Consider the following 288,358-nt stretch of genomic DNA (forward strand, 5'->3'; position numbering starts at 1 on the left):
TTTGGAATCAATCAGCATTCTGCTCACTGAAATAACCCCAAGGATCCCTATGTCCCTCTAAGAAGCTACCATTTAGGACCTTCTTGCAACACATTCCAGTTTCAGGCTCCTCCCTACTGGAACTGCTCCTGTTAGGACTGTAGCTAGAGGAGTTGCTTCCACAGGAATATGTAATGGAGACTGATGCAACAGAGATGAGTCTGAATACCTTGGATGTAAGAACTATTTCCAAGATCAACTAATCTTTCTTAGCACCAAAAAGGGTTAAAATCAGCAGTAAAAACCACACCCGCCAATTAGCTGCCTCTATATTCAGCCACCCTGCAAAGCATCCTAACTAGGGTGGCTTTCATAAATAAATATGCCCCTACATTCTTTGTAGCCAAAGGTTATAAATCCCTTGCAAGGGTGGGTGGACCACAGTAAAGAGATCTGGGAGCATATTTTTACATTGGCAAGAAAAGCAAAATGTCACTCAACTAAATTTAAGATTGTTCACATACATCTGCTACCACCAGAATGTTATTTTTTAAAAAAAGAGAAAGAAAGAAAAAGAAATGTGAATATCTAATAGTTTAGCTTTGAACATTTTTCTACTGTTCAGGTGACTGTTTCAATAATGATTGAAAGGCTATCAAAACAGAAGCAAATATGTGTTTGTAGTTTGTCATACAGCAACAATTTCTGGTTAAATAAATACATAGGCAACAATATCTCAACTACAGAAAAATGTGTGTGCTGGATAACTTTAGTTATAAATATATCACTAAAATGTTTGCAAAAAAGCAGCAAATATAAAAGTTACACTTCTGACAATATCATAAATGAATCACATCCTTCAGATAGACAGAGACAAAGATCAAATAAATTTCTGAATCAGGTACATCTCCTCCTGACACCATTTCAGAGCAAGCAGATGCATTTTATGACATGAGTCTTGGACTCTTCTGGATTAGAATGTATAATTTAATAAACCAGAATGATTTGTTCAAAGTTCATCAGGGGCTGCAAATGGATACAGTTTACCATAAGGGAACAATTTAAGTTTAAAATCACGGAGGTACATGCAATGGTGTGTGAAAAGTCCTACTTACCTATTAAACCAAAGCAGAATAATAAAATTTTGGGAAATGAAACTTAAAAAAACTGAAATCATAAATCTACCTTTCATTCTTTTCAAAAACTGAGGCCTTTTAAATACTGACATCAATTATGGAAATTATCAGTGGATCTATTGAGCAAAGATGACAAAAATGTATACTAAGGTCTCCTTTATATAAAATTGTTACATCCTCTAAAATGATGCACTTCATACACTGTCAAAATGTAAGTACCATTTAACCCAAAATCAAATGCCAAATTACTGAAGAGTTAAGAAGCAACAGTAATTCACTCGGAAATTATCCACAACAGAAAGAATCTATTATATCTGAATTGGAGATCAAGCTGAGTAAATCACATTTACTACTGGTTTTTAAATATGAAGAAGACTACTAAAGGAAATAAATTTTATAATACAATAATATAAAAATATATATTATTAGGCTGTAAATGATTCTGCATAAATGTTCCAAACTACGTTTAATTGGCCTGAGAAAAGAATCATGATTTGTTAAAGTTACTTTTTAATGACAATATGTTCTCTTAGAAAAAAAATTTGAATAGCTAATCGAAATATCTGTTGGGGTCATTCTGGATAATAATTAAAAGTAGTATTTCTTCGTTAGCTGTGTCATATCATAATATCATAGAACTACACATTTAATAGTCTTAAAGATGGAGTTAAAAGATGTTTTTGAAGAAACCATATTTTTTATTTCTGGTTTGAACATTTAAATTGAACATTTTGAAACTAATTATTTTCAATAATGCTAAAAGTACTATTTCAATAACCCATATATAATTTTATAAAATTATCTGTTATTTCTACTTATAATAAGCTGCCACTCTATACATTTTATACCAATAAATTTGAGATTTTGTAAGTCATCAAATATCTCCCATGTATTGACATTAGAATACCTAGACATTTGTTCTTTTGGTAACTGAAAGTATAATCTGAAGTGAAAAAGTTTAACACTGATCTTCCCAAACTGTACAAATCAGGAACTACTTTCCAAAGAGAGTCTTGTGCATACAAAGGGCAACAGATTGTACATTTGGAACTATTTACATGTGTATATTAAAATGCTATTTCCGAAGCCATTGTTTTGTCCACTGCAATGCAATTAGTTTTGGTGTACTAAAAAAAAGAACACTCAAACTTAGATTCTCCAAATTCAAAGCACCAAATATCCACATACTAACTATGCAATAAGAAAGTATTTTTTTCAAATGAACACTCCGATATACTTTAAATGCTTAATTCTGAATTTAAAGATGTAATGAAGGCCATCAGCTTAAATTTAACCTGACTTAGTTCGACTTTGAAGTTTTCTCTCTTCATATGTAAAAATATGATACACCTAAAATAGATGGCAGACATTTGTAACACTTACACTGTCAGAGTGCTTGCCCTGGTCACAGTCCCACGTTGTAACACGCTGCCCGGACCTCTCCATGGTGCTGAAGAGTTACTCTTGCCCATTTGAGAGGGAAGAGTTGTTTATTCAAATTGGCTTTGAAAGAAATCCGTAAAGGGTCACCTGGGTTAGCTAGTAAGGTTATCTAAAAAATTTCTATAACACACACTAAATAAGTGATGCTTTTGCCCTTCGGTTATCAACCACCATGCTCAAGCAGCTCAAAGTAGATTTTGGAGCAGAAATCTTCAAGTATTGGCAAAAAAGAGTGAGAGCTTTTTGGGAGATGAAGTTTGCTGATTTTTGCCAGTGTTCTTCAAATTGATAAAACACACAGAGAAGACAAGGCTACTCGGAGAACAGAGGATTCCAGAAAAGTTCTTGATCTTAATGCAGAAAAGAAGATCCCATTAGTCCAAAGCAGCCGATTCACTTCATGCTATCATCTGATCTACTTTTCGATGAAAAATAATACAATAAAATAGAGTTAAGAATTCCACAAGGCACTGCACACACCATGTAAACAGGTCTGCCTCATTCTCGCCTCAGCCTCGGTCTGCTGAAGATTATCACAGCAGAAATCAGGCTCTGTGGCTTTCACAGATTATCTCTTTCTGAGGCTGAAACGTATAAAGAGCCACATGACACCCAATGATGTCATCTCTAAAGCAGGTCACAGTTGCTGCTGTATATAGATAAAGTCCTTCTAGTGAAGTATTTAGCATAGTGATTTTCTTGAAAATCTACTTATATTAAATAGCATGGTCTTCTATCAAAATACTTAACCCTATCGATACAGTACCATGAAGAGAAAATCAATTTGCTGCTCATGTGTGAGACAAAGTCTCCCTTTAAGCTAAGATCAGCTTCTGGTACTGCTTTAAAAAATGAATAACTGCCATTAATTTGTGGTGAATATAGTGAAGCAGGGCTTTTCCCTGGAGAAGCTGTTGTGGGAACTAGAGGCTCTCTAAGGATATAGAATCTACTTCTAAACACCTCTCAGAATATTTAGCATGTCCAAAAATTATTTTTTAATTCAATCCATAAAGACTGCAAAATAAAAATTAAGGCAACCATCTTCAACTTCTAACAACAGTTTATGTAACAAAATTAAAAAGTTGTATAAACATAAAAACATCTTACTATCTCTGAAACGATTGGGGTATATTTTCAAGTTATCGGTTAAAGAAAAACTTTCTTTAACTCACTATTTTTAGATGTTTTTCAGCTCTGAATAAAGTAAAAATAGAAAATTAGCTATATTGTTACTAATATGCACACCTAACTGGTAATTGATAGTACACATATTCTTTTAAAGAATGTTTAAATGAGCAATGTCCATGATCATTCTTTGCAACATTTTTCTCTTTCTAGTCATATGCCATAATTTATGATTTTCAGCCATAATTGTCATTTCTGCCAGTTAATAAATTATCTAATCCCCTTTCACACCAACTAAATAATTATTATAGCCTAAGTGAAGAATAACTTGAAACTAATCTAATTAGTGCTTATTAAATGTATTCCCTCCCTTAAGGCCAAATAGATCAAACAAAAGCAGCTTTCCTTTAAGAGCACAGTATTCTGTCATATTTTTGAGAAAGAACCATAAATCTGAGGAGAAAACAATTTTCCACATAACCAGTGCCACTGAACAAATTCTATTAAAACAATGGTGATTTTTCTGGCATCTCATCAGGAAAATATTGCCTCACCAGCTTCTCACGGCATATCTATGCAATGCTAAAATATCCAAATAAAAATTGAGAAAAAATATTGATCACCTAAATGTTCTGATCCACTTAAGTTTCCTAAATAAAGCAGATATTTTTGTTCAATTTCTACAGTTTAGTATTTTCTACACTTTAACAATGATGAATATTATCTGGGGAATTTTTAAAAATTAAAAGTCCCTGTAATCCCAGCACTTTGGGAGGCCAAGGCGGGTGGATCATGAGGTCAGGAGTTCAAGACCAGCCTGGCCAAGATGGTGAAACCCTATCTCCACTGAAAATACAAAAATTAGCCAGGCGTGTAGTGGGCACCTGTAATCCCAGCTTCTCAGGAGGCTGAAGAATCACTTGAACCCAGGAGGCGGAGGTTGCAGTGAGCTGAGATCACGCCACTGCACTCTAGCCTGGGCAACAGAGTGAGACTCATTCTCAAAAAAATAAAAATAAAAGTCCCAGGCTGCTTCTCAGATATTCTGACATGATAGATCTGTTGTGGTTCTGGAATGTGCATTTTTATAAAAAGTTCCAAAAGTAATTATTATTTGGAAAACACTAATTAATATATTACAATATATAAAATCATATAAAAATCAAACTGACTAAAAAGTATTTGTGATTCTTAAAATGATTTTTTAAAAAAAGTCCAATTTTTGCTTCCTGAAGTATCCAGTGTTGGGTGCCCCCTTCTTCTCATTTTCTCAGGCTTCCATAAGAAAGCATTTTCCTAAAGACTCCCAGCCTCTGATTTCCATCCTTTTCTCCTCTCTACAAAGGTGGAAAGAGTTACACTGATTGGAGGATTAGGCAAAGGAACTGGGCATCTACAGCTCAGGATCACCCTCCCTCCGTCTCTGTGTGGGATCCAGCTCCCTGCACAGGATTCACACTGGCTCGCCCTGTAGGTGAGACTGGTAAGTTTCTCCCATTCCAAAGTTCAACAGTAAGTTGCCACAGTCAGAGTTACACCCTCAAATCCAGCTTTGACCAGAAATAAAGTTGAGATTTTGATCTCCCTCTGCCTAACTCTCTTATTTCTGAAAATAAGTTTCTAAATCAAGAAGGGAAAATGAGTTGTTTATTGACTTTCTAAAACTCCATCTTCTAGTACTATTGTTTTGTTGATTAGATTTGTTTTTCATATAAACCCTATGAGCCAGTTAATGCAACAAGTTTTATCTGTGAACTTAATAAAATTTTCATTTGCATAATACAGCTCTATAGATAGAGGCCTATAAAAAGGACATGTTGTATATGAAACTTTCATTGGAAGTTTTACTAAATGCATTGTTCAACTCATTAATTGTATTATTGAGCCACTTAGAGGAAAATTCGAGTTCTTGGAATTTTCCTTTAACAACTAGTAACTCTAGGATAACGTTTCTCAAAGTGTGTTCCATGGATCCATTAAGCCCAGTAAGATGTGACTCATTTCAGGTTTCACGCTCAGAGAAGCATAGAAAATGTGAAAACAATACAGCCTTCCTGCAGAATCAAAATGTGTAGAAACTTAAAAAGGCTCGAAGAAGTCGTAAAGTATATAAATTGACTCATTTTACCTCTCTTCCAATTAACATCTACCAATGTCCTATAAAAGTAGTATTTCAGGTGCCACATTCAGAGAAATTCTGCTCTAGAAGATGTTTCAGCAGTAAGATTTTTCTTAATAGTAGCACCTAAACCTTCTATACAATTAATCAATTAATAATTATTATTGCCTATGTTATCAACAGCTCTGTTACAAGAATTGTCAGCCATGACTGAGGAATTTGTAAGTTCTGCAAGGGCAGAGGTTGTTTTCTTTTGGTGATCATTGTATCCCCAGTGCTTGGCAAAGGCCTGGCATGCTGTAGACATTCAGATAGTTGTTGAACCAGTGAATGAATGTAGACCTAATCCAGGGATGTGAATAATTATCCCCCACCCCCAAAGATGTCTCATTTACAAAAGAACCTTAGGCTAATGAGCTTTCCAGAAGAAATGGAATACAATGATATATCACACTCCAGTTTCACCACATCTAATTTCTCCTCCGACCCTAAAGCATCTTTTATACCCATTCAGTGAGTGGAATGTTGGTTCGTTGTTGATTTTTTCTTTTGCAGATATAGTAGGTGCATATATTTATGGGGTACATGAGATGTTTTGATACAGGTATGCAATGTAAAATAATCACATTATTATCCATTAAGTAATCATGGAGAATGGAGTATCCATCCAAGCATTTATCCTTGTGTTACAAACAATTCAGTTATACTCTTACAGTTATTTTAAAATGTACAATTAAATTATTACTGACTATAGTCACCCTGTTCTGCTATCAAATAGTATGCCTTATTCATTAATTCTTTTTTTTTTGTACCCATTACGTTAACCATTCCCAGTTGCCCCCCTCCAGGCTCCCACCACCTTTCCCAGGCTCTAGGAATCATCCTTCTATTCTCTCTGCCCATTAGTTCAATTGTTTTGGATTTTTAGGTTCCATAAATAGGTGAGAACATGCAATGTTTGTCTTTCTGTGCTTTGGAATGTTTATTTGTAATAAAAAAACTGGATTTATTATGTAGGGTGCACTCTGTGTCTAAATTAGAGATCTAACAATTTATCTCACTAAGCTGTAGAATAAAGACAGAATTTGTATGAGGACGAATGCCAAGAGTGGACTTAAGGTAAACTACAAAGAAAACAAGCTATTTCTCAACTATCTTTATCAAGGGTGACATACTTGATGTCTAGATTTTTACATCTATACTCATAGGTCATTAAGTGTAGAGACTGCTAAGGAAGATTTATTATGTTACTATGGATGAATGAATCAGTGATCAATTAACTGTCAATTTTGCGTATCGTTCTGAACTCACGCAATATTTCATATTAGCAGTCCTTTTGAAAAAATTTTAAATCCCCAAACCAAAAGAACATGTTTATTTTTAAGCCTATCAAGAAAAATTACCCTCAAACCATGATGTTAAAAGGATAATTTGGGAAAAGGAATCTATATTATCAGCCAATATTTAGAGACATAAAAGGGAGAGGATGTTTGTGGTATAAAGATAATTAATATTTTATATAAAAATATATTTATTCATACTGTCATATATGTTTATATATTATATAGTTTGTAAAACTTTGGAAAATGAAATACTCTCTCAGGCTCCGGTTTGAAAGAAGAGAAATGCATCTACTTCTAAGTAAATACTAAGAAGTCCTCTCTTTTTATATATGGTTAATATATTCTCAGAACCAAAATTTGGAACAAATAGACAAAGAATTTGTGCTACTTGGGGGTCTGAAAGGAAGGATGAAAGATAATGTTTGGGTACTAAAATATTAGAATTCATGGGGCCTAAATTTGTAACAGCTGAGCTTAGTACTGTAAACTGTCCCTGACCTGGAAAATCTAGGTTATTAAATTATTAAGTAGCACAAAGCTTACATTCGCTATAATTTGTTGTTTGTTTTTGTTGTTGTTGTTGTTGTTTTTGAGACAGAGTCTTGCTCTGTCACCCAAGCTGGAGTGCAGTGGCACGATCTCGGCTCACCGCAGGCTCTGCCTCCCAGGTTCCAGCAATTCTCCTGCCTCAGCCTCGTGGGTAGCTGGGGTTACAGGCGCACGCCATCATGCTCAGCTAATTTTTGTATTGTTAGTAGAGACACGGTTTCACCATGTTGGTCAGGCTGGTCTCGACCTCCTGACCTCAGGTGATCCACCCAGCTCAGCCTCCCAAAGTGCTGGGATTGCAGGCATGAGCCACCACACCCGGCCCATATTCTCTATAGTTTTAAATATCTCAAAATTGTATTAGAAGGGGTCCCAGAAATCCTCTTTTAGGGCTGAGTCTTCCCCCAACCAAGTGTGACTTTGTAACAAGACTTTCTCCCTAATTAGTCACCAGAGTTTTCTTGATGTATTTAAAGCCTGAGGTTGTAAATCTGAAAAGGGCAATAAAGCTTGAGGGTAATGAAGCAGTTTGAAAGTTGGTGAATATGCCGTGTTCAACAGCAAGGGTAAGACTGACTTTTAGAAGTATATTTGGAAAGGTTTGTTGGGTCATCTGGCTGGCTGTTGAATATCCAGACACTCTTGCTAAATGCCGGGACACTTAAGCAGTGCTGTTAACCTAAGCATCCCACAGCCTTCACTCCAGAACACCTGAGGTAACAGAGTCTTCAGCTGGTCCAAATCACTGGTTTTGACCCTGCTCAGGACTATAATTCCTCTTGACCAGGAGTGAAGCAAGGTCTGCTGGTACAAGTTGGGCAGCTGCAGGAATGGCACTTGATTCTGCTTTCCCCAGTGTCCTAAGAATCTGCCTGTTCCTTATTCATCAGGTCTTGGAAGGAAAGAGAGCGATCTATGCTTGCTTTTACTCTGAGTGTGGGGGTGGTCTCTCAGAGGAGGTCTACTCATTTAGATGCAAAAGGACTCAGTTCATCTTCAGCTGGAAAATTAATCTTTAGTAAGGGCAACACTAAAATAAATGCTTAACCTTTGTGTGTAGTTCCAATATCTATATTCATATTCATTCTGGGACATGAGTTGATTCTCATGGATTCACTTGGGGAATCACAAACAAGTACTGTGCCCCTCAATCAGTGTCAAGTTAAAAATTCCATCTCTGCTCTCCACAATTTTTCCACAGCATTTTGAATAAACTCACTGAATGTTTTCAAGAGCAGATTCAAAATCAACCAATATTTAGTGAGAGCCTTCAGAGTCCCAGGTTCTGTGCTGTAGTTTACACGCATAGTGCCATTTAACCTTCACAGCAATCCCAATCAATTTCTGAGGTGGGTATTATTTCCAGTTGCAGATGAAGAATGTCCTCTCAAATGATGCATCTTGGACACATAGAAATAGTGGCAGAGCTGCTATTTTAAGTCACATCCTCTTACCCAGGCAGGCGCCTCATTCCATGAGCCACAGTGCCCCCTATAGGCCAGATCATAATAATATGGGAACCAATGGGAGACAGAGGCGTGACCACAAAGCAAGGCCCAAGCAGGAGGAAACAATTCTAAGCCAAAAGAGATTGAGAATGTCTCTAAATAATTCCAGAGATTTTTCCGGACTTATTTGTAAGGTCATGCTAATAATTTCTGAAAAGGTTATCAATCTTGGAGTTTAGAAAATACCACGCTATAGTTTCTTTCCATGATAATCCTATTAGATAAGCTACAGATCTCTGGGAGCTGGAAACGAAAAGCGTTAAATATTTTATGAAATTGATTAATAAAAAATACACAGGGCATTTCCTACTGTTGTCCTTTGTGCAATAACTAATATTTTTTAAGGAGAAAAGACTACTCTTTTTAAAAATCATTTTGATATCCACAAGCACCATTCCCTAACAGTTGCTATTCAAAATTCCTATTTCTAAAACAAATTTTTCTGTTACCACATGATACGTTGTGGTATAAGGGCACTTAATATGCAAATTGCTAACATAACTTAATACTATCTTCCCTTCTGTTGCTATTTAATTTGGCATTGAACAGCTGAGGTTTGAGGTTTTAATCAAGGAGCATTGAATGAAGCAATTTATAAAATCAAATGAGAGTTTTAAAAATATTGTTTTATTCACTGTTTATAACTACCAAATTGTAAAGTAGTCTCAGAAATGCATGAACTGATTGCTTGACCATGTCTAAATGCAGCCTTCTTTTCAAGTAATATAGTGGAAGAATAAAATATGGAGCTCCAACCCAATGGGTGGCCCAAGAAAAGGTAGTTATCTCTTTAAATCTCATTTTCATCATCTGTAAAATAGAGATAATAATAGTGCCTTTCTTTGTATGATCATTGATAGGATTAAACAAGATAATAGCAGAGTGCCTGGCATAGAACAAGTGCTCAGCTTTTATTAAGATAATGAATTTGAGCACTCATACTTAAACGTTACTTTTGTTATATATTTTAAGGCAGAAATGTTCTAAGAACTCTATTAACCACTATGCTTAGCCAAAATAATCAGAGCAGAAGCATGCAGAAGCATCATTATCAGCTCCACACAGGTACTCGACCAGATTAGTGAGCTGATTTCCCGTGTAGTACATGCCTGGGGTAGAGAGTTGAGATAGGCAATAATTGCAATTATGGGCGTGGGGCTGGAGAGCAGCTGGCAATGTCCACAAGTTAGGTAAGGGCATGTTGGCCTCCATTAAGTTTGTGCTAGAGGTTAGTAGAAGGAAGGCAGGGACTTGGGACAAGACAGGCAGCTGATCAGATATGAGAAGATAGAAAATCGTCTAGGCAGTAACAGCAACAGATTAAACCCAGAGAAAGAGGGCTGAGGTTCAACAACCTGGAAAAGATCAAGCAAGAGGCAGGGCCCAAAGAACTCCCTGGGGACACAGCTCACTGACAACATTTGACTTGGACTGAAGGCTTTTAACACAGAAGTTCCAAATGGACTCATGGTTGTTAGAGGAAACTCATTTCTTGATGACAGGCTTAGTCAGTGTAGGCCAGGGGTCATCCTATTCCCTCCATAAACTTGAGGTCCATTCACTGGAGGGTGAGAAAACCAAGTCTTCCTATCTGGGGCTCCTTGAGAGTATGTATGAACCCAGTGGGCCTGGCAGGCTGGTCAAGGTAGAGAAGAATCACCTTCCTTCCACCAGGCAACTTGTCCTCAGGTGACTGCAACCCCCAAGAGATGTAAGGATGAATCTTCCCAAAAGGGGCCCTGGCAAACTGATGATGACGGCAGATAAAACAAGCTTAGCTCACTAAACTCCAAACAACTACACATAAAGTTTTCTTTTAAATTATGACTTGGATATTTTACCTAAGTGACAAACCAGAGACTTGGAAGCATCCCAACATCTTATATTTTCATATTTTATTTTTTACATTTACTGTCACATCACTGTCATTCTCAATATTTAAGTCATTGTTATAATCAATAACTTCTATTAGAATTCTGGGCAGGGCCTGCTTGCTTTCTGACAGCTAATTCTTTTTGAAAATCTGTTCTGATTCTCTTTTTTTTTTTTTTTTTTGAGACGGAGTTTCCCTCTGTCATCCAGGTTGGAGTGCAGTGGCGCGATCTCGGCTCACTGCAACCTCTGCCTCCCGGGTTTCAAGCCGTTCATTCTCCTGCCTCAGTCTTCCAAGTAGCTGGGATTACAGGTGCATGCCACCACACCCAGCTAATTTTTGTATTTTTGGTAGAGACAGAGTTTCGCTATGTTAGCCAGGCTGGTCTCAAACTCCTGACCTCAAGCGATCTGCCCACCTCAGCCTCCCAAAGTGCTGGGATTACAGGCATTGATTCTCACTTTTTATAGGCAATCATGGGTGAGCCAGACTGCCATTCACTGAAGACAGTCGTCCTTGTCACATAAGCACAGAGCTAAAGGATGATGATATGGTGGGGCTACAGGATGCACACCCAATTCAGCCTGATATACCTTATGGGAGAACAAATTGCTGGGAACATTTGAGGGAGGAAATATCTTCTACTAAAAACCAACAAGGAATCAGGAGGCTAAGCTAAATTAAATAAAGTAGAACTGTTAGTGAAGCTGTGCAGAGATATAAATGAACTTGATGACTCATGAACAGGGAAGAACACGCATTTATGCACAAAACACTTATACCAGAATTGAAGCAGTACAGCAGTACAAATATAAAACAAACATATATTCTCATAGAAGTCCAATAAAACCAAAAGGTTAAGCACCCTAAAGCAACACTAAAACTTTTAGATGTCACTGGATTCAGCAGCAATTGAGAATTGTCGTGAATTGGGGCTGTGAGAAGGTACAAAGTAAATCCAAACATTTAACTCACAAAGTGATTTCTAATATTGAGTTTCCATCATTCAAATAAAATCCCAAAGTCATCTAAATTGCATTTTCTATTGGCATTTACAGCAAAGACATCTTAAACACTCAATTCTCACTTTAGTTTTTACCTCACAAATCATGAGTTAGACACAAATGAGAAGCCCTGGCATTTTCCAGTGTAGTTCACGAGTGCCCTCTAGTGATAGTGAGGTCAGTTAAGATAAGCCATTCCCCTAAATAATTGTTTTAAAAAGTGAAGATTCACTAAATGTTCAATTTCTGCTATCAATTAAAAATGGTCTTCTGCCTCTTTTATTTGCATTGCTATAAACTCAACTTATTCTCTCTCTTTAAATCCATATCTAGGCAAAACCATTTATTAAAGAATATGCAATGCAACCATCTGAAAACATTTCAAATACGGTAACTTCTACCTGATCCCAAAAAGAATACATTGCGTTGAGTGCTGGGAAACCTTTTTACCACAGAATAAACATGATAGCCAGAAGTAAAGGAAAAATTTTTGGAAGTAATATACTTGTGTAATTACTTCATTTCTCTAAGTTTTCAGCATTTCAGTGACTGGTTACAAATTATCACAATGCTTAAATCCACAAAATCCTGGTTCATAAATCCCTCATCACTGATTTCTTCCCACTTTTGATGTTTTTTAAAAATAAAGACTTCCAGCAGATTCCCTTATTCCTTAACTCTCTATCTCAGGTTTCTTAAACTGGTGGCCTATAGGTCAGTTGTGGTCTGTAGGCATGGTTGCTTTACCTTAAATTTTCTTACTGGCTGCTAACACTTAAAAAATACAGATTTCTGACATCTCCTGAAGAAAGAAACTCACATTTGGCCATGCCTGCCTGTATCACCACATGGTGACACATTGTCAGGAGCCAAGTGCACTGCCCTTTGGGTGAGGTCTATGTTCTCCATGTAGCCAGGGGCACAGCTCAGCCACCTTAGTCATGAGGGTGACTTACCTGGCCCCTGGAGACATTTAAATTGCAACCCCTGAGTGTGTGACCACTTTCAATTCTTCTGGTAAAAGTTCTCTTTCTACTCCTTATAACCAATCTTATCTTCCATCATATTAGCACCACTCAATAAAAGAAACACACAGCACATAGTAAAAGAAATATGTTACTATAAAGAAAAGGAAAAAAGACACTGCCGTAATAGAGAAATGAGAACACATAAATGCAATCTATTTTCTCTGGACTTGATAAAGTTCACTTTGTGCTTATGAATTGTGTCTTCGTTTTGAGGTCACAAAACTCTCACTATGGGTTCCTGTGTAGCAAATAAGCAACGTAGATCCTCACTGTCACAAACCACCTGCTCACATCCCAAGAGTTCTCTCTTAGAAACACAGTCTAGGCTTTCAGTTGAATGTCAAGTCAGGACACAGAAAAAGAAACACGACACTCACGGGTGTGCTGCTGTCAGAGAAGGTGTTCATGCTGACAGAGTTGCTCAGCTTCTCTGAGAGGGAGGGTGGGGACGGGCTCCTCTTCCCCAGGGGCTCCTGCCGCTGCAGGTACTCGCGCCATGCTCGCTGAATGCTGAAAAAACGAAACAAAACGAAAAACAGCACACACATGATTACTGTTGGGTCATGGCCCACAGACTCAGAAACTCACAAGGAGTCTGAAGGAATTGGCTTTGGGGACAAGGGAAGTAGAACACACAGAATGTGATGTAGCGAATCAGGAGACCTGAACTTTAACTTCAATTCAGCCGCGGAGACTATCTCCCTACCTTACTGGTTTGACTTTCACAGACTTGACTGCGCTCAACTGGCCTAAAAGAGTCAACTTAATAATAAAATTCATCAGTCAAAACAAACTAGTTTGCACAAGTAAATGTACTTTGATTTATGAGACACCAAACTCTTTCAATTTTTCATCTTATATTTTAAGTGAGAATAATAAATAGGCTGACTATTACTGCATTCACTCAATGTGCGATTTTTGAGGGGCCATTCTGTGCCAGGGTCAGCCATAGACTCTGAACAGGGACTCTGCCGTGCACAGCTCCAGAGCTGTCCTTTGCATGACCGCAAGGTGAAGGGTGTCAGTGATGTGCCGCGCAGTCTGCATGGCCAAATGCAGTGGCCCTGCTGTGGGGCACGAGGCAGGTGAGAGCACCACATCATGGGTTTTATATACTGTGGAAGGGAATAGGAAATGGACAAAGATTATAAATAAAGAAATGGACAAAGATTATTCAAGTGTTATGTACTACTCAGAGAATTAATGTAATGTGATTAGGTAGCTATTTCAGGTTTCACCTAAGGAAGTTATTTTCTGTGATTAGTATCAGAAAAAATAAATTATCTTCTGCTTAGGATAATAGAAACCTCTTCTTAATATAAGCTAAGCGATTCCCCCATGGACTGTTTATTAGTCTGTTTTCATGCTGCTATGAAGAAATACCCAAGACTGGGTAATTTATAAAGAAAAGAGGTTTAATTGACTCACAGTTCTGCATGGCTGGGGAGGCCTCAGGAAACTTACAATCATGGCAGAAGGCACCTCTTCACAGGGTAGCAGGAGAGAGAATGAGTGCTGAGTAAAGGGGGAAGCCCCTTGTAAAACCACCAGACCTCCTGAGAACTCACTATCAACAGAACGGCATGGGGGGAAATTGCCCCATGATTCAATTATCTACATCTGGTCACACCCTCGACATGTGGGGATCATTACAATTCAAGGTGAGATTTCGGTAGGGACACAGAGCCAAACCATATCAGACTGGCTTCTGATCTTTGAGATTAACATCTCGGTTTTCATAGGGAGTCACTGAACACAGCCTAACCTCTTGTGGGAGTTAACAGTTCATGCAGACCAGTTGTTAGGATTCAGCCTTTTAAAATAGTTTAAGATAGCTATATTAATTCTATCACTATGTCTTCTAAACTCCTGGAAGCATCTGATCTTCTGTAATTCTTTCACACACAACCTATGTCATTAAAGTTGTTTCTGAATAAACAAACTTATTTATTCTCATTTGGCTGGAATAGTTCAAAGATCATCAATTCTCAATGGTCACAGGATATAAATAACACAAAAATGCAACCACATTATTGAATCTGTATGTTTTCCCTAATCTATTAAAGGTCTGGGAATTATAATGCTCAAGGAAAAGTCCATAAACTGTAGTGAAAACAATACTTTGGTGTCAGTAGCTAATTCCCTGAAGCTAGGAAACTTAAGCTTTAGGGGTTCTTACTTAAAGGCCAGGAACCTCTTCCAAGACCCTGATGAGGGGCTTTTCATGATTTGTATAGAATTGTAAAAATAAGATATTTTTAGAGTTTTTTTTTAAAGTACTCTTCAGAGTATACATATTTCAAGCCCCACTAAAGCAGAATCTGGCCCGAATTTGAATTATATTTGGTCACTGTTTTATTATGAAATCTTGCTCAAAGTGCATTTTTATTTCTCTGTTTTTCTTTGGCTTAAAGATTTTAAGCAGAATGGGAAAAGGAGTCCTGTAAGATTGCCTGCCTGAGTTTGGTGGTCTTGTTGCTTCTTCAGGACCCGTTATATCAGGGAGGAGTGAACTTAAGGAAGTTGTTGGTGATGTTCACATCCTCTGAGTTGCTTGGGGTATCCCAGAGCCCAGCTAACAAGTTCTGCTGCTTGAAGGTTCCTAAAGTCTCTAAAACTGCCCATCAAGAGCTCAGAATGTGTAACATTTTAAAGGCAGTTTAAAAACTAGAAAATGTTGACAACCAATAGAACATCCACAACTTTATAGGACTTTGAGGTATTCTACACTGTCCTTTTTTCCCTTTAAATCGTCTTCATTATTCAGAAAATACAAAAACAAAATATAGTGGCCATTTGAGATACTACATTTTAGCTTGTTGAACACCAGAGGGCGGTGTGACACCTCTAAAGAACCAAATAACATTGGGCAAAACTGAGATGAGAGGTTTGCAAAAGAATTCGCGCTTAAACATCCTATTCTCCCTCCTGGTTTTATGGAATTTGGAAGTTGGCATACCAGTTCTCCTTAAGTCAGATATTAAGAAGACAATATTATTTTCTTCCTAGTTAATGGATATCCTTTTCTTTTCTAATTTATGAGGTGACAATATTAAGTACTTTTAAAATATGTATTTAAAACATCTATACACCCACTGACTTTCTTGATATAGGAGCTGTTTTATTTTGTAATATTTACTTTACAGTCATCCACATATGTGAAAACAATTTATTACATGATCTCATTATTTTTAAAACATGCTATAATATGATATATATATATATATATATATATATATATTTCCCATTACTACTTGTCCTTCATAATTACAGTTTTAAGGACTAGATGATAAGCTGGACGAATCTTTAAATTAGCATTTGGGGTTAAAAAATTACAGGGCCAGCATATCACACCAGGCCATTACCCAAAATTGCTACATTGTTTTTTAATGATGGAACTATGCTATGTTATTCTCTGTATCATAGAAAAGTGTTTACATCACATGTTATTTACTCCCCTTGGCCATTCCTACAACATGACCTTCAAAGATTAAATTGTTCCAATATTAAGCTGTCTTAATACCATCTCCAGATGTTATTTTACTGTAAGAGGGAACTAAAATAAAATTTAGAAGCACCTCATCTCTCAATCATAAGGAATCACTTTTAGCCTTCTACTCCTAGATTTACCATAATTCCTGCTCACAAGTCTCCTTTGTGGCTACAGAGTAAATTACACACTACCTTGACATTTTTATTTTTGAAACTAGACAATGCTATTCATTATAATTCTTTAAAGGCTTGTTGAAGTAAGAAAGCACATGTTGTGTGTTCCTATATTTTGAATTATAAATAAAGTGTAAGGGTTTACTTCTACACAGATGACAAATACATTTCCAATATTTTTTTTTTTGCTAGGTCAGTTCCTATCTATCTTCTCTCATAGCAGGGGTGGCACAATCTGCCTTTCTTTGCCCTTTTTCTATATACCCCTGTTTGTTTTACAGTGCAGTTGGCTCTGTCATGCACTCACATCCACTTGGGGGACTCACAGCCTGTGCAGTCCTGGTTGCCAATGGATGTGTTTATCTAGAAGAGGAGAGGAGAGGGTTCTCAGAGAGCTAGGGTGCTTAGAGAAGGCTTGAGGGAGTCCTAGCATTTTAATTGGTCCTGAAGCATGGATGGGATTGAAATTGATGGAGAGGAAGAAGATCTTTGGGCAAAGGCACAGAAGTGAAGACACCAGGCAGGAAGCAGGAGGATCCCAGAGAAAAGCAGTAAGTCTGAGGCTACAAAGATGGCAAGAGGATCTCAGAAGCCACCTGGGGTCAGGTTGGGGGCAGACTGGGCAGTGTGGGCAACCCTGCTTTGGTGCAGTTGATAATTGGTTTCAACTTTTCAAGAACAGCCAGAAATCTTGATTTTTTTATGAGAAACAATTATAAAAAATCCAAAATACATTGTAACTCAAGTAGGCTGAATTTAGGGATGGACAAAAAAGGACATCATCAGAGAGAATACATTGAATCTGAGCATCTTGGAAACAATAGCTGATATACATAGAGCTCTTTTCTGTGGTCACTCTCTTATTCAATCCTTACCACAAGTGAGCCATGAGGGAGGCACCATGATTATCACATGGGTAGATTTTGCGTGCCCAATATTAATTTCTCCTTTTCATTGGTTTTGTGGATCTACCAACTCTCTACCCATGAGCTTTGGATGAAACAGATCCTACCCTATCACTGTAGAGGGTGGCCCATTCCCCCTGGCTCACCAGCCAGAGGGCCATGGTTGGTTCAGTTTGGAGATGCACACGTGGTTCAAGCCAGGTCTATTAAAGGCTGCTCTGGGGATTGTACTGAGACTACTGAGAAAAAGGCCCTCTTTTTCATCTAAAGTTTCAGCAAGTAGAGCTGAAACTACCTGCAAGCCTAGAGCTGGCAGTGGCCACTCTGTTGCAATGTTGGGAGAGCCCACATGAGAATGAATCATGGGAAGAGCAGAGTTTACAGAAGAAGAAAGACAGATGCCTGATAACCTTGCCCAACCACCTGGGTTTCACTGTGCTTAAAGCACATTAGACCATGGCTGTTTCTGTTATGTGATTCAATATAATCTTTTTTACATCTATAAATTAGTTTGAGTTGAGTTTCTGATACTTACAACCAAAGAGTCCTGGCCGGTCTCAGGGAACAAGATGGGAACTGATCATCATTCCCAACACTCGGAGCAGATCCCTGTCTCCCCATTACATTTGTTCCCTCCTTACCGTTCAGCAAAAGGCAGAAATAGAGACGCAGGATGGAGACAGTGGGTTTGGTTTGTCATATACTGACTGTGAGTGGAGAAGTAGAAACCCTACTTATTTCAGTCTGTTCATTGATTTTTCTATGTGCAGCTAGCTAAAAGCTATCTGAACAGATATATCATATTTTCATCATTTGTTATCTATCCCAACATTGTATCCTGATACAAACTTGCTCAAGTGTCAATACGGGGCCACTGCATGCAACAGGCAGGTTTCCCACAGAAACTGCCCTCTCTCTCCAGGCTGCTTCCCCTCCACTCCAGTCTGCTTCCCCTCCACTCCAGCATCCACCCGGTCTGTAGTTCTCGACTTCACTGCCACACTGATGGATGATGCTTCCTATGCACCAGGGCTTATGTTCTCTTGGCTCTTTCCACAGGTCTCTTCTCAAATACCCATGACTCTGAAGACTGTCAAGAATGCCAGTGTTCTCACACATGAGAATTTGGAGAATTTGGGTCCTGGATCTACAACACTCTTTTCTTAATGAGGACTGAGAAGGCGCTTCAGAAATAATGCACCTAGGATTACTGAGTCTAAGAAAGAGAACAGTGGTCCTGCAATACTGTTAAACATCCAAAAAGAAGAGTATCATATTAGGCCAATCCAAATGCCTCTTTTCAAATAAGTCCTGTCCCCCCACTAGAATGTAAAATCCTTGGGGACAGTGACCACTCCACAGTTCTGGGATATAGGACAAGTAGGTGATTAACAAGTATAATTCTTCTAACATTGCATCCCAGAAATAGCTCAAAGAAGAAAAAGTTTTATCTCATGATAAACTGTGCTTAGAGTCATAGAGGTTCTTGCCTAGTTTACCTCTCATGAGCTGTAGCTTTAGACAAAATACTAAACACGCTGGCCTCCCTCTTGCTTATCCATAAAGTAGGAGTAAGAATAACTTCTTTTCAACCCCTACAAGAAGTCAAGGATAATGTATGTAAGTTACTTAGCCCAAACTTGACAAACAGAGCTCCTAGATTAACTATTATAATTACTTAAGGAAAGGACATATCAAACACTTTCAAATACTTTGAAGTCACCTGTGCAAATCATCCAAGGATCCCTCCTGGCAATATTTTATTAGCCCAAGTGAACATAAAAATATGTTTGAAAAAGGTACGTTTGCATGGGAAAAATACACTAGACTAAATGTCTAGTCTTGAATTTTCTCATCGAAAGCTGACTACAATTTAATAAGACATGTTAGCATTCTCATTTTACAGAGAAGTGCAACTGAGGCCCAGAGAGGCCATTGGTGTTCCCAAGGTCACATAGCAGGTAAAAAGCAGAGCTGGGATTTGAACCTAAGTTACTCAAATTCCAAGGTCTGTGCTCTCAACCACTCTTCTCTCATATCTTCTTTTAATTAAATTTTTGACTAAAGTAGATATGTATTACTCTCAAATGCAATTTAATAAGGGTTTACTAAACATCTTTAAAGTCCTTTTCGGAATGCTCTCTCTGTCTCTGTCTCTCTCTCTCTCTGCCCCTCTCTCTCCTTTATGGAACCTAAATGTTGTTTCATTACAAAATCAAATATAATAACAAAAATCAGGAGAGGGATTGAGCATATTCATTGAGCTGACTTTCAAAAAAGCAATTAGTATTCAATACATCTCTATGTTGTTCCATCACAAAGTAAATACACTGTTAAAAACGTAAGGAAGGGGATTGGGGGATTGCACATAGCTAATGAACAACTTTTACATGAGGGTTTGTGTTGGGAATACCTGTTTTAGATCTTGCTACAACATGCAAAGAGTGACTTACAAGGTGGAGGGCAGCAGCTTGTTGGGGCTTGGGGAGCCCACCTCTTTCTGTGCTGCAAGGCCTTCTCACTAAGCCTGCATTCCTTTGCTGTGCACCTTCATCCCCCAAAGCTTGTTCCAGCCTTAAGGCTCTTAGGAACACATTCATCTTTAGCCTTAGAGTTGCTCAGAGAGCCTTCCTTTTGGTGCTTTCACTATTACATTTACTTTCACAAATTTTCTGACTTGAGAGGCTTGCCTTTGTTTAATCTTCAGAGAACTTGCCTTTTACCTCCCGCAAATGCCTTTTCATTAATAGCCATACGATCTTGATTGCTTTTGCCCTTTTGATGCACTCTTTTGATCCTCTGGTCTAATACTCAAAATTACCTCTTAACAGTTGCATTCATGAACCAGGTAATGGACCCTTTGTGACACTCCCTTCAACTTTGATACACACACCCTCCCCTCCCCAACACTCACTGAGCCACACTTTCTGACAGGCCTCTGCCTCCTGCCACTGATACTTTGCACTGCCACACGCACGTTTACACTTTCTTATAAATTCTTTCCTTTTCACGATGTCCTGAGTACGAGGAACCATCTGAGACCCTTTCCTGCTATTCTGACCCCATCCTGGGATTCCCACAGGTAGACAGTGAAGGCAGCCCACACCTGAGAACAGGTCTCATCTTTCTTCTCTTTTACATTCAGAGATTGCCTTGCCACAGCACCTCCATCCCCCTCAGGGCTTGCAGGCACTAGACTAGCCAGACACCCTGTATGGGAACTGTTTACTCTCTTCTCATCAGGGAGGGGAAAGGAGAGCCTTCAGGAGAGGGGATTTTATGGTGGACTGACCCTCACTTCCCTCTACCCCTGGGAGAAGATAGACTCTCAAGTTGGTCCCCACCAAAAGAAGTCAAAAGACCCTAAGAGAAAGCCTGTGATAACAGAGGGTGACTGTGGTACCTGGGACAAGGGCACATTTTTTATACCCAATGCTCTTCAGGACTAAAAAAAAACTTCTTTTGGAAAGCAGGAGTGAGAATGTCCCAAGATTGTCCCTGTTGAAGATGCCACGGTCAGCTGGAGGAAGGCACTGCTTGGTGCATCATGGGGCAAAGCCCCCGCAGAGCAAGGGGCATAAACCCAATGAGGATGTGCAGCCTATACCATCAGGGGGGCTTACAGGAGACACAATGACCCCTTCCCTCAGAGTCCAAAAACAGGACAGTTGCTAAAGGAAACAACTGCTCAGAGTGAAAGTGTCCACCATCTATTCATAGGAAATCTGGGACAGTCTTGGTGTTTAGCACATGGGGGTGGGAGAGGTAACACTGATAAAGAAAGGGAGAAGGAGAGAAGGGAGAAGGAGGGAGGAGAGAAGGGGAGCTAAGAAAGAGGAGAGGGAAAGGAAGGAAGCAGAATACACAGCTGTAGAAAAGGTCTCATGTATGCAGAGGGGAGATTTTCAACCTGCCATGAGAGTTAAGAATTTAATAACCAGATTAGACAAAAGTCACTGAACTAGACTAAACTCTCCAATGGGACTCAAGTTCTATTGTTGGGCAAGATTAAGTTTTCTCTCCTCCTTTCTCTCCAGTGAGCAGAAATGGGATTCAGAATTATTAGAAGAGATAAAAACCATTCTGTTTGCACCTCATTGAGCTGAGACTCCTCCGTCAAATCAACAAATATAAAATCTCAGGCTCTCTGAGCTGGCTGGAATCTGAAGCACAGAGATTTTTTCTTTGCCTAGTCCTTCTGGTACCTACCCCACAGCCCCTACGTATTGAAGGTGATGGGAACTGAAAAAGACCTGGGAGTTTTTCTAACTTAATGTCAGCATTCACATTAAACACTCTAATTTTTCATACACCAACTTTTCTTTCACCAGCACATTTTCATTTAATAGAACCTTATCTTAATGAGAAAATTCCTAATGATAAAGCAACCTATGTTTGCAAACTAATGTCCTGTGTAGTGAGGCTGACACACTGCTTACACAAAATGGTTCGATAGCCTGATTCATTATGTATTTAGTAAGTGTGACACAGAACTTTCTAGCTGGGCACCCCACTGGTTCAGAAGTCTTGTTTGGACTTTATCTTGAGGGGTAGCCTTCTATGCTCATGCAGAGGCAAGCTTTTTACTGGTGACCAAGGTTAACATAGATTTACAGGGGTATGTATTGGTATTTGCTTTTATCCAGCAGGATATTATGTATTTGTGTGATTTCTGTTTTAGTTCCTAAGTCCAGCAACAACTTGTTGTTGTTCAAATTTGTACACACCTCAAGGTGCCCTTCTTTAGGGTGATTTTTCTAAAAGTTTCCTCCTTGCACTTTAAAAAAAAGATCAGTGATTCTGGCCAAGCTCAGATATGTTAACATTCTCGTTTAAATTCTCATGCTTCTCGGAGTGTTATACTGAGTGTGTGTTTGTGTGTGTGTTGTGTGTTTGTGAGGGAGGAGAAGGGGAGAGAGATTAAATATACCCTCACTGGCATTTCTCATGTATGCTTCTGAAGGAAAATCAGAACAGGAAAAGATCTTGGAAAACATTCACAAATATTTTTGAAATTGCTTCCAAGGTAATTATAATAGGCCCCTTCTCTACTTAAAATGGTTTTGGAAGGTTAATTTTTTGTTCGATAATAAAGTCTTTCTCACTTTGGATCTTGTTAGTTTCACTTTGTTAATATTGAGATGTTGTTAGCACTATTTTAAGGTAATAGTCATTTATAACGGGGGAGGAGGCTTACATTTGGGTATCTTAACAGAGAATAAGAAGAAAAGGATAGGAGGTGATAAAAAAAAGAGAAGAAACATTTTCCCCAAATAATTGAACAGAAGCTGAAATAGAAAGAAGATTTTTAAAAGGGTGTGTGTGTGTGTGTGTGTGTGACAGATGGCTTCAGGTGGAAATAACCAAATTGTTCGAAGATAGAATTAACCAAGTTACTAAGATGAAAGGCAAAGGAAAATGCTAGTGGAAGTTAAAGGATTGTACTAGGCAAGAAATGGAAAAACCAAAAAGTGGTAAAAACAATGGCAAGCAAATAATTCCCTGTACTACCCAGTAGATGGTGCTGTGCACCCAAAGTAGCTGTGTTCCTGCTTAGAAGAGGGAGGAAATAACGTGCAGCACATGAATGTAGAATAAAGATGCATAACTGCTGTACCTGAAAATTCCAGATTTACTCAGGAATTCATAAAACAAGAACTGTAGAACTAATTGCTTAATTTATACTTTGAAATAACTTACATTTTCACCTTTGATTCCAAGGGCTGTAGATTGAGGGAATACTTTTCAATATTATTCTCTGTATCCATGGCCAGCTGGTGACTAGAAACAGAAATAATGTCTCAATATCTCTCAATCCAGAAGGTTAACATTTATAGCAATAATACTGCTAATTTATACTTGTGTGTAAAGTAAGATATAGATTCAATTTTATTTTAATTTATTAAAGTTCCTGTTGATGGATGATGGATGAGTAACCATATCATGAAAAAAAAAAAAAATGTGGCTTTTTTATTTCTGTTGTTCTTTTGCTGTTCTCAACTAACATTCATAGCTATGGTATGAAAATCATTTCCTTTAAGAGAAAAGAAAAGGATCATATTGGACAATTTCAGGGGGAGAAAAAACACAGGGAGATGGTTATAAATTCCATGATACTGGCCAACTAGTAAGTTGTAGAGAAGACCTTATTCATCCCCAGTAGTACCACTGCCACCGGACCTTTCCTCCTTTCATTTGTAAGCCATTTCAGGGCTTCCACTGGGAACAAAGCATGGATCTCTGACCTGTAGAAAGGCAGAGGGCTATAGAGAAATTATCACTGCTTTCGGTGAGCTTATAGCACTCTTAGTGCTACAGTGATCAAGAAGGGCTTCACGGAGAAGGCAGCTCTTGGGACAAGTTTTGAAGCATGGATAGGAAGTAGGTAAGTTGAGAGTGAAGAGCAACATATGAGGAAGACAATAAAACAAATAGTAGAGGTGAAAACATTCAAAGGATGTTTTTAGAAAATAAAGAGAAATTTAGTCGAAGTGGATAAAAATAAAATAGGAGAACAAAAGGAAATAGGCTTTGATAAGCAGAAAGCTAATAGTTACTGGTCCCATAATGTGTATAACACACTGTCATAGACATTTTATGTGCATTATCTTATTTATCACAGTAACTTCCATTAACTAAGTCACTTTCCCCACTGTACAGCTGAAAAATCTGAAGCTTGGAGAGATAATGTTAAATTTACTGTACAGGAGGAACCACATTAAAACTCTCATCTCACTGCTCTCTCCACCAGAAGGAACTGGTTGGAGTATTTTAATATCAGGATTATTAAACTTAATCCCACTGACTGAAGTTTTCATAGGTAATATATTTAACATCCCAATTCAATACTCATGCATGTGGTAAGGTAGGGGCATGTGTGTGTGTGCAATAAAAATTTCAAGAAACATTACTCCCCCAACTACATGTGATATACTTTAATTTTTGAATTATATTTGAAACTTTTTTTAAAAGGCCAGTGGTGACCCACCAAATTTATTTAACAAACCATCAACAGATTATGATCTACAGTGTGAAAAGCTTTTCACACTGTAGATCATAATCTATTGCAGCAGGGAGCTCCATGCATTTGGAGCAGGGAAATATCATAAATGGTGGGTTTAAGGATGATTTGTGGTGGGAGTGAGCAAGGAGAGTGAAATAAAACTAGTTAGAAAGCTATTCAAATAGTCCAGGTTATGAGGACTAGGATTGTGGTGGTAGTAAAGAAAAGGGAAAAAAAGAAAAAAAATTGTGCTGGAGAGATCCCTTAGAATCATAAATGTATTTTTTTTTCTTTTTAGAAAGGAATGTCCAGGCAGTAGGGAAAACACAGGAGAGCACATAAATTCCTGCATGGCAAGTAGGTGGTGTCAACACCCCAAGATAGCTTGGGGCTGCTCAGCCTGATCGTTGAGGGGCAAGGAAGAACTCGTTTACTCTGTGCCATTGGTATTCAGGGTCCATTACTAATTCATTGTTAATCACTCATTCTACACATATATTTAATGTCTCCTGTGTGGCAGAAATGATGCAAAGCATGGAGGATAAAATGGTGAAAACACTAGACACGGTCCCTGTTCCTGTGGTCCCACAATCTAGGAGAACATGAACATTACACAAGTATTTGCAAGTGTGACAGATATTATTAAAGGAGAATAACAGAGGAACATAATACTGGGTAGGTGAGCAAAGAAAGTGATAAGATCTGGCTGTCTCCCCACCCAAATCTCACCTTGAATTGTAATAATCCCCACATGTCAAGGATGAGACCAGGTGGAGATAATTGAATAATTGAATCATGGGGGCAGTTTCCTCCATGCTGTTCTCATGATAGTGAGTTCTCACGAGATCTGATGGTTTTATAAGGGGCTTCCCCCGATTGCTGGGCACTCATTCTCTCTCCTGCTGCCCTGTGAAGAGGTGCCTTCCACAAAGATTGCAAGTTTCCTGAGGCCTCCCCGCCATGTGGAAATATGAGTTAATTAAATCTCTTTTCTTTAATAAATTGCCCAGTCTCAGGTATTTCTTCATAGCAGTGTGAGAAAGGACTAACACAGAAAGTCTTATTTTTATAATTCTATGGTCTTGTAGAAACAGCAGCCTTATGACAAGGATACTTTAAGACTCTTGTTACTTATTAATTACAAATTAAGCAATGAAGTTATATATTGTAGGGCCTGTAGATATGCAACAAAGACAGAGCTAATGTTTTCATAAAGAAAATAAAAACTTTCATAATATTAACACATTTGCTAATTTGGGGGTATAATTTATATATCCTCACCAAACTATAAACTACCAATGCCTGTTGGTTTAAATCTGATAGCTTTAGTTCATTCCATCAATAATTGTCTGTGGGTAATAAAGTGATTACTCCTCAGTACAATGTGTGACTTGCAATCACACATCTCCTATCAGAAACCCAGGCTGATTTAATATTTACAAAAATATGGCAGTCAGCCTAAGGTCTTACTTAAGTTAATAAGTGATTTTCCTAAACAATGGAGTCATAAGTAGCCTTCCAATTAATGGCCTTACCAACTGCTCTTCTCTGTTTATTGGCACATGCCAAGCTTTGCTAAGCTTGTGTGTGTGTGTGTGTGTGTGTGTGTGTGTGTGTATACACAAATGCACTTGATTGGCTCTGCCAATCGTCTCAGGTAGTATGGAGCTGCAGCTTCCCTCCCCTTCACACTAACTGTCTTACCACAAAACCCTGTTGAGCATTCAGAATAAATGTAATGTTCCAAGGGGGAATAACCGATCAACTGTTCTGACACCACTATCACTTAACTTACGGTCATTTCAAGTAGCTGAGATGATTTACATCAGCACCTAAGTCAGCTGCAGCTATAACAAAATGCCTAATCTGCTCACTCAAAGTACACCAATTTTTCAATCAAATTTGACAGCATTCAAGGACAGAGTCCTGACCTGAAACAGACCAAAAAAATCTCCAGAATTCCAAGCAAATGGGTATAGTTGTTAGGGCTGGTGGTCACCACTTGTTTTCTCTCTGTCCTGGACAAGCATAAAAGGAAAGTTTACCCCCATGGGCCCATGTGCTTTGAAGGAAGTATTTAATTCCCATTGCTGGAATTCCTCAATCGGGATTGAAAAAAAATAAGCACACAAAACAGACTGGTCATTTCCAGAAGGTTTTAGCTTTCTCAGGCCTCTGGATAATAAAGCGGAAAGAGTAGGGTGGGGCAGATGGAAGCCCACATATATACCATTAATTTTCAAATATCTTCCTGAGAGCAGACAGCTGAGAAAGATACATGCTGGTGTTAGTGAGAGGTTTAATATAGAATTGTGGTCAATTAGCAGAACAAAAAAAACTTCATTTCCTACATTAAAATCAATAATGGGCTGGGCACAGTAGCTCATGTCTGTAATCCCAGCACTTTGGGAGGCCAACGTGGGTGGATTACCTGAGGTCAGAGTTCGAGACCAGCCTGGCTAACATGGTGAAACCCTGTCTCTACTAAAAATACAAAAATTAGCCAGTGTGGTGGCAGGCGCCTATAATCCCAGCAACTAAGGAGGCTAAGGCAGGAGAATTGCTTGAACCCAGGAGGTGGAGGTTGCAGTGAGCCGAGATCACACCACTGCACTCCAGCCTGGGCAACAGAGCAAGACCCCATCTCGAAAAAAAAAAATCAATAATGAAAAACCAGCATGGCCAGGTTTAATAAATAAATGGGCCAAACATCATAGAGAAAGTGTGTCCTTGGAGAATTAAGCTGCATGAGGAGATTATTGAATAAGTGAAATGAATCTAAAATATATTTACACTACTGGTTCTCAACCCCAACTCCGCATTAGAGCTACATGAAGGAAGCTGTTAAGAAATACTGATTCCAGGGCCTCATCCCCTGAGAATCTAATTCAATTTGTCTAGAGTGGAGCTTAAGCCAGGGCATTTTTATTAAGCTCCCCAGTTGATTCTAAGTGCAGCCAAGGTGAAAAATAACTGACCTAGACCTAATGTCATTACAACACTAATCTCTATAAAAGAAAAGTCTTCATTCTAGTGTCAGCAAAAAACTCTATAGTTATTGTTTACATAGCTAGTGATGGTGGTGGTGGAGGGAAATTCTACTATTGTATTCTTATTTATTCATATTAATGAGAGCAGGCATAATAAAAATAAATGAACAGAAACTTCATTTGGCCCAAGGGCTGAAACTGCCTTTCAATCTGATGACATGCCAGATTCTTAGGATCGTGCAGATGGAATGAACCTTTGAGATTGTCTTGCCCAAACCCTTGCCCAGATGGAAAGGAAAGGAGCCAGCATTGAAGGTATCAGGCTATTATGGGCTGTCTCATTTAATGCTCGCAATAAGACTGTCAAGTCAAGACTACTATTCTCATTTTTAAAGATGAGTATAGTGGGGCTCAAGATGGTTAAAAATTTTGTCTAGACTGACAAAGCTAAGAAAAAGTAGAAAGAGGCATCAAACCCAAAGTTTTCAATTTTCCAGGATATTTTTTAACATTTTCAGATGTATGGTCATTTATACTCTTCTTGGGCACTTCCAGTATCTTATCAGCTACTTGGGGCTCAGCACATACTGTAAAGTATGGTGTTTGGCATGCTGAGTTCTTTGAACCTTAGGAGAAAAGGCCTCAGAAGCAAAGTCACTTTCTCTCTGACCTTCTCTTGCCCTTCTGTCCCTGCCCCTCTTTCTTCCATGACGCAAGCCATAAAAACCAGAATTCCTCTTCCACAAGGCAGGTCATAGAAACTAGAACCTTTCTCCCCCAAACAAGCTACAAAACCTAAAAATATTCCTCTAACCTTCCCCTGCCTTTCTGTATAAAATCTGGTCATAAACAAATTCTCTGACCTACCTAGTCTGATGGAAAGTCCTAAGACCCTCATTCCAGAGGTTCTTGCCCCATGCCCAAGAAGAAGGAATGCTGCACAGAGAGGCCAAGAAGAAGCTGAACTGGCCGGGCGCGGTGGCTCACGCTTGTAATCCCAGCACTTTGGGAGGCCGAGGCGGGCAGATCACGAGGTCAGGAGATCGAGACCACGGTGAAACCCCGTCTCTACTAAAAAAAAATATTAAAAAATTAGCCGGGCGTGGTGGCCGGCGCCTGTAGTCCCAGCTACTTGGAGAGGCTGAGGCAGGAGAATGGCGTGAACCCGGGAGGTGGAGCTTGCAGTGAGCCGAGATCGCGCCACTGCACTCCAGCCTGGGTGACAGAGCAAGACTCTGTCTCAACAACAAAAAAAAGAAGCTGAACTGACAGCCTTGCTGGGTTTCCCACTTCATACAGTAGATCCTTCCTTTTTGTCCATCACATTTCTACAGGGCTGTCCATTCTTCATCAAAATTAAGTATAAAAGTGGACAATTTTCCCTGGGTTTTCATTTCTGAAGGCTCCCACGTCACATAGAACCCTGATTAAATAGACCGGGTGCAGTGGCTCACGCCTGTAATCCCAACACTTTGGGAGGCTGAGTGGGCGGATCACTTGAGGTCAGGAGTTCGAGACCAGCCTGGCAACACGGTGAAACGCTGACTCTACTAAAAATACAAAAATTAGCTGGGTGTGTTGGCACGTGCCTGTAATCCCAGCTTCTCAGGAGGCTGAGGCAGAAGAATCACTTGAACCCGGGAGGCAGAGGTCACAGTGAGCTGAGATAGTGCCACTGCACTCCAGCCTGGGCAAGAGAGTGAGACTCCATCTCAATAAAATAAAATAAAATAAAATAAAGAACCCTGATTAAATAAGCTTGTTGTGCTTTTCTTTTGTTAACCTGTCTTCTGTTATAGGAGTGTTGGCTGTGCTCCTTATAATGAGTGAGGAAAGGTGTGATGCCTTTCTGCCCCTACACGGCTCACTTCTTGACAAAGTTCATTCTGTTTGGGGGTAGGCTGAATTTTTACAAAAGTTTTTCCTTATCTGAGTCACAATGCTCTTTCTCCATATATCCTACTCATTGACTCTTGTTCTATTTTCTGGAGCACGAAGAGCAACTTAGCCTCTCTTTTATAGGAACATCCTTCAAATGTTTGAGGACAGCTATTACATTTCTTCTGAGACTTCTTTTCTCCAAGCTACACATCCTCAGCTCTTTGTAGTAGTTTCACATGGTTCCAGAACTCTCACAATTTTAATCGACCTATTCTAATACTCTTGGGAATGTCAATGTGATTCTTAAATGTGGTGTCCAGAGCCAAGCATGACACCGAACCAGCTTGACTGGTCCTGAGTACATTGGGGCTCAGCCAGTGATTGACAGAAAAGATTCTGGAGGCAACCAAACCCGGGTTTATTTCCCATTCTCACCACTCACTAGCTGAGTACACATGGAGTTGCTGAAACCTCTCTGAGCCTGTTTTTCTTCGTCTGCGAAATGGAAATAATAATGCCTATATCAAAAGGCTATAATCAGAATTTGATGAGGAGTGTCTGTGAGCGTTCAACAGTACAGGGTATATTATAAATGTTTACTTTTATCTCTGTTCAATTTCGTCTCCTCTTTTTTGCTTATTTTAGCTCAATTTTGTCCCATTCTGTAGTGTTAATTTGAATGTTCAGTCTATTAGTCTTCGTGTTAGCTTTGTACTTTTTACAAATTTTGTGCCTGCCTTCTATTAATGTCCCTGATTAAAAGACTAAGACAGGTCAGAGTTAAGTTTCAAGCCCTCAGACATACCACCAGAAACGTCTTCCAGGCATCGTATTACTCTGTTAAGCAGTAGAGCTTGTGTATCATTGCTCAACTAGTCATACATTTATCTACCTATATCTCAAATGAGCCACATTTCTGGGCTCTGACCACAACGATAACATAAGAAACTGTCCAATTTACTTACTTATTTTTACCAGGAAGATTTTCTTTTTACTCAAGCTTCCCACCCTTGCAAATGATTTAACAATGCATTTTACTTACTTTTCAAATAAATATTTTCCATCATTAACTCGTTCTAGAGGATTCTGCAATCTTTTCAGTTCTTCCTGTGAAAAAGAAAAGATATATCTTACAAATTGTCACCAGCTACTTCCAAGCAATACTATTCAAGCAAAACTGTTAGCAAAATTGATACAACAGAACATTAAGAGTTCTGGACTGCACTTTGGGAGGCCGAGGTGGGCAGATCACGAGGTCAGGAGATCGAGACCATCCTGGCTAACGTGGTGAAACCCTGTCTCTACTAAAAATACAAAAAAATTAGCCAGGCATGGTGGCAGGCGCCTGTAGTCCCAGCTACTCGGGAGGCTGAGGCAGGAGAATGACGTGCACCCGGGAGGCGGAGCTTGCAGTGAGCCAAGATTGCGCCACTGCACTCCAGCCTGAGCGACAGAGTGAGACTTCGTCTCAAAAAAAAAAAAAAAAAAAAATAGTTCAGGACTTTGCGATGGTTAAGTGTTTAAACACACAAAAATACAACATGATCCTTGATCAAATTAGAATATAATATTGTCACTCAAATTATGTGATTTTTTTTTTTTTTTACTCACTAATGTTTCCTATTGTTTTTTCAGAGTTTGGATATGTTTACATAGATCCACCCACACTCTTTCCAAATTCACTTTCTCAACAGTATTGTCATTGCTGGTTGCTGGGTAAGAGACTCTAATGACTGCATGCTGCATTTGGCCATTCAGCAACCCTCCTCTCTTGTCTCAGTAACTCTTGGCAACCTCTTCTCCATAGCCCACGTGCTCAAACACACATACACACACACACACACACACATACACACACACCATTCCTGAATTCCAGGCATTTGTAGTCTCTGTAATCTCATTTCTCTGGCCACAGAGGTGTGAAAGGATTTCGCCCAGGTTCCTGGTGAGACTCCTGTCTTCAGTCTTATCAATCATGGCAGGATTTAAGGAAGACTCATGGAACTCTGTTCCTGGGAAGACCACCATTCCCTGAGGCCACACTATCTACCATACCATTTACCACACCACTTACCCCCCACCAGAAATTGTCAAAGTGACCAGTCCCAAGGGAAGCCGCCGTTAGAAATAATTATTCAATTACATCCAAAAGACCATCAGGACTAATCTCTACATGCTTATAACCCACCAGACACCCAAGTCTCCTAGATCACCTCTCCCATTACGCAATCTCTTAAACCCATACTGCATTCCAGAATGTGGCCTAATTACCCACCTCTCCCCAATCCTTCCAACCTTTCCAGTGGGTCCTTTACAGTCTTTCATCAGCAAAATCCTGTATCTCCCCAACTTCTTTGAATATGCCCTTAATTATGTTGTTCTAACAAAACTATGCCTCACTGTTCTGGGACAGCTAAGTTTTTGTTAGAGCAAGAAGAGCAAAGAATTGTTCAGAAAAGAGGTCTAGTATATAGAGGATTTTGCAGATGAAGAAGTTGGCTGAGTCCCTGAGCCCACCTTCTCCCCCGCAGTCCTCTTAAGAGGTGGCCATTTCTTCCCCACATGCTACATACTACACGGTGTGGAGGTTGGGTGGGACCTTCTTTGCTCCTCATTGCTGCTTTCAGATCTTTGCCACTCCTACAAAACCTCTGGAAACATGCCAGCTGCCAGTCCTAGCCATCTGTCCTCTTCTCTATCTATCCTAACTCCTCAGGGGATCTCAGCCAGTCTCACAGCTTCTATTTTATATTTGTACCTGATCTCTTCTCTAAACTTCACTCTTCTGCATCCACCCTGCCTACTTGACAGTTCCATGTACATGTCTGACAAGCATCTCAAGCTCAAAACCAAAATGTTGATTTCCCTGCTTATAACCTCCTACCCAAGCCTCCTTCTTCACTGCTTCTTCCTCATTTTAGCAAATGGCATCACTATTCACCAAGCTATGAAGAGTTAAAACTAAGAACCAGACTTTACTCATTTCTTCCTCTCACCATTTATAGTCAATCAATGAGCTAATCTTATTGACCCCACTTTCAAAATATATTTGGAACTTGGCCACCTCTCAGTCTGGTCTAAGCCAACCATGGTAATCTTCTAATTATTGCCCTGCTTCCTATGTTAGGCTGCATCAGTCACTTCTCCTAACATCAGCCTAAGTGGTCTTGTAGTACCTTGGTTTTCTTTTTTAATTGGAGTATAATTTACAAAGTATGAAATGCACCTTATAAGTGTACAATAAGTGTCACCTGGGCTGGAGTACAGTGGTGCGATCTCAGCTCACTGCAACCTCCACCTCCCAGGTTCATGCAATTCTCCTGCTTCAGCCTCCTGAGTAGCTAGGATTATAGGCACCTGCCGCCATACCCAGCTAATTTTTTGTATTTTTAATAGAGACAGGGTTTCACCATGTTGGCCAGGCTGGTCTTGAACTCCTGACCTCATGATCTGCCTGCCTTGGCCTCCCAAAATGCTGGGATTACAGGCATGAGCCACTGCTCCCGGCCAGATTCTCTCACTTTAAAAAAACTCTTTCAGTTGAGGTTTTGTTTTGTTGTTGTTTTTTATACAACTGAAAGAATCCTGAGAAGTTACCATGTAAGCCATAACCTAGGACTAGTGAATACAAAATTCTAAGATGAGCCGTAGCATTATAAAAGTTCAGAACTGAGCTGTTGTTTGCTTACTTTGTTTTGGCCATGTCTTTTAAAATGTCTTTTTCAGAACACTGACGGGGCCGGGTGTGGTGGCTCATGCCTGTAATCCCAACACTTTGGGAGGCCAAGGCAGGTGGATCTCTTGAGGTCAGGAGTTCAAGACCAGCCTGGCCAACATGGTGAAACCCCCTCTCTACTAAAAAATACAAAATATTAGCCGGGTGTAGTGGTGCACTCCTGTAGTGCTGGACCTTGGCCTCCCAAAGTGCTGGGATTACAGGTGTGAGCCACAGTGCCTGGCTGTGAATTACTTTTTATGTATGTTGTGATGAGGTAGGGATTGAGATCTATTATACAGTGTCTATATAAAACACTGTCTATTTTGTTACTGGATCTCTTTTTTATATAACGGAATGAAAGAGAAATACAATTTAGAATTTAGTAGTAGGGTATATTTGCCCCTTTTGATGTAATAGTACACTAATTTTCATCAACAAAACAACTCATAAGTCTTAACAAGGTCATTTGTTTTGCTTTGGCTGGCAGAAGCTTAAGCAAAATTAAATATTTAATTGCCACAAGGATTCTTTTTAGGCAGTTAGAACAATCATTCCCCACTTCTTTAACTACATGATCTATAAACGTCTTTATTTTTGTTTTAACTCTGTTATTACATTTGTGATATTTATAGTAAGTGAAAGCAAATATCTACCATATAGGCAGAGTAATTATAATAGGTAGAAAGATAGAGATGATAGATGATAGGTGACAGAAAGATAGATTATCCTTTGCAATCTTTAACATATCGTTTTATTTTTAGGGTAAAACTTACTCTTTAGTCCTATAGACTCTTGTTACATATTCTAAGAATAAGCCTCCACATTTATCCTCTATTTTCCCCTACACTTCCTATTTTTTTTTTATCATATCACACCCCACCTCCAATGACATAAGTAACAAATCTAGGTCATATATTTTCTTGTGTTGCTTAATAACAAGGATATGTCCTGAGAGATTTGTCATTAGGAGATTTCATCATTGTGTGAACATCAGAGTATGCTTACACAAGCCTAGATGGTATAGCCTACTACACACCTGGGCTATGTGATACAGCCTATTGCTCCTGGGCTACAAACCTATAAAGCATATGTTACTGTAAGAAAATTATAACACAATGGTAAATATTTGTATATCTAAACATATCCAAATCTAGAAAAAGTACAGTACAAATATTGTATTGCAACCTTTGTAATGTTATGTTGTTATGGGTTGTATATGTGATCAATATTGGCCAAACGTCATTATGCAGTGCAGGACTGGAAATGGTCAGACCTGAAGCTGCTCTGATACAGAAAGGAAACAGTTTGAATGAAAAATCTTAACTATTCTTAAAAACCAAAGGTGAATTTTTAGGTTGTAATTTTTTTCCCCCTGCATCATGATTAGAAAAGAAATGGAGCTACTGCCAGTCCTGGCACTTTCTTCTCCAAGATGTGGCCGTGGCATGCTTTCTTCTATTCTTTTTTCTCTGGGGACTTAGGGGACATAAAAGCATTTTTGCAATTTGTGCCAGCCACTCTCCTTTCCTTGGATATTTCATTGCCGAAAGCTTGCTGGGTGGGGAGGGCTTTGATGCAGTACTTTATTCAATATCTGACTATCCACATTCTAGGAAATCATATTAAACATAAGGTCAATGACTAACAAGAGCTTTCTGAGCAGCTGCTCTGCTGACAATTTGGAGGATTGATTTCATCATTTGGTTATTTAAGCTAACTATACAAAAACACTTCAATTCAATTGGCCTGGAAGTTCCAAACCATGTCCTCATTTTCTCAGAGATGGATAAGCAAGTCAAATTACTCCACAGATCTTCACTCAGAGTTTCATCCTTTGAGAAAGCTTTGTTTTATTTTACTATTAAAAGCAAACACAAGTAGATCTATCCCATCATTGGTTTCTCTTACTAGTCCCATTTGTCTCTGATTTTATATCTGGCAATACCATTTTCTTACTAGAAACCAATGCCATTTTTCTACTAGCTCCCTGTTGCTGTCAGGATAGATTCCAAACTCCTCAGCCAAGGCCTGTGTGACAGGGCCCAGCCTGCCTCTCCCAACTCCACCTCATTGGCCCCTGCACACACTTCTTCTCTGAGCCCAGTCAAATGATTCATCACAAAATCCCAGAACTCACGTGCCCACTGGACATTTCAGTGACAACATGTCTCTAACTCTTCTACTGATCCACACCATTCTTCTTTCGGGAAGACCCCAATTTTCCCCTCCTCCAAGCAGGTATTTCTAACCCAAAAAGAAAGTTGGGTACCCCACCCTCCTTTCTCAGCAACCTCTGGTGATCCTTATTTTTAGTATTTACTCTTTACCTGCCTCCCCCACTCAGCTCTTCAAGGTCAGGGATGGTAACTTATTCACTTTGATGTGCCTATTCCCAAAATGAGTTATTGAAGAGGTGCTTGATATTATCTGTTGAATAAGTGAATGTGTAGAGGAAAAGAAACTCTAGTAGCTTAATGGCCCAAAAAATCCCAAATAATTTTATATCCTCTGCTGACTATTTTCTGCCTGTCAGATACAGTCTTTACTCTTCTCCATTCTTCCCTGTGTCCTGAGAGGCTCATAATTTTGGACTTTATCTATTAGGCCATTTATTCTATGGCCTTGGGGAACGTTTGAGCAGAGGGAGGCACTGGCATGAGCCCAGAGGGTAACAGAAGAAAGAAGTTGGAATATTTCTTCTCTCTGTTCTCCTCTCTTGCTGGAGCACAGGTTGGACATAACTAATGGCCATAGTTTCCATAGAGTGGCCTTTCCCACAAGATAGTGCATATTCCCATAACTGCTCCATTTTCTCACCCCTCCAAGACCTATGCTTCCTTCCTCTCCCTTCCTTTGCCCCTTCCAACTATTGATAACCCCAGATGCTTCCTTCTTCCTTGTGGCTTCTCCTCTACTCCACCACATCTGTGTAACTAGTCACTTCATTAAACTCTCAATCGTCCTTTTACATGAGTTGTCTCTGAATCCAGAAACTTCAAGAATCCTAAGTTTCTTTTGTTTGCCCTGTCTTTGCAATTCTTTTTCTATAAACCAATAAACTTAACTAATCATATTAATTAATCATATTATTTACCAGAAGAACATGTGTGTTTGATGAGTAATCTTAATAGGAGAAGCTGTCACTACTCAAGGACCTGAACCTGGTTCGGTTCCACTCACCAAATAACAGGACAATTTCTACTATGCTCTATTTACTTCTTTTCTTTTAAATGTAGGCTAGACCTCTCTGCAAAATACAAGTTGAATTATTCAAGTACAATCCAGACACACAGCATTCCAGAATCCTTAATCCCATTTCTCTAAATGAAGTCTGTGTTATGAGTGGCAAAGGAATCTAGGCTACATTGTTATGGTGAAAAATTATTGACTACTTTCCAGGCTTCCCACTGTTATAAGAGTTGTTCTAAAGTAACTTGGGTGTGAACTATTAGAATGAATGGTGGGTATTGAATATTGTTCTTTTGTGTCTGGCTTTACCCTCCTGTCTCAATCCTGCAGTCTTTTCTTCTGTCACAGACAGTGGAATAGCTAAGAGGTTAGACAAGCCCATTTCTGTGGCTGCTTAGTCAGCTCCTTGACCTGCCCAATAATAAAATACTGTTCTGGTTTGTTTTTTATTTTTCCTCCTTTTTCAATCTCTACCACTTCTATTGCCTAAGCGAGCAGCGTATGTTCTTTGGACAGGTTTAAAATCAGAAATCCAATCAAAATTGCTTTTTCTCTAAAGTACACTTGTTCACTTGTTTCTAAATGCCAACCTTTTAACTTTTCTGACTTACATCATGATCATTTAATCCCAGCATATCCCAGAGCATTTAAGTTAACTTAAAATGTGAAAACAATCTGCAATTTACTTCACTGTGTAGCTGTGGGTGACAAAATCTGTGCCACTTACATAAATCAGGTTTTTTTGTGTTGGAAATAATTATATATTAACCTAAGGGCAACTATTTAACAAAAATTAAAAACCAAAATCACTTTTGATGCTTTTGACCATTCAATAATTTCATTATATATTACCAGGCTTCCTCACCTGCTCCCCTCCATCCGTTTTTTAATGGAAGTGTAATAAGGGCACTAAAAAGGGGGTTACTAATGTTTGCATAATTTGGAAAAGTAGAAGACATAAAATCTATAGTAATTTTGGCTCCACATCATTAAACATGAAATATTGATTATTGCTCTTTGCAACAGAATTTATGAAGCTGGCTAGGCTGCTGTGTCCACATTAAGTGATTCTGATGCTTTGCCCTCGGACCTCAGTGGCTGTAAATGATGCTCCTTGGTGACAACTGGGAGGCTGGCATTCTGATCCACAGCCTTAAGAGATACATTTCCCAGATTAGACCAGGAATGACCCAGCTGCACAGCCCAACTTCAGAAAATTAAATTGGAGGGAGTCCAAACCTCTGTTGAAATAACTGTATGAATTACAATGCTTCCACAGGCCTTGTTATAATGTAAATGTGCTTTACAATTTACTGCCATTTCCCTTCTATCCCTGCTGTGAATGTGGGCATTAATAGTCATCTCATATATTTAAAGGCAAAAAGGCATCAAAAATAAAAATGCAAGATTCATGTATTCTCCCTTTGGAAAGCAAGGACTAAATTCCTTGGTGTTTTTTGTTTTTTGTTTTTTGTTTTTTGTTTTTGCAAAAGGAGCATACATTTTGTTTATGTATTACACATTAATGTTTTCTATGGCTGGCAAACCTGTAAATTTCACACACAGAAGTTACCTTGTAGCTAAACACGAATTTCTTTGGGAGGAAAAAAATGGCAAATAGGACATCAACGGCTCATTTAAAGGATTCATTCAGTTAAGTTATGGGCACATGAAGCATACATGAGGTAGTAGACTTAAAAAGAGATTTGCCTGTTTCTAACACTTTAAGGACATTTTGAATGTCCAGCGAGATTCAGAGGGACTGTAATTTTACAGCAGTAATCATTGAGTGAGGTAGTCCTGGGCTTTACTATACTTGTTGACAGTGGACTTATTATTAATATTAGCTGCCTTCTACATTGTAAACTTAGAAACTTACAAACATAAGATATGCCTATGAAAATTGAAAATTGTTGTGATAGCTCATTATTCTTGTTTGACCAACCAAGCTACGTTCATAAACATTAGGACATAACAGCTTTTGCCTGCCACGTGTGAAACATAGCAAGTGCAAACCTAATTTTGACTGGTTAAGTCATTGTCCCTGGTAACCTTGGATCTGAGACAATTTCAGTCCCTGAGATTCTCCAAGAGTAGATGGGCACTTCTGGAAGGGTACACTTACAGCCAGATCATTCAAGCCAGCTCTTTGCCCTAATCTGAATAAGCACCAGCAAACTGCAATCCACTCGCACTGGATCCAGGATTGTTAGACAGGATAAGACAGCCCAGTGCTATTTTGAAAAATACCCTTCAGGCTTAAATATTCCCCTCTCCTTTTCATAAGTAGTACATGGTCTCAAACCTTTTGCTAGTTTTAGATCATGACATTCAAAAACTATCATTATAGAATGAAGAACCAGCTCATTACAAAATGTCTAACCACTTCCATTAAACCTAGGATACAAGAAATTGAAACACTACTAGTAAAATTTTTTAAGTGGTCTCTTTGCTCAATGTTAATTCAGCTTAACAGCAGGACAACTATAAAAATTCAACTGAGATCAAAATATAGGTATAGGCACAAGGGTGTAGATATTTTTACATTTCATATATTTCTTCCTTCTGAGAAAATTATCCTAGAGACCATGCTTCAAGATGAGAACACAAGTACAAATAAGCGCAGAAGCCAACAAATAAACACCTCTCAGAATGCAGACAGAACAGCAAATGTGGATGCGTGAATCCATACACCAACTCCGGGTTTCTTGCACCAAAGCACAAAAAAAAAGTGCAGGCAATCAGAACAACATGTAACTCCCAAATTGTTTATACCTGATTCTGGAATACATTTTGTTGTAGTGTAGCAAACACCATCCAGATTAGATTTTTTTGCTTAGCCGGGTTAGAAAATGAGTTTGCATTTCTTATGTATTTACTAAGTGATGTTGTGAAGAAGCAATCCAAATGCATGCTGGGAAGAGCTTCTAAAATGCCCTGCAGCCCCTCATACCGATCTATCTCCCCCTTTCTCTCCCCTTCACTACCACCCTTGTTCAGGGCCTTGATTCTTCTCTCTGGGACTATTTCATTGTGCTGCCTAATTGCTTTTCTTTAAGTACATATTCAACAATTTAAAACATTATTATTATTATTGTAGAGACAGGGTTATACAGGCTGGTCTCTATCTCCCGGCCTCACGCAATGTTTTTGCCTTGGCCACCCAAAGTGCTGGGATTACAGGCGTGAATCACCGTGCCTGACCCATCTCCAATAATTTAACTCTTCTGCTCATAAACACTACTGCTAACTTAAACAAAAACATCTTCAGGATTAAAAACATTCCTAACTCCCTAGCCACAGGATTGCTTCTCTTATACTTTCTGAAATTCTTCAAAATTCATTTGAAATGTGATTTTATGTATTTTAGTATTTCATTCTGCAACTAATTCTATGTCCTTTCTTTGAACTATTTTTATTACTACTACTAATTGAATTTTACTAGGCTCCAGGCATGTTGCATGAATTATCTCTTAAAAATTATCACTGAAGAGTTATGAAAATAGCAAAATATGCCATTATTATTCCCATTTCTTGGATAAGAAAACATACTTAGGAGATTAAATAACTTGTCCAAGGTCTTATGGCAGAAGTGAGGTGCCAATATAATAAGCAGTCTGATCCCAGAATCTAAACTGTATCATCTGCACTCTTTTCCCATGATTGACTTGGGACTTACACCAGTGTGAGTAGCAGCAGTATCTCACCCATGGTATTTGTAAAGAAGTTGTAATGTTCTGCAAACTGCTCAGATTTATCATTTAAATTAGATGTGTCACCTAATTACTATCTGATCTTAGAAAGCGACTCCTTCCCTTTAGATCTCAGTTTCATCATGTGTAAGATGATGATGGCAATGTCTACTATACAGTACTATGTGGGGATTGACTAAAATAACATATTTCAAGGTGTTTTGTGTAATCTAAAGTGCTGGTCATCCATAGAGAGATTCCTTAAGTGTCACACTGAGGATAGCAGTTATGTCTTACTTGTCTTGTCATTCCTGTGGTGCCCAGCTCTGCTCCATTCCTGTGTAATCTTGGGCTGTGTGACTCCTTTGAGCCTCAGTTTTATCATCTGTAAAATGGGGACACTAATTGTACCAAATTTCAAAGCTTGATGATTAAAAATTCAGTCTTGCACCAGGCAAATAGCAGGTGCTTGATGACATTAGTTATTTTAACTATCACGTAGATTTTTATTATTATGTATCTCAGCCTCTTCAAAACATGGATGTTAATCTAAGTATCTTCTGGTTCACGCTCAACCAATTTCCCATTAGTTACCCAGTTTTGCCAAATGGCCTCTGGAACACTATCTATTTCTACTGTCCTTATTTGAAGACTTATTGCCTGCCAGAAGGAGCAACCTGAAATGCCAAACTCATCAGGACAGTCAACTCCTTGGAACCTTTCTTGACCCCCTTCACCTAGCAGATAGAGCCTAAGCCCCTGGGCCTGGCAGGACTTCATACCAAGTTCTGTGTGACATGCCCTCTCTTTCCATCCCCAACCTACTAAATTCTCTTGGAACATAAACGTGTCATCAAAACCCAGAATAAGATCATGAACTCAAAAACTTGGGATGAGTCAGTCAAGATGTGGGTTTAAATAAATCAATAAGAGAATCTTTTAAAGAAGAAAGAAAAGGGTAGTAATATATTGCAGTGTCTAATATTATCATTAAATAGCACAGCATTACCTCAATTATCTGGAGAGCATTATATATTGGAACAAATCTCTATACCTGGATATTAAGTCCTATCTGTCCCAGAAGATCTGTCACACAGCTCTCAGCTAACCCCCACCTATTTTACCTGAAAGTTTTCATTTAAAGCCCTCTTTAGGAATGATTCTTTCCCACACAATAATAGTGGGAGACTTTAACACCCCACTGTCAATATTAGATCAACAAGACAGAAAATTAACAAGGATATTCAGGACTGGAACTCAGCTCTGGACCAAGCAGACCTAACAGACATCTACAGAGCTCTCCACTCCAAATCAACAGAATATACATTCTTCTCAGCACCACATAGCACTTACTCTAAAATTGACCACATAATTGGAAGTAAAACACTCCTCAGCAAATGCAAAAGAACAGAAATCATAATAAACAGTCTCTCAGACCACAGTGCAATCAAATTAGAACTTAGGATTAAGAAACTCACTCAATGAGCTGAGATCACACCACTGCACTCCAGCTGGGCAACACAGTGAGACTACATCTCAAAAAAAAAAAAAAAAAAAGAAAGTCTCTAAAAACTGCACAACTACACGGAAACTGAACAACCTGCTCCTGAATGACTACTGGGTAAATAAGGAAATTAAGGCAGAAATAAATAAGTTATTTGAAACCAGTGAGAACAAAGACACAACACACCAGAATCTCTGGGACACAGCTAAAGCAGTGTTTAGAGGGAAATTTATAGCACTAAGTGCCCACAGGAGAAAGCAGGAAAGATCTAAAATCAACACCCTAACGTCACAATTAAAACAACAAGAAAAGTGAGAGCAAACAAATTCAAAAGCTAGCAGAAGACAAGAAATACCTAAGACTAGAGCAGAACTGAAAGAGTTAGAGACACAAAAAAATCCTTCAAAAAAAAAAATCAGTGAATCCAGGAGCTGGTTTTTTGAAAAGATCAACAAAATAGATAGACCGCTAGCCAGACAAATAAGGAAGAAAAGAGAGAAGAATCAAATAGACACAATAAAAAATGATAAAGGGGATATCACCACTGATCCCACAGAAATACAAGCTACCATCAAAGAATATTATAAACTCCTCTATGCAAATAAACTAGAACATCTAGAAGAAATGGATAAATTCCTGGACACATACACCCTCCCAAGACTAAATCAAGAAGAAGTTGCATCCCTGAATAGACCAATAACAAGCTCTGAAATTGAGGCAGTAATTAATAGCCTACCAACCAATAAAAGCCCGGGACCAGACAGATTCACAGCCGAATTCTACCAGAGGTACAAAGAGGAGCTGGTACCATTTCCTCTGAAACTATTCCCAACAAATAGAAAAGAGGGACTTCTCCCTAACTCATTTTATGAGGCCAGCATCATCCTGATACCAAAACCTGGCAGAGACACAACAAAAAAAGAAAGTTTCAGGCCAATATTCCTGAAGAACATTGACGCAAAAATCCTCAATAAAATACTGGCAAACCGAATCCAGCAGCACATCAAAAGGAATGATTCTTAAACAAGCTTAATTTTATTTCCTAGCTGGCAGGAAATAAAAGAATTCATAAGAATGTGATTATCAGAAAACATGAATGAGATAGGGTGATCACAGACTAGATGTGAGGGGAAGAAACAAGAAACTAAAAACCAGATCCTAAACATATTTTCACTGAACACATATATAAAGGTCTCTACTGCCTGGAATGTCATCTCCTCTTGAAATGTCTCCAAGTTTCCTCATTTGACGTAAGCTTTCACTCCCCAAACTCTTACAGCTGGATGTGGCTATGCTGGGTATAGCCCTTATGTTGCCTATATAAGATGTCTGATCCTCCTTACATAGCCTAAATGTTGGGAGCAGAATCTTTTTTCCCATTAATTCTAAATATCTTTCTAACTTAGAAACCCTACTTTGGCCAACTGGGGCGTGCCAGCTACAAACTAGGGGTATGTGGAGCTTGTGGTCCGGCATACATCTTCCCAGAATGTCAAGTTTACTTCATGAACAGCAAAACTACGATTTCAAAATGTAGTACAAAGTTTGAATTAATTTTAGAGCTAAAATAGGAGGCCTCAAATAATGTTTAGGTTTGAATATGGCTATTTTTCCTACACACCACCAACAATAATACACACAGTCGCTATTTTCTGCCTTTGAGATTTCTGGGTGGAGAAGTTGACAAACACTACCCTGGATAAGACAGAAAGTGAATATCATGTATTTTTTAATATGGCTAGAAAGTATGTAATAGTGTGAGTTCTATTAACCATGGATAAAGTTTTTTAAAAAGTACTTGTGAAGGTAGCATTCTTCTTTTAAATGCCATAGGCCTTTATTATATTTTCTCATTGCTTGTCAGGGAGGAAGGTGAAATCCATCTAAGTCTAATGCCTTCTTTCTGTGTGAGATTGTACGAAGCAGGCATCACTGTTTAGGGAAGGGAAAGCTTACTTCTACACTTGATTGCTTATCAGACCCGGCAGATGCTGGGTTTTCTGAGCTTGTATTATAATCTCCTGGATACATCAAGTATCATAAATTTTAGCATCCAGCATAATTCTTAAGTGCACACAGCAATAACTTAAGTGTTAAGAGGAACATCCAATAGATATTCATTAAAAATATCAAAAAAGACACATGCACTTGTATGTTCATTGCCATGCTATTCACAATAGAAACGACATGGAATTAACCTAGCTGCCCATCAGTGACGGATTGGATAAAGAAAATGTGGTGTATACACATTATGGAATACTACACAGCCATAAAAAAGAATGAAATCATGTCCTCTGCAGAAACCTAGATGGAGTTGAGGCCATAATCCTAAGAGAATTAATGCAGGAACAGAAAACCAAACACTATATGTTCTCACTTGTAAGTGGGAGCTAAACATTAAGCATACCTGGACATAAATAGGTACAATAAACACTGCAGATTATAAGAGAGTGGAGGTAAGGAGAAGAGGGACATGGGATGAAAAAGTACCTATTGGGTACTATGCTTACTACCTGGGTCCAATATACCCATGTAACAATCCTACACATGCACCCCCTGTATCTAAAATAAAAGCTGAAATTAAAAAAAAAATAACAAAACTGTAGTTGAGGTGGCAAGCAACTTTAACCCGGAAAAAGGAAAAGAAAAAGAGCAGGAGGGGGAGAAGGAAGGGGAGGGGGAGAAGGAGGGAGGGGGGAGGAGGAGGAGGAAGAGACTTTGGGGTTGAGTAGAAGCCACAACACAGAAAGCATGAAATTAAAAACAGAAGTTGAGAAAGAACATGAAAAAAAGGGCCACGAGCAGGAAAACTTTTAGTCATTTAATCGTTGTTCCATTCACTGTTTAACAAAAACGTAATCAAGTGTTAGACACTGTGCTACGGATGGGGCTACAATGGCAGAAGGGGAAGCTATTAAGAAGACACATTCCTGTCTTCCTGCAGCCTGAAAGGCCCAATATAACCAGAGCAAAGGAAAGGAGTTGTTGAAGACTATTTCTATGCAAAAACTGACTTAAACATTTTGACATTCAGGACAGAATGAGATCAAAGAATCCTGACTGTTGTATGCATGACAATGGAGCTTGAAAGTGAATATTCTAGAAAGGGCCAAGAAAAGGCTAAGAGTGGACCCATGTGCTCACCGCTGGGGAGTTGCTCCTTATTGGCCCACTGGAATGGCATGCCTGTGTGCAGAATGTGGAAAGAGTGATAGAAATGCCACCAAAGTTAAAATGTAAAAAAGTCCCAGGGTGTGGAATAGAGGCTTATTCAGTAAAAATGGTATTTATTGTCAGAGACAGAGACAAGGCAGGCAGATAGACAGGCAAACAAAAGACAGTGTGGCCAAATCTGCTTTGTCAGGTGATGAGGCTATAACACCACTGTGGATTAGAGGATCCATTTACCCCCTGCATGTTATAATCTATTAACAACAACTGAGTTGTTGAGAAATGCTTTTAATTTCTGATTTTTTTATTTTAGAATATTTGCACATACTACACCATGTCTAGTAACATCAAAGGTAGATTGTGTAGAAGATTAAGTCTTTCTTCTATAGATTTATCCATTCTAAACCACATATTAATTTTCTTAGAGATACTGACACCAAAGGGAAAATATTAAGTTTACGTAAACAGACCACCACTTTTTAAAGTCAACAAGAAATTCCCAATGAGATGACTTTATTCTGCTCATATGTGAAATTCCCAGTTAGTGCACCATTACATTTCATAATCTTAGTGATTGCCCCAAATTGCTTCATAACAAGTAGGCGAACAACACTGATAAGGAGAGATATTTTATTCTAAACTGAGATATGTCAGAATTGGTATTTTTTTCTTCAGACAGCTAGAGCAGCATGTTCAGAAAGAAAGCCTATATCCCAAAGAGGAAATTAAATCTCAGCTGAGCTTTCTGCTATTAAAAGTACTATTACATCTTTTAGACATGTAATCTCTATGTGCTCAAGATATTGACACAACTGTTATCTAAAAACCAAGTGGAAATAACCAGGGGAAAAATGCTTGGTTTTCTAAAGGTAGAGGGTGAGGAAGAAAAGAGATGGAGTAAGAAATTATTGGAACAGAACATCGAATGGAGTCTCTACTATTCAGAATTGCCTAGAATCGTGGTGCTAACCCCACAGTGCACAGCTCACTAAAGCTCTCATCCCCAGCCTGATGACTACTCTTCTCTCTTCTCCCCATTTACATTAAATTGTCTTGCTGACCATTCTTTACCCCTCTCTCTTCAATGCGAAATTGTCATGCTTAATATCTGTAAAGTCTTCAAATTGAGGATTGCATCCTGTATTCTCTGCAACATCCATGTTTTCACCTGTATTGGAAAGGCTCTTCCGAAAATGCATTCCTTTTTTGATAAAACATTTACAACACAGTCTTTGGGTAAAGGTTCTCCTTTGCTATGTAGAACTCTGGAATAATCCTCTCTGAGGAATGTTCCCACCAGAATTAGCAAGAGAAACCTGATGCATACAATAGGCTCCTTCTAGCTAATATTTGTTGAGAGTCCATTCCAGACCTGGCTATTTTCTGCCATCAGCAGCTTTGAAGTTCTGAGGTGTGGAGACAGCCATTGAATCCATAATGTCACATTTGGAGTCCATTATAATAATTTCCAGCATTTACCCAGATGTAACTTGAATGAAGCCCGGTGCATTCTTGGATATCCCCTTAAGGGAAAGGATCTTGATATTTCATCCCACCATCCCCTACACAAAATAATAAAGATGCTTACTCTAGGTAAGCAGGTCTCAAAAATATCAATATAACTAGTTATAAGCTTTAGTAGACCTTGGAATCCAATTATCTACAGTTTCATGGTGGCTAAATAATTTATGATAATTGCACATTCATTAGATTATAATTTGCCACAGCCAAACCTATGAATTTGCTGATATGTTTAAAAACATGCATTCGCAAGGTGAAACATGGCATTTTCTTTGCTTGTTGCTACCAAAATTGTCTAATTATAGCAATTTAGAAAGCATCCCATTACTTAAACCTGGATCATTTGGAGGTTTTCCCTGTTAATGCAAAGACATAAACCTAAGAGCATTGCACCATCTCATTAAGCCTCCTGATTTCAGCAAACAAAAGCAAGTTTAGAGAATGTACACATGCATGCACATGGACACCACACACACAACATACAACACTTACATAAAACACGTATAGCTTGGTGAGTCATAAGGTAAACTCCTGTGACCATCACCCAAGTCAAAAAATAGAACTTTGCCAAACATGTCACAGCCCCTTCATACGCCCTATCCTGATGACACTTCCCTCCCTTTCTCCAGAACTAATCAGAATCATAACTTACAAAGCAACCACTTTCTCACACTTCTCTATACTTTTCTCGCCCAGTTGGGCATCCTGAAACGTTATTGTTTAGTCTTACCCATTTCTAAAGCTTTTTATTTAAAAGTATAGATTTGCAGAAGTTCCAGAAATTTACAGGATGGTCCCACACACCTTGTACTCCTCCTCTCCCAATATTAGCATCTTGCATAACTGTAGCTGTGATATAATTAGAAATATATATTTGGTCTCTTCCCATGGTTTCTGACACAGAGCTCCTAAAACGCTCATCATTTCGTGAGTGATAGGGGTGATAAGAGCATCTTTCGTTATAACATTTGGTCTTAGTTCCTGGCTCCATACATAAGAACTTCTAAGATGCTTGGAATCTTCACAGTGATGAGTGTCTTTCAGTATTCTAATGAGATGACTGGCACCTGGGCCCCTACATAGCTTCTTGATGAGGGCTGGTTGCCAGAGGAACCAACCATGTGAATAGAGGATTAAAACTTTCAGCCCACCCCAGACCTCTGGAGATGGGAGAGCCACTGGATATTGAGTTCAATCACCAGTGGTCAATAACTTAATCCATCCTGCCTAGATAATGGAACCTCCATAAAGCCCCTAAAAATGGGGTGTGAAGGGCTGGTGAACACTTGGAGGTGCTTGGAGGGTGGCATGCCTGGATAGGACATGGTAGCTCCACATCCCTTCCCACATACCTTGCCCTATGCATCTCTTCTATTTGGTTATTTGTGAATTGTGTGCTTTATAGTAAACCAACGATAGTAAGTAAAGTGTTTCCCTGAATTCTGCAAGCTGTTACAGCAAATATCAAACGAGGAGGGAATCATGGGAATCCCCAGTTTGTAGCTGGTCAGGCAGAAGTACAGATGGCAACCTAAGATTTATGAATGGCATCTGAAGTTGGGGTAGTGTTGGATTGAGCCCTTTAACTTGTGGTATCTATTGCTAACACTAGGTAAATAGCATTTGAATTGAATTGACTGCACCCAGTTGGTGAATTGAATGAACCCAGTTGGTGTCCACAGAGAACTGGAGAATTTCTTGGTGGCGGAAAAAAAGCACCATATTTGGTGTCAGAAGTGTTGTGACTAAAAAGAAACAAGTTTTATTCTTTAATAGTATACCATGAAATCCACGAAATTGACACTGATGCAATTCACAAACTATATTTGAATTTTATTAATTACATATTCACTCATTTGTGTGTGTTTATAATGTTATGAAATTTACATCAGATACATATCTTTGGCTAACAACTACTACAATCAAGATGCATAACTGTTCCATTACCACAAGGCTCCTCTGCTCCCCGCTTACAGCCATAACCACCCCTCCTTTCCCAAATCATTACCTCTAGTAAATATTACTCTTTTTTCCATCTCTATGATTTCGTTATTTTAAGAATATTTGAGTGAATTTATACATCATGTAACCTTTTGAGGGTGGCTCTTTTTTCACATAATTTTGTGGAGGTCCATTCACTTCGTGTGTATGAATAGTACCTTTTTTATTATTGAGTTGTATTCCATGGTATGGATGTGTCACAGTTTGCTTGATCAACCACTGAAGAACATTTAGGTTGTTTCCAATTTTTGGCTATTATAATAAAGCTGCTATCAATAGATATAGCTTTATTATAAATCTATCAGGTACATATTTTTGTTTGAACACAACTTTCTATTTTTATGAGATAAACACCAAATTTTCTGGGTTATATGTTTAGAAGAAATTGTTAAACTGTTTTCCAGAGTGGCTTTACCTATTTTGTTTTCCCACGAGCAATACATGGGTTAATCTGTTTCTCTGCATCCTTGCCAGTGTTTTGTGTTTCCCATTTAAAAAAGAATTTGTTATATATTTAAATTTTTAAAATTTACAGATTCTCCCTTTATCTCTTTCCTTTCCTTATAATTTGTTTGCTGAAGAACACAGGCAGGTTGACCTGTAGGGTTTCCCAGTCTGGATTTTACTGAGTGTATGCTCATGGTGAAGTTCAACAAGGAACTATGTTCAAAACCTTGATTAGATTCTACTTTGATCTTTTGCGGAGGCATTAGGTGCTAGTGTATACTTTCATCAGGAAGTTCATAGTAGCCTACTGATCTTATATCTCTGTTGATAGCAGCTTTTGAAGCTCAATACCTAAATCCATTAATTTATGCCAGACTGAAAATGGTTCTATGTTAATTACATGATTATATTACATGAAACAAATTTATAAAGAAACTTTTCTTTATCTACTGTTTGCTTACTCAGTAGTATATTCACACAGAAGAAGGACAAATCTTATTTTCTTTTACCAATTTTCAGGATGAAGTGGTTCTTTGCTATCCTGCAAAGGTGGCCAGTTCTCTTTTTAACATCACTAGGAGTTCATGAATGCAAACAAATTTGATAGTTTTATCTTCTTATTAAATATTGGGTATTTCTAATTACTATTATTTCTATTATTATAACTCAAATTGTTCTACTTTGGGGCAGTGGGAGCCTCTCCAAATTGTCTCCTAAGTCCTTTTGACACAACCCTTGCAGCCTCAGCTAACTTTGTGGCTATTTGCTCTGACAAAATGGTCCAGGCTTATATACTTTGTGTCACACATCCAGAGCCAGCCATTTCTTTAAGTCTTGTTTTTATTTTTTATTTTTTTTTAAGTGGGAAATGATATTTTAATATTATAATCTTGGGTGTATAAATGATTATTACGGGTTGAGTATCCATTATCTGAAATGCTTGGGACCAGAAATGCTTTTAATTTCTGATTTTTTTAAATTTTAGAATATTTGCACGTACGTAATGAGATATCTTGGGGATGGGACCCATATCTAAACACAAATTCATTTGTGTTTCATATACACCTTACATACATAGCCTGAGGTAATTTTATACAATATTTTAAATAACTTTGTGCACTCATCACATGAAGCGTAGAATTTTCCACTTGTGGCATCATGTTGGTGCTCAGGAAGTTTTGAACACTGAAGCATTTTGAATTTTGGATTTTCAGATTACAGATACTTAACATGGTCATTATTTCTAAGACTTTTTGGTAGACAGAGCTGGAACATATATGGTAAAATGCCTCATGGGTGCATTCTGATATTTCCAATTCAATTTCAGGACAGCAGGGTTTTAACTAAACCTTTTTTTTACAGTATGTCTGTATCTCCATCTTCCAGACCAGAGTCTTAGTTCTCAAGGACACGTGAGGTGATAGAATTAGAATATTACTTATTCATTCTGCAATTATGTCATACACATAAGAACTTACACATGTAACATTACTAATACTACTACCACTGACTGATTAATAAAAATAGTCACATTTTTACATACGTTATACTCCTTTTTATCCCCCATTTCTTCAAATAGTTTTATTATACCTATATCATTGCATATGGCCACTACCTATTATATTCTTTCCTTTTTGACATTTATTTCATCTGAACTTTTTAGTGAGTATATATTGAATGCTTGCCATCACTTCATAGGCGCACATCTCTCTCGTCATTTTGGTTGTCTGAAGCTTAGTCTCTAGCAAATTCCTCAAGGGCTCTTAGAAGCAAAATCCCTAAAGTTCTCAGATGTTCATAACAGTTTGTGCTGTATATACTTGGAAGTTTTGTTTTCAAGTATATAAAATCTTTGGCAAACATGTTCTTTCCTTGAGTAGTATAAATATGTTGCTCCATTTCCTTCTGGCATAATGAAAATTTGATAATCTACCTTTTCCCCCTAAGTCACATGCACGTTTTGCACAGATATCTAGTGGCTATTTTTCTTTTTCTTTAGAGTTGAATAACTTTACTAGAGTATGTCTTGGCATTTATTATTCTGGGTTGGTAATCTCAGGTACATAGAGAGGTCGCTGTTTATAGAAAATTTTTTATTGTATAAACTTAAGGTGTACGATATGAACTTTTGATTTACACATCCATAGTGAAATGATTACTATAGGTAAGCAATTTAATATATGCATTGCCTTCCATGGTTACTCTTTGCTTTTGCTTTTTTATTTTTATGGCAAGAGTACCTAAAATCTACTCTCTTAGCAAATTTTCAAAATACAATACAGTATTAACTATAGTCCTCCTGCTGTACATTAGATCTCTAGACGTATTTATCCTACATAACTGCAAGTTTGTAACCTTGATCTTCATCTGTCAATTTCCTCCCTCTCTCCACCTCTGGTAACCAGCATTCTACTCTGTTTCTGTGAATTTGACTTTTTTTTAAATTCCACATACAGGGCAAAGGGAAACCTGCAGAAGTGACATTATGCAATATTTTTCTTTCTGTGCCTGGCATATTTCACTTAGCATGATATCCTTCAGGTTCATCCACAGTGTCACAAATGGCAATATCTCCTTGTAATTTGTCACAAATGGCAATATCTGCTTCTTTTAAAGGCTGAATAATATTTCATGTGTATGTATATAACACACAATTTCTTTATCCATTCATCCATTGACAGACACTTGTTTCTGTATCTTGGCTACTGTGAATAATGCTGCAAGGAACATGGGAGTGCAAATGTCTTTGAGGCACTGATTTCATTTACTTTTGGAATCTACCCAGAAGAGGGATTGCTGGATCATATAGGAGTTCTATTTCGATCATTTTTTTATTTCAGGAAAGTTTCTTGTATTATAATTTTAGAATTTGGTTCCCTTGCTTTGACTTTTTTCTATAGAGATTGAATATGTTGGATCTTCCTTGCATGTTTTTCAGTATCAGTCAGATTCTCTCAAATCTGTTTTCTCTTTGTTTTTTAGTTTAAGATTTTTTTCCTTTTTAACCTTTTATTTCTCTTAAAGCACTGTGTGTGTTTATTCACTCTTGTGTGTCTTCCAGTTTAGTGTTCAATTCTAATACAATTTTTTTTTTTTTTTTTTTTTTTTTTTTATTCTTTCTTGCTTCTGTCACTTCCCTGGCAGAGAGGCTGACTCTGGGTTAAGCCCACCATATTGGAAGAGAGTGGATGGAGTTAAAACTGCTTTTTAAAACTGCACTGGTAAGGCTTAAGGGGTTGAGACAGCAGGGCCTTGTCTTCTAACTTGGAAGAATTTGGACCAATGGGGAAAAATGTAGAAAGCTGACAGGTGATCCGTATTCACATCTCCAAGCTGTCTCTGAGATGTTGGGCAGAATATCATGTGCTTTTAAAGCACTAGTGTTTGCCTCTACTTAAAGAAAATTGTAGTAATTTATAATGACTTTATTCTCTGCAGGAAAATACTCAAGGGCAATTACCTTCAGGCCCTTCCCTTTAGAATTCTAGGACTGCAGCAGAGACCATTTTAAAAAGAAGTTTTCAGAAAAGCCTTACTTAACCCTTTAAGGTCTCATATGAAGCATCTGTGTTGTTAATGAATGAGACCTGGAACTTATGTAGCACCTACTTCATGCCAGGCACCTTATATTGATCATATTATTAAATTCTCCCCACTATTTTAATAATCACCATTTTAAACAAGAAGAAATTTAAACTCCCAGAGGTTAAGCACTTGTCTAGGATCACATAGAATGGCGGACATTTGAATTCTGGCCTTTTCTAACTCCATGATCATAAACCACGTTGTCTTCTGTTTGAAATTTGAAGGAAATAAAGTAAAACAAAGCAATGAAACAGGTGTTGTTTTTCTGACTTCCTAAATTACCTGATCTCTGCTGCCTTATTCTATTTTTCAAAGGCTGTCAACCTTACTTTTATTCTCTCCATAGCATATATTTTCCCTGGTAATGTGAGGTTTCTTCTCTGAGCTCAAATTCTGAAATAACCCAGCACGTAAATGACAGTGGTGTGGGAGCAGCGTGGGTCTGTAATGGAAGCTTTAGTCCAGAGGACAGAAAACTTTGGGCAAGCCACCTGAACTGTAACTTTGTTTTCTTGTTTCTAAGAAAGAAATAACAAGCCCATAGTTAGTGGTTAGGCTGTTCAGCTCCCAAATGTTAGTTTCTAAAACCACAAAGTTAATGTTTGCTCGGGCTCCTGTTCATCGGGGATCCTCCATTAGGGTGTGATATTTTTGTTGTGCTGATGCTGGAACCCAGGACAACAGAGCAGCCACTTTCTGGAGTGTCTCCAGTCCCCACGACAGGAGAAAGAAAAAATTCCATTAGTTTGCTAGAGCTGCTATAACAAAATATGACAGACTGGGGGCTGAACCAATAGAAATGTATTTTCTTACAGTTCTGTAGGCTGGAAGTCCAAGGTAAAGCACAGGTGCAGGATTGATTTATTCTGAGGCCTCTCTTGTTGACTTGCAAATGATGGCTCTGTAGCTGACCCTTCCTCAGTGCCCACACTTCCCTGGTGTTTCCTCCTCTTCTTATTAGGACACCACTGTTACTAAATTAGAGCCCCACTGTATCACCTCATTTAACCTTAATTACCTATTTAAAGGCTCTATCTCCAAATACAGTCACATTCTAAGGTATTGGAGATTAGGGCTTCAACATATGAATTGGGGGTGGCAGGGACACAATTCAGTCCATAACAGAGGCCATGGAGAGCTGTGTGCTCGACTGTATCCCCATAACACTTTTCTCATTTTTAACCTGCTGCAGAAGATGCCTTTTAAAATCTGACAAAGTGAGAGTAAAAATGGATTAGCAAAGACTCTTAAGGGAGCACATGTCATAGAAATCTGAGATATAGAAAGAATGGAAGCACGCCACTTGTAGACTTGCCCCTCATCCATTAGGTTTTTTTCATGCCTTAACAGAGAAAAATTTCAAAAACATACAGGGCAAAGGGAAACCTGTCAAACTCCTCCAGAGACACCACTGAGTGCAGAGGAAAGCATCCCACTTAAGTCAGCTTTCTCCTTCACTCACCTAGGGCCTTGTCCGGTGGGACTGACACTGAGAGAGCACTGCAGGCTTGGATGTGAAGTGGAAGTTACGAGGTCTTTCCAGCTGAGACCACAAGAGTCATTTCCCAGCTGTAGAATATGGGTCCGCTAACATGTATCTCCCAATGAGACTAGCCCCTCCATACTGTTAAGACAGGCCTGCAAGTCAATACAATCAGAAGAAGATTAAAATCTCTAGCAAAGGAGAGATCTTTAATATTTTTACTATAAAACCATTGTGATCCTTTCGAAAGATCTGGAATTGACTCTCTTTTCAAGTAACCTTTTTGAAGCTTGCTGATTTACAACTACAAAATTTACCTTCTCCTCTTCTGAACATCAAATGGTCTTGTTTCTCCTGAGTGTCAAGAGGTCATGTCCTCTGCTGACCACAGGCCAGTACACAGAGTGGACGCTAAAGTATCCCCATATAGAGAAGGCGGCCAATAATTTTTATGTGTCATAGAATTGAAATGTGGTATTTTCTAGCCTCTGGCTGAAGACTTCTCTCCATCCTTCCTGTGACATAATTCTTATAAAGAGCAGGATTTTTAATTCTAAGTTTGAAAAAAATTCTGAGTCTGTAGTTTTATTTCCTCAGTACCTCCAGACAGACAGAATGTATGGGGGAGTCCTTTGATCAGACATGCTTCTCCTAGAGGTTTTTGATGTAAGATTCTAGTAAACAGAGTTATGGTCCCTACAGATGCCGCCTAGAACTGTGAATTTCGTACCTTATATGGCAAAAAGATTTTTGCAGATGTAAGTCAAGGATTTTGAGATTGGGAGATTATTTTGGATTATCCAGAGGGGCTTAATGTGATCACAAGGGTTCTTCTAAGAGGAAGGCAGAAGGGTGAGAATAAGGGAGAGAGATTTGAAGGCGCTGTGCTGCTGGCTTTGAAGATGGAAGAAAGGATCATAAACCAAGACATGCTGGGATAAACGAGTGAATTGATTCTCTCCTAGAGCCTCCGGAAGGAACAAAGCCCTGCATACACCTTGATGTTAACTCATCAAAACCCATTTCAGACTTCTCACTTTCAGGACTGTGAGATCATAAATCTGTGCTGGTTTAAGTCACTAAGTTTGTGATAATTTGTTACAGCAGCAATAGAAAACTAATACAAAGATTCACTCCAAACAGCCCCCAAATGAAATCTGAAGTAGAAAATTCTTCCTGCTTTATATTCACCCTCACTGATAATATAAACACTTCTTCAACTTAAAAACTCTCAAATCTTCCCCAGGCCTGGTCACCTACAGAGTTTCAAATGGTCCAATTAAATCACAGGCATATTCTGACATTACCTCTTGTCCTCTCTTCTTATATAAAAGACAAACTGGTTCAAAAAACTTATGACACAGTATTGTAGTATTTTTGCCTTTCTCACCTGACCTCTAGACCCATCCCAAACATGTCATTGACTTATGATCTTGCATCTATCTGTATGTTTGAACTTCTGATATGTTTCTTTTTCTCTTACACACACACGCACACACACACACACACACACACACACAAAAAGAGGGACTCTATACTCCCTCTTACATAGTTGTTTATTCAACAATATTTATTAAGAACTCATAGACTCTGGGGCCAGAATGTATGGGTTCAAATCCCAGCAATTCCCCTTGCTAGCTGTTTGACCTTGAATATTCAATTTAATAAACTTTTTAAAAACTTCATTTCATCACACTTAAAATGGGAATAATAGCAATAACTACTACATAGGATTGTTTATGAGACTTGTATGAATAGACAATATTCATACTTAGGACAGTGACTACCATGTACATAAGTGTTTGCTATTATTATTATTATTGTATATAATATTATATATTGTTATTACTACCATGTGCCAACCACCAAAGCTGTAATAGTGAAGAGAATGCAGCCACTGTCCTCAAGGAGCTTTCTTTCTAGTGGGAGATTCAGATAAGAAAAGAGGCTAGTGTGATTCAGGGCAAATATCTAGAAGGAAAAACAGGCTCTGGGAGCCCATAGGTGGCTGCAGAACCCAGTGTGAGTGGAGAGGAAGGATAGTCAGGTAAGGCTACTTAAGGAGGTAATCTTGCAGGGAAGACCCAGGAAATGAAGAGTCTGCTAGGTAAACGGAGAAACTGGGGAGGAGGGATGCTAATGTGGCGTAGACATGAAAGAGAAAAGGACAAGAATGTCTTGGCAGTGGAAACAAAGTAGAATAATGTTCCCTAAAGGAAAGACAAGATATGTACAGGAAGGAGAGTACCTCTGGTAAGAAGTAATATCACCTTGATTTATTAGAGCTGTGCAGGTTGAATTTTGTTTTGAGTACAATACACACATTCAAGATTATTATTCCCAAATAATAAAGATGGAGTGGGAATCAACATTCCTGATTCTTATATGGCAGCATTTATGTCTTACAAACTCTCATGCCACTATGATTAAGTGCAGCCAAGCATGTGATAACAGTCAACCAACACAAAAGATATAATTCCATGTTTTTAAAAGAAAAATATCTTGAAGGACTACCTTGAAATCTGGATGACAACTCAGTCACCCAATAAGAAAACAACAATTTAATATTATTTATAAGTGCTATAGTGCAAAATTTCTACAGAGGTTTTCAACACTGATTGGACATTAGAATTACCTAGGGAGAAAATTACCTGTTCTCAGGCCTCATCCCAAACCAATTAAATCTTAACATCGACAGATTGGACTCGTTCAACAGCATTTTATAAAACTTCTAAGTGGTGATAATGTGCAACCTGCGCAGGCAGGGATAAGAATGACTGACTTAGCATTATCTGTAATATTTTAAGATTTTTGAAATATTTCAAACTTTGTGATTAAATGATCTATTTCAATTCAGAGTACTCAAATTTGTTGGACAAAAAAAGGAGAGATAATTGAGCTATTAAGTTGGTAAAATGGGAGCTACTATTTCAATTATTTAATTGATTTTGCAGTTTGGATTGTCTTTTTGCCTTCATATATACTCTCAAGTCAAGTTATTGACTTCTATTGTTTTAAGTCACTTTATTTGTTTTTAAAGATAACTTCAAGGGTTGTTTTGATAACACCTCTCTGACATCCTATTGTATTGCCAACTGAACACACCTTTAATGGGAAATGGACTGTGCGTTTCTACAAACTCATTTATTTTGGGGAAAAAAATGCATGCATGTCAGTCAGTCAAGAAGCAAGTCACAGGCTGCAGAAAAATATCCTGCTGAATAGAAAATTAGGCAATGGGCAGGAAACAAAGGGCACCATAATGGAAATCTTTCAAGCTTGAATTAAGTTACCGACTAATGAGAATCCTGCAGGGAACAGTGATAAGGGGGCTGGATGTTTATTAAATAACTATTCTTGCAAATTACCTGACTGATGGTGGTGCTGGCAATGCCCTGAAGATCCCCCTGATAAGGCAGGACCTAAGGGGCAGCAGCCATTAAGCAATTTACATGCAGAAGCATCTGAAAAGAAAGTAATTATGAATTTTCTTTATGTGTATTCCAGGAGGAGAAATAGCATTATTTATCAAAAGAAAGATACTTCAGCAAATTTGCTTTAAAAAATTAGACCTGGTTGACAGACAATTTAAAAAGAAGGATCTCTCATTTGCTATTCACCTACATCTGTGTGATGCATTGATGACATGTTGACACTAGACAATCGGTGGCAAGCCATTGGATGCCTGGAGTTAACAGGAGGGAAGAGTAGGGGGAGCAGAAGAGCCTCAATTCTTTCTCTCTCTCTCTCCATCCACCCACCCCCTGCCCCCCACACACATGCTTTCTTTTTCTCAAAACTTTCCCCTCTTCAAGGAAGGGAGAAAAATCTTACAGTTTGAGAGACATTTATGCGTTAATTTATTCCATATGCACTTAGTGAGACATTTCCTAATATAATGTAAGTTGTTCTAGGCCCTGGGTGTACAGTGGTGACTTGAACACAGCCCCTATTCCTGACAGACCCTTGATCTTGTAGGGGAAACAAACATGAAACAAATCATTACAGTGTAATGTAGGAGAAAATTGTGCTTCACTGAAAAATAATGCATTGTTAACATCCAGCACAACCTTCTGAACTGAGTCCAGCTGTTCATTGCCTTTGAGCTACTTTTCAAGTCTGCAAATTGTAGATAACTGATAGCAATGCAAAATAATTCTTGCCTACAGATACACAAATACTGTCCTGTCTGGTGGAAGTTCAATTGACTTCTCTCTCCCACTATGGAAGTTCATTTTACCTCCATTTGCACACTCATTTAAATATTCCTGATTTATAAATGTGTCTGGTTTTCTACTTCTTTGAAACAGTTGTAACACCTTTGCTGGTTTTCTCGTTGTATGTTGGTTTTTAAATCTATATGAGAGTTATGATTTTACTCTTAGTAGGGTTGAGAACACAGTATCTCAAAATATGGCACCTTGGCATTTGAATATTTTAAGCTGAAGGAATACGAGAAACAGCATGCAGAAAGGACTTTCTGACCTTCACCTGAGCAGGTCATAAAACCTTCATGGGAGAGGTGTCCTCCCTAGTCCTGGAGGAAGGAAGCTTCCCTGTCTCTGAAGAGGAAGAGAGGAATCTGAAAAACAGGACTGCTAAGTTTGGTCTTTCCCCTGGTTTATTATGCTTACTTCATACTTCCTTTGTCTCAGCCACCTTTCTCCATGACTTTCCATTTTTCATCAAGTCCAGCATAAAAACACTCAGGTATGACCACTTCTTTGAGTCTTCATTTCCTTGCAAAGGTTCTCAAGTAGTGTAAAATTTACACTAAGTAAATTTGTACACTTTTCTCTTGTTCACCTGTCTTTACTATAGGGGTCCCAGTCAATAACTTAGAAGGATAGTGGAAAAAGATTTGTTTTTCTTCCCAATATCTTCTTTTGAAATGACCTTTTAACAGCAGACTTCCCATAAAGGTGGCAGACTGAAAGGGGGTAGCAATATCCCCTGTGGCTCCAAACACATAGACTTGCTGGATACAGTTTTTAAATAATAGATACATAGCCAAACTCAAAAATAAGAAAGAAAAACCTCCAGCTGCCAGAAACAAAGAAAGAACCAATAGTCATAGATATGAGGCAGAGCTGAAATCCTGTAGCTCACAGGAAAGGTAGATTGGACGCATACTTCACCTTATGTCTGCGCAGACCCCACACTGGTGCTAAGATGGAAAGGGCCTATTTCATAGGGCTGGGAGCTAGAAGGAAGTTACAACATATGCTAATGGGTGGAGGAAAATCATTGCCAGCATCCTGCCCTGGGCCACATGTAGAAATTGAGTCATTGAAAGATAGGGATCTAAAGCCTATGCTATGTAGGTGAAAAGCCTGAATCTGAAATATTCATTTGATTAGAAACTTCAAGCCAAAAAACTAAATTAAAAAACCAGTGAATCCTGTAGGACCTGAATAGGAAGGTTTTTGGAGTAGTTCCAGCAAGATCTGGAACTAAGGAACTAAGGCAATGACAGTGAGGATCTAGAGAAGGTGGGGTGAAGCCAAGAGATCATCAGGAGGCCAAACAGCTGGAGCTACCCCCAGGTTGTACCAGGAAAAAAGAGAGAGTTGTCTATAATAATTCTCAACTTCTTTACTCCATTAACAGAGAGAATAATGGTGTCATTTATAAGAATGGAAGGAGGGAGAGTGAACAGATTGAGCTGGGAATGGAGTTGATAATGTTTTGTGTTTGGGTCAGGTTGAGTTTAAGGTCTAGATGGACATGTCCAGCAAACAGGTCTGCAACTCAGGGGAAGGTCCAGGTTAGGGATAGAAATTTAGGAATCAGCAGGAAGTAATAGGAATGAACAGGCTTTCCCGGGGAAAGTGTGCCAAGTAAGAACCAAAAAGGAATAAAGACAAAACTTTGAGGAACATGAACATTTAAGGGACAGGTTAAAGAAAGGAAGCCCAAAAAGTAGATTGAAAATCAGCAGCCAGTTAAGTAGGAAGAGAAAATGGGGTCACAGAAGTCAACTTAGGAGTTTCCAAAAGGAGGCCACAAAGGATAAAGAAGTTAAGAATGGAAAACTGTGATGACATGAAACTGATTTGAGGAATTTGAAAGAAGGTGATTGAATCTAAGATTTAGGAAGTCATTTTGGAGACTTTTAAGTTAACATTTGGGGTCCATTGCTTTAAAAATTCATTCGTAAGTTATGCAGCAAAATAGCATTATGACTAGTGACGGAGCTAAGATTCAAGGAAGGTGTTTTGTGTATTTTTTTTTCTCAGAAAGTAGAAGGCAAGAGAATGAAAATTTCTCATACCAATATGAAGCATAAACAAGTTCAATTGTTGACATAAACACAAACAGTAATAATTCTCTATATAGTACTTTGCAGTTTTGAAACGCTTCAATATATATAATCTCCTTTAAAACTTGAAACTCCTTAAAATGCACCTTGAGATCCATTTCATCTCTGGAAACAGAAATGAGAAAGGCCAAACACCTTGTCCAAAGTCATGCAGCTTGTGATTGGTGGCAACTAGAATAAAACCAGACGGTTTGACCCGCTTCAGTGTCAGCACCCGTGGAGACAAACGTGGCTCCACCTTGAATGCTAATCTGCTATGTTGATTTCTGATTAGCTTCATGAATGCCTCCTGGTTTTTACTTTATTGACTGTCAACTAGTGTCAGAACAGAGCAAACTTGATGCTGTCCACAAATTATGGGCTGCGACACACATGGCATTCTTACCTGTTCTGGAGGGTTCCCTTTAATCGTCTTGCTGGAGCAGGCATCCCCTTTCCCTGTGCGATAGAAGCCTTGGGTCTGAGGAGCAGCAGTGTGGAGATCTACCTGCCTTGCTGCTGCCTAGACCACATTTCTGTCTGTAACTTCCCTCAATAAATCACCCAATATCAACAAAAGGAAAAAAGAAAGAAAGAAAGAAAGAAAACTGTTTACTGGTGTTTACTACAGAAGGATGTTTATGGTGACAGCAAAATTTGCTCCTCCGGTCTAGTCATATACTGAGGGCAAAAGTCAGGTTTTAGTGGTTGAGGAGTAAATTCCTCTTTTCACAGCCTTCTGCCACAAAAGTTGGATTAATATCTTCCCTTTGAGTATTTTCCCTTTCAAAGATAGAGACCTGAAGAGATGAATTTCCAGCATTCATTCATTCATCCATTTAATCCATATATATCGAGCACATAACTATTATGAAGAACTCAGCTAGACAGTGGGCTGTAGAAATCTGTGAGACCCAATCTTTAGTGGAAGGAGTTTAATATGAGTGGTAAAATAAAGTAAAATAAATCATTACAGTGTACGGCATGCTATACACAGAGCCTTATTGGAGGATGCCCCATGACAGCCTGGAAGTGGAGCCAGAAAATGTTCCCAAGAGGAAGTAATTTCTTAGCCTAGTCTTAAGCAATTGCTAACATTTATGTAGTACTTATCAGGATCCATATTTCATCCTAAGTACCAAACATTTAATTCACTTCATCTTCACAATCACTGCCCAGGGTAAGCAATATCATGACCCCCATTTTACAGATAACAAGACTGAGGTGCAGAGGTTGACTGGCATAGGACCACGCAGCTACAAAGTGATAGTGGTAGGACTCAGACATAAGTACTCTACTTCCAAAGTTCATGCTTAAAGCCACCACACTACACTGCCTATTAAAAGATAGCTCAGAATTTATTCAGCTAATGCAGGGGGATAATTGTTCCAATCCAAAAAGGGTACACACGAAGACAAAGAAACACAGAAGAATACAGCACAGTTATGGTGGCTTCCATTCACAGCTACTCTGTGGAAAAATATTCTCCCATGGCTTGCATCATCTGGTCTTATCTAGTATCTAAGTCACATTGGGATTTTATTTTAGATTCAGGATATAGATTTATTCACTCAGCAGTTGGACACTTTTCTACTGAACTCAGATGCTCTCACCCACACCGTCCGCCACATACATTTCGCTGCCTCCTCCAATACTTGGCGTGGCCCCCCTTTCCATTATCCTTGACTTGACTCCAGTTTTGATCATTTTCAAATTTCACCCTCAGACTTCTCTTCTGTCTACCTTGTATATCGTCACTCTAGCATTCCTTTCAAAACTGTCAAGCAAAGAAATAGAAACTTGATGATCCACACCAGTGCTTTTCTTCTACACTACTCATCTGCAAGTCCAACCAATGAAAAGAGTTGCACCTTATTGCCATTTAAACAGACTCATGGTCTCCCTTCACTACTCACTGGTTATTTAATATTAATTCACAATTGAAAGTAAAGTTGTCAGTTGCCATTCTTACTACTAGGCAATCCTTAATATTCATCTCTTTAGAACTAAAAACAGTATTTCAGATTCTAAATTTTGTTCTGTGTGGGCACAACTTGTCCCTCATCTACAGAGTGACCAATGTGAGGGACACCTTTGAGAGGGAAAAGAAGTTTTATTAATGATGACAGTGGGCAACCACTTAAACTGAAGCTTTCCTCAGCAAACCAAAATATACAGTCACCCTAATAATCTACATAACCTCCTTGTTTGCTGCGAAAGTTTTGTTAAAATGCTATTCAAGTTAGCTAGGATAATTTTAAGCAACAGATTTAAATTTGGAAGAGTGAACCAACGCTTATCTACTTCCTGGCCTTCCTCATCCACAATGGTGTACTTCACATATTTGACACGCAGAAAGGATCATTTTTAATACCTCCCCCAATACAATATTTTCAGAAATAGCCATTGATAATCAATAATAATCATATTGATTTGCTCTTTAGTTTTCAATTGATTTAAAATAATTCATTTCATTTTTAAAGATATTCAAATTCAGTAAAATATTTTACATATGAGTTAAATTTGCACTTACCTAACACAAATAGTTCTCCTTGAAATTTGCACTCTATTGCATAGTTTTAAAATTTGAGGCTGGGCACGGTGTCTCATGCCTGTAATCCCAGCACTTTGGGAGGCAGAGGTGAGTGGACCACCTGAGGTCGGGAGTTCGAGACCAGCCTGACCAACATGGAGATACCCCAACTCTACTAAAAATATGAAAAATTTAGCGGGGTGTGGTGGCACATGCCCGTAATCCCAGCTACTCGGGAGGCTGAGGCAGGAGAATCGCTGGAATCCGGGAGGTGGAGGTTGCAGTGGGCCGAGATTGGGCTACTGCACTCCAGCCTGGGCAACAGGAGCGAAACTCAGTCTCAAAAAATGTGATCAATCACAAACAAAAATTCAAAATGGTTGCATAGAGTGATATAATTGAAGTAACTGAAGCTATTTCCTTGTCTTTAGAATCCATGTGTGATTGTTGCTTCTTATGAATCTATTATTCACACACAGGGATATGAGTACCACAGGAGTCAGAGACACAAACACCACCAAAAATGACCTCAAACCATTCCTTACCATTATACACTTAATCTCAAAACAAGCACATTTCAGGGGCCAACCATATAACTCAAATTAACTTCTATTAGAGTACAATGTTTATGAAAGGCTAAGTGACAAAAATGGGTTAATTGGAGGTTTACACATATAGTATTAAAACTCAGCAGTAGTGCAGCAATTGTTTAAAACTTACACAAATGAAAGATTTGTGGGGAGGATCATTTTATTACTGACATGGTTTCAAATTGTTGGCCCTTGGTGATAAATAAAAAGCAGAGTGATATTTAGCTGATTTTATTGTTTTCTTACATTCCCTACAGACGAGGCACCCCTTTTTGTCTGCACTGGGAAGATCATTCCCATTGGCCACTCTTGGTTGGGCTCTGCTTCCTTCAGGTCACAGCAGCCCCTCCAGGCCACCCAACTGTCCCTTCCTCTGGGTTCATGGCCTCACTTTTTCTTAGCTTTATCGGTTTATTTTTGTGTGCCTTGTGTCTGTCCTCACAGTTAGCTTCTGTAATAACATGACATTTAAAAAATGTATTTAGGCCCTGTGCTATCAACTAAAATACAGTATAAACTACTCAAGGGTGGAGGCAGACCCAACCTTTCTGAACCTCTGAGTGACGTCAGCAGGGTTGCATCCCTGCAAACGCTGTATAGGAGGATCTTTGCCTCTTCTGATGGCTCTGAGATGGGAGAGTTCCCTGACCCCCTTACAGGACTTGAAACAGGGGTGGCTTGTTTTGCTCGGCTTCCAGCTCAAACCCCTTGTGGGAGGGAGAGCACGCAGGTGTGTGGGTGCAGGAGCTGGGGTGAGTGCTGTTAGGAGCTGGCAGGAACAACCCCCCATACCCACCCACAGCAGTGTCTAGTGGTTGCCCATGACCTCTGGAGCCCCAGAGGACGTGTGTTACAAGCAGTGCCCTTTTAGTGGTTGCTGTTTGCAGATGGCTAAGTGTTAACCAGCTCAGTGGAGGGTCAGGGTGACAGACACCCTGCCCTTTTGGTACCTGGCTTCTCCTCCAGCTTCTCGGGCGTCCATCCATCCAGGAAGAATCAGGTCACACAGACTTGAAAGTTGGTGAATGGGGAGACTTCATTAAGCAGTGGAAGTGACTGTCAGCAGAAGGGGAGCTGGAAAGGGGATGATGCGAGAAGAAAGTGATCTTTCCCTGAAGCCCAGCCATCTCTGGCTGGGTTCCTCACCAAAGTTGTGCCATCTGAAGTTAAGCTGCATCTATTGTAGTCTCTGACGCTCAGTTGCTGCTTCTCCTCCAGACATTCAGCCACTTGTTCTCTTCTCTTCTTCTCCGCCACATCACTCTGCTCCTCTGCCAGTGGAGTTTGGGGTTTTTATGGGTACAGGATCGGGTGGTGTGGCAGATCAGGTTGGTCTTGGGAAAGGCAACATTTGAGTGGGAAACTAGGGATGTGAAGTTCTCATTGCGGGCCGTGGGTTCAGGCTTGTGAGTGAAACCCTTGCCAGGGACTCCACCCTCCTTCTACCCAGTATTTCCTTGCCTTCTTTACTTATCAGCTCCAGGTGTTTCTTGGCATGTTTTGACATCATTCCAATTTATATCTTTGTCTTCACATGGCCTTCTTTCTGTGTTTCTTCTTGTGTCTGTCTCTTCTCATCGAAGAACACCTATCATTGGATTTAGAATACTCCCTATTCCAGGATTGTCTCATCTCAAAAGATCTTGACATCCTCAATTATGTCTGCAAAGACTCTTTTTCCAAATAAAGTCACATTCACAGGATCCAAGGGTTAGGACATGAAAATATCTTTTGGGGAGCCATTATTCAACCCACTACACAGAGTAACAGTGTTGGGTTAATCCAAAGACCCCTCACAAATAAGAAGTTGGAGAAAAGAAAATTCCCCTTTGCAAAATGAGGATTGTTAGGAATTGAGTAGATCTCAGTTCATTATTTAAGAATCCTGGATAGGGACAAGTACCCTGGAAAGAGGCTGAAAAATATCAGGATCCCAAGATGCCAACAAAGAGGCTTTGGTTTGCACCTGATCTCATCTCAGAGGAGAATGGTAGGAGCCAAAAATACCACAGAGAATACTGTCAGTGGGCAGAGTGTGGGCAGAACAATCTGTGGACTCTGCAGGCACATCAGTTGGGGTAGGTGATGGCTGACCTGGTCTCTCTCGACAGAGGGAGAGAGTAGAGCAGCTTGGAAACCGCAAAGCATTCCACAGGACTGGTTGGGCTGGGATGAGGTTGGGAGCAAAGGCTGAGCATTGTGCAGTTATTCTGAGGATGGATTTTCCTTGAGGAATAGTCTGGGCCCTTTCTATCATCTGTCAGGAGCTCCCCAGAGGCATTAACAAAGGACTCTTTCACACTGAAAGGTTTCTGGACTTGATGGTCCATGAAGACTCAATGAGCTCATTTTTTTTCTCCCTTCTAAGTTGCTCCACTCCCATACTGGCAAATGCACATTCATTTTCTTGTCACAACTCTGCTAAAGGATAAATTTTAAAATAATGGTGCTCTGCACCACAGCCCTAATTGCCTCCAAACTATTGTATATTTGCTTTCTTTGAATGTGTACAAATGAAGTCAGAAGATCTGCCTGCATTTGTTTTTCAGCTTGTTCAGCTGGGAATGCAAACTGGAAAAATCAGCGTAATTTCTAAGTGCCCCAAAGGTTTAAGATGAAGTTTGTTATTACCCCTCCCAACACCAACCAGATGGAGCTAGATTTCTAATAACTACCCCAAATGTTTTCAAAAAGATCTTTTTAAAACAACTTTCTAGCCTTGTTTTGCTGTATTCCCTAAACACTGAACTTACCTTTTTATCAGCTTTTGATGAATGATCAGAAATCTTATTTACAACTTCTATGAGAACATGACTCCATTAGGCCTGCTTACCCACCACAACACCAGAGCTGCAATCGTTTTGAAACCCATCAAGGCAACAACAGACAAGTGAGTTTCAAAGTCATCTATTTTTTTTTTCAAAATAGTATATTGGACATTTATTTTTTGCTTTGATCATTTTATGGTATCTTGAATTTCCCCATAGCTCTTCATTTTGAAATGCCATAGCTTTTAACTTTCAGATTTTATTAATAGGAAAAAAAGCTGGCAGAAAGTAAAACAATAAAGCCTTTTTCTACAGTTTTTCATGACTACATACAGTTGAATGCTGTGGCCACTATGGTTTTGAAGCAAGGTTTTGAAGCAAGAAGAAAATTATAGAATGTTAACTATGAAATTAATTGTTTGGCCTTATGGCATGAAAGCAAAAAGAAGTTACAAAATAGGAGCTGTAAATAGACACTAAGTATAACGATGCCTTCCACTAGTATCGCATGTAGAACAAAGGCTACTGGGCTCAGAAGCTTTGTATAGTAATTCTAGGTTTCAGTAGAAGTCTATTTGGATATTGGCTACTGAGTAATAATATTCCAGAATCTTAAAGGAAGGCAAGATACAGAAACCAAATTAGTAGGGCTCAAGAATGGAGAGAAGCCTAGATTAGGGAGTCAGCAAATACAAGTATCTCAAGAAATTTGGAAGTGATAAAACAATACAAGACTTTAGAAAAGGTACAGAACCTTTCAAACTTCAAATTTACTTGAAAGATCTAACCTAGAAAATTTCAGTAAATATTAGTTTTACTTATCTCCTTTACTTTATATGTGATTAATGAAGAATCAAACAAAAGGGGCTATCAGAGTTCTTTGGTTGCTAGCAACAGAAGCTGACTGACTGACTTAGAGGAAAAGGAAGAATGTATCAAAAGGATATGGGGTAGCTCATAGAATTAAAAGAAAAGCTGAAGAATTAGGTCTTGGGAAAAGATGAACAAAGGCAAGGTTAGAGAATGTGGTAGTAGAATCTAATATGTGACCTGTTTTATCAGAATCACAAAGATGAACACACATTATCCACTTTCAATTTTGATTCCTCAGCTAAGACTCCAGTTCCAAGGAGAGAGACCCTGAATGATCAGCCAGGGTCACACAGCAAGATCAAGGTGAACATCTTGATTGACAGTTCCATCAAGATTATTAGTCCCAAATTGGACGATGCATTTTTTGCAAAATTGGGGTGTTGCTACCTAAAGAAAGGGAACAGATACTAGGTACACAAAAACAAGGGATCCCCTCATGGCATGCAATAGTGTTTGGTAAACTACTCAGCACCACATAAATACCAGTTGCAATCATTGTGATTCTATTGGTGGAGAGGGCTAGAAAAAAAAGGAAAAGGAAGAAATTGCTTAGTTTAAAAAATGGAAGATAGCGAAATACTGAAAATGGTGGCTAGAAGAAGAGTTTGTGGGTTTTAGCATGTTCCACTGAAAAGGGAGACACTGAATCTGAAAACAAGGAATAATTGAAGAAGAAAGATTCAGAGAAGTGAATGGAAGAAGAAATTTTGAGGATGGAGGGATTGGCCCAGGCCGACACTCCCATCTCTACCCAGTCAGGAAGCAAAGAATAGAGAAGATAAAGCAAGAAGAAAAATCTGTGGCAGAGAGAAGTTAAGGCACTGCCCACTCAGTTCATTCTCTTAATGTTTCTGACAAGTGAAAGGTGGTGTCCACGGTTGGGTAGGGGGCTGCAGAGAACACTGAAAAGAAGAGCAGAAACAAGAGAAGCAGATGGAGAAGGAAAAGAAACCTGAAGCATTTTATAATTTGGAAGCAGAAACAGTCAAGTTGCCAGAATTTGTCTGCCACAGAGAAACATGTCATCCTAATTCCTGGATGTCACAAAAAGTACTCACATGAAGCAAACCCCTCCACCCAGCTTGCTGCCTTCTCTTTATCAGACTGTGTAGTAAAGGATTTAACCCTACCAAAAAAGACGTCTGGCCTTTGCCTTTGGCTGCTGTGAGGTAATCTTTATTTGGCTGAGGTCCTTGAGTTAGCCAAATTAGCAACAATATTATTGGGGTTGGGGCTGGACACTCCAGAAAGACCATCAATGTAATTTAGCGTGGGGCTCTGGGTCACACAGTGTTAGTTGACCTGAAGACTGAGATCAACCACATAGACAATTGATCTATCATGCCAACATAATAGAACCCAATAAAAACTCTGAACATTGAGGCTTGGATACAGTTTCCTGGTTGGCAGTACTCTGAGTATGTTGTCACACATTGATGCCGGGAAACTAACATGTCCTGACTTTACAGGGAGAGGACACAGAAGCTCCATATTTGGTACTTCCCTTACTCTGTCCTATGTTTCCTCTCTTGGTTTATTTTAATCTGTATCCTTTCCCTGTAATTCACCATAATCATGAGTGTAACTTCTTTCAGTGAGTTCTGTGAATCCTTCTAGCAAATTCTGAAACCTGAGTGTAGTTTTCAGAAGCCCCCAAACTTGTGGTTGGTGTCAGAAGTGAGACTGTCTTGGGAATTCTTCCTTCTGTCTTTGCAGTTGGCCAAACTCCTTGCAGAGAGACTTTGCATGGTGTAGAATTACTTGCTGCTGGTCAACCTGCAAACAAACATGTGAGACCAGGAGGAACAGGTCCAGAGTGGAAGATAAGGAAGATCTGCCACCTCATGATGTGCAATCTGAAATCCATAGCAGGACATCCCTGGCCTGCTACCCCTTCAAAGCATCAAGGACACAGGAGACGACAGATGGAGAAAGTAAAGTACAGATTACAGAGGCACATATTCTTTTAGTCCCATTCAGAAACTTCCCTGTTTTGTCAATTCTCCTACCTTCATTCACACTCACACTCACAGATTCTGTCCTCTCAAATACCTGAAGACCTGGCCCTATTATTTACAAGAAGACTCATCCATCATTATGGCAGATTGAAGATGGCCATAAATTCTTTGACACTTCTCTCATTGAAAGAGGAAATCTATGGTCCCTCTCCTAGAACCTGGGCCAATTCTGTGACTGCTTTAACCAATAGAATATAGCTGAAGTGATACTGCATATTTTCTGGACTCAGGCCTTGATAAACTAACAGCTTCTACTTCTTGTCTTTTGGAGCACTGGCTCTGGGGGAAGCCAGACACCACATAAGAAATTCGAACTAGCCACTTGAAAAGATGACTGGCCAACCTCAACTGTTCTAGCCATCTGAGCCCAGGTGCCAGACATGAGAGAAGAAGCCCCCTAAATATTCCATCCTCAGCAGGTGCAATTAGAGAAGAACCAGGAAACAGCCACAGATAAGAAGACAGATATATGGCCCCACTAAAACCATTCAATCATCTACGGTTATTTGAGCCATTGCAGCTGACGCTGCAGTCAAGGAGCAGAGACAAGCTATCCCCACTGTGCCCTGCCCAGTTTTCTAGCCCAAAAAACTGTGAGATAAAATTAAACAGTCATTGCTTTATATTACTAAGTTTTAGGAAGTTTATTATGCAGCAGTAGATAACTATTTCATTGCCTCATAAATGGAGCCCGGCCTTTCATAGGTGGAGACTCAGCTATTTTGTACCCATGGGTCTTTTATTTCTCATGCCCACTGGGGCCTGGTTCTCTCTCATACACAGAGCCATGACCTCTGATCACTGACAGCTATAGAGAACTGACCCTGTTAAACATACAAAAATTCAGCCCTCTCACTTGAAGAACATGCCCTCTTACCACACAGGGACACGACCTTCTCATAGCCGCAGACAACTGCTCTTGACATACACACAAGGACTGAATATCCTCCCATCTGGGGACTCAGACCTCTCGCACACCTGGTACACTATCTTATAATCTTACACCCACTTGGAGAGTGGTGCTCGTTTTGGTGACCTGCCCTCAGAGGTGCCTCTGTCTCTCATAAGCAGCGCTTAGCCTTGCTCAATCCCTCTGTCTCCTCTCCCACCTCCCTGCTTCTCTCTCTCTCTCACACACACTGATACAGCACCCCCCTCCTCCCCTGTCTTTCTCTTTTCAGCTACAACCCACACTTAACAGTGCCTTGTGGAGACTATGAGGCTACATTTAGAGTTCAATGCATGAGTTACTTCTAATGACAGAAATTTCAAACCTCTTAGGAGGGGAGGGTGGTGACGGGGTAGATGGCTGGGCAAGGGAGTGGAATTGAGTGTGATGTTTGTGGCCATGCTGTCACAGAAGGAGCACACACTAAACCAGAAGACTTAAGACCCAGAATATCCAGCCCCCATTACTGCTATAAACATGAATTCTCATCACTCTTCAGCTCACTGAGCTGCAATTTCCTCATCTTTAAAGGGAGCACAATCACCTCACAGACCACACTCTCCATAACTGCTGCTGACATGCTCAAATCCATGCTCTAAGTCCCTTCAGTAAACAACTCCATACTAGATGACCCAAGAAAAGGGAGAACTCCCTCCCTAACTCCTCCAGTGACACCAGGAGCTTACATCTTGAATGAAGGAGGAAAAGGAGTTATTTAATTTCTGGGTAAGAGAAAACAGCCAGGAGAAAGAGATTTTGTTAATGACACACTTCCAAGAATGCTGGATCCACTAACAGTTATCAGGTATGGGTCAAAAAGCAGTTAGAAATGTAAGAGTCAATTAAAAACCCATTGTACCTTATCAAAAAGAATCTGTGTTACTTGTCTCTGGGCTCAGCTGTGATCACTGAGCGGAAAAGAAAGCTGACTGAGATGGCTCCCTCCTTTCCTCGAAAGGCACACCCAGCAATCTGTGAAATTATGTTCTACAGACCCAAAACTAGAGTGATGATTTGGTATTTAAAATTTGTTTGGCTTAAGTTGGGCATGGTGGCTCACTCCTATAGTCCCAGCTACTCAGGAGGCTGAGGCAAGGTGGGAGGATCTCTTAAGCCTGGGAGTTTGAAACTAGCCTGGGCAACAGAGCAAGACCATGTCTCTAAAAATATATAAATAAAAAAGAAAAGAAAAATTGCTTAGCTTGCCACTATAGAACATTCAACAGGCTTTGGCAATGGAGGTGCAGATTAGGAAAAGCCAACAGGACCAAGAGGAACTACGAAGGAACAGCCGCCGCTGTATCCTTATCTGCTTCAAGAGAGAACCCACTTGGGCACCGAGAGCAAGAATGTGAAAGGATCCACAGGAAGCACCTGGGAAACTGAGACAAATGGATGGAAATGCCTCCAGAGGACAGAAACTGAGGAACTTGCTATTAAATTGCATCTTTATGTTTCTATTTGCTTCTATTTGATAAAACATCTGGCCCTGAGTTTTGTGTTTAGAAAATGATGCTGATTCACCAAATTATCTTCACCTTCTTTCCAAGTCTTAGGCTGGCAACTGTTCTTGTTTTGGAACATTTCAAAATGGGGACTGGGGTTTACAACTCAGGACAAGTTGTAACCACTAGAATCTTAAAGAGTCTTTAAAGTAACAAATGGATCTTTGAGAGGTTGATGAAACTATGGACACCCTCCCCCAGATAATATATACATACATGTACGCATGAGTTTGCATACAATTTCAGGTAACTTGAGTCAATTGGACTCAACCAATAAGAAGTGAAATGACTTGCCGAAGTTCACACACTAGTTAGAGGAAACCAGCATAGAACCCACCCATGTCTTCTGTCTTCCAGTGTAGTATATTTTATGCTCCATATTATGTGCATTGGAAAACAGGCCTTTCAAACTATAAACTCCATGAGGGCAAGTCCTATTCACCAACCTAGCACCAAAGTGCCCAATAAATAAGTGACTTGTTCACTTACTGATGGAGAAGAGTAAACAACAACAACAGAAAACTTCCAAATCAACAACAAAAAAAACAGCTTAAAGAATCGTTATCAACAGTTTTGTTTCTAATGTTTCCAACTCTCAGCAGACTTGAGCTTCCATTCAACTCATTCCAAAATAAGTGGTTTTTACACACACACACACACACACACAGATACACAAAGAATCACCCGTGGGTGCTTACACAGATGCATTGATAAAAATATCATAAAATCATATTTTAGTAATATTGATAATGTTTTTTCTAAATCGCATTTTCTCCACTAACATGCTTAATTGTTTACAAAATACCCTTGTTTAGCATTTTCTAAATCACACTACCATATAAAACCCAAATCTTCACTTTTCAAAAGAATTACAGAGTAGCATCTGTTGTATGTAGCACTAATAAATCAGGCTACAATTAATTTTAACTTATGTGGGTATATGTTCATGGTAAGTACAGTTTCTTATACAATTATTAAAAAGTAATCAGCCTATTGCTCTTCAGTTTCAATCCTAGTGCCTTTTATTCTTGAAAAAGCACAGTCCCTAACTCTCTTACTTTATGCCCCAGCCAGGTCAGTTTCAAGCCCTCTGTGTGATTACTGATGAAATTTCTCTTAGCTTTTACTACATATACTTCTTCACTTCTTTCTTATACTTGTCTCTTTCCAGTCTCAGTTCTACAAATATCATTAATCTATATAGGGAAACTTCTAATCAGAACACAGAATTTCCTATATTTCCTTCTTTAATCACCTCCCTCAACTACACACTTATATCTCACTCAGCTCAGCCACAGGTGGGACCCCACCCCCAGCCTGCGGCCAACACTAGCCTTCTCCCCTCATCTGTCCAGGAGGCGTTTTAGAAATCAGTCAAGATGTGATGTAGTCTTGAGAAGTCAGGGATGCCAGAAGCCATATCCTTTTCCTCTCTGCCCCAGTACAGCCAGGAGAAAGGCATATGACTGAAGCTCAATGAATTAGATGTTCTCTTCCAGGACTTTGAATCTGGAGCAAGGGACACAAGGACCAAACAATCAGATTACTTAGTGTTCACACCCTAACCTTTCCCTTCCTGTTGGAGGATGGTGGCTGGGGCTTCTGCTTCCTAGGTCTCCAGGCTTCCCATTAATTCTGTAAGTCCCCTCCCTGCATCAACACCACCCAAGCCTATCAAGTTGTCTTTCATTTAAGTCAGCTCAAGAAATTCCTGTGGTTGCAGCAGAATAACCCTGACTGATTCATGAAGAAATCCAGGGAGCAGGCTAAACCAGGCCATTCCACTTCCTCTTTGATGCCACAGTCACGATCATACCACTAGAAGGTTGTTAACTGCTTCTCTTCCACCAGCTATTTCAGAAGGTCACTCTGTCAACCAGGAAACAGGCCCCTTAATCAAGAGATAAGACATCTGGATACTGGCTCTGGCTGTGCCAATAACCAGCTATGAATCTCAATGTTATCCATTCACTCTCAATGTGGCAAGTAGTAGTGCCGGCTTATACTTATTGAGGACTTACTATGTGCCAGACATTGTGCAAAGTGATACATATAAATATATATATATATATGTATAAACACATATGTACATATATACACACATATATAACTATATATAATTTAGATTTATATATATATATAGTCGTTTACTCCTTACAACAATCTTAATTATAAATTACAGTTTTCCCTATTTTTCAGAAGGAAAACTGAGGCATGGGGAGGTTAAATATTTTACTCAAAGTTACACAGTTAGGAAGTAGCACGAACTCAGAAAAGCTGGCTCAAGAATATGTATTCTTAGCCACCACGCTATGCTGCTCCTGTGAGTCTTGGTGTCCTTTCCTCTAAGTTGTAACTGGACTACTTTGAAGATACTGAGATTTATACTCTAATCATAAGACCATTGTGACCCAGTATCATGGGTCCAGGACTGCTCCACACATAATGGTTTAAAGTTTTAGCTCTTTCAGAAAAGCCTTGGTCCCTCCTGTCAGCTCCAGATGAATGTTTCTTCTGAGTAGTACCCTCATAACCCATCTAATCAAGATAGAGACCAGCTTTCCTCCTGCCACGTCAGTGATTGTCGCTTTAACTGTACTTTTTCCTATTGCTGCTGTAATAAACTGCCACAAACTTAGTAGTTTAAAACAACACAAATTTATTCTTTTACAGTTCTGGAGCTCAGAAGTCTAAAGTGGATCTCACTGGGCTAAAATGAAGGTATAAAAGGTCTCTGTTTCTCCTGGAGGCCTTAGGAGAGAATCTGTTTCTTTTCCAGTGTATAGTGGCTGCCTGCATTCCTTGGCTTGTGGCCCCTTCCTCCAACTTTAAAGCCAGTAGTGCATCATCTTCAACTTTTTCTCTAATTACGACATCTGCTTTGGTCATTATATCTTCTCTGACTCCTTTAAGGAACCTCGTTATTACATTTAGGGCCAACCTAGATAATGCAGAATAATCTCCTGGTCTTATGGTTCTTAATCAAATCTGCAGTCTGTTTTATCATATAACATATTCACTGCCTGGGAAGATTAAGATATCAAAACCATTGAAGGGCCATTACTCTGCCTACTACAACTGTCTGAATACACAACAGTTAAACTTACCACCACAATGTTTCCTGTTTTAGACATCTGAATTCAGAAATAGGAGAATTCCACATTTCTTTGAATATTCTAAGTGAATATTTCTTAAAGGGTCTAATTCTTCTTCTGACTGTGCCAGGTAAATGGAGGCAGATACCCAAAAGAAGAGAAGATCATGAGTTGGAAATCTGTCTGACCAAACTGCAAAGATTTTCCAAGACTTTATTGTTCAATGTATTCTTCAGTCTCTCTTTTATTAAATTCAGAAGCAGTTGGCTTTTAAAGCCCAGTGAAGCCCCCAGTTCCTGGATTCTAAATTTCTACATTTCTTTCCATTTTGAATCTCAGACCAACCAATTTTTGCTTGATTGTCTTGTCTAAGACAGCAAAAAGAAGCAAAGACACACTAATAGGCTCTTTCCCGCCAATGCATTTCATGTAACAGTCTTAACAGGCAAGTGGTCTAACTCATCCTCTTCCTAGCTATGTGGTCTCTGATGAGTTACTTTATTTCATTGAACTCCCTTTTTTGATGAAAGAAATTATTCTCTTTTCCATTTACCTAACACTCTAACTACTGGTATCTCAATGGCAAAGATAATAGCTTTTCATCATTGTCTTCACATCCTCATGTCAGCCTATTGCTTATATGAAGAATACACTCAGGAAGTAAATGCTCCCTCAGGTACATTTCTAAAAACCATATTTATTCTACCAACCAGCATGCTTTGTATATACTAGATGCTCAGTAATGTTAGGTACCATTATTATTTTCTCCCTTCTTCTTTTCCAGTTGTTCAGAATCAGAGAAACTTGCCTCTGCAAGGAAATGGTGGTAGAGAAAAAAGCATAGTACACATGCTTTCCTACTTGATTAAAATTTCACAGTCCATCTACTTACCCTACAACCATTGAGGAAACTTCTCAATTTCTGCCACATATTCTTTGTTTAATAGGATAAAGGCTCATTTCAGAGATTGCTAGAAAGCACTTTTCATTAGGACCTACTTTTAAAATTCATGGCCTCAGGGTAATTATAATTCAACCAGAGAGTCAGAGTACATGGAGGAGAAAACAATCTTCCTTAGACCACTGGTTGCAAACTAGAGGCCGCAGAACACATCAGCCCATGGGCATGGTTTGTTTGTGTGTGCTATAATAGTAAAAAAAATTTTTTTGATTTGGTTTCCAACATTTAAAAACCAAAAGGTATCATATTAAATTTGAATTTCTTGCTTCTGATAAAAAAATGGGAAAAGCTGACCACATTGGGTCCACAGTACCACAAGGTAACAATAGAATAGCTGCTCCCTTTGCACACGGCTGTAATTCTGCAGTTTGTCTCAGTTCCCCCATCTCCCTTAACCCCCATACTTTCCTGCTTGGCCCTGTAAGCAATTGAGTTTGTGACCCTTTGTTCTGGATCCTATGATCTGCAAGGTATAACTAGATTTTTATTTACATAGTCTCTATTCCTTCAGGGGAAAATCTGTTGGATCAATGCACATTATTTTCTATGTTTTCTAATATTCTATGCAAATTATCCCTACATTTGGAAATGTTCCTCTCACCAGCTGATCCAGGGAAGGCTCGGATGCCATGGCCAGACCTGTGTTTCAGCCAGCTTTAACTGGATCAAAGACAGATTGAAGGGAGGAGAGAATAGTTAAAAACAAGAGCAATAGCTTAGAAGAGAAGGAATGGAGGTTTGAATTAGGGCAATGGTAGTGACAATGGAGAAATGACAGATGTGGGAAATTTTGAAGAAGCAGAATCAATAGGAGGTAACAACTAATTGGATTTTAGTATTTAATTACTCTTCACTTCCTCCATGAAGCTCTTACTGGACTTTCTACACCCACTTCCTCACTTTAGTCAGACTCCTCTGCTCATTCAGAAAAGCCTTGGTTCCTCCTGTCAGCTCATATTTTTATATCTGCCTAATGTTCTGATAGATTGCTTACATACAAGTGGCAAAGGAAGTAGAAGAATTCAGGATCAATCTTAAATTTTAGGTGGAAAGACCAACCAGGTGCCTTTAATGAAGACAAAGAGTACAGAAAATGATCAACATTTGTTTTCATCTTTGGGGGGTGGGTGGGACACAGAAGGCTGGAGATAAGGGAAACTAGGAGTTTAGTTTGGCACATAAAATTCAAGCAATGGATGGAGATATCTATGTCTAGTAAGTAGTGGTATTGTTTAATGGTCAGTCACATGGACTAGAATCAGAATGCCTAGGTTCGAATCCTAGCTCTGCTAGTTCCTAGCTCTGTGACATTGGGTAAGTTACATAACACCTCAGTGCCTTGATTTCTCTGAAACATGGGAATTAATAATGTATCTACTTCATAGGGGTAGGGCAGTAATAAGACTGGGAACTAAGAAAGAGACATGAGCCGTTACAGGTGTAGACAATGAATGTGCTCCCTTAGGTAGACCCTGTGGAGAGGGAAGAAAGCCAAGTGCAGAGCCCAGCTGTGAGGCAGAGTGGCAGATGGGGCCCAGAACATCAGTTCTCAAACCTGGCTGCATATTGTAATCACCTGGAGAACTTCCAAAAAATATTGATGTTTGGGTCTTACTCTGAGAGATTCTGACTGAATTGTTCTGGCATGTGGCCCAAGTGTTGGGAGTTTTAAAAGGTACCCAGGCGATTCTAATAGCAACTTTGGGAGCCATATCCCTAAAGAAAGACACTAAAGACCTAGGATTTCTCATTTTAAAATGGGCTCCATCCATTCAAATGTAAATTCTAACAAAGTCCTTTTTTTAAACATTATTATATATCAGAGACTTGTTAGAAGATATAATAAAAATAATAGCTACCATTTGCTAGCAATTGGAGTGAAAATACTGTACTGATTATGAGCATGGGCTCTGAAATTAGGCATAGGTTCAAATCAAAGCTCCACTACTTACTTAGCTGTGTGGATTTGGGAAATTTACTTACATTATGTTGATGTATTTTACTTTCCTCATCTAAAAAATGGGGATTATATCACTATTTGCCACACAGGGCTAATTGTAGGGTAAGTACACTAATGTGTGAAAATAACTTAGAACAGTGTTTGGCACAGAGAAAACACTTAAAAAAGGCTTGCTCTTATTATCCTGATTGTCACCATTAGGTATTTATCCTATGCAAGACACTGTACTGTCCACTTAATAAGCAACAGGGTGAATTACTGAGATATTATTGGTGTCTTGTCTTTCTGCTACTGAGGACCTATCAACAAAAATAAAGACTAATTTTCCTTTTTCTTCTCAAGAGATGGTCTGATAGACCTTCAAGTCTCAATTGCACTATGGGGGTGATAGCTTTTATGTTTCAGGCCCAACTAGGAAGATTAAGCTGGTCTGCACCAGGATGCTGAAGAATCAGGCTGAGTACTTAATCGTAAGGATAGCTGTGTTCAGAGAAGGCTGAATTCACTACCCTAGCAAGTCCACAACAGAAGAGTAAGGTCCTGTTTGGGAAGAAATAAGACCCTGAGACTTGTAAGAGGGACATCAGGTCTGGCACATTTGAAACTCTTGGAAATCCAGATCACAGTGAACCATCTGAGCTTATAGAAGAGGCCCAGTCCTCCCTGTTTAAGGCTACCATTCCTCCATTGCTTGACCATAATACTGCAGACTATTTATTTGAAAAACAATATGTGCTTCCTCAATGTCTACCCCCATCTCCTCTCTTGGCCACCAAACCAATAACCAGGGTCAAGCTCTAACATAACCAGCTGGGGAAGTGCTGGGTCTCCTAAGAGAAGAAAGTCACTGTGCCCTGAAGGAGCACAGGACCTAGCAATACATGCCAGCAGAGTCAGCACAGTATGTAGGATTGGATCCTCAGGGTGCTGGATCAAGGAGTACAAATGAGGTTGAATTAAGGAAGAGTTTATAGTTATGGAAATGTGCTCCAGTGATACAGAATTTTTTTTTTTTTTTTTTGTTTTTGTTTTGAGACAGAGTCTTGCTCTGTCACCCAGGCTAGAGTGCAATGGCGCAATTTCAGCTCACTGCAACCTCCACCTCCCGGGTTCAAACAATTCTCATGCCTCAGCCTCCTGAGTAGCTGGGATTACAGGCGCATGCCACTATGCCTGGCTAATTTTTGTAGTTTTAGAAGAGATGGGGTTTCACCATGTTGGCCAGGCTGGTCTCAAACTCCTAACCTCATGGGCTGCCCACTTCAGCCTCCCAAAGTGCTGGGATTACAGGCGTGAGCCACCATGCCTGGTCATGATACAGAATTTAAATCCTGCCAAGGACTTTGGGGGATGGTAATAATATCCTTGTAGGATGACTCTAGGAAGCTTACATGGTTCACAATAAGTCATGCCATAATTGCCATGGCAGAAGATGGAAGAAAGATCAAATGGCTCAAAGACGTAGGATGCTAAAACAGATATACTATGCAAGGCTAGAAAACCCATCAGTCAACTATGTTCAGTGAACCCAGAGGGATTAGAGGATACTCTGAGCATCTAAAACGATAAGAAAGGCGCTGCTAATCAAGCTACAAGCACATCAAGAAGCTTGACAGTGGCCACCTTCTCTAGTCTAGGGCTAATTGTAGGAGATGTTGTTATAGAACAACAGTGTTGGGTTCCCTTACAGCAATGGATCTGACAGGATCCCAACATAGAGACAGGGTGGTGCCACTGAATCATCAGAAACAAGGTGGGTACAATTATCATAGCAAATGGCGAAGTCAGAATGGCTACCAGTGGCACTTAACATACAGAGAGCTATCTACATGGTTAATAGAATGCAGTGTCTCCAGGGCAAGATAGACAGGCAGCCAACCAGGATATTGATAGCCAAGTAATCAAGAGAAGTTAAGGATGGATTACCAGGAGGTCAAGGGTAATTCTTCAATAAAAATCTCTCACACAATTTTCATCAATTTCATATCTAAGCAAGTTTTCAGACTAGAGCCCATTGACTGAAGAAGAGGCTGAGTTACTGAGCAAAAGGATTTTGTAACACCACAGCAAGTGTTTATGGTAATGACTTCCTCAGTTCTTCCCCCAAAAGACCTATGACCATTTACTCAAGTAACCATACACAAAGGGAAGAGGAATATCAAAATGTCTGAAGAGTTTCTGGACATCTATACCCCTTGAAAATCAAGTAGACAGGATTTGATATAAGCCAGCATCTGTCATCAGCCATACTAGCTTTGGCACAACAGTCACAAAACAAAATGCCCATGGTGGTAGAGTTGGAGAGTACACATGAGCCAGACATCATGAGGTCCCTTGTACTAAGTCTTATCTAGCTTTCACTGCTGATCAATGTCCCGCCCGCCAGTGAAAAGGACCAGTGATCCTCCATATAGCACCATCCCTTGAGAAGACCAAATATCCAATTGGTGGCAAGTTGATTACATTCTAATAGAAAGGGGTAGTGAATCATTTTGGCTGGAATTAACACATATTTGGGGTATAGATTTTCTTCATTTGCTCATAAGTTCTTAGCCTGTACTACCATACAAGATTCTTACAGAATCTTTGATCCACCAACATGGAATCACACGTAACATCACATTAAACCAAGTAAACCACTTTAGAGTGAAGCAGAGTTGGGGAGAGGTAGAAATACTCAGCAGCAGCGGGCATGCTCATATAGGTATACTCAGATGAGTATGGGACCACTGCTCCTATCACATATCAAACATCCCAGAAGCTGCTGGACTCAGCTGACCTTTGGAAGACTCCCTGAGGTATCAGCTTGGAAATAACAACTTTCAAGGCCAGTACACCACCAATACTTAGAATATATGGATCTAGAATCGTTAGGTAGATGGAGAAGTTGTCCCACTATCATCACTGTTAGTAACCCACTTGGAGAAATTGTGTCCCATCTTCACAACTCTAAGCTCTTTAGGTCTGTAGGTCTTGGTTTGCAGAGAGAGATATTTTCCTCTGACCATGTGTCTCCTAGGGTATCTGTCAGTACTCTTCTACCCAATTTTGAGGGTCAAATGTAGCAGTTACAGACTGAAAAGGACGGTGACCAGTGTTTAAGACCCCTTAGAGATGACAGTCTGGGTTGCCTCACAAGATAAGCCACTTTCACTTGCAACAGTGCCAGCTGAGGATGAGAGGAAACTAGAATGGATCTTAGAGGTAAATGGTGAGAGTCAGCTGTGACCCTAAGACCAGCTGCACTGCAGGGCTGAGGTTCTTCTTTTAACCTTCTTCTTGTAAGCTTCCCCTTGAGAGAGGCTAACCAGAATTCTTGAGGACCTGTTCCCAGATGAGGTAACTTAATATTTCAAGACAGTGAACCCGAGCATGCAAGGAATAACCTGTAGCGCATGCTGTGGTGTGTTGTCCAGGCCAACCTTCAGGACCAAGACACACATTTCCCCAGACGCCAGGCACTGGCCACTGATAATGCACAATATAATTTCTCTAAGGAATTGTTCTTGGCTGAAGAGGGCCTCCTTGCCTAGGGTTCTGACCCCTTCTACAGGCAATCAACTGCAATGGCTGATCAAAAACCAGGTCCTTTTGTCTCAACTCCAAATAACTCTGAAGGGCCATGCTAGCTCCAGAGTTCCCAGTAGGACTAGCTGAGGTCTTTGTCACAATTGCTTCACAGTTCAATTTCTACCTCTCCACAACTCTGCTTCCTTCACTCTCTTATGTATGTGGTTCATAATACCACTCCCCAAGAAGTTCCCTGCATGCAAATATCCATCTCAGAGTCTGAGGGACTGGACCTACAGCACCAGGATACAAGTTTTGTATGTTATGAACACGAGAAACTGCCCTCCACCCCAAATTGCCCTTGATGGGAAAGGTAATGCCTGGATTCTAAAAAGAGGTCTGTCTCCAAAGCACATAAATTATCAATAACATTTAAACAGAGAGAGATGCCAGGCAGGGTATGCCTAAAGGAGCCAAAATTCTGATTTTACCAACAAGATCATCTACAAAGACACCTTGGACAGCAAAGTCCCACTAAAGCTTTTGGCATAAAGTCATGCATGAAATTTTCTAAGAGCACAGATTTTGCTCTCACCTCTAGAACTTACAGGACTGTCACTTCTCTGAGGAGGACAGGTCAGTTTCATAAGGGAAATCATTTTCTGATGGAAATGTATGGGAGCGTTTCAATGGCTTCACTGGTCTCCTTTATGGAGGAATGTACCAAAGATACCAACAAGAAAATCATCATAATGATAAAATATAGATTTCTATATAGTCCCTAATGTGAAGAATGGGAAACAGAGCTTGTGTCCAACTGCCTCTGTTTCTCAAATAGAATTTTTAACCTTGGCCAGAGTATTTGCAGAATGGCTTTATACTAACCTGTACCACAGATAAAATCTCCCTGCTAAAATAGCTATAATGTTAGTCACCTTAGGGGGATGCTGTCAGGCTTTGTAAAGTACTTCATAGCTCCTCAGATAAAAGCAGAGATAAAGCTGCAGTGTTATTATTTCTCAACTTGGAGGGCTATTTGGCTAACCCTCTGCATTAACTCAGTCTAATAAACTGACTCAAAGCTTTATACAGGCTATAAATCCCATTGCCCACTTCATTTCAGCAATGACAGGGAAAACACGATGACCACTTGTTCTGTTGGCCTCAGGAAGTATCACACTCCCACCCTGAGGAAAAATAAAAACTGAGCAATGAATTTCAGATGGTGTCTAATGAGATATACCATTTCTGTCCCCCAAACCCTAATGTCTTTAGACAAAATCATCTTAGATCCTCAGTCTGTAAACCAAGATGCTCCATGATCCAACCCCAGCCTCCTCCTCCACATCTTCATCATCTTAACTGAGGCAGGGATGGCTAAATGTACACCTAAACCCATGCTCCTCCATCCTGAGCCTAGAGTTGGTGCCGGGAAGACACCGTCTAGCCAGGAACTGTGTTTCTCACTATCTACTGCATCCAGCTAGGGGTGGGACCGATTTCCACCAAAAAAAGAAATGTTATTTTCAGGCCTGTGTAAAGGCTAAGAGGAGTTGCGTTTTCCTCACTCCAATCTGTTGACTACATGTCAAGGGCACTGAGATTCCTGGGGGCAGTAAAGTCATTGAATTCAAGAATCCCTGAGAATAGGAACATCTGCATAAGACTGAAATATGAGTAAAAATAGATATTTATTGTGTTAAGCATTGCAATGTGGAGGTTTATTTGGTACAATGTCTAATGTTCCCCCCTAACTATACAAGAACACCTTTTGAGCCACTGTTATGTGCTAGGAACTTTTCCAAGAACTTAACCTAAATATCTTTTACTCCTGACATTAAGCCTATAGGGTAGCTACTATTATTATCCACATTTCTCATATTGGAATATGAGGCATGGAAAAGTTCAGCAAAATGTCCAAGGTAGCAGTGAAGCTAGAACCGGGACACAGGTCCATCTCAGTTCAGTGCTGCATCCTTAATGACCCCAGGATGCTGACTCCAATGACCTCCCTTCAGCTATAGCTTCACCCAAGCATGCACCTCTTGGCTGTCTGACTGCCTGGAATGACTTTCTTTTCATCCATCAACTCCTGTCAAATCCAACAAGGCACTGCTAAACTTCCAGCTGCCTCTGAAGCAGTCCTTCCTACTTACAATCCATGCCCCTCTCCTCAGCTTCACCTTAACACTCATGTGTCCTTCCATTACCAGAGAGGAATGCATTCCCTAATGAGACTCTAAGTCTCGGAAGTCAGCACTACCAAATCTAGCCCAGAGCCTTAAACATGCCCTGGCAGAAGTGGGTGCTCAGGAAATGTTTGCTGAATTGAAAACTTGCATTTGAAACACAGGGCAGTGAGACAGATGGCTGTTTTTCTTGATTATATGCTGAGAGAACTGCAAGATCTCAGGATCAAATGATGGCACAAATCCAGAAGAGTCTTTGTTGAGAAAGGAGAGGTTTTTCCACCCACTGCAGCTGAGCAGGGTGCTAATCCTCTGGTCACACACAGGTAACTGGTACTTAGGGCCAGCCACATATCAGGAACACTGGGATGGAAGGGATCCTGCCTAAAACTGTGTCTATACTCCATGCCCTAGACACAGTCCAGTGAGGCCTGAGTCTTTATGATTAAGGGTTCACTTCTTGACAAAGGGTGAATATATTCAGGCATTCATATCTTGATACAAATGGGTTTGTTAGGCCCTTTCCTGAGTGAGTTTTGAAGAACCCTAGCACAAGTGCAGACTCGAGGATAGAGAGATCAGAATTCGGCAATGAGGGGAAAGAACAGTTAGGACTTGGAAGTCCAGGTTTGCCTGCTTCACAGGTGTGCTCATGGTTTGTCTGAGCCTGAGATTGGATCCACAGAAGATCAGACACCTCTTTTTAGAAGGGGAACGACTAGTGACAGTCTCTCTGCCTTATCCAAACCTGAGTCTTCTTGAAAGAGGACTAAAAATTCCTACTCTTGGCAAAGACTAATGTTCTTTGGCAAAGATGCTGTGGTGGGTGAGAGTATATCGGCCACTAAAACGACCCTAGGGCAGCAAAATACACACAATTAGTTTCTAGAGCTTCATTGTCTACTCCAATCAGTTTCAGGAATCACCTGTCCCCATCTCCCTCTAGTGCCAGAGGATGAAGTTTGTGCAGAGTAAAATGATGAAAGAGTCAAAATTTGCTAGAACAATACTGGTCTTGAATGTTCCAGTGCTAAAGGTTATAGGAGCTGTTAGCAAACTGTAAAGGACTAAACGTTGATTTGTCAATTATAGACAGCTAAACCGAAATAAAAAATATTAGCAATCCTTGTCCCCTTGTCCCCAGCCTCAAAGACTATGAAAAATGCAAATATATCTGTATAACTTTTTCTCATGTATGTGAACCGTACCCTCTCTTTCTAAATTTACCTTTCCTTTGACAGGATGAAGCAAGTTACCCATAGTCACTGTTATTTCTTTGGCTAGTAATTTTCCCTCCCAAACATACCACCGTAGATGGCTATCTTCTGCATCCTATCCTCTATCATGTCAAAGTTCTGCCCCATAATGTGGAACCTTACAGAGGCTTGCATCTATAGTATAAATTCAGATGTGCCATGAAGTCCCCAAAGGCTAAATACAATATTCCCTCTCCCAACCCCATCACTACATCCTACCCCACAACTGAACCTGTAATTTCATGCTCAGAGTATTGTCCCCTCTGGCTTCGATCAGATTCTAGTTTAAGGTGTAAATCCCCATGAAGGGAACATTCCTAAAACCATTAAATGAACTGAGAATATAAAAGTCAGCTTTTATTATTCAATGAATAATTTCCCCAACTCCTACTATGAGCTGAGCACATGGATTTGGTAAAGTTAACCCTAGATTTTAAGTCACAAGGAGAAGGGGGAGATACCGAGGCAAGTAAGAGAACTGCCACAGCCAAGACAGGATGACTAGATGTAATAAAGTATCCTGAATGGAAGCCTCAAAAAGAAAAAGACATTAGGCAAAAATAAAATCTTAGAGTACAGGCCGTACTTAATAATAATGTCTTAATATTGGTTCAGTAATTGTAACAAAAGTACCATAAAATGTAAAATGTTAATAATAGGGGAAATTGGGACTGGGAATACGGGAAATATGGGAACTCTCTGTGCTCTTACCAATCATTTATATAAATCTAAAGCTGTTCTTAAGAATAATTTTTGTTTTTGTTGTTATTGTTTTTGTTTTTGTTTTGAGATAGAGTTTCACTCTTGTTGCCCAGGCTGGAGTGTAATGGCGTGATCTCGGCTCACCGCAATCTCCACCTCCCAGGTTAAAGCAATTCTCCTGTCTCAGCCTTCCAAGTAGCTGGGATTACAAGCATGCGCGGCCACACCCGGCTAATTTTGTATTTTTAGTAGAGATGGGGTTTCACCATGTTGGCAAGGCTGATCTCGAACTCCTGACCTTAGGTGATCCACCCGCCTGGACCTCCCAAAGTGCTAGGATTACAGGCATAAGCCACAGCGCCTGGTCAAAGTATTTTTTAAAGAGAAAGAAAGAAAAAGGCTGAGAGCACCAATGATGGTGGCAGAGGCATCCATAACGATTCCTGTTCAAATAGCGCGCAAATTTCCTTTAAAAAAAATCACCTCTCAGGTCGGTAGCTTGGGTGGACTGACCCATGCCCAGCTCTGGTGGAAGAGTTCTCATTGGCTTAAGCCTAATAGTGTCCCACCTACCCGGCCACAGTGATTGGCTTAAAACAGAGCATGCAGCCAATCAGAGCAGCGGGATTCCAGGCCCTGCTTGCTGAAGCGTTAGGGAGGAAAAGCTTTCACTCTCAGGACAAGAATGTGAGAATTATGAGGCATCAGATGCTACAGCTCCCTTGTGACCATGAAGAGAAGGACACCAACAGACACTGTGAGACAGAGCTCACATCCAAAGGGAACAATGCTGAGAAACGGACCCTAGTGCCATCCTTTGAGCTTCCCTGATAACGTCTGCCGTTAAGAACAGAGCGACCTCTAGGTTCCCGCCACCTACAGCATGGACAATTCCAACTCATCCTATGGACTGACAGTTACAGCATGGCCTGTGGCCGCCTGACCGCACGGAGCATGGCGCACCAGGAGCGAAGCCCTGCCATGTTGGTCACAGAACCTGTAGCAGAGACAAGTTCATTGAAAAGGACATGTAGTCACAGCTTTCATAGTGCTTGCTTGTGAATTTGAAAGCAGAGCAACAAGTCGAATGAGGTAGTGTTAGGCAATAGGCCCCTTGGTTTCATTCCAAAGAGTCTATCAAAAGCAAGTTATCTTCCAGTTCTGGGCCAGACCAAGTAGAGGTCAAAAGTCCAAGGTCTTATTTGGGTTCTGTATTGGGTTTTCAGCCAGGAATAAAAAGGTGGCCCTTCATGGGCCACAGAGGCAATAGCCCTTTCTCTCTGTTCACCCTATATTCATTCTTAGGGCTTAGCACATCAGCAAGTTTCTAGTAAGAGCTCAGTAAATACATGCTGAATAAAATAAATGCTGAAAATGCTTTAACTGTAGAATATATTATCTAGATTTTTAAAAATTCTGTTAAAATAGCTTGTCTAATCCAGTGTCTTCAAAGCAGAAACTTTGAGGAAAATCACAAGACTGGATGCCCAATGCCAACATTTTAATGGGGAGCTCAATAAAGTTCTCAAAACTCATCACCTGAGCTACAGTGCCCTCACCTCGAGGCTTGTTTTTCACTCTTCAGAAACCTAGCCATGTGATTCAAGAAAGCCTTTCAAAGATAACCAGTCTGACATCCCGTTTTCCCTCACCAGCAGCATGTTCAAAGGTGCCGTGCTGGTTTAGACCTGCTAGTTCAGATTGATGAGTGAGAAATTTGCGCTGTCATTAACTGCATCTTGCTAGACAGGAAGCAACTTTTCAGAAATAGCAATTCAGTCTGTTGAAGAAAGAAAGTAAGATAGAACAGTAACAGTCACCTTTCCTCCCATCTGAATTTGCTGAGCCAAGAGCATGAGCACATTTTCTGCTGCTCAAAAGTAATGGCTGTCTCCTTAATAACATCTAGAGCATGTGGGGTGATTGACCTGTGCTTGACTGGGGCTCCTACTTGCTGATTCTGAAAAACAGATGCATAAAGGGTTCAAATTAGTCTTCCACAATGTTTGGATTTTGTGAAGTGTTTGAAATGCTTGTCTTATTGTTAAGGAAACAACTCACAGAACTAAATGTAACCAGATGGGCCATGTGAAACACCATATTTGAAGGATTAATTTAATTATGATTTAGGATCCTAAAAATTAGAATGTATTCATCCAGCCATCACCTGCCTATTCAAAAAGTCCTTCATTCCTTCCTTTATTCATTCACTAGTCTTAATGTCCACTAAATGGTGTAGCATTTATGTCATGTTAGGTGCTGGGGATATACAATTACTCTGGCTGACATAGGATAATCAGACTCACCCCATACCCTAAAGTTCATCCCTCACTAAGTCAATCTTCACTGTAGCATTTATTTGCTTATCTGTTTATTGTCTCTCTCCCCTTCTCCATTAAAATTTCCATCCTAGTCCCTATCGCCCTGCCCTGTCAACCCTTCATAGGTAAAGGTAACCGTGGTGGTTTTTAAACATGTCCACAAATTCTGTAATACTCTTCTCTTCAAAAGTTGGAGTCTAATTCCCCTTCTGTTAAAAATGGTCTAGAGTTAGTGACTTCCTTCTAGCAAATAAAATATAGCAGAATTGAGTCTGTGACTTCCCCAAGATGAGGTTTTAAAATGCTTGTGGCCTCCTCCTGGTTCTCTCTCTTAGAACTCCTGCTCTGGGGAAGCCAGATACCATGTTTTGAGGACAATCAAACAGCTTCATGGAGAGGCCTATAAAGATGAAGAATTGAAGCACCCCAGCAAGTGAAGAACTGAAGCCTCTTGCTAAAAGCCAGAAAGGAATTGAGGCCTCCTGCAAATAATCACATGAGTGTCATTTTGAAAGTGGATCTTCGAGCCTCAGTCAAGCAATTTCATTGGGGATGCTGAGCCAGAACCACTGGCTAGCACACTATTGAGTTTCTGGCCCTGAGAAACTATGAGATAATAAGTTTTCTGTTTTGAATTGTTAAGTTTTAAAATAATTTGTTATGCAGTAATAGAAAACTAATAGGACAATGGTCTAACAACCATAGCTTTGATGAATATAGTGGATTGGCACTCAGGATCCTTTCTATCCTTCTTTTAGAGTGCCCACCATGCCACAGAGACTAGAATGCTGAAAAACACACTATTACTACATTTTAGAAACTCCCTTGTAGCTAGGATTCCAAGAGTTTTTAGATTCCACCAATCAGAATGCCCTCCTGTGAGATACAGAAGGGGCAGGCAAGGAAAGTCTTATTTCTGTTGCCTCCATTAGTAGGCACATTTGTAGAGGGTTGTTTTGTGGCAGCTCTGACAGAAGTCCCAGCATCCTAGTTTTCTGATTACCAAGAATCAGGATTCAGAGTATTCATTTTCCTGTTATGGATTGTAATGGGCCTGATATGGCTCTGGAGCCGACAGAAGTAGGGGCAAAGGACTTAAGATTATGAAAGGTTACTGATGTTGGATGCTTCCTGCTTGTGGCTATGGGGCCATGATTTTGAAACCAGCAGCTAAAGTGGAAGCTTCTGAATTCAATAAGTAACTTCTTGTCATACAAAAATTAGTGGTTCTTTTGGTGACATGGCTCCAGACTGGAAATTTTGGAGACGCTCTTGCACATTCAATCCAGAGCCTATTTCCTCAGCCCTCTTAAATTTAGTAAACCTGTACTACACTTTAATAAGCTCCCTTCTAATTATACTAGCTAGACTAGCTTCTGTTCTCTACAACAGAAACTGGATCAATATACCAGATCAATTTTAGGATTCATCCAAATATGTCTACTTGATTTAAAAAGTAAATAAAATGATGGACTCAGTCGTCAAGAACCATGGAATGTAACAGGAGTAGACATGTAAGAAATGTGCAAAAATAGTTGTGGATGTTGTTTATTCACATTCATGGACATTTAGTAAGTCTCCTGTGTGTTGGACTATTGTAGGTTTGGGGAATACACCAGCTAAAAAGTAAACAAGCAAACAAAAAGACACTGTTCTTCTAAAGTTCACATTTTAATTGATAGAGGGAGAGAGAGTCAATAAACAGACAAGCAAATAAATACCTCAATAAGTTTATACATTGAGAAGAGCTATAAGTTATCAGGAAATGATTCAGGGGCCACTTTAGAATGAATAATCAGAGAAGGCTTTTCTGAGGAGGTGACATTTAAGCTGAGACCCAAATAACATGATGGGACCAACAACAGGAAGATCTGGAGAAAGAGTGTTTCAGGTAGGATAAAGAATGAGTTTAAAGGGCCCAAGGTAGAATCAAGGGTATCTTATTTTAGTAATATAAAGAAGGCAAACATAACCTAAGTATAGTAAGTTAGGGGGAGAATGATGTAAGATGAAGATGGAGAGGTGAGTGGGGGTGAATCACACAAACTTTTGTAGAACATAGCAAAGAGTTTTTATTTTATTCAAAGTTTAATGAAAAATCACTGAAGTATTTTAAGTAAGGGTGGGAAAGGGCCTGATTTAGGTTTTACGAAGATCTCTGGCTGCTGCATGGGCAACTAGATTGTAGAGAGGCAAGAGAAAAGGCGGGAAACTCTATGGTCATTTGGGCAAGCAATGGTAGGGTCTTGAATTAAACAGGAATAGGGATGACAATACATAGATGGATTCAAGAAACATTTTGGAAGGAGAGCTAATGGCAGGGGATAGTGGATATGGAGATGGTGATAAATCAAAGATTACTGTGAGATATCTGATGAAGCAACTCAACAGACAGCAGTGTTATGTCTCACTTGATCCTCCACACTGCCTTTTATGTGTATTGTGACAGTATAAAAAGATGGAGGAAGCTTGGATCCTTAAGTTACTTCTTGAAGGAGAGCTACTCAACTAGCATTGGACTGAGACATGATCAAGAAATAAAACTTTATTGTAACAAGTCTTTGATATTTCAAGGCTTATTTGCTACTGTCAAGCCTAGCTAACCTTGACAGTTGGCTATGAGAGTCGGGAGCTCAGAAGAAAGGTCTTGTCTGGAGAAACAAAATGTGGAAGTCATTGGCAAATATGTGGAATTTAAAATTTGGGCCTGAAATAAGATCACATAGAGAGAAAGGAGCATAACAGACAAAGTATAGAGGGGGCATAAAGAAGGGAGACATCACTCCTAGGTATAGTGGTAAGATGCTGGGAAATCAGTCAAAAAAGACTTCATAATGAAATAAAAACCTATATAAAGTATGAAGAGCTATGCAAATACTCATCATAATTATTTAAAACAATCTCAAAATGAACCAGATATGTGAATGAGACATATGCAATAGAAAAATAAATATTTCCCTGCAATGTCCTTTCATCCTTTTCTAACTCTGAACCACCTCCTCTTGACTTTGACTTTGCCCTGCAGTGGCTGTATCTGATGGCTATCCTGTGCCAAATCAAAGGAGTCCTATGAATACCTACTCCTCCAGACATGAACTAGAACTTTCCCTACTCCTATCACCTTCGTAACACACTTTCTGTACATACCAAACACTCAGAGACCTCCATTGTTACTACTAAGGGAGGAGACCACCCCTCATATTGTCTTATGCCCAATTTCTGCCTCCAAAGAAAGAAAAACTAAAAGGCAGAAATGAAATCCACAAGCAGTCAGCCCGGCACCACACCCTGGGCCTGGTAGTTAAAGATTGACCCCAACCTAATCGGTTATGTTATCTATAGATTGCAGACATTGTATAGAAAAGCACTGTGAAAATCCCTATCCTGTTTTGTTCCGATCTACTTACTGGTGCATGCAGCCCCCAGTCACATACCCCCTGCTTGCTCAATCGATCATGACCCTCTCACGTGCACCCCCTTAGAGTTGTGAGCCCTTAAAAAGGACAGGAATTGCTCACTCTGGGAGCTCGGCTCTTGAGACAGGAGTCTTGTTGATGCCCCTGGATGAATAAACCCCTTCCTTCTTTAACTTGGTGTCTGAAGAGTTTTGTCTGCAGCTTGTCCTGCCACACTACTTAGACAGACATTTAATTCATTAAATATTTGTTGAGTTCTTGCCATGGACCAAGTAAGGTGCAGAACTCCACATGCAAAGGTGAATGAGATAGATTTCTTAGTTTCAGAGCTCCCATGTGGAGGAAGAGACAGGCTTGAAAACAAATCACTTCCACCCACCATGGTGAGTAAAGAGTGCTGTTGGGGCACAGCTGTCATTGGGGGTATAGAGAGGCTTTCCTGTTTTTTTTTTTAAAAAAGTATAATTTTGTTGGTAAGAATTAGTAGGAATAGCCAAGCCAAGAAGTAGGGAAAGAGTATTTTTAAAAAGGAAAAAACAGCAAGGAAACTGAGGTAAGGCATTTGTTGAGCTACATGCATGTACATAATGAGGGGTACAGTTAAAGCAAGTGTAGAGGAAACAAGGCCAGTGTGCAGGGGTCAAGTCACGTAAAGCTTGGTGATGCATGTTAAGAGGCTGGGACTTTGTCTTATAGGAAAGATAAGAGAGACACTTTAAAGGAATTTAAGAGGGGAATGGCATTATTGAATTCTTATTAAATTGTTCACTCTAGTGGCTGCATGACAATGGACAAGGCAGAAGTAAGGAACATCAGTTTGGAGATGGTGCAAGAATTCAGAAACAGTTGATGGAGCCTAAGCCAGGGCAGTTGCAATAGTAACACAGAATTGGACAGATTAGAGAGGTGGAAAAGAGAAAGTCAACAGAACTTGGTTTTTATTGGACGTGGAAAGATTCTAGAAGGACTCTATGCTTCCAGCTCAGGAATCTGGGTAGATGAAGCAATTCACTGTGATAGGTAACTCGGGAAAGCAAGGGTGCCTGAGTGGAATGGGGAAACTGGGAAGGAGATGGCAATGATGAGTTCAGTTTACACATTTTGCCTTGAGAGGACTGTGGAAATCCCTGGTGGATTTCCCAGTCAGCCATGAGATTCTGAGCCCAAAGTTCAGTTCAGGTGAGAACTCAGGGATAAAGAGGTAGATTCAGAAGTCATTCTCACTGGGCAGGAAGTCTAGCCACTCACTTGGTTTTAACAAATTAACAACTTAAAACCAAGTGAGCGGCTAGACTTCCTGCCCAGTGAGAATGCCAGCAAAAGTAGAGCACAAACCAAGAACAGAGCACTGAGGAGCATAGTGCTTAAGAAATGGGGAGGAAGAGGGGTCTGTGAAATTGCTTAAAAGAATCCTACCGAGGCAGGAAAGGCAGCAGGAGAGAGTGGTGCCAAGAAGGCAGGAAATCTCAAGAAGGAAAATCAAGGCAACAGTGAGAGGTGGGCTGAAACATGTCCACCAGACATGGTGTTGGTTTCCATTGCCCAGGCAGGTTCCATGGAGAAGTGGGGATGACGCAGATCTTAGTGGGTAGGAAAGTGAATGGAAGTTGAGAAAGTAGCGGCTACTCTTGAAGATACTTAGCTATGAAGGGAAGAGGAGAAGACATGTGTATTTAATCAACAATATATTTTTCACTGAGGGCTTTTATTGATGTGATAAAATGCTTGGGTCGCAGTGCTAAGTGAAAAATAGCAGGTTACAGAGCTGGACATATAACTTGATGACAAAATGTTGTAAATTTTAAAAACATATATCTAGAAAAAAGACTAGAAGGAAATGCATCCAAATGTTGTAGTGTATTAATGTGGCTATATCAGATAGAGTTATGGGTGGTTTTTATTTACTTATTTTGCCATTTCCGAATTTCCCATGTTTCTCTCAACTTTTTAATGGAAAATTTTAAACAAAGAAAAATTAAAACATAGTATAATGAACACCCATATATCCTTCATTTAGAATCTATACTTATTAGTTAACATACTGCATGTTTTTTTTTCACTCTCTCTCCTGCCCTATCTCTCTCCATCCAATTATTCACCTATTTATCAATCATCTATCCATTCATCCATTGACTATACTTTTTAAAGAGCAGTCTATATATAATGTTTAATATAAAACATATATAAATATACACTTTCTGCTTAATCATTTTTAAATGGCAGATATCATGCCACTTTGCTTTTTAGTGTTTCTAAGAAAAAAGACATCCTGAGAGGGATAATTTTAAAAATCATATTAATTATACTATTTGTCTATGTGTGCACACAATCACTAGGAGTGTGTATATGTGTGTGAGAGAGAGAAAGAGAGAGAATTGTCCTGAGTTTTTACCCATGAGTCAAGAAATGATTTCAAATAAAACCTTAAGAGCCAAAATTTGCATGTGTTATTCTCTACTGATAATGCAGGATCAATGTTCCATTTAAGCATATTTATATTTATAGGCTACAGATAAACATGCCTGTCTATTACAGGAAACCTGCCTTTCCTTCCAACCCCACCTCAGGTCCCACGGCCTTCACAAAGCCTCTTCTGCCCTAGGACCTTTTACCAACTGAAAGCTTTGCTTCTTCTCAAATCTAAAAGCACATCTGCTCACCCTCCCCTTGTGGCTCTCATTTCACCTGCCATGAACTGCTATTTCTCCACATACTTAGTCTTTTCTCAGGGCCCCTTGTATATCTTAATCTACTTGAGAAAAAGGTCTGTGTCTTGGTCACAGAGTCATGGCCATGGCAGGTCTGAATTTGAATTGGGCTCTTCCACTTTTTGATTGAATGTTATTTCACCTCTACGTCTCAGTCTCTCATTCAAAACTTCCTCAGAAGGTTGTTGTGGAGTAAAGAAAATAATGTATTAAAGGTTGATTCTTATTAAATGCTTAATAAATGGTACTTATTTTTATAGCTATTGTCAGTCTCTTTTCATAGAAATGTGCTTAAGTAAAACTGATACTGGCCTAATGTCTCACATAATTTCTCCCCACATCTATGATAGATATTTTAATCCAGAAGAAAAAATATGAGACATAATAGATTCCAGTGAGAAGATGATTCACACTTTTGAGAGCCTTTTTATTTTCCCTGAAGTAACTGCATCATGGTAACTACTACTTATGTTGGAAAGATCAGTATTGCTACCAGTCCTTCAACCCTTTACCAGTTTGATAGGTTCCTGGAAAGTCCTTGAAATCAAGAAGAATCAGGGCGGATATAAAGCTTCCAGGGTCACTGCTGCTGTAAGTAGATGCAGAGGTGAGAACCTCTGACCATGAAAAACAGTTCAAAACCAATAGTTCCAAACTATTAAATGGAACCATTAAATAGTCCCAAACTATTAACCTCTTAAACGCAGAAGACCAGGGAGCTACCATCCTACTGTCCCTGGTTCCATGTCTAGCATCTGAACTGCATATTAAAAAATCAAATGACATGAGGGCAATGATTAGCGTTTGAATAAAAGAAGGAAGGATTCCTTTATTTAACACCAGTTTGCATAACTCCTGTTCACAGACATTGTGCTAGAGAATGTGGTGTCTGTTGCCTGTCCTCCAGTGTGGAGGACAGATAACATGCAGGTTCATTAGCAAAATATATTTTTTCTAGCATAATTATATTCATGTGCACACACACACACAAAGATATGTCAGCACCCACAGCATCTGAAATCAAAATCAAAATCAATAATGAGGCATCATCGTACAGGGGTAAGTGCCCTGACCAGAAGACTCAAACTTGAGAATTGATTGTATCTTTTTCCTGTTGGGCAACTTGGACAACTTATGACCCCTCTGGACCTCCTGTTTTCTCCCACAACTGAGATAATAACACTTCCCCTGTCCACTGTATAGAGCTGTTTGAGGGTTAATGTACTCTAAAGCTATTAAATGCTATGCAAACATAGCTGCTGTTATCTACCTGGCTATCTAACAAGCCCACTTCCTTCCAATAGAGCAGAACACAGTGAAAAGGTGAGAAAGCATACAGCGCAAGGGTGCAACATGAGGGGCATGGAAAGAAAAACAGTGTTGGTATAGTGTGTATGTGTATAAGCTCAAGCTACACAGAGGATGTTGCATTCTGAGAAAATAACACTTTTGCAGCTGTCTGAATATTCACCTATACCAAGACTCCCACTGTATTCCCATCAGGAATGACTTCTGGGCTGATTGAAGGACTGCAATGTCTTCAGTTGTCAGAGTAAGTGGTTTCATTACTGGGTAACAAGTCATTCACCCAAGATTAAGTGGTTGTCAGTCAAGTCGAAGCCTATGCGGAACCATCAACACGAAAATGTGCAGTATATCTTAGCACGTCCTCATCCCATGATAGTTTCCTTTCTATTGCTGCTAGTAGCAAGCCATTCTTTTACTTCATGTCACCTACCTTTCAGGGAATTCACTCTGAGAATAATGGCATCCCAGATATGAGAAAGTATAGAAATAAAGAAATCTTTAAAAGTTTCTACTATATGGTATCCTTCTGAACAACATTCTTGGATTTGCTTTCAGGCAGCAAACATTCTTAGAACTATATTTGCTTTGCTTCAGAGGAGAGTGAGTTATAAATGTGTTCATCATATGCCTGCATATGTCTCACAAAAATGAACATTGCTTCTTGAAGTTAGCAGCCAGCTGTGTCTTATTCACTATCTATCCCTGACACAGGGTAGGCACCCAAATGTGAATTTATTGGGTTGAACTAAATTGAGGCAACACTGATTTTCAGGTCAAATCCCATTACTTGTATAAATTGGTACTGTATTTATTTTCATACTTTCTCCCTCCCCTCTTTTGGTCCTAGCATTCACTAATTACCCAATACATTTTTAAAACTTCTTTAAAAATTGAATAACATCTACAATAACAGTTATTCTTTTCAGTGTACAGATGTATGCATTTTGACGAATGCTACAATCATGCAACCACCAGTGCAATCAAGGTAGAGTCCTACCACCTCAAAAAATTCCCCTGTGCTTCCTCATAGTCAATGCTTCCCTCCAGCTCCAGTCCTTAGCAATCCCTGAGCTGTGTGAATTTCGGTTTCCATCTCACCTCAGGAAATACCTAAGAGTGGGATTGCTGGGTCATGTCATAAATATATGTTTAACAAACTAACTTTTTAACTTTGTTTCTTTATAAGAAACTGCCACGCTTTTCCAGAGTGGCTGTGCCATTTTCTATTTCCACCAGCAAAGAGTCTCAGTTGCTTCAAGTCCTTGTCAGCACATGGCATTGTCAGTTACTGTTTGTTGTCAGTCATTCTAATAGGCATTCAGTCACCCAGGAAATCTTTATATAAGGATTGTTGAGCAGGGTGAGGAAAGAAGAGGGCAACAGTTCCAAACTATTAAATGGAACCATTAAATAGTCCCAAACTATTAACCTCTTAAACGCAGAAGACGAGGGAGCTACCATCCTACTGTCCCTGGTTCCATGTCTAGCATCCGAACTGCATATTAAAAAATCAAATGACATGAGGGCAATGATTAGCGTTTGAATCACAGCTCACTGCAGCCTTGACTTCCTGGGCTCAAGTTTCTTATATTGTGTGGGAATTTTGTGATAATCAAACCAATGAAGGCAATTCAAAAAGAGCCCAATTGATATGGATTATTAAAAAATAATATTGCTCAACTATTAATTCTTTGGCCTGGAAAAAGAAACTTGGATGTGGAGTTTCCAGCCCAAAGCCTCCTCACTGCTTTCTATTTAATGATAAAAGTGTTACTGTCACTAGCAGGATCTTTTGGGATCAACATCCACTTTCTAGCATGTGACAATCAAATACAGCTTTACTGAACTACCCAATAGTGTTTCCAGGAAATCTTCAAAGATGAAATTAGCTCTTTATATTCTCCTGGCTATACAGTTGAATCTCATATATTTTATCATCACTTTGTACAGTATTGTGGATGCTGTAAGATCTTATCCAATTGAAATAAAGTTTGCTTTTTCTCTAGAACTTCCCTGACCAATATGGTACCCTCCCCCAGCTACATGTGCTACTGAACACTTGAAATGCAGCTAGTGCCACATTAAAAATTTTTTAACTGGAGTATATCAAAGAAATAAAGTATCTCATTAATTTTTACATTGAGTACATGTTGAAAGCATAGCATTTTTTATATGTCATGTTAAATAAAATATATTACTAAAATCAATTTTACCTGTTTAATTTTTTAATGTAGCTACTAGGAAATTTAAAATTATATGTGTGGCTTGCATTCTATTTCTACTAGAAAACACTGTCCTAGAAAATAGTGCTATTACTGAAGAGTTAAATTTCACTTTCACCTCCAAGACCCACAAGCCATTTTGAAATCTAGTGTTGCTTTTAAATATATATCACTGTTAAGTGTAATAAGATATGTATTTAATAATTAAATATTAGGTTTTAAAAACCTGTTCATTCTATATCAGTTTTCTAAAGTGTGTATATCAATTTCTAAGGGAAAAGATATTTTAAAAAATAAAATAGACAACAGTAAAATAATAACAAACTAAAACTAGAAAAATTAAAAACAACTTTAGCTTTTTAAAAAGGTACTGTAAACAAGTGAAAAAAGCAAACCAGAGACTGGGAGAAGATATTTGCAAAACATGTATCTTATTAAAGACTTTTATGTATAATATATAAAGAACTTCTACAACTGAATATTAAGAAAACAAGCAGTTTGGTTAAACATGGACAAAAGATTTGAAAAGAAACTTCACCAGAGAGCTTATATTAAAGGCAAATGAGCACATGAAAAGATGTTTAACATCATCATTTGTTAGGGAAATACATACACCAACTAAAATCGCTAAAATTAAGAAGACTGACAATTTCAAGTGTTGACAAAGATGTGGAACAACTGGAACCCCCATACATTGATGGTAGGAATGTAAAATCGTAGAGCCGTAATAGCAAACAGCTTGTCAGTTTCTGATACACTAAATACTTACCATGCAACTTAGTAGTTCCAGCTCTAAACATTTATCTAGTCCATACAAGGACTTGTAAGGTAAATAGAAGCGCTATTCATAATAGCCCCAAATGGGAACCAAACCAAATTTCCATCAATGTTGATCGATAAGCATATTGTAGAGTATCTATATGAAATACTAATTAGTAATAAAAAGAAATGAACTATTGATATATGAAACAGCCTGAATGAATCTCAAGAGCATTAAGCTAAGCAAAATTCCAACAAAGGGAAAACTCTGATGACTCAAGCAGACCAGTGCTTGCTAGGGTCCAGGAATGGGAAAGGGAACTGACCACGAAAAGGGATGAGGGGAACTTAACTGGAGTGATAGAAAATGTTCTGTTTGTTTTGTTTTGTTTGAGACAGAGTTTTGCTCTGTTGCCAAGGCTGGAGTGAAGTTTTGTAATCACAGCTCACTGCAGCCTTGACTTCCTGGGCTCAAGTGATCCTCCCACTTCAGCTTCCAGAGTAGCTGGGACTACAAGCACGCGCCACCACACCTGACAAATTTTTTTTGCTTTTGTTTTTGTAGAGACGGGATTTCGCCATGTTGCCAGGCTGGTCTTGAATGCCTGGGCTCAACTGATCCACCTGCTTCAGCCTTCGCCTCCTAAAGTGCTGGGATTACGGGCATGAGTCACTGCACCTGGCCTGTTTTCTATCTTAATTGTGGTGGTGGTTACATGACTGTATGCATTTGTTAAAACTCATCGAATCGTACATTAAAATCAGTGAATTTTATTGTATGTAAATTGCTCCTCAATAAAGCTGATAAAATTAAAATCAGCAATGTAAGTATGAATGACAACATAAATAATAGCAATTCTATATTGCTGGTGGAAGAGGGTATAAATTGGAGCAATCACTTGGCTAACAACTTGCCAATATCTAGTAAAGTTGACAATGTTCACAGCTTATGATTCAGCAATTCTATTTCAAACATGTTGTCTTGAGACAGTCTCAGACATATTTATGGTGAGATATGTACAAGAATGTATGACTTACATGCATTATCATTGATCTCAATAACATGGCTAAGAAAAAAAGAAATACTACAAAATAATGCATACCATAAATCACATTTGTAAATTTTAAGAAAAAAATTATGAATAAATTTCTGTGTAATATATGTGCACAAATATGGATAAATGTGGATAAGAAATATTATCCCCAACTTTAGGATAAAGATCAGCCTTTCTAAGAAAGTTGCTATCTTCTTGATTTCGTTAGAGAATTTAAACAATTTTTTGATTGATCAAATATTTGAAGCAAAAAGAATGAAGTTAAAGATAAATAAAAGTATATTTTAGATATATTCTTAATGATCCACCTCTCTAAAAATGATTTGAAATATTTATGACAAAATTTTAATATTATTTTTAGTGACGGAAAGATGAATACTTGTATTTATCTCTGTGCTCCTGTGTACATTAATTTTTTAAGTGGAGAATAATGTTTTTAATCCACCCATTTGCACCTTGAGAGAATAATTTTAAAAGCTATTTTTAATCATATAATATAGGTTAAAAACTCTAACCAAAAGGAAATGTTACATTCAAGGGTAGAGAAATATTTGAGCAATCAGAAAATTGCTTAAAATCTTTAGAGAAATCTGGAAGATGGCAACCATAAAACAAGCATAGGAGCTTATGAAACAGGAACAAGAGAATACAAAACTAGAACTGGCCAATATTAAAAAACAAGAATTATAAGTTTTAAAAATGAAAAAGGATAGTCACTGAAATTTTTAAAAAATTCTCAGAGGAGTTGATTGAACATAAATGTTATGATAACATTTTAATGAGTTAAAAGCTATAATTGAGAAACTCTCAGATCACGGAGTAAAGAAATATAAATGGAGGAAAATTATGAAAGAATTAAGATACATATAGGATTTAATGAGAAGTTTCCAGATATGTCTAATAGAACTTTCAGAAGGAATAACAGCTAAGGATTTTTTTAGAATTGAGAAAAACCTAAGTCTTCAGATGGAAAAGGACATGCAACAAGAAAAAAAGATAAAATGTAATATGCTTTCATACATTCTGTAGTAAAATTGAAGAATATCAAGAAAAAAGAGATTTGCTTTTCTTTCCTTTCTGTAGAAGGAAAGAAAAGATTATCCATAAGGAATGACAATCAGTTGGCAGCAAACTTCGCAGCAGCAGCGAGGGAGTCAAAAGACAGTAGAGAATATCTTCAAAGTATGAAGGGAAAATCTAGAATTCTCTACCCTAATTAATTAGAAAGGGTGGAAATAATGACATTTGTAGGTGCATAAGAGAATTAATATCCACAGATATCTTTGGCAAGAAGAGAAATTATTCTGAAAGGGTAACGTAAAATTATCCTGCGATGTAGGAGTGGAATAAAAGAAACAACAGTCAGCAAGTAAATTCGGAAAATTTGTTTATAAATCAAACACATGTTTCTATTAAAAATAATAGAAAATATACCCTCCAAAATATATAAAACACTTTGAAGATATATAAAAACCATCTGAGTTCCAAGGACAACCTATTTCTGAACATTGTATCAGTATCAATAGCTTAGAAAATAAACAATAAAAATGATTGGTACAATGAAAAGAACCTAGCATTAAGGAAAGCTTAAAGACCAAGTGTGGTATTATATACATTTTTGACAATTTAAGCTCTGTGCGATATTCAAGGTCTGCTCACAGTCTACTCCTAAAGATGGTGTGGCCAAAGCTGAAGAGGGTGTTTATTACAGGCAATCTAGTAATAAAAAGGTCTGCAAAGCAAGATTGCCCCAGGCCCACTTTTTGATGGGGTTGTTTGTTTTTTTCTTGTAAATTTGTTTGAGTTCATTGTAGATTCTGGATATTAGCCCTTTGTCAGATGAGTAGGTTGCAAAAATTTTCTCCCATTCTGTAGGTTGCCTGTTCACTCTGATGGTAGTTTCTTTTGCTGTGCAGAAGCTCTTTAGTTTAATGAGATCCCATTTGTCAATTTTGGCTTTTGTTGCCATTGCTTTTGGTGTTTTAGACATGAAGTCCTTGCCCACGCCTATGTCCTGAATGGTATTGCCTAGGTTTTCTTGTAGGATTTTAATGGTTTTAGGTCTAACATATAAGTCTTTAATCCATCTTGAATTAATTTTTGTATAAGGTGTAAGGAAGGGATCCAGTTTCAGCTTTCTACATATGGCTAGCCAGTTTTCCCAGCACCATTTATTAAATAGGGAATCCTTTTCCCATTGCTTGTTTTTGTCAGGTTTGTCAAAGATCAGATAGTTGTAGATATGCAGCATCATTTCTGAGGGCTCTGTTCTGTTCCATTGATCTATGTCTCTGTTGTGATACCAGTACCATGCTGTTTTGGTTACTGTAGCCTTGTAGTATAGTTTAAAGTCAGGTAGCGTGATGCCTCCAGCTTTGTTCTTTTGGCTTAGGATTGACTTGGCGATGCGGGCTCTTTTTTGGTTCCATATGAACTTTAAAGTAGTTTTTTCCAATTCTGTGAAGAAAGTCATTGGTAGCTTGATGGGGATGGCATTGAATCTATAAATGACCTTGGGCAGTATGGCCATTTTCACGATATTGATTCTTCCAACCCATGAGCATGGAATGTTCTTCCATTTGTTTGTATCCTCTTTGATTTCATTGAGCAGTGGTTTGTAGTTCTCCTTGAAGAGGTCTTTCACATCCCTTGTAAGTTGGATTCCTAGGTATTTTATTCTCTTTGAAGCAATTGTGAATGGGAGTTCACTCATGATTTGGCTCTCTGTTTGTCTGTTATTGGTGTACAAGAATGCTTGTGATTTTTGTACATTAATTTTGTATCCTGAGACTTTGCTGAAGTTGCTAATCAGCTTAAGGAGATTTTGCACTGAGACAATGGGGTTTTCTAGATATACAATCATGTCATCTGCAAACAGGGACAATTTGACTTCCTCTTTTCCTAATTGAATACCCTTTATTTCCTTCTCCTGCCTGATTGCTCTGGCCAGAACAGAAAAAAAACAAACAACCCCATCAAAAAGTGGGCAAAGGACATGAACAGACACTTCTCAAAAGAAGACATTTATGCAGCCAAAAAACACATGAAGAAATGCTCATCATCACTGGCCATCAGAGAAATGCAAATCAAAACCACAGTGAGATACCATCTCACACCAGTTAGAATGGCCATCATTAAAAAATCAGGAAACAACAGGTGCTGGAGAGGATGTGGAGAAATAGGAACACTTTTACACTGTTGGTGGGACTGTAAACTAGTTCAACCATTGTGGAAGTCAGTGTGGCGATTCCTCAGGGATCTAGAACTAGAAATACCATTTGACCCAGCCATCCCATTACTGGGTATATACCCAAAGGACTATAAATCATGCTGCTATAAAGACACATGCACACGTATGTTTATTGCGGCACTATTCACAATAGCAAAGACTTGGAACCAACCCAAATGTCCAACAACGATAGACTGGATTAAGAAAATGTGGCACATATACACCATGGAATACTATGTAGCCATAAAAAATGATGAGTTCGTGTCCTTTGTAGGGACATGGATGAAACTGGAAAACATCATTCTCAGTAAACTATCCCAAGGACAAAAAACCAAACACCGCATGTTCTCACTCATAGGTGGGAATTGAACAATGAGAATTCATGGACACAGGAAGGGGAACATCACACTCCGGGGACTGTTGTGGGGTTTGGGGAGGGGGGAGGGACAGCATTAGGAGATACACCTAATGCTAAATGACGAGTTAATGGGTGCAGGAAATCAACATGGCACATGGATACATATGTAACAAACCTGCACATTGTGCACATGTACCCTAAAACCCTAAAGTATAAAAAAAAAAAAAAGATTGCCCCAGGCCATCTAAGTCTTAGATCTATTTTACTTACAGTGAGCAATCTCCTGAAATAATATTTCCAGTCATTTGATTTCCAATCATTGGGATTTGATCTGTTATATATTAACTTATGCAGTGACTTAGGAAAGTAACTCTCAAAACCTCTGGTGAAACAGTACAGAATGAGGATATAAATGGAGTTTCTTATAAATCCTTTAGATATTGAAGGCATAGTGAATAGAGATGAGTTTCATTGTATGCTCTATCATTCATCATAAAACCAAAAAATCAACATCTCCCCCACCCTGCCCCACCGCCCGCCTTTGGCTGCTTCCTGCCTAATAGGAACCTTTAAGCTCTTTCTGTGTCACCTCTGGGTAATTAGCATCACTCAGAAAATATCTGATGGCAGGAGCCATAGTAGAGAGGGCATGTGCTGTCACTCAGGAAAAGTTGCAATTAGGATCTACAGGCAAATGCAGGATTCTTAGGAATTTTATTTCAAACCAAGATAAAACCACATTATCACAAAGAGAAATGGTAATGAGTAATTTGATGCCAACTATATATGTTATATATCATATATGGTGCCGTTATACAGTTGCAATTATAGTTATAAAATTGATAAACACAGTCAAAGAAAATTTGGAAGGAAAAAAAATTCCATCATCTTAGCATGACTTTTATTGCTTTAGTTTCTTTCCTTCTGATATTTTTTCTATGTATACTTTTTCACGGTTGTAAGTCACAACATTTATACATTTTTTATTCAGATTTAAATCACAAATGTTTTTCCATGTTGCTAACTTTCACAGCTATCATTTTTAATGACTTCCATTACAGGGATATCCCATGATTTATTAAACCAATCACCTACTTACGGACATTTTAAGCTTTATAATATTTTGACCATTATAAAAATCAATTCTGTGAACATCAAGCTTATAGCTGTTTTCCGTATCTATTTTCTTCAGATAGATTCCCCAAAGCAGAATTACTAGATCAACAGGCATGAAGGTGTTTATGATTCTTAATATATATATTACTATAATATTTTCCCCAAATGTGACAATTTGCAGTGACACCATGGAAGTGTTATGATTCAGTCAGCCATCACACATCATGAGAGTCTAAATTTTAAAGCAGCATCTCTCAAAATGTTGTCCTTGTACCAGAAGTATCAACATCATCTGGGAACTTGTTAGAAGTGAAAGGTCTCTGATCAATCACATATCTACTAAATCAGACCCTCTGGGGGTGGGGCCCAGAAATTTCTGTTGAGCAAACCCTCCAGGAGATTCTCATTCACACCCAAGTCTGAGAATCACTGGTCTAAAAGCAATGGCTTTCAACTTTAACTGTACTTAAGAATCACCTGTGGAGCTTCTAAAACCTACTGAAGCCTGAGAAATAGTCTCAGAAGTGCTGATTTAATTGTCTAGAGTGCAACAAAAGGTATCAGTATTTTTTTAAAGGTCTCCTCTGGTGATTCTAATGTGCAGCAGGCCTGAGAACCACTAGTCTGAAGCAGGGCTGATTGACACATGATTCTTGAATCTGCAGCATCAGCATTACCTGGGAGCCTGTTAGAAGCACAAATTCTCAGGCCCTACCCCAGAATCTTTAGGGTGGGTTCCAGGAACCTGTGTTTAACAAGCTGATATCTGGCTAATCTTTGAGAAGCACTCATGGGCTCTTTGGATAAGGACAGTGTCTCTGATGCACAAATGCCTATATACCCTGCTATCTATAATGTCTAAATATGTATACCTGCATTCTATACTCCTCCATTCATGTATGTAAACAAACAGAAAAGTACATCGATAACACTGATGTGGACAGATAAATATAGATTTAGATAGAGAGAGATGTTGGCTAATTTCATGGGGGAGTGCTGTTTAATAGTACCTTGTTGCTGATTTTTTTTTTTTTTTTTTTTTAATAACTAGTGCAACTAAACACTGGCCATATTTGTTTACCTACTGGTTTCTGAGAATGACTTTAAAGATGGGGTTTGGATGTTTTAGTCCATGCAATTTTTAAAGAACTGGCAGATTACTAAATTACTAGCTTATAAAGAGAAAAGGAGAAAATTTTCCACAAGTACATGAAGAAACTGGAGAAGTTATTTAAATACAATCATGCCTAGGAGAATGACTAAAGAAAATATTGCACCTTAATTAGCTGGGAATGGAAAGCTAATATTAGATGAAACTAAAATGACAGATGACTTCACTGTTCTTTTTTAACTTGGGCTATGAGAAAGGAATCCACAGCTGAGGCTTTAGGGCTGTTTGCCACCACACATGGGATGTTTGAGGAGCTGAAATTTCCCACCTTTGTTGCCCGTGGCAAGGACTAGCCATAGCACATTACTCCAGCTAAGGTAATCTTTGACTCTGACCATCACAAAGCCAAGCGAAAACAAGAAAAAAAAAAAGGGTGAGGAGCTGGAAATGGCTGAAAGAACCATAGGCTGAGTCAGGAGGAATGTGTAGCTTCTTATTTTCTAAAGATCTTAAAGTTACTAAAGTTTAGTTTAGTATAAAAAATGTTCATTAAGGGCTTGTTGGCTGCAGTCTCCTTTCAAAATAGCAAACCAGCCAAAATTGAATGTTAGTGTCCATCCTACTTTTTAGAACTACCCCAATTAGACAAATCTTCAAAAATTATTTACATAAATTGTTATTCTAGCTGGAGGAGAAGTGGATGGGGGGTGTTGATATTGTTTGACATTTCATGTCTTCTTTTCTTCCCTTCCTCTCTCTCTCCCTTCCTTCCTTGCTTTCAATATGCTTTATAATCTTGAAAAAAATACTGAAAAACATTTGTCTATGACACTGAACATCCCCGAAGATTTCTTCCTAATTTGAGTTCCTTGACCTCTCAGTGGAAGCACGGATGGGCTTTAGGAAGTCTCCAAATCCTTTAAAATTATAAATAATGAGTTGTATGCAAGTGTGTTGTGCATCTTTTTCGGAGTGAGATCACAGCTTCTATCAGATGATCTAAGACATCTGTGCAGCAAGAAAGTTTACTAACCACTTACTAAGGGAAAGTAAACTTCCTTCTAGGACTGAGTCACCAGAGTACAAACAAAAGGTCAGTTCTAGAAACGGGTGGAAGACAATCTGCTTGCAAGTTCTGAACTGGAGTGATGAGGGGTGGAAGTCTGAAGTTGGAAGGGTACAAGTCAGGTCTGGGTTTTCAAACTTCACCCCTCTAAACCACCCAGGAACTACAGTCAAAGGAAGGTAAAGTCCTCAGGACTCTTCCCACCCTCTTGCAGTGCTGCCTCCACACACACCCAGAATCTGACCTTCAAAATTACCCTCAAGTTCAAGGAGTACAGTTGGGTCCAACTGATCTAAGCTGGAGTCAGGAACTCCGAAGGTGGGTGAAGCAACAAGCCCACAGTTCTCAAATGCCCCTCTTTTTCATTTTTATTCTGGTAACTTGCTAGAGCTATGCTGTGATTAGGAACATGGGCTTTGGCAGGGTGCGGTGGCTCATGCCTGTAATCCCAGCACTTTGGGAGGCCGAGGCGGGTGGATTACCTGAGGTCAGTAGTTCGAGACTACAGGGAAGGGAAGGGGAGGGGAGGGGAGAGAAAAGGAAAAAAAAAGAACATGGACTTTGTAGTCATTTAAACTCACCTTCAACATTTATTTCCAAATTATACATTCTTCGGCAAGTTATGACAAGTTACTTAACCATCTGAGCATTGGTTTCTTCAGTTGTAAGAAAGGAATACCAATAGTATCTCCTTTATAGAGTCAAAATGACAATTAAATGAGATAATGTATAAAAAAGAGATCAGAATGGTGCCACAGAATGGTGCCACAGTGTCCTTCAGAGAGTACAGTTGCCAGGCCAACAGAGAGAACAATTCCCATGGAAGAGTAACTTCAGATATGTGGGTCCATTGACTCTGTGTTAAACTAAGTTTTGTTCTTTGGGTTTTATTTATTTATTTTTTTTTGACATATGGCTTAAAAGTGTTTTGTTTCAAGAGTAGTAACCAATGAATGTTACGGAATATTTCATGAAGATAAATCAACTATTAGCTATACTAGTACTCATCATCACTGTTAGAAATAAGCTGTTTCATTAACAATGGGGGGTTGACATGCAGAGTCCTTAACTACTAATCTCATGGATGGAATGACATACACTGGAGTCAGTGAAAAAGTCGGTCACTTACATGCCTACTCAAATACAGTAGTTGATTTTGTAACATGAGTGTCTAATCAGGTATGACCATTGGTACCATTTATAAGATCACTTCACTGAAGTGGTTATGGTAGAGGAGGAACCACAATTATATTTGACTGAATTTTTAATATAAAAATTTATATTACAGGTATAACTGACAAAATGTTTTAAAACCATTGATCACTAGTAATTTTTGAAATCACGAGATTTACACAGTATTTTTGCTGCAGGAGAACAGTCTCTGCCTGTTAAGCATTCCTGTTTTAAAAGATTTTTTTCAAGAAGCTTCTTCAGTCACTAGGAGACTCAAGTTCATCCCCAGCCTAGTCCCTTTCTAGGGCCTCCCCACTGGCCTTCAAGCACTTAGCTCCCAGCGAAAGGAGACTGGTAAAGGCCGGATCCCTAGCAGTGAGAACTTCTGCAGATGTACTTTGAAACAGGACTGGTTGTTCTCGCATCCAGTCTACTCAACACCATCAGTGCCCTCTCACCACACACTGTGGACCCCTCTCTGAGGCCACAGATGGTCCTAGAATTGGGGGGAAAAGGCCAGCTCACCTGGGCAAGAATTTTACTGCCAGCATCTACCAATCTTCCTTACCTTCCCTGCCTCTGCGGGCCCATCTAGGTGGTGCAAAACTTCTCTGAAAAGAAGTGTTTCCTTCTGTAACACCAGGGCTGGTAACCTGGTAGAAATTCCTTCAATATTGACTTACTAATTAATTAATTCAAGAATTCTGCCTGAAAATACTTTCTTCCATCTTCAAAACAATTCATGACGCTTTAAATGCCCACTTAAATATGGCATTATATTCCAGGATTGAGATTCAAATGTTATCTGTAAAGGACAACTCTTTAAGCTAAGATGACCCAATGAGAATTTAACTCACTTTATTTTAATGTATTATTAATCAATCGTTTAGCAGGGTGCACTAAAAAAGACAGGCAAAACAGAAATTATGAGCTGCAATGTTATGACTAGAGGCCTAAACTGAAAGTAGAAAGTTCTCGGTTCCAATTTCAGCTCCATGACGTGGATGACCGATGTTAATTTTCAGAAAATGGAAATCAATTATTCTGCTTTGCTTTATTGATAGTGTTGCTATAGGAAGCAAATGAGATAAGGACTATGAAAACTCATGTTATAACATGAGTTATAGAAGTACAAGAATTTCACTTGTACTGAATCCAGTAGATTTGCATGTTCAAATGGCAAGAAATACCTGTGCTGGGATTGATTTACGGGCAACAGGAATGTTGGGTGAGTCCCCAGCAGAATAAATATATAGGGGTCAAAGGCAAACCTTGCCAATTTTTAGTTTGATCAATGGCAGCCTTGTATATGCAAGTCCACCAGTCAGACTAGGAAATACCAGGGTTGCCTCCTACAGAATTTAATTTTATGATATAGGCAGGATTAAGTTTCCAGTATCCCTAGTATTTGCAGATACATTACACACATGCCCCATAACAACAGGATCTACCCCAGCTTACCAGCGGTCACTCCCAACAGCCTCTTGGAAGACTTGCTGAAGGAGCACACCTCAAATACTAAAATATTCTTTAATATTTCCTCTAGGAAGAATTCTGAGGCTTTGTCTTGAAATCAGCTACTGGCTGATTAGAGAGATACTTCAATTTTTCCTTTGCATAAAGTACTCCTGTAACCTGAGGAAACCATCCTCCAGCCTCCACACAGAAGAAAATCTGATAAATATATTTAAATGCTCCTGATTGCACATTGCTGCACTTGGTGCTAGAAAGGGTAATATCCCCAGATTCTTCAGCTAGTTGTTTTATATTAAATCACTTAATTTATTTGGGGGAGAAAAGGAGCTAGTGTTAAAGTTTAATTACAATCCAGTGCCCACAAAGAATCCACTTTTCTGAAGGACCCAAGACTTCTCCCAACATAATTTTAACTCCAAGGACATCAAAGACAGATTATAAGAATTCTCATGTCAATGGATGTCAGGTTGGCAAAGCCATAATTGAGAGTACAGCAGGATTTCTAACTGTATGTGTTATGCTCCACGGTTAGCTTGACCCAGATCTAAAACTGCATCTTTGAAGATCATGCCATTGTTGATGAAAGTTACAAAAGAGCAGGAAACAGAAATGGATGATATAATTTTTGTAAATTATATAAGTTTGCTCAAAGTTGGATGAAGAGTTATCTAATTTTTCACATGCTGCTGGTATTTCAAAGGAAGGTTTGTTTGGATTTTTTTTTTAAACAGTGAAAACGGTTGCTTAGCAACTCCTTCCTGCACTGCATGAATCTGTTAGGATTTCCACCTGCTGGAGAAAAACATCAATAAAATTATTTCTTTGAAAATCAGAAAAGTAGGAAAATGAGCCAGTGACTCAAATGCATGATGCATTTGCAAGATGCCAAAGACTTCCAAAGACACATATGTATTTACTTCAAAACAAAAAAACAGATACTTTGGCCGGGCGTGGTGGCTCATGCCTGTAATCCCAGCACTTTGGGAGGCCTAGGTGGGGAGATCACAAGGTCAAGAGATGGAGACCACCCAGGCCAACATGGTGAAACCCTGTCTTTACTAAAAAAAAAAAAAAAAAAAAAAAAAATACAAAAATTAGCTGGGCATGGTGGCACACACCTGTAGTCCCAGCTATCCGGGAGGCTGAGGCAGGAGAATTGCTTGAACCCGGGAGGCAGAGGTTGCAGTGAGCCGAGATCGAGCCACTGCACTTCAGCCTGGCAACAGAGCAAGGATCTCTCAAAAAAAAAAAAAAAAACAAAAAACAGATGCTTTAACATTTTCTAAAATGTACTTTAACAGAATTTAACAATAGCCCCAGCTTCACAAAATGAGGCTCGTTTCAGTATAGTTTCTGTTGTAATTGAAAATACAGACATAGCTTTATGTCCACAGAGAATACACAATTGCCTGTGTAATATAATCTGAGGGATAAACCAAAGTCCTGCCATCCCCCACATGTGTCTTTCTCTGGCACACAGTACCTGAAGTTACCACTCTTGGAGTCAGTCCCTGAGTTGAGCATTTGTATTCAGAAGACCTTGTTAACATGATGTGCCATCTGGACAGGCTAACACCTTAACACCTTGTGATATGTGCTATCATCACAGTATATATTTGGACATGCAAATAGAACATTCAAGACATTTATTTGCCTCATGAGGCAATTGAGCTTAGGGTATGTGTCCCCAGTGATGCTTCAATCATAATTAAGGTAACTAAGTAGTTTGTGTAGCAAAGGCTGCTAACTACAGGCCTACATCCATTTCACCTTTCTTTCATAGCAGTAAAATTCCTACTTCTTAGTTTGGTACATTTTTCAGTTTCCCTTGCCTACATGTAACCATGTGCCTAATTTTGGTGAATAAGATGTAAATACAAGTACTCTATAGCACCAAGCCGCCTAAAATAAAGGTGTGGTTGTGGAGCTCTAGCAGCCACGTTAGACCACGAAGTCAAGAATGAAATGTGAGAATAGTGGAACTAAGATCTAGAAAATGCTTAATCATGGTATACCTTCCAAAAAGAGCTCTAGAGAAAAATAAGACTTTATGATATTTAATGCACTGTTTTTTGGGGCTTTCTGTCACATGCAGCTGAACCTCTTTTTTGGGGGGGAGGGGACGGAGTCTCTCTCTGTTACCCAGGCTGGAATGCAATGGCACGATCTCGGCTCACCACAGCCACTGCCTCCCAGGTTCAAGCGATTCTCCTGCCTCAGCCTCCCAAGTAGCTGGGATTACATGCATGTGCCACCATGCCCAGCTAATTTTTATATTTTTACTAGAGACAGGGTTTCACCATGTTGACTCGGCTGGTCTCGAACTCCTGACCTCAGGCAATCCGCCCACCTCGGCCTTACAAAGTGCTGGGATTATAGGTGTTAGCCACCGCGCCCGGCCAGCTGAACCTAATTCTAACTATAGTAGTCTTACACAATAAAGCAAAGCTTGACTGAGAGTTTAGTAAGCATTTTTAAAATACTTTTAAAGACAGTAAGACAAAGCAATATACCTGAGACTCAGTAGCAAAGAAAATATGGCCACTCCCTACTTTGTGAACATCTGATTTGTACATACCTAGTACTGTAAAAGGCAGGTCAGTGGGGAAGCAGGAAGTATAACCTGAGACTTTCTTACTGTAGCAAAAAGGCCAGGAGTGATCACGGGTCTGGCAGAGAACCCAAGGATACGCTTTTGACATGACTCATTTACTTTTGGGTTTTATGATCCCTTAGAAGTTTTATAACGTAAGTTTAAAGGGGTTACCACTTGGGTGAATTTAACTTGCCAAGCTATTAACAAATATAGCACAATTATACTTTGAATTCATTTCTTGATTTTTTTTCTGAATTACTTTGCATATTTAACCTAAAGATTAAAGATTCCCAGATTTGCACTTAGATGGATTTCTAAGCTTTTGTAAGTTAAGGCAGTTAATCACCATGTAATTATGGTGAAAGAGAATGCTGTCTGCCTGGTACACATATGCAGAGAATGAGGCCTGATGTGCTCATACCTCAAGCATAGTGTATGCAGTGTTCAGGTGTGGGCTTTGAAGCCAGACTTCGCAACCTCCAGTATGGTTCTGCCACTAGTGTGTGACCTTGGGCAGATAATAAACCCTCTTCGCCTCAGTTTCTTCTTGTAAAAGGGGAGTGATAATCGCATCCTACTTTCTAGGATTGTTACAAGGATCAAGTGAGATAATACATGAAAAATGAGGCTGGGCGTGGTGGCTCAAGTCTGTAATCCCAGCACTTCGGGAGGCCTACGTGGGAGGCTTACCTGAGCTCAGAAGTTCAAGACCAGCCCGGCCAACATGGTGAAACCCCGTCTCTACTAAAAATACAAAAATTAGCTGGGCATGATGGCACACATCTGTAATCCCAGCTACTCAGGAGGCTGAGGCAGAAGAATGGCTTGAACCACGGAGGCAGAGGTTGCAGTGAGCCGAGATCACACCACTGCACTCCAGCCTGGGTGACAGAGCAAGACTCGATCTCAAAAAAAGAAAAAAAAAGAATAGAATTATGTTGGATATGTGGTAAGTGCTCAAAAAATTACAGCCATAATGAGTGCCTCCTCCCCTGGATGAAGGTGTGAGTGTTGGTGATGGAAACAGGGCAGCATCTCTTCCAATATCTTGCTTCTGTCCTAAGTTTTGTTGAACCTCAGTCCACAAGAAAGAAAAATAGAAAATACAGAAGAGTGACAGCTTTATATCATTTGAGCCATTTGATGAAGACCATGGTATCTCTGTTAGTCAGATTTGCAAAGGAATACCTGAGGATGGGTAATTTATAATGAAAAGAGGTTTATTTGGCTCATAGTTCTGCAGGCTGTATATGAAGCATAGGGTCGGCATCTACTTCTAGTGAGGGCCTCAGGAAGTTTACAATCATGGTGGAAGGTGAGGAGGAGCAGTGTGTCACATAATGAGAGAGAGAGAGAGACAGAGAGAGAGAGACAGAAAGAGAGAAAGACAGAGGGAAAGTTGTAGGCTCTTTCAAACAACCAGCTCTTGTGTGAACTACTAGAGCAAGAACTCACTCATAACCATGGGGATGGCACCAAGCCATTTACGAGGGATCCACCCTCATGAGCCAAACACCTCCTCTAGGCTCACAGCCAACATTGGAGGTCACATTTCAACATGAAATTTGGAGGGAACAAAACATCCAAACCATAGCAGTATCCTTTACAGGATAATGTTTTTGAAGACAGAAAATAAATTACATGAGTTTACAAAGGAAGCTAATAAGATTGGAATATAGTTATTAAAATACTTTTAAAGCACAACTATGATTATGTAGTACCTGTGCTTATTTATCAACACGTAAAATAACTATCTAGCTGTATTGACGATTTTTAAAATTTTCTGTGTGTTTGATGCGCTGGCTTTTGAAGCCTTGATCATGGAGAGACTGTACCTCCCAGAGCTAGCTAATTCCTAGAAAGAGCAAATTACCCTCCTGCAAACACACCTTTGATATACTTGAATATACTTGATATACTTGAATTGATTGATTACAATCAATTCAGAGCCCACAGCCACAACCCTCTCCTTTATCAAGCTCTCACTCACTCAGCCAATATTCTCCCTGTCCTGAATTACCCCATAGCCAGGTACCAGATAAGGAGGACCACCTCTATAGCCCAGAGTCCACCAAAATAATTCAGACTATCTAATCTTAGCTTACTCAGTACACCCAAGCTGCTTCACCTCTTTCTTCCTATTAAAACTACAACAAAGGGGTTTTCCTTTAATGGGCCATGCTCTCCCCTCTTCCTCTCCTGCCTCCTGACCAACCCCAGTGCTTCCCATGTGGCTGTGTGTGGCCTACTGGACCTCCAGTTTCTAGAGACCTGTGGGTATAAACCTCTTCCTTCATGAAAATCATGTCTGTGTCTGCTATCTTACCATACCTGATTAAAACAGATTCCAAGTATAAATTTTAGGACACTAGGAGTGGCTCTAATAACTTCACCATTTGACATGATGATGAATGTAAATGATGTTTTAGAATATTTGCAATGACTATAGTGTGACATGGCTACATCCTTCATTTATTTTAGTGACGAAGTCACAGGTACTGCCAATTCTACTCTGGTTTTACTTACAGTTGTTATCGAAGAAAATGTTTCATTTCACATAGAGGTTAGTAAAAACAAAAATGTATTTTTTCCCACCCAAGTTCACCAATCCTTGACTTCAACAGTCCATGAATCCCAGGTTAAGAGCTCCTGCAGACAAATATAACTAGCATTGTACTAATCATAATGCTGGCAGCTCTCCAAAATTGGGTTCTGAGAATTCCGGAAACCCCTTTCAATCAACCACCAGGGAAGGAAGACCAATGACACCACTAAGAAGCTTCACCACCTGAACTCACAAAACTTCTGAGTAATTGTTCTTCATCAGAAGGGAGACATTTTCCACTTTCTCAAGGAAGTATTGTTCTGCCTCCTACAGGGCTTCCAGCATCATCACTGCAGCTGTCACTGGCCTCTAATACAATGGCTCTGTAAGAGACATCAGCCCTGCAGCTTCTAGAACTGCTGCTTGTAAGGGAACATCTCAAAATTAATCTTAAAAAGATTTGTAGTTTTTCCACAAAACAGTACCTTTAAAACATTCTATAACAGAAAAACTGGTTTAAAAGCAAATTGCACATATAAATATAAGGCAATTTATATTAAAATTACAAATAAATATTCTCTTTGACCCAGTAATTCTACTTCCGGAAATTTATATACATCCCTACTTGCACAGGTGCACAAAAAAACATTCATTGTTGCATTGTTTGCGATAGAAAAGGATTGGAAACAGCCCAAATGTCTCTCACTGGGGAACTGGTTAAATAAACTGCTGCCCAACCATATGGGAATATTATTTGGATCTACACAAAGAATAAGGAAGCTCCCTCTGCACTGAAGTGGAAATGTTTTTAAGATATGTCATATGAGAAAATAACATGCACAATAATGTAGGCGTAGTATGCAACCTCATGTGTAAATAAGAGGAAATGAATATATATTTGTATGTGCATAAAGTGGAAGGATATACGAGAAATTATTCTAATAATAGTGGTTATTTGTATGCCGGGCCATGAGAATCATGTAGATGTTAGACAACGGCAGGAGGGAAATTGTTCACTTTTACCTTCACACATTCCTATATCTGTATCTATACCTATAGGCATATATTAAACTGAGACCATATAAATGTAACACCTATTCAAAACATTTTTTAAAAAAACGTTTTACCTTAGACCTAATTGTAGGCTACAATGAGTTCACAACTCATCATATAAATGTTTGCTTATCCATCAACATTGCTTAAGGCTTCCACTGACCAGAAACATTTTCAAATGTTTGTTTTTGTTAAGAAGATAAAGACAATCATGAGAAAAAAGGATATGGAGGGAAGAGGCGAGAAAAGAAAAGGGAGCCACTTATAAATACATTTATTTTAGCAGACTGACCGCAAGTTGAAAAGTGATTCTGGTCAATTGGCCATACCATAGTTGGTTGTAATTACCTGTGAGAAGATGTTCACAGACCAAAGATGTGTGACGAATGCCAAAGCCTGAGCCAGCTTCCCTGGACAACAACCCTTCTCCCTTATTTGTTCTTCTCAGTCTCCTCCTCCTCTCCACAACTATCCAGCCATTGTGTACTTGGGAAATGCAAATTAATTTCAATATTAGACTAAGAAAAACACAATTAAGAAGGTAAATCTGCCAGTGGAAAGATCAGGCCACACAACACAGACTCAAATATAACTGACTTTTGGATTATCTGCTGCTTTGAAATGCCAGGTCCATTGGTAAAAACAGCCAGGTGTAGGTTATAAGGACTTAAAAAACTGAAAATAGTCTAGTAAGTCCCCTGGCTGGCCTCCTTCTCATAGCTGAATTGGAAGATGAATCTTTATATGTCATTAATCATTGGATAGGCTCAAATATCTTTAAACCCTTTTTATTTATTGGGGCACTGGTTTTTGCACATTTATTTTAGTACTAGAACCCTTCTTCTAAAGAAAATTTTATGCATGAACTTAAGGGTATGCAAAAGTGGAACACCTGGCCTCTATTTACACCTCTACTACCTGCACTCCTTCCCCAAGATATGACCAAAGTCATCTCCAGAAATGCCTTAGTGTTGAAAGAAGCTTTTGGAAAACACCGATCAGGTTTAATCTGCTTAGGCTCACATTCAAGGCTCTTTAGAATCAGAATCTCATCTGCTCATTTCACCAACCATTCTCTTCTACAGGAACACTCCACTACAGCAAAACTTGTCTGTTTATCGCTCTTGGAACATGCCATACAGTAGCCTCTTCTTTCTATTCTGCTTATTCTGCACCCAGAAGGCCCAAGTGCCTCCCCTCTACTCCTCAGGAGTCGTACATGGCCTTCTAAACCCAACACAGGGCCCCCATCAATGCTCACCTCCTTCAGGAAGTCTTCCTAGTTATCTCTTGCTTCTCCACACTGCATTTTATTCACCTCTTTCTAAATATATTCAATCTTCCCAGTAAAATTAGAAACTCCTCCAGAACTGGATCTAGTTTTGTCTTAAATTTCTCTCGTCTCCAAGATCTAGCATAGCACATAGCAAGGCTTAAGAAATATTTGAGGAAAACATGTAGGGATTAGATAAAATCGGGAGGCTATGTAAAATGCATACAGAGTGCTAAACGTGTATATATTTAGAAGTGAGATGGCATGTGTTTAGTGTCTCTGCCATTCCTTTCAGGTATATATGTTATAACTACAGTTCAATTTTCAAAATACGTTGGTTAATTTTAACACTAGCAGGAAAAGCCAAATTTCACTATCTCAGAAATGATCTGCAACCACTTAATAAATGTACACTAAGCGCCCATCTGCTGTCTGCTATGTCATTGGTTTGCTACATAACATGATAATATGCATTATGTTTAAAAGCCACAAGTCCAGGATTGCTTTATTTTCCCAAAAATATTACCTTTTTTTCTAGAATTTCAAGTGATTTGTATGTACATTTTTAATCCCTATGACATTTAGTTTCTACAATGCTTTAAAAAGGCTAATTGAAATTGGCATACTAAAATCATCCTGAGTGACTGGAAATTCATCATTGGTATTTGTCTTCTCATTTCAGAAGTTGAAGTAAAAATTACTTTGTTTAAAGTTTTCCTGTAATCAAATATATTTTTGTTTGATATTATAAAAGACTAGATAATGACTTAATATTTTAGAAGCATATTGTATAGTCTTCTGTAAAGCTCTTAAGGTTACACAAGTGGAATCCATGTTAGCTAACTGTTAGGCAAAAGTAAATGACTGAGGCCAGGCACAGTGGCTCATGCCTGTAATCCCAACACTTTGGGAGGCTGAGGCGAGTGGATCACTTGAGGTCAGGAGTTTGAGACCAGCCTGGCCAACATGGTGAAACCCCATCTCTACCAAAAATACAAAAGTTAGTCAGGTGTGATGGCGTGTGCCTGTAGTCCCAGCTACTCAGGAGACTGAGGCAGGAGAATCTCTTGGACCCAAGAGGTAGAGGTTGCAATGAGCTGAGATCATGCCACTGCACTCCAGCCTTGGTGACAGAGCAAAACTCTGTCTCAAATAAATAAATAAATAAACAAACAAACAAACAAACAAACTGGTTGCTGCCCTTCATTAAAGATCAGCCAGAAACCTTATTTAACAAAGATCACCAAAGAAAGGGGAGCCTGTGCTCAGTGTAGGCAATTTCTTCTTCATTTCATACCAGGGTCTCAGTTTCCCTGGGCCTGGAAGAAAGATAGAAATGGGGATGGCGAAGGATGGAGAGGATGAAAGCAGGGGTGGGAAATACAAATGTGAAGGAGAAAGAATAAGATGGAAGACAGGGAGTAAAGGGGAGGGAGAGAAAGAAGAGGCAGGAACAAGAGAAGGAAAAGCTATGAGGAAATATGAAAAGTAGTTGATGTATTAGAAGACAGTAGTGTTGAGCTTGGCCATTGGCTACAGGGGTGACACCAGACATTGTGACTGCAGTGCTCAATAACACTGATTACAGACAGCCCGAATTCACAGTAACCTCAGAGAGATTCCAACCAAAGAGCTTTGCTTGGAGCTCCCAGAGGCAGCAGGCTTGAAAGGACATCTTTGAGTCTGAAAAGGCTTTGCTTGAAGAAGTGAGTAGACCAAACCTCTAGACCTACCTGAGGTAGAGGAAACCCAGAGAAGCCAAGGGTAGGTAGGCATGGGGAGAAGGCCCCCTTGTAGAGGTGCCTGCCAGGTTCAAAGGACTCACATAGTATTTGAGAAGTCTCTTCACCCAAAAGAAGGCAGAGCTGATACAAAGTTGGTGAACCAAAGTGATTACAATTAAGAATCTTAAAAAATGATTCATAAATACTTTAAATATTTTATTCTAAATAAAAACATATCAATGTGCATTCATCCTCTCATCTCTTGATGATAAATTAAGGCCTCTGTTTGTGTTTGGGTCCATGGATTGGGACTTCATCATTCTGTGTCCATGCCTACAGTGCCACAGTGCTGATTTCCAGTTTGGATTTCTTTAAAGTGGAGCAAAAACTAATGTAAAAAAAATTATGAAGAAATCTAAGTGTGAAATCTTTCTAATGATTTTTATTGTCCCCTCAGTGTGCACAATTGTTTTGTCCACACAAAACTTGACAATTTGGGGGTTTGGATTTTTTGGGAACTTTTTAAAGGAACCTTCACGGTCTTTCCAGAGGATTTTTAATAGTTGGGCTTCCTAGTGGCAAACAACAGGATGTATTACGGCTAATTCGTTAAGAAAAGGAATTTATTAAGAACTATTTGAGGCCAGGCGCGGTGGCTCACGCTTGTAATCCCAGCACTTTGGGGGGCCTAGGCTGGTGGATCACGAGGTCAGGAGATCGAGACCACGGTGAAACCCCGTCTCTACTAAAAATACAAAAAATTAGCCGGGCGTGGTGGTGGGCGCCTGTAGTCCTAGCTACTCAGAGAGGCTGAGGCAGGAGAATGGCGTGAACCCAGGAGGCGGAGCTTGCAGTGAGCTGAGATTGCGCCACTGCACTCCAGCCTGGGTGACAGAGCGAGACTCCGTCTCAAAAAAAAAAAAGAACTATTTGAGACTTACAGAATTTGGGAAGGAAGATGTAGATGCAGGCCCAGACTAAGCTTCCAAGAGTTATACCATGGAACCAGTCTTCTGAGGGAACTGACGCCATAGCCAACTCTACAACCACAGCCAACTCCACAACAACAGCACTAGGATTTTCTCTGCTACCACCTAGTTAGCAAAACAGGTATACTCAGCCCCATGTACATTAGTTACAGAGGCATCTGATTGGTAGAACTTATGTCACAAGGGAAATGGAAACTTGAGACAGAGAAGAAATTTAAAAGATCTTGGGTAGTCACAAAGGACAGATGTCCACTATAGGTTTTCACTTAATCGTCATGAAAATCAGCAGTTGGCCTTTCACATTTATTCTTCATTGATTGATGGAATATTCAATTTACATAATTGCAAAAGTAAATACAACTAGAATACAAGGAGCATTGGTCATTGCCATATCTCTAATATCTAAAGCAATATCTAACAAAGTATGAAAATAATACTTGTTGAATGAAGAAATGAACTGGAATTAACAGCTATGATAACCAGCACTCTTGACAAGCACACAACTCCACTGCTTGCAGAAGACATTCATAGATGCTATAACCCAGAGCCTCCATTGTGCTGTGGGTATCCATTAGAATATTGTTTAGAGGAACTGGAGGGTTTCCGTTATTTGGGGGAGTTCAGGGAAAGTTGGCTAACAGGGCTCCTACAGGAAAGTTTCTTAAACTGCCATTAAAGAATGCATTGTAAGGATGCATGGTAAAATTTTGATTTCATTTCTTCAAGTTTATATATTAATATAATTCTACATCATTTTTATAACTCCGTCAGTATGCCAAATATTATCTTAAAAATAAAAATTAAAAAGTTTAATGTTTTGAGATATAAACTGTCCTAAATATATTACATACTTCTCTGACCCTTAAACATTACTTAACCTTTCCTAAATGACTCAGGATTATCCTATGACTTATTAAGGAACTCAAAATAATTTTTTTGGCCAGGCACGGTGGCTCACGCCTGTGATCCCAGCACTTTGGGAGGCTGAGGCGGGTGGATCACGAGGTCAGGAGATCGAGACAATCCTGGCTAACACAGTGAAACCCCATCTCTACTAAAAATACAAAAAATTAGCCAGGCGTGGTGGTGGGCGCCTGTAGTCGCAGCTACTCAGGAGGCTGAGGCAGGAGAATGGCGTGAACCTGGGAGGCGGAGCTTGCAGTGAGCCAAGATAGCACCACTGCACTCCGGCCTGGGTGAAAGAGCAAGACTCCGTCTCAAAAAAGAATAATAATAATAATAATTTTTTCAGTTATGAAGTATGAGTGACATTGGGCTTTCTGCAAAATGGCCCTGACAGCTCTCCAGAGGTGGGTCACCTATGGCGTACTACCTTATCTCATCCTTTTGCAGATTCTTTGCTACTTAGGTAGGAGAAGCAAAATAAATTCTATTGAAAATTGCATATCCTGTTTCTGAGGAAATTATTAATTCACTGATTCTATTGTTACATTTATCAGATTATTTTGTAATAAATTTTTCTCTCTCCCTTACTACAATGTGAATTAGAGATAGGAGCAAAGATAATGTCTAATTTTTCTGTGTGGCACCCCCCCCCAACCAAGTTTAACACAATAACCTAGGCATAGTAAGTACTCAATGATTGTTCATAGAATTAATTCTCAAAAAATACACCAAAGCAAGGGCTACCTACTTGTTCCAGGTGACAAAAGTAAGCTGCAGAGAGGTAAAAATCACACATTTAGTGAGTTGCTGAGCTAGTATTTAACCCCAGGTCTTTAGTCTGACTTTATTAACCCATGGTCTCTCATAGTCCAGACACATGGTAATGTACGTTGGAGGGTCCTGAGGAGCCACATACCACCTCCCTCATGCCATGAAAGAGCCCCAGAGAACACGATGGTGGATGCTAGGATCTCAGAGAAGGGAAACCACGACCTCATGTAGCCAGAATTAACAGCCTTTTTCAGCTCAATATTTACTTCCAAGCACAAAAGAAACTCCCCCTGACGCCACAGTGACCCGATTTCACAGCCATCGTTACCTTACAGAATAGCTCTCAGGAAGTTCTTCACTCACTTCTAGCATGGGGACCTACTTGATGACCATTTTCCCCCAATCAGATGGTGGGTCCTGGAGGTGGCAATCATTGCTGTGCCCATCTCACAGCCCCCACCACTGCCCCATCCAATAGAGGGCTTTGTAACATTCGGAATTTACCAATTGAGCATGGATTGCAAACCTAGAAATTAGGTATCTGTGGCTGGGAAGGGTAGTGGCAACAACCTTGGGTCACAGGATTTGAATCTGATATTTAGAAGGAGTCTTAAAAATAATCTAGTCTGGGCTGGGCGCAGTGGCTCACGCATGTAATCCCATCACTTTGAGAGGCCAAGGTGGGCAGATCATGAGATTAGGAGATTGAGACCATCCTGACTAACACAGTGAAACCCCGTATCTACCAAAAATACAAAAAATTAGGCAAGCATGGCGGCAGGCACCTGTGGTCCCAACTACTTGGGAGGCTGAGGCAGGAGAATGGTGTGAACCAGGGAGGCAGAGCTTGCAGTGAGCCGAGATAGCGCCACTGTATTCCAGCCTGGGCAACACAGTGAGACTCCATCTCAAAAAAAAAAAATCTAGTCTGACTCTCCTTAAATTTTGTTTTTTTGTTTTTGTTTTTTGGGAAGGAAACTGAGACCAGTGCAGGTAAGTAACTTGACTGAGCTCTCCTACGGCCACAGCCACAGGAGGGGCAGCTCCACAGAGAACAGGCTGGGGAGACAGCAGGCCAGAGCAGCAGGTGGAAGTTTGGAAAGAAAGACAGGCTGCCCAGCATGCTGAAGAACTCAGTTGGAGAGAACAGCAGTGCTGAGGACAGAGCCGAGCCAGTCAGCCAAACTGGAAGACACAGGCTAAGTAGGCTGGATCCTAGATGCTCTGGCAGGAAGTGCTGGCCTCCAAAGCACAGGGCTGGCTGGCATTCAGGGAGGGAACACAAAAGGACGGTGTGGGCTGAGAGAACACAGTGGCTCCCCACACCACCAGGCTAAGATTATTGTTTCCAGGAAATGGCTCTCTACCCATTATCTTGGATTTGGGAAGCTTCCTGGTGGAAGAGATGTTCTGTTCCTTCCAAAGAGCCGGGCTCTGGGGACATCTGCCACCCAATCCAGTGTGCTGGAAGGAAGGTGGAAGGTGACACAGGGGCTAAAAGCTTGATTCTATCCCCACCACCTTCCCACCTGCAGCCCCACACAGCTCCCAACATTGGCTACCTCCATCTGAAAAGGCCTGCCTGACACAGCAGCGTGCAGGACCAGGGGATGGCACGGGCTGCAATATTTATCCATTCATGGAAAATCAAAACACCAGGGTAGTCATTCAGAAACATGGATATGACGCTCTGAACCATGAGAGCTGAGTAGGCGGATGAAGGTGCCTCAGTGATTGGCAGAATGTGCTTATGAGGAAGCACTGGAAATCAAAACTCAGGGTGGGGCAGTCTAACAGAGGCACTCAATCATTCTACACTCGCTACTTCAACAAATATTCACTGAATAGTTACTGTGTGCTGAGTACTACATTAGGACACAAAGGGTACAGAAATGGACAAGCAGTTTCTTACCTTCAACCTACAGAAGCACAGCCCCCAGAATATCTGTGTGTGTGTGTGTATGTGTGTGTGTGTGTGGAGGACAATGCAACATATGCTATTGGTGCCTGATACACACCCTCCAAGGCTCTCACTCCTCCAGTTTATGCCTATGCGTCCTGCTGAGCCCATCTGCAATTCTCCACCAGTCTTCTTTTCACAGCATAGCACAGGCCAGACTCACAGGGATTCATTCAGTACTTCCAGGAGCACTCCTCAGCCCTCAGCCAGTGGCAAATGGGAACTGGAAGACATACTTCAGTTTGTTTCTCCCTGGATGGCCTAACTCTACACTGTCTCCCAGAGGTCCCCTGCAGCGTGAGCCTCAGTTGCTCACAGTGGCAACTGCTTATGATACAATATACTTTCTATCGGTTTCCATCCCTTCCCTCTCTCACTTACCCACTACCCTACCAGTATTTCCTGGAATCACTTTCCAAGAGACAACTTGCATTCAAATCCCTGTTCTGGGTTGGTTTCTGGGGAAACCCTCCAGCCCAGGCAATCAACAACCATCTTGGGAGTTGGGGAGATGAGCACTAATCTAAGTTTAAAGGATAAAGAAGTAGATAAAAGCAGGGAAAATAGGGTGTTGGTGGGTGGGAAGTGCTAGGCATTTTAGGCAAAAGAGACAGTGCAAAGAAGAGACAAAGAATCTTCCTGGTGGACGGGAAAACTTAAAGGACCTTGGCATGCTGGCAAGCAAAGTGAGTGAAGGAGGCAGGGAGAGATGAGTCAGGGGAGAGATGGAGGGAACACACCTCCCTGCCCTTGGAAGTCTCCCTAAAGATCCTTGTTTTTCTCCTGAAGGCTGAGAACAGATTCAATGCTTGGTGTCAAATGGGGCAATAAGAACAATAGGCTTAACCGAGTAAATCCTTCACATCCAATTTACTTGTAGTTTAGATCGCAGTGAATGAGAATAAATGTTAACTGAGTCTCCTAAACAATGCTTACACCAGGAGACTATGCTGAGATTTTCAAAAGCTGCTTCAAAATGAAGGCTTTCCCAGGAATATTACATTCCTATTATATTTCTCCATTCTCTTCTATCTGGAGAAGTCTTAGCAGTAGCCCCCAAACAGCCTCTTAATGTTTAACATTTTGCTAATACAGTCCCACTCAGAACTACCCAAGAGCAATTTGGAACAGGAAAAAAATGCTCTATTTTTAAAACGCTAGCAAAAAAGACACTGCCTGTGAAACCGTACGATAGAAGCTGTTCACATCCAATATCTGAAAGAGCTACCGTTCATATGAATAATTCAAAAACAGCTCCAGACAAATGATCCTGGGATTATATGGAAATAGAAAAAACCTCCAGAGTCTGCCGCTCCTTTTATTAAAGCCTGGTTCACATTGAACACTGTTTTCTCTGGGGTTATTTCTACTACAAATGAGCAGTCAATAAGGCAGAATCTGTCCACGATTGTGCCCATGTGAGCACCAGAAGAAAAGTCATTTTTATCTACTATTCATTTTTACCTTGTAAATTATTAATGTAGATTGGATAAAAATTAAAAGTAAGAAAATTAGTCTTCATTTATTTTAATTATTTAGTGGGCTCACAAGCTTCATTACAAAACATACAGGAGGATGAATCTTCCTCTAAATATTTCTGCTTGCTGCACAGATCTGACACAATTAAAAGGTGATAGAGGCACCATCCATAGTGGCCCAGATCATACTGTTGATGTTATGCTTCATCCTGACTTTCTTAATTATGGTATTGTTGCCAAAATGTGTCAGAGGTACCTGAAGGAGTGGATGCTACACGTTTGAATTTCCCTGAAAGCTGAAATTTTATATAACCTTTGACCTTATCCATCTTAAATGAAAGCACTTGTTTAAAAATCCATCTTTTACAATCACATTTGGCTGTCAATATGTTAGTAAAACCATTAGGCAGAGGTGATTTTGCAATTTCAAAAGGAATGACTTTGATGGCAAGGGAATCTTTGATGAAAAATGCCATTAGGAAAAGATGGTACCTATAAGAGGTAAATAGGACTTCTCAGTTTCAATGTATTTAAGTTAATGGATCACTTCGTACTAGAAAGATGTCAGTATGTGGGAGCTATCAGATAAAATGAGCCTGGATATTTAAGCATATATCTTATAGATTCTTTCGAGAATATCCCAAATGAAGTTTTTGCTTTGTGAATAAAATAAACATATTGAGAACTGACAACAGGAAATCCTGTCAGGGATATTCACTTACTACTCATGCCAATGAACAAGTTTGCTTACTTAATATATCATCTTTCAAAATAGTTCACATAAGATAATTAAGTGGGGAAATTAGGGCAAAGGGAAAATAGGGCAGAAAACAAAAACAGACATAGGAAGGAGGCTAGAAGATCTGTATAAGCCTTCAAATTTGGCTGTGAGATTCCTAGCAGCCAAAATTAAAGAGGAAAACACAATTAGTTATAAGAGACACAGAATCCATAGGAAACAAAAACAGTAAGTGAGGAATAAAGTACGTATATCAGTACAGGCAGGCAATCTACTTTCCTAATGTAAGGGGCTATCCAATTTGAGTTCAACAATGGACATACTAAAATGTGTAGCTTATTGGGTTCCACCCCTAGAGATTCTGATTCAGCAGTTCTGGGGTGGGGCCCAAGGATTTGCATTTTGCACATATGCCTAGGCGCTATTGATGCTGCTGGTCTGGGGACCACACATTGAGAACTACTTTTATAAATGAATTTCTTAGCAGAAAGATGTATAAACAAATTCACGATTCCACGATTCTCTTGCTGTAGTTAGTATCCTTGAAAACTTTGTCATTCTTCTTTTAGTAAATTTCAAAGAGAGATTCAGATGTAAAATTATGTAGACAAGATAACCATGAATTATGTTGACAAGATGATCATGCAGAGTTCATATATTGGTTATCTTGGAATAAACTGAGATGATTGATAAAAAAGTTTGGTAACAGTAATTGCTTTGTAATATTAATTATTTTGTGACTTCCATCTTCTTAATTCCCCTCCCCCAACCTAACCTTCTTCAGAAAGAAAGAAAATTGCTGGTCCCACTGAGATTTGCTTAAGGTCACAATCAGTTCACAGGATGTTTCAGGATCTAGGTCAAGCTCAGTCCGCTACTGAGAGTATAAAGTTCTGAGAAAGAAGACAGATATCCACAGAAGTTGATATTTGTTCTTCAGAGGTCTCATATTTTCTGTCTTAATGTGAAAACATAACCTATTGTTCTGTTTCATGATAGAAATTATGAGGAAGAGGAGAAGTGAAGGCTGTGATTGAAAAGGGAAGTGCTCAGCATCAGCTGGTCACATTTCTTACGACCTGCTGAAAATGATAGTCTTTATGCCTGAATGAATATTTTAATCTCAGCCTGAATTCCAGGAACAAATAAATAAATCATTTCCCTTTGCACTAAACAAATGCTTCTGTCTATTCTCCCATCCTTAAATTAAAGGAACTCAAATGGAACCTCATTTTGATATGAAAGCATGACTTTAGTAAAAATTAGCATAAATTCTACATTGGCGTATTAAAGGGAAATTACACAAATGTGAAAAATGAATAGAATGTTCTCAAGGCTAAATCCTGGCAGAGAATGAGCAGTGTGACTTAATTCATAGATGCTGAAAATCTCTGTGTAAAAAACAGGGATACAGCCATTGTTCATTTATTTTAATAACTGACATTGATTTTAATTATTTATAATTCTTCAAAGTGTATTTTTAATAGTAATGAAGTCTTAGGAAGCTGAGCCCACCTGACAGCCCTTGACTATTTAATCTTGGCTGAAATATGTGATGGAATCACAAAGTTCTCATCAGTGAGGAGATACAGCTGATGAATTAATAAAGTGAGAATTATCATATTTCCTTTATGTCTGAAGCTTTTATTTACATATTTGAAAATATATGTTAAATTATTATGGTCCTTTCCAATTCTAATATTTTGGTCTTATGGAATGTTTCAGCTTATAAGTTGTTTTGCCCTGACAGATGGGAAATCTAAGGTTCCTGGAAGTTAGATGACTTGTCTGAAGTTAAACACAGTGTCAAGGCCAGGCTTGAGACATGAACACACCCTTGATTCTTGCCCCTCACCATCTATGCAACCAATCCCGTGTAAAGACAGGGTTAAAAGAAGCTGGCATTCTGAAGTGAAGGAATGGAATACCCCTCTCCTTCTTTTATGTGGCTGAAATCTAAAGTAAGCTTCAAAGGGACACAGGAGGCAAGAAAGGCCCAGAAAATAGTGCCTGTGACTGCACTCCACTTGGTTTCCATTCTGTTGTATTTACACTGCCTCCTTTTTTTTTAACTTGGATTTAGAGCAGCTCCAAATGTTTATTTCCAAAGCCTTCTTACCCTCACCTTCACTCAAACAAATGGCATCAATTTGCCACATCTTCAAACTAGAGCTAACGCCATGTCCCAAGTTCAGCTCCTGCCTTTCAAAGGCCAATGATGTGAGTGAATAGTGGGATGGTCTCTACTCATGTCGTTAATCTTCAATGTGTAAAGGAGGCCAATGTAACTGCCCCTTTCCAATCACAGTTGAATGCACTTCCCACAGGTTCTCTTCCTCTCCATTCTACTTCAATGTACCTATCAAAATCCTGTATGTCCTTTAGTTTTCTCCCCAAAATCTACTTCATGTAGCCTTTAAAGAAATAGCTACTTGTTGGCTCCAATAATTACGGTACAATAATAATAGTCCTTCATTTCGATGTATGTGGGTCTAAATTTTCCATCCTATTCCAGGTTATGATCACTTTGAGGACAAAGACTCTACTCAGTTCTGCATCTCACTTTGACCTATATGTTTTCTTGCATGTTTAATGCCAAAAACATATTTGTTAAATTTAGTAATATTCATTGAATGTATCAATGTATAGCTGGAGCCTGGAATATAGGATCAGTAAATATTTTTTGAATGGAAGAATGGACAAAGTTGGAGAGATGAAAAAATAAGTGATTGATTAAAATTTATGGATACATTCACTTTTTCTCCGGAAAAGTCTCTCCTATGATGTCAAGAAATATATTTAGGAAAAAAAAAGCATAATCAAGGGAAACTATTTCAAGAATCAAAATGCTTCTGGTCACAAACTTTTTTTACAACTCACACTCATTATTCCTGTGAAAAAAAATCTCTGGAAATTTTAAGGCTACTTATGATACAGTTAGCTGCCTATGTGATAAAAGCATTTCATTGCTTCTTAAAATGCAAATAGATTGTTTGTGATCACTATGGATGAATTAACAGTAAACAGAAGAAGACTTTTGACTCTATGCATGGGTAGATGGGTCAGAAATGCCTTCCACAGTTCATGTCTTTTTCCTGGTTTGACTCTTTCTCCACCATTCTTTTCAACACACTCTTTTCTCTCCCTCATTTTCTGTCTATATCAGTAGGGAAATCACCATAGCAACAATCTGAAATAAATCAATTCAGCTACTATTTTCTGGATGTTACAGCCTTGTTCAGAGGTCAGATTTCAAAGAAAGCAAAAGACTGAAACTCCTGACAGATGAAGGAGGCAGAATTTTCTGCTAACCTGAATAACACCAATGAAAGGAAACAGAGGTGATCTCATTGCTTCAAGCTCAGTGATACAGCAGCAAAAAAAAGAAAAGGAAAAAGAAGAATATGATCACTCAGATGCTTGCTTTCCTTCTGAGGAGACTTTTAACCATCTGTGAGCAGTACTAGAAGAAAAGGTGGAAACAATTCAAGCAAATTAATAGAGGATGAAAATGTTCTTTATTAGAAATGAGGCAATTTCTTCGTATCTGATTCTTTAAGGATAAAAAATTTCATTTAATGATGAATCATTGCTTTATTTCCTCCTTCAGGTACTGATGTTGTCTTTTCTACCCAAAGAAGATACCAAGATCTTACAATTCCCTATGTTACACAATGATTTGAAATGCAGCAGGAACTGTGTGTGTGTGTGTGTGTGTGTGTGTGTGTGTGTGTGTGTGTGTGTCTAAATAGAATATGGCAATAAGACTGAAAAACAGACCAGAAGTCAGGTGATCTGGGAATTTGTTGTGGCTCAATCCTTCAGCCAGCAATGTTGCCAGGAACAGATCACTTAACATTGCTGATTCTCATCTATCTGTTCACTTTAGAGGGTTTGTGAGGACTGGTGAGAAAGGAATTGTCAGCTACATGTTTGTTCAGCCTAGGGTTGGTATCAGAGATACTTATGATCCCTAAATCATGCCAAAGATGTGCCAGCTATCTGTGCTTGAACACACAAAACCTTCAAGTCTAGTGTTCCTGCACACAACTGAAGACTCTTCAGACAACTACATTGCATAAGGATAGTAAGAACAAAGGTTCAAGAGGCTTGGGTTCAGTCCTGGATCTGCAACTGAATAAATGTTCAAGCTTGTTTGGGTCACTTCATCTATCAGAACATCAATTTCCTTTTTGGTTTTAGTACACTTTGCTGTGGTTTGAATGTTCGTGCCCCCTCCACAATTCATGTTGAAACTTAATTCCAAGTTCAACAGAATTAACAAACAGGTCCCTTTGGAAAGTGATTATAGCATAAGGGCTCCACCCTCATGATCGATTAGTACGCTTATAAAAGGATTTGAGGGCACAGTGTTTTTCCCTTTTGCCTTCTACCATGTGAAGATACAACATTGAACCCCTCAGGAGGATACAGCATCCCAAATGCCATCTTGGAAGCTGAGACCAGGCCCTCAAGAGACACCAAACTTGCCAGTGCTTTGATCTTGGTCTTGTAGCCTCCAGAACCATGAGAAATAAATTTATGTTCTTTATAAATTGCCTAATCTCAGGTTTTTTGTTACAACAGCACAAGTGGACTAAGATGTACCTCCTGGCTCCAATACTCTCGTGAAGCACAGAAAAAGTTGACTGGCTATAATTTTGAAGTAAACACTGCCATTTATTTTAGAGATAATTACTGACACATGGAGATTCATGACCTTCTCTCCTTCCTCCAACCTGTCAAGACCACTCAGGAAACCAATGTTTAACTTCTCCTGCCCAATCCTTGTCTGCTTCTCTGAGAAGAACAATGACCCATGTTCTGGGTTGAAGGCAACAGGAGAATAATACAGTGTCCATGGAGCTTTTGTGGTGAAGAGAGAATATAATGTGGTACGTGACCATGAAGAAAAGAGCAATGAAGGGACAAGGAACTAAATGATAAAGAAAAAGGTCAACAGAAATGAGAAAAAAGATTCTTCTAGGGTAGTGGGGTAAGGAACTATTGAGAGGTTCAAGTTCTTCAAGAACAGAAAGAACCCTGAGAATTTGTATGGAACAGTACTTGGACCCTACTTAAGAGAAATACTAATAAAGATGTGATTTAGGCCCTGAATCTTTAAATGTGGTCCTGCTGTGGACTATGTGAGTTTTATAAGCATTGCTACCAAAGATGCTGTGACTTCCTCACACTTCGTCATTGGCTACGTGATGCTGAGATGGTGACTTCAGTGTTTTGTTCCAAAAACATGAATTTTCTTTCTTAAGAGCTGATGTATGGATATGACTGTACACACTTGATGGTTAAAAAACGCAGCAACATACACAAAGCAGTTTGCCCAAATGTGACTGAATTTTGTGTTTCCACAGAAATTATTTTGGGCATGATAATGAAAAACGGCCATTATCAAGACCTAATATATATTAATTACAGGAATATATGCCAAAGGCTTACATATATATCAATTATAGCACCCTCTCAGGCTGTTTCTCTATCACTTAAAAAATTATAATAATCAAATTATTAACACTATAAAAAGACTCAGTGGGATGTGAGAAAGCCAATATTACGTATTTTGGGCCATAATTTGGCATTACATTCCAAAAATAAAAAATAAAATAAAATAAAAGACCTGCCCCCGGGCTGGGCACGGTGGCTGATGCCCGTAATTCCAGCACTTTGGGAGGCTGAGGCAGGTGGATCACCTGACGTCAGGAGTTCGAAACCAGCCTGGCCAACATGGTGAAACCCCGTCTCTACTAAAAATATAAAAAATTAGCTGGGCGTGGTGGCAGGTGCCTGTAATCCGAGCAACTCGAGAGGCTGAGGCAGGAGAATCGCTTGAACCTGGGAGGTGGACGTTGTGGTGAGCCAAGATTGCACCACTGCACTCCAGCCTGGTGACAGAGCGAGACTCCATCTAGGCGGGGGAAAAAAAGACCTGCTCCTCAGTGCACTTACCATCGTGGATATCTGAACAACACAGCTTCTCACGGACAAAGCCCGTGGGGCCTTGGAGACCAGCTATGAAGAACACAAGATCTTATATTCTCTTTGGGTACACACGTCAAGCAGTTTTTTGCCTCTGAACAATCCTTGGGAATGCTCAGGAAATAGATTTACCATGATCAGTTCAGGACACAGTAACAGGTTTTTGACTGTGACTGCAGACTAAAAAACAAAATCAAATCAGATATTTATGCTCCATTTCAAGGAACTGTGACAACTAGCTGTTCAAATGTAGGAAACAGAACAGTAATGTAATTAGTCTAGGGCAGGACTAGTGAGGGCTCTGAGAAATGCAGGGTAAGTGATTACTCCATGCCTCAAGGTATTCAAACCAACTTAAAGACAGACAGACTAACGCTAATCTTTTATCTTCATTTCCTTTAGCAACAACAAAAAGGTACAACTGTAGCTGATGAAGTTGCAAGTACAGTAATCATTGGGCAATGGATGATATTCTAATATGTTATCATAAATAATTTGTTCCATAAAAGTAGATAAATAAGACAATATAATTAATGCTCAAGTGTATGGGATGTCTCAAAATGATTCTAGCAGGATTTATCGGAGTACCTGGCATATAGTAAGTGCTCACATAATTTGGAAGAAAAATATGGCTTTGGTAAGTAATTTACTTATCAAAATCATACATATAACTTGTAAAGATAATTTATTCAAATACTAATTATAGATATTAATTAACAGAAGATTTGTATTGTATTAACAATATTTGAAGAGAATTTCTACTACTCTCTTAGCTAATCAGAAACTTATCACAAACATGGACTGTATTGTAAATGATGTAAGCTGCTTTTGCCTTATTTGTAGTCATGGTTACAGGTGGAAAATTCTTCTTGATTGTCAAAATTCTAAAGAGATTGTTATTATTCTAATAAAGTCTCACCCTTACTGCTTAAAACTCTCCAATGGCTTCCCACAAATCTGAGTATACTCATTAAAACACTTAATACAGCCTACTGGGTCCTGTGTGATCCATCCCTGCTTACCTGTTCAATCTTATCATTCACCTCCACCTCCTCATTTAATGCCCGCCAGCCTCCCTGGACCTCAAGATTTCCTAGCCTGACAATGCTCACGTTTTCACCTCTGCATATGATCTTCTCTTCCAAATTCCTCTTGCCTGGATAACTTCTATTCACCTTTTTTAAATGCACTCTCCAATACAATTTCCTCAAGGAAGCCTTTCTGGAACCTCCATATGAGATCTAGTCCTTCTTGGGAAACAGTTGTTCCTGGCCTCTTGTTCTCCTATGTGTCTTGCTGAATAGGTCAACATTGCAGGGTCCTGTTTACCCTTTTCACTGTTTAACCAGGCCATTTCTCAGGATTGTTTATACTGAATAGCAGTCTTGAGAAGTGAAGTAGTATATTATGGACAGAAAGCAAGTTTCTTACTGCTTGCTATGAAAAGTGCAGGGCTCTTTACCCTGATTTTCTCAGTTCTGGCACAAACCCACTGGGTGTGTAGCATGCATCTGTGAGACAATACATTTCTGCAGTTTTAAGCAGCCTAGTTTGGCAGCCTCATTTGTTGTGGCAGCCTTAACAAACTGATATAGGTAGGTACCATCATTCTCATTTTACAGATGAAGAAATGGAGGGACAGAGCAATAGAACAACATGCCTAATGATTCACAGTTGCTGTGTAGCAAATTCACGAGACAAACTGAATCACTTTCATTCCAGACCCTGCACTCAGAACTCCTATTTTATCCTGCCTCTGTGTCATACTCTTTCTTTCATGTTCCATGTTTGCTCTTGGGTATCCCTGTGAAAACTATCTAATGACTTCACACTGTGGACTAGCACAAAATTTATAACATGTGATATTTTACACATAGTGCTATTCAAAAACTGGAAGATACTAGAGGCTTGCAACCAGACCGGTGTGACCCACAGACCTGAACACACATCCTCTCTATTGTGCTCCATCCACAACTGCTCATCTCTGGACCTTCCTTTCCTTCTCCAGGGGTTACTGGGGCAGCTGAAGTCACATGGAAGAGTCACTAGATTTGGAGTCAGAAGGCCTTTTTCACTGCTATTTAAAAATTTAGTGCAACTATTCTGTATGATCTATAATGGTAGGTACATGTCATTATACATTTGTCAAAACACATAGACTGTACAACACCAATCGTGAACCCTAATGTAAACTATGGACTTTGTGTGCTAATGATGTGTCAGTGTAGCTTCATTAACTAGCAAATGTACCACTCAGGTATGGGATGTTGATAACGGGCTACACATGGGGGTGAGCAGGGGAAACATAGGAACTCTTTACTTTCTGCTCCATTTTGCTGTGAACCTAAAACTTCTATAAAAAATTATCTATTTAAATTTTTTTTAAAAAATTATATCCTATCTTTTAATGACTTTAGAGTGCTCAGTCAGAAGACCTGGGTTTGGATCCTGGCCCTGTCCATGGCTAAATGTAGAACATTTAGCAACGTTTCTTTATTAGGTAAATGGGCATAATACCACATCTTATATCTAATCCTCACTCAGAAACACTGAGTGCAGGGCCTTGGAGAGATGCACAGTTCTCAATAACTGTTTGCTCACGGCCCACCTCCTTGCCCGTTGCTTCAAATAGAGGTGAATGCATGAAGAGAATCTGTTAAGCAGCACCCTGGCAGGTGTCCCAGCCCATTGCTCCTGGGATCCTTAGCAAGCCCACAGGGCATTTCTCCTGCTGGTCTTCACAGTAACAGCCCCAACAGTTGGCAACTTGTTACCACCTCTGCCTGCTGAACAGGGTCAGCCTAGCCAGGCAGAACTTTGGCAAGTAGACTTCAGCTGGGGGAAAGTGCAGTGAGCCGGACCTCATGAGAGAGGACCATTTGGTGACTTGACAGTAAATATATGTGTAAATAATACCAGGGAGAAAAAACCAACCATGACCAGGAGTGAGAAGTTGGGGTGTATCCAAGTCACACAGTCTCACAGCAAACAGGCTAACAATATGCTGTCACACAGAATACATTTTTCCAATTAAAGTTGTTTTCAAATATAGTTCTATTAAGAAAAAAAAATAGAAATAACCAATTCATTTTCTTTTAAATTTTGTTACTTCAGGACCAAATTGTTGACAGAACTTAGGATTCACTTTTCATCACTAGGTCAATGCACAGATGTAAATAAAATCTAACATCCTTACAACACAGAATCCAAGAAAGAAAAAAAAAGGTCCTTGATTTCATCTTTCTCTCACTCAGGTAAATCCATTTTATAAAAATATGAATATGAAGGCATAGACTTACTTAAATGTTAGTTTGGCTTCTTTAGGAAATAAAGTCGTTTGTTTCCAAGCACCAGAGAAAAGAAAATTGTTCGATTTCAGGCTGAGTGACAAATTGTCCCTAGGTCTTGTCCTTAGGATTTCACTGTTGTAGGCAAATAACTGTTTTTCATATAAAAGTCAATCACTACCTTATGACAAAATCCTCAAATTGTCTCTCATTACAGAGCTCCACAAATAAATATGTATAGAAAACTAAGTATGAAATACCAGGTTAAGTGCATCAACCCCAAATACAAAAGGGAATAGTCTCATCCGAAAGCACTAGAACATACTTACCAGGTGAGCTCAGATACCAAGAGTGAAGAAAGACTGAACGTGAACATGACCATTAACACGAACATATTCACTCAATCAATAATACACACAACCACCACACAAGGCCCAGAGTGATGACCAATTTCTCCTCACTTTATGTATTGTCCAAACCAGTACAGGTGTTTACTTAAGATTCACTGTTTAGCATAATACAGGTATGTCTAAACACACACAGAGTATTTAGAAATAACGTTTTACTTTGAAATAAATGTTTTAAAAGCACAGAATTGTGATCTAGAAAAACAGAGGCTTGAATTCAAATTTTATGGTATTAACCATGAACTCCTGGATAAGTCTCATAGTCTCTCAAAATTTTATGGGTTTTTTTTTTAGCTATAAAAAGGAGGATAGTAACATGAACTCCAAAGGACTATTATGAGAATGAAGTGTTTAGGAAGAAGGTCAAGTGCCCAGCAGATTTCTGGGAACCTGTAGAAGGCTCTTCCTTAACGGACTCTGACTGCCAGTGTTTTAGTGGAAATATTCCTATTAATGTTTGGTCAGCAGAAGGAGTCAGGAAAAACCAGATTGTCAGTCTTTGTGAAAAGAACAGGCCTCCAACTGTCCCATCTGAGCTGTGGGGCAGGAACACATCACTGTGCATCTCAGGGCCTCTGTTCCTTTATGTGTAAACTGAAGACAAGTAAACGTAGTTACATTTACTTCCAAGAAATGTGGTTAATATATTACATAACATATGTAAAGGAAATTCATCTATAAATTTCCAAGTAATCTATAAACATTGTAATTTGCATTTTATATATAAAGACAAAAGGGAGCTATACAGATATACAGAAATCTAAAGGGTTATGTTGGAATGGTAAAAATCCCTTTCCTATTTGTTTTGCTTTTAAAATTCTATTTTACAAATCTAAGTTTAACAAAACCCTTGGGGTTTTCTTTTTTTAAAGATTCATTGCACTTTTCATAGTGAGAGCATTAGAGATGAAAAATAGGTTTCTTAAAGCAGAGTCATTTGTTATTGATGCTAGAATCATGACATTCATAAAATAGGCACTAATAAGCTCATGGTGTAATCCAAAGAGATCAGGTATATGGTCATGATACTTAAATAAGAAGGTCAATAAATCAAAAATAAAGAATAAAGTTATACAGCTATTTGCTAAATGTAATTAAAAGGCTGAAACAGAGATACTGTCCCAATTTTTTTGTTTTAAGTTTTTAAAGGATCATTGCCTTATGATGAATCTGATAAAAATCTGAAAATTCAAGGGAAGGGTTTAAAAGGCAGATCTTTAAGTATTTTTCATAAACTGAAACATGAAGTATAAAGGTCAAATCACTGTGATATAATTCTTTAATACTCTGTAACCTTCACTCAAAGAAGTGTGAAGGTCACATCAATAGCTTCATGTATTATTTTTCAACAATAAGTAAACGTGAATCATGTGAAGGATTTTCTAAAGCTTACTGTATTTCTTTATTTTTTTTTCCAAGATGGAGTCTCACTCTGTTGCCCAGGCTGGAGTGTAGTGGCGCAATCTTTGCTCACTGCAACCTCCGCCTCCCGGGTTCAAGCAATTCTCCTGCCCCAGCCTCCCGAGTAGCTGGGATTACAGGTGCCCACCACTGCATCCAGCTAATTTTTGTATTTTTAGTAGAGATGGGGCTTCATCATGTTGGCCAGGCTCATCTACAACTCCTGACCTAGTGATCCACCTGCTTCAGCCTCCCAAAGTGCTGGGATTACAGGCGTGAGTCACTGCGCCTAGCCAGTTTACTATACTTCTTAATACCAGTGGTCACTGGCATCACCCGACACAGAAACATTCTTTGTATTTGTGCTGTCAATTTACACCATACTTAAGACTTCATGACACCCTGAAGGTAACAATATCTACTCTTCCCTTCTTGGATTAAATGAGTTGCTATAGTCTGAATGTTTGTGTCTCTGCAAAAGTCATATGTTGAAATCCTAACTTCCAGGGTGATGGTATTAGGAGGTGAGACCTTCAGGAGATTAGCAGGTCATGAGAGCAAAGCCCTTGTTCAATAATTTTAGCGGCCTTATAAAAGAGACCTCAGAAAGACCCTCGCTCCTTCCACCAGTGAGAACCCAGCTGTCAGGGAAGTGGGCCATCATCAGACACTGAATATGTGGGCACCTTAATCTTGGACTTTCCAGCCTCCAGAACTCTGAGAAATAAATTTCTACTGCTCATAAGCCACCCAGTTTATGGCATTGTTATAGCAGCCCAAATGAACTAAGACATGAATCTTTTGCCTTAGATATAATACTCACATTTTTGCCCATAAAAGTAGCACCAAAACGGTCTCTAAGGGGAACACACTCAAATCACCATCCAGAAAAACCAGATGTGGCCGGAGGAACATCGAATTCAATTCAAAGTGGAATTCTTCCCAAAGGCCATGGCAATTTACTGCTTCTGGTTGTGTGATTGGGGGAGGTCCATTAACTTCTGTGAACTTTACTACATAATCTATAAAATGAGGATAATACTGTTATTTCTCAGGGGGCTGTACTAAAATATCCAATTTTCTTATGAATAAAAAGGTTTTATTCTGATAAAAGAGTCAAGTACTGATAAAGAGTCAGCATAGCTATGAAACACATACTCTGAAGTCAGGATGCCCGGATTCAAATTCTCACTCCAGCCATTTACTGGAGCTGTTGTCTTGAACTATCTACTTAAGCACTCTGTGCCATCATGATCCCTTCTGTAAATGAGGATAGTGACAGTACTTACTTTATTGGGTGATATAAGGATTAAATGAATTATTATTTAAAAAGCACTTAGAGTAGTATCTTTAACATATTAAGTTCTGCATACTTGTTTAATACATAAATAATTGATTATTGTCCCTTTCCTTAAAGGTGCTGCCCACCAAGTATGAATGTGGGTATAACTTCATGACTGCCTAAAGGTTCCATGTGGCAGAAACTGCTGTTAAGTTTCCCCTTCTTCCTGGCCACATAATTATACTACATTTCCCAGACTCCCTTGCATTTGGTATGGCCAGCGAAAGAAGTGATGGGTATTACTCCACGCTTAACCCATAAAACCTTCCATGTACACTCTTCCATTATCTTTCCCTCTTTATGTCTTGATATAGGTGTACACAGTGATAGAGGAAGTCATGTGTTAAAGATGGCAGAGCCACAGGTAGAAGGAGCCTGGGTCCCAGCATCACTGTATTTTGAGAGAGTTGCCTGACCAGGAACATCTGCCTTATCCTCAGGTGTCTATAAGCAATAAACTCTGACTGCTTATTAAGCCTCTGAGGTTTTGTTACAGCAGCTAGTGATGCTGTCTTAACAACACAGTCCAGTATTTCTTACTTGAGGCTTCATACTGAGGTAAAGTCACTACAACCTTCAGTGCCTAGAGGAGATGGCTGGGTCAAAATTGTGGTTGGGCTGGGATTAGATGCCAGGAAAGCATGGATGACATAGAAAAGCCTTACCCAGAAAAGAAGGCAGAGTTATGGGTAGGACAGAGGTAGATACCAAGTAAGCCTTGCAAGAAATGTAAAATCCACAAGCTTAAGCACAAAAATCTAGGAGAAACTATGAGTTGAAAGATGGCCACAGTCATCACAGCTGTCAAAATCATAAGAACAAGCACATGAGTCCAACTGGCTTCAGATAATTTCTAGAGGACGGCCTCCCTCTGTTGGCCAGCCTTCCTATTCCCATCAGCACAAACTGTCCTGGTATATAATTTTCTAGGTCTGACATTTTTAGTATAATGTGCCCATTTTCCCAAGTAGACTTGCCTCAGGGACTAAAATTCCCGTAATTCTTACAACCCTGAGCTGACATAGTGTTGCATGTTTTATTATCATGAAAACGCAATTCATGTTGGATAATAAATAAGGTCATTATTCACCCTGAATTTATAAGTTTGTATTTCTACATAAGAGCAGTTTTCCAACTGCTTATAGGGTCCAAGGGAATGGAACACATTACAGGTAATTGTTCATGGTGGAAGTGGGGCTGGTCTTCTGTATGGACAGCTACCAAGAAAGATAAGTTTGGGTATGTCACTTTTTAGAGAAATGCTAGTCATCTGAGTGCTAGAAAGCCATCTGCTGAGAGTCCCAGGAGGACAGAAAAGGCCACTGAAAGAAAGATGTACAAGCTTCTTTCTATAAATGATGTATACTCTTCTTTGTATAAATGTGGTTCTGGTCACCCTTGGGTTGTTCCATGGCCCTCTCTCTACAAGCAAAACTATTCTAAATGTGTAATCATAAAAACTGAGTTAATTCATGCCCTTAGATTCCATGAATGTTGGACAGGCTTACAGGTGGCTCCCCTGTGATCCCCACTTACTGATGTTCACGCTGTTGTGTATGTAACCATCTATTCTTGAAGGTGGAAGAGACCTACGACTTGCTTCTAACTTACAGAATGTGGCAAAGGTGATGGGCTATTATTCCCATAATTGTGTTTTAGTATATTAGACTCCATCTTGCTATCAGACTTACTCTAGAGACTTCTTGTTGACTTGATAAAGTGATCAGCTACAGGAGAAAAGCCAGCATGGCATGGAGCTGCAGGCAGCCTCTAGGAACCACAGGCAGACTCTAGGAATGCCAGACAGCCTCTGAGAACAAAGAGCAGCCTCTAGCTGTGACCTAACAAAGGTGAGACCCTCAGTCTTCTTCTGCTTTTAAGAGTGCAAGAAAAATAATTCTGCCTGCAAATCCAAATGAGCTCAGAAGTGAATTTTCCCCAGTTGAGCCTTTGGAGGAGAAAACAGCCTGGTGGATACCTTGATTGCATACTGGGAGGGCCCAAGCAGAAGACCCGTTTAAGCAGAGCTTTGACTCTTGACTCGCAAAAATAATGAGATAACAAATTGTTGTTTAAAGCTGCTAAGTATGTGGTAATTTGTTACATAGTAATAGATAATAAGTACATTCTATTAACAGAAACAGTGACCATCAGTGCCTTCCACTCTACTAAGGTTGCTCTTGTAATATTATTCATGCAATGTTATTCATGTAACATTAGTGGGGCACTGGTACAGAACCCCATTCTAGTGAACCATAAAATGTTCCTCCCACTTCTCCTGTCATCCTCTGCACATGTTTAAGCCCCTCAAAGATCCCATGTATTTTGTTCTTGGAGTCCTCAGTCCATATGACATAAATAATATAATGTGTACCCGCATCACACATTAAATATCATTTTCTCTGCAGGGAAATTAAAATGAAAGGTTTTTATTTACAATTTTGCTTTGAAAATTAGTTGGCTCAAAAACTCATTTAATTTAGAATGTCAATGATTTCTTGGCAATTATCATGCAGACTTGGGAATCTGTGAAAGCACATCTAACCTTCACGTGTTTTCTACGACAATGAAATTTTTATAAATACTAAATTGAACGAGGAATGAAGCTGACATAATGTTATTTTTAGGAGATGTTTAAATATTTATTAATTTCATTTGTGAAGGATTTTCTAAGAATTTTGGAACCAATGATTTCTTATTCAGGTCTTAATCCGTTCTGGTTTTCCCGAGAACCACATGTGTCCTGGGCTCTGTGCCAATAATACCTGATGAATAAAGGGCCCTGCTTTTCTTACATACCTCTTTTCTTATTAAATTTATGATTTTTTCACACAAGCAAATGCCATGCATGGTTCAAAGAAAGAGAAAAGAAAAAGAAACGTAGAATTCAGACATACACATGTAGAAAAACTGAAACCAAGTATTATAGTTCTCAGAGTTTGTTAGCTTAAAACAAAGAAAGAAAGAAGGAAAAGAAAGCAAAGAAAGAAAGAAAGCAAGAAAGCAAGCATGCGCCCAGGGAGGCAGATTTCCTTCTTAATTTTAAACGGAGGGTCATGTAGATCAGTGTTCTCACATTTTTGCTTTTCTTTCCGAAACAGTCAATGGAAATGGTAAGCTTTCTCTACTCAAGGTTCTGAGATCAATAGCAACACTTAGATTATGCTTTTGAATTCATTAGCCATAAAAACTAGATACGACATCTTCCTAAATGAGCAAGTAAGTTCCTAAATTTGAGCCTCACACAGTGGCCTTATCTGTTAGTAAGAGGAATTGATTGGTGATCAGTAAGGCTCTTTCCATTCCTAAAATCCCAGGAGTCTAAAGCATCCAAAGGCAGGAAACGGATTGAATTAGACTCTGAATATTGGCAATCACATTATTTGTCTCTGGTCACACAACTTCATTACTCACCCATCTTTCTCCTACTGGAAATTATATAATAAAAAATCATTTGTGACTACGAGAGGAGACACTATAAAATTAATTGTGTTAACTCAATCATTTAGGGGAAGAAAAATCCAGCCAGAAAGATCTTCAAATGACAGCATCTTAATCCATGCCTGGATATCGTGGGAGAAGAGCAGGGGTTTCTTTTAATTTTTCTCCAAATCACACTTCTTAGTTACTTAGAGCTTAAAAGGATTGGGTTATGTATGAAAAAGAAGCTGAAGGAGACAATCCCAAGGTAACTTCCAATTCTGAGCCTAAATCTTAAAAAACAAACAAACAAAAAACTCCAAGACCTTCTCAACTGAAAACAGCAGGCTGTAAAAATTCCAGGAGAAGCTCTGCTAACTTGCACATGATCTTTCTTTAGCATTTAGTACATAAATATAGATAGTTTCCAAACAGAGGGTGAGGATCTATGGGTCAGCTGGAAGGGCTGACAGAGGCAAATTCATGGCAGCATAATCTCTAGATGGGGAAACCAGGCTTGCTCTATTTTTTGTGTGTGTGTGTACTTAGTGTGAAAGAGTGGATTTGATGTAAGCCATAAGGAATAAAAAGAAGTTACTCTCTGCACAAAAACTAGGCAAAATCATGTAGACATTTGAGAGCCTGAGAATCCCTGTTTATTATTGTGTGCCAGATCCAAGGCTAAATAATGTTCATTTATATTTAAATTTAGTCCCCTCCCACCTGTACCAGTTGGGATCTTGGCAGGAATAATAATTAGCTCAGCTGGTTCAAAGGAACAGACCTTAATGAAAGGAGTGCAGAGGTGCAGAGAGGAAAAAGTGAACTAGTAAGGGATGGTGAGGCATCCAGAGACTTACAACAGTAGACATCTGTTATCAACCTCCAGGAAAATATAATGTTACTAAAGCCCAATGAGAATTGCACCATCTAGGAGGGCTTACCCGGAGACTGAGTTCAAGGAGGGGCACAATCCTTGCCAGAGACTAAGCACAGAAGCAGAGAGAGCAAAGAAGTGCCCGAGCTTCTTTCCCATAACTTTCTGATTTGCCAGTGCCTCTCATTGGCCAAATTTAATTGACAGCTAACTGGCCAGGGAGTTGGGTGAGGCATTCAGAGGGATCAGGCACCCAGAGCACAGAGAAAAGGAGAAAAGCAGAGAGGGACTGGGGTGGGGGTGAGGCGGGGGGTGGTGTGTAGTGCCCAGAGCACAACGTTAAGAGAGAGACATACTTATGTGGGATGTCATTCTTATTTGACATGTCAAGAAACTGAAGCCCCAAGTAGTTGAATTACTTGCTCCGAGTCACACAACTAGCACCATGTGGCTGATACAGGATTTGAACCCAGGACTTCTACCTCCAGGTATGTGCTCATTCCTCCATGCTGCTCTTGTGGTACCTCACATTCACAAGCTCTTTGCTCTTTACCAATTCTTTTATATATTTTGCCTTCTCTGTTCTTCCCAAATTCTTTCCCTAAAATAATCCTGAGAGGTAAGAAAAATAAAGTTTTATTTTACAGATGAAGGAGTTAAGGATTAAAGAAGCAATTAACACTTTTCTTCTGAAAGGTAGGTGATAATTAACAGCTTGGATCAATAGCAGAAGGGAACAGGCAATAAAGGGTGGGGTCTGCCTGGCACATAAGTCAGCAAAATAAAAAAGATTAAGCACAGATTTGATGACATTTTAAATTTAAAATGAGAAAGGCACTAAGAGTATTTATTGTAATTCTCAATAAGTTTCCATATGTCTTTCATCATTAGTCTAAATTTTATTTTTCCCTAAGAATGTATAAACAAAGACAAGAATTAACATCTAGCTAATTGAGTGTGGCTATTGAATGGTGAAACTTCTAAAAAAAAAAAACAAAAAATCACCCAGTACAGACTTGATCTCAAAGGTGTGATGCCAAACCTTTTCCTTTGCTCCAGCATGGTAGGAGCATGGGCTTGCAATCTTTGTTATTTAACAAAATCGAAAGGGTTGTTAAATTGTAACAAAGGAAAGATAAATTTAATTTATAAAAAAGAAATTGGCCGGGTGCAGCTGCTCACGCCTGTAATCTCAGCACTTTGGGGGGCCAAGGTGGGTGGGTCACCTGAGGTCAGGAGTTCGAGACCAGCCTGGCCAACACGGTGAAACCCCATCTCTACTAAAAATACAAAAATAAGTTGGGTGTGGTGGTGGGTGTCTGTAATCCCAGCTACATGGGAGGCTGAGGCAGGAAAATTGCTTGAACCTAGGAGGCAGAGGTTGCAGTGAGCTGAGATCGTGCCACTGCACCCCAACCTGGGCAAGAGTGAGATGCTGTCTCAAAAACAAATAAAATAAAAACAAACCAAAAAGAACTTAACCAGAAGTATGATTCTGCTAAAACAAACAAAAAAACTATATTTCTATAGAAAAGTAAATCAGACTAAATTATGCTTTATTTCTGCTTCTGTATGCTTTCTATAACCATACTCCACTTAACTAAAAGAAGTATGTATTTCTTGCAGATTAATCTACCCTTGCTCACCTTTATATCTGACCCTGGTGCTTCCTGACATACAGGAAATGCTCTATAAATATTTGTGAAATAAATCTATACCTGAGAAGCTACAATGTTTCAAACTGTACGTGCCAGGCAAGGTACACAATGTATTTTATTTCATCTTCTCCTCAATCTTATGAGGTTGATATCATTATCATCCTCATTTTACAGATGAGGAAACATCTTACACAGTTAGCAGATGATGTGGCCAGAATGCACTCACATCTCTAGTTGCTCTAGGTCAAATATTATCTAATGCAATGTCACATGTACCTCTTTTGCCCTTTAGAGATCTAGGTACTATGGGCTCACAGTTCCAATTCTGTGGTCTTTGAAAGTCAAAGCTCTACCTACAACATCTCTCAATTCCTAGGAACTTGCATTCCATCACATACTGCCTCCCCGTGGCCCAAGTTGTAAAGCAACAGCAAGCAGCATAGACTATTTTCAAGATGACATTAAAAAGACAGATGAGGTGCTTATATCACAAAACTTCCCAACAAATAACTGAAAATTTTATATTAAAAGTTTACTGTATGATTCTATTTACATAACATTCTTGAAATGATACAATTATAGAGCTGGAGAAAAGATTAGAGGTTCCCAGAGGTTAGGGATGGGGAGGGGAGGGAGGTGGTTTGCTACAGGAGTGCAACACTAGAAATCCTATGGTGGAACTGTTCTTTCCCTTGACTGTGGTGTTGATCACACCAATCTACACTTGTGATAAAATTGCATAAAGCCAAATACACATCAGCATCTGCACACACCCACTTGTGCACACACACACAAGTGCATGTAAAACTGGTGAAATCTGAATAAGGTCAGTGGATTTTATCGATGTCAGTTGCCTGGTTGTGATATTGAACTGTACTTATCCAAGATAATACCACTGGGGGAAACTGGGTGACATGCCTAGGGGATATCTCTGTATTATTTCTTACTGCTGTGTATGAATCTACATTGGGGATAATGTATATTAGTTCAAAATGAAACAATTTTTAAATGTTTCTATATGCTAAAGCTGCTCTTTATTATGAGGTTTTTCTTTTAGACCACACCCTTCCTTCCATACAAATGATTTCCCTTTAGTTCTCATTCCTCTCCCCTGAACTTTTCTTCTGAGAACTTTACAACTCTTTCCCCTCTATTACACAGAGAAATTTGGCCTTTTTGAGCTTCTACCACTACAAATGCTCACCAAGTTTATGATGGTGCTGAGCAAACAAAGAACCCTACCTCTAGTCAACTTGTGCCACAAGCTTAGAAGGCAATGAGGTTACAAATAACGGAATATATTTTCAGGTGCAATTAGATTTGCAGATGTTACTTAGGGGGAAATGGCTAGCTCTATAGGACTAGCCCTGAGCTTCTCAAACTATTAAGTGAAAACAAGAGACAGAAATGAAAATTTTTTCCTATTTCACAAATCAGCAGTTTTGGTGTAGACTTGTTATCATCCCAACTTTCTGCTAGTTACAGGATGTGTGGCCCAGGCAAATTATTTAATCTCTTAGGGTCTCTGTTTCCTTATCTACAAGATGGAAATACTAATAATTATTAATACATCAGAGACTTGTGATTGTTTTCTCCTCTATTTTCCAAATTATCAATAATATTGCTATAGTAATTTTTCATAAAAGTTGAAAAATTTTGTTGTTGTTGTTGTTGAACGTGTGATGAGTTGGTATGCGTGGTCGTTTTTAGCAATGGATAAGATTTTAGCAAACAGAGATAGGGATAAAAAAAGAAACAGAGTTCTGAAGAAACAGGATGAGCAAAGACAGAAACAGGAAAACAAAGGGCATGTGAGTTCTGAAAACAAGGGGCTACATCATTTGGATAGAATATGAGGAAGTATTTAAGAATTGTGAAAGACATGGGTAGAAAAAGATGAGTCAGACTATATTGTGAAGGAGAAGTTTGTTCTCAAAGCACAGTAGGAAGAAAGGCTGCTTTATAAACTTTGGGAAAGGGAAGGGTGATGTGTTGGGAGCAGATCTTTAGGGAGACTAATCTGGCCACGCAGGCAGGATGGACTGGAATGTTAGTTAGCTGGAAGATGAGAGAGGCTGACAGAGTCCACACAAGATTTTACACAGAGGGGAGGACAGTCTAGAAACGAGGGGCATGGGCATCAGCACTACAAAAAGTGTGGGATTTGTAGATGAGACGCCAAGATTGAGAATGGGTATCCCAACAGACATTCCTAGAAAAATATTTGTGAATTCTGCTTGTGTATCTTCAGATAATGACAGAGGAAAAGGTATATTTCTAACATTGATTCCATCACCAGATGGATGAGAAGATTCTTGTCTGCACAAGTGAAATGACACAGCCAGTCTGAAATTAATTCTTAATGTCTGGATTTCTATCCATTCCTCTGGCTCATATATAGACATATCCACAACCAATTCTAGTTATTACTTTCAGCCCTAGAACGTACTTGAAATTCACAGCCTCCCAAATTTCTCTTATGAATGTATTCTCTGGTAATCTCAGCCCATTGTCCCATGAATTTTTACATGTACTTTTGCCTGATAATAAAACAGAAGCATCTTGTTAGACTGTGGTTTATTCAAACAAAATGAAATAAAAAAATTCTGTGTTGCTTTACAGTATTATGAAGATGGTAACTAGGAAGTGGTGATTTCAGATATTTCTCTCTACAGTCTTTCAAACACACTATAATAAAAGTGACCGAGGCCTCTTTTTAAATAGACAGCAGCAGTAACTTATGAAAGATCAATGATAATCATTTATCACATAAATAAGCACTGTGGAGTAACAGAACTCCCAGATTAAATGAGAAGCATTTATTACACTTCTGCACTGCAGCAAAATCTTTGGTACATGTTGTATAAAAAAACCCAAAGGCGGACCCCACTGATTTTTAATTAAGTGTCATTCCCACTGAGTTAATAAGCATACTATCAATAATATGACTTTCTTCAAAGTTTTGATAATAATAGTTCACGCTGTATTTTGTAATTACTGATAATAGATTTGATAAAATTCTCTAATTGCCACTTCTTCTCAGTCAACACGACTAAATGCACTATGCTTTCTGTGTCCAGGAACAGTCATTTCTAGAGCCTTAATAAACATAAATCATGTGAAATTGATGTGCATCTTGAGAATAATATACAACTAGAAGGTTCAATCTGGAAACACAAATAGATGCTTTATGGCTAAAAAATAAGTGCTGCCAGGATTAAAAACAACTAGAGTTTCCTGAGCTCTTATTTTGTAGCAGGATACATTATCAGCATTTCATGAGCACTCACTGCAAGTAAGAATCAAATACAACATACAGGGGTGTAAACTTGGAGGCAGGAAGATTAGGTTTCTGGCCCAAGTTTCCACAGTTGGTCAGTGGAGCCAGAATCCCAAAGCCTGTGCCCTTGCCAAACCCTGCCTCCCCAACTCCCTCTGCCTGGTGGAAACTTTGTCCTCTCAATGACAAATGAGAAATGAAGAAGGCAGTAATGGGCTCCTTGAACTATGGCTTGGTTAATATCACATTCACTTGGCTATGATGGTGCTCTGCCAACAATCAACCTTCAAAACGTGTTTGTTAATTGCATGGAATTCCTTGCAATTGTTACGAAGTTAATAGAATTTAATTAATAGACTTTAATTAATTAAATTAATAGAATTTAATTAATAGAAACCTGTCAGCATCATGCCCATTTGTTTCACCTCTGTGCTCCCTAATCTGTGCCACACAGGAGCCAAAAGCAGTGACAGGGCCCACTGTGGCTAATGACCAAGCAAATCTGCCCAAGCCTTCCAGCAAGGGGATGTCAACCACCGGCTGACCCACCTATGTCAGTCATTGGTCTTTGGCTTGCCCTCATTTTCTGCCCTTCAACCAAGATCAGCTGAGGCTGAAAACAGGTGCACTGTAGTGGTGAGTTGATTTCATTTAACTTGGAAGCACTGTATCAACAGCTGATGACCAAAGTCCTTTATCAACAAATGAAAAAAAAAAAAAAAATGTCAGTGTGCTCCTGGAAAGATTGCTTCCACCAACACTGACAGAAAGCTTAGGGTGCTCTCAGAAGTCATTGGATGTGCTCTTATCCACTTCTGTCAAATTCCCTAAGAGGAAACATTGTTTGAAAAACACCCAGCTTTTTCAATTCCGCTTAATTCAGTTCAGTTAAATTGATGATTTATTCAGAACCTACCCTGTTCTGTTTCAAGCACTGGAAATACAAAGATGAATTAAACATAGCCTGTTCCTTCAAGAAGTTTGTGGTCTTGTGGGGACACAGTTATGTTTATGACTAATAGGAAAGACTGAAGCCAGTACTTAATAATGGCATGAGCAATGTGCTGACTCCAGAGAAAGGAAATTGGGAAAGAGATACACAGAACTAACTCTTACTTAGCATTCATTTTGTGCTGAGCTGGGTACTTAAATATTCACCTTTCTCTGTCGTTCTTCACAGCCCTAAGAGCTAAGAATTTCTATCCCTGTTTTTTAGAGGAGCAAATTGAGGCTCTAAGAGGTTGAATAGCTAGCCTGGGGTCACATGCCCAGGACTGGCAGAGGCAAGATGCTCACCCATCCATTTTAAAGCACATGCTCCTCCACTCTGACTTCACACTGCCAGAGTTCACTTTTTCTGGGAGGATCAGAGAAAGTTTCATAAATGATAGGGATATTGGAGCTTATACATGGAATTTCAATAGAAGGAGTTTAAGGAAAATCCATCCAGATGCCAGCAATGTGCCCCGCCCTGCTCTCAGCATAACTTTCTAGGAGAAGCTGCTGTACTTGCCACCTCAGACCAGCCCAAGTCTGAGTGTAGGGATTGTCTTCACTTCTGATTAGCCATTGCTTACAACCTTCTCCAACCTGGTTGGAATACGGATCCCACAGCACACCTGTGACTCTGCTCCTACTGGAGGTGCCCCAGGTTGATCCCCTGTAGGGGTCAAGGCTGCCATGAATCAGTTCCATATTTGGATTGATTAGGCTGAATTTGAACTTGAAATTTGGAATGTTGTCATATCTTCCAAGGACAGCCCTAGGGAAAACCTCACCAGTTAAGAGCAAGGAATCTGGTCAGATGACAGGGCAGTGAATTTTAACTATATCCATTACCAGCTCTATGACCTTGCCTTTTTAAAAAAATAAATTTCAGTGTTTAGGACAGTTTTAGATGTACCAGGAAAAATACAAACATAGTACAGAGACTTCCCATATACCCCACATCCAGTTTCCCATCTTACTGGCAACTTACATTAGTATGGTTCATTTGTTGCATTTTATTGCAAACCGATATTGAGACATTCGTATCAACAAAAGCCCATGCTTTATTCAGATTTCCTTAGTCTTTACCTAACGTCCATTTTCTGCTCTAAGATCCCATCTGGCATGCCACATTCCATGAAGCCATCATGTCTCCTTAGGTTCCTCTTGGCCATGATAGTTCTCAGACTTTGCTTGTTTTGGATGACCTTGATAGTTTTGAGAAGTGCTGGTCAGGTATTTTGTAGAATGTCTCTGAATTGGGATTTGATATTTCTCTTGTGATTAGTGTTTTGGAGAGGAAGATCACAGAGGTAACGCATCATTTTCATCACATCATGTCAAGGATATGCACTATCAACATAATCACCTTGATCACCTGGCTAAGGTGGTGTTTGTCAGGTTTCTACACTATCAAATTATTTTTCCCCCTCTTCATACCACAATATTTGGAAAGAAGTCACTATGTGCATCCCACACTAAAGGAGTGGGTACCTTGCCTTTTTGTGCCTTAACTTTCCCATATACAAAGTTGGGGATAAGAATAGAATGTACCTTGAGAGTATGTTGTGATTCTTGAGGTAATCAATGTAAAGCACTTAGCATAGTGTCTGGAACAGCATAAACCATAAGTATTAACCACTCTTATTGTCATTTACCTTATATAATATCTTCTTTGTGGAAAATCACATTGAGTCATTCATACATTTATTCATTCATTCATTCAACAAACATGTTTTGAGCATCTATTCCATGCCAGGTGCCGTGCTAAATCCTGGTGTTGCAATGGTTGCAAAAATAAATACAGCAGCGGACCTTATAGAACATAGTAAGGTCTATAAGAAGAGAGAAATATTAAAGAGATAATCATGCAAATGAACATATACATCCAAACAGTGAGGAGTGCAGTAAAGTCACAGGGTGCTATGATGGCATGTGTCAGGGGAACCTGGTTATTTCTTCCCTGAAGAGGTGAGAGTTGAGCTGACAGCTGAAGAATGGGGCCCTTGGGAGCACATGACTAAGGAAACAACTATGAGGAGGGCAGTACAACAGGGTGCAGAGGGTGAGGAGGAGAGTGATCTGAGCCTGGGGGGCACATTTTTGGTATTTATTCATAGTAACCATTGCAGCCAAGCAAGGAGTGGCCTGATTCAATATTGGTTTTAAAAACATTACTGTGGCCACAAAGTGGATCTGCATCGGATGAGGTCAGAGTAGATGTGGGAAGACCAAAAGCTCCTGCAGTAAATCCATGTGGAGATGATGATAGCCTGTACCAGACAGGTGACCAGGAAGAAAGAAGAAGTGGAAGGAGTCCAGAGCACCTAGTGGCTGACTGCAAATGAGGGCAGAGGGAGCTGGAACTAGGAAGGATGACTCTGCTTTTCTGCCTTGGAGTGATTAGATGGCAGGTGGTGATATTTAAGGCAAGTGGGGCACTGAAATAAGACACATAGTGTGAGACACAAGGTGCATGAAGGGATGTTGCAAGAGTGTAAAGAGGTTGAGGTTAAGCAGTGATGGACCCTGAAAACTACTGAGAGTTTGGACTTTATACAGTAGAACCTAGGAAGGAGAGAAACATTTAAGCGGGTCTGTCTCTAATATTCCCATAGCTCAGGGCAAAAATCTAGATGAAGTTCCTAATTCCATGTGTCGTGAAGCTTTTCCTCACCCCACTAAAGCACAGACAGGCAACCTCTATCTTCACAGAGGCCCAAGGTCCTCACTCTTGACAGCATTGTTTCCTTAGGTTCTTTAAGAGCTTGGAGCTGGAAAATCAAAATGTAGAATTCTAAGACCTTATGGAGTTTCATACTTAAATATGGAGGTGTAGAGTGATTCGGCCCTTAGCACCTAGCCCCCAGCCCCTGTCCTGCCCACCCCTTCTGTTCCCACCCCATAACCCATTCTGTGCCATGAGGGGCCTCAAGTGCAAGTCAGTAGACACCCCAACCCACCCAGTCAAGCTCCAAACCACCCACCATCATCACCCTTAGGAAAAACAGCTGTCCCTTGGCCACCTCCACACAGATCTCAGAAGCTGACTGGGCAGGGGGTGTCCAGGATCCTAAACATCTGCATCGAGGTTTCTAAGAGGAGCGTGTATGTCAGGTGGGCAGTGTGAATTCTTCTCCTATGGGGAAGGCCATGACTGTAGCAGGGTCTGAGCAGGCTTTCTAGATGAGGAGACAGAGAGCCCACACTACCCAGATCTAAGGGCAGAACTGACTTTAGGTGGTTATTTTGAATAGAGATGTGGGTCATTCATATTTTGGATATGAAGTCAAATATACTGCCATTGAGTAGAATTATACTGAAATAGAAAGGTGTCCAACCCGCTGCTTATTTTATTTCAATTACATTAACACCGTTGTTGTGTTACCTCAAGCATAACTTATATTTACTGCCTGTCACATTTAAAATTTGCTATTTTGAAAGAAGGGAAAAATCTAGTTCCCCTACCACTCCAAATTCAAAGACTGACCGAGATAAATGCTGCTTCCCTCTGAAAGTTCAAATAAGAGAAAAACCATCATAATAATAACATCATCACGATTCATCTCGGTAGTAATTACCCATTCATGCCAACCCCTCTCAAGATTTAAACTCTAGTTAAAATGCAGAAAGATGAACAGATTGAAGAATGTAGCTTATTTATTTACTTCCAAAGTGAAAGTGCCATTTTGCCACCCAAAGACTCTAACACAAATCTGACAGCATAAATTACTTCCTACCAAAAGAAATGGCTTTTGTAGAATAAGACATTAATAAACAATCTGGATTTTTCTTTTATTTTCACTTTATTCACATATCATTTTTATTCTATATTTCAAAAGACAGCTTAAGACAAAAATCATATACAACAGAATATAGTTAAAAGTGAAAAAAGGAAACTTTTTGAAGAAAAAAGGAAATAATATTATCAGGAATCTGAAATAAGAAATGTCTTATTCATTTGAGCACTAAATTGGCTCTGAGTTTCCCAGCAGCCAAGACAAAGAAAAAAAATGTGTGAGGGGAGTCAAGTACCTCTCAAAGCCTTCTAAGGAGCATTTCTCAGTTCTTTGAAAGAGATATGTCTTCCCTTGTCAACGAAGTCTCATATCAAACGGTTCCTCCAAGTGGCAATGTTGAATGTTACAAAAAGTCTTCATTTAATCTGCATGTAATCTGTTATGAACTGAATATTTCTGTCCCCCCACTAAACTTATATGCTGAAATCCTAACCTTCAATGTGATGCTATTGGGATGTGAGGCCTTTGAAAGGTAATTAGGTCATGAGAATGGAGCCCTCATGAATGGAATTAATGCCCTTTATAACAGGGACCCCAGATAACCCTCTATCTTACCACAGCACAATGAACCAGTAAAAAGCCAATAAATTGGAAGCCTGGCCAACCCAGAAGAGAGTCCTCACCAGAACCCAACCATGCTGGCACCCTGATCTTGGACCTCCAGACTCCAAAGCTGGGAGAAATAAATTTCTGTTGTTTATAAGCCATCCAGTCTATGGAACTCTGTGATAGCAGCCTGAACTGAGTAAGACATAGTCTAAATATATAATAAGAAATGTTATTTGTGGATAATAAGCTAATGTCAAGTACATTGTTTTCGAAGAACCAGATTGTTGCAGGGTTCAATATTAGGGAATCCAGAATATGGAAGTCAGTATATCCTTTCTGCTCCCTTCAAACATCAGTTGCCCCAGGTGCGTTTGGTAACCAATACAAGACTGAGCTTTAAATGCTAGCTCTCATGTTTACTTCGAAAATGTGTTTCAAAAGGCTTCTATGATAGTTAACTAAGAGGAAATAACATGTAAACAATGCCAACCTCAAAGAAAATATGGCTTAATTTTTAGGCCCGTTATAAAAGATCCCAGCAGCCAACTGGAGCTCAGACAAAAAAATTGAAAAGGCATACATACCAACCTCCTTTCACCAGGATGGACTTAGGAAGAGACTGAAATTTCTGAATTATCAAATGGCTGCAGACCATAATTTCCCCCTTCTTTCCCTCTGCTTTGTTCAAGTTGATAATATGCCCAGCTTAAGTTGGGCGCAGCAGCTCATACCTGTAATCCTAACACTTTGGGAGGCTGAGGTGGGAAATTGCTTGAGCCTAGGAGTTGGAGATCAACCTGGGCAACATGGCAAGACCCAGTCTCTAAAAATAATTTTTTTAATTAGCCAGGCATGGTAGTGCATGCCTGTGGTCCCAGCTATTCAGGAAGCTGGGGTGAGAAGATCGCTTGAGCCCAGGAGATTGAGGCTGCAGTGAGCCATGATCATGCCACTGAACTTCAGCCTGGGCAACAGTGCAAGACCCTAATTAAAAAAAAAGAAAAAAGAAAAATGCTCAACTTAAAGACTCCCTTGCTGCTAGCATAGGCTGGGTATGTTTGTCTTGGGATAGTTATGGCCAAGGAGATTGGAGTGAAGGTCTACCAGAAGGGACTTCAGAGCTACTTGTTAAATGGGACAGGCTCAACTAACATTTGCATTTGCATTTTGCTTTTTCTGTTCACCCTTCATCTTATTTGAAAAAAAAAAAATGTCTGGAGAAAGAGCAGCCATCTGGGGACAATGAATATAAACCGAGAAACAGGCACAATGAAAAGGGAGCTAGAAGGAGCTTGGGTGCTTGATGCCTCTAGCAGCTCCGACAGTTCTAGACTGCCTACCGCCATACTCCCTATGATATAAGAAAACAAAAACCCTTTACTGTCAGCCACTTTAGATGAGTTTTTGTTATAATCAGCAGAACATACTCCCTACCTGTAAACAGTCATATACCCACCTCTCTAAATGCCACATTCAACAAACTTCAAGTCCAGTGATACTGGAAGGAAGACAGTCTCTTCTTCAGTACAGCATCGATTTATGTGGCAGAAAGGATGCTATATGTTCACCAAGTCCTGTTTTCCTAAACTCCTGGGCTTCCAGCTTTCCCCAGATATGGCTATAATGGCTGAGTTCTAGCCAGTGGAAAAGAGAAGGAAGTTATGTATGCTATTTTCAGGTTTGATGCATAAAACCCTCCCCCCAGATTCACCACACTAGTTTATTTCCCATCTTCCAGCTGATTGTGTAGGAAGAAAACTTCTGGAAAGCAACAAAACCATACAAAAGGAGAAGCCTAGGTCCCTGAACTATGGAGCAGAGTTCTGCAACAGCTAGAACTAGATAGGGATACACACAAGAAGAAATGTTTAGTATGTTAAGCAAGCAACATTTTGAGGTTGCTGTTACAGTAGCCAGCCTACTACAAATATAGCCCTAGGACCCTCTCCAAAGTGGAGGGCCAGCACTGCTGGGGGTATGCATGATGATCCCCTGGGGTACAGGGAGAAAAGACTACAACTTCTATTTAACCGCATTTTTAACTAATTTAACTAATTTTTGACTACGCAGTAATGCACATATTAATAAAGTACTACATGTATATAACAAGTAAATATATTGAAGGCATACACAAAAATTTTTTACTAATGAAATATACAATTCTAAAAAATAATGGATCTCATACTAGAGAAGGGTTTTTTAGATTTTTTAAGCCGCAAAACTTATTCTTCAAATGAGAATTTCCATATAAGGTGAATACAGAAAACAGGTGATGGTAGTACTTCTCTGGTCAATGAAGGTGGGGAAGCCCAAAGCCCCACTCATCTCTTCCCCAACCCATACGGAATGGGGATACATGGGGAAAGGAGAGGCTCAGTGTTGAAATTCTGCATGAGATTTTGATCAAAAAGGAGGTACGTTGCTTACTTTTAAAAAATCACACTTTATAGAATCTGTGGAGCAAAACAATGTTGACAACATTCTGAAGATCCTTACAGTTGACATATCTCTAGTCTCCTTTCTCTTGGCTTTAATTTTCCAAAGTGCTGTCTATATACAACTTTACTACTTCATGGAATGTTTCTTCTGATGTTTTACTAGTAAACAACTTCAAATGTTCTGTGAACAAGCAAGAAATTTATATAATTTTTAATCTTAAAAAAGGCATGGACCTAATATCACATTCAACATTTGTGGACCATTTAAACTGAGACTTATTCTGCATCTTTGATTTTAAGTTTTGGTACTCTGCCGCATGTTCAGGGAGCAGGGAAAAGTGATTAGTTTTACAAGACTGAAGATGGCAATGCACACAGTTCAGAACTGATCCTCAGCACCCAACTAAAATGTCCTCTACCATTTACAAGGAGTTATGTCCACTTTGAGTAGCCTCCTAGGCTAACTGGTTATTCTAAGGTCTTGATTTTGAAATGCTGAGCTTCTGGAACCAGGGGACGTTGCAGTAGGGTAGCCAATACTCTTCCACAGCAGCAAACAAGAGCATACCCAGGTGTAAGTAGGAATGGGCTCCCATGGAAAGCCCTTGGATATAGCCAAAACAGATTGCCAAGGCTCGGTTCTCGGAGTTGTGACCTGTTTTTACCGAAAGCATGAGTAAATATAGCCATCAAGTCTCTGATATCCTGGAAACTTTCTGCAATTCATCTCTCCTCCTCAACCTCAAACTCCATTCTAAGAACATGCTCCAGAGTGGTTAGTGAGAAGAAAGGCTGTTGTCTGGTCGCTTTTCCTGATAATGATCATTTTATCAAGAGCTATGAACGAACATTCCTTCAGTATTGTAGATTAGGCATAGACTCTGATTTCAAGGGGTTTCCAACATAAGGAGAACATGCCAAAGATGTTACTAACAAGATATGCCAGGATTACCTAAGTTGAGACCATAGAAATGGTGTTCAGTATGAGTATGGTTTATATTCACAGACCTACACAGAAGCTGAGGTCAGGGTAAGAGCAGTATAGCTCATTATTAAAAACCTAGGCTTGGAAGCCAACTGGTTGAATTCAAATCCTGGATCTGCCACCGACTAGCTGTAACCTTGAGCTAGTCACTTCACATCCCTGACACTTGTTTTCCAAACTATGAAATGTGACTGATAACTTTTACCTCTTTAGGTTTTTGGAGATTTTATGAGCTGATACATGTAAGATGTTTATAAAAGTATCTGGAAGGTCGTAAGCATTCATAAATATTGATTGGGGTCATGGCCGTTTTTGCCATTATTTGAGTAGTTCTCTGGAGACAGAGGTCAGAAAGCCTTCAATAGATTCCTTCTAGATCAAGGGGAAGTCTGCTGGGAGCATCTACCAACTAGTTCTGCTTTCTGTTGTGCCCAGGATTTCTTCCTGTTCTTCTGCAGGGAGCCTTGCAAGCTATCTCCCTTCTCCCCTCCAACAAGCCGTATCACTTCCCCATTTCTCTCTTTTAAGCTAACACCTACATCATTTGAGTTTAGTACCTTAAAATTCCTTTTTATAATTGTTGCTGTTATGAAGCTAAAGACATAGAAGGTTTACTATTTTGCCTCAGGAAAAAATTAATACACTTTAGCAGTGCTTTCAAATATATTTTGAGTGAATGAATAAAATTACTCTTTACCATTTTTATGGAATTATTTTTTAAACTACTTTGCACCTCAGCTTGATCATCTTAAGGCAGAGCTGGGGGTAAGGTGCATCATGGAGTAATTATGAAAATTAAGTGGAATGATGCATGTGGAAGCTCCTAGCACAGTAGCTAGTAAATCTGATGCCAGGTAAGTTACAAATGTGTAAAAACTGTTTCATTCTTTTAAATAAGCTGGCAACATTATTGTGTCTTCTCTGATAGACTGTAAGCTCCCTGAGAGCAGAAACTGTCTCTTCTATTCAGCACTGTGTCTCCAGGCCTAGCAGGGTACCTATCACATAGAAGACACTCAATATCTATTTGTTGAGTGAATGAACTGTTGAGTGGCTTCCTGGTGTCCCACAGTTTATCAGTGGAAGATCCAGAACCAGAACCAGAACCTGAGCCAAGAGCTCTTTCCACTATGTTCTATGACTCTTTACTAATTCAGCTTTTACAAAATTTTAATCACTTTGCTATGCCCGGAGTTCCTAGCATATGCTTTGTACATGCAATGAACTCAACATGTTATTAAATGATTAAATAAGTGAAAGGACTAAACGGGAAATAAGGCCAAAAAGGATTAGGCAGAGAACCACAGAATCTAGAGCCTGGAATTGGAAAGGATCCAAAAGTTCCTGGGTTAGAAGCACAGCCCTTTCCTAACACATGAATTCTCCCCATGCCATCACAACTAGTAGTTGCCCGGCTTCCTCCTAAGCCATCTTCAACAACGGAAATAGTGGAGGAGAATGTGGACAGAGCAAAGAAGAAGAGAGCTTCAACAATCTGTAGGTTTAGGAGGAAAAGGCTACAGAATGCAGTGACTAAGGAGATTAGTGACATTCATGTGGGCTTTAGTTGGGGGTTGTGCTAAGGATTAAGGAATTAGGGGAAAGCAAGGTAGCAAAGGCAGCAAGTAGACACTACTCTTTCAAAATGTTTTACAGAAGAGTAGTAGAACAAAAATGTAATTAATTAGCAAGAAATAATTCCTTAATGTTAACTAAAGTATTTTCAGGCTGCTGAAACATCTATTCTTCTTTCTTCCCTACCTCCATTCACCCCAGGTCTCCTATTTCTGCTCATCCTTTATCAAGGGCTGATAACAAACAGTGATCCTTCTCAGGAACATCTCAACTTAAACAGAAAGCTCAAGAAGAGACTTTTAAGACTCAGATTATTTCCAAGTGGTGTGCTTGTGTGGTTTGGTTCTTATTTTTACCCTTTTTCAATTGCACAAAAGATCTGTGAAGGATTACAGAGATGTTTAGATATGCAAATGTTCAAGATGTTCAAAATAAAATAAAAGAGAGCAGATGAGAAAATCTAGATGAAGGGTATATATATATATACCCTTCATATAGATGAAGGGTATAAGAGCAGGATGCTAAAATAGAACAAGAGGTATAGCTCTTTCATAGAAATGCATGTTAACAGATGCTACAGGTGGCCTGAGGTGGAATGTTAACTCAACTTCAAAATGGCAATAGTGCAAAGGGTAACAGACTAACTTAAGAGATCCACAATCTTCTTGAACTGAAAATACAGCCACTGCTGAGGAGAAGATTAAATTTCTTCCAAAGATTTCTAAAAAGGGACAGTGTTGGAGAAAGTGAACAAAGACTTCCATATATCCCTGAACCAGATACCAGCGAGAATTTTGAAAGATTATTTTTCTTCTTTGTCTTCCTCTTCTTTTTCCTCTTATTCTTCCTCTTGTTCCTCTTATCCTTCTCCTTCTTCTTTTTTGAGACAGAGTCTTTCTCTGTTGTCCAGGCTGGAGTGCAGTGGCACTAACATGGCTTACTACAGCCTGATCTCCCAGGCTTAAGGGATCCTCCAATCTCAGCCTCCTGAGTAGCTGGGACCACAGTTGTGCCCCACCCATGCCCAGTATTTATTTATTTTTAATTATTATACTTTAAGTTCTGGGATACACTTGCAGAACATGCAGGTTTGTTACATAGGTATACACATGCCATGGTGGTTTGCTGCACCCATCAACCCATCATCTACATTAGGTATTTCTCCTAATGCTATCCCTCCCCTAGCACTCCCATCCCTGACAGGCCCCAGTGTGTGATACCCATGCCCCCTGCCCCAAGCAGTGTCCATGTATTCTCATTGTTCAGCTCCCACTTATGAGTGAGAACATGTGGTGTTTGGTTTTCTGTTCTTGTGTTAGTTTGCTGAGAATGCCGGCTATTTTTTTAAGAAAACATTTTTTTACAGATGGGGTCTCCCTATGTTTCCCAGGCTAAAACTACCTCTTCTAGGATCCCCAAATACAAGACAATTGCATGAGACAAACATCAACTGCAGAAAAATTAATTCTGGAAGAACTAAACAAGACAAAGAACTTGCTATGTTGATCAGACAAAAGGCAAATGAAGTATTTTTCACCATGGCTTCCAGTCGCCCCTAATCTCCCTCACTAGAATGAGTAAGACAGAAGACAAATTTTACTATTTGTGGCAGAGAAAGTGTTACATGTTCACTACAACTTACACTCTTTCTAGGTGCACAGCTAGGCTCCCAGCCTTCCCTGCAGTTAGTTGAGGCTCCCAAACCAAATTTTGACCCATGGAAATTGGGCAGAAATTAGATAAACCACTTCTAAGACTTGCCTCTAAATTCGCCCATGCAATCCTCCATTCTCTCACCTTTTTCACCATCCATGTGTTAATGGGGGTGTTGAAAGGATGAGGCCTAGCCTAAAAGATGACAGAGCCATGGAGGAGAGGAAGCCTCTGCCTCCACTCCTTCACAAATCCAAAACAGAGAGTAGACAAGAAATAAACTTTTATTATATGAAACCACAGAGATTTGGGGATTGCTTGTCAACAAGCAACTTTCCTACTCAAACTCATATGCTACCTCATGAAGGTGGTTGAAAAGCCCTTTCTAGATAGGATGAACCATATTATGTGCTTTCTAGTTAAGGGACTAGAAATATGGAAAATCTTGAAGTACTACTTGAGCTAACTATTCCAGATTTGACGTGCTATTTTTAAAGCATGAATTACACACTAGCCATTCCTCACTAGCCCAGGGGGCAGGGGGGCAGGAAACCTGACTACTAAAATTTGCATGATTTTACTGACAAATCTCTTCAGCTTTATTTGAGCTTCTGGAGCAGATCAAGAGAAATAGAAGAGAGGAAATGGTAAAGCTAAGAGAAGGTGGTATTGTTTTGGCAGTTTGAACACCAGGAGCAGCTTTGAAGTCTCAGGCTTCTTGTGGCAGATGCACAGAGCACTCCAGAGCAGAGGCTGTGGCTCTCCAGCTTACCAGTTCCATTTTCATTAGGTTGAGAGTGCAAAGGGAGTTCCGAATTTAGCCCAAAGAGACCACTTAAAACCTTTTAGGACTGGGTGCGGTGGCTCACATCTATAATCCCAGCATTTTGGAAGGCCGAGGTGGTTGGATCACTGGAGGTCAGGGGTTCGAGACCAGCCTGGCCAACATGGCGAAACCCCTTCTCTACTAAAAATCCAAAAATTAGCCAGGCATGGTGGCACATGCCTGTAGTCCCAGCTATGAGGGGGGCTGAGGCAGGAGGATCGCTTGAACCTGGGAGACAGAGGTTGCAGTGAGCTGAGATCATGCCACTGCACTCCAGCCTGGGCAACATAGCAAGACTACGTCTCAAAAAAAAAAAAAATTTAGAAACAAGAAGTCTTGCGCGAAATTAAACCTATGTCACTGATAAGTGTGAGATACAAAAGATTATTCACACACCAAAGGAACCTAGAAAATACAGTGTACTGTTCCTATGGGAAGATTGCCCAGACACCCAGTGCATGCAGACAATGCAAGGTCAACTTCCATCCTTCTGCAACTCAGAAAAATCAGGTCAGCAAATTAGCAAGTGCCAATTTTACACTAAATTACCAGAAATTACCTCTGGCTAATTTCTTCTTTGCTTAGGGAGGGGGGAGAAAGAGAAGAAAATAATAACAAAATCACCCTTGGCAGACAAGTATAGAGCTGAAAGGAATAATCCACTAGAACTGTTCTTTGACTTTCTATTGTCTGAGGTTCTCAAATACTTGCATCTGTTCTTAAACGATCACTGCCTCCTCATTTTTCAATGTATAAAAAGAAATGTTTTGGGGTGTTTCCCCTTATTATGGTATCATTCATCTTATTCACTATTTTAGGCTCCATAGAGTTTGCACAATTTATATGGTCAGAGATCATTGAGTAAGCAGTAGTTAATTAGAGTTATGGGTTTTCCATCACTAAATGCTCTCTCCACTCTGCCTCTGCACTTGCCTGCCCCAGCATCTGACAGGTACCGATGATGTAATTACTATCTCAGCACGTTACACTAAGGTGCCAAGAATATCACTTCCCATTGTAAGTGTTGTAAGGGCAGAGCTATCTTTGAACTCAGTATTGCTTATTAAATGAACATAAAGCAACTCAAAGGACAATAAAAAGCAATTCTTTAAATGGAATGTCCCTGTAAGAATATTCATTTGCTTCTCTGTGACAGATGCTGTCACAAGGCTCATATGTAACTTCTCTTTCTTTTCCTCCTCCTAAATACGTTTGCTGTCCTGATGATAAATCTACAGTCTATGCTGAGCAGAAGAAAAACGGCCAGGGCTTTTGTGTGTGCCAAGGTTGCAGGTCACATCTATCATCCTCTTGCTTCTGTTTTTCTTTTAATTATCTCACTTAAGTCAGAAACTTGACTTCAAATCATAAACCTAAGGAGAAACTAGATTTTAATTTACAGAAGCACAGCTAAATATTTTTATTCTAAGACTATATTTCACAATAAAGATAGGAGCCCCAGGGCTCTTTAAACCAAATGGCAACCATAAACATTTTTCTTCATGGCATGGTTTTTCACTTCAAATCAAACCTGAGTTCACCTACAGCCCATCAACCAAAAAGTTATTATAAGATTACATTCCCCTTTTCCAACATGCCACCCAGCACAGAGCAGCCTGAATTAATCACACATAAGAGAGAAATCTTCTTAAATGTACTGTTTCTTTGGGAACTTCTGAAGTTGATTTAGGCCTCTAGTTGGGACTAGTTGACCATGTCAGAGGCTGGTAGTCTCTACTCCATTGGGAAAGCACCTTCTCTCCATTTCTTTCCATTTTTCTCCGGGTCTGTTGATCCCACTCAAAGAAACTAAGGAAGCTAGTAATCTGGGCTACATTAAAACTGTTCAAACAAGCTCACTGATTCATTAAGCATAAGGACTGTCCTGAGGCACCCCAGCTTGTGTCTCCCATAGCTGAGCAGTTCCTGCTCCCCAAAGCCCCAATGAAATGGTGTGCAAGGCTACGGTCAGCATCCAGGTCTGTCACACTGCAGGGGTGATTTCCCACCAAGAGAACTAACGGCCTCAGGATCAGAGACAGGGAGGGGACTGTTAACATGCTGCAGCCTCTGTCCAGCAGCCTTTGTCAGAGATATTAAGGTTCTTTCCAAAGGGATGTATTAGTTCTATATGTCCAAAGGTCTAGGTTAAGTGCTTTCCTTTTATTTATTTTCTTTCAAGGAAAATAAAAAGACTACAACTTCCAACAAGAAATGTGAGTTTGTGTTTCAAGAAAACTGATTGAATGTACTCAAATATGGCATTGTTGTTGCTGATGTCTAAGAAGTTGAAAAAAAAATCCAATTTTATGGGTCAGGATAGGTGGCATAGTGAGGTAGAAAAATAAACAAACGGCAGAAATCCCTGGGGTTTCTTGACTCAAATTTTAGATATGGAAGGATCTAAAGAGATCCTTAAATCCAAGCCCTTACTTGGTCATATCAACCAGAGACTTGCTCACAATGGCAGAATGAGGGCAAGACCCAAGGGCTGTCCTCATATCATGAGGATTTATTGAGTGCCTATGGCATACAGTGTGCCATACAAGAGGCTATTTGGTCACTGACAAACTTTTCCAGAAAAGTCAGCATCATAAATGGAACCCATTGCAGCATTTCTCAAAATTGACTGGTTATATGATTAGCTTTCAGACAATTGAGGGGGAAAAAAACCCAAGACACAATGTCACATTACATTAAAAGTTATGTTATTTAAGTATGTATAAATGTAAAACTAAACCCATATGCTTATTGCTCTTTTAAGCAAGCATCACACTAAAACAAATTTTAAAATTAAATGCAAATAAAACTACAAAACCAGTAAAATCCAACTAATAGTATTACTTAAATGTGACCAATTTATGTGCTCTTGCTGAAACTGAATCACCTCTGGGAATGTGAATGCAGTGCTGACTGCTAAGGTGCAGGTTCTTTGGGGTCAAGCAGATGCATTCCACTGTGTGAGGAGTGATGTCATTTGGCCCCTTCCGGTCTTTCTCCTTAGACTAGGAAGTTGTGATGATTTGGAACCCACAGGAGCAGAATGCAAGCCCAGTATTCAGTTACAAGATGGTCCCGAAGATGCTTAGATTAGCTGCAAACTATCATCAGAACAAAAGCCCTAACCTTCAAGATTCTCCCAGAACACACATGTAACCCCAAGAATATAGCCCCAGATCAGTTTGAGAAATACCAGTCAACTTATTATTTCAAGTTTTTTCATCATTTTCAATTTAAAATCATATAATCAAAGAGAAGAGAGCTAGTTCAAATATAAATATGTTCAATATGATATGATTCAAGACAAAAGAGTTTTTACTGGATAGTTTTGTATCACTTCAAATTAGAGAATCATTTCGATACTGGAACTCCTTTGTCTACAACAAATGTTTTTCATCCATTTCCTGGTAAAAGATCAGAAGACACCCTCTGTATTCATAAAGGTTTTGTTCTAGAGTTTTCTGAGAATATTAAAATTATAAATGTACATCAAAACTTTGTGACAGTTACATAAAATGTGGGAGCATCAGCAGCAGGAGGCCTGCAGCCAGAGCAGTGAGGCCCAGGGCAAACATCTGAAACTATTACTGGCAAAGCCACATCAATAAGGTTTGCTGAAAGCCTCTTCTGTTATCATAAAGGATCTAGCCATATGCAGGTCATTTTCTTTTCATATCTATTATCTACAATGTTGCACTAAAATCCCTTTAACCACAATTTCAGATTGGATTTTGTTTTGTTTGCTTTTGTTTTTTAAGCATAACGGATCTCAACTTGATGCAGCAGGTGGAGAGAAGGACATGTTTATTGTTAAACATCCCCGATTCTCACATTCAGAATCCTTGGGCCCATTTATGCCAGATGCAGAACAGCTTGTGTCTGTTAGAAATTCAATGGAGTAATCATCCATGGAGCACCCTGTCTGCCAGGTACTGCGCTGGGTGCTGCGGATACAGTGATGAGTAAGAAAGACGGCCCCTCCTAACAGTCACAGTCTACACGAGGAGACTGGTCCCATAAACAACTATCATGGCAGGGTGTGTAAGGCCGCAGAAGAATCAAGTAAAAGGTGAAGAAGGAGCACTAAAGAGGAACAAATCATTGTGTCTGGGGTGGACATGAAGAAAGCCTTCCTGGAGGAAGTGACATTCTTTAAATAAATGAGAAGGAGTTTGCTGGAAGGAAGACCAAGTGGGGAAAGATGCAGAGGAAACAGATGCAAAGATAGAAAGTATAAAACAGTATCAGGTGTTGATGATGCTGATGATAATCATAATAGCTAACCTTCATTGAGTGGTTCTGTGTGCCAGGCACTGTGCTAAAAATAAGCACTTTGGGTGCACTGTTTCATTCAATCTTCACAAGAGATTCATCCCCATTTTATTGATGAGAAATGTAAACCTTAGATAAATTAATCTGCCCAAGATCCTATAGCTATTAAGCCATAGAGTTCAGGCCAAACCAGGAATGAGGTTTTTGCAGCCTACATTGTCCACCTCTCCACTCTAGTGTTCAAAAAGCTATAGGAAGCTATAAATAGTCTGATATTGCTAAAGCATGAAGTTGAAGGCAGAGAGAAAAAACACATCTGATTGCTAAAATACTACATTTTTATCAACACTGATCTGAGTGACTATTAAATATAGTAAAACCTCCAGTGTCACAAAGGTTAGGAGTGATGCTCCATACACAAACCACACGTTAGTGTATATAGGTATTAGTGACCCTTGCTGTACCAATCCCTGATTTCATTCTTGTCAGAACAGGACTTTGTGTGTTTATTTATCATTTTAAATACTGGAGTGGAACATCTTAAGATGTTCACCTGTAAATAAATTCAAAAATCAGACAAAATCCTTTTGCAGTCCATGTGTCCCAATCCCATGTTTGGAAATCACGACACACACAGAAGGATTTGCACGTGAAGTTGCAGGCCACACACACACACACACACACACACACACACACACCAAAGAAAATCCCAAGGCTGTCTCTAGAAACAAGTAAAGATGATGATTATTTCTTGCTGGACAAGTGGAGCATTTAATTGGCAAAGCAAAACAAAATGACAACAGATTTTATTTTTTTTAGTTAATACAAGTAAGAATACTCTACAGCCTTATGTGCTTTCTTAGCTTTTGAGAAATTTTATTTGCTGTTTTTTTAAATGTGGCTATTTGTGAGTTAAAATGCAGTTGTCTCCCAAGTCAAGAGAATGTGAGATCATTAACTTAAGGCTCCTTAAGGCTCCAACTAACTCTCGTGGGCTGTGTGATCATTTCTTTATAAATGTCTTGCCCTCCTCAAGTAAGCCTGACAGAAAGGTGGATTTACACATTCAAATTACCACAATTGGAGAAAGGTCTTTTATGGGAGCTAATCCCTTCTTCACTACAAAAGGAAAACCATAACAAAATGGCACACATGGAAACAACTTTCCATCAACCTACTCAGTAAGTACTGGGTGCAAGATTTATTCAACCTGGCTTCCACTCAGCTCAAGCTGCCATAAGCCTGGAGATCTCATGTCTAGAGCTTTCAGTTCATGGCTTGTCACTGGTAAATTGAGAGCAATTATACCTACCTCTATATGTTGTTGGAAGAATTAAATTAGATAATGTGTTTAAAGTGTCTAGTACAGTCCTGGGACCCAGGAGGCATTTGATCCTGGTTGGCCCCATCCTCTTTCCCACACAAACCCTACTCCCTCCTCTACCATCTGATCGTGAGTGCCACTTTATATTACAGTAGTTTCTTAGACAGCTGAAGACAAAAACAACAAAGCACAAGGAGTTGATGACATAATCTTTTGATGTTTTTGGTGATTTCAGATAGTTGCTTCTGTGACCAAGTGGTAGGCATATGAAAGTATCAAGATGATGGGAATTTACTGCTGAGCCCAGTCTTAGGTGATGAAATTTACCAATAAATTATTGCCGCAGAGTTTCACAGCTAATACAGGTATGTGAATCATTACATTAGTTTCACAGCTAATACATCTATGCAAATAACTGAGAATCTTTTTCTAAAGAAAGGCTCAATGTAAGTAACTGATAGAGTATAAGGTATTTTTACAAACAAACCAAAAATAATTTTTTCTTTTCTTTTCTCATCAACTATTTTTTTGTAAGGAAGAGGAAACTCCCCTTCAATCCAAGAAATTAAATACCTACGATGACAAAACACTGCCTTTACTTTTGAATAAGTGGAAACTAGTATAGACTGAAGCTTTTATCTCTTTTAGTGTTGACGCTATCTTTGTTTTATTTGCTGAGATGAGAAAATATTCCAGTTTATAAGGAATGAATGATTAACAAAATACATGCAAATGAACTAATTTTAACCAGATCTTCAGTGTCGTTATTGCTGACATAAAAGGAGAGCTGGGAAATTTAATTGCAATTTGTCAATATTTACAATCTCTAAATAAAATAGCAATCACAATGGTAGCTTCTTGGGACCTCTGGCAGGCCACTAACATTGTGCAAATTATCTTTTCACTAACTTGAACTAGGGAGTAATATCCTCTCTGCCAACCCTATATTAAAGTTCTTTTCATGGCCATTGGTCATTTTCTAGAATTTTTTTTTTTTTTTTTTTGGAAAACCATAGGTCCAACATGCACAATCTCAATTTGCACAGCTAGGGTAAGGAAGACTCTAAGCAGGAGCAGAGCGTGGCAGTGAGTTCTTCAGGGGAGAAGCTGCCTGTTATGCCTGTCTGTCCCCAATGCTCAACTTGTCCAGGACATCCAGTGAACAAATAAAGACAATCCTGTTGGTTAGAAAGCTCAGGCTTTGGGTGCTCAGGTCCCCCACTTACTGGATGCTTGATTTTTGGTAATGTGCTGACCCTCTCTGTACATCAGTTTCTTCATCCATAAAATGGAATACCAACTGAACTTAGCTCATTGGTTGCCCTTAGGATTAGTTAATAAATGTAAAGCACATAGAGCAATGCCTGGCAAATGGTAAATGCTAAATAAATTATTATTAATAGTATTATCAGACTAAGCCACACCATTCTTAAATGAATTGGACAGAAGCTTCATTATCTGGTAGACTGTCACTTCTCAGAAAATAAATTTAAAGGCTTTAAGCCCCTTAAGCAGTTAGGTAGTGTCTCAGTCAGTTTGGGCTCGTATAACAAAATACTATAAACTGGAGAGCTGATAAAAAAATTTTTTTTCACAGTTTTGGAACCGGAATGTCCAAGATTAAGGTGTCAGCAGATTTGCTGTCTGGTGAGGCCCACCTCTTGGTTACTGGAAGGTATCTTCTAGCTGTGTCCACAAATGGCAAAAGGGACTAGCTAGCTCTCTGGGGTCTTTTTTATAAGGGCACTAAGCCCATTCATAAGGGCCCTGCCCCGATCATTTAATCACCTTTCCAAAGGCCCTACCTCCTAATACTACAGCCTTGGGAGTTAGGATTTTTAACTTATGAAGTTTGGGGTAGAGGAGACACAAAAATTTAAACCATAGCAGGTGGGGCAGATAAAGGAATGAGAGTTTTACTTGAGAAAGAAAGGACACCTTGAATATGAATAACAACTCGAAGAAAAAAAAGTAGGGGTCATAATTTGCAGATCAACAGAATATTTGACTTCACAAACCCATAATCCTATATGTAAAGTCAAAGTAATAGGACCTGTGGCTCCTATAAAGCAGATTTGATTTATAAAACTATAAACAGCAAATGAAAAAAGCATATACATTAGCTTTAAGTAAACTATTTTCTGTGAAATAGAATAGTTCTGTGAGCCATTAACAAATTATTAAACCCAAAGAAGGGGTCATGGGAACCCTAATTTATAGCTGGTCAGTCAGAAATATGGGTGGCCTAAACTTGTGACTGGTGTCGAAAATGGGGGCAGTCTTATGTAAGTGAGCCCCTAACTTGTGGGGTATGACACTAACTCCACATAGATAGTGTTATAATTGAATTTAATTGTAGGACACCTAGTTAGTGTCTGGAGAATTACAGGTTTGTTGGTGTAAGGAAAAACCCCAAACATTTGGTGTTCAGTGAGCGAAATAAAGATTCTAATAGTAGTAAATATCTCTCTCTCTCCCCGCTTCCCGCACCCCACCCCACCCTCCTACCTCAACGGCCATTCCTTCAATCTCTCTTGCTGGTTGCTCCTCAAATTCCTGACTAAGTGGTGAGGTATTCTGAGGCTAAGCCCTCCCCTCTCTTCTCTAGCTTCCCTCACTCCTTGAATGATCTCCTCCAGGGGTCTGGCTTTAGCACCATCTATATACAGAGGACTCTCATGTTTATATCTCAAGATCTAATCTCTCCTCTGAGCCCTGGGCTATTATTCTAACTTCCTACTTGACAAGGTCTCTGAATGTCTAGCAGATATCTCAAACCAAGCATGTCCAAAACAGAGCTCCCAGCCTTCCACTTGAAACCTGCTCCATTGTCAGCCTTTCCCTCTCATTCCCCTATAGTCAATTCACCTTAGTTCCTTTCTCTCACCTCCCCATTTCCATTCTCCTCCTCTCTTCCATACACACATTCCATGAACTAGCAAATGTTATTTGCTCTACTTTTGAAATGTATCCAGATCTGACAACTTCTCACCATTCTCACAGCCACAACTTCAGGCTGTTGCAATAATCTCCTAATTGGTCACTCTCTTTCTACCCTTTTTTCCCTTATCAGCCAAACTGATCTTTTTGAAAACATAAATCACGTAACTCCCTGGCTTAAAAACCTTCAGATGGCTTCCTGCTACACTCACGATGATATCCAAAGTCCTCATCATGTCCTATACGGTTGTGTGTGATGTGTCACCCCCCTATCTATCCACCTTATCTCCTCTACTCCCACACGTGTTCACCAACCTGCAATCTCAGGGGCCTCTTTATTCTTCCTTATACCACCAGACGTGTTTTCCCACCCTCCACCCCAGCCCCAGTGTTTTCTCTGGATCACTCTTGCCTTGGATTTTTTCATAGCTGGCTCCTCCTCATTCACATCTTTATTCAAATGTCCTGACCAACTAGTCTAAATATCCACTACCAGCAGAAGCTCACTCTCAAGCCTCTTAAGGTCATCCGCAACTCTACATTTACTTACTCCTTGTGTCCCCCCATGAGAGTGTAAGCTCCATTGAGACAGAGATTTTGCCTGTTACCCCTACTATTGTGTCCTAAGATAGTACCCAGAATGTAGTAGATGCTCAATAAAATTGTCTTAATGAATTAGTCTGTTATTTTCCCCTTCAGCCTACAGCTCCAGAAGAGGTGGGCTAAGCAATGGTAGACATCCACAGGTAGGAGGGTGGTAATTGTAACAAATTCATCCATGAGAAAAAGCCATACTTGAGTCTTCAAAGGTTTCTGAGTCTAAAATATGACCATACAGACTCAGATAAACATGTATTCAAATCCCAACTCCATAACTTATGTATATGTGACTTTAACAATTTATTTTATCTTTCAGAGCTTCAGTTTCCTTCTCAGTAAGATGGAAATGCTATTACTTACTGTTTGTGTCATTGGGTGCACTAAGAACTTCTTGGATGCAGTGGCCATGTCTTGATTTCATTCACACATTTGTTTATTCAATCGAGTATCTACTATGTTCCAGACATTGGGCTAATTACTGAGAAGTCAACCATTCAACAGTGAGGAAGGCAGACATGAGCCAGGCCCTTGGGAGCTTATTGAGTAGTACAGCATTATAACATGTGTGATCTTGATTTCAATAAGGGAAGTACAGGGTATAATAAGCACAGAACAGAGGATTAAACATATTCTGAAGGGGAGATCAGAAAAGGTTTCCTGAAATAAATTACATTTAAAGAGAAATCTAAGGATGTATAATAATAAATGCTACTTAGGTGGTGCTCACAAGGGCAAACAGGAGTTGCAAAGATCTTCTGCTTCTTTAGAGGAATATAGAGAAGACATTCCTCTAAATTGAGAGGAATGTAGAGAAGACATTCCTCTAAATTGAGAGGAATGTAGAGAAGACATTCCTCTAAATTGAGAGGAATGTAGAGAAGACATTCCATGGCTACAATGGCAGGGTGTGGAAAAATGGTGGGCGAAGAGGCCACTAAGTTGGGCAGGAGCTCCAGGAGAACAGGTAAATAATGCATGGGGGATTTATTCCAAAACAACTATGCAGTAGTAGAAGCAATGAACTAGCTATACATACCTGAATAGATATTTAAAATGTATTAAAGGGGAAAGGTAAGAAAGAGTAAGAACTATAGCACATTAACACATACAATTACACTTACACACAGTGACTACATATTTTATAAAGAATCACACATCACTGTACTCATACTGAACACATTCTAGTGGATGATTTGGGGAAGAGGGATGAGTGTGATCATTAGGAACTAAGAAGAAAATAAATTCACAAGAGAGGGACCTTGCAGGGACTGTCAGTGAAAGTGTCCAGAGAACTAAGGAGTGGGTTAGCTCACTTCTAAATCCAGGTCCGAAGAGAAGGAACAACAAGAGGGGTGAAGTGGGAGAAGGCCAGAGACTAGATCACCAGCAGTCCTAGGAAAGAATATTTATAGGACATTTGGGGAAGAGTAAATGGTCCTTTATGGCTTGATATCCCCATGAGGCAACAGCCCATATCTGCTTTGCTCATTTCTAAACTATCCACTCCCGACCAACCGGCCCTGCTGAGGCCTATAGGCCTGGAAGCAGAGACTGGATGAAGGCTCTCTCTTCCTCACTAGATGGGGCCCCAAAAATGAAATGAAGCAAAGAAACCCACATAGGTGTATGCAATTTGAATATACATTAAATTAAATCAATGCAGTATTTCCATTTCAAAGTGGAGAAAACTACCTAGCATTATTACTTCTCAAAACAATGTACCTATTCCAGATTTAAGCTTCAGCAGTTGCTGGGCATTTAAAGTGTTTCTTTCTGATGTAAAGAGAAGAGAGTGCTGCTTCTGTCCCAGCAAACGAGCAACTTAGATGTGAAACACCATGGACAAGTGGGTGATTAAATGTCAGCATTGGAATGATTCCCGGCAAGTTTCTATGAGAAATACCCACATTATGGAATTTTAGACTTAGCCCAGAAAAGGAAAATACAAAACTTGTTTCATAAATATTTTATTTCAAAATGGTGAGCTTTAGTTTGGGCTTTTTGTCCTAAATTGTCCTGTAAAACATGTTTGCTCTTTAGATGAGGAGAATGTTGATCCTAAAATACCCTTAATTCAAGCCATAAGCTATTACAACTCCATTTTGTGTTTAATTTAGTCACCAAGTACCTCAAGAGTGGAGTATGACATATCCTAGGAAGCTTTATAAATGTCTATCAAATCATATGACAGTGCCTAAAAGGGGAAAGCATAAGTCAAGTCAATTTACCTACAAAAGAAGTAATTCTCCAGGTTTTTAAAATGTAAAAGACAGGAAATCCACAGATTTCTTGCAAATATACAAATACTGTGTATACGTCTTACAACTGAGAGGACATTTAATAACATTAAACATTATGTTTATACTAATTAATCTTCAGGTGAAATCTTTGTGAATGAAAGTGGATAATTTTCCATGATGTGAAGCAGAGACATAACTGAAATATACCATTAATTCACAATAGACAGACCTATATAGAAATAAATGAAAAGCCTAGTGCTAGAGGCTAGTGTAAGATACAGAGATGCTTGAAAATGCACTTTGATTTGAAGCAAAAATGTGTAGAGGAAGACCTGTGGAAATGGCAAATCATTTTATGTAGCTTTTATATCAATGAAGTTAGATCAATACAGGATGATCATATCAAGAATAAAATCTACCACCCCTGGTTCATCTGAGTGGGGAAGTTGGAGATCCCCTCACTCAAGGCAAAAATGTCAGAAGTCACCAGGAATTTTAATTGCTCATACAAAATGAAGAGAAGAAACACAATATCTACACCAACTAAAAGTTTGGGCACTAGCTACTGTTCTCAGCAGTCAATTCATTAATTATGGTTCTGATTGCACATCTCCTATCAAAGCTAATTATTTATTTTTTTAAATGGTGTTGCAACTTCAAAGCTATTAGTGCCAATAAACAGTAATGTATTAGAAATGCCACAGCTGAATATCGGTGCTCAAGAAATTCAGTTTAGCCAGCATCCACCCATGCAGACCCATGTGACTGGTATGGACATTTCAGTAGGAAAATTACCACCTTTCCCAATCAGAGCCTAAATAGGAGCCTAATTCATGAATTAATATTTACTCTTTCCTGTTACAGATATTAGTTGCTATTCATTTCTAAGCTTTTACCATACCCAATCTCTGCAACTATTTTTTCCTGAAATTTTGAATAGATCTGTCTTCTATCACTCTTCTCCCTAGGTGCTTAGAACAATAAATACTATTACCAAGGTGTACTGCAAAAGTGAATACATCTTAATAGGATTGTGATAACAGAATCTTTATCCAGTGACTATTGCAAAGAGAAGAGAGAAGATTTCTGCTTTCAGATTACAGTACGGACTTTGAAATGAAAAGCAGATTATCTTATTAGCCTGACAACTGATGTACAGCACTCAAAGTCCTGTTTCTTGTTTGTAAAAGGAACCATTTTAGGTGAACATGCTTTTGACTGGCTACTAGTATGACATTCATTATAGCGAAAGAGCAAGAGAAAATACAAGGACTGCCATTCTGCATGTCTCACACCAGATGTGATTACTTTTTTCTGAAGCTGCTAAAAATGTGCAGTAGCTAAAAGTGTGCAGCTGCTGCGTGTAAGTAGTAGATACATAAATTGTATACTGAAGTATATGCTCATGGAGATTGGATAGAAATGTTTTTAATTCAACTATAAAATAATTTAATGAGTCTAGTCTTTCCGACAGTTAAGAAAAACCATGTTAACTGAGCATGAACTAAGGTCTGGGATCTTGACATTAAGAAAGTATTGATCTCAGAAAGACATGGGGTTGTATCTGGTGAAACCTGAACACAAAGAAGATCAGTCAGGAACACCATAGATGGCTTGAGTCCGTGTCCAAAAAGGAGCACTGTCAAGGATAGCTAAAGCCAGCTCCTGTGAGATCACTACCCAGAGTACTGTTGGCAAAGATGAGGTGCAGAGAAGATGTCAATGATCAAAGAAGGTTGCCATTATAATGAAACACATGGGGATGATAGCTGATGCCCACTGAGTGGCTCTCCCCTACCCATGAAGCAACCTTGCCTTCAACAGGACCAACCACCAGTGTTCACAGAGCACCTCAGGTATGCCAGGCTCCCTTATGCTTGATTCCATTTAAATTTTCCTCTTGATCTGTGGTCTCTATAATCCAAAAATAAGCAGCTCCTCTATCAAGCATACAGGAATAAGAACACTGTCTATACACATTTACTATTTTAAATTTAAAAATTAAGATTGTGATTTTTCACTTGATGTCATGGTTTTGAAATATAGCTTAATAGTTGGTTTGCCAACTTCTAAGGTATAAGGGTATTTTAGAGTAAGAATTGTGCAATTGATTGGCAAGAAATTAAGAACTATAGTATAATAATAACTAGAGAAAAAGAGATATTCAAAATATATGACAACCAGTGTCCTTGCTGCACCAAGCACTAATCCTTGGGTTGCTGGATTTGGAAGTGGGAATGGGGAAACCTGTCCCAGGGAAGATGCTGAGAGAGCAGAGGTGAATGTTCTCATGAGGCAGCAGTTATTAACACCTGATGTGGAATAACTTCAATACTGTAACTACTGATACAGGTACATATTAGGTAAATATCAACTTGCTTATGAGGAGAATGAAGTTACATCAACCAACATGGATAATAAAGAAGATGCCTCTAAAATATCATTCATTATTTGACCCATCCAAGGTCAAGTTCTATTTCCCAAAACAAAAGTCCGGTGAAGTTAAGACCTGATAGAGATCACACATCTTTTAGTAATTCTAATCTCATTTTTCTGTTCTAGGGATTCTAGGGGATGGATTCACAAGGATTCCCTGTATTCTCTGCTTCTCAGTGAACCCATCCCAGGGTGACACATTGGCTCTCTCCGTTTTGTAGATGTACAAAGAAAGACAACATCAAGGGATGGAATCGTATAAGGTAGGGTCTGAGATCTGTCCTCCTAAAACTTCCCCAGACCTATGCTGGCTCTAGAATTAAAGAAATTATCATGGACATATATTTAAAACTTCCAATAGTTAAAAAAAAAAAAAAAAAAGCAGATCCTGTCCAAAAAACTGCAGAGAATTAAAACAAAAAAATCCTGAAGACCACTGAGGTGCCTCTGAACAAATTTTCCACCTTCCTTTTCTATAATATCAAATCTCTGCTATCTAATATCTAATTTGTACAATATCTGTAATATCTAATATCTAGTTCTTTTGAACCAAACATAAGAACCTTGAGGCCAATATTTGTCTTTGTCCCCAGTGTCTGTCGTGGTCTGGACCTATAGCAGCTTCTCAATCCGTTATTGTGAATGAAGGAAATGTCACTTTGAAGATAGCTAGGAGCATAGATTTTGGACATTGCCAAGAGAAAACATGCAAAGGAGAAAAAGCTCTAGTCAAAGAGCCAGGAGGCCCAGATCCTGTTCCTATCACTAACCAACTAATTACCTGTATGACTGACAAAGGCTCCTTCCTGGCTGATATGATTTGGCTGTGCCCCACCCAAAATCTCATCTTGAAATGTAATCTGAATTGTAATCCCCACGTGTTTGGGGAGGGACCTCATGGGAGGTAATTAGGTCATGGGGGAGGTTCCCCCATGCTGTTCTTGTGATAGTGAGCAAGTTCTCAGGAGATCTGATGGTTCTATAAAGGGCTTTTCCTCCCTTTGCTCTGCACTTCTCTCTCCTGCTGCCATGTGAAGAAGGATGTGTTTGCTTCCCCTTTCGCCATGATTGTATTAGTAAGTTTACTGAGGCCTCCCCAGCCATGCGGAACTGTGAGTCAATTAAACCTCTTTCCTTTATAAACTATCCAATCTCAGGCAGTTATTTATAGCAGCATGCAAACAGACTAATACACCGACTTTCCCAGCCTCTACCTCCTCATCATGAAAATGAAGGTAGACCCTGTCCTACCAGGCTCCCAAGGTTATGGTGATGTCAGTTTCGGGGGCAGGGCACGATGCAGCTAACTGAGGTCATCACTCAAAGGTGGAGCATTTTATTGGAAATGTGGGAGCCAAATCTTGACAAAAAGATGTAAAACCTTTATACAGAGAATATCATCTATTATCGAAGAATTAGTTAGCAAAAGGAGTTGGAAGTGGTGATATAAAAGCCCCTGACTTTTCTCTTTGTAAATGATCAATCTCTAGGAAACTGAGGTAGATTCATTTTCAGGCAAAGGCTAGCTGGAAACAAGGAAAACACTAAATGCTTCTTGCCAAATTGTCACGAGAATCTAATAAAATGGTAAGAATCCTGCAGGTTTATATGTTAACCTACACCTGCTGACTGACATGTGAGTAGAAGATTCTGAAGGACACAGAAGACTAATACAAATCCAGGCATTTACTTCATCGTTGCTAAGAAGGTATGGAGGTGAAAAGGAATCAAAAAGCAGATAAAAATGGGAGTCAAAGTTTGAACTACCACCGAGGGATTTAAAATGAACTGTCATAACTTTGAGAAATAAGGAAAGTCCAAATAAGTCACCAGTAAATTCACGGTCTAAACCAATTGTATCAGCTCATAAGTCCACTGAAAATTTAGCTATTTGAAAGTACATTGTAGAGATCATGAAACTTCACCCCTAAATACCTCAGCACATGTCTCCTAAGAATAAGAATATTCTGTTACATGACCACAATATACTATTCTGGATAAAAAAAAAAAAAAGTTAATTCAGAAATATTATCTTATAAACAGTTTACATTGACATTCCCCCTGTTGTTTCTAAAATGTGTTTTTTTTTGGTTTTTTTTTTTTTTTTTTGAGATGGAGTCTCGCTCTGTCACCCAGGCTGGAGTGCAGTGGCGCAATCTTGGCTCACTGCAAGCTCCGCCTCCTGGGTTCACACCATTCTCCTGCCTCAGCCTCCGAAGTAGCTGGGACTACAGGCTCATGCCATCACACCCGGCTAATTTTTTGTATTTTAGTAGAGACGGGGTTTCACCGTGTTAGCCAGGATGGTCTGGATCTCCTGATCTTGTGATCCGCCCACCTTGGCCTCCCAAAGTGCTGGGATTACAGGCATCTTGGCCTCCCAAAGTGCTGGGATTACAGGCATGAGCCACCGCACCCGGCCTAAAATGTCTTTTATGGTCTTTGTACAGGGTAGAGAGGGGAATCCAGGATCCAATCAAGGTCCACATAGTGCATTTGGATGCTATGTTTCTATTTGGTCTTTCCATAGCTAGAACAGTCCCAAAGATACCAGTCACTTGTCTTACAAAATGTCCACATTCTGGATTTGTCTGACTGTATCCTTGTGATTATATTCTGATTTAACATTTTTGCCAAGAGTACTACATAGGTGATGTTGTATTCATCTTACTGCAACTCATCAAGGAGCAGATAATGTCAAGTGGACCCCCTCTTGGTGATGTTAGATTGAGGAAGGTGATGTCCTCCAGATCTTTCCACTGTAGAGGCACATTTCCCCCTTGTGGTAATTTAAGTCATCTGAGGGGTGAGACTTTGAGAATATGAGAATATTCTGAATCCCTAAAATGACTTTAGCATCCATTGACATTCTTTGCTTAATTTACTAGAAATTTCAAAATAGTTATTATCTAATTCGATTATTCCTTCTACATTTATTAACTGAAATTCTATGAAGCATAGCTTTCTGCACCACTCTTTCCTCCTTTTTCTTTTTAGTATCACCATGAACCCATGGGCTTTTAAATTTTTTATTAAAAAGTTATAATATTTTAGTGCCATTATCATTCTGATATTGAAATTGTCCCAAATTTTAGCCAAAGGGAGTCCTTCAAGCTGCCGTGTGTGCATGTGTAAACACCCTTTTAGGTTTTGGTAACTGTCTTAATTTCTGACACTGCAGACTCACTGCTATGGTCTGAATGTTTGTGTCCCTCTCAAATTCATCTGTTGAAATTCTAATCCCCAAGGTGATGATATTAGAAAGTGCAGTCTTTGGGAGGTGATTGGGTCATGAAGGTGGGGCCCTTATGAATGGGATTAGTGCCATTAATCCCATTAGGGACCCCAAAGAGCTCTCTATAACTCTTTCCACAAGGTGAGAATACAAGAAGAAGTTGAGAAGTCAGCAACAGGCAGCCTAGAAGAGGGTCCTCACAAGAGCCCAACCATGCTGGCACCCTGATCTTGGACTTCCAGCCTACAGAATCAAGAGAAATAATTTTTGTTGTTAATAAGCCACCCAGTCTATGTTATTTGTTAACTGCCTGAATAGACTAAGATACTGTCTCTGCCCTACACTTGTATTCAGACATTTCATCCACGAGCATTCTTTCTAATCAATGTTATTGTAGCAAAAGTTGATGAATTATGAAGATGACAGTACTATAATTCTAAAAAAAAAAAAATGCCCTAAGAAAAATTCAAGTTAGGATTTCCATAGGTCAACATTAATTATATCAATATCATTTTGAAACTTCCTCAATTATTGCTTTCCACTGTATTTTAGGGATTTAGTTTTTAGCTACATCTGCAGGAATCATGATACAAATCAACTGGGGAAATTAAGAAAGAACAAAACCACATTTTATCCCTTATTCCTGAAAGCTGGTAAGGCTTTTACGTTATGTCCACATGAAACCAGACAACTGATCAATTTTGTCGATTCCTTCCAATTGATTAATTTTGTGAAAAGAAAAGGTGGGAAGCCCAAGTCTAGGTCAGGCAAATGGGCTGTGAGTCCCAGCTCTGCCCTTCAAGGGAGAGGCCTGGCTGTCCCAGACCTTGTGGAAAGGGAGGCCGCTGTACACTCTCCACAGGCCTGGATTCAGCTCATTTCTCCTACTCTCACCTCAGCTTCCTCACAGCTGACCTTCATTTCATTCCCTTCCCCCAGTTCCTCCAATATGACACACCCATATGTGCCTCTGAGTTTTCAGCCCCGGACAAGTCTGACTTCCCTCCCATGGTCTGCTGACTCCATGAATAGACCCAGACCAGCCCCACCCACCAACTCTATGGACCATGTGCTTCTCAGAACTGACCCAGCATCCAACAGTCTTGTACAAACAGAACTTATGCATTCCCCTTGATAACAAGTAACTAGGATGTGCCTCCAAGACCTGAAAGACAGGGCTAGAGTAAATCCCCATCAAGGCTCAGGATATAAAACCTGGGTCTTAATGGGGTTACCTCCTCTGTCATTTTCATGAGTTTTTCTAGTTTCCGCCAAAACTTGAAATGATCATATTCCTGGGCTTTTATTCAGTGCTTTTCTTTCATGCTGGAGGGAAGGTAACCTCTGGAGTCAGATAGACTAGCTTCTCTGATTACCAGCTGTGTGACCCTGGCAAGTTGCTTAACCCTTCTAGGCTTTGGTTTCCTCATCTGTAAAGTGGATATAATAATAATAGTAGCTACATCATAGGATTGTTGTGAAGAGTGAATAAGGAACATGTCTACAGGATGCACAATGTCTCACAGTGATAGGTCAATTATATGAGCTCTTATTATGATTATGGCTTTATTCTCACTTGCTGGGCAATCTCATCAAAGACTTTCCTATTTTTATGCAAACAACTCCCAGATTTACCAGTATCTTCAAATTAGTCTTCCATTCTTCCACTCCAAAACTGTCCTGCGAACATCCTACTAGACTTTTCTAGCTTCTCAAACTCAACATTTCCAAACCGAATTTATCTTCTTTTAGTACACTCATTTTTCTCCCTCGCTATTTTTTTTTTTTTACTTATTTTTAGATAATTGTAGATTCATACAATTTTCGTTGTAGGAAATAATAGAGAAAAATCTTGTATACTCTTTCTCTAGTTTCCCCCAATGATGACATCTTACATAAATATAGTATAATATCACAACCAGGAAATTGATATTGATACAATCCACCAAGCTTAATTAAGTTTCACCAGTTTTACATGCACTGTATATGTGTGCATGTGGTTTTAGTTCTATATAATTTTACCACATATATGGGTTCATGTAATGACTACCACAGTCCATATACAGAACAGTTCCATCACAAGGATCCCTCCTTTTACCCTTTTACAGCCCACCCGCCTCCTTCCCTCTTCTTTTCCCAACTTGTGGCAACAACGAATCTGTTCCCCATCTATATAATTTTGTCACTCCAAGAATGTTATATAAATGGAATCATACAATGTATAATTTTTTGATACTGCTTTTCTTCACTCAATGGAGAATACCACGGAATGGTATTCCAGTTTATGACACACCACAGTTTGACTAAGCAGTCACAAATTAAAGTATACTGGAGTTGTTTCCAGTTTGAGGCTATTAAGACTAAAGCTGCTATATACATTTGTGTACCATTGTTTACATGAATACAGTTTTCATTTTTGTGAGATAAATGTCCAACAGTGCAGTTATAGTGTTGCATGGTAAGCACATTTTAGTTCTGTAAGAAATTGCCATCTTTTACTCTAGAGTGGTTGTACCACATTATATTCTCACCAGTGTCTGAGTGGTCCAGTTTTTCTGCATCCTCATCAGCATTTGATGTTATCACTACTTTTAATTTTAGCCATTCTGATTTGATACATAGTGATATCCCATTGTCATTTTAATTTGCACTTCACCAATGGCTAATGATGTTGGACATCGTTTCATGTGCTTATTTGCCATCTATATATCCTCTTCAAGTGAAATGTATATACATGTATTTTGTCCATTTTCCAAAAGGATTGTTTGGGTTATTTATTGTTGAAAGAATTCGTTGTATATATTCTAGATACAATTCCTTTGTTAGATATGCCATTTGCAAATACTGTCCCCCAGTCCATAGCTTGTCTTTTCTTTCTCTTGACAAGGTCTTTCACAGAACAAAAGTTTTCAATGTTGGTAACGTCCAATTTGACTGTTTTCTTCTTTCATGAATAGTGCTTTTGGTGACAAGTTTAAGAAGGCTCTACCTCATCTGAGGTTTCCAAATTTTTCTATTTTTTTCTAAACTTTTTATAGTTTTCCATTTTACATTCAAGTCTGTGGTCCGTTATGAGGTAATTTTTGTATAAGGCATGTGGTCAAGGTTCGTGTTCTTGCTGAAGGATATCAGATTTCTCTCACGTTTTGAAAAATGACATTGCTATTCACAGAGGGGTTATAGAGCCTTTGGGTCTCCCTCTTCCTTTTCATTTCCTCCCCCATCCAGTCTGGTTGTCTCCATCTGTCCCAGAATCATTTTCTTAAAGCCACATTTCATCATGTCACTCTCCTGCATAAACATCTTAGATGGGTGTTGACTCATGATGACAGACCTCTAGCCCTTTAGCTGGGCATACACCATTTAGACAACCTAACCACAGCTTCCCTTTCCTTAATCTCCACATATTTGCACAGTGCTTCAGCTACACAGGACACACAAAGGTCTTTCACAGATGCTTTGCAGATGCCATTTTTCCCCACTACAAAGCCATTGTTTTTTCCTGGGCCTCTCGCCTCAACACTAGCTGGAAGGTCACCTTTTTCACGTATCTTTCCCCTAAAACACTTGCTCCCCTAACTTCCCAGGAAGAATTGCATCCTCATCCAAATTCCCATGAAACTCTCCTTATGCTTCTTTACTGCCTCTGTTTTTTCATCTGTAAAATAGGGCTAACAACAACAACAACAAAAAAAACTTAGAGTTGTTTGGGAACTAAATGAGTTAATACCTGTAAAGCAAATAGAAGCACAACCTAGGCCATAATCAGTGCTCAATATATTTGTTACTGATGTTATAATTTTCATATACCTTTTTTGTATCTTATGTAATAGTTTATTATAGATACTTTTTCTAAGTTGATTATTTATTCTTCTTCTCTACCAGGTTGTATAAGATTTTCTATAGCTTCTCTTACTTTCCCACAATGTTAGTACATCATAGATTTTGATGAACATTTGAACTAAATTGACTGTTCAAATTTAATAAGCCAAAACAATGAAAAAAAAACTGAACTTTCCCCTTGAATCAACAAGTTGTTTTATTGAACTAATTATTTTGGCAATTAATAGACATCCCTCCACTTCAATCTTTGTTTTGTTTGAATACAAGCATGAGGGTTAAATGAATTACTGAAATGAAAGATGATCAGATTATTTATTAATGACAGAAAAGTAGGTTTATTCTACTTAAGTCTCTCCAATAAGACAATACTCTTTTTTGTTTAAGGGCAAAAATTACACTAACTCTAATAGACAGAGAATATTGGGTTCTTCTTCATTTTGCATTAAAATCATACTTTCCCCACATTCTTGGAAGAAGTTGTATTCAGAAAGATTGTGAAGAAGAGTTAGAATAGGTGAACATTTGGGTAAAAAAGAAGAATATAAATCATATTGGAGAAGGTGATGGAAATGGGAAGGATTTAGTCAACCACACTGATAAAATGACATGCTCATTTGTAGTTGGTAGTTATATAAAAATAAAACTATCTAGAAAAGCAACAGTATACTTTTATATCACTAAAGAATCCCAGAATATATACACAATTAACTACAAAAAGAAATCTCAAAATCTCTCGAATGCTGTATTGGCAGTATTTTTGGTGGTTCCTCCTGCCACAAAGCCTGATTCTGATGTCAGCATTCACCCTCCCCAACCTCAGATGAATCTTGGCCTAAGTCATTCCCAATGCCAATGTTTGGTTTAGGAAGGGGCCTATGGCACAGTCCTGGGCAATGAGGCACAAGAGAGAGTCTACTGGGAAGTTTGTCTTGCTCTTACAAAAGAAAACGGATGGGTGAGGAGGAGCCATTTCATTTTCCTGTCTCTGAACATTGTAGTATTCATGAAGATGTTGCACTCAGAGCTTCTGAAGTCACCACACAATAAAAGACACCTACAAGACAGCACTGAGAATGGCAGAGCAGCAAGGTGGGGGACTTGAGTCCATAATGTAATCACTGAGCCTCTGAAAAGAGGCAGGAGTCCCTCTGTCTCGGGATATCATTACCTAAGATAATAAACTCTTTATTGTCTTGGCAGTTTAGCAGATGTTCTGTTTCTGGCCTACAAAAGTTTCTAAACAGACTCAGCATTCTGAGTGCTCTAAGAAAACCTGACATACTGATTTTAAGAGGAAACCTGCAGTTTAGTTGGTTAAATACTGACAATGACTGTTCTAGAGGAGAGACAGTCAGACTTGTACAACCATTGAGAAGGAACAGTATAAAGGACACAGACTCCCGAAGCAGGGAGCCCAGGTTCAAATCTCATCTTTGCAGCTCACCAGCTGTGTGGCCTTAGGCAAGACACTTTATTTGACTGAATTTCAGTTCCTTCATTGTAAAATGCCTACAGCAATACCTACCTCATAGGTTGATAGGGTGTATTAAACGCAATAATGTAATAATAAAGGGCCTGTCAAATAGGAACCCAAATAAATGTTAGTTTCTCTTCCCCTAATTAATCCTTTGCCAAGATGAAACACTAACTCGGTTTATTAGACCATTAATTCAGATGCCTTCTTTCCAGCAGGAATTACTCTGACAGCGGGGCTGCTGTCATCAAGAGTAATTTCTGCTGAAAAGGTTCCAAGCTTCACGTTTCTACTGTGAAGCCTAGTGTGGTGTAGAAGGGATCAGGCAGGGTTACTTCCAACCATAGAGAAAATTAATGTGACGATAACCACAGTGGAAGAGTTTATACGCCCTTGATTGTTTTATTCTCACACCTTAAAAAAGGTATGTGGGTGGAATTAATGGGCTCCAGGGAAGTGTGCTTGTAGTAACTTTTCCCCCAAATTATTTCTACATTTTCCATTATATTCCACCAAAAGCAAATTTTATTCTACTGATCATGATTACCAAGCCCCTGAATACAATTAATTAACACAGTGTCTTAAGATATCTTGTGTTTGGATTATAAAAACAAAAGTAGGAGTTGGTGTCAGCAAGAAATCCTCTTTATTTCTGGTGTAGTAATACAGGCTATTGTAAAGGTATTCAACTTTTGCAATAAATAAATAGAAGTCATGTTTACCCAAATAGTCATTAATCACATGCTTGTACTAATAATGAGGGTAAAATTGGCACATTTAACTGGAAGACAATTTGACATCAAAACCCTTTAAAATGCATTTACTCTTTGACCTAAAAATTCCACTTTTAGGAATTAATTTTTTATAAAGAAATAAAGATTTGTGCAATAATTTTTTCTGCAGGAAGAAAACAATCTAAGCATTCAAGATCCAAAGATTAAATTATGGAATGTCTACCCAATCAAATACTATGCAACCATTGAAAATGAAATCATAGGGAAAAAATGTATTGACATAGAAAGAGATACATGATATATTCCTAGAGTTTGAGAGGTCATAAACTGTACACTTAGTGCTTTAGAGTTTTCATTAAAACATATTTATTTTTTAAAGTTTCAATGGCTATATACCAAAACGAATATGAAATGCTTCTAAGGATTTTTATTTTCATCTTGATTCTGCATATTTTTTTCAGTAAGTATAAACTTTGTAATAAAGAAAAATAATTTTTGAAAACTCAAATGAGAAATTAGTAAAATACTTTTAAGCTAAATAGCTAGCAAATAGACCTTTCATTGTTTATTATCTAGATTCTGAACTCTGGCTTCTCAGATTTCAGCCAAAAATCTGATTTTTAAAGTTGAATTTTAGGAGGCTGAAGTCCAGCTCCCCAGAGCAAGAAGATCATCAGGTTGCCCTTTTAGGGGAGGTGACCGCTCCCTCGTCTTACTGTTGATCATAAACTGGAAGGTGGTGAACTCTGTTTTAAACTGGGGGTATTCTCTTCAGTCAGAAATGCCCAAGCCCCTACAATGACATACAGGGAAGTTTAAAGTAGCTTTCCCGCCCATGCTTAGTTGGTTCTTTGTGTTTCCAGGGAAGGATCCTTCGAAAGAGAAGAAGCTGATTGGCACCCACTCTGGGTGTCTACCTCCAAGTAGACAAAAGTTCTGGCCTCTATCAGAACCCTGCCTGCCATGCTGACCTGGTCCCTGATTTAGTTATATTATTAATAATTATTATTGCCATGGGTGTTTATTGACCCTCTGCTATCTACCATGCACTTTGCCAAGCACTTTTCACACATTATTTCATTTAAAATCTTAACAGCAGCCATGGAAGGTTAAAGCTAAGATTATCCTCATTTTATAGATGAGGAAACAGTTTTCCCAAGATTATATGGCTAGTAAGGACTAGAGGCAAAATGAGAAACTAGATCTACCTGGATTTTATTAGAGGTTCCTTAACCAATTAAATTAGGATGTTTATAATTCACTTTGGGGAGAAAGTTCAATTTGCCATTCCTGGGTCTTTCTAGACCAGAGTTAAAAGTAATTCCAAGAAAATACCAAACCACTTCACATTTCACAACCATAAGAGTGATTCTGCTGTATAGCCATGCCCTTGACTGCTGGTGGCAAAAAAAAAAATAAAAAAAAATAATAATAATAATAGGGGAGGGTGGCCAAGACACAGCCAAGAGTCCTTCTGTGTTCAGCTCCACGCTGACTTGCTTGTCACTTAACTTTTCCAAACCTCAGATCCCTATGTAGAAAATGAGCTTTATTCTTGTCCTAAATACCTTGTTTGTATCAAATAAGACAATGTGTGTAGGCACTTTTGAAAGTACAAAGGGGAAGGAATCTTGATTACTCCTCATGCAAATTACTTCCGCCCTCAAAACCCAAAAGCAATGTAACTTTTATACAGCATTTTGCAAAAGACCGAGTGAGGGGTTTTAGAAACACAGAGAAACCTTAATGTAAAAAAGTCCCCTGTGTAATGTTTCCCCATGTTTAGCATTAGGAAGTCCTGAGGAAAAATCATTGACTCAATGCTCCCTGCCCCCATCTAATGCTTTTGATTTAATGTTTCCTCTCTAAGTGCATGAATTTTTGAAATGCAGGAAATTTTGCCACAGGACTTAAGAGTCTCCTGTGACTTGATGTTAGGGTATCTCCTTAGTCATTTTGGTCTGTGCTCCCTGGGAGCAAATTAGACCTTTGGCCGTGAGTTGATACACACTCTGTTTTAACTAAAGATGATAGTTGGCTCAATTACTCAAAAATATTATACCAAGGCTTAGGATTACATTTGCAAGAAGGACTAATTTTTTAAAAAACTAATATATGGCGGTAAAGGGAACAAAAGAATTTTTTATTGACTATTTTAAAAAATAACCTTTTTTAAGTTGTAAAAGCAATATATGCCCATGTTTTAAAATTCAAAGAGGGTACATAAAGTGAAATGGAAAAGTACTCACTCCACATACATTCTACTTCCAGTGGTAAACACTAGTTTCTCATACATGCTTTGAGAATTTTTCCATGATTATACAAGCAAATGGATGTAAATATGTAACTATTTTTAACACAGTATCATTCATGCTATAGACTGCCCCCAAAATGCTTTTTTCCTAAAAGTATGTTTGTATAGTTTTTAATATTCTCATGTATTGCTCAAACAGTTTTAAGCTCTCTCCTCTGCAGTATTCCATTGCAGGGGTATAATAAATTATTTCAATACTTTTCTCTGGGTGAATACTTAGTTGTTTATGGATTTTTAATAACACAAACAATGCTGCAACCAAAACTTCACCACATGTCTTTGCTCAGTTATGTGAGTTCATCTGTAGAAAAATTCTTATAAGTAAAATTGATAGGTCAAAACGGAGGTGCTAATCAAGTGGTGATAGATTTTTTAAATGCAAATTACCATCTAAAGCTGGTTGTACTAATTTGCTTTTCCCCCACCCGTGCTATTGAGAGCCCCGCCTTTGCCAACAATGGGTGTAGATGATACGAGAACCTATTTAACTAAGATGGATACTATTAATTTTCAGTGGACACTGGATTAAAACAAGTATTTTTTTAGGTCTTAGATAACAAGAAACTGGAAATGCCTGCTCCTAGATGTACTGTGAATCTCCAGGCCTTGAGCTCTGAGAAGAAATCACGTTGAAATGAAATAAATCTCAAAAGAGGGGCTTAACACTCATGGAGTGTTTATTGCATGCCAGGCACTGTTCTAAGTACTTTATACACCTTAAGTCTCCTGTAATTCCCAACAACCCTATTAAAAAGGTGCTTTAGTCATTTCCATTTTACAGACAAAAAAACTAAGGCACAGAGAAGTTAATTCCCCAAGGTCACTTGGCTGATAAATGATAATGCTTAGATTTGAGCCTAGGAAGTTTGGGTCCAGGGTCAGGTGCTTTTAATCACTTATGCATTTTGTCTCTGTGCTCCTAATGATATACTAAACACATTTATTGAATACCTACCCTATGCCAGGACTGATATATGCACCATCTTATCCTCACAGCAATACTAAGAAGTATTATTCCTGTTCCAGAGATATTAAAGTGGCTTTCCAAAGTGACAGCAAGGGGATGTGCACCGGGGCATGTCTGATTCCAAAGCCTGTATTTATTCCACTACACCGTGCGTCTTTTTAGGAACTAGTTGTCATAATATTCATTTTACAGATAAGAAAATCAAGACTTCAGAATGAGACATATAAGGGGTTTTAAATGGGGTCATCCTTGCTAACAAACAGAGCCTACCAGGGAGCTCCATCACATCTAGTTCTTCCTTCATCAGACTGCTATATAGTTGGAATATTCATGTATATTTAATTACATATACATGGTCATAGAGTAGCATATAGTGGCAATTTGCTATCTCCCATAAAGTATGAGCTCAAATTGGCCAATGTGGACTAAAATTGAAGGCAGCATTAAAGTCTCCCAATTCAAGTATCAACAAAGCCCATTTTTAAAAGAGTGATATAGTTAGGTGAGGATGAGCAGATGGACTCCCACACTGCAGAGACATACATCACTAGAATATGGTAGCAACATATTTTTAAGCTCAGTGAGAAATTCATTATCAGTCCATCAAAAAAATAGGTTTGGTGCTGGTTCCTGAATTTACAACTGTATTTCTTTACAGTATATAGGAAAGTTTGAGAGCCCAGGAAAGGTAAGAAGAGCAGCCCAAGGATGGAGAGCTTCAGAGAAGAGCCTTCTGGGTGGGCAAACCCCACCAGCCAATCACTGCTTCTGCTCACACCCTCCATGCCCAGCTCAATGTCTAAGAGCTCAGGCCCTGGGTCCAAATCCACTCTGCTACTTGACCACTGTGTTACCTTTAACAGGTTATCAAGCCTCTCTAGCAGTTTTCCTCATCTGTGATAGGCAGTAACCAACAGTGCCTGCCTCATTCATCTGCCATGAAGATTAAACATCGTCCATACGCATCGCTTCCCTAAAGTTTTGAGTTAGAGCACAGAATTACAAATGTCTACATACACAGACCCCTCCCTTTTATGTTTCAGTGTCTTATTCATTTTTTTAATGAAATCAGGAAAACATACTGTCCTATATCTAAGTCTGAGACAAAAAAGGGAATTTATACTTATTGGCTTACGATAGCTCCATGCTCTGGAGGTCAGAATATGCAAATCCTGTATTTCTATGTCTGGCAGCCCTAGTTACGAATGAGGCATTAGATCTCTGTTATCACTGTCACAAAAAAAACATGTTACCAGCTTATCTTTTGATTGTCACAGCTTGTAAGGCACAACTCAGTGTAGGCAGTTATTCAGTCAGATTTGGAGGTTAATTTGATTATCTCTTAAAAAAATTTTTTTTGTACACCATAGATGTTAATGTAATATTCCTACAAGGGTTTTCCTGCACTCTACAGTAAAACAAGTCAGCCTGGAAGAATATGCAAATGTGACTGTTATGTTGTTCAGTTTTCAGGGCAATTAAATATTGGCTTTGAGCTTCTCATATTGCATTGCAAATTCCTATAAAACTTACTATTCATTTCTGTACCTAAAGCTTATTTAGCATCAAGTCTTTGCCATTATTTCCATTTTATTGAAAATTGAGTTTTTAAATTATGTGTCACAATCATATATAATGTGAATCTTTATTTGCAAAGTCTTTTTTCTGTTCATGTTAAATCAATTACCTTTGTCCCTTTGTTAGTTGGGCAGTGGGAGGCAGCAGTTTCAGATTTCCTCTATGAGAAGATGTCTGCAACTCATGATAACAGTTTTGGCTCTTCTATCTACCCCAGGAACAAAGACCTTTAATTAGATAGGCCAGTCTTGTCAGCCTCTGCTGGGTGGGATCAGGTCTATATGAAGCCAAACAACTTCTTAAAAAATAAAATATAATAATAATTCGTTACTCAAACTGGCTGTAAGAAATTGTGTGGATCCCAAAAAGGTGTTTTTACAGTTGAATCTAGAAAAAAGAACCTAAATTTTGTTAGAATGGTTGGTGTCTGTAAACATAACTTTTGTCTTTGATGCCTTAATCTTTTGTTTAAAGGATTATCGTGAAAATCTCTAAATGACAGTAAATTGAAAATCAGGCAAAATTTGAGGAGTTGAATGAGCAGTGCCTGAGATGAAAGAAAAATGAAAGATTTGTGTAATATTCATTTGGGGAAATAAATGAGATGGTTCATCTGCAGACACCTCTTAGACCCTTGTCATCTTTCCTCAACAAGATCCTCCTCCTGTCCGTTTCTGGTTCCCATACATAAGTCTCCCATCACTCAATTCAAACGTTTAAGTCCCTTTTGAGTACTATCTTCCCCTCACGTCTTCTTTTAATAAGACTTAAAATCCTATTTATCCTTACTTCATATTTTTTCATGTCTTTTTTATTTTTTACATTCCTAACTCGAGACTTCATTTCTTCTCACCTGGAATAGCAACACAGCCTTCTTACTGGTATCCCTGACTCCTGATTGCTCTCCATTCAGTGGAGCCTCCACATCACAGCCTCATTCACCTTCACACAAGCCTATTTTGATCATGTTACTTCTCTGATAAGATACCTTCAAAAGAAAAGTTAAACTCCATGACCGCAGTTCTTTGGTCAGCTCCAATTTACTTTTGCAGGTATATCTCCCATTAATTTCCATATATTCTCCAAATTTCAGTCAAACTACCCCCATTCCTTCTAATCACCTCCAAATCATCTGATTCTGCTTCCTCCGTATGGGAAATCTTCTTAACTCTACAAATTCCCACACATCCTTCAACCCCAGAATTAAATATGACCTATTCTATATTGAAAAATAAACAATTCTAATGTTCCTTAGATATAAGCATTGAAATTGCTTCAGCCCTCAGTCCAGATTGTCCATGCAGTCAGATCATACAGGGTCTTTACATGCCACAGAAAGAACCTTGGAATTCATTCTTTAGGCTACAGGGAACCAGTGAAGAGTATTATGCATTGGAATTATAAATCAGCGTTGTATTTAACATAGATGATGCTGTGGCAGTGGAGAGACTGAATTGGATGGGAGCAAGGAGACTAGTGGGAGGATGCACTGAGCAGTTCTTGAATTTTCCTGACAGATAAGACTGAAAGAGTACATTTGGAGGGACTATGATGAGATCAATTCTAAGTATGTTGAATGTGAGGTTCTGGGGACTAGGGTGAGACAGGCAGGGTGCCTGAGAGTGCAAAACTTAAGAAGACACTTACTCTGAGGTGCCCACTCAGCACTTGAATGACCCAAAGCATACGTACTTCCTTAAATTCTTCACCCTAGGCTCCTAGCTCTCCTTACCGCTAAGTTCCTATGATACATTTTGTAGGGATATCACCTTGGCAGCCAGGGAGGTACACTGCTCAGATCTCCCTTCAAGAAAGAACTTGCTATTCAGCTCCAAGAAGTGCAGTTAGCTGACGACATCCAGCTACGGGACTTTCAGGATCTTCCTCAACTTTTAAGCCACAGCCATGCTCTTTCAGGGAACCCCCAGCCAGTGACTGAGCATAGCAGGGGTACTAGGCCTGGTCATTTCTGCCCACTGTGAGACTCCTTTAATCGGCAATCTTCCCTCCAGAGGTTGCCACTGGGTTGGGTGAGATTTTGTCAGATCTGCATTGTGTGGTCAGAAGGCTCTCCCTGCCCAATTTTGCTTCCTTCCCCATTTGTCTTTACTCTCAAATAAACCACTTGCACTACTAATTCTGTCTCAGAATCTCTTCCCAGAGAACCTAAATGACACACCCAATGAACAACCAGCCATATCAATCTGGACCTGGAACTAGAGATGAAATAAGCTAACTGTGATTTTTTTGTGTAGTGGCTAGAAGGCTGGGATCTAGAATCTGCGTTCAAATCCTCCATTTCTGACCTTATACAAACTCAGACAAGTTAATTAAACTTCTCCGTACCTCAGTTTCTTCACCAGTAGAATACGGATATTAATAGTAAATGAGGACTATATAAGATAGTGCATTTAAAGTATTTAGTGCAGTGCCTGGCCCATAGCTGGCCCATAGTAAATACTCAATAAATATGAATTAAAATTATTATGTAGACTTTAAAATGCATTTACAGAGGTTGTTTGGCATAACAAAATAGGAAAAATGTTTACTTAATCAAATAATTTTCCACAGACTCTAATAAGGTTAGTGAATATTAATTTTGAAAAATTTAAAGCCCAACTTTGTAATTTTTTTAAATTTGATTTCCTCTTACTTCCAATATGGCTCCTCTCTCCATACAATGTCATCACCTTCTTGTCTCCTCCCGTGATTTACTTCTCCTTTCTTTTCCATGCACGCCAAATTCTCCTATTCCTCTCCTTTCTATCAATTTTTGCTAATAACCTCCTCCCCCACTTGGTTGAGAACTCATCTTCTCCAGAGAGTCTTTCTTGACCAGCATGCCCTCCCCACCCTAACTGTGATTGTTCTTCGCTATTGGCAAATGCTCCCAAGGATTTTGTCCTTTTGAAACTAAGTAGTACAAAAAACAAAAAATTCAATGCAATTCTCAAACCATATTGAAGGTGTCTTGCCTACATAAATAATGGTTAATAATGAAATAGCAGGAATGGTATCTTTAAACAGGAGCTTCCCTCCTTGACACCTCCTTTTGTCCCAAAGCTAGAAGCCAGCTTGGCAATGTGATGCTTAATAAATGCTTACTTAAAGGATGAATATTTTCAGCTATGGATGCATGGTCAGCCTACAAATTATATTTTGTATGTCTTCATTCTATATGTGAGCCTTAAAAATAAAATGTTTGTTAAAACAGTCCCGGTCACATAATAGGGAAACTACTGTATGGGGGGAAGTAAGTGTTTTGCAATCATTTTAGGTATTTTGGGGTAATACAAATTTGTCTCATAAAATAAAGGCCTGGTCTACAATATGTCTAAAGCCAGTAGGAGGTCATACTTAGAGACAGATGGCAAATGCAGCATTCTTTCCTCTCACTTTTTAGTACACATGATATTCACTACAAAATGGCACTGAATGTTTTTCTGTTACCACACAGTACTACATAACCTCTGAAAAACAAAACCTCTTTTTACACCTATGAAACCTCAAACAAAATAATTGACTTCAAAAGTAAAGTGAGAGTATTTTGTAATGTGATTGAAGGCAAGAATATTTTTACACAGCTTAATATTTCTATATATGTATTTATGCATATTGCAATACACATGAAAAAAGGTGCTAGTAGATCTTCAGCCATCCTATTCATTCAATTCAAAACCTTCATTAAGATATTTACATTCAAGGCAAGATTCCTACATTGAATAAAGCTCAATCTTAGGTTCATTTATAACATTGGAAATGAATAGGACCTAAAATAGAAATCAGTTACACACAGAGCAATATATGAGTATAACATTAATAGCCTACACAGATTTTTTAATGGCTCCTAATATAATATGCTGTTTCAAGGGGCCATTTCTACATACTGAAATGCATTTTTACTGTACTATTATACTTTAATTATAAATTGAACATGGTTGATAAAATCAGCATTTAGAGTTATTTAAATTTTTAAAAATATACATAATCCTCTATAAGTACACAGCTCTATATGTGATAAAATATTAGATCTTGGATGTAAAAAGTGAAAGTAGCTTTTACACTGACCTTAATAATGTTCATTTTTATTGTTACAACTCAGTCAACTCTTTTACCAAAGTTTACAATTGTCCACAATGCAAAGTAAATCAAAAGCAATTGCTGCTTTTATGATCATTATCATGAAGCAAAAATAATAGCCAATATGAAATAATTAACCTATTTACTACCTCATCTTAAATATATTAAGAAACTACAAGATGGCATTAATACCATCCTAATCTGCTCCACTTAACAAGTTAATATTTAAGATGCTTCCATTTTCAAGTATCACTACCCACTGTACATTTAGAAAACCTACTTGTGAAAAACTATTTTAATTTCTTAGAAAACTACTAGTTCAAAGAAAACCTACTTTGTGAATGCTATTTGACTTGCTACCTCATTTTCTCTTCTTTACAACAATTAGTTAATACTGATCTCAAAAAGAGCATAATGCAAAGTGAAAGAATTATTATAATCTGAAGACCAGAAAATAAGTTTCTATTACAAAAGTAAGCAATACTCAAGATCAGTTATTTTTAAGCATATAGCACATTGTAGTCATAATTAGCTCACCGCCAGTTAGAAATATATACACATTTTCCAAAATGACTCTTTTAAATATAGTGTTGCAAGTATCTTTCTAGCTTAAGAATTTGAAATAGCAATTAAGTATGAACCTTGAATAATTCGTCTTTATAACTAGAAGAGCAAGTCCCAAGGATGTAAATCTCACACAGTGAGACAAGGGATGCTGAATGTATTATTAATTGCTAAGTAATCTCTTAATTTTAGAATCTAGCACCCAACACTAGCAAATAAATAATGTGATTTATGAGCCTGCACTCTCACGCTACTTTACTAGAGTTCAATAAACACATGCAGATCCTAAATGTACAGTGTGAATGTGATTCCTACAAGCCAGAAAACATAGAAGGATTTGGCTATAGCAAATCTACCCCATCTACTTATTATTCAAGCACTAGTATTTAGAATACCTAAAATGCCTGCTGAACACTGCAGATCAACGTCCCCCTGGGATTCTCCAAAGCAGAACCACATCTCTTCCCCTCAGTGCTTACTGAGTTTTAAGAAGGCAGGTAACATGGGGTAGAAATTCTTGTGCAGCAGCAATATAACTCTTCTCTCCCAATTTTCAAAAATCAACACCTCCTCCCCATACACACGCGCACACACACACACACACACACACATACACACACACAAGAAAGGAGGGCTTTTTAAATAAGTGTTAAAACATACCATTTGCATGGGTGTGAAAAATGTATTTTTCCTCTACTTGCTGTTGTTAAGATATTTACAGATCTGACTAGAAAATCTGGATGTTCATAAAAAGTGTTGGTTTCAATGAGATTCCTTTAGTGAAATCTGTCTGCACAGACACATGTATACATAAATAATACATATTTATGCACACATGCCTACATTAACAAGGACACATGCACACACACCTAGACCAATAATTAAGCCCACACTGTTCTATACGCTTTTTGACATTTTTTGCATGCATGTTAATTCAGAAGACAGAATTTTTAAAAATAATAAGCAGCTGCATATAATGCACATCAAAGTGGCATGTTTAGAAAAGCAAATACATTACCAGACGCATTTTGAAGTTTCTGGAACACCTGCAGGTGAAAGGAGACTGGATCGGATGCTGGCACACTGTATTCCTCAGAATCACAGAGCTCAATGTGACTGTGGGGGAATGTGAGGCGAGTGTGAGGCTGGAAACCTTTGAGCTGAGCTCACTCTAGGCATCAGAAAGCCTCAAAGAGGGGAAAGAAAAAGGCAGCCCACAGACAGCTAGATGAGAAACTTCTGGCACCTCTCCAGCTCAGGAATGAATTCTCTGTAATTTGGAGACGTATAGTGATGGAAATGAAGAGAAACTTGGATTTACGGGTGAATTTGCTCAGCCATGCAGAAATAGGCAGGTAACAGCCTCTCAGCTCATTTTAAAACAGTCATTCAGAAACAAGACTGAATCAAAAAATTAAGAGGCATCCTGCTTTTGAAAAAATGAAAACGCTACTCCAGCCAGCTTCCCTAGATACCTTTACAAACTTGAAATGGATCATTCTATCAGCTATTTGTTGCACATTTTATTAATCCCAGTGCAGAGGTAAACTGGAAAATCTAATTCCTTTTATGTAGAAAACTAGATTTATTGCTTCTTTTTATAATGCACTTTAGACATATAAACACATAGATTTACTTGCAGAGTTCTCGTTTCTCGTGTAAAACCACTACTGTTTGGTCCAGATACAATGCTAAAAGGCTTGTTCACAGCTTTTCAAGGAAGTGGAGAAAAAAAAATGTTTAATACTCAGAAGCTGAGCTGAGTACTGATATTTAAATGTACAGTTTGAAGCAAAGAGTGTATAAAGGAAGAGCCCTGAGCCATTAAGTGGTAGCTAAGAGGTAAGATTATATACAAGCATTGAGCAGGCAGGTGGCTTAAGTCTATAAATTTATACATAATTAAGGATAGGAAGAAAAGGGATTTGGCAAATTAAGTTCTTAGAGACAATAGCTGTTATTTTGTTTAGGTTTACAAATAGGCTAATAATTTCTGAGGAGCACAAGTGGACATCACCTTGTCTGAAGAACTCCTAAACCTCACAAATAGAGAGCGAGGTCGAAGGCATTGCACAGTGGCAATCTATATTCAAATGTAATGAGGAGGAGGACGATATTACCGTGAAGAATGTTGTCATATTACATTGTGCCTGTGTGGCTTAACTACTCATCCAGCCTTGCAAATGGCCATTTGCCTGGACTCAATAGCAAACGTGCTATTGATGGGTGGGAGGAGGTGGGAGGCTGATTTTATTTGTTTTACCAAGGACACTCCTTTGGGAGGTTCGGGGATAAAATGCCTGGGCTGAGCATGGGAGTCATTGTGTTCAAGGCCACACATGCCTATAGTAAATTTGAAGTGGAATTAATGATGACCAATTAAGCTATTTATTATTTTAACTCTTGAGGTCAAGGGCAGAACAGTATTTATGTTTATTGATAAAGAGTCAATGGTCAGACTGCTGCAGAAGGCCAGACTCACCTTTAAGCATGCTCGATTAATACGTATTGACCGAGGCACCGCCAGTCCCCCTCACATTCCAGTGCTCAGGCCTGTTTGCCTAGATTCCGTTCTTATCTCTCCACTGCCATTTGCTTCATCCATTCGTTCAACAAATATCCACTGAATTACACATCAGATCCTGTGGAGAACACAATGACCCTTAAGATGAGAACTCCCTCAAGGGGCTTACCATTGTCAAATAGTACCACAAGGGACTCAGCAGAGGATGGACACAACAGAATTACTTACAAAACTCATGCTCACTGCCATCTCTTGCACTGTGGATTACACTAGGTAGCATGAGGCAAGCAGAGTTCGGACGTGTGTTTTGAAACCCTCTCCAGGCGATTCTGATGAAGTCCTCCCTCTCACCCATAACAGCAACTGCAATTCAAGACTGCTGTTACAGAGCCTTGGAGTCATTCAGGGAGGAAGGCATCCCATCCACCACTGCCTCCAGACTCAAGTAACACAGCTGCTCAAGCTGACCTGCACTTCTGCTCTTGTGGATCCCTCTACCACAGGAAGGTCTGGACTTCCTTGGTTCACCCAGAGCCTGAGTGCACAAGGCTGAAAATGGATTTGGAAGCCAAAGCTGAAGGCAAAAGAAACCCCAAATCTTTTGGTTCATTTGTATAACCTCTCTGGGCCTCTGTTTTGTTTTGGTTTGATTTTAATCTGTAGAATGAGAGGCCAGGGCAGGCTTTGAGTCCATATATCCTCTGCCAAAACATAAGAGGAAGCCAGGTCTGTGGCATCCTGGCTCTATGCAAGAGCACACCTGAGACAAGAACTCAGAATTTCTGACTTAAAGGCACCCAGGCAGCAAGTCAAATCTGGTCCCTTCTGCCTGAGGAGCGAGAGTCCCAGCATTCTTCTACCCTTCTTCATGGGAGGACCACTGAGGAATTTGCATGAGAAAGCACATTATCTGTCAATTCCCTTCATCCTTTGCCTCAGCATCTGCCTCAGCTCCAGACCCAAAGGACCTCCTAGTGAGTGGTAGATCCTGGCGTCTTCAAGCAAGGGGTCACGTGCTGCCAGAAGCCCGGTTACCGCCCGGCTCCACCACAACAGATCCTCTTCAAATGAGTGTAAGAACCTGAGGAGGGGGTTCAGTGCACACAAGAAGAGCACCCCCCACCACCAGCTCTATTCCTAAATCTCTGGTGGTGGCAGAGTGTCCCATATCTCTCCTCAGAAACATAAGAGAAGAATATGGCCATGGCATCCTCCACAGCTGGTCTGCCTGCCCCCTGCCCAAACTGTCAGCACCGGCTGATCTACATCCTGCAAGCTCACCCACAGTAAAAATAAGAAAAGCTCAGAATAGCTCAGAGCAGAGGGCTCACTCTGCTTCCCCCACTCCACCTGACTGCCCTGCACTCAGCACCACCTTCGCCCACTCAGGAAGAGTCTAACCTTCACAGGTACTGTCTTAGTCTGTTTTGTGCTGGCATAACAAAACACCTGAGACTGGATAATTTATAATGAACAGATATTTATGAGCTCATGGTCCAAAGGCTCAGAAGTCCAACATCAAGTGGCTAACACCTGGTGAGGGCCTTCTTCCTGATCATAACATGGTGGAAGGATGAAGGGCAAGAGACAGTGAGAGAGAGAGAACTGAACTCACTCTTTTATGACTGCACTCTGGTGATAACAGCATTAATCCATTCATGAGGGCAGCGCCTTCATGGTCTAATCATCTCGTGTTAGGCCCCACCTTCCAAAACTGTTGCATTGGGGATTAGGTTTCCAACACATGCTTTTTGAGGGACACATTCAAATCATAGTATTTCACCCCTAGCCCCCCAAATTTATGTTCTTCTCACAGTGAAAAATACATTCATCCCATCCCAAATGCTCCAAAGTCTTAACTCATTTCAGCACCAGTCTCATCTAAAGTCCAGAGACTCATCTAAATCAAATACAGGTGAGACTCAAGGCACAACACATCATGAGGCAAATTATTTCCAGCCATGAGCCTATGAAATCAAACGAGCTGTCTACTTCCAAACTACAATGGTGGGGCAAGCATAGGATAGATATTCCCATTCCTATTTTATGAAGACAAAGCTCATCTGACCAAATAAATGTAATGCAAACCATTTAGTAACTTTATTTTAAAAAAATGTGTTTTTCAATCTCCTCTAGTTCTCCATTAAGAACAAGCAGAAAATCCTGACACTGAAACACCAAGAGATAAATGTTCAAAGATGGTAGCACCATCAAGATTATTAGAGACAGATAGGTCCAAGTTGAAAGACAGCATTCTCTATTTAGTAGCCATGTGTCTTTGGGTAAACCATTTAAATTTTCTCATACTGTTTCATGCTCTGTAAAAGAAAAAAAAAAACCCCTATCTTATGAAGTTCCTTTGAGAGTTAAAAGTCTGAAAAGTACTTGGCACATCATAAGTCACTAAAGAAATAGTAACTCCTAATAACCAAAAGTTCTAATTACCTTTGATATTCCCAATAGCCTGAAAGCTCCATGAGGACAAGGACTATGTCTCAGCCACCTTCATATCCCATCCTTCATATCCAGAACATCATGGGCCTCTACATCCATTCCAAAAATGTTTATTAGCTACCTACTTTCACTACCACATTCTGAGTTATGTGCCAGAGACATGGCAGTGAACAAACAGGTATAGCTCCTGTCCTCATGTGGTTCACAGTCTTTTGAAGAGATCAATGTTAAGTAGTGCCATAAATGACCAAAAATCATAAATGAATTATCGAATTAGTTAATAATAATCTTCTTAGTTTTTTATTGAAAACAACCCTGACAATGTCAAGGGCACAAATGGAAGAAAATTTGTGACTGCTTCAGACAATTACCTTTAAACCTGGGGGGCTGATGGTCTGTCCCACATTAAAGTGGCAGGTCTCTCCCAGGAGCTGCCTCCTGAGACCTCTCAGGCTAGGCCAGGCAACCCTTTGATCTGTTCAGAGTCCCTTATCCCACCAGCAAAACGTTCTGGTTCCTGACTTCACTGTTTTACATCCAAGCTGTCTGAAATGCAATAACATTTTTTAAAGAGCAACAAGGATTTTAATTAAAGTTCCAGGGATCCAGCCAAGGATATTTTTCTAAAAGAGAAGCAATATCTGTTTTTGGAGACAGAACATTTCATAACAGAGATCTCATATACTGTGATGAATGACAAATAGTGACATGGGCTGTATCCCCACAGAAGCGTGTATGCATGTGTGTGTATCTGTACTTGTGTGTTTAAACTTATCCTGCCTAATGACGACAGAAACAGGGAGACAAATGCACTCTAGTTATTTAAACCATTCAGATGTTTAAGGCAGATAGTTAGTGGAACAGCATAAGGGCCTTTCTCTTAAGGGTAGGGGATTACTTTTTGTTCTCTCTGATAATTCCCTTTGATTTAAAAGGCTTTGGCTACAAGACTCTCAGCAAACAGCATTAGATAAGAATTCAGCTTCTACAAGTACTGATCAGCAGATGTCTACCACACACCTAAATCCAGGGAGGGACCACAGGGGATACTGTAATTCCATGCCACTTGCACCTGGAGGTAAATGGATTTAAAATTAAATGAAACCCAGAATATCATAGCTGGCAGTCTGGCAAGATTGTTCCACCTATGGGTTTTGTTTTTTATAAGCTCATGCTTGCTGCTTGGCAAATTGTTGATAATCCCCGCTCATCAAACCAGTCAGGGGCTGTACAAAGCGAACTCCAAAGCCACCCAGTTTCTTCCATTAACCTGAAAAGCCTACGCTCATGTCAGCATGGGCAGAGGTATGCTCATGTCCATTTTAGGCTCATCTGGGAGTCCCTTGATATTGGGAGCAGAGGCATTAGAGGGAATTCTGTTAGAAGCTGGCAGGTCATGTCAGGCAGAAGAGTTGGAAACTTGGACGTTTCTAGTGTCCACCCATCCCCAGAGGCTTTCGCACTGCCTTGGGGCCACCAATTACAGATGTTTCCCAGGCACAGACGGCTGAGGGGCAGACCACCATGGATCTGCTGAGAAGCTTCAGCCAAGGTGCGGCCATGGACTTGGAACAGGAAGCTAGATGGAGGTAGTGAATCCTATTTCCCTGACATTATGGATGTTATTTCTCTAGATCCAAAGGACAAAGGATAAAAAGGTGATTTTATGAGAGTGTGATAGCACCACGCTAAACAGATATCTCAACCCTAAACACTTATTCATCTAAGGGAAAATGGATCTGATTCCCTTTCCCCCCAGCAAAGCATGAACAAGTAGGCTAAACTGTTACTAGCCTATCTTTTTACATCAATTTTAGCTGGTGATAATAAATACAAAATCACAAGAAAATATAGTACATACACACACATATGTGTCATTCTATATATATGGCTATACCTTTTGCTATAAGACAAATATATTTTTGTCTTTAAGTGACAATAACAGATGACAATACTTTTAAGCCTCAAAAGGCAAGCCAGTGGACATAAATGAGAGCAATGTGCAAACACCACCCACAGACACCTAAGGCATGGGAAGTGAGTAACTAGGGGCCAATTACCAGCTCAGAATCAAAAAGTAACATCTGTGTGGGTCACTGATTCTCAAATTGTACAGAGCACTGGGGGCTTCCACAGCAGGCACAACTGACCCTCATGACAAGGGAAATGGATCCATGTGCCACTGGTGTAGGGGATAAGCACTGGTCAGAAGGATCTCGGTTGTTGTTCCATCACCTACCACTGTGACAAGAGCCTTAAGTCTCCCATCACTACAGAGGGACCAGTGTAGGAAGAAGTAGTGCTCTGCCTGCTTTAGTGTTGTTGTGTAAAAACCACATTATGTATGCCAATTTGCATACCAAGTGAAAAGCAGTATACAGATATATTGTATCCATACTGCCCAACCTCAGCCCAAGGCATCAGAGCATCACCAATAAATCACTACTGTTTTATCAGCATAATGTCCTAGCAGAAAGGAAAGTGCCTATAAGAACCCTAAGAGGGACTCTGTGTGTGGAGGATTAAGCCATATGAAAAAGAAAGCAAAAACATCAAACATCCCCCATGCCTGACAATGCAGCCCAGTCAGGGGTAGTACACTTCAATTAAGTGCTAGGCTTACAGAAAGCCTTGCAGACTGACTATCAAAGTTCCTGCTCAGCTGAACTGAAACCTTACAAAGTGGCCACCACTAAGACTCACCAAGGAATTCCTCATATAAACAGTAGTCGATGTCAATTAACCTTTGTGAACATGAAAAATAAATGGAAAGGTTGAGGAATTAACAAGGAGACAAACACAAATGCCAGGCGCAAGCATGATGTTACTGTAAATGCTACAATCACATGGTGGTTAATTTTAGTACATTATGAATGGCTCTCATGATAAAAGACATTTTCTAAAAATGGAAGTTAATTAAAAAAAAGGACTGAGTCAAATTCATATCTTCCCCTATAGCACTCTGATTTGTCCCACATCTGCAGTGGGAGTGCAAATATTTATTAATACCATAGTGGTGCCTTCTGAATGTTTGAAGAATCAGTAAATATACTGCATTCAGTTGTGTATCATTCAACTTCTTTAATTGAAGATCCAAGCAAAATTAATTAAATTCATAAGTTATGAAAATATCTTCCCCCTAAGGGGAAAAAATAGTCATGGAGTACAGAATGGACTGAGAACATCACTGAGTCCAATATTCGCCCTAGGGCAATGATGGAGCCTCCCACCACTCCCCCTTAGCCTAGCACCCTCCTCTTCATGTCCCCACCTCCATCCTGCAATAGCTGGAGCCTCACAGGCATGTGTGTGGACAATCCAGAAGACAAGTCTGCTACTCTTCACACCACCATCCAATGCCCACAAACACCCTCATTGCACACCCTGTGGGCCTGGATATGTGGACACTAGTTATGTACTCACATCCTCAGGATTTTAGACCTGGGCCATAGGAGAGAGGTCTTCACAGGCCTTGGAAACAACCTGAGAGTCACTTACATAGGGACTTCTGAGTCTGAGTTAGGGGACCACGCACTAAAAAGGGGGCCAAAGACTCCAAGTGGGCATGTCCTCTTGGTTCCTTGAATCCTTCATATCATAAGGAAGGGCACTGACCAGAGAAAGCCACAAGCCAGGCCCTCTAAGATACAGAGTCAGAGCAGGGCAGGGACCCTGGTTGCCTGGGTCTAAGGAGGTACTTACTGAACCCAACACCCTTCCAGGGGAACTCTTTCCCCGCTGTGATTCCCTTAATGGTAAAACTTGATGAGCAAATAATCTATATCCATTGTTCTATTTATCCATTAACTTTTTTGTTAAAGCCTTGATTTTTGTCATTCTCAGATTATAATCTTTACCATGTAGTAAAACTATTTTCACTAAGAGCACCTAACTTTCTTCATATCAAATTTATTTGCCCGTTTAATTTGAGAAGTTTTTTTCACTTTTAACTGCTAATATCATTCTCCAACTAGACTTTATCTAGCCTTGCTCTTTGCATATGTGCCCTTGATCCTAATCCTATTAGATTGGTGCAAAAGTAATTGCCATTACTTTTAATGGCAAAGACCACAATTACTTTTGCACCAATCTCGTGGTCTTTGCCATAAAAAGTAATGGCAATTACTTTTGCACTAACCTAGCATTTCCTCTGCACCTACTTTTCTTTCCCTTCCTCCTACATCCATTCTTTGCACCAGGGATTCTTTCAACTTTACACAAAAATGTTCATCTATTTCCACAGTTAGCAGCTCTCAAACTGGGGAAACCAATTTTTTAAACACTTGATGCTCATCTTCTCTATAAAGTATTTCTATATTAACCCCACTAAGACCTAATCACTCCAGATAACACACAATAAAGGTTGGGGTTCTATCTTTGTACAAGTGAAATGGAGGAGAACACAGAGATGGTAAGGGGGGTTCCTCTTATTTGCCAAACCCATTGACTAGTATTATGTATTCCTAGAGTCATGTTGCACACACTTTTGATGTGCACAGGAATCATCTGGGATCCTGTTAAAATGCATATTCTGATACAGTAGAGCTGGGTGGGCCTGAGAACAAGCATTTCCAATAAGTTCTCAGGTGACGTTGATGTTATTGATCAGCGGGCCACACTTCAAATTTCAAGTGCCTAGAGAGCTATACTACAAATTTTTCTGAGTATGAGTTTGGATTTAGTAGTAGAGAGCGTCATGATTGATTAGTAATGCCTGTCACGAGCACAGGAAGAGTGAATGCCAACATCGATCAAATTATTCAGTGATTCACTGATTTATTCAACACACACCTATTGATTAACAATGCGTCACACAGTATGCATAGAGTAGAGGCAGAAAAAGTCACTATCCTTGCAGAGCTTAAATTATAGTAGGTAGAGGGACAACTGAAAAGCAAACAAGATAATTTTATACAGTGGTAGGTGTTATGAAGGTGACGTCGGCAATAAACAGGTGATGCACAGAGAGTAACCAGAGAAAGCTACTTCCAATCTTACAACCAAGAGGTCAGGGAAAGCCATTCCACTGAGGTCACGACTGGACTGATGCCTGAAGAATGGAAACATCCCAGACATAAGGACATTAAGAGGACAGCCTTTCACCAGGAACAACAGAAAAAAGCAACAGCCCAGAATCATAAAGGGGATCACAGCGCTGCATATTTGCCATTCTCAGATAGTTAAAAAAAAAAGGCACAGACTTTAGCTTCAGGCAAATGTATGTTCTAATGCCAAATGTCCCACCATGGACAAGCTATTTAACCCACTCTTTTTTATTTTTAATATTCTTTATTTCTTGCTACCTTGTCAGAACCTTGCTAGATGCCAGTGATACTATAGTAAAAAAGATAGATGTGATCCTGCTTTCATGAAGCTTCCATTCCAGTCCTGTAAACCTCTTTATCTATAAAATGGGTACAATAATACTGACTTTGTAGAGTCCTCAAACGAAATGACATTTTGAAAAATTTAATGTTTAACACTTGTAAGTGGCCAGTAATTATTAGAATCTCTCTTTTACTTATATATTTAGAAATATGTTAACAAAGTTCATGTCATTTGTGTATTTAAGATTTGTCTTTTGTAATCTGTTTTATATTTCTCCTTAGATTACAACGTCTTGAAATTAGGAAACATAATCCTTTACAGCTGCTTGCCACCTTAGAGAGCACTTCACTCATGCAATTGTTCAACAAATATTTAACCAAGTGCCAAATACATACATAGGTAAGTTGTTTAGCGATTGTGTTATATACATTTTTTAAAAACTGGAGCAAGCTAAGAGGAAGAGGGAATGATGAGGAAGGGAGAAATGTTATTATACCTAAGGGTGGCCACAGGAGGTCTCACTGATAAGGTCACATTCAGGCTGAGGACTGAGGGTTGAGGGTGCAGTCCATGTGAGTTTCTGAAGAAGGATTTTTCAGGTAGAGGAAACAGCAAGTGCGGAAGTCCTGACTGTCTAGTGTATGTGGGGAACAGCAAAAAGGCCCATGTGGCAAATTCCTTCATTTTATGAAAGAAGAAATTGAGGCCTGCAGAAATATCTTTGGCAGACCCAAGCATATCAATTAAGTTAAACTTAGCTGCTGTCACAGAATTAACAATGACTCAAACTTAAGAGAAGTACATGTCTTGTTGAGGTAAATTATTATACCAGTGCCCCAGGGCACCACAGGACTCTCCTCCAAACAGTGATTCAAGGACCCAGGCTCCTTCCATATTATGTCTGCCATCTTCAACATGTGTCTCCCAGGCTCACATTGTCAATCTCTTGTTTCTGATAGGGACAGATTATGGAGGATCACATATAGGAGGTTTGTAAAAGGGCCAGACTGGTGGATTGTAGGGTCACATCACTTCTGTTCACACTCATTGTCCATAATTTAGTCATGTGGCCACCCCCTGCCACAGTGGAGCCTGGGAAATACAGTCCCGCCAAAAGATGAGAAAAAGGAATTTAGTAAGCAGCTAGCCAGTCTCTACCAGGCCAGCCCTCTTCCTGCTAGCCCTGTGTTTTCTTGCTTTGCAATACACATATGCATCACAACAAAACTGCCTATAAAGTGGCAGTGTTAATGATAACTGGCACTAGTAACAGTGACAAAATGAGACCAGAAATAGAGAATCCCTAATTATCTGCTGCCAGCCAAAACAATTCCATTGGTCAAGAAGTTTAATGTTACCAAAATGGGAGTAATGGTGAAACAGATATGATGAAATGAAGGTATTGATGCAGACTCAAACAGGAGACAGTGTGATGAGAGGGGAAGCGCGCATAGACAGAAAAATCATATCACAGCCCCTACTTCACCTGCCTCCATAGGTTCACAAGATCTAGCTGTAACTCAATAACCAGTTGCTCTCTGAATTTCCTCATCTCAGCTTTTTACATTAGCAAGATTGTTATGAGACTCATAGGGAGATTACATATGCAAAAATAAAATTGAGGCATCATAGTTGTTACAAAATTAAATTATAAATAATGGAAAGAAAATATCAGTGTTAGAGAGGCAAGAAATTAGAGTCAGACAATGGAATTGGATTACTCTATGGGAAGTCTTTTTAGATATCAAAAACAGTTTAATTAAAACTTTCAAAAGCAATACACATCTAAGAAGAACAGGATTACTAGAGAATAGGTCGGGATGTAAATAGTCTCTAATGAACAAAGTATGTGGTTTAAAAATTCTACCCTTTCATCCTAAACTAACAAGCCAAAAAAAAAAAGCCTTTTTAAAAATAGCCTTCTAAAGTTGTAAATTTCTTAAGATGGGACTGAAGTTATATAATTATAGTCAAATGAGCCCATCCTATGTGAACATGTACAATAATACTAGTATCATAATTAAATCAAGGTTTCAAGTGAAAGAAAATGGTTCAGATACTTCTTTGACAGAAAATGTTACTTAAAATGCTATTAGACTGGGTTTTAATACTCATTAATGATTAGAAAACATATCAATTAAATTCACTATTGATTTTAAATTGAGTAATGCAGATAACAACTTAAAACCCCTTCCCAAAACAAATAAAAATCATGAAAATATTTGAATAATATATAGCAAAATGTTAGGAAAGTGTCTATTAACTTGGAAAAAATAATAAAAGCCGAGTCAGTATCATTTCATAACTATTTACTGACTCACTGTGAGTACTTTATGCTGACCTGAAAATGGCCCTATTAACATTGATATCTGAGAATAGTCATAATTTCTCCAAATCTGGCCATGAGCTTCTAAGCCCTATTTACATCTGGTATCAGATTTTTCCTTTTACAAGGACAGGTTAAGGATGATATGGAGAATTGCCATAGATTTGGAGCCATGCTTGATGGAGTTAGTTAAGTAGTAATGGATAATATAGGGGCAAGGGGTATACACAACACAAAGAGTTCTTTCTCAGAACTCATTACTCTTATGTCCTGTTGCACTGATTTGCTAATTAATCATTGATCATGTGCTGCCTGTGACATTTCTTGTCTTGTCAATCTGTATTAATACATTATTTTTATGTTGCTTTAATTTCTTCATCTTGCCTTCCTAACACTGAGAACAGAAACCATATAAAATATACATTATAACTTCTTTGAAAAGCACTTTTGCACAGAGTAGGCGACAACTTGTATTATCTGTCAGTGCAATGAATGATTCATCATCTGTGAATCTTTCAGATTAGGCCACCTCAAATTAAAATTAGGTCAGACCAAGGTAGAATATAATCTTATCTCAATAACTGAAGCTCTCGCCTCTGTTGGAAGTGTTGAGGTTGACTTTTGTCCATAATTACATGCTGAAAAGCTTTGGGTAGGAGGAAATACAGGGATCGGGTAGAAAGAATAGACTGGAGGAGAGCAGGAAAGACCAGTGATTTGAAAAGCACATCACAACCAGACCTGATAAACTCCACCTACTAAAGAGTTGGCTTTGAAGAAAAGAATGAAGTAGGCACAATAATGACCCCCCGCAAAGATGTCCACATCCTAATCTCTGGAAACTGAATATCTTGCATTAAATGGCAAAGGAGAAATAAGGTTGTAGCTGGAATTAAGTGCTCTAATTGACTGACTTCAAGATAAGGAGTTTTTCTGGAAAATCCAGGTGAGCCTAGTGTAATTACAAGGGCTCCTAAAAGTGGAAGAGGGAGGAAGAATTTGTGTCACAGTGCTGTGATGTAAGGAAGACTCGACCAGCCATTGCTGGCTTTGAAGATGGAGAAGGGCCACCAGCCACAGAATGTGGGCAGCCTCTGGAAGCTGAAAACAGACTCTCCCCTAGAGCCTCTAGAAAGGAATGCAGCCCTAAGGACATCTTGATTTCAGCCAGTGAGACCTGTGTTGGATGTATGACCTCCAGAAATATACCATAATAAATTTGTATTGTTCTAAGACATTAAGTCTGTGGTAACTTTATAGCAGCAACAGAAAATGAATACAGACCAGGTGATGTGGCTCATGCCTGTAATCCCAGCACTTTGAGAGGCCAAGGCGGTTGAATCAACTGAGGTCAGGAGTTTGAGACCAGCCTGGCCAACATGGTGAAACCCCATCTCTACTAAAAATACAAAAATTTGCCAGGCATGGTGGTGCATGCCTGTAATTCCAGCTACTTGGGAGGCTGAGGCAGGAGAATCGCTTGAACCCGGGAGGTGGAGGTGGTTGCAGTGAGCCAAGACTGCACCACTGCACTACAGCCTGAGCAACAGAGTGAGACTTGGTCTCAAAAAAAAAAAAAAAAAAAAAGGAAAGGAAAAATGAATACAAAGGCCAAACATTTTAAAGGCTTCAGACCACTATTTATTTGACATTAATCACAAATTCACTTACAAAAAAAGGAAATAAAACTGTACAATTAGAAAGAATAGTTTGTAACATCAATAAAACAAGTGAACCAAAAACAAGAGTAATAAAAAAATAACAAGAAGATTCAAATAGGATAATATGGTTCTGATTTCCAGGGGCAAAAAAAAAAAAACACTGAACTAAAACCGAAAAGCATGTGTGTGATTTTAAATCTGCCCTCGTTGGGCTACTGTGTGCCTCTTTTTCATTCACAATGAGGTAAAGTGTAAAACATCTTTTTTAAAATGTGATGAATTGTCTCTGAGAAAAATGATATCTTTCTAGTGTACTGCTTTGGTATAGTCCTAAACCTTACTGTGGCTTTAATTTTAAACAGCATAAAATAATAGTTGCTTCAAGTTCTCTGATGAGAAGAGGTACTGTACTAGGAATAGCAAGCAGGTAGACAGCGACAAGGTCAAAATAAACTGTTCCCAGGGTAATAGCAAAACTCCAGCTGTTCATCACTTCATCATATGCAGTGTCAGGGGGAGAGGGAGGGGAATGGTACTTATGGTTATCATTGATTTGCTGAAGTTGAGTTTAATTCAGTCTCTTAATTTCAAGAACCTCCAAAATTCAAATTCAAATTCATATATTATGTTTAACTACAAATAAGACATACAAATGAGCAAGCAGATATGTAAAGGGAATAGTAAATCCACTTAAACCAAAGACAGGAATGCAGAGATCACTCTATTACCAAGGGCGTATTCCACATATCTGTACACGAGAGTTCAGATATGCCGTATTCTAAATTGACAGGTTATGTCTAAAAAGCATCCTACTTTTGTGTGTTTTTAATTACAGAGAGAGGGCACAGGGAAGAGATTTGGGATCAGGAGACCCAGGTTTTAGTGCTGTCATGTCCAACACTGATCTCTGTGAATCTAGGTTTTCTAGTTTGAAAACTAAAGAGATTAAATTAATGTGTCCCAAAGTTTGAGATCTATATTAGCAGAAGTAGTAGATAAGTTGGCAAAAAGTATTAAATACGACTGAATTTCAAAGTAAGAAAATTATTTTCTTATCAATGTTCTTTTTAACTTTTCTATGAAGGTCGAAAAGAAAGTTTCAGTTTGGTGCTGGTATAGCTTTTACACATCCCTAATGGCAGCAAATCTCCTTTATTAATGTAGAGAGGGCAGACTTCAAGTTTAGGGCCTTCCAAAGGCAAAGTCTCTAGCTAGAATTTAACTACTATTTTATCTTTATTGTATCTGATTTTATATTTATAGCATGTAAGACTGGTTTCTTTTCATTTATGGTATAATCTGGTTTATTTAACTAAAAAGAAGAAAAATATTAGCTAAATAATATATAGGTGTTAACTACATAAATATAAGAAACATCTTGAAAAAGTAATATCAACTGACTTCAAGTTGAGAAACAGTGAATAAAATTATTCCCGAAGTTCTTTCTCATTCTAACATTCTATAAGCCAATAATAAAAATTTGGCCTCCAATGTTAGAACAATTTTTTGACACACAATCTGTTCTATTTAGTTGTTAATGTAACTCCTGGAATTTGTTTTATTATTGAATTAATGTGTACATGTCTTGCTTTCCAAGATAAATAGTACATTGCCCAAAGACAGGAAAAGCAACATGTATGTCTCATTAATGTTAATTGAATAAATAAAGGGATCCTTGCTTCTTATATGGATGTTTCTGAACCCAAAAAGAATCCTGAATTTAAAGCCAAAACTGAGTCAGAATAGCCATATTGGTTTTTTCCTCTTCTTTGTTGTTTTGTTTGTTTGGTTAGTTGGTTGAAATTTTTTACAGATGGGGTCTCACTATGTTGCCCAGGTGTATTAGTTCATTTTCTTGCTGCTGATAAAGACATACCTGAAACTGGGAACAAAAAGAGGTTTAATTGGACTTACAGTTCCACATGGCTGGGGAGGCCTCAGAATCATGGCAGGAGGTGAAAGGCACTTCTTACATGGTGGCAGCAAGAGAAAAATGAGGAAGAAGCAAAAGCAGAAACCCCTGATAAACTCATCAGATCTCGTGAGGCTTATTCACTATCATGAGAATAGCATGGGAAAGACTGGCCCCCATGATTCAATTACCTCTCCCTGGGTCCCTCCCACAACACATGGGAATTCTGGGAGACAGAATTCAAGTTAAGATTTGGGTGGTAACATAGTCAAACCATATCATTCTGCTCCTGATTCCTCCAAATCTCATGTCCTCACATTTCAAAACCAATCATGCCTTCGCAACAGTCCCCCAAGGTCTTAACTCATTTCGGCATTAACTCAAAAGTTCATAGTCCAAAGTCTCATCTGAGGCAACTCCCTTCCGTCTATGAACGTGTAAAACAGAAAGCAAGCTAGATACAATGGGGGTACAGGTATTGGGTAAATAAGGCCATTCCAAATGGGAGAAATTGGCCAAAACAAAGGGGTTACAGGGCCCATGCAAGTCTGAAATCCAGCAGGGCACTCAAATTTTAAAGCTCCAAAATGATCTCCTTTGACTCCAGGTCTCAAATTCAGGTCATGCCAATGCAAGAAATGAGTTCTCATGCTCTTGGGAAGCACTGCTCTTGTGGCTTTTCAGGTATGGCATCCCTCCTGGCTGTTTTCATGGGCTGGCATTGAGTGTCTGTGGCTTTTCCAGGTGCATGGTGCAAGCTGTCAGTAGATCTACCATTATGGAGTCTGGAGGACCTTCTCACAGCTCCACTAGGCAGTGCCCCAGTAGGGACTCTGTGTGGGGGCTCCGACCCCATATTCCCTTCTGCACTGCCCTAGCAGAGGTTCTCCATGAGGGCCCCACACTTGCAGCAAACTTTTGCCTGGACATGCAGGCATTTCCATACATCTTCTGAAAGCTAGGTGGAGGTTCCCAAGCCTCAGTTCTTGACTTCTGTGCACCCACAGGCTCAACACCACATGGAAGCTGCCAAGGCTTGGGGCTTCCACCCTCTGAAGCCACACTGAGCTCTAAATTGGCTCCTCTCAGCCATGGCTGGAGCAGCTGGGACACAGGGCACACAAGTCTCTGGGCTGCACACAGGACGGGACCCTGGGCCCAGCCTATGAAACCACTTTTTCCTCCTGGGCCTCCAGGCCTGCCATGGGAGGGCCTGCCATGAGATATCTGACATGGCCTGGAGACATTTTCCCCTTGGTCTTGGGGATTAACATTAGGCTCCTTGCTACTTATGCAAATTTCTGCAGCTGGCTTAAATTTCTCCTCAAAACATGGGTTTTTCTTCTCTACTACATCATCAGGCTGCAAATTTCCTGAACTTTTATGCTCTATTTCCCTTTTAAAATTGAATGTTTTTAACAGCACCCAAGTCATATTTTGAATGCTTTGCTGCATAGAAATTTCTTCCACCAGATACCCTAAATCATCTCTCCCAAGTTCAAAGTTTCACAAGTCTCTAGGGCAGGGGCAAAATGCCACCAGTCTCTTTGCTAAAACACAACAAGAGTCACCTTTGCTGCAGTTCCCAACAAGTTCCTCATCTCCATCTGAGACCACCTCAGCCTGGACCTTATTGTTCATATAATTATCAGCATTTCTGTCAAAACCATTCAACAAGTCTCTAGGAGATCCCAAACCTTCCCACATGTTCTTGTCTTCTGAGCCCTCCAAACTGCTCCAACCTCTGCCTGTAACCCAGTTTCAAAGTCGCTTCCACATTTTTGGATATCTTTTCAGTAACACCCCACTCTACTGGTACCAATTTACTATATTAGTCCATTTTCACACTGCTGAAAAAGACATACCCAAAAGTGGGAACAAAAAGAGGTTTAACTGGACTTATAGTTCCACATGGCTGGGGAGGCCTCAGAATCATGGCGGGAGGCAAAAGGCACTTCTTACATGGCAGCAGCAAGAGAAAAATTAGGAAGAAGCAATAGTGGAAACCCCTAATAAACCCATCAGATCTCATGAGACTTATTCACTATCACAAGAACAGCACGGGGAAGACTGGTCCCCATGATTCAATTACCTCTCCCTGGGTACCTCCCACAACACATGGGAATTCGGGGAGATAAAATTCAAGTTGAGATTCTGGTAGAGACACAGCCAAACCATATCACCAGGCTAGAGTGCAGCAGTGCAATCCTAGCTCGTTACAGCCTTGAATTCCTGGGGCTCAAGAGATTCTCCCACCCAGCCTGCTGAGTAGTTGGGACTACATGCATGCACCACTGCACCCAGACTCTTCTTGGTTTCTCTAGGAACCTATGTTTCTATCAAGTGATAAGCCTAGCCCAACCCGAACAGTCCATCTAGAGCCAATTGTTAAGAATTGTTTATGGTCCTGGAATTACCTGCATCTCTTTTTATATTTTCTAGAAGGCCCACAAAGATAATAGAAAATACATATGATAAGCAAGGTCTTGGAGAGAGTGGATCCCAGGCCAATCACATTTTTGTTTTTGAAGAGGTAGTTCTGAAAGTGAGATTTCTAAATTGGTTGGGAACATGATCCCTATCTTCATAAGACTCTGTAAGGAGGTATATGTTCAATAATCAAAGTAAATTTTAAACAATACTCAAAAAAATCCAATATTAATTGTGTGCTACATATACACTTCACTATATATAATATATATACACATATACACTGTATGTACACTATATATAGTATAGTGTATATGTAGCACACAAATTACCTAAGTATATACACCTACTATACACCCACAAAAATTAAAAATAAACTTAAAATTTTTTTAACTCAGATTTCAAAAAATAATAATAGCTACCACTTATTACATTCTAGATCTTCTGTTAGAAATTTCGTATACATACAATTCTCAAAAACAAAACAAAGTAAAACTTTCCCAAGGTAGATGTCATCTCCATTATAAAAATGAGGGAACGAAGCTCAGAGAAGTTTATAAATCATCCAAGATCACGCAGGTAGGAAGTAGATCTACGATTGGATGTCAGTCTTCCTGACTCTAAAGTCCATGCTTTTTCCATTATGCCACTTGTGCCTTATAATAATAATAGTAATTTTTGTTGTTGTTGTTGAGACAGAGTTTCACTCTTGTTGTCCAGGCTGGAGTGCAATGGCATGATCTTGGCTCATTGCAACCTCCGCCTCCCAGGTTCAAGCAATTCTCCTGCCTCAGCCTCCCGAGTAGCTGGGATTACAGGTAGGTGCCACCATGCCTGGCTAATTTTGTATTTTTAGTAGAGATGGGGTTTCACCATGTTGGTCAGGCTGGTCTCGAATTCCTGACTTCAGGTGATCTGCCCGCCTCAGCCTCCCAAAGTGCTGGGATTACAGGTGTGAGCCACTGCACCCGGCCAATGATAATAATTATTTATTAGATTCAAGATGACTTCAAACAATACCACCATTAATTACAATTTTTTATACCTCAGCCATATGCCAATGAAATTCCATTGGTCTTTAATGATTAAAGTGAAAATATTATAGTCATTAATATTAATACTAAAACATGGTGAAAGTTAACGTATAGTGGTAAAGGAGGAAATATGCTCAAATATTCATGCATACTTCCCTGAAAAATAAAGAAAACAAAAACATGGATGAGGTGGGATAGGGAGTACAGTAGGAAGGCTGTCAATGTGTTGTGGTGTTTTGTTTTGTTTTGTTTTATGAAACCACCTGAATAATTAGACAAATGAGTTTATTATTGAGACAGCAATGCATCATTAAAGTCAGGCCATATGTATTTTAGAATTTGATGTATATCCATAATTCTATTGGATCTCTGTTTGAAAGGATTATAGCAAAGGTATTGAAATCTGATCCTCCTGAGCACTTGTCTTAGAGATTAGTGTATTTTTCTAGTGGTATCTCATCAGACCATTTCTTCAGAGAATAAGAAATTCCCTCAATATCCCCATATAATCCATGATGCTAAGCTATGTGTATAAACTATGATTCCTTCCTAGAATCCTCTTCTGCCCTGAAGCACCAAAATCTGTTATGGATCCCTGTGTGTGCAGCGAGGTTGATCAGTCCTCAAAAAGTATAGTTATACGTGTATAGATACAAGATATAGATTTAGGTTTCAGAAAATATACAGCATTAGTGAGACAAAACTAAACAACAGGAAATACTTTTTCCATAATGAGGAATGATGTTAAATCTAGCATACTGTTGAAGCCTATATGTTTTCTAATTTACATTAGAAATGGTTTACATACCTTGGGAATGTTAGAAAGATAAGTAACTTCAGCCATTGTCTCAGATCTCAAAGTTCTCCAAAACCATGTACCCCAATACCATTTGTAAGCCTGGAACTCAGTGATATTTTATTACTGGCATGCATTATTTTTCTTTCTGTAATACGGAAGGTGTAAGAAGGTAGATTTCCCATACTTATTTTGCTTACTTTTTATAAGGCTTTAATCTATCAAATCAATTCAGACAGTACAAAATCAGGGGAAAGAAAAAGGTATGGAGCTGGCCAAAAGGGAGGCCCATCAAGAAAAGCTGTGAAGTATAGGAACATCGATGCCTCCTATGCACCTTTAAGAGCAAGGATCTGTTGCATGTATTGGGGTGGGGAGTAGGCAAAGATTTGAGGCACAGTAGATCCTGAGATTCAAAATGGACGCATTATCCTACTGAGCAGAAATTAGGTAATTCATGGGCCAGGCTGCCTAGATCAACTACTTTGCTAGTTGTATAACATTGGAAAAGTTGCTTAACCACTTCTGTTTCAGTTTCTTCAGCTGTAAAATGGGTTAATAGTAGTATACACCTTACAGGGGTTTGCAGGGGACTACATTCACATTAGTACACGTTCAGTGCCTACAGTAGTTTCTTGAGCATAGTAAGTTCCTGTATTGGCTATCATTGTGGCGCTTCTCCATTGCATGGTCATTATCTATTTGCAGGTCTTGCCCTGCTTCATTGTACCCACAAGAGGCAGAAACTGTACTTTATTCACTCTTATTTCCAGAACGTTGAAAAATCCATAGCATGTAGTAGCATCTTAGTAAATTTGTGTTGAATTTGTTAATTAACAGATCAATGTTACTACAGTGATTTTTATCAATATGCAGCCCAATCCCTTTAAGTGGGTACATTAAAATGTGTACTCATTAAAATTAGAAAAAGAAAAAATGACTTAATTATCCCAGTAGGACTTGAGGTTTATTTTTATGGAGGTGAAGAAAACTTAAAAATACATACTGTGCATCAAGAAAAATAAAATGATAGAGAAGAAAGAGTGGGGGAATGTACAGAGCATTATCATTTTGTGCCAAGAATTTTAAAGCCAAATCTGGTCTTTCATACACACACTGTAGAAGATAAATAAGTTCTCCAATAGTCCTTTATTTTTCTCAGCATCACTAATTAACCTGATGAGAGAGACTTAGCCAAACTGGCTTGTATAGTACGGAATTTGGATAAGGACTTGATGAGGGACATTGTTCTCATACAGCCAGCTGAGAGTTTATCCTCAATGTGTTAAATAGTCTCTTCAGCCTTTATAATGCCGCCTCCTCTGACTCTCAGAGCTTATTTTCCAAAACACTGTGCCACTTGGACTTACTCTCCATTTAAAGTATTTTCCATGTTCATGCCAGATTTTTTTAAAGAAAATATGTTATTTAACTTTATGATTCTAAAAGCCATAAGGAGGAGATAATGTAATACACATAGTATTTTTGCTGTATATTTTGTAAACCAAAGCTAGTTTATCTCTTATGTGACATAGTCTCTTTTTGTGGTGGTGGGAGTGGGAGGAGGATTTTAAATAATACTTTAACTGAATGCCAGTAGGTGACTAACTTTGTTAGTTCACTTTGTTTAAAGCTGAACCTAGAAGAAAAACAACAAAAAGTCTCATTCACCTCCTGGGAGCTAATTAGTGGGGAACGTGCATGTTTAAAAAAGTCATTTCCAAGCACCACATGTACTTCATTTAAAATCATAATTTACCTCTCATTTGAATTTACCAGACAGTTCTAAAAATGTGCCAATTTGTACTTTTTGGAAATTAGTACAGTTTAATATTTTCTGAACTTGGCTTTCAAATTCATTTTGCAAAAATCTCAGTCATTTGCTACTGTGATCGCAATAGAAAATGGCTGCTTTCTCTTTGCTTGCTACCATTTCCTCTGAGAAGATGAAATACAAAGAGCTCAAACCATGGTACAGGTCTACTGTCATTTAGTACACATAACTTCTCTTTACATTATTTCTGCCTTATGAATTAATCAATCTGTATATTAAACAATATCAGATAACAAAGAGGTAATAAAGTCCCTGAACCTCAATTTTCACCCATTAAAATAGCCTTGACATAGATTCAACAGCACTTTGTTGATATTCTTATTAAACATGACTTGATCTCTAAAATGTACTAAAGGTACAATCCAAAGTTAAAAGTAGTCTTGAGTCTATTATACAAAGTTTTTGTGACTATTACAGTATGCAATTTACTAATAAGAAAAAACTCATTGGGTTGGCTCCCCAGAAATTTCTAACTGGCTCACTTTCAAGGTGTGATGTTTCAGAAATATAAATACCCTTTACAAGAAAAACATTTGATGATCATGATATATTCAAGTCAGGGCACCCAGTGTCAAAGAATAAAAGAGCATGTGATGATTCCTGAAGTTAAGTGAATCATCGCACTAGTTTGCACAAATGGAAAAATACCTCAAAACATTTGTAAAATAAAATCTAGATATTTCTAAAAAGTATTCTCATACAATGAGTATCATGAATATCATCAAATAACAAGCATAACTGGAAGGAAATAGCTCTTTTTAAAAAAATTAACTTCATACCTAAGACCGAGGTCTTTCCCTAGGATATTTGACTCCTTTTGTTTTACTCCTAATATCTATTACTTCAAACCTGCAACCCTTTCGCCTAGCAGGAGATGGTTTCAATAGCATTTCAAAATATGAATTTCCCTTGTCCAGGTTTTAAACCCCAGAGCATTCTCTATTTCTGCATTTTTCAAAGAGAATGTTTGACCAATGCCAAAGGTCTAAATGACTCCCTCTATATCGGATCTTACAGTCTCACATATTTGCCAGGAAGATGGCTGGAAATAATTAAGACCCTCAAGATCATTTTCCTGGGTACTCAGACTTCTGCCACTCAACTTTTAATTATAAACTGACATCTAATAAAGCAGAATGTCAGAGAGCTACTGCAACTACACTTGCCTTGCAGTTTTACTGTGGACCCGGTTGTATCAAAAGCCTGCCTTGCCAATCATTTTTAATTAAATAAAAGGCAAGCCATCCCACAGCAAGAACTACAATGAAAGTCTGCTTTCCAGTGGAGCAGCTGTGTAAACGAGTTCTAAAATTAGTCTAGTCATTTCCAAGCTGTGTTTTACAGCTTCAATGTGTCTTCTGCAGCCCATGTCAGGATGAGAAAATGAATTTTCTCAAGAATATCCTAGTCATTTTAGGTTCAGTTCATTCTAATGGTGTCATAGCTAACTCAAACCTCTCAGTCCTAAGCAGTCTGGGCACAGGGAGACATGATCAAAAGCTGCCATTCAAGAAGAGTGTTTGCTTTAATTTAGATGATGTTGACAGAGCCATGGGAACTGTGAAAAAACCATCCAGCCTCTTGCCCAGGGGATATATAATCTAAACAAGACAAACAGGAATATAATGAACTTGGACTGACAGACAGTAGTGCTAGCTTCAGATTTCAGACTCCCTGGGAAATCTTCATTAGGATGGTAAGGAAGACGTCTTCAGTTCCTATTTCTAATTCTCTCTTTTTTTTGCAGGCACCTGAGTGCCATTATGCCATTATCCCTTTACTACTGATAAAAATTAAAAAAAAAAAAGTGAAGTGATATTTAACCCTCTCCTAACCAAAACTGAGTTTGCTGTCTTAGAAGATTAAGGGAAAAGGGAGATAGAGTGGGGAGAGAACAGGTGAGGGAGGACTGCAGCAGAGGAGAAGAGAGGAAGGAGAATGAAGTTGGCATTGCACGATAGAACACTATCAAGAACTTAATTTATATTTCTGAGAGCATTCAAATTATACATAACCACACATAAGTGATCGTTTTGCAGGAAGCACTTAGCTTTCTTATCTTTTATTAGTAATAATCTAATGTTGCTAATGCATATGACACTATGAGATTCCTAGATAGAAGCACCAGACCTTGCAGGATAAAAAATGACAAATTTTTTCTTTATAGAAACAGGTATTCTAAGGCTGGGAATCCAGATTATGAAGTCATAGCTGACTTGACAGAGAGAGAGAGAGAGAGAGAGAGAATCAAAAGTCACTAGGGCAGAGAGATAAGGTCATGTCAAAACCACACATTGGCCAGTAAAACATCTTTTTAAAAATGTGATGAAGAATTGTCTCTGAGAAAATGGTAAGAAATCTTCGATCCCCCTCTCCCTAGTGTATTGTGTTGGCATAGTCCTAAATCCTACTGTAGCTTTAATTTTAAAGAACATAATGTAATATTTGCTTCAATATTATATGAATATATAATTCATATAATATATTCATCCTGGATTCATACCAGAAACCTAGAACCCATTCACAGTAAGTTGCCAGACCACCTGCCTGGGCAGGAACTTTTCTTGTAGACCCAGAAGATCTAAACCATGCCTTACAAGGACCAGGAGACTATAAAGTGGCCCTTTTGACATGTCTGTGGTGATCCTTTGACATGTATTTTTAAGTGTTGCTTTATCTTACCAAGTAATGAGTACCACAAACACTAGGTGCTCTAAGTCACCTGAAAAAGGTGAAAAGAAATAGATCTACTGAAGCTTAAGCTTCAAGGCCTGTGATATGCATCACCCTGTGAAATCTGGGAGTTCTAGAATGTTCCAAGTGGGAGAGAAGACAAGTTACAGTCAAGGGTGTCTGGGAAGTTTCTCAAATAGATCTCAGAAGAAAGGGACTTGAATCCCCAAGTTTCCATTAATTTGTTGTGACTTTTTTCTTGTATTTGAAAAAAAAAAAAAAAAAAAAAACTTTGATATTGAATGTATTCATAACGTCATGTTCTTTTTCTGAAAGAGGGCCATCAACATTGCATAACATTTGGGGCCCACAAAACTTAGATCTGCCCTTCATGGTAATATTGGGCCCTTTCAATATGTTTTTATCAGCCTGTTATCTGAGAAGCATGTAGCTGGGATGTTGGATGTTGTTCTGGACTAATTATTACTAGTGCTGCTTTTCATTTTCAAAAGTGTTGGCAAATATGTTGGCCCACGCCTGTAATCCCAGTTCTTTGGGAGGCCAAGGTGGAGAATTGCTTGAAGCCAGGAGTTCAAGACCAGCCTGGACAATATGGCAAGACCTCATCTCTTAAAAAAAATTAGCCAGGTATGATGGCACACTTGTAGTCCCAGCTACATGGGAGGCTGGGGTGGCAGGATCGCTTGAGCCCAGATCAAGGCTGCAGTGAGCTATGATCATGTCACTTCACTGCAGCCTGGGCAACAGAGAGAGACTGTCTCTCAAAAAAAGGTGGCCGGGGGGCGGGGGGGGGGGGGGGGGGGAAGTGTCTTGGTTTGAATGATAAATTATGTGCTCACTCTAGGTATAGCATAATCTGTAAGAGCCCAAACTCTGGAGCAAACTATTGGATTTAAAACCAGTAACAGTCACTTACTAGCTATGTGGGAATAACTGAAAATTTTATTTAACTTCTGTCATGGTTAATTTCATGTATCAACTTGACTGGGCCATGGGATGCCCAGATATCTACATTATCTCTGGGTGTGTCTGTGAGGATGTGTCCAGAAGAGATTAGCATTGGAATTACCAGACTGAGTAAAGCAATGACCCTCTCAATGTGGGCAGGCATCCCCCAATCTTTTGAATAGAACAAAAAAGTGGAGGAAGGTTGAGTTAACTCTGCCTGACTACTTGTGTTGGGACATTGATCTCCTGCCCTTGTTGCCCCTTATTCTCAGGCCTTCAGACTTGGATTGAGATCTACACCATCAACTCTGGCTCTTAGGCCCTCAAACTACACCACCACTCTCCTGAGTCTCCGGCTTGCAGACAGCAGGTTGTAGGACTTCTCAGCCTCCATAATCACATGAGCTAAAACCTTATAATAAATCTCTCTCTCTCTCTCTCTCTCCATATATATATATATATATATATATAGATATAGATATATATATATATATATATATATATATATATCTCCTGTTGATTATGTTTCTCTGGAGAATCTTGACTAATACAACATTTTTCTGTCTCAGTTTCCCCATCTGCAAAGTGGGGATAATAGTACATACCTCATACGATGCCTTATATCAAATGAGTTCATGTATATAAAACACTTAAGGCAGTGCCTGGCACAGAAGAAACACTATATGCTAGGTTTTGTTCTTATTATCATCAATATCACTATTGATAATTCCTAACTTATATTTAATTCATTTCTCTCAATGCATACTTGGAAAATCATTCCTTTTTGTGAAACTTATTTTTAATCATTGCTAAGAGTGGCAAACATGCCTACAGAAAATCATTGTATACAAAGTAACTTTAGGAATTACCTAATCCATGTAATTGTTCCAGGAGTGATTTCATGGGATTAGGTAATTCCTCAAGTTATGGCTCAGAGAGAGTAGAATTGAACTCAGGATAAATAAGAACTTTCCCAAATTGAATACTTTCCACCTACAGTCTACATTGGGCCGGCTTGTGAAATGCTGAGCTCCTAAACACTGAAAGTATACAAGAAGTGACTGGCTGACCAACCACCAGGAGATGTGGTACCTGGATTCTCTGTTAAATAGGTGGCTCAAGTGATGATTTCAAAGATCATGGCCAATTCAAAGAATCTATGTTTCCACCGCTCTTAGGCAGGACCTCATATATTGGACAACTTCCTTCCTGTTACCACATACTCGGCTCTCCTCACTGCTGCATGTAACATTATGGGTTTAACACGCTCTACCCTGAGGGACACTTAGCTTTTCAGTTCACCCCATCCTTGTGGGAGAAAATCTTCACAAGTGGAGATTCAAAATTCGCAATAATGCATAGAAAAATACCAAGATTCTCCAAACTTACAAATAACAGAGAAAAGTAGAAATGGTCAAGTCGTTCAAGAACTTTGTAGCAAGCAAAAGTTTTAAATATTTAATGTGCTTTGCAAGGTCTTTTTAGGAGAGATTAATATCATTCAAATGCAGTTTGTTTGTATTAAAGTATTTAAATGCTATGCATTTAGTATAAGAATACATATTCTCACTTCTTCTCTGATGCAAAGTCACATTGGGAATTATGTGATCATGTGTAATTTGTTAAATGGAAATCACTTTTTAAATATTCATATACCATATTTGCATTTTTTAAAATCAGAAATTTCAAAAGAGAGAGCAAGAGCATAGGAAGAGCAAGATCTAAAATACTTTCTACTGAAGACACCAAAGAAAAAGTGATATGCATGATAGACAAACTTCTGCAACTATTGACAGGACAACCAGAGAAATTTGCAGATATGAAAGATTAGGCTCACATTAACAGAGGTATCAGAACCTTGAAGCCAAATAGGACCTTGCTAGCTGTCCTTGTCCCTTCATTTCATGAATGAGGAAATAAAGGTTGAAAGAAGCTAAATGGCCTGCACTTTGGAAGACCAAGAGGACACAGATACAGACAGATTATATGATGGATGTCCAAACAATTGACATGCCCTCATCCCTACATCTTTTCACTCCTCACTCAGCCCAGCACTTTCTGATGACTGGTTAAGTAGACTTGGTAGAATCCAAAAGCAGAAAATTAAAAATCAATAAGAACACTAAATGCCTAATAGATGAATGATAATGCCCAGCGCTGGCTAGGATGCTCTGAAATATATTCTTACATTGCTGGCAGCAGTTTGAATTAGTATAAATTTTTGGAAAGCAATTTGGCAATCTTCGTCAAAAGTCTTAAGTGTGTTTACACTTCAGACTTTCCAGTAATTCCAAATCTAAGTAAGTGCAAAGAAATAATACTAAACTGAAAATACTAAAACTGAAAAAAGTCTATGCATACAGAAGTTTATTACAGTATTATATATTATAGCAGCAAGTTGAAAATAGCTTAAATGTACAACAATGAAGGAATGGCTAAAGAAAGTGTGATTTATTCTCATTAGAATATCATGTTGGAGTTAAAAATGACAGTTATATCAAGAGTCTATGAACTTAAAAAGCTTATTAGTGTAATAAACAATGTTTTTAAGGGTGACCGCACCCACAATCTAGAATAACTACACAGCATCTACCTCATATTAACTTGAGCATAGATAATTAAAACACCCCAAGGCATAGCTGGTGGGAGTGTGATATCAACATCTAGTTTCTGCTCAGTAAGAAATTGGTGAGAACCGTTAAGCCAATGGTAGTGAAACTTCACCTGTGAACAACCCATCACTCAGAGAGTTTCTCAAAATTCAGATCCCAATTGGTGGGTCTGGGAAAAGGTTCAGGAGTGGACATTCTTCAACAGACATTCTTGGTCCCCACGGGTCAAGAAAAAGGTCTTTTTCTCCTTCTAGATTTTTCTTCTGCAAGGCTTCACAGATTCTCATGCTCTTACCCAGCAGACTAATTTGTAATTGAGGGAACCCTTGCATTAGGGCTTGTACCTCTAACTGTGCTGTACAAATGTCTTGGCTCAAAGTTAAAAAGGCAGAGTTACAGGTAGTTTTTCCTAATTTTATGTCAGGTTTTATATTAATAAATTTAAAAATACATTTTCAAAAAATCTTGAAATCAGGTGTTTTATAGAACCATGCCTAGATCTAATTTTTTAAAAGTTTACTTAATAAATAAACTGCAGTGAAACCATATTTTTCAATTAACTCCCTGGAGGAATGCTGGAAGAGAGGAACAAATTAAAGAATGTTATGAGCTGGTATGCTTTTTCTTGAAGACTTAATATTAAGGTATTTGTTTATTAATGGAAAAGATCATATCTTTGCCCTCAGTTTTACATATTTCAAGTACAACATACAGGATAAGTTATTTTCTTCAGTGAAAAGTGAGTAATCCTGACTTCCTTTTCCAGCAGTATGATGGACTAAAAGTAGATATTATGAAGGACCCTCCTATTAAATATAACTAAATCATAGATTTTAAAACGTATCTTATAAAGCATTTTCAGGGTCAGGAGGTATTCTCAAGAACCAAGAAAGGGAAACAAAAATGGTGAAATGAGTTTTGCATGGTACCAGTAAGCAAACACAGATGGAGAAGCAAAGTCAGAGAAATGTCTTGGAATAAATGCCCACAAGGTATCTGGAATCTTGCCCCACGGCAAAGTGAAGGAGCTGAATCTGATATTCCCGCGTTAAGCACAAACACAGACTACACATGGCATCATTTGCAGTTGAGAAAAATGTAAACAAATGTAAAGACGCAATATTAAATCATAATGCATAAAATTAACTGTAGTACACACTGTACTCCTGTAATAATTTCACAGACACCTCCTGTTGCTATTGTGGTAAGCTCAAATGTTTTGAGTATCCGCTTAAAATGCCATGTAATGCTACTCATCTCCACATGACCTTTGCTGTCTCCAGTAAATTGTGCATCACAATAAAAAGTGATCTCACAGCGTTTAAAAAAAAAAAAATTCCAAGATTGGCAAGATCTCCTGGTTTTCAGCAGATGCAAACTCAAATTTCTCTCCAGAAAAATAATAAAATTTCGGCCCTCAGTTCTTCCACAGGACAAATTCAGTCATACATGAGCTCACAATCAAAACCCACCAAGCACAGAAGAAAATAAACCTTCATGAATAAGAATGAATAGATTTTTTCAGTCTCCAAAAGCTTCCAAAGTTGCAGATATCAGACACTAAATACGAAATACCTGCATATAAAAATGCCTTAAAAATTAGTATAAAAAATGAGCACAGGACAAAAGACTATCAAAAATGACCAAGGAAATTTGAAAATAGAATACTGAGTAATAAAAAACATACTTTTGAAATTAAAAACTCAGTTGAGGAGCTATATAGTATATATGATACAGCTGAAACTAATGACTTACAATTGATCAATTATCATTACAGAATGCAACTTGGAGATAGTGACCAAAAAAATAAAAAGGACATAATGGACAGATTGAGATTACATAGAATATGTTTAGTTGGAATCCCTAAGAAAGACAATGAAGAAGATGTAGAAGTAATTTTTCAAGAAATAACGGTTGAGAGTTTTCCATAATTGATCAGAGACATTGTGTAAGTTATCTTTTGCTGCATAAAAAAAAAGTCCTGGGAAGGAAGGTCTAAGATGCAAGAAGGAATGTTTAGCAAAACAAGTGGAAACAGAAATCAAAATCCAAACCTATACTGTAGTAACAAAAGCATGAAAATAAAGTCCAGCTTTAACAACAAAAATGAAAGAACTCTATAATAGACAATGTTTGCATGTGAACCAGTCAGGAAAAGAGTGACCACACTGAGTATTTTTAGATAACTGTATACACGTGCATGTCTGTGTATGTGTGTGTTTTATTTTTGTCAGAGGCTTGACATACTAATAAACCTCAGACTTTTTTGGATTGTTAAACATGCATGGTCAGATTTCAAGAAAAAACATTAAAATAGTAGAATATACTAGATAAGCTCAAACTCATGGAGGGGGAAAATTATAAAAGAAAAACAAACTAAGCAGTTTAAAAAGAGGTAGAAGGAAAAAATAGCATAGACAAAGTAGAAGCTATACACATATAAACCCTAAGATGGTCGAAAGAGTTTCAGGTATTATCAGTAATAAAATAATATAAATAAAATTAACTTGCTGGTTACAAAACAGATGTTGTCTAATTGCAACAGAAAAATTAATCTATTAATATATCTTGTTAACAAGATACATACCTAAAAGATAAGGCTACAGAAAGATTGAAATAAAGTATGGAATAAGATATGTCATATAAGTATTAACGAAGAGAAAGCTGAGGTAGCTATATTAATTCAGTAAAAAAAGAGAGAGAGACTTTAAGACAAAGCATTTACAGCAAATTATCTTCTAGAAAGACAAAGCCTCACCTAAGGAAAAATTGCTGGAATAAAATAAACAAATTTGGTAGGCAGGACACTAGTGATAATGTAGAAAGAAGTTTCAAACACACAGTGAGAGAGAATTCAGAGGAAGCAGAACCCAAGAAGTACTACAACAGCAAAAATACTACATGTAAAGGTAAGAACACTTACTTTGAAGACAAGATGTCTAAAGCGCTAGGAAAAACAGGGCTGGAATTGGAAAAACTTCTTTCAAAACTAGGGTTTGTCCTGAGACTGGAAATATTAACAGAGAAACCATGTATTAAGTGTCTCACGTTAACAACACAAGAAGGAGTCTTTAATCTCTGAAGGGATGAGAGCTACTTTGGGCAATTTCTACCTCCTCCTCAGAAATCTTCTCCTCATAGCCCAAGAAAACCCATCTCACTTAAACACAATGGAGGGAAAAAGGAATATATTCTATAATTTCATGCAAAATCATTGCCAAAAAAAAAACAGAAAAATAAACTTCAAAATATCTTAACAGACAATAAGAACAAACCAGAAAAATATAATATTTGAAAATGAGCTAAAAGAAATAAAAAAATAGTTTTGGAAAAATGTCACAAGTCAGAAATGAGATGATAAATAAATGGTAAAACAAGAGGTGAATAAGATTTAAAAATTGTCAGAACTCAGAAAGAATTGGAAAATAAATAAATGAAAGGAACACAGGAGAAAATAGACCCCATAAAAATTCAGGGAGCAAAATATGCAATAAAAAGGAAAATGTAAAATAAATCAAACGGAATTAGAAAAAGCAATTTTAAAAGAACCCGTGAAAAAGAAAATACAGGCAAAAACGTATTTCAATCTGCATATAATTTGAGTTCCAAAAAAACTAAATGAAACTAAAAAAAATAAAGATGAACAGAAAAACATTTAACAATTCAAGAAAACTTGCTGAAATAAAAGAAGATTCAAATCTTCATTTAAGAAAAGCCATACAGTATACCTAGAAAAATTATCCCACAATAGTTATCACCAAGATATACACTAGTAAAACTACTGGACTTTAAAGAAAAGGAAAAAAGTCATTTGGGTATTAAACAAAAAGACCAGGTTACATATCAGGGTCATATAATCAAATTGACACCAGACTTTTCAACAGCAACATTTAGTGGTAGAAAACTATGGAACATTTTAAAATATACTCTGGGAAAGGAAAATATAAGGCAAAAATTTTATATATATATCTATATCTATGATAAATGGTTCAGCCAAATAGTGGTAAGTATGCAAAAATTTAGGGATATTAATTCCATGAGTCCTTCTTGAGTATTCTACTAGAAAATGAGCTTCAGACAAATAAGAAATTATTGCAAGAGCTTTGGTATAAATAATGGACTAAGCATAGAATATATTTAACAACATAACTAAAATTAAAGATGAGGATAGTATGAAAATATTACATACTCTGATAATGTAAAAATGATACAGCTAACAAAGCTAGCAGGAAAGGGAAAGAGTCAATAGAAAGCAGAATAAGATTACTGACCATTTTGTAAGTATTGGAGCTGGCAAATCATATACTAAGAACTTACACATAATTAAGAGTTAACACCAAGACAACTCCAGAGTAAGTAAACCTGATAGTGCAGAAAAGGCAGGTGGAGGAAGAAACTGTAAGCAGAGAATTGCAGTATTGCTCATGTTCAGTAACAATACTCGGTATATAAATGAAGATGGTACTATAAACATATTTCTATAAAAGTGACCACTATTACTTACAAAAATACAGAAGTTCAAAACGAAATACTTAAGTACATACGAGGAGGAGACAGAAAGGGAGAAAGAGAGCAAAAAGGACAGCAAACCACATACTACAAGATCTTGTGTAATTGAAGTTTTTTTAAAAGCATATATAGCCACTATGCTGTATGCTACTTTTTCATTTATACAGTGTGTTCTTTTTCACATAAAAGAGATATAAATTTCTGCACATATTTATTTGTATTTTTAAATAAACATTGGAAGAATAAACCAAAAAACAATGTTTAACCGTTACGTATGAAAATGGAGAGGGAACACAGTTGAGGGAACAGAGATGGAAACAAGACCAGAATAAATACTTGAATACACAGTTCCCACTTTGGAATCACATAAATTATATGATTTTATATAAAAGTGAAATACAAAATTTAAAGTCTTCAAGATTGAAACACAGAGTGAAAAAGACGAACCTACCTGTATAATAAGATGGTAGCATAACCAAACAGAGAACACAATTCTTCCTAGTGACTTTAATACATAGTCATTGGAAGGTACCTCCATTATAAGATATATTCTGATACAGAGAGATACAAACAAATTTTAAACTTTATTCAGTAGGCATCATGTTAGTAGTAATATTGACATTAATATTTAGAAACTATTTTATTTATATTTTAGATTAAATTTTTGTCAGTGGTTTTAGGAACCAATGTTTCATGTTCAAGAGAAGACATACACACATACACCAAAATAAGAAAAAAATTTCAAGGTTAAATTTGAATTGTAAACAGTATGAATTCATAATTTTTTTCTTTTTTAAAATATCTCTTTCCTAGTTCTGCCCACCACAAAGAACTAGAAGCCAAGATAATTCCCAATGTCTAGATTACCATCATCAAGTATTATTCCTATCAATAGGAATGATAACTTCTTAGAGGAAAGGCTTATTAAAGGTCTGGGGTAGGAAATGTATAAGCTACCGAAGACTAATAATGTCATGTCCATGGTAACCCCAAAGAACATGAGTTGTCATGAAGAGACTCCCACTGGACACTAGAAAAAATTATGACAGCAACCGATTGAAACATGTTAAATGTATAGAAGTTCATGTGCTCATTTAAAAGAGAATTAAAAAGGAAGAAAAAATTAGAAACAGCATCCTCTTGGTCATTTTAGGAGAGAACAAGGGCACCAAATCTATACTCAGAAAATTACCAAGAAGAAAGAATTGTTTTTTTCTCCTTTCCTACACAAACCATATTTTAGTTCCACAGAAGGAAATGTAAAAAAAAGATTTAAAAAACCCCCTTTTGACATTTCAAATGAAATAATTGATTCAAACCAAAATCATCAATGGATGAAAGCATTAGGTAAAACAGTAAGGAGAGGAATCTGGCTGTTACCACCTCAAACCACCAATCAACCTTAGCATTACCTAGGAAGTAAATTTGCTTTTCAAAAAATGACCTGAACTTAGTAAAGCCTTTAGAATAAATTCTTCTTACCATACCAAATGTATGGAGAATGAAATAACAATTTAAATGATACCATAGGGGACAAACAGATGAATAGATGAATATAGTACAAGTGTACTACAGAATGAGCCACATTCGGAGGATGCAGGGAAAAATAAGGAACAGTTCTATATATTTGCAAACTATGCATCTGACAAACGTCTAATATCCAGTATCTATAAGGAACTTAAACAAATTTGCAAGAAACAAACAACCCCATTAAAAATTGGGCAAAGGACATGACAGACACTTTTCAAAAGACATACATGCAGCCAACGAAAAGGAGTTAAACAGTGAGAACACATTGACACAGGGAGGGGAGCATCACACACTGGGGCCTGTTCAGGGGTGGGGGGCTAGGGGAGGGTTAGCATTAGGAGAAATACCTAATGTAGATGATGGGTTGATGGGTGCAGCAAACCATCAGCAAACCAACGGACAGACACTTTTCGAAAGACATACATGCAGCCAACAAGCAGATGAAAAATTGCCCATCATCACTAATCATTAGAGAAACGCTAATCAAAACAACAATGAGATACTATCTCACACCAATCAGAATGGCTACTTTTTAAATGTCAAAAATAACAGATACTGGCAAGGTTGCAGAGAAAAGGGAACACTTATCCACTGTTGGTGACAGTGTAAATTAGTTCAACCATTGTGGAAAGCAGTGTAGTGATTCCTCAAAAAGCTAAAAACAGAATTACCATTTGACCCAGCAACCCCATTACTGGGTATATACCCAGAGGAATATAAGTCATTCTACCATAAAGACACACACATGCCTATGTTCGGTGTAGCACTATTCACAATAGCAAAAACATGGAACCAACCTAAATGACCATCAATGGTAGACTGGATAAAGAAAATATGGTATATACCCAAATGATTATAAATCATTCCACTATAAAGACACATGGTTCATTGCGACACTGTTCACAATAGCAAAGACTTGGAACCAACCCAAATGCCCATCAATGATAGACTGGATAAAGAAAATGTGGCACATATACAACATGGAATACTATGCAGCCATAAAAAAGGATGAGTTAATGTCCTTTGCAGGGAATTGGAAGAAGCTGGAAAACATAATTCTCAGCAAACTAACACAGGAACAGAAAACCAAACACCACATGTTCTCACTCATAAGTGGGAGTTGAACAGTGAGAACTGTTTTTCAGACAGGGAGGGGAACATCACACACTGGGGCCTGTTGGGGGTGAGGGGCTAAGGGAGGGATAGCATTAGGAGAAATACCTAATGTAGATGATGGGTGCAGCAAACCACCATGACATGTGTATACCTATGTAACAAACCTGCACGTTCTACACACGTACCCCAGAACTTAAAGTATAATAATACAAAAGTTTAATAATAAAAAAAATAAAGAAAATGTGGTATATATACACCACAGAATACTGTGTAGCCATAAAACAGAATAAGATCATGTCCATGGATGGAGCTGTAGGCCATCATCCTTAGCAACTAACACAGGAACAGAGAACCAAATCTACATGTTATCACCTATAAGTGGGAGCTAAATGGTGAGAACACATGGCAACAGACACTGAGGTCTACTTAAAGATGGAGGGTGGGAGGAGGGAGAGGTTCAGAAAAAAATAACAATTGGGTACTAGGCTTAATACCTGGGTGACAAAAGAATCTGTACAACAAACTCCTGTGATGTAAGTTTACCTATATAACAAACCTTCACATGTACCCCTAAACCTAAAATAAAAGTTTTTCTTAAAAAGAAGCTTAACAAGGGCCAGGCACAGTGGCTTGTGCCTGTAATCCCAGCACTTTGGGTGGCCGGGGCAGGCGGATCATGAGGTCAGGAGATCGAGACCATCCTGGCTAACACAGTGAAATCCCGTCTCTACTAAAAATACAAAAAATTAGCTGGGCGTGCTGGTGGGTGCCTATAGTCCCAGCTACTCAGGAGGCCAAGGCAGGAGAATGGCATGCACCTGGGAGGCAGAGCTTGCAGTGAGTCAAGATAGTGCCATTGCACTCCAGCCTGAGCAACAGAGGGAGACTCTGTCTCAAAAAAAAAAAAAAAAAAAAAATAGCTTAACAACTATATTAACTATAAGGAATATGTAGGCCTTGTTTGAATCCTGATTAGAATTAACCAACTGGTTGTGCATTTTTTTTCTACTTTGTAACCCAGTGCAATGACTCAATCATAACTCACTGCAGTCTCAAACTCCTGGGCTCAAGTGATCCACCCACCTCAGCCTCCCCATTAGCATGACGGATCAGTATAATAGATTTCCATATAGAAAGAAAAAAAATGTGAGCCAAATTTCATATACTTCATATCACAGAGGAAAAAATCAATTCTGAATGGTTTTAAGACTTCAATGTGAAAGGCAACATAACATTTTTAGAATAAATATAAGTATCTTTATAATATCAGTATACAGAAGAATTTCTTACAAAATCTTTTACAAAAAGATACAAAATAGCTCTAACCATAAAAGATAAATTCAGCTGCGGTAAGATTAAGAACTTTAATTCACCAAAAGATGTCGTAAAGAAAGTGAAAAGATAAGCCACAAATGGGAGAAGACATTACAGCACCCATAAATGGCAAATAATTAGCATTTTTAAAGCACAACAAATTAAAGGCAAAAAGTCCAATATTTACAAAAACACACACAAAAGAAATAAACAGGAGTTTCCAAGAAGTAAATATAAATGGTCCATAGATTTTTTGAAGTATGCCCTAATGTAAGTAAATGAGAGAATAAAAATTAAGAGCCATGAGTTATCAGTTTATACTTAATTTTTTTAATGAAGAAGTCTAACAGTTTTAGTGTTTGCTAGAAACAAGAGCCACAAGACTCTTACACTCTTACAACATGAACAAATCTGAGAAGCATAATATTGAGTAGAAAAGACACTTTGGAAAGATTACATTCAATTTGATGCTATTTTGTATAATGCTCAGAAAAGCAATGCTGAACAATATAATGCTTAGGAATACACGTTTTTCACATTTAAAAAGAAAAATCAAGGAAATGAAACACACAACATTCGAGGAAGTGGCTACCATCTTCTGGGTGGCAGAGAATGAGATGAATAAGTGCACACAGGAAATTTCAGTATCACTGGTAAAGTTCTCACTCTTAGGGAGTGGATTCATGAGTGTTCACCTAGTACTGTGCTTTATAGTGTACTTTTTGATGCATGTCTTACAAACTTTCCTTTACAAGTTTTTGAAGCACCAAGATATCATCACCTCACACCCACTATCTATAAATAAACACTACTAAATCTAGCCAAATATATAAATTAAATAATCCTCATGAATGATCAGCCTTCACAAACGGATCACTAATGTATATTTGAGGGCTTCTTTCGCCAGTGTGAATACCACAAGGATCTAAAAGAAAGTCTGCATTGATAATAACAATACATCAGTAAGCCCTCACTGCCTGAGAAAATCTGTGTATATGTATTTGGCAGGTAAATCAAAGTTGAAGGAATTGAGTTCTTAGAGAAATTAAAGAAATTCTTTAATCTCTTGTGAAATAAGAAGAGTTCTTTTTTTAGAATTAAAATTGGCCTGATACTTGGAAAGCCAAGCCAATTGCTAAAGTATTTGGTTTTAAACCATGCCTCAAATGTTGTAGAAATGGAAGGAAGCCTGAAGCAATGAAAGTTCTTGCTTTTGGGTTAAGACAAGTACCAATGCTCTCCAAATATGTCTTAGTAATTAGTGGCTGGCATGACTCCCTTCAAGTCTGTTGCTTACCATCTGCGAAGTCTTTTGTTAATCTCTAACTCCTTATTAAGAAAGATGACTATTCAACTAAATGATATTTTGAGCTATTGATTACTGAATCAAGCCCCAGTACTATAAAAAGGGGCCATATTTCTTAGTCTGTGGCTTCTGTGAAGAAAGGGGCTAGAGAGATATATGAAAGAGAAGATGGTCCACTTGGCAGTGAAAAAATACAACTGGGTCTTGTCTTTCATATTCGACTTCTGGAAAAAATACATTTGTAGATGATACATAGACCCCATCAAAACTGCCTTTATATGCACATTTTCATACCTCACTTGAGAAATAAACATGTAAATCTATCACACAATGGCACTGCCTGCTCACAGCCCATTTCATTTTGGCAGTCACCATCTTTATATAGCAATTTGTGCAATTATGTGAATACTTCTACTGCATTTTGTCTTGATTGGTTTATCAGATGAGTGGAAAATGTAAAAATGAAAGTACAAATACTAGTTTGAATAGGTAATTAGATTGGAAGCACAATTCTCATAAAGTTAATATAATTGGTACAAAGTTGGAAACCACTAGATGTGCTGGAAACAGTGAATCTTTGGGCTCAGTTGGAAGCTCACTGGACTGAAGCCAGCTTCCTGTGCCTTCAACTGTGAGGGCAAATAAGAAAATTAAAGAACATGCATGAAAATGCTGGCACTGAATAATGAAAGATAATGTTAAGAAGGCAAAGTGAAATTAGAGATTTTATGTATTTTAGCTCTATTATAAAACAGTGGCAGTAGTAAGGGTTGTAACAGTACCCACCATTACATGCCGGGTTCTAGGTTGTCTTTTATTTTTCTCCATGGCTGAGTTCTCTCTCTTTTCTTTTCTTCTGCTTGACCTCTCAATGCTGGAGGCCAGACATAAGCTCTTTTTTCTTCTTCCACTACACCTTCTCCCTGCATGATCACATCCATTCCTAAGGCTTTAAATGCCATCTACATATCAATGATTCTCAAATGTCTGTCTTTGGTCCTGATATCTTCACTGAGAATCAAATCCTGTATCCAACTGCCTACTTGATATTTTCACACATTTATTTAATGTCTAATAGACATCTCACACTTATGGCTAAAACAGAACTCTTGATTTCTATATACTGAACCCATAGTATATGCTGGATCACCCTGAAAAGTCTGTCTTCATCTTAATAATTAGTACCCAACAAGTTGTTGCTCAACCAAAATATTGGAGTTGTCACTGATTCATCCCTTTCCATCTTTTCTTACATTAAATCCATGAGCAATCCTTAAGATTCTCACATCTAAAACAATATTTAAATTTATCTTCTTACCTTGGTCTCCACTACAACCACCCTGATACCAGACACAATCCTCTCTAGAATTAGATTATTATGGTGGGCTTTTAACTGGTCTCCCTGCTTTCACTCTTATTCTTCTCTGATACAAAATAAGACTATGACTAATACCCAAATTGTCATATGAAACTTCTGTGAGTTTTCAGGGACAAGACAAAATAATAAATAGTAAGGACTTGACCATAAAAAGTAAGACCTGAGGTGCTCATGTTCACACAATCGCAACAAGAAGTGCGTTGGGGTGCTAGAATATCTCCTTCCCTTTCCTTTCACAGATTTCTGGGTTGTTTGACACCTTTTTGAGGTATATTCTTTTTCTCTCCAGGTTATCTTCAGTTTTAATTTTAATAATATTTCACCAAAACAGAAATGTGAGAGGAAATGGGTAGAAAGGGGATATTAGTAAGCAGGAATGTGTTCTGAATTTTTCTGAACCCTTCCCCCAGCCAAAGACAGCCAGAACCACAGACGAACTCTTCAAAATGACCAGTGATGCAAGCCAGAAAGGCGTGACATTTTCTTCAGGCTCCATAAGGCAGAACTTGGGTCAAAAATAGTATTAAGGCATCCTCTCTAAACAGGATACATCCATTTAGCCGAAGAGCAAAAGAAAATCATCTCAAATGATAACACACTGCTGGGAGAAACATCCCAACCATCTCCCCACCCTAGTGGTGTTAACAAATGTTGTGAATAAAAAAGATCACAAATCACCAGCTACATTCCTCCTGGTTAGTTAGTAATGGTGAGCCATTACAAACCCTGAGTAGCAGAGCATAGGGTTCTTAGGTATTGAAGAGCTCACACAGCCCTCCAAAGCCATTGTAAAATCAAAGAATGGAAGGCACTTGGTGTCTAAGGAGAGACTGGGATCGAAGATCATGAGGAAGGTGTTCGGTGGCAGTATCATCAGAGACGGAAGGAAAGGAGGCTTGACTGGAGGAAGGGTCACTCACAGTTAGCTACTGTCCAGCTCCCTTATCAACTTCTGTCTTCCTTCTGAAGTAGTTTACTTCCAGCCCTCCCTTGACAAGCATCCAGCTTTCCCTCACCTCTTCTCAATCAGTGTCTGCTTCCTGGATGCACTATGAGAGAGAATCGGGAAATGCTGTTTTACACTAATAACCTGATGCTACTGCCATCCAGAGACAACCCATTCAATTGAAAGAAGAAAACTTTAACGATTTTAGGCATCAAGGAATAAATGGAAAGTAAATTCCTCTGCTAAAGCAGCATCCTTAAACTTCTATGAATATAATCCCCTTCCTTTTTCTCCTTCCATCTGAAGATGATTGGACAGGGAAAGGAGAGATGAAACTAGAAGCTATAATATGGACAACTCAAGTAAGAAATGAAGCTATGAAAGCTTCCAGGCAAGCATGTGCTCTGAATGCCTGGAGTTCTGCCCAGGGGTGGAGTAGACACAGCCCCACTGCACAGCAACCTCAGGGGAACAGGCTGAGCACCCAGCAATAACATAGGCAGACTGGTTTCAGGTCACCAAGCTGGCCCTGACTGCAAGTCTCATCATCTAGGAGAAGATGCTGCAGTAGCATCTCTCCTCCTGCCCTGGGCCTGTGACAAGGGAGAGCATAATTCAAACAATAAGTACATGGAAGACTTTAAGACCTCAAACTATGAAACTACTAAAAGAAAACATTGGGAGAAACTCCCTAGGACATTGGTATGAGCAAATATTTATTGAGTAAATACCCCAAAGACACAAGCAACCAAAGCAAAAATGGACAAATGGGATCACATCAAATTAAAAAGCTTCTGACAGCAAAAGATACAATCAACAAGGTGAAGAGACACCCACAGAATGGGAGAAAATATTTGCAAAGTATCTCTCTCACAAGGAATTAATAACCAGAATATATAAGGAACTCCGCTCTATACAAAAATATTTAAATAATCCAATTAAAAATGGGCACAAGATATAAATAGACTTTTCTTAAAAGGAAGACATACAGATGGCAAACAGGTATATGAAAATGTGCTCAACCTCATTGATCATCAGAGAAAAGCAAATTAAAACTACAATGAAGTATCATCTCACCCTAGTTAAAATGGCTTTTATCCAAAAGACACACAATACAAATGCTAACAAAGATGTGGAGAAAAGGGAAACTTGTATGCTGTTTGTGGGTAATATGGTTTGGATCTGTGTCCCCGCCAAATCTCATTGTAGTTGTAGTGCCCAGTGTTGGAGATGAGGCCTGGTGGGAGGTGATTAGATCATGGGGGTGGATTTCTAATGAATGGTTTAGCACTATCCTCTTGATGCAGTTCTCCTGATAATGAGTGAGTTCTTATGAGATCTGGTTGTTTAAAAATGTGCAGCACCTCCCCCTCATAGTTTCTTGCTTCCAATCCCGCCATGCGAGAAACCTCACTGCCCCTTTGCCTTCCATCATGACTATAAGTTTCTAGAGGCCTCCCCAGAGCCAAGAAGATACCAGTATCATGTTTCCTGTACAGCCTACAGAACCATAAACCAATTAAAACTCTTTTCTTTATAAATTACCCAGTCTTAAGTATTTCTTTATAGCAATGTGAGAATGGACAAATACAGTGGGAATGTAAATTAGCATAGCCACTATGGAGAACAGTATGAAGGCTCCTCAGAAAAACTAAAACTAGAACTGCCATATGACCCAGCAATCCCACGGCTAGGTATACACTCGAAAGAAGGAATCAGTTTATTGCAGCACTATGCACAATATCCAAGATTTGGAAGCAACCTAAGTGTCCATCAACAGATGAGCAGATAAAGAAAATGTATTTTTTTCCAAGATGGCAGATTAGATGCATTTTAGCATACCTCAGTTACTTGGAAATAGCAAAATAATGCATAAAGATCAATTCTGTGAGCTATCATTCAAGAGACAAAATGGGAATTCACTGGAATCACAAACGACACGCCAAATCCCTGGGAGGAGAACGTAGGCAAACAGCCCCCATGATGGCATCCAGCTGATAAAAGTGATTAAAGAGTATGTGAGAGAGGCACAGAACCTCCTCCCTCTGTGATCCACCTTTCCACCGGGGATCCAAGTAACCCAAGTTGAAGTAGTACACTTTGTTTCTCCCAAGCCCTGGAGCTAACTTGGGGAGAGGCTTGGAGATGCTGAGAGAGAAAGACACTGGGAAAAGCTGCAGGCATTTTCCCAGACCCAGGACTGAAAGCAGGATGTCATTTTTTATTCAAGAACATACAAAGTCAGCCATTCTTTGGCAACCCAGTAGTGTGGCCATGCAGGCATTTTTGTCTCAGGCTAGAGACTGAATCTCTCGTTCTGGAATGGGTAGCCAGCATTGCGGAGAGCACCTCAGCAGTAGTAGTCACTGGAATTATGCTCTTCCCTGTCACAGGCCCAGGGCAGGAGGAGAGCTGCTACTGTAGCATCTTCTCCTAGATGATGAGACTTGCAGTCAGGGCCTGCTTGGTGACCTGAAACCAGTCTCCCTATGTTATTGCTGGGTGCCTCAGCCTGTTCCCCTGAGGTTGCGGTGCAGTGGGGCTGTCTCTACTCCACCCACAGGCAGAACTCCAGGCATTCAGAGCACATGCTTGCCTGGACTAGCAGCCTGAGCTGTCCCATGCTTCCTGGGTATAGATCATGATACAATAGGGCCTTCTCTGTCACATCCCCAGGCATATGTCTAGGCATCAGAGTACCCACTCACCTGGACCAGCAGGCTGAGCCAGCCTATCCTTCCTGTGCGTAGATTGTGGTGCAGTAGGGCCTTCTCAGATACCACCCAGGCAGATCTCTAGGCAGTCAGAGCACCTATTCACCCAGATCAGCAGCCTAAGCTGCCCTACCCTTCCTGTGCAGAGATTGTGGTGAAGCAGGGTCCTCTCCAGACCATGCCCATATATATCTCCAAGCAGTTGGAGAACCTGTATGCATGGATTACCAGCCTGAGCCTCCCTACCTTTCCTGTGCAGAGACTATGGTGAAGCAGGGTCCTCTGTACTACAAGCATCTGGAGCACACACTCTCTCCTGAATTGGGAATTTAGACCAACATCTTGCCCATGCAGAGAACTAGGGGCTGAGGAGGTTTCCCAGCACCATGCCTAGGCACACCTTTGGGCACCTGGTGGCTGTCCATTGGATTCTCCCTCAGTTCTGGTGCTGCTGCCTGCCATCAGGGAACCTGTAAGTGGACCTGCAAGGTTTGGCCCGTCCCATTGTGTACACTCACCACCACCCACCACCCCCTCCCCCACCGCCCACCTGCCAGAGATGAACAGAGAGCTCAGACCACTGTGGACTTCAGAGAGCAGTCCATTGCCTGAGGCAAGAGAAAGCTTTTCCCTATAAGCAAGGATCAAGTATACACCCAGCCACACTGGCTATTACTCATAAGCATCACCTATTAGCTTATAGGTTAAACTGCATCACTCAATATAAAACCTGCCAAAATATGTGCATAGGGCCATAGAAACAAAGCCAAAAGACCCTACCCAGCATTCTCTACAGTCACACCCCCTAAGGACTGGGGATAGGGAGGGAAACGGAAATTTAAAAACCAATAATATTATAAGGAAAAAAAGAAAAAGAAAAAAATCCTGCCTGCATGAAAGTAATTACAAAAATTAGAAGTACTGGCATCTTCAGATAAGAAGAGACAGAAAAATCTGAATGTAGTGACACTACCAAAGGATCATATCAGCTCTCCAGCAATGGTCCATAACCAAAATAGAAACTCAGAAATGACAGAGAGAATTCAAAGCACAGATTGCAAGGAAGCTCAATGAGATCCAAGATAAGGTGGAAAATCAACACAGAGAAACTTCTAAATTAATCCAGGAAATGAAGGAACAAATAAACATCTTGAAAAGAAATCAATCAATCATCTGGAATTGAAGAGCTCACTTATGGAATTTCAAAATACAACTGAAAGCTTTATCAATAGACTAGACAAAGCAGAAGAAAGAACTTTGGAGCTTGAAGACTGGTCTTTTGAATCAGATAAAAATAAAGAAAAAAGAATCTCTAAAAATCAACAAAGTCTTTAAGAAATACGGGATTACATAAGGTAACCAAACCTGTGAGTGATTGGTATTCCTGAGAGAGAAGAAGAAAAAATATAAACAATCTGGAAAATATATTTAAGGAAATAATTCAAGAAAAATTTCCTAATCTTGCTAGAGACATAGACATCCAGATATAAGAAATCCAGAAGACAACTGTGAGATAGTATACAAAATGAATATCACCATGGCATATAGACACCAGACTATCCAAGGTCAACACTAAACAGAAATCTTAAAGGCAGCTAAAGAAAAAGGTCAGATCATTTACAAAGGGAACCCCATCAGTCTAACAGTGGACTTCTCAGCAGAAAATTTATAAGCCAGGAGAAAATGGAGACCTATTTTTAGAATTCTTAAGGAAAATAAATTCCAACCATGAATTTCCTATTTCATCAAACTAAGCTTCATAAAGCAAAGGAGAAATATCATTTCCAGATATTTAAGAGCTTAGAGAATTCGTTACCATAAAACCAGCCCTCCAAAGGATCTATAAGAGAGTTCTAAACATGGAAACGAAAGAACGATATCTGCTACCACAAAAACACTCTTAGGTACATATCCCACAGACCCTATAAAGCAACCACACAATAAAAACTACAAAGCAAAGAGCTAACAACTTCATGATATAATGAAAACCTCAAAAGATTAATATTAGCCATGCATGTAAATGGTGTAAATGTCCTGCTTAAAAGGCACAGACTTGCTAGTTGGATTAAAAAAAATAAAAGATTCATCCATCTGCTGTCTTTAAGAGACGAGTCTCACACATAACACCCACAGGCTCCAAGTAAAGGCTGAAGAAAGATCTACCATTCAAATGGAAAACAAAAAAGAACAGGGGCTAGTATTCTTACATCAGATGAAACAGACTTTAAATGAGCAACAGTAAAAAAGAACAAAGAAGGGCTTTACATAGTGATAAAGTGTTTAATTCAACAAGAAGACTTAACTATTCTAAATACATATGCACCTAATAAAGACTTAACTATTCTCAATATATACGCACCTAATATTGGAGCACCCGGGTTCATAAAACAATGACTTCTAGATCTATAAAAAGATTCAGCCAGCCACACAAGACCCCACTGACAGCATTAGATCACTGAGGCAAAAAGCTAACAAGGAAATTCTAGACTTAGTTTTAACACTTGACCAATTTGACCTAATAGAAATCTACAAAACACTTTACCCATCAACCACAGAATATACATTCTTCCCATCTGCTTACAGAACATAACTCCAAGATTGACCACTTGCTCAGCCATAAAGCAAGTATCAATAAATTAAAAAAATTGAAATCATACCAAGAATACTCTTAAACTACAGTGGAACAAAAATAGAAATCAATACCAGGAAGGTCTACCCAAAGCATATAATTACATGAAAATTAAACAACTTGCTCCTGAATGACTTTTGGGTAAACAACAAAACTAAAGGCAGAAATCAAAAAATCCTTTGAACTTAATGAAAACAGAGACACAACATACCAAAATCTTTGCAATGCAGCAAAAGCAGTGTTAAGACAAAAGTTTATGGCACTAAACGCCTACCTCAAAGAGTTAGAAAGACCTAAAATGCATGATCTAGTATCACACCTAGAACTAGAAAAACAGAAAAAAATTAACCTCAAAACCGGCAGGAAAAAAAAGAAATAACTAAAATCAGAGCATAACAGAATGAAATTGAGAGCCAAAGTCCACACAAGTATCAGTGAAACCAAAAGTGGCTTTTTGAAAGGATAAACAAGATTAATAGGCTGCTAGCTGGATTAACAAAGAAAAAAAAAAGATCCAAATAAGCACAATCAGAAACAACAAAGATGACATTACAATGGATCCCATAGAAATACAAAGGATCCTCAGAGACTATTACGAACAGCTCTGTGCACACAAACTAGCAAATCTAGAAATTTTCTAAAAACTTTTCTAGAAATCTAGAAATGAATAAATTCCTGGAAACACACAACCTCCCAAGATTGGATCAGGAAGAAACGGAAACCCTGAACAGACCAATATCAAGTTCTGAAATTTAATCCATCATTTAAAAAACCTACCAATCAAAAAGAGCCCCAGACCAGATGGATGCATAGCCTAATTCTACCAGATGTACAAAGAACTGGTACCAATTCTACTGAAACTATTCCAAAAAAATTGAGGAGGAGTGACTCCCCACTAATACATTCTACAAAGCTACCTTCTAGTATTAGAGCTAGCATCACTCTAATACTAAAATATGGTAAAGGTACAACAAAACAAGAAAGTCACAGTCCAATATTCCTGATGAACATAGACAAAAAAAATCCTTAAAAAAATTACTAGGAAACTGAATCCAGCAGCATATCAAAAAGTTAATTCATCATGATCAATAGGCTTCATTCCTAGGATACAAGATTTATTCAACATGTGCAAATCAAAAAATGTGATTCGCCACATAAACAGCATTAAAAACAAAAATTATTATCTCAATAGATGCAGAAAAAGCCTTTAATAAAATCCAACAATCCTTTATGATAAAAACCCTCAGCAAATTAGGCATCGAAGGAACATACCTCAAAATAGTAAGAGCCCTCTATGACAACCAAACTGACAGCCAGTATCATACTGAATGGGCTAAAGATGAAAGCATTCCCCTAAGAACTGGAATAAGACAAGATGCCAACTCTCACTTCTATTTGACATAGTACTGGAAGTCCTACCCAGACCATTCAGGCAACAGAAAGAAATAAAAGTCATTTGTTGGGGTGATCAGACCCAACACCAGGTCATGGGGGTGACGAAGTCCAGCAGAGTCAAAGGAATGAGAAAAGACAGTTTGAGAGAGAAAGTGGGTCCAGGGGGCCAACACAAGTATGGAGGCTGCGAAGGCCCCAAGCTCTGAAAGCTCAGACTATTTATTGGTGATCAAACAAAGAAACAGGTGGTGAGAATGTGGGGCTCGAAAGGGCAAGCACATGATCTACAGCTGTGATGGTTTAGCATTTCCTTTGAAGCATATGGAACATATTCTGCTACTTGAGATCATGGGGAGCAGTTCTTCCAGTTTAAGGTAGAAGCAAGGAGCCAGCAAGTCTAGACTCATTCCAGAGGCCACGAGGGGTTTTATGCCCTGAACCCTGGACATTATGTCAAACATGCAAGCCCTGCCTCAGCTTTTTTCCCAACACTCAGCTTTTTCCCAGCAGTCATTCATATAGGAAAACTAAGAAGTCAAACTATTTCTCTTCACTGATATGATTCCATACCTAGAAAACCCTAAAGACTCATCCAAAAGGCTCTTAGAAGTGATAAATGACTTCAGTAAAGGTTCAGGATACAAAATTAACGTACAAAAATTAATAGCATGTCTATACATTAATAATGTTCAAGCTGAGAGGCAAACCAAGAATATATTCCCATTTACAACAGTCACAAAAGAAAAGACCTAGGAATACATCTAAATAAGCTGAAAGATCTCTACAAGGAGAACTGCAAAATACTGCTAAAAGAAGTCAGAGATGATACAAACAAATGGAAAAATATTCCATGCTCATGGATTGAAAGAATCAGTATCATTAAAATGGCCACACTGCCCAAAGCAATCAACAGATTCAATGCTATTCCTATCAAATTACCAATGTTTTTTTTTATAGAATTAGAAAAAAAACTATTCTAAAATTCATATGGAACCAAAAAAAGAGCCTAAATAGCCAAAGAAATCCTAAACAAAAATAACAAAGCTGGAGGCATGACACGATCCAATTTCAAACTTACAGTAACCAAAACAGCATGATTCTGGCACAAAAACAGACATATAAACCAAAGGAACAGAATAGAGAACTCCAAAAAAAAAAAAGCCACACACCTACAACTATCTGATCTTTGACAAGGTCAACAAAAATAAGCAATGGGGAAAGGACTTCCTATTAAATAAATAGTGCTGGGTTAGCTGGCTAGACATATGCAGAAAAATGAAATTGGATCCCTACTTACCATATACAAAAATTAACTCAAGATGAATTAAAGATTTAAATGTAAGACTTCAAACTATAAGAATCCTAGAAGAAAACCTAGGAAACACCATTCTGGACATCGGTCTTGGGAAATAATTTACAACTAAGTCCTTGAAAGCAATTGCAACAAAAACAGAAGTTGACAAATGGGACCTAATTAAACTAAAGAGCTTCTACACAGCAAAAGAAACTATCAACAGAGTAGACAGACAACCTACAAAATGGGAGAAAATATTTGCGAACTATGCATCTGACAAAGTCATAATATCCAGAATTTATAAGGAACTTAAACAACTCAACAAGCAATAAACAAGTAACCCCATTAAAAACAGGGCAAAAAATATAAGCAGACATGTCTCATGAGAAGACATATTAATACAAGTGACCAGCAAACATAAAAAATGCTCAACATCACTAATTATTAGAGAAATGCAGACCAAAATGACAATGAGGCACCATCTCACACCAGTTAGAATGGCCATTATTAAAAAGTCAAAAAAAAAAAAAACAGATGCTGATGAGGCTGCAGAAAAAAGGGAATGCTTATATACTGTTGGTGGGAATGTAAATTAATTCAGCCACCATGGAAAGTAGTTTGGAGAGTTCTCAAACAACTTAGAACTACCACTCGATCCAGCAAATCCCATACCAGATATATATCCAAAAGAAAATAAATCCCTCTACCAAAAAGACACATGCACTCATTTTCATCACGGCACTATTCACAATAGTAAAGACATGGAATAAACCTAGGTGCCCATCAATACTGGATTGGATAAAGAAAATGTAGTACATAAATATGATAGAACACTATGCAGCCATAAAAAAGAATGAAATCATGTCCTTTGCAGCAACATGGATGCAGCTGGAGGCCATTATCCTAAGGGAATTAACACAGAAACAGAAAACTAAACACCACATGTTCTTACTTGTAAGTGGAAGCTCATATTGGGTACTCATGGACATAAAGATGGCAACAATAGACACTGGGGACTACTAGAGGGAGCGAGCGAGGGAGGGTTGGAGGCAAGATTTGAAAAACTAATTTGGGTACTATGCTCACTACCCAGGTGACGAAATCATTCATATCCCAAACTTCAGCATCACACACACAGTATACCCATGTAACAAACCTGCACATATACACCCCCCAACTAAAATAAAAGCTGATATTATTTTTTAATGTGGTACATATACAGAGCAGAATACCATTCAGCCATAAAAAAGAATGATATCCTGTCATTTACAGCATGGATGGAACTGGAGAACATTATGTTAAGTGAAATGAGCCAGGCACAGAAAGACAAGATTCTCATGTTGTCACTCATTTGTGGGAGTTAAAAACTACAACAACTGGGCTGGGTGTGGTGGCTCATGCCTGTAATCCCAGCACTTTGGGAGGCCGAGGCAGGGGGATCACAAGGTCAGGAGATCAAGACCATCCTGGCTAACACGGTGAAACCCCGTCTCTACTAAAAATACAAAAAATTAGCCAGGCGTAGCCGGGCATGGTGGCTCACGCTTGTAATCCCAGCACTTTGGGAGGCCGAGGTGGGCGGATCACGAGGTCAGCAGATCGAGACCACGGTGAAACCCCATCTCTACTAAAAAAAAAATACAAAAAATTAGCCGGGCGTGGTGGCGGGCGCCTGTAGTCCCAGCTACTCGGAGAGGCTGAGGCAGGAGAATGGCGTGAACCCGGGAGGCGGAGCTTGCAGTGAGCCGAGATTGCGCCACTGCACTCCAGCCTGGGCGACAGAGCGAGACTCCGGCTCAAAAAAAAAAAAAAAAAAAAAAATTAGCCGGGCGTGGTGGTAGGCACCTGAAGTCCCAGCTACTTGGGAGGCTGAGGCAGGAGAACGGCATAAACCCGGGAGGGAGAGCTTGCAGTGAGCCGAGATTGCACCACTGCACTCCAGCCTGGGCAACAGAGCCACGCTCCGTCTCAAAAAAAAAAAAAAAAAAAACTACAACAATTGAACTCTTGAAGAGAGTAATGGTTACCAGAGGCCAGGAAGGATAGTGGGGCAGGGGAAGTGGGCATGGATAATGGGTACAAAAACTAATTAGATCTAATGAATAAAATCTAGTATTTGATAGTACAATAGGATACTACAGTCAACAAAAATGTATTGTACATCTTAAAATAACAACAGTACAGTTAGAGTGTTTGTAACACAAATAAATGATAAACACTTGAGGTGATGGATACCCCATTTACCCCAATGTGATTATTACACATTGTATGCCTATATCAAAATATCTCATGTACCCATTAAAATTAAATATTTTTAAAAAGAAGTACATGGAAACATGGAAGCCTGTTTTAGTTTGTTTTGGGGGTTGAGTATTTTTGGGGGGTATTATTGAGTTCCTTAAATTTATACAGTCACAGTGAATCCATGGTGCTAAAGGTCAAAATAGGAATTACCTTACAGAGAAATAGTAGGTGATTATATAATGAGGAGGGGGTAGGAGAGACCCTTCTGAAGTTCCTTGATCTGGATGGTGGTTACACAGGTATATGTATAAACTATTAGCTGTACACTTAAGATTTGTGTTCTATGCTATATGTAAGTTATAAATTTAAAAGTAAATTTTTTTAAAAACTTGAACAAATGTTACCCAACAAAGTTTATCATTTTATGTAAAATACTATGAAAAATTGTATGCTAAACTTAAACATGATAAAGAAGTCAAAATCTTGAGCTAGCTTATAGAAATTAACATGTCCTCCTGAGGCTAAACTCAGAAAACGGCTGAAAGTGATTCAGAATTTCTAGATGTAATTTCTAGATGTAAAAAGTGTCACAATATGAATAAAGGTATGCTATTTTCATTTAATTTTAAACAGTACATTTGATATAGTGCTAAGCAGCTTCCCTTAAAAGTCAGCTAGATGTGTTTAAAAGATAGGTGGACGAGAACACAAATCATCCCTCTAACCTCTCCACCTTTGAATATCTTGCTTTCTAGAACTGGGATTGGCCATATTCATAGCCTTCAATATCATTGCTTGGCTTTGAATAAGCAACTTCTGGTTGCTAATAATGCTTGATTTCAACGCTGCATCACAGTACCATCCTTTTAGAATACATTTAACCACAACTAAAGATAGGAATCTGAGTTAAAATTCAACAGAGTGTGGTATGATCAGATCCCAGAGCTCAGCTGAGGTGATAATTGCATGAACAGGTTCTGCCCAGGCTCTGTCCACACATGCCCCAGGCCCTGGCAAGGCTGTCTCAGCCCACTCCTCCACCTGGCTGCTGGTAGGAGTCCTTGAGAGCCACTGCAAGGTAGCTCTTGAAATATCTAAGCGTTGGAGAAGAAAGGGAAACAGCAGGTCTTAGAATGGAAGAAATCAGTGTAGATAATCACACTAGCGGTCTCCATTTATTCACTTGCTGTCATACTTAACACACTCCAGTCAGTCTTCTGCCCCATTATATCTCAGAACTGTACTCAGCAAAATCACTAATGGCCTCCATGTAACTAACAGAATGAAGACATCTCTACATTCACAATGCTTGACCACTCAGCAGCTCTCGACCCTTCGTTGACCCTTCCCAATACTCCTTTCCCTTGGTCTCCATGACACCATGCTCTCCTAGTGTTCCTCCCATCTCCTTGGTTTTCTTTGGTGGCTTCTTCTGCCACCAGAAGAAGAAGAAGTTGTTGTTGGTTTGGTTATTGGTGCTCTTTGAGGTTCTAACTGACTATGCTCTCTTCTCTATTTCACTTTTGTCCTTTGTGATTTTACCCCATTTTCATATCTAAGCCTCTGAGATTCTATTTGTAATGTAATGAAAGAGAAACCCAGATATTTTGATTTAATATATCACAATATATTGGTTTGGAAAGGGAAAAAAGAAATGCAGCAACTGTTAATCTATGCATCACCCCCAAGCTTCTCCTCCTCCCCCATGCCTCACCTTGACCTATTGACAGGCTAAAGACTGCCAATTCTCTTTCTTTACAAGTTGAACTACATGTCTTCTGATCAGTGGTGACTAAAAGAAAAAAAGTGAACTACGAACTTAAAAGATTAGGGTGTGTGAATTCTGGCATAGATGATGACTAAGAAGAAGGGAGTTGATATGAAAAGGAAAAGGAAGAAGAGAAGAGACACGGATAAGGGGAGAGATTTGGGATGAGCAGGAAGATTAAATATGATTGGCGAGTACAATACAGAGCTGATAATGAATTTGAGAATAAAAACCTTTTTGCCTACTCAAAATCGCATGGCTGAGCTCCACCATACCACCTCAGATCTTTTCCAATGAATTAGTCTTATTAGTAAAGTAAATAGTGCGTGAAATGATGCCCAGTAAATATGATTTTGATCCACGAGGATATGCTCATAAGGAAAGATTACTGATTTTAACTAGTACCCTAATGGCATAAAGAATTAACTTTCAGATGGTAAGCATTTTACTCCTCGTTCAGTGATAGGATTAGGTCCATTGCCTTTAATATGAAGAAATTATATTGTCTATCAGTAGTTTAGCAGATTAATATAAATTAATTTTTTTCCATATAAATTTTTTTGGTAGAGATCCTTAGGAACTCTTAGAGGGGTGAGGAGCAAGACTAAAATGGTCATTATTCAGTTCATGCTTTTTTTTAAAAGAACCAATGCTTATTTCAGTACAGAATGAGTTACTAATTCTTTAATATTGTCTTTTTTTGAGTTCTAATGTCCCACAGAAGAAATACAAGATAAAGATTAGGAAGATTAATTCATGCAATGTCAATAACGTGACTGAGTAATACTCAGCTATCAAAGCCAGAATGCTTTAACCTTCTTGAAAGAAGGTTGGAAACGAATAGACTGAAAAAGTAGGAGACTACAGTTTGAAAGCCAAGTGCACTGTCCAACTCATTGTCCAACAATGAAACAGAGAAAAGTATGCGGCAGCCAAGAAATAAATAACGATCTGAAGATGAATCTTTTACATCCAAATTTTGTTCCAGTACTCTCTGCCCATCACAGACCAAGACCCCACTGTCACCACTACCAGGCTTGCACTGATCACTCACATCTCAAGATCAGATGCTTCCTTCAGAGACCACAATTATTCCATTTCCTCCTCTATTTGGTCTTCAGTAAATTAATTATCACCAAAAAATGACAAGACCTGGAACCAGCAGAAGTCACAACCACCAAAGCCTTCATTCAGGTTAGTATGTTTATAAAATAAACACAAGCTTTGGTGCTGCTGGCAATCAACAGCAGGAGTAACTCCTCTCTCAAAAGCATCCACTACATATAGCCCAAATCTGAGTTTCAGAAGAACATGTGGACCACATGTCATCATGTTCTATAAATTGGCAAAAGATGGCTTCTGTGGATTGGTTCTAGGTTGCATATTTCTTCACTGCAGCTGGCTCAAATGTCTGTCAGCTCCAAACTCAAATTTTTACACATCCATTTATTTTTTTAAAACAACCCAAATAAGCAAATTTTTAGCCATCAAGAGCCTGCCTGCTTTGCAGACCCCGAGAAACTTCACCCAATAGCTATTACCTATTGGTAAGAAAGGATCTTGTGATGATGAGACCTCCAGACCCTGCTGCCTGTCAGAGCTCCCTGACCAAGAAACTCCCATGGTGTGGCTGAGCAACACCACTGGGTAACCACCTTCTCAGACCCCCCTCTACCCTGGGAATTCCGTTGTCCTCTTTCCCTTCGGAATGGGTGATTCCCCTCACCATAAGCCTCTGAATGGTTGCATGCCAAGAGGTGCTTCCCCTCTCATGCAACCCTGTCCAAGTACCACACAATAAGGCTGGTTGTATATTACTGCCTCTTGCAGTCGTTATCTTTTTCCTAGATTACACTCCAAATCCCTCAATCTCCTACACACTATTTCATTTCATGATTGAATTTAGTCAAGTAGCCAGTTGACCACTAAGGTCATCTTCCTATTTATAGGGCAACATGTTAGGTAAGGTACAAGGTGAGGTTCCTGTCACCAAATTTCATACTCTCTAGTTGAGGGAGTAAAGAAACTCACAAGTACAAGTAGACATCCATATGCTTTGAAGACCAACGGTCAAATCTCATTTCCACTATTTATTGGCAAGATGAAGTTCCTTTACTCCACCAAGCTCCTGGCTCCTCTTCTGAAAAATGGGATAATGTTACCTCATGCATAGGGCTATTGGCAGGATGGTATGAGCAAATATGTACCTAGTATTTGGTACAATCTTTCATACATTTTATAACCATTCCCTCCTAAAGATAGTCAAACAAATGCAAAATGAGTAGGACCCTCTCATTGTCCAGTTTTTCTCCTTTCCAAAACTAAGGATAATAATTAAATGATTAGGCCAGGCACGGTGGCTCATGCCTGTAATCCCAGCACTTTGGGAGGCCAAGACTGGCAGATCATAAGGTAAGGAGATCAAGACCATCCTGGCTAACATGGTGAACACCCCCCCCCACTAAAAATACAAAAAATTAGCTGGGTGTGGTGACAGGCGCCTGTAGTCCTAGCTACTCGGGAGGCTGAGGCAGGAGAATGGCGTGAACCTGGGAGGCGGAGTTTGCAGTGAGCCGAGATCACGCCACTGCACTCCAGCCTGGGCGACAAAGTGAGACTCTGTCTCAAAAAAAAAAAAAAAAAAAAAAATTAAATGATTAATTCTCTAGCAGGTTTTTAAGAATCTGTCTTCTCCATTAGAAAATTAACTCCAGAATAAAACAAGACTATCATCTGTCTTGTTCCCTCAATACAACAAACATAAATTATTTGCGGAATGAATGAGTGAGTGAATTAGTAAAGTCAACAGATACTTTTGGATCTGAAAAGAGGGAATGATCACTGAGGAATGACATGAATAGAGGTTTATGAAGGATCAGGATGTGACTGTGCTTTCTTGAAGGATGGCTGGGATTTACCTTCATGAAGTAGGGCAAGAAGAAGGCACTAAGATGGCAATGGCCCATTGTCAGTTGCCAGAAAGTGGACAGGCTGGTTGAGAACATCCTCTCCATGGGAATAATTACAATGAGGTTAGGGAGGAAGGTTTAGGACTGGAGTTTGAGGCCCATTTTTTTTAAGACTCTCTCAGGCCGGGAGCGGTGGCTCACACCTGTAATCCCAGCACTTTGGGAGGCCAAGGCGGGCAGATAACGAGGTCAGGAGATCGAGACCATCCTGGCTAACACGGTGAAACCCCGTCTCTACTAAAAATACAAAAAAATTAGCCGGGCGAGGTGGCAGGAGCCTGTAGTCCCAGCTACTTGGGAGGCTGAGGCAGGAGAATGGCGTGAACCCCGGGGGGCGGAGCCCGCAGTGAGCCGAGATCGCGCCACTGCACTTCAGCCTAGGCGACAGCAAGACTCCGTCTCAAAAGAAAAAAAAAAAAAAAAAACAAGACTCTCTCACCAAGTAGGTAAGTAGAATCCAGTCAAGTTCACAACCATCCGGAAGGCCTGAAACCACACCTTCTAAGCCTACCCAAACCCACTTCATTCTCCACGTTCACAATGTGAAATAGGAAATACCAAAATCCATATCCTCAGACAAAGTTACAACATACTATATTAATTACATTAACTGAAATCCAGGATGGAAATTAATCCTTATTACCAGATGCCTTAATGGAATTTCCTGAATGGATTCAGGCTTTTTACCTTTAGGGATTTAAAATTTACTGGGGCTGGCAGAGCTGAATCTTGATAACAAAGGTGCAAACATCAAATACCTTTCCATGTCTGTAGGGTAATTACAAAGATCTTTATTCTCCAAATTAGATGCCATCTGAAGTCATAAAAAGAGCAGTTAACCTAAAATGTAAAATACTCAGGTCTCCTCTGAGACTTAATGATATGATATCCTGTTAACTGGTAACCTAATCACTAATTCTCCCAACCAAAGCCAGAAAATAAGCCCTTAAACTATTCAGGAGGCCCAGCTCCTGAACACCCAGCACATTCTCTTTAAGGAGGAAAGAGCTTGCCCAGTTTTGTTTGCATTAACTGATCTTTAGGTAAACTGTCCATTCTGATGGCTGCAACCGCATTTTAACAATACTGATTTTTAGGGGAAATTCTACTACAGCAGGAATTATAGATGAGCCATCAGCCTGGACATGATGGTTAAGGACATGGAGCAGGAATTGTTTTTTAAGGGAACGTGTGTGGAAAGACACAGAGCACATACGCCTGAGTTTTATGAGACATCTATGTGTGGAAGACCAAAGAGGTGCCTCACTTTCGCAGGTGACATCCACCTGGGCTTTCTCATGTCACTTCATAGAACTTGAAGAACAAGGGAAACTGACACAAACAGGAAACTCGTATTTCTTGCTGGGCCATGACTAGTAAAGTCCTTTGTCTCCGATCCAGGCATCCTGTGTCTTCTGCCAGCATCCATAAAACTGCAGCTAGCTTATTAGCTTGCAAGTAGGATAAAATCTCAGGCTCTGTACAGTTCTTGACAAATAGCAAGTAAATTGGTCAGAATTATACATACTATAACACCCTATCTTTTCTCCAACCAAAATATTTTGTTTATGAGTCTTCATGTAAATATCCCAACCTGCTGTGTGACTCCTAAACATGCATAATCAGAATTTTTTTGTTTTGTTTCAACTAAAGGCTTCACTGAGGCAGCCTATGCATATTATTTTCTCTTCTGAAGGCTCTCTAGGGCTTCTATGTGCTCTTCTAAGTTATCTCAGACCAGTCACTTGGGGAGTTGATGATCTGGGATGGTAGTGCCATTCTTCTTTTCTGTATAAACACTGACTGTATTATGTAGCATAAGTCAAGGGCAGTTAAGCAGTTGATAAAGGATGTATTGTTTTTCAAAAAGGCAAACAATAAATATAAAAGTATAAAAGGTTATAACCAAAATTGTAACAGTAAATATCTGTGGATGGTGAAATTATGGATTTTTTTTTATTTTTAATTCATATTACGTAGTTTTCTAATATGAACATGAATTATATAATGTTTCAAAATAAGACAAAAGGTTAACTGAAACCATAGCTTCTCACCTGGAAGGATAATACCTGACTCAGGGACTCCCATGGCCGTTATGCCCCAGTGCCAACATGTAAATAATCCTTCCAATAGTCTCACCTCATCCCTTCCTCTAATCCCTCCCCTGATCTCCTTACTGGGGCTGAGGAGAAAGCAAAGCGCAAATAACTAGGTATTAAAGTAATATTTGGTGATTCAAATTAGTTTAGCCGATATAACCTTTACAAGACTCTTGCTAAAATGTACACAAAGACTTTTATCAATCCCAAGCACAAATACAAGATTCAATTTAAAACATCTTGTGTTTCTGCTGAAGCCAAAGCAATGACAACCCCTGTAAATTCCCTAAGGTAGACCAGAAATGCACTGAGTGATATATAATAGCTATCTCCCAAGAAAAGAACAAGAAGCCATTTATGAAATCTTACCATGCAGGAAGACTAATGTGTCTATTAAAAGCAAAAATGTGAACTCCAGGTCTTCTCATTGGGGACTGATTTAAATGCAGTTTTGCTAAATTAGTGGTAGAAGAGATCTAAAGTCGAAGACTAACAATGAAGTCACATAAAACAGTACATCCTTGATAGGAGTAATTTATATGGTACAATTCCCACACAAAGCAGATGAGTAAATAGGTTAGACAATGGTTTTTCAAGGTGCTACTACATAGAGAAGCAGTGCTTTTTTCATCAAACCCACATCATGTTAATAAGAAATTGTTTTCAATATTCACTTTACTAAGAAGAATAACTCATTTTAACAAAGTCAAGCATTCGTGAACATTAACTGTACTTTATAATTGGAATTTTTTCTAAACTAAATCTGATTTTTACTCCAGAAAGCCAATATTAAAGGCCAACATGATATGAAGAACAGTCAGCAAGTGACTTCTAATCCTATCAAACAAATTATAAATGCTTTGCAACATAAGCATTTTCTATTGCCTCATTTGTTCTCACTTATTTTCTCAATGTTTAGAACCCTTTATCAGACTTTTAGGGAGCAGTATGTGTCAGTCTGTCAGCCACTTTGGGTTAAATTCAAGCTCATCTGTGCCTGCTACACAAACAAACATAAAAGTCTGTTAGAAACATGAAGAAATGTGCTTATAATCTCTTATAAAAACCAGAAGTCTTTCCTTTAGAAATGACTTCATATGTATACTACAAGGCTACAGTAACCAAAACAGCATGGTACTGGTACCAAAACAGAGATGTAGACCAATGGAACAGAACAGAGCCCTCAGAAATAATGCCACATATATCTACAACTATCTGATCTTTGACTAACCTGACAAAAACAAGAAATGGGGAAAGGATTCCCTATTTAATAAATGGTGCTGGGCAAACTGGCTAGCCATATGTAGAAAGCTGAAACTGGATCCCTTCCTTACACCTTATACAAAAATTAATTCAAGATGGATTAAAGACTTAAATCTTAGACCTAAAACCATAAAAACCCTAGAAGAAAACCTAGGCAATACCATTCAGGACATAGGCATGGGCAAGGACTTCATGTCTAAAACACCAAAAGCAATGGCAACAAAAGCCAAAATTGACAAATGGGATCTCATTAAACTAAAGAGCTTCTGCACAGCAAAAGAAACTACCATCAGAGTGAACAGGCAACCTACAGAATGAGAGAAAATCTTTGCAATCTACTCATGTGACAAAGGGCTAATATCCAGAATCTACAATGAACTCAAACAAATTTACAAGAAAAAAACAACCCCATCAACAAGTGGGTGAAGGATATGAACAGATACTTCTCAAAAGAAGACATTTATGCAGCCAAAAAACACATGAAAAAATGCTCATCATCACTGGCCATCAGAGAAATGCAAATCAAAACCACAATGAGATACCATCTCATACCAGTTAGAATGGCCATCATTAAAAAGTCAGGAAACAACAGGTGCTGGAGAGGATGTGGAGAAATAGGAACACTTTTACACTGTTGGTGGGAGTGTAAACTAGTTCAACCATTGTGGAAGACAGCGTGGCGATTCCTCAGGGATCTAGAACTAGAAATACCATTTGACCCAGCCATCCCATTACTGGGTATATACCCAAAGGATTATAAATCATGCTACTATAAAGACACATGCACACATGCACACGTATGTTTATTGCGGCACTATTGACAATAGCAAAGACTTGGAACCAACCCAAATGTCCAACAACGATAGACTGGATTAAGAAAATGTGGCACATATACACCATGGAATACTATGCAGCCATAAAAAAGATGTTCATGTCCTTTGTAGGGACATGGATGAAACTGGAAACCATCATTCTCAGTAAACTATCACAAGGACAAAAAAACCAAACACTGCATGTTCTCACTCATAGGTGGGAATTGAACAATGAGAACACATGGACACAGGAAGGGGAACATCACACACTGGGGCCTGTTGTGGGGTTGGGGGAGGGGGGAGGGATAGCATTAGGAGATATACCGAATGTTAAATGACAAGTTAATGGGTGCAGCACACCAACATGGCACATGTATATATATGTAACAAACCTGCACGTTGTGCACATGTACCCTAAAACTTAAAGTATAATAAAAAAAAGAAATGACTTCGTGTGTCCCACTGTTTCCATCCTCATCCTTTACTCACCAAACTGCCCAAACAACAAACACACACATATACACACTTTACATTTTAAAACATAATTAAGAAAAAGATATTGAACCATATGAAAATATTATTTGACAGAGGACATAATTCTCCCCCATACAGCAAAACAAAAACATCTGTTAATCCAGCTCCTTTATTTCACTTTTAGAATAAGAAAGCTCAGAGGTTCTGTAGATGTCAACAACAAACACATGCCCAAAGGCATAAAAAGATGAGAAATGCAACCACCAAATCGGCGGCAGCAACACCAGGTAGGGAAGGTACCCTGGGTACTGCTCAAGGCAGCTAGCAGCCTTCAGCGTTTCGGAAACCATCAGACTTTGTTAGAACAGATGTTTCTTCGCCACCAGAGAGGTCTTGGTACCACGCATGCCTGCCTGCCCAGTGAAGGAAACTTTATTGTGTGGAAGAGTTAGTATACTCTGTTCAAGTCTCCTTTCTCTTTCTTCTCAGAGGTCCTGAAAACTAAAAACAAAGGCAAAGAGAGTGAAGTGAGGAAGAAGATGATCTATTCTGAATTGACTATCAGTCAAGAACATGGCTTCTGCTCTGGCTTTGTGGAAAAAATCACAAAAATATGATGGTCCAATGTGTTCTTGGGAACAGAGAGAAGAATATTACCTGGGAACAGCCTGGGACACTGCAAGGAAGAGAGCGTCCACATCATTTGAATAAGCTACAAGTGATAAGTCATTTTTCATTAATTCAGCTAACAAACATTTATTAAAAGCCTACTACGTGCTAGTACTGTTCTAGGTGCTGAAGATACAGCCTTAAATAAGGTGAAGACGGTCCCTGCCCTCAGAGGTGTACATTCTAGTTGAAGAAACCTAAAAAAGCTAGGAATAAATAAACTTAGGTAATGTAAGTGCTAGGAAACAAAATTAGGCAAGATAAAAGAATGGAAAAGGTCCAAAGAAGGATGGGCAGGGGTGTGAGGGAAGGAGGCTGATGGTTATTTTAGATAGGGGGGTCAAGATGGACCTACATACACCAACCAGGATTCCAGCAAGGTCAACCTTTGGCTGCCTGCTAAATGTGATTTAAGATACGCTGCCAGGAAAGGGCGCATCCATTTATTCATTCAAAAATGCACTGCCGGACATGACTAGTGTGTACTGGACACTGCTGGGCATTAGGGATACAGGGTAAGCAGAAAGAAACCAAACCAAACCAAAACAAAACAAAACAAAACATGCTGGAGGAAGGTAGGCCTTAATCAGGTAAACGGCCAAATAAATAAAGGGCTATCACTGGTGACCTTTGCCAAAAGCGCAACGAAGGAAACTGCACTTATTCAAACTGAAATAGCTAGGCACTAAAACCAACAGAAGCCATCCATGCTCAGAGGTTTTCTGGCTTCTCAGCTAACAGAGATTTGATGGCAAGTAGGAAGGGGAAGAATATGGACAGGATCCAAGCCTGAGGTTACTGAAAGTCTGGAAAGGTAAGAAGGCTTCCCAAGGGTTGAGAAGGTCACAGAAAGGGGCATGGGTATGAATCCGGAGGTTCTTGGAGGTGGAAGGTACCTTCGAGTAAATTCAACAAAACCCACAGCCATTTCTTAGGTGAGGCAACCAAAGCCCAGAGAGGTCAAACGGCTTGCATAAGGTCACAGAACTAGATCATGGGATATCCGCAAGTAGAATCGCAGTCTACTTGTCAGTGAAGTTAAGCATTTACACTAAAATGTATATTTCACTTGGAGTGGATAGGGAGGGTGAACAACAGGTATGTGTTTTCCCTCTATTTTCAAAATTTGATGAAAAAGAGGAGGAATTAAGAGGAGAATTTGCTATTAGACTCAGAGAGCTCACAAGTCTCAGAAATAATCTGTAAGGCCTCTTTAAAGTAAATCAGGATTTTATTTAAACATAAAGTCAACCTTCAGACACGGTAGACATGAAATCCTCCTGTTAGGTCAGGGATTTGCTGGAGCTCATTATTTCTGAGCAGGGTTGTTTCCTGCCCAACTTTCTTCAGTGCGTACAGTATTTTCATTTTTCTTGCTCTTACTTTTTTGGGCACTGAGCCCAGATCTGAGACTCCTGGGTACAGGCATTTACAGAGCAGCTGCTGTTGGGCCTGCACGCTGGTACCATCCCACAGCAGAAGAAAGGGAAGATAAACCACCATTTATTTCTAAGTGTAAACCTTTTAGTTACTTAGAATGGTGATGCTCTAAATAGCCAGAGTGTTCTAAGTGGTAAATTATCTTCATTCTCCTGACACACAGCATTGTCAGCACAGCCTGTTTTGGCATGGGAGGAGTCCTAGCTAGGGGCAAGATTCCTCAGGATAACCTGATGTTTAGCAGAATGATTACCAGTATGAATATTTTATCCATATCTCTTTGATAATCCTTGAGATGGAGTTTCACTCTTGTTACCCAGGCTGGAGTGCAATGGTGTGATCTCTGCTCACCACAATCTCTGTCTCCTGCCGCAGACTCCCAGATAATCCTTTTAAGGGTAGGCAATGAACCTTGACAGTCACTAATGAGGTTTGGGTAGTTTGCTGTTTTTTTTTTCTGGAATTTCACATCAGTAGTCAGTGGCCCAAGCTCAGCTTCGTTGGCCACAAGGCAGAATGCTTTCAGATAAGAATGAGCTTGCACTCTGCTTTCACCAAGGAATTCTTTTTTTAAAAAAAAGAAATAAAATAATAATTTTTTTAAAACCCTCCAGATTTTCGTTTGCTTGTTTTTGTGTGTTTGCTTTTTACCCTGTTTTCTGGAACTATGTAGAAGTTGAACCTATCAAAGTGAGATGGCCTCAGCCAGATGCATGGGCCAGAGTCCCACAAGAGATCTCTAGATTCTACGTAAGAAGGGAAAGCAGGGGAGCAGGGCAAAAAAAAAAAGAAGGGGAAGCAAAGTACCCCCTGCCTTCAGGGTCAGCCTCCCTTACCTAACTTTCTGTTCCCTGCCTGGAAAAAAAATCAGCAAGGGGGAAAACTGGGACACACAGATCTTATTTCACTGGCTTCCTTCCTTTACTTCCTCTTCCCCAAATTTCCCAAGGTAGACAAGGGTCAGGCTCTTTTCTTATCTCCTCTGCTCTCCAGGCTTCTTCTACCATGAAAGATATAGAAGGCAGCCCCATGGCTTTGCTGTCATAGGCAGGAGTATCATTTTTGGTTCCTTCCTATGTTGAAGGAGGGAGATAATAATCTTTTCAAAATCCTCTCTCCAGACAGCAGCCTGGCTTTCAAGGCTATCATCTTGCTGAGTGATCCTACTTTGCATACCAGAAACTAATAATGCTCCCCTCTCAGGTAGATGTGCTTCTGAAACTAACTGGAAATGCTTATGGACCCAGAGAAAAGAAGAATGCCCAGGAATAATATTTTAAATATTATCCCTATGACTTGTAGATGCTACCTGAGTGATGGATGTTTACATTGTTTATTTCTTTTGGAATTACAGATGTTTCTGCAAGGATGAACATACATACTTACCTGCATGTGTGAGTATGTCAATAAGATAAAATCCTAGAAGCAGAATTGCTCACTTTGTATTTATAGATAATGTTCGCAAAACTTAAAACACAAAATGGAAAGTTAGGTGAAGATGAGTGGGAAGAAGTGAAAGTCTTTGAAATCGTGTGGGAGAACAGAACTCCAAAACGTTACCAAAACAATTTATTCAGATTCCACTCACATTTTTCATGCCAATGATACAACTGTTAGAGAAAAGCATGTGAGGTGTCAGCTTCTTCATTTCAGCAAGTCAGATTTCTCGTTCCATTTTCTCATTCAGTTCATAGTTCCAGAGTACTCTGGACCATGTTCATTTGCCCTTCAGATTTTCTTTAAGATAACTGACAAAATTGCTAATGGGATGCAATGGCTTTAGACTCTAGGTCACTGGTTTTCATGTCAGTGAGGCCCATAGCAGTGTTTCCTTTTTTATTAATTTTTTTTTTGAGACAGAGTCTTGCGCTCTGTCACCCAGGCTGGAGTGTAGTGGTGTGATCTCAGCTCACTGCAACCTCCTCCTCCCGGGTTCAAGCAATTTTCCTGCCTCAGCCTCCTGAGTAGCTGAGATTACAGGCAACCGCCATCACGCCCAGCTAATTTTTGTATTTTTAGTAGAGACAGGCTTTCACCATCAGGCTGGTCTCGAACTCCTGACCTTGTGATCCACCCGCCTTGGCCTCCCAAAGTGCTCATATTACAGGTGTGAGCCAAGCAGTGTTTCTTATAGAAAATAAATGACTAGACAATCACTGTGGTTATGTATTCTCCTCTAGTTCATTTCCTTCCCAAGCTCATTCATCTGTGTTTCTACATTCTTCCACAACAAATTACAAACGTTAAATTAAAATTTCCTAGAACTTTTTCTATGTCTATATATGTATATATTTTAACTGGAAAGTAATAATGAACATAATCTTCCACACTTGCTTTTTCCACTTAAGAACATATTTTCTGTATTTTAAATATATAATCTTATCTTACAAATGAGATCTAACTAATTCATTTAATATGTGCATAGAATTATGTTGTATGGAAGTGGTAACCTATGTGGTTAGATTGTGATAGGACCTCCATTTTGTATGTTTTATCTGTCTGTACTGTTTCATTACCTCGACAATATAATTTTTATAAAAATTGATAAATTTTTATTTAAAATAAAATAACATTTCCACTATATGATTACTGTTGTAGGTTTTTTTCCCCTCTGTGTTAGGCTCAGGATGCTTATAGTAACCTTCCCTGTTTTTTACTCTCACTCTCTAAATGTCTTTTACTTGTTTACCTTCCCCACACTTAATCCCTCTCCTTTATCTAGGTCTGTCCACTGTAATTCATTCTGTCGCCCCAGCAAACTTCCACACATACATTTGTCTCTCTTCCTCTTTTGGCACAACTCCTTAAATGCCTAAAAACTCCTCTTACATTCTTCTAACCTTTACCCCATCACGACTCCTACCTACAAATTTAAAAAGAAATAATCATTTTATCCTTTTACCAGTTTGCACTTCTGCTGTGTATATTCCTACTAAAATTTTCTAGAGGATTATAGTTGGGGAAGGAGAGAAACAAAAAAGCAGGAGAGACCCACCTTAGCCGTTTAAGAAACTAAACCATAAAATACCATATTCAACCTTTATGTGAACATTCTTTGATATGTTGCATTGCTCTACTCCTTTAATTAAAAATGATGATCAAATAAAAATACTTTCAGAAATTGTGAGATGACTCAGTTAAAAGGAGGATATCACTGCTGATGTATAGATAATACAATTATCTCATGACAAGGACATAAACCCCCTGAACCAGATGGCCTTACAATTGAATTTCTCAAGAAATTTAGAAACTTATTACAGGAACCACCCTGTGCTCCCAGACAGAGACTATACTTTTTTTTACCAGAGCATAATATATCAGAAACAGCCAAGTGATTGAGTTTTATGCAAATCAAATAACCATAGACTAAGGCCTCTTCATCTCCATTTCCAAAGATAACAGTGTAAACTCTCCTAGAATGGAAGGAGAAATCAGTTTGATTTTTGCAAGGCATGATTTACTATGTCTTGAGCGTTGCCTAAATACAGGCACACAGAATGTTAGAAGGGGGCACAAAGGGTTGAGGAGCGTGGAAAATACTCTGTAAGCAAAGGAAGGAATTAAAAAAAAGAAATTCTTCTAAGACTAGGGGACTGAAGCTAGATTGACTTAAGATAAAAACAGCTCTAGTCTCTCCTTTTAACCACCTTTTCTTAGCATCACACCCATCTCATAAGCATCCTCATTCCGTGCCCATCTCCTGGTCTTAGGAAGTTGTGTGTATGTACATGTTGTGTTTTTACAGGAATTTGCCCTCTCTAGCTTTCTGTCCATCCTTGTGCTGACGATTAACCTTAAAGAAGACAGAAAGCCATATGTTGACCACCTTGGTATTGGCAGCTAGAAACTAAGGCCAGAATGACCAACCCAGCACTCAACCCCACACTCACACTTAGCCTTGGAATGTCATTCACAGCAGCAGAACGAGAATATGCTCAACCCACAAAGTACAACAGATTTATAAAGTACAACAGATTTTAAGTGTGGGGCTTAGTATACAATTTGAGGATAGTGAAGTATTTTTATGTACACTATGCCTTTTTAGATTTCTTGCTGATTCTTGGAATATTTTACTGCCACTTAAGCCAGGACTGAGTCCTGGCTTTCTTACATGGCAGTAGCAGCGGTTCTGACAAGAACTGACTTACACGAGCTCTGCAGAGAGGGAGTTCGCAGATCTGCAGTGATGGCATCCCATCTCAACCTAAACTAGGTAACTCTGTCCTGGTGCCTCTGTTGCCTCCTGAAATGGGATTTGAGAAAAGCCATGCAGCTTTTCTCATAGATAGTCAACATGACACCCAACTACACTGAAACCCTCAAGACTAGAAACTCCTTGAAAGCTGAGATGGCATTTGTTTTTCCACCATCCTCCAGCTAACAAAGCCCTCAATATCTGTTTAAAATGAATAAATTATCCAAATTAGCAAAAACAGAAGAACATTTCAGATGCTCCCATGTGTGTTGAAATAATCTGCTTCTCATCCCAATCCCCTATCAGCACCTACCCACTATGAGGATGAAACAGATAAAGAAGATATTTTAATAATGTCAATTATACCATTATCATTACTATGCATTATATGAATATTAGTTTATTTAAATTAAATGCATGCACACAAAATAATGCACACTTTTAAAAAACTAAAATTTACACATTAAACATGTTGAAATCATTGTCTATAGGTAAGGAGAAGGGAGTAGAACATAGGGATAAAAGGAAATTACCAATTAAGCGATTAGTATATAAATTAATACCTAAGTAGCAATTAAATTCAGCATTCAAGGGAATTTTGAGTGAAAAAGTCCTCGGTCTGGAGAATGGAACAGATTCTTGGGGGAACCAAGATAGATGCTCAATGATGAGTGTTACAGAAAGGAACCCTGGACATTACCCACCCCCAGGCAGAGCCCACATGTGGACAAGGGAGGAAATAATAGGTAAAACAGCACTCTTCCCAGGCACAGGAAGGAAGCAAGCCTTATAGAGACACTCCCCTGGCCTTGCAGAGCTAGTGAGCAGTTTCACAGCAATGTCTACAGAAAGCCTGCCACAAGTTCACAGCCTCTGAGCAAGACCTAAGAACCATGAGACATTTTCCCCCGTGACCAAGAGCCACAAAGACATGCCACAAAGCACAGCAGACCCAGTGGCCTATGGTAATGACAAGAAAGATCCTATAGAAAATGCCAGAGAAGACTGATTACCAGAGGCTAGCTGGGAGCTCAGATATCTCAGCAGATGCTGGCACAGAGAGGTAATGATGCTTGAGGACCAGATGGGAGGATGTTCTGCTCAGCAGATGTCAGCCTGGACAAATGAAACCCATAGACCTAGTGCTTCTCTTTAGCCCACCCCAACAACCCTTGGTGCCTGACTCTGTAAGGCCTCTGGGAATTCAAAAGCAGCTTTCATGAGAAGGATGGTAGTGGAAGAAAATGTTGAATTGACGGAGAAAATAAAGAATAAGTGTATTCCAGGTTGACGTGAGCTTTTCCCATCAGGCGACATGGAACCATGAACTAGAAATTAAGCCATCCAATCGATGTATTGGGAATTCATTCCTTCTATAATAATAGCCAAAATTCACCCATAAATGACATGGGTCAGCTTCTTCATGTGAGATGCCTTTGGAGGCTATCACAAGTGATTTTTTTTTTTTTCTTCAGATTAATAGTGGCTGCTGTAAACTTTAAAGAAAAAGAAACTCATGTACTGAGAGAAATGAGAGAAGATGTACGAGGGATGCAAAGGATACAAATTTGCAGTTAGCAGGCTTGGGTTGGAAGCCAGTGCTTGCCCAATGACCTTGGGCAAGTCACTCAAATTTTCCCTGCCTCTATGTCATCATTTACAAAGTGGAAATGATGGTGATAATAATGCCTGTTTCACAGGGCTTCTATGAGAAAAAAATGAGATAATGTATGCAGAGGTGCTTTGTAAACTATAAAAAACACATAACTGTTAATCATTTTTATCATCTATGAATAATAAGTAGCTTTATAGAAAGCATTTGTATCGATTCTGAACATCTAATATATTCATAAGGAAGTGCTTATGCACTGGAAGAATCTGACTTTTCTGCCCTGTTTTGGTCTCCTTGAAAAATAGTGCTAACCAAAATCAATTATTAAATGGACGTGCAAATGGAATGTCCAATGACTAAAATAAATTAAGAATAAGATTAAAATTTAAGTCCAAGTTCTGGATCATAGAGTTTTTTATGACCAACAGATCTTATCAGCTTTTAAAATAGTGAAATATTTACTTTATCAAAAATCTTTCTAGAATATTAAAAGCGAAAACCCAGAGTCATAGGAAATTTATACTAACCTTGCTGACATTCTAAATATCATATATGAATGTTTCATATTTTGATCAAACTTTAAAAATGTGGCAATGACAAAGTAAGCTCAAAATTACTTTGTTTTAGTTTATTCTATATTACCTAAGCATCATATAAACTCAAAAATGACCTTTAAATGTAGAAGCACAGTGATTTTTTTCAAGAAAGGAAATTCAATCAGAATTTGATGGAGAGGTGAATCATTCAACTTTTTGAGAGAATAAGATTCATACATTTAATTTTAATTATATGTCATGACACACCTGCAAGACATTCAGGAAGAGATGCTCAATCTAGAAGTGGAAATCAGGTTCTCACCCTCAGAACAGGGATCTGAGTCATCAGCATATGAGTATTTGTGGATACCCTGGATGAGTGAGAAATCCATCCAGGGGAGGTCTTGGGGAGAACTCCTTTAACGAACACATATGAATATTTTACGTTCAATAAAGTTTTTTTCTCTTGCACTCTCAGACTTTTGATGTTCCTTACTACATTGTTTTCTTATTATCTGTTTATCTACCTCCTCTTAGCTTAATTAAGAGAAACTGTAGAAGTCCCCTTTCTCCCATCTCTTTGCCTAAGTGTCAGGTATCTCCATATAAATACATGCTTCCAAGTTGTATTAAAGGTACTTGAAAGATGCTTGAAAATGTCCTTTTTATTCTATTTTATCTAAGCATCAGAGAGGTACAACAATGACTTTTGAATGTGGAAGTGTGGTCGTTTTTTTTTTTTAAGGAAGGAAATTCAATCAAAATTTAATGGAGAGGTTAATCATTCAGCTTTTTGAGAGAATAAAATTCACACATTTGAATTTTATTTATGTTTCCATGTAAACACATGCTTCTAAGTTGTACTTGAAAGACGCCTGGAAAATGTCCTTTTAGTAGCTTTAAATATTCCCTCATGGTATTGTGTATAGGTTAATTTTTTTTTTTTTTTTTTGCTTAATCCTTTCTTTATAGTTTAAGTAGAGGTGAAAGTCCACATAGACTCTGTTAAGGTAATTCTATAGCTCACTGTAGAGCCTGAACTGTTTTAGAGCTCAGAAAGTCTTCTACCTGGAAAGTCTCTGGAAAGAAAATATGCTTTATATTCACTATACTCCCAAATATTTTACCTTTAAAAATAAAATTACAAGTTAGCAGGCTATGCACATGGCAGGCATATAATAAATACAAAGAATCAATCCATTATAGGATTGTTCGTATTCTCCTAGTTCCAATGTAGTGCTTGGCACATAGTTGGCTTTCAATAAATAACTGTATAATTAATTGTATTAGTTAATTTAGTGCTTAATAACTATTTGCTAAGCCACGCATGGTGGCTCACACCTGTAATCCTAGTACTTTGGGAGGCTGAGGTGGGTAGATCACCAGGAGTCAGGAGTTCGAGATCAGCCTGGCCAACATGGTGAAACCCCATCTCTACTAAAAATACAAAAATTAGCCAGGCATGGTGACGCACACCTGTAATCCCAGCTACTCGGGAGGCGGAGACAGGAGAATCGCTTGAACCTGGGAGGCAAAGGTTGCAGTGAGCTGAGATCGTGCCACTGCACTCTAGCCTGGGTGACAGAGTGAGACTCCATCTCAAAAATAATAATAAAATAAAATAAAATAAAAATAACTATTTGCCAAAAGAATGGCCTTTAAAAGATGACACCTCCCACATTATTATTATCACACTGGCTCCTCCCCTGATAGCTGAACCATAGTTCCAGCCATCCACTGGACATTTCAACTCAGATGATCTGCATGCAGACAGAAGTGGAAGCCAGTAAATCAGAAGAGGTGAAAACAGGTAATGGAATAAGAAAGTGTGAGTTGGTTCCACAGGCTCACAAATTCAAGTTGCTATGAATAAGTCTATACTGCTTTGTCCCTCAGGAAATCATATAGGCAGCATTCAAGACTTTTCTCTTAAAAAATGAAGAAAAGTCTGTCATTAAGTAGATAAGCATGCATAGAGTGATTATTCAGTAGAGCAGTAGGACCGAGTGTGTTTTTATTTATCTTTTTATGGTAAGTATCCTTTATACTTAAATTTTTCTTTTATTTTTAGTGGTCCTCAGGAACATGTACATTATCATTTATTCTTACAGGCCTTTCTCTTGTCTGCTTGATTGTTTTATTCCCTTTCATGCCCATTTTTTTCCCTATAGGAAATTATGATACCATGTTGTAAAATGTGTTGCTAATATATGTAATTTTAATTACATAAATGGTACTATGATTTTTTTAAATCTCACTTTTACTTTTTTCATCCATGACTATATTAAGATCTATCCATAATGTTACATGCAAATTTTGTTCGTTGCTTGTAACAACTTAACAGTGTTACACATATATCACTTTTATAATTAAAAAAAAAAAGCTTTTAAAAGACCTTTAAAAGCTTTTTTTTTTTCTAAGCGAATTTTGGGTAAAACAAGTAAGAACAGATAACAATTGAAGTCCATCATATTAGGCAGTTTTTAGAATTTTGGTCTATATTACAAATCACTTTTCCACATAAGAAATTAGAGATTCATTGATAATTTTTTCATTTTAGCAAATTTGGGGGGATTATACTCTGCTGTTATACAGATTTTACAAAAACCTGGTCATTGGTGCCAGGATAGCAAATCCTCCTGGAGCAATTTCACAAATTTTAAACATAAAACTCTGGTGGAAAAAAGATAAGAGCAAACATCACATGGGCCAATTTGGTTAAACGCACAGTCCAACTGATGACTGAACTAACCAACTGAAGGATTATCCTGTTATTTGTAATGCTATGTTGATGTCAGATGAATTCTTAAAGCACAGTATTTTCACTGGTCTGTTGGTCACATAAGATTATGTCCTGATGGAAATACCAGGCCCACCATTCTCATAGATTGAAAGTTCAATTTAAACAACTAAAAAGGAATTATTTTCCTCTCTCTTAATTGACCATATGTACTCCTTGTTTCAACAGGGCTGGATCCTGGGTTGAAACTTCCACTTTGAGGGACAGGCCCAAGGTGTCATGTCAGAATAAATCAGATTCATTAAGCTAAAAAAGGAAAACCTAAGAAGTCAACTCAGATCTCAAAACTGGGATCAGAGATATTAGAGAGTAGACTCTGAAATGAAGAAAGCACAGCAGTGCACGTTTGACCAGGCCTTGGCATAGATCTAACACAATGTTCCAGCCACTCTCTTCCCTTTCCTTCTCCCCATCTCTCCCCCATGATCATGGAAAATTGTTGATATGAGAAGTTTATAATATGTGAGCTTTGGAAGGTTTGGTATCTTAAAAATGTTATTAATCACTTTCTCCAATTGCTTATATGCTTAAATACTAGGCTTTTTCTCTTTTTTTGATGGAGGGGTAACTAATTTTGGATTCTTTTCACAATTTTTATAGCTACTTTATTTTTATTATGCTAACTATGACCTTTTAATTAGAATTTGCTTCATTTAAAACTTCATCCCAGTGTGGAGTTTTTTGTTTTTTCTTTTTTTTTTTTTAAATAAAGAATGAGATTAGAAATATTTAGGCTACAAATCCCAAACCACAACTCCTGCTTTCAACCTGCAGATAAAATTGTCAAAGAACTTGCCTGAAGGGACCTCATGATTCAGGTCATCTACATCTAATACATATGAATATTTAAATTTATCGAACTCCAACAATGTGCTAGATACTGTTCTAAGGTCCTTACATGTGTTCACTTATTTACTCTTCACAAAACACTATGAGAGGGATTTTCTTATTATCTCATTTTATAGATGGGGCCCCAAGATCACCCAGCTCATTCAATGGTGGTGCTAGGCTTTGACCACAGCTGACCTTCTAAACCATTACACTTATACCACTCAGCATATAAAGGATTCTGCCACACAACTTGGGGAGTTTTTATTTCCAGTGAAATCTCCTCAATGTCAAGGTGAACTTTGCTTCACATCTGCAAGAACGACAACTAGTGACTTTCATTACAGAAAGTAATGAAGAATCTTGTGCCAAATATAAGATAATTAAATACATGGTGAGCTGTGCATGTGACAATATACCTCTCATTGACACAAATGACAAGGTTGGATATCATAGTAAAATGGGAGTTTATAATAGAAATCCTGAAGGGCTTGAGTATGTGGCGCTAATAAGAAGCAACGTTAATTCTACTTACGCAAATTCTCTCATGGTTCCTAAAACAGGTCTAATAAATGATGTCACTCCCTGAGAACTGCATGTTTCACTTCATATACTGATTGGCTGATGGAGTGAATGAGAAAGAAGTAAATCTAATTCTTACCTTCCATTGCCTAGCTGCTTATTAGAACCTACAAACTTCAAATGTCATGGTTAGCCAGGACACAACAATATGCCTTCTGCAGTAGACAGCTGTAGGGTTTGGCCTCCAGCAGTTATTTCTCCTCTTTCTGGCAAAAATGTTATGATTTCCTTTGGGGACACTACCCCCTTCCCTCTTCTCTTTTCATATGGTTCAGGCAGGGTTTACCCCACCTGTAATATCTGGGGGTACATGACCAAGGTCTGGCCAATTAGCATACTCTATCTCAACATTCTCAGTAACTAGTTCAAGGATAGCATCCCAAGGCAAGCCAGTCAGAATCAATGAACATCAGCTCTAGAGCTTCTGCTGGAACTCTAGAGAAATAGATACACTCCTGCCACTAATTCTGCTAGTCTAGAAGAAAGAATGCAAGTCAAGAGAACATTTGCTGTGGCTTAAGGGGAACCTGCATGAGAATAAAACCAACACAGAAGAAAGATTAAGGAAAGCATAGAAAGACTCCTGGCAACATAATTTGCGTACCTAGGTCCAGCCATACTTGAACTCAGATACCCCTGGACTCTTCAGGTAAATGACACGTGCACACAACATGCACACAGAATACATGTGAATATACTCACACTCACTTTTCTACATAAGCTACTTCAACTTGGCTTTCTCTCCCTTGCAACAAAAATCTTCCTTCTAAATTACCTCAGTCAAAAATCATCAAAATGATGGCATGAAAAATAGGACATGAAGTTGTAGAGGAGACAAAACTCCTCTACCAATCTCAGGTTTATTGGCTGGGCCCCATAAATGAGATTGACAAAAGACAGATTAACAAGAAAAAAAACAATAGAAATTTATAATTTATACATCATACATACGCATGGGAGCGCTCAGTGATGAGTAACTCAAAGGGGTAGTTAGAACCTGGGCTTGTCTAGCATCTTAGCAAAGAACAATAATTTTATAGAGAAGCAGCAAGATAAAGGAAAAGAATTTTGAGCTTCCAGGGGCAGCAAATTGTGGAAGGGAATATACATGGGGAAACTAATGGTATAAGGGCTAGTTACTAAGGTTTATTTGCATATACTTTCCTGCTGCCATCTCATCTCCAGTGATAAGACTGCATCTTCTTCCTAGTATAGGAAGTGCGGGGGTCACCTTCACAAGGGGAATTTATATTCTATTTTTAAATGAATAGGGGGAGGTCTGAGAGAGCATACCATGTCTGCTTTTCCTTAATTGCTCTCAGCTCCAAATAATCCTTGTGCCAGAGTGGCATATTTTTGGATGGCATACTCGAAACCCCTTCAGGGCAGAAGTAGGAGTATAGGGTGAAGGTCCCCCCCACCATCACTCAGTATGGAACCAGGAAAATTATGCTACTCACAGCTTCTACTCCTCTCCCTAGAATGTTCAAACAAATCAAATTGTTTATAAGCAATAGCAAAACCAGCCTTGTAGTGGAAAAGAAATCACTCAAAGACAGATTGAACAACATATCAGCAATGGTTCAGGACAGATAGATAGCCCTGGATGGGGAGATGGGCTGACTGAGTGTATAAAACCATTATTTCGGGACATCTCAAATACTGGCTAGCAGAACCACTTCTACCTTTGCCAGGCTGTTTCCTTGACTTAATGCCTCAGATTGGCATTACTCACTGTTTCTCTCCATCCTAACCATATGATCCCTATTTTTCATGGATGGCCCTGCTATGGGCAGGTAGCTCTGCTGTAGACACACATTTCTGAAGTGAGTAGAACCCACAGGTTTGGGGGTCTGTGGGAAATAATAGACAGTTGGAGGTAGATGGAAGGAATAAAAATCATTATCTTTACAAGGTATATGTCTAAAAAATATATATATTTCTAAAAAAAAATTAAAGGAGCAAATTCTTCTGTGAGCTCAGTAGAATCCACCTCCATAGGGCCAGAACACCTCCTCCTTTTAATCCATAGAAGACGATAATCTTTGCAAGTGGCAGGAATAGATCAAGACACTGAATCAGTCCCAGAGTTCTAGACAGATATTCCAAAGCCACAAACGGAGGTAAGCACAGGCTCCCCCTACACAGTCTTCCAAGGTCCCCGAGGCTCCTGTTCTCCCAGCTTCCTCCCAAATCAACTATGAGGGGATTGCCTCACGTTTTCTACTTTCATTTCTTCAAATCCATTTTTATTTGACATTTCTTAATTTTGACTTGTTTTCCAGGCCATCACTTCAATTTCCAAATGATTTACAATCTTTAGAATTCTCATTTAGAAAGTGGTTGGGTCTATTAATCACCTATTCTGTGTCTTCACTTTCTTTGCTTCATGCAGCTTTGAAACAGAGCTGGTGAACTTTGTATTTATTACACTTATACGTTCCCTAAATGCTTCTAACCTTTTACTAATATCTGAACATGTCTGACTAGCAGAACTTGAGAAATAATGACCAGACTCTTTATAGCATGATATAGATTTACAACATTTCTTGAAGTGAGATCACTCCTCCTCGATCAGAATGGCATAAAAATCCTACTTAAAAATAAAGGGAAAAAAAGAGATGTGTGGAACTCACACCAAATTTACTGAGGTACAGCCGTCAGGGGAAGAGACCCAGAAATCTGCAAATCGAACCAACAGGATGTGACGCTGATGTACTCTAAAGTCTTGAGAGACTTGTGTGTTGAAAAGGGGTTTAAAACAAATCAAATAATCCTCTGGTTGAAGAATCATGCAGTAGGCATGTATCAGTCAAAGTAAAGTTATGTTATAGTGACAACTTTCCTTCATATTTCAGGGACTTGAAACAATACTTTATTATTTGCTGACATTATATGCCCAGCAGGCATTGGTGGTAGTGCAGGTGAAGGTGAAGAGAGAGTTCTGCTCCATATCCTCTCACTGGAATCCATGCGGATGGAGGCTGCACCATCTGGAACACAGCTAGTTACAGCAGCATGGGTGTAAGAATGCTGGAGGTCTCCCACTAGCAGTGAAGTGACACACATTACTTTTGCCAATGGCTCATTGGCCAACACTGGTCTCATGGTCCCACCAAACTGCAAAATTGGGTGGAAACTGCAAACCTCCCACAAGCCCAAAAGGTGAAAAGAACTAGATATGAGTGAGCTGAGCAATAGAGATTTCTACCATAGGAAAGCATCTCAATTTTTTCAAAGATTAATAGTGAGGGACAGAGAAGTAAAGCTCTTTGCACAAATCCATACTGAAGTCAATATTGGAAACCCTCCTCTCTTCATTCTTTCCACCTGTGTCAAGGGGGTAGACACCCTTAAAATCTTTCCTATTTCAGTTTTGCTAAAGTGCCAGTTAACAAAAAGGACAGATGGTATTCGAATTTAAATGTCATTTTCTTTCTGAAGCAGATTGCCTCGTATATAAACAGATAAAAGAAACCAGTTTGCAGCTGAATTAATCATCAGATAAACATATTACATGGATGTGTCCTGCTCAGTTGTACTGTCTAAGGACTTCAATCAAACTGTTACGTGAATACCTACTATGTGCCCAGAGCGATGCTAGGCACCCTCTAACAGCATCAACAGAATTTTGTCTGGCCCACAGATCAGCTCAGACAGTTCTTCAAAGAGAAATTTTGTTCTTGCTTTTCTTGCTATTCATCTTCCCTTGCCATTTTGATGGGCCCCCTGGTCAGACACCTAACCCCAGACATCCACAGCCACAGAGCACAAACCTGCCATAGTACCATGGAACCATGGAACCACTTCCCAGCTCTCTGTAAGCATCAGAGTTGTCAAATCTTCAACTTGGGAGAGCTGTTTGAGCTTATAATCAGGAATAGATTTGCTCAAGCACAAAAAGAAAAATCCATGTGGTGTATCTGTGCCCCTCTGCCATGTTAGGACCTTTGCCTTATACTTTCTGGGATAGACGGCAGATAACTGCTTTGATGCTTAAACAAATTGCAAGTGGATGAATTCTAGTTCCATATGACATAAGGTATATAGATAATTATTGCAGGTTACAAATGGCAACAAACCAGACTATGCTTCTTCAAACCTGCAAGTTTTTTGAAAAGGATAAAAATACTATTCATTTTTCCAGTGACTACCACAAGTAACATAATTCTTAATATATCTTATTACAGCCATTACCCTTTTCCTTTGAGCACAAACACATCCCTCTTTGTCAGAAGCAGTTTGCTGGTTCAATCCGAGCTCGCCTCTGCCCACAATACCCCATGCTTATCTAATGGCTTTTGATGGAAAAGTCAACATTAAGCATAACTCTACTAGTATCAGTAGTATCAAAATTACCAATATAATTTTATTTCATGTAAACCATTCTATCTATAAGCTATATTACTACTAACTTGACAGTTATCTCTCACTGTAAAATTTTAATTTTATTCCATTATGTTTGCCACTGTCATATAATCTCTTGCTATCAACACAACTCTCTGTGACTTGAATTCTAGCACATTTTCACTCCAAAGTCTTGTTATCATACTGTCCTTGAGAACCCATGGCAAAGAATCGTGCTTAGCTGTGGGATTCTCAATATTTCCTCTAAGAAGCCCCTCCAGTGAGGCCGAGTGAAGTGGCTCACACCTATAATCCCAGCACTTTGGGAGGCCAAGGCAGGTGGGTCACCTGACATCAGGAGTTCAAGACCAGCCTGGCCAACATGGTGAAACCACGTCTCTACTAAAAATACAAAAATTAGCCGGGCACGGTGGTGAGCACCTGTAATCCCAGCCACTCGGGAGGCTGAGGCAGGAGAATCACTTGAACACGGGATGTGGAGGTTGCAGTGAGCCAAGATCGTGCCACTACACTCCAGCCTGGGTGACAGAGTGAGACTCCATCTCCAAAACAAAAAATAAAAAGAATCCCCTCCAGTGAAGTCTCTATATGCAAATCTTCATGCCTTCCCACATGGCTCCATAGCAAGGCTCTGGTAAATTTAAAATAAGCGGCATGCAACACATGCAGTCCTTTCTATTACTTCTGAGCCCATTTGTCTTATTTCCTTTCTAATATGCTTTGTGCCTGCTTCTCATTGTATTAGAGGCTAGTACTTAAGTGAAAATGGAGGAAAAAATAAACCAAAGCATTTGTATTGATTTATTTTGATCTGGGTCTTCAATCAAACTGCAGGTCCAACACTTGTCTTTTCAAGATGCTTTTTAGCCCCTGTTTTTTCTCCTCTACCCCTGTCCCATGAATCCAGGCTCCTTATTTTCCTGTTCCATTAAAATGTTATTACCTATTCTATGTAGTTCTTTAAACTGAGGAGTCAGCAAAATCTTTTAACATAGTTTCATTTACCCTTCAATTAAGTTTAGACATGAGATAAACCCTATTATGACTTTGACCTGAAACCACTATGAGACCTGGAATCAAATTTTTAAACTTTTATTTGCTCTAATACACATATTGGTTCCAATTGAAAAGGCTAAACTTAATTTTTTTTCCAAGGAAACAACAATTTTTTAAACCAAGTTTTATTCTTAAAGCCCTAGAAAGTTTTAAATAGAGTTATAAGGGGATAGTGGGGGGAGGGAGACTATGGAGTTATTACTAAACGTAAGCAAAAGTAAATGCTTTTCTCACCATTAGAATAATATACACCCTCTCCGATACTCTCCACCTCTAATATGGGAAAGGAAGGCTTTGAAGCAAAATCATATTATGTTAGAACTTGGAACCGTTCATACCAGCCTCATTTGCCAAATGAGGAAACTGAGGTTCATAATGGATTGGTGCCTTAACAGTAATAATAACCAAGGAAACAAAAGCCACTATTGTGCACTTACTATTAACTAAACAAAAACTTTGCCTACAGTATCTCACTAAGCCTCATAACAGCCATCAGAGGTGAGTACTATCACAAGCTCCATTTTAAAGATGGAAAAACTCTGTCTTTTTGCTGGCAAGATGGCCAGATAGGAACAGCTCCAGTCTGCAGTTCCCAGCAAGACTGACTTAGAAGGCAGGTGATTTCTGCATTTCCAACTGAGGTACCCGGTTCATCTCTTTGGGACTGGTTGGACAGTGGGTGCAGACCACAGAGGGCAAGCTGAAGCAGGGTGGGGCATTGCCTCACCTGGGAAGCACAGGTGGTCAGGGAATTTTCTCCCCTACCCAAGGGAAGCTGTGAGGGAATGAGCCTGAGGAACTGTGCACTCCAGCCCATATACTGCGCTTGTCCCACAGTCTTCACAACCCACAGACCAGGAGACCCCCTCTGGTGCCTACTCCACCAGGACCCGGGGTTTCAAGCACAAAACTGGGTGGCCATCTGGGCAGACACCAAACTAGTAGCAGGAGGTTTTTTTTTTTTTTTTTCCCCATACCCCAGTGGTACCTGGAAGGCCAGCGAGACAGAACTGTTCACTCCCCTGGAAAGGGGTGCTGAAGTCAGGGAGCCAAATGGCCTGGCTTGGTGGGTCCCACCACCAGGGAGCCTAGCAAACTAAGGGCCACTGGCTTGAAATTCTCACTACCAGCACAGCAGCAGCCTGAGATTGACCCGGGATGCTCAAGCGCGGTGGGGGGAGGGGCATCCGCCATTGCTGAGGCTTGAGTAGGTGGTTTTACCCTTACAATGTAAACAAAGCCACCTGGAAGTTCGAACTGGGTGGGGCCCACTGCAGCTCACCAAGGCAGACTGCCAGATTTCTCCTCTCTGGGCGGGGCATCTCTGAAAAAAAGGCAGCAGCCCCAGTTAGGGACTTATAGATAAAAACCCCCATCTCTCTGGGACAGAACACCTGGGGGAAGGGACAGCTGTGGGCTCAGCTTCAGCAGACTTAAACATCCCTGCCTGATGTCTCTGAAGAGAGCAGCAGACTTCCCAGCACAGCATTCAAGCTCTGTTAAGGGTCAGACTGCCTCCTCAAGTGGGTCCCTGATGCCTGTGTATCCTGAGTGGGAGACACCTCCCAGTAGGGGATGACAGACACCTCATACAGAAGAGCTCTGGCTGGCATCTGGCAGGTGCCCCTCTGGGACAAAGCTTCCAGAGGAAAGAACAGGCAGCAATCTTTGCTGTTCTGCAGCCTCCGCTGGTGATACCCAGGCAAACAGGGTCTGGGGTAGACCTCCAGCAAACTCTAGCAGACCTGCAGCAGAGGGGCCTGATGGTTAGAAGGAAAACTAACAAACAGAAAGGGATAGCACGTCGACTCAAAGATCCCATCCGAAGGTCACCAACATCAAAGACCAATGGTAGATAAATCCACAAAGATGTGGAGAAAGCAGCACAAAAAGGCTGAAAATTCCAAAAACCAGAATACCTCTTCTCCTCCAAAGGATCACAACTCCTCATCAGCAAGGGAACAAAACTGCATGGAGAATGAGTTTGACAAATTGACAGAAGTAGGCTTCAGAAGGTGGGTAATAACAAACTCCTTGTAGCTAAAGGAGCATGTTCTTACCCAATGCAAGGAAGCTAAGAACCTCGAAAAAAGGTTAGACGAATTGCTAACTAGACTAACCAGTTTACAGAAGAACATAAATGACCTGCTGGAGCTGCAAAACACAGCACGAGAATTTCATGAAGAATACACAAGTGTCAAGAGCTGAATTAATCAAGTGGAAGAAAGGACATCAGAGATTGAAGATCAACTTAAGGAAATAAAGTGAGAAGACAAGATTAGAGAAAAAAAGAATAAAAAGGAACGAATGAAGACTCTAAGAAATATGGGACTATGTGAAAAGACCAAATCTACATTTGATTGATGTACCTGAAAGTGATGGAGAGAATGGAACCAAGTTGGAAAACACTCTTCAGGATATTATCCAGGAGAACTTCGCCAATCTAGCAAGGGAGGCCAACATTCAAATTCAGGAAATACAGAAACCACCACAAAGATACTCCTCAAGAATAGTAACCCCAAGGCACATAATTGTCAGATTCACTAAGGTTGAAATGAAGGAAAAAATGTTAAGGGCAGCCAGAGAGAAAGGTCAGGTTACCCACAAAGGGAAGCCCATCAGACTAACAGCGGATCTCTCTGCAGAAACCCTACAAGCCAGAAGAGAGTGGGGCCAATATTCAACATTCTTAAAGAAAAGAATTTTCAACCCAGAATTTTATATCCAGCCAAACTAAGCTTCATACATGAAGGAGAAATAAAATCCTTTACAGACAAGCAAATGCTAAGAGATTTTCGTAACCACCACACCTTCCTTACGAGAGCTCCTGAAGGAAACACTAAACATGGAAAGGAACAAACAGTACCAGTCACTGCAAAAACATATCAAATTGTAAAGACCATGGACACTATGAAGAAACAGTATCAACTAACAGGCAAAATAACCAGCTAGCATCATAATGACAGGGTCAAATTCACACATAACATTAACCTTAAATGAAACATGGCTAAGTGCCCCAGTTAAAAGATACAGATTGGCAAATTGGATAAAGAGTCAAGACCCATCATTGTGCTGTATTCAGGAGACCCATCTTGTGTGCAAAGACACACATAGGCTCAAAATAAAGGGATGGAGGAATATTTACCAAGAAAATGGAAAGCAAAGAAAAGCAGGAGTTGCAATCCTAATCTCTGATAAAACAGACTTTAAACCAACAAAGATCAAAAGAGACAAAGAAGGCCATTACATAATGGTAAAGGGATCAATGCAACAAGAAGAGCTGACTATCCTAAATATATATGCACCCAATACAGGAGCACCCAGATTCATAAAGCAAGTTCTTAGAGACCTACAAAGAGATGTAGACTCCCACACAATAATAGTGGGAGACTTTAACAACCCACTGTCAATTTTGGACAGACCAACGAGACAGAAAATTAACAAGGATATTCAGGACTTGAATTTCGCTCTGGACCAAGCAGACCTAATAGACATCTACAGAACTCTCAATCCCAAATCAACAGAATATACTTACTTCTCAGCACCTCATCGCACTAATTCTAAAATTGACCACATAATTGGAAGTAAAACACTTCTCAGCAAATGCAAAAGAACGGAAATCATTAACAAACAGTCTCTCAGACCACAGTTCAATCACATTAGAACTCAGGACTAAGAAGCTTACTCAAAACCGCACAACTACATGGAAACTGAACAACCTGCTCCTGAATGACTACTGGGTAAATAACGAAATTAAGGCAAAAATAAAGATGTTCTTTGAAACCAATGAGAACAAAGACACAGTGTACCAGAATCTCTGGGACACATTTAAAGCAGTATTTAAAGGGAAATTTATAGCACTAAATGCCCACAAGAGAAAGCAGGAAAGATCTAAGGTTGACACCCTAACACCAGAATTAAAGGAACTAGAGAAGCAACAGCAAACAAATTCAAAAGCTAACAGAAGACAAGAAATAATTAAGATCAGAACAGAACTGAAGGAGATAGAGACACGAAAAACCCTTCAGAAAGTCAATGAATCCAGGAGCTGTTTTTTTGAAAAGACCAACAACATAGATAGACTGCTAGCCAGACTAATAAAGAAGAAAAGAGAGAAGAATCAAATAGACGCAATAAAAAAATGATAAAGGGGCTATCACCACTGATCCCAGAGAAACACAAACTACCATCAGAATACTATAAACACTTCTATGCAAATAAACTAGAAAATCTAGAAGAAATTGATGAATTCCTGGACATATACACCCTCCCAAGTCTAAACCAGGAAGAAGTTGAATCCCTGAATAGACCAATAACAAGTTCCGAAATTGAGGCAGTAATTAATAGCCTACCAACCAAAAAAAGTCCAGGACCAGACGGATTCACAGCCAAATTCTACCAGAGCTACAAAGAGGAGCTGGTACCATTCCTTCTGAAACTATTCCAAACAACAGAAAAAGAGCGACTCCTCCCTAACTCATTTTATGAGGTCAGCAGCATCCTGATACCAAAACCTGGCAGAGACACAACAAAAAAAGAAAATTTCAGGCCAATATTCCTGGTGAACATTGATGCAAAAATCCTCAATAAAATACTGGCAAACTGAATCCAGCAGCACATCAAAAAGCTTATCCACATGATCAAGTCGGCTTCATCCCTGGGAAGCAAGGCTGGTTCAACATACACAAATCAATAGACATAATCCATCACATAAACAGAACCAATGACAAAAACCACATGATTATTTCAATAGATGCAGAAAAGGCCTTTGACAAAATTCAACACCCCTTCGTGCTAAAAACTCTCAATAAACTAGGTATTAGTGGAACATATCTCAATAAGAGCTATTTACGATAAACCCACAGCCAATATCATACCAAATGGGCAAAACCTGGAAGCATTCCCTTTGAAAACTGGCACAAGACAAGGATACCCTCTCTCACCACTCCTATTCAACATAGTATTGGAAGTTCTGGCCAGGGCAGTCAGTCAAGAGAAAGAAATAAAGGGTATTCAAATAGGAAGACAGGAAGTCAAATTCTCTTTGCAGATGACATGATTGCATATTTAGAAAACCCCATCATTTCAGCCCAAAGTCTCCTTAAGCTGAGAAGCAACTTCAGCAAAGTCTCAGGACACAAAATCAATGTGCAAAAATCACAAGCATTCCTATACACCAATCACAGACAAACAGAGAGTCAAATCATGAGTGAACTCCCATTCACAATTGCTATTAGGAGAATAAAATACCTAGAAATACAACTTACAAGGGATGTGAAGGACCTCTTCAAGGAGAACTATAAACCTCTGCTCAAGGAAATAAGAGAGAACACAAACAAAGCGAAAAGCATTCCATGCTCATGGAGTGAATCAATATCGTGAAAATGGCCATACTGCCCAAGGTAATTTATAGATTCAATGCTATCCCCATCAAGCTACCATTGACGTTCTTCACAGAATTGAAAAAAACTACTTTAAAGTTCATATGGAACCCAAAAAGAGCCCACATAGCCAAAAGCATTCTAAGCAAAAAGAACAGAGCTGGAGGCATCACGCTACCTGACTTCAAACTATACTAAAAGGCTACAGTAACCAAAACAGCATGGTACTGGTACCAAAACAAATATCTAGACCAATGGAACAGAACAGAGGCCTCAGAAATAACACCACACATCTACAACCATCTCATCTTTGACAAACCTGACAAAAACAAGCAATGGGGAAAGGATTCCCTATTTAATAAATGGTGCTGGGAAAACTGGCTAACCATATGCAGAAAACTGAAACTGGACCCCTTCATTACACCTTATACAAAAACCAACTCACGATAGATTAAAGACTTAAATGTTAGACCTAAAACCATAAAAACCCTAGAAGAAAACTCAGGCAACACCATTCAGGACATAGGCATGGGCAAAGACTTCATGTCTAAAACAAAAGCATGGCAACAAAAGCCAAAATTGACAAATGGGATCTAATTACACTAAAGAGCTTCTGCACAGCAAAATATCATGAGAGTGAACAGGTAACCTACACAATGGGAGAAAATTTTTGCAATCTATTCTTCTGACAAAGGGCTAATATGCAGAATCTACAAAGAACTTAAACAAAATTTATAAGAAAAACACAAACAACCCTATCAAAAAGTGGGCAAAGGATATGAACAGACATGTCTCAAAAGAAGACATTTATGCAGCCAAAAGACACATGAAAAAATGCTCACCATCACTGGTCATTAGAGAAATGCAAATCAAAACCACAATGAGATACCATCTCACACCAGTTAGAATGGTGATCATTAAAAAGTCAGGAAACAATAGTGCTGGAGAGGATGTGGAGAAATAGGAAGGCTTTTACACTGTTGGTGGGAGTGTAAACTAGTTCAACCATTGTGGAAGACAGTGTGGCCATTCCTCAAGGATCCAGAACTAGAAATACCATTTGACCCAGCCATCCCATTACTGGGTATATACCCAAAGGATTATAAATCATTCTACTATAAAGACATATGCATGCGTATGTAATTGCAGGACTATTCACAATAGCAAAGACTTGGAACCAACCCATATGTCCATCACTGATAGACTGGATAAAGAAAATGTGGCACATATACACCATGGACTACTATGCAGCCATAAAAAAGGATGAGTTCATGTCCTTTGCAGGAACATGGATGAAGCTGGAAACCATCATTCTCAGCAAACTAACACAAGAAGAGAAAACCAAACACTGCATGTTCTCACTCATAAGTGGGAGCTGAACAATGAGGACACATGGGCACAGGGAGGGGAACATCACACACCAGGGCCTGTTGGGGGGTTGGGGGCTGGGGGAGGGATAGCATTAGGAGAAATACCCAATGTAGGTGATGAGTTGATGGGTGCAGCAAACCACCATGGCACATGTATACCTATGTAACAAAACTGCATGTTCTGCACATGTACCCCAGAACTTAAAGTATAATAAAAAATAAAATAAAATAAAGATGGAAAAACTGAGGCATAAGGAGGTTAACTAACTTGCCAAGGTCACACAGCTAGTATGTAATTGGCAGAACCAAGGCTCTAATTCTAGACTATGGCTTCCAATCTGTGACTGCCTGCCAGTTTCCCCAAACTATCAGATGACAGCACTCTTTCTTTTTTCCTTAGAAATTAGGTGAAGTAATATGATTCAAGTCTTCATCACAGGGAGCTGTAAGGTCAAAAGTATTTTCATACTAATACTGAGACGTGATTTGCTTTTTGTACTCACTTTTTTTTTTTTTTTACAAGTATACAATGGAGCTTTCCAGAGTCAGTGTGATATCTGAGATCACAACAAACTGAATGCAGAAACTAATCTGGGAATCCAGCTGTCTATCAAGCCAGACATCAAAGAGATTTGCAAAAAAAAGTAAAACAATGCCACTCTTTCAATTTTTTTGTTTTGAAAAATGTAATATTTTCATTAAGAATGTGTTGTGTTAATAAGTAGTGAGTTTATTGATATTATTCTTAAATATTTTAATTTTTAAACATGGTAAATATCGATAAAGACAACATTCATAAACAAAAGCTCTTTGAAGTCCTCAATAAGAGTGTAAATGGGTCTTGTGAATAAAATGTTTGAGAACCACTGTTTTAGAATACCTGGTACTAGTGTTAGCTCATCCGGAATCTGGGATCTCCCTCCCTTCAGCACCAGCTTAGACCAATAAGACACCAGGGCTTCAACACTCTGGTGCCAAAGGATAAGGAAGAGACAATGAGTATGAAGAAATTCAGATGAGTGTGAGTAGTGCTGCAACCTTCCCCAGACACACACATTGGTAGGTCATTTCGTGTGTGTGTGTGTGTGTGTGTGTGTGTGTGTCCTCACTCTGGAACTCCTCAGAACCTCCAGCCTCTAGTTAATAAGAATCTCAAGAGCAAAGGATCCATGATTTTTTCATGGATCTTTGGTCATTCTCTAGTATTACTAATTAATAAACACTCCTTATACAGTTCGTTCTTGAAGATGCTTAACGAATTCACCATCCCAGTATCAACATAGAGTGCCTAGCCTAATTTATCTTCCCCCATCCCTCACCTCTATACCCCCAAAACACATTCATATATTAGCTTCTTCAAGTGAAATGTCCTGCCTGTCTCACTACTTCTGATTTTCAGAAAAGAAAAGAGGTGTGTTTGTAGGTCAGAACACTCCTCCTTCCCCTGGTTACTGAGCTCTATCTTGTCAGTGGCAGGAATTGAGTGCCCAGATACAGGCCAAACTGTACTAAAATAGTGTATCTGCAGTTTCTTTCTACAACTTAAAGAGAAGATTCAAAATTAGTCAACCAGTTCCTACAAGCATTCAGTTGGGCTTCTTACATCTTTATGCCTGCTTGGAGAGTTCTGTTTACATACATTAGCATTTGGGAGATAAAATTACCAATTCTGTACCTCTTCCTTAATTATTTCCCTAGTCACTTTTACAATGTACCCTTTTACCTTTTGTCAATGTGGATAGGTATCTGCAGAAGGTGAATAATGGCAGGACTGTAACCCACTAATGAATAAGCACCCACAAAAAGGGAATGACTCCAATGCCTGTCATGAGAGGGAGACCAACAAAAAAGTGAGAATTAAGATTGCATCAACCTTGAAAAGCAACTCTGCTGAGTGATGGCCATGATTCCTGGAAACTTTGCAAAAAGCAGCACTGATAAATGTTTGATTGCATTTTCTTAGTGGATTTTTGTGTATTTCTGCCAATTTTTCACTAGCACTGCTACATATTTCTTGATTAGAACAGCACCGGATACTGTAATATCACTTTAAGTTCCACTCAATGCTCCCTCCTTGGCCTTAATTCAATGGAAGAATGATTTACTTGTACACAAAGCATGTGCTCTTGTATATCAATGCCACCATCAGCCGCTCCCGGAAAGATTTAGTAGACACTATATATTAGAATAGCAATTATCACATAATGTCAGAACATTAAGCATTTTACATTTTCCAAATGATACATGAATAATTTGAGCCCTAAGTGTACACAGCCATAATAAATCAAACATTTAATTTTCAGGCACTTTTGAGAGCTATAAAGGCATCCCTTCTTACTTTAAAACAGCCCATGGATTTTGCCTCAGTGCCTTGATTTATCCCTTCATGGATACACTACTAATCCCTGATCCACAAACACTTGTGCAAGCATCTGAAATTCTTAATAAATTACACTTATTTTAAATCACCCCAGAATCAGAAAGCATCAAACATTATTAAAGGATTCAAATTATTTATGAACACAAGAAAAATGACAAAAAAGAGAGGTGCTGGGATGGTTGTGTAGTCAACTGCATAAAACTGGATAATGACAATTGATAATGAGTTTCATTTCATGGACACAGTTCAAGTTAAAATGTAATGAAAACAAACAAAACACAATCCTTAATACTGCCAACTTTAAGAAATGGATAATTCAATTTGTACTTATTTTTTAATGTCTTATGTATTTTTCTTAATTGCTTTGGCAGGTGTGTTGTTACAAACTCCTTAGCAGATTCTGCAAATCTGTACTTTTTAATACAGAGAGAAGCCATGAGGGTGAGAGTTTCAAATTTTAACCACTTATTTTGATATTCAGCAGAGAAGCACTCCAGATGACTGGGCTTCCCATTAGCATTGATGCTATTGTGGTCTTTACCCCTTCTCCAAATGACATATATGTCTGGACAAGAACCATTACCAAGAAAGAAGAAAGAAAGGTTTGTTCTAATGGATTTTATCTTGCGACCAAATGTAATACATTAATCATTACATTTGTTTGACCAAAAAGAAAGTAAAAGATAGCACAAAAATCCCCATTATCCAGATTCTGACACCTGAATAAATACATTATTTTACCCAAACTCACAACCGGGTGAGCAAAGCAAGGACAAGAATCAGGCAGGACTTACCTGTTCAGTCCATTCCTTTGCATATGTGACAGTCTAGGAGAAATTGAAAAGGCTAGGCCATGGAAGTTCTTCAACACAGCAAAGTAAGGTTATGGAGAAATTAAACTCTGATAAAATGAAAGGTTTGGGTTACTTGGGGGGAAAGATGAAAACCAGTCATGTAGTTTAACAGAGTAATTCCTACTTTACCATAAAATGCTGAAGCATAAACAATCACAGATATTGTCCCTAAAAAAAAAGGATCTTTAAATACACTGGAAAGATTTTTTTTTTTCTTAAACCTTCAAGGTCATATAGAGACAATGTCACAAACATCAAAGCAAAAATCATCTCACATCCATTTTGCTACTCCAAATTTAAATAATTTATTTAAGTTCAATCTTGATAACCTAGGTATGTGTTCAAGACAAACTACTTTCAAAATTAACTTGAACGAATAAAACATGGCATTTCAATAACCCTAGGAACAACCAGAATTACCTCAACTTGAGGAGAAAATTACTTCAAGGAATATAGTGTTTCCAAATATCAGTTTAAAGTGTTTCAGCTGACACAGAATGTCATCTCCTAAACTAACAACCTTGGAGTAAATATTCTGTAACTGTCCCATCCACCATCAGCTCATCAATTAATGGCAGCTCAGGAGGAAAACATATCCAGCCCTATAAGCAATTAATCCCTTTGCTCTGACCATTCAGGAAGGGCTTGAACCCCACATCTGCTATCCCTGATGGCCAAATCCACCCAAAACTCTGACAAACATGTATTGCTTACTATGAGACAGGAACACATACTAAGTACATGATGCCTTGTAAAATGTTATGTGAAACACAAAGAAACATAATATATAATCTCTTTTCTCAAGGAATTTAAAATACAAACAGGAAAAGCAAGAAAAATGTGAGAAGATAGTAATAAAAATGTAAATAACAGCTCAGGGCATCTATAGGACATGTCGTAAAGCCACACACAATTATTAAATCAGTGGTATGGATGGTGCCATGGTTTGAATATGGCCCCCAAAGTTGATTTGTTGGAGACTTAATCCCCAGTGCAACAGTGTTGGGAGATGAGGCCTAATAAGAGGTGATTAGGTCATGAGGACTCAGCCCTTATAAATAGATTAATGTCATTTCAGGAGTTAGTTATTGCAGGAGTGGGTAATTTTACCCACTGTGTTTAGGTTTGCTGTAAAAGTAAATTTGAACCTCTCTTGCGTTCTCACTCTCACCCTCTCTTGCCCTTTTGCTTTCCACCATGGGACGATGCAGCACAAAGGCCCTTGCCATGCTCTTGGACTTCCCAGCCTCCAGAACTGTGAGCCAAATTTCTGTTTATTACAAATTACCTACTCAGTGGTATTCTGTTAGAGCAGCACAAAGACCCTTGCCAGACACTGGTGCCATGCTCTTGGACTTCCCAGCCTCCAGAACTGTGAGCCAAATTTCTGTTTATTACAAATTACCTACTCAATGGTATTCTGTTAGAGCAGCACAAAATGGACTAAGACAGACAGTGTACCAGTCAGGGTCCAGTCAGGAACACAGACACCACACTAGGTATTTCAACAGAGAGAATGTAACATAGGGAATTGGTGTTGGAAGGTGAAAACAAAAAGAGAATGCTGATATAACACAGAGATAGAACAAGCAGCAGCTGCCATCCCTCATTAATCTGAAAGACATTGTGGAGGAAGACTATTACAAGATGAATCTTAAAGGATGATTTAGAAAGGTAAAAAGAAACGGTAAAGGTAGGTACAGAAAGGGAACAAGAAAGCATTTGGGCAATATAAGTAAACCATTTGGCTAAAGCCAGTTTTCATATATGGTAAAAATAGGTATTATATTTTTTCCTAAAATTTCAACTATGAATTTATCTTTGGATGCCATATCATCAAATCAATAATAATTATTTAGTGCATATTAGGATGATATTGGTCTGTAGAGACTACAAGAGAAAAGAAGGTATAAGGAGATGTTTATTATCTCAATGGCAGAAAAGATAGGCTGATATGAGACAAACACACACCACCCCAAATGGCATATATTTGGTTAGTTGCATTTTCCAAAGAATATTTCCCACCCCACAAGCTCTTATGCAATGCAGGTTGACACATCTTCATCAAGAGGTGGAATCTATTTGTCCATCCTCTTGAATCTGGTTGGGCCAAGATTCTGAGCCTGCTTCCATCAACAGAATATGGCCGAAGTGATGTTGCATCATTTTCAGGCATGTTCCTTAGCTGGCTTGATAGTTTCTGCTTCCTACCTCTTGGAAGTCAGTCACCATTTAAGAACAGTGACCACCATGAAACCATGTAACCACCCTTTTGTGACACCTAGGCAACATTGGGGAGACCCTAAAGGGTAAGATAACATGTGGAAAGCAAGTACTGAGAACCAGACATATGGATGAAGAAGCTGTCCTGGAAGCACGGTCATGCATCACATAACAACAGAGACATTCTGAAAAATGTGTTGTTCGGCAATTTTGTTGTAACAACACCATAGAGTGTACCCCCACAGACCTAGATGGTATATTGTATAGCCTATTGCTCCTAGGCAACAAACTTGTATAGCATGTTATTGTATTGAGTTTGTAGGTAATTGTAACACAATGGTAAATATTTGTGTACCCAAACATATGAAAGTATGGTAAAAATACAGTATAAAAGGATTAAAAATGGTACGATTGTATAGAGCACTTACCATGAATAGAGCTTTCAGGACTGCAAGTGCTCTGGGTAGGTGAGTGATGAGCAAATGTGATGATCTAGGACATTACTCTACACTACTGTAGATCTTATAAGCATTAGTACACTTAGGCTACACTACATTTATTTTTTAAAATATTTTTCTCAGTAGTAAGTTAACTTTAGCTTCCCAGAAGTCCATCACTGTCTATGTGGTCTGTTATTGACTGAAACACTGTTAAGCAGCAGGTGACTGGAGACCTGTCCCCAGCGATGCCACATTCATTCAGAGATGAAACGCCCAGTCCAGTCCTTTTACAATTCCTGACCTGCAAAACCATGAATGAAATAAAATGGATGTTTTAAGATCCTAAATTTGGTGGTTGTTCTGTTTCACAGCAATAAAAAACTAAACAATGACCAAGTGCTAAATGGAAGAAATGGTGATGATTTCTTATATCTGCGAATTTGTAACAGAAAAAAGAGATAAGGTTTTCCCTTTTAAAAACCAGTTTTTCCAAAACAAAATATGATATCCAGAGTTGTAATGGTTTATAAAGAAGCAGTCAGCTTAAATGCTGAAGTAATATAACTCTAAGTTCAAAGTGATAGAAAAGGCTTCTTTCTGATGGAATAGGCTCTCAGGAGAACTCTGGTTTTCTTCCCAGTTCACTTTGATCATAAAGTATTGGAAAGAGCAAGGAAGCCAAGGAGAACACAGCAGGAATCTCGTGGTCAAAAATGGGCAAGATGAAGGCCATGCTTTCCCTTTCTTCAAACAGTCTAAGCAAAGTGGGCAGACCCTTTGTGCCATGTGCACCTATTACAGAGAGAAACTGTGCTCATGGCATCCCCTTGGAAGGGCTTTGACAGCAAGCTGGCCTGAACTCCCGGAACAGGCAACAAACCCCAGAGGAAGCCGACTCCAAGAAAAGGTTAAGCAGAAACTGGAAAAGTATCTTCTATTCAAGTCTCGGAAAACCACAAGGTTATATTGACTGCAACTTGATAATGATTAAAAATTAATAAGTTGCCAATTAGATCTAGGTGTTCCTTAAATCTGCTCTAAATTGTAGCTAATTAGGAGCTACATGCATGCATGGCGATTAAGACCAGAGTTCTAGAGCCAAGTGGCCTAGATTTGAATTCTAGGTCTGCAACTTGCTACCTTGGGACTTTGGGCACATTAACCATCCTAAGCTCTAGAGCTTTGCTGGCCAATACGGCAGCCTTCTAGTAGCCATGTGACTATAGAGCACTGGAAATGCAGCTACTCTGAATTGAGATGTGCTGGAATTGTAAAATATGCAGAGTTTCAAAGGATTACTGCAAAAAAAGAATGTAAAATATTAAATTTTTATGTTGATTACATGTTCAAGTAATAATAGTTTAAATTTAAATAAGGTATATTATAAAATTAATTTTACCTGTTTCATTTTACTTTTTAATGTGTATACCATAAAATTTGAAATTTCGCACTTGCCTCACATTATATTTCTATGGGGCAGCAATACTTTAGAGGGATAATAAACAACTCAGCTCTTAGGGTTGCTGTAAAGATTATGTGAAATTATCCAATTAAACACCTAGAACAATGCTTGACATGTAAGAAGTACTGAGTTATTTCCCCTCATCCAGCCAACAAACATAATTACTATGTGTTGGGCACTCCTCTAGATACTTGGGCTACAGCATTGAGAACAGACAAAAAAAAAAAAAAATAGGTAAAACAACACACAAAAAAAGCCCCTCTCAATAGCAGTGGTAATTATCTATTTAAATCCAATGATTATTTATGTAAGCTAATGTGTCTGTTCAGTATTTCTAGTAAAAGTAATTCTAACATCTTTTAGTCTTGAGTATTATTTAGTAGAAATGAATGCTACTATCTTTTGCTGTTAACTTTCCCCATGGAGAGCCCAGCTGTTGGAAACATGAGGTCATAAGGAGGTATATTCACCTGGGGACAGCAGGTGGCCCAACTGCAATAAAGACTCTAAGCACTGACCTTGCAAAGCTCAAACTAGGAAAAGATGACAAAATCCAGTAAGAGTCCAGAAAAAGAGAGATCAAACAGGGCAAAGCAGTGGAAAAAGACATCAAGAAACAGATGGGACTTAAGGTTAGGTCCTGCAGGACACCAAGGGATAAAATGGCAACAAGAAGGAGCTGCATCCCAGACATTCTATGATTTATAACAGAAGAGCATCCAGGATGGGCTCAGTCTTTCCATGTTAATATCTCTGCATCATATTCATGTGTGTCTGGGATATCGATTTTTCTTGTCAGATGCCGGCTGGCACCTGGAAAGTAGCCCACACCATAACTGGGAAGACAAATACCCAGGCCTTACAAAGGCAAATCATGCCAGCACAGAGTCATCTGCCTTATTAACTTGGACCTCTCCAACTTGCTTCTTTGAGTCTCTGCTATATCGGTCTCCCCAGGCCCCTCAGGGCCCTTCCTCTTTGTTTCCCACACTACAGCCATCATAACAGAAAACTCATCACGTAACCCCTCTAATCACAATCTTTTAATCACTTTCTATTGCTCTTAGAATAAAGATCAAGATCCCTCAGGAGGCTTATGGGGCAGTTGCCCACATCATCCATTGCACTTTCTCTCTTGCTGTCTATACTCCAGCCACCCTGCACTGCAACTGTTTCTTCCAGCTAAGGACATTGTCTCTTGCTCTTCCCTCTGGCACCTCACTTCTCAACCCCTACCAGGCACTCCTTTTGCCTCTCAGCTTAATTATTACCTCTCCAGAAAAGCAATTCCCTTCAGGATGCATAAGCATGGCACCATGTCCACTCCCCCACAGCTTCTATCTCAGTGTAATTTAGATTCATTGGTGGGATTATGTGAACAGTGTCACTTCCCCTCTACATTACAGGCTCTGAAGGCAGAAAGAAACCTTGTTCTTTTCACTCCCCGTTAAATCACCAGCATATAGCCACAGGGACCGGCACATAGTAGGTACTCAGTAATTATGTGTTCATTATTCCCATAAACACTTTGTGTGATGATTGTGTGTGTGTGTGTGTGCATGCGTGTGTGTGTAGAGGGAGAGACAGAGAGAGAGAGCACTTATAGCATGGCATGCAGTAAGTGGTATGTAAGTGACTGTTTTTGTAATACCAGCCTCACAATATATGAAATCTGAGCTTTGCACACTGTGCCTCCACATGAAGTCCCAGGATGTCCATTTCACTGTCATTAATGCTTCAGGTAAGGGAGGGTCAATATCAAATACCAAGATCATAATTGGCAGAAATCAAGTAATTCTATTTATTAAGATTTAGCACAAAACATTCTTTAATGTTAAATACCAGTGATTACTTTTATATTATAATTGTGATATAATAGGAGAATAATTAAAGAACTTCAGAACAACAGAGGTAAGAAAACAGAGGCTCAGAGATGTTGTGTGTAATGATAATAATTAGAATTGTCAGTTGGGAGCTGAAAGCAAGCTAACTGTATGTACTATTTCCTTTACTCTTATTAGCAAGTAGTCATTACAACCTCTTTTTAGATGAGGCTTAAGAAAATTAAATATTAAAAATAAAAGAACAATAGACATTTTTACAAGGAAGATATACAGACAGACAATAAGCACATGAAAAGGTATCCAATCTCATTAGTCATTAGGGAAATGCAAATCAAAACCACAAATGAGAGATCACTTTCTATCCACTTTAATGGCTACAATAAAACATTTTAAAAAACAAAAATGGAAAATAACAAATGTTGGCAAGGATGTAGAGAAATTAGAATTCTCACACATTGCTGATGGAAATGTAAAATTGTGCAGCTCTTCTGGGAAACAGTCTGGCAGATCCTCAAACAATTGAACAGAGAACTGCCATGTGACCCATCAATTCTACTCCTAGGTGTATACCTAAGACATATAAAACCATATTTCCACAAAAAATTGTTTATGAATGTTTATGGCAACATTGTTCATAACAGCCAAAAGGTAGAAACAACCCAAATGTCCATCAACTGATAAATGGATAAACAAAACGCGGTATACCCATGCAATGGAATATTATGCCACTATCAAAAGGAATGAAGATTTGGTGCATGCTGCAACACACATAAACCTTGAAAACACAGTGCTAAGTAAAAGGAGCAAAACACAAAGACCACATACTATGTGATTACATTCATATAAAATATCCAGAACAAGGAAACTATAGAGACAGAAAATAGTTTCACAGTTGCTTAGGGCTAGTGAAGGGATGAAGAGATAGGGAGATGATACTGGGTTTCCGTTTGAAGTGATGAAAACACTCTAAAACTTAAGGTGATGGTTGCACATATCTGTAACTATATGAAAAACCAGATAAACTTACACTTTAAGTGTGTAGATTATATGGTATGTAAATTATATCTCATGGAAGCTGTTAAGAAAAAAATTTAAAGTAGTAAGACAGAAAAGGCTACAACACCACATCACTTGATAGGTGTTTTTATTTTATTCTAACAATAAATAAAGTCATCTTATTCAATCTTCACACCAGCTGCACTATTGACTGTGATTTCAGAGGCACTGAAGTACCTTGAGAACAAATTCAAACTATTGTTTCCAAACATTTTATGCCTTGATAGGTTCTGCGTTTTATTTTAATTTTTTTCCATTTTGTTTTCTCTATATAGTCCTGGATTGTTACAGTAATTAATGAAATGAGCTTGTTGAAAATGATTTTCCAAATGGATTCCAACCTGGAGACAGCAAGTGTTTACATATAAGCCATTATTTTCAGGGTTCCTTTGGAAGGCTCACAAATAATGCCTGCTGTCTGCCAAGCTCTGGGCTGCATATTGGGGATACAGATGAGTAAGAAAAGGTTTCTGGTGATAAGGATCAGTCATCAAAGCTCCCTCCTCTAGCCAAAGGCAGATGTTTGGGATTAACTTTCCCATCTGGGTGCCAGAATGCTACTACCCCAGCAGGCAATGGAGTATTTGCTCAGTGGCCTATGGTTAATGGATGTTTTTGCAGTTATCTCTGATGAGGTGACATGGAACCCTATCTACAGACTCTCCTGAGAGTTTCTTTAACAGGAGATGTTGCTGTCTGCCTGAGATGGTTACCTGAAGTTCTAGCAAGAGGAAGAGTTAAATGACCTTGAATTCTTTTTAAATTCCAGTTGCAAAATCTGCATCTCAACTTTTCTGAAGGCTCAGGAAGGAAATTAAGATTCCACATGTCCATTTATTTTATAATCCCTCAACTCAAGCCTAATTATTTCTTATAATATAGCTGCTTTTCATCACTTTTGCTAAGATCAAGCATAGCATTGGCTTTCCTTGGGTTAATAGCCCATGGGCCCTCTGAGGAAAATAAATTTACTAAATAGAATTTGGAATTTCACCCCATGTTTATTACACATCATATGTCCAATGTGCTGATAGAATTAAGATGCAAAGTAAGAGGAATCCCTTCTCTCACAGGGCTCATCTTCTACCCGATGAGTTGGGTTGGCTCTGGAGTAGGCCCCAGAATGTTCTCTCACCCACTGGGGAGGAATGAACTTGCCCCCTAAGGTACCCCAAGTGGAGCCAGGTACACAAATTTGGCTTTTCCTGCTACAATGGAAGGTGTGGAGTAAAGAATTTAACCTTGTCCAAAAAGAGGCCTGGACTTTGTCCTCAGCTTCTGGGATATAGTCTCTAAGCCCTTAGAAGACCATGTCTGATGAGAGTGTCTTTTTTCTCCTTGGCCTTAGTTCACACTGGATAGCCTAGCACTGTGTTGTGGGGAGGACGCTGGCCACAGCAGGTAGTAACAATATGATTTAGGGTGGGGGCTTGGTGTTAGT

At 39.0% G+C, this 288,358-nt stretch overlaps 1 protein-coding gene across 1 annotated transcript; it reads right to left on the reverse strand.

Annotated features, from left to right (window-relative positions):
* Nucleotides 1–10,763: 10,763 nt before the first annotated feature.
* LOC131382511 (IQ domain-containing protein J) lies at nucleotides 10,764–192,662 on the reverse strand. The gene is made up of 5 exons (XM_058434624.1): nucleotides 192,527–192,662; nucleotides 30,598–30,662; nucleotides 23,382–23,462; nucleotides 13,488–13,620; nucleotides 10,764–10,952 (listed from the first exon to the last, which is right to left on the reverse strand). The coding sequence occupies exons 1-5, from the start codon at nucleotides 192,533–192,535 to the stop codon at nucleotides 10,764–10,766; spliced, it is 477 nt and encodes a 158-aa protein (XP_058290607.1). The 5' UTR covers nucleotides 192,536–192,662.
* Nucleotides 192,663–288,358: the final 95,696 nt, after the last annotated feature.

The sequence above is a fragment of the Hylobates moloch genome, unplaced genomic scaffold (genome assembly GCF_009828535.3).
Source record: "Hylobates moloch isolate HMO894 unplaced genomic scaffold, HMol_V3 SCAFFOLD_35, whole genome shotgun sequence".
NCBI lineage: Eukaryota > Metazoa > Chordata > Mammalia > Primates > Hylobatidae > Hylobates > Hylobates moloch.

What these genes read in the sequence shown, in the direction of transcription:
- LOC131382511 (XM_058434624.1), bottom strand. An exon ending in TTGGAATCAAAGGTGAAAAT is followed by an intron (nt 13,621 to 23,381) that starts GTAAGTTATTTC and finishes TCGTTTTTTCAG; the next exon opens with CATTCAGCGAGCATGGCGCG. An exon ending in TCTCTGACAGCAGCACACCC is followed by an intron (nt 10,953 to 13,487) that starts GTGAGTGTCGTG and finishes CGTCATCATCAG; the next exon opens with TTTGCCAGGGCCCCTTTTGG.